This window comes from Anguilla rostrata, chromosome 7 (genome assembly GCF_018555375.3).
Source record: "Anguilla rostrata isolate EN2019 chromosome 7, ASM1855537v3, whole genome shotgun sequence".
NCBI lineage: Eukaryota > Metazoa > Chordata > Actinopteri > Anguilliformes > Anguillidae > Anguilla > Anguilla rostrata.
Window position 1 is genome coordinate 6335052 of NC_057939.1, and position 288358 is coordinate 6623409.

Genomic DNA, 288358 nt, shown 5'->3' on the forward strand with positions numbered 1-288358 from the left:
TGCTGCCACATGTCGCCTGGTCCCTGCCCCGGCTCGCACCAGCACCCGGTCACGCCTCCTGTCTGTTCTAGCCCCACGGTGGTGGAATGACCTTCCTGTGCAAGTCAGAACAGCAGAGACCCTGGCCGTCTTCAAACGTAGACTGAAGACTCACCTCTTCAAGCTACATCTCACCTCATCACCCCCCACTACCCTCTAACATTTTTTTAGAAAAAAAAAAAAAAAAAAAAAAAAAAAAAAAAAAATAGGGTGTACAATTCACACTTATACCTAAGCAAAGTTATACCTATTGTAGCTCTCTTGCAGGAATGTTGTAAAGCGCTTGTCTCGGAGTTTTGTAATGCACTTGTTGTAAGTCGCTCTGGATAAGAGCGTCTGCTAAGAACCTATAATGTAATGTAATGTAATTAAAGTTCCTCAGGTACCCGGGAGAACAGTATAAATCTGGATGGAAATCGTGTAGCTCGTGTGGAAAGGTCAGGAATGAGATGAGACTTTTTGGATGTAAAGGTGGATCCCTCTCAAAGGGGAAGTCGAGCAACGTTTTGGGGGTGACGTGGGGCAAGACTGGGAGACCTCCGGAGTCATTCCCAATTAAAACAGAGGTGGCCCACTGTCCCACAGTGCCATAGAAGGTGATTTAACCAGGAGGTCCCTAAATCTGGTCCTGGAGTATCCCAGTGCACGCTGACAATGGCAATTCCTGAAGTATGAGGAGCTCTTAATTGCATTTATTTTTGAAACATTTAAAGTCCAACTATGGAAATTTTGTCCTCTGAAAACCCCACGATTTCAGAAACTTGTTCAGCTTGTTACAATGATTGATTGAATACTGTAAATTCATTTAGGACTTTGGCCAGATCCGTTGTTAGACAACTGATGCTTTCATTTTGATTTTCACATGATTTTGCAATATACTCCTTTTGAAAGAGGGTAGATCTTTAACTGACATACTGATGGACTTACAGAATGAAACCAGAGGGCATAAAGAAGTCCTAAACGCTTAAACTATGGACACATACCAGCTCATTGAAACTTCACCATTTGTAGAAAATGAGAAGGTCCAAGACAAACAAAACAACATCATGTTATTCTTTTTCAGCAAAAAAAAAAAAAAAAAAAAATGATGGAACTTTCACATTTTTCAAAAACTTTAATTAAGTGGGAACAAAGAATCAGTACACATGGATGGGTGCACTGCAGGAGCGGGTCTGGGAATTAGAGAATACATCATCATCATGCCTCATGGACACCATACTTTTTATCCCCTTGGAAGCCACTGTCACTAATTAGTTGGATTTTGTTGCTTTCCAACTTTTTCTTCCACCCCCCCCTCCTTTTTTGGTTCCTTTTCTAACTTTTTTTTTTTTTTTTGCAAGACCAATTGAACATTTCTTGTAACATTTTGCATTCACTAAAACATATTGAAAGTACTGTATTGCTGTGCTGTATTGGCTCAGCGAGCCAGATAAGTGCCATAGTATCAGGGGAGACAAAAATGCTGAATTATACATTTTTTAACACTTGGCTGATCGAGTTTATTGCCTGTCATTTGTGTATTCCTTACATTCAGTACAACTGTTTGTCTTTTTTTTCTCTGAACAATTAGGCATTTTGTAGCATGCACGCTGCGAAGTCATCCAGCGGTACACTCAGAATGCGTTGCAATGAGGGAGAATATCTCTCCACGTAACAGAGGCAGCTCAAACCTTCAGGGACACTTTTCAGGCACTGAAAATGGCTAAAATGTTAAAAAAAAAATAAAAAAAACAACGCATTGCAATAAAATATCTCATCAGGGTCCACGGAGACCAAACTCGGGGGGTGGCGTGTATTTTGGCCCCCCCTGCCACCCGTAGAAATGGCCCCAGAGACTGTGAAAGCTGGTGTATTGATTGAGCCACGCTCCACGTGCATGTGACTGGCTTCACACCCGGCCTGGTGGGGCTTCTCTGTGCCTTTTCCCCAGCACAGTGTGGGTTGTCCGTGGCTACTGCACATTTCGGCCCTGCTGGAAAACAGTCCAATATTTGCTACTTGCTCTTTTTTTCCCCGCACTATATTTCTTGAGGAGGCCTTTCTGTTGCTATTCACCCAGGACCTCTGCTGTTTTTTTCAGGAGGGGCAGGGCAGGGCGAGGGCCAGGCTGAGGGGAGCTATTAGAGGTCCCACTTGCCCCAGAACAATCCGAAAAAGAATCCAGGCAGTCTCTCGGTTATCATGACAACTGCAATATTTTGTAGCAGGAAAAAGTAAAATGTGTAGAGCAGGGAGAAGAACCTTCTTCCTGCCTCAAGTCACGGATATATTTTCAAAAGGAATCATTGGTAGGAGGAAACAGTACCTTAATGTCTCAACATACACAGCATGTAAGTGAACAGACGGGTTGACTTTGTTCTCCTAGCACTTCAGGCACATTTGCAGGTGTGGTATTGAAAGGTATCACAAGTGTGCTTTGTTTCCGGTCTTGCGATCTCTCATTAAAACTGAGTGTATCATTTAAATTGACGTTTTCTCCCACACATTCAACTGTGGTTGGAGTTTTTCTGTTAATGAGATTAACCTGTCGGCAATGTGCTGCATGAAAATTCATTCACTCACCAAATTCTGTCACTTTCACTAATAACAAAAGCCTCAAACACAGAAAATAGCCATACAGCCATGCGGGCCAAAATAGCTCCAAATTATATGTTATAACCCAGCGAGGAAAAGTCCCAATCTAGACATCTAGAGAGGTGGAAATCTAGGTTGAGAAATGTTTTGACATAAAGGAACTACGTTAGCTCAAGTTAGCTCCAATTTGGCTCAGGTTTTACCTGGATATAGCCTATGTCCTAGTCGGATAAAAAAAAAAAACTTAATCTAGGCGTTCAGGTGAAAACCTGGCTACATTTATCTGAAAAGTGAAAGAATAATGTTTTATAGTCAAAAAGAGACTAAAGTAAAATAATGACTGGATACTTCAGAGCTGGTGTGTGAAATTCTCTCTGAACAGGGCTGGTGTGGGTGCAGGTTTTCATCTTACTTCAACACTATGACACGACTCTACTTATCAAAGTCTTGATTGAAGACTATGATTAGATATTTAGTTGAATCAGGCATCGTAGCATCGTAGCACCCTTGCTTTAGAGAATTTTCCAAATGAGAAAACTGAACCTCATTAGTTATTTTTTCTTTTTACCTGTTTTGCGTCTCTAATGCAGAGCACTTCGCTTTCTGTTTCATTTTAAGTATATTAAGGTCAGCGGTGGTTCAAATCCACCTGGTAAAAAGTGTTCAGCGATTCCAGCGAGCTGAACGCTGGAGCACTCTCGCTGACAATTACCCGGACCCATTCTTCTCTCCAGAAGGACTCTTTAAGACCCGGCAAGACGATAAGAAGGGCGAGGTTATTCGTCTCGGGTGCATTTATGACCGACACCACTCATGATCGCGCTCCTCTCGCTCCACCGATCTCTCCGGAACCTTCAGCGTCCTCACATTCCGACTGTTTCATCACAACGATCGGGTTCACAGGTCAGACAGAGAGGGGAAGTAAAGAGAGGGAGAACTCTTCCATCCCATAAAGACATTTTTTTGTCTTTCTCTTCCACTTGGCGAACGACAGATTTTGTTGTGCTCCGCGGTGGGGTGAGAGGTGAGGCTTTTTAATAAAGAGTCTGCGGGCGATCGAGCAGCAGTCAGAGTAAACGTGGCGTCCCTGTTATCTTGAGCCAGTTCTGCACTTCATAATTCACCAGCGTGTCACTTTGGAACAATGGAAACACTGAATACCTGATTTTTAAAAAAAGTAAAAAGAAAAAAAAGGTCACACTGAATAATCCTGTAATTGTCAGGAATTGAAGAGATTTCTTTTATTACGGTGAGATATTTTAAAAGGCTGGCATTAAATGATCGATCTTCTCCGCACTCTACCATTATTAGTTTGAAACCTGAATCGCTTTTAACCAAAAAAAATTCCAATCAACAGTATGTGACAAATTTTTCAATGAATTGTTATGGCATGAACAATAAGGCTCCATCCAAGCTGAACAGCTATTAAAGTGTGGCTGTGGAAAGTGAAAGGAATAATTTAAGAAATCATGTTTTGGTGTCTTACATTTACCTCTAGCACCACGTATAGATTCAATAATCATTTGTCCTCACAGATTCATTTTGAATTTGTCCTCGCAAATGAATGCAATGTTAGCTCTTTCCAAATTTGTTGACTAACCAAACCATGCTAGGGAAGAAAATCGTAACAACAGCATTATTTGTAAGTCGGAGATAATGGCAAAAGTTGAGTCAAGGCCATCGTTTATACTGAGAATAAAAAAAAATATGCGTGCGTTAGAAATACAGAGAATCTAACGCGGTACAAATAGCTCACTTGAACCGCCCTGTGAATCGTGACGAATGGCCCGAATCACACGGAGGTGCAGAGACCGCCGGCCCGCGCGTGACCCGGAGCGATCCTAAAATAGGGTGCATCTTTAATCCCCGGAGTCGGGCACGCATAACCCTTTCCTGCTCTGGCCCTGCGCGTGCCTGTCCCTGACTGGGCAGTGGCATTTGCTGCCTCAGCACGCAGTCTCTGTACTCTGAGCCCAGATGGCATTTACTCTGTATCTCTCTCTCTCTCGCTCGCACAGCCATTTTTACTTTTTAAATATTATTATTATTATTGTTGTTGTTGTTGTTGTGATTATTATGATTATTATTATTATTAATAAACCTTGTGCCCAACCTCAGGACCGACACTCGCCTGTTCTCTGCAAGCGAGAAAATAAAACGGATCAACGAGATCTGCGATCGCTCGCAAGCACTGAAACCGACTTGCAGCGGGACGGTGCCCGTGGAAGTAAGTCATAACAGTCTATCAATCCGGGCAGATGTCTTTTCTTCCTCTAACGGCATCAGAATTGCAGGTTGTGAGTCTGAGAACAGCCAGGCTGACTCGCTGTGGCCTCAGGGGTCTCCCTTCCGAGGAACTTCTCGGTTGGGATGGGGGGAGACTAATTTTAAAGTGGAACGCCTTGCGGGAAAACGCAAGTCCCGTTGGCAGCCAAAGGAACGCATTTGTATGTATGTGTGTTGCGGCATACGCTGGAGTTCCATTGTGAATTCTATGAGTCGCCTGTACATGTTACCCCAGAGAGAGTCCTTAACCTATTTTTATGAAGTAGGTCCGTTCCCAAGGCCTGGCTTTGGCCTTACACATTGTTCCTGCTACAAGGCATGAACAGAACCATTTATATTGGGACTACGATAAAAAAAAATGAATCGCTTGATCTATGTAAGAGCAGTAGTACTTCAGATTTAACATGAGATCAGAAACCCTACTTCTTGTCATGTCTGTCAAAATGATAAATGAGGGCCCCCACCTGCAATATTTATCACACCCATAGCACACACACACACGCACACACACATCCATAGCACACACACGCGCCCACACACACCCACAGCACGCACACGCACACACTCATGCAAGCGCACACACACACACACACACACACACACACACACAGCATGCACACACGCACACACTCATGCAAGCACACACACACACAAACTCGATGTATGTCCATTCAACGTACATGAAACATCACTGTGTTGTCTGTGGGATATCTCCCATGTGTGAAAATTTTTAAGAAGTTGCATCCTGACGTCACCTTTGTACATCCATATACCCCACTCCTAATTTTTATTTAGGGTGACAAACACACACATGCACGCATGCACGCACGCACACACACACACACACACGCACACACACACACACAGATACTCTGGAAAGTGAAGATCACACATGCAGTGTGAACTATTATTTAACTTTTTTTCTCATTGCCTTTACATTTTATCACTCATTTGGACATTGAATCCTTTCCTCTGGGGCCATACATATTTGAATTTAATGTCATAGTTGGTCTCCAAAGATGATTGGCAAAACCTGTAGGGAAATACAGCATACTTCTCAATGCCCAACAAGCATAGATGTATCAGCACAGCAGTGTGTTGAGATTACCAAACTCACAGGTCGTATTTCTATAGCTAATCCAGGGGTGTCTTCGGTGCCCTCTGATCTCATGAATTTTATATACAGGCTTATTCTTTCTGAATAGCTTTTTCACACTGAATAATGAATGTTCAGAAACACAGGAACGGAATTGGAGAAAGACTGTCTACTGAAGTTTGAGAATGGAAAAGAAGACGCTTTTTAAATAGAAGACCAATGCGTAAAGTTTGACAAAAACCAGGCAATCTGAAGGTCACTCGAATTTCATTTGTCACGCTACACAGCCTTAATAATTCTGGAGCCATAGGCCAGGATTCCATTAATATTTTTCCATAACTTTGACTCACAAGTAAACATACCGTATGTGCAAAAACTTTTTTCTTCAAAAAAAAAAAAGAAAGCACTTTGGCATTTTCAGGGATTCCATAAATTAAATAGCAATGTTTGTGTTTGTGAAGAAAACAAAAAAATGTCTGCATTTATTATTATTATTTTTTTAGACACAGTGAGGGGTAGAATTTGGGTCATAGCATTAACATTTTAGGCTGGAATTACACCAAAAGCAGGGCGGGTGGTAGCGGAGAGCCGCTTTTATCCAAGATGTGGTCCGGCACGGAAATCAAGCATAGTTTCACTGTCAATTTATCTGCTCCTGGCAGGCTGAGCTCTCAGCAATGCACCGTGTAAATGCACCGTTGATGGTCACATTTGCATCGCATCACTGCAGAAACATACACTCTACACTCTACATGATGAGCAACCTCATATCTTCACCTTTGTTGATGTTCATTAATAGGTTACACGTGCAACGGTGTAAATGTTAAAAGCAAGAGAGTCATCACAGAGGTGGCAAATGTCTGATCCGTCCTATTTTGAAATATCCCTTTCCAAATGAGCATTAGTTGTGTTACTAAATGATCACCAAAAGAAATGAAAACACATGTTTCGTAAATCATTTGACAGCCATAGATAGAGAAGGGATCACAGTGCAGATGGCGTCACGGCAAGGAATCAAGCCCCAGGTCACACTTGGGTTTCACATAGGGGTCAAAGGTCGGTTGCCAGTACAGGTCTCCCTGCCACTTCCCCACTGCTTCTTTTTGTCCTCGCCATTCTTTGCATCAAACACTCTTTACTTTTCCGCACTGTACTTTTTACAAACTAGTCACACGACATGCACTCTAGTTTGATTTAGATTATCTTTTGAGTTATTTGTCAGTGGGAACCATACTCATTTCCATGGACGCGTTTTTGCCTCAGTGAAAATGATAAAACTTGTTAAGGTGTAATTGCGTGTGCTCCTGCAGGCTTCATACCTCATCTGATTATTATTGTCTGTGACCCTGTGGCTCATATTTTTGAGATTCCATTGCACTCAGTTTAGTCCTGAACACGTTAACACAGGTACTCAAGGACAGAGAACAACGAGAAGAATTATTTTAAATGTTGCACTTCGTTTCATATCAAAAGCCAAGCTTCATCTAACCGTTTTAAATTGACCGACTCCTTAATGTCTCATTTCAACCGCGGGCAAACATAGTAGAGGAAAAATTACTAATCGTAGTGTTCAGTTTCAAGGTGTCTGCATTCATGTGTACATGCCACTCAGGGCTGAGTGAAGTCTCAGTGGAGAGAGGATGAAACCCCCCCCCCCACCCCCCCCCCGGCACACACAAACGAATGAGGTCTTTTGTAAAGTACTGAGGCGATGTGCACTACATTATACGAAGATTGTGAAGGTGAGAGAAACAGTTCTACAGTCACAAATTTCCCTCGGAAAGAAAAGATAAGCATTACAAAAAGGAGAAATAAAACGGGAACAATGGTCTTTGGCCTACAGAGACAAGCACATAAAAGCCACAGTAAATTAATGAGCCTATGCCAAACAAACCGGAATGAGAAGCTCGAGCGAAAACGAAAGTCACTCAAAAGTCAAACGTGAATTAATATGCGGGTAAACATCCCGTAGTGGCAGGGCAACGTGCCCCCAGGCTACCCTTCTGGTTCTCCGAGACGTTTTGTGCGGGCAGCGAGGCACACAGGGGCACAGGCGCGATGCGTCTCGCATCGTCACAATTGTGGGCGGGGCTACAGATCTGCAACATCAGGGTTCGGACCGTTTCCCACGTGTGCCACAACACCCCCTCCTGTCACAGCGAGTGAAAGGTTTTAGTCACTCTCATCCCAAAAAAAGCTGACTTTCATGTGGAATTTTTAGTCTTTTTTTCCCCTCTCTCTTTTTCTCCCAGTCCTCCTTCCTCCATTTCTACATTATCGCCTGGTTCAGGTACGCTGCCTCGTGTTTTCTCAGTTCCTGAACTCCACAGGGTCCTTAGAGCGCCTGCACAGCTCCCTGCACCTTCTGTACACACCGCACTGCCACCACACTTCAAACAGAATTACTCGCAGGTGGATTTAGCACCTGTAGGGACCACGTGTGCTCTGTAAGAGTTGATTTAACACTGAACATTTTACTGTGTAACGTTCAAACCAGTCAGCTATAGCTAAGTTGTGTCTGTCATGTGACCCAGGTCAATCATTCATGGGCTGACACAAAAACACACACACACACACACACACACACACACACACACACACACACACACACACACCAACACACGCACACACACACACACATACATACACACACGTGCACAAATGCAAACACAGAAACACACACACACAGACACACGCACACACATGCACGCACACACACTCACACACACACCTAAACACACACACACACACACACACTCTCCTTAGCCGGTAGCCTAGAGGCACTGCATAGCAATGCTCAGCACAGCTCTTCAGGTAACAAGATCCGTGACCTGATCTAACCCATACATCTGAATTTACTGTGCCTGCTGGGGGGAAGGGGTGGGGTGGGGGGGGTCTCACACTGATGTGCTTTGTGTATCACTGAAAAAAACCCTGAAAAACAAAGCACAGGCTCCCTCCATCTCGTAGTCCAGCATCCCTCTGTTTTCTCCAGCCCTCCACTGCGTTTCAGCGTTGTGCCGAACACCAGTCCCCAGGAAGCCGTAAGGAAACGGACGGAGGCTCCAGCGGTCGGCCGATAACATTATAACAGAGCGGGACGACAAGCGTCCTGACGGCTTGATGGCTGGAGAGCGCGGATAAAAGATGGGGGGGGGGGGGGGGGGGAACAGCGTTTTTAGCCTTTGGGCTTTTTCCTTTGAGGAATAAGTCTGTGGCGAAATGAAAAAAGGACAGCGGACCCTGAATTGCACATGCACCTGTGGGGCTCTGAAAACAGCCTGCCTTTCGCCTGGGGGGGGGACACAAACAGAGCACCAGCAGGTGAATACCACGATACATAATTCATCTATATAACCTGCTTCATCATTACTATTCTTATTTTTCTTCTTCTACTTCTTCTTCATCATCATCATCCTCCTCTTCTTATTATTATTAGCATCATTATTATTCATATTTTTCTTCATCATCATCATCATCATCCGCTTCTTTTTCTTATTGTTATTATTGCTTTTGTTCAACAGGGAAATTATCTGGGGTAAACTCCATGGCAGATGAGAAATTATCTGTAAACTGGTACTGAGCTGCTATATACGCTACAGTATCAGGTCAACATAAAACATGCAAGCACAAAATGCATCACACTTGAGTGACCCTTTACCAAAGAACTGGAGTGCAGTCAGACTTTACTGTTGCAGGACAATGTAGGCGTGGGGAAGTAGCTTTTAGAGAGGGATGATATGCTTCTGCCAAGTATCAATTATGTAAAGCGAAGTCTAGGTAGCCCAGGTTGTGTTGCTAAATGGCCAGTGTATAAAATGCAAGCAGTACTTGTTTGTGACACTAAAGTACATCAGCTAAGCAAATCGTTTGTGGATTCATGAAGGTCACTATAACAACAATGATGGCTAGTTTATTAGATGGAGAAAAAGGCTGCTTTCATCCTGTAGCAAAGATATTGTAAGAAAGGTTTCACACTCCAGAGCCTAATCGTGCAGGTTTAAATATTGAATGTTTAATTTAAATGGTATCTTATTTAAGAAGAGCTCGAAACCCCGTTGAGAGTTCTGCAATTATCCATTTTTAAAAACATGTCACTTCAATTTTATCTTCATCTCGAGAGTGCGAGGGCTTTCACATGTGATATTTGCAGAGCTTAAATTAATTTCTGATATTTAACATTCTGTCTCCATCTGCTGAAAAGATAACAAATCATTTAAAAGGGCCTTCACCCTAAATGGAGCTCCTGATAATGGACACGTCTTTGACAGCAAATAAATCCTTTAGTATGTACTGTAAGACTACATAGTAAATATACTGTATATTGGAACAAATGGATTCAGTCCTTCAGACTTTCTTGTTCTGATTGATTTGCATCTTAGGTATCATTGAGAACGCTCAGACGACTCACGCTCTAACTTCAACTAATAATTATGCAATCTGACTGATCTGGGTTTGTGATGTCTTAATATTTTTGTTCAAACATTATGAATCATGACAGAATCCTGCCAGAATCAAATGTGAATTTTTCTTATGTGTTACTGATACTTATTTATACTTAAAATTATTTGGTTGTACTTGGACAAAACAATGTAGGTAATGATCATGTAAATTTAGTTGAATTATATTTAAAAGTACAATGGTTTAACAACTGCTTGAATATTGCACTTCAGGTTGAAAGTAATAAGGACATAATGTTCAGAATAGGTGTATGAACACAGAACACAGGTTTGGACCATCTCCATGACTATCTAGTATCTCTGGTAATAGTACACTGCTATTCATAATTTAACATATAAAATGATCAAAACGTTGTCCAACAAAACAAGCTTATGCATTCCACTTTCATTGAAATCTATTACAGAGATTAGAACAGAAAGTAGAACATTGTAGCATTAAATTACCTAATATATAAATTTAAATAAAATATTGTAATTCCAATAAGCACATTTCTGTTGGGGTTCTTGTTTGTTACAGATGTTTGTTTGTGTACGTGTCTCCAAGGGAAAAAAAAAAATATATATATATCAAGAAAGGTCTGCTTTCACAAAAATACATCAGAACACCATGTTCGTGGTTTAATCACAAGAGGTTTTGAAAACAACTGCAGAATCTGTCCGTGACAGCTTTGTTATATACCCTACATTATTTAAGAGCTTTCTGTCGGATTCATCCTCACCCTTGCGCCGCTTCTATAATGCAATTCAGGTCCTCTGACTATAAACTGATCAACAAGAAAGTTTACTTTTCTCTCTTCATCACAGCGTAAATGGGTCCTCTGGTGTCCATAAGAGCCTTTTTAGAACAGATACAGAGAGGGTGATCAGCACACTAGAGATTACAGTGCAGCAACTCATCATCGTTTTAGTCTGTGCACAAATTTATGTGTGTGTGTGTGTGTGTGTGCGCGTATGTATGTGCATTCTTTTATGTGTGTGCGTGTGTGTGTGTGTACGTGCGTGCGTGCATGTGTGTGTGTCTGTGTGTGTTTGTGTGTGCGCATGTGTGTGAGTCTGTGTATTTGTGTGCGCGTGTGTATGTGCATTCGTTTGTGTGTGCGTGCGTGCATGCGTGCATGTGAGTCTGTGTGTGTTTGTGCATGCGCGTGTGTGTGCGTATGTGCATGTGTGTGCATGTGTGCATGTGTGTGCGTGTGTGTGTGTGCGTGTGTGCATGTGTGTGCGTGTGTGCGTGCACGCACGTGTTCTAAATATATTCCTGCATACACAGTGGCTGAGCAGTCTAGATATTTTTTGGTAGCCCACTGCACTGCCGGGGGACAGCACTGTCTGAAGCCTGATCAAGACGTACATTCCCATTGGGAGGGGCTCATCGAACAGCCAGCCACAGAGCAGACAGGTCAGCCCAGGATGTTAGGTCTGGTAATTGCTCGCATGTGGTGGGGAGCAAGCTCTAAGTCAGCCTTGCAGACCAGCACCAACTTTTAAAATCTGATACGGGCAGAAATTGGTAGTCAGTGGAGAGGCTACCAAGAAGACATATAAACGTGAAGACAATGATATACATTTGAAAGGAAATATCCAGCCAGAGGAGGGGGAGAAAAAAATTTCTGTAATTGGCTGGGTCTCAGAGATTTTAAATGAAGCAGACTAAAATCCACATGGCTAAATGGGTTTAGAGATGGTTAAATATTCAAATCTCATTTAGCACGGCACTGACGTACCATTTAATATAACTCATTATTTTAATTAAAATGTTAATCTAAAAATGAACCATGTCATAAATCTTTGAGCTACATTGGCTTACATTTCATGTAAAATATTAGATTTAATGGTTGTTGTGAAGATGTTGATAAATCTATGCATTTCAGCATAGATGCAGCAACACCATCTGTCTCCATCTCATATGAGATTATTCATGATTAGCCACTAACAGACTATGGATTTTGGAATAACTCAGATTGCTTCTGTAATATAGCAGAACCTCAGGGATCCAAACATCAGAATCACAAATAAACCGTGCCTTCTCAACCTTCGAAAGCAAAGGTTCTCATTTGTGTTTTCATTGAAGCAAAGTGAGTTTTAAAGGAAGCAAGCCATCTTTTGGCGACATAGCTCAGGAGGTAAGAGCGGTTGTCCGGCAGTCGGAGGGTTGTATACAAGCTCCGTTGGAGTCACAAACCCCCCAAATGTCCTGTACCTATACTAGTGTAAAGTCAGCAAGATGTCAGAAACTCCTCCAAACATCAGAAATATCCTTCACCACACAAAAACAATCTGGGACAACTGGAAATGTACACTACAAATAAAATAATGCCAAAAAAAGGCCATAATATTTTGATATTGCACATAGCCGATCCAGATTTACTGAGAGAAAGCAATTTTTCCATTTGTGAAATCAAAGGCTGTGTTTACAAAAGTGCCCCTTTTTTAGCCCCAGTCATAAATTGAGATACAAAGAAAAACAAATATCAATGGTTTGTATCATAATCTTTTGTTGGACACAAGGTTGTACTGTGAACAAGGTGCGTCTGTTTTAAGCTATAAACACATACACACGCACAGAAACATACACACACACACACCCACAAATATATGTACAGCTATCCCTTCATGCCATACATCATTACTGAAACTCCAACCATAAAACATCCCCGGAGAAAGCAGGAATCACATCAAAGAGAGGCTAAAAATCGTCATGACAATTTGAGAGTGATATACTGACTGAGGCTGACAGCTCGTTGATGTAGTGACTGGAGCAGACAAAACATTAATGCACTGACTGAGGCTGCCCAGAGACTCTTCCTCTTATTTACACTGACAAAAAAATCTGTCAAATACACAATACAGGCTGATGTTATAAGACAGTTGTATACTGCCCAGGGCTGACAAGACAGTGATATGCAAACTAGACATGGGTTAAATAAATAATAACATTTATGCTAATATTCAGGGTGTTTTCTAATTTCACCGGCATTTACTGTAAACGGTTAAAGTATTTATAATTATTTGACCCAGGTATGATGGCAACACCTTTGCCAGTTTTCTGCCGTGAAAAATGTCAATAGTTAATATTCAAATATGAATATCTGATTGCGAACCAGGTGATGATATTAATGATGATTTTTTATTGGGTCAAATAAACAAACACAAGAAAACAGGCTACATTCTTATGGGCTACTTCGCTGAACATGAACTTTAAAAGCAAAAGAGAAATGTGCGTCTATAATCACAAAGGCTTAAAAGCTGTGCTCAAGCAATGCACTGCTTGGGCCTGAATCCAAATTTTTCTCCTCATTGGTTCACTCTATTCGTACAAAAGCACAGAAAACTTCAGCAGGGGCACTACAGGAGTGCAGAGTGTAGCTGGAAATGTTCTCTTTTAACTCAAGGGTAGATAACAGTAAATCAAATAATCATCCACCTCCTAATCATCAGTGACACGCCTAGGACTGGTAAACAACTCTGGGAGGAATCTAATTGCTTCCAGTCAGCTTGCGCCCCTACCAAATTTTCAGCGAGACTCAGCGGCAGGCTTGTGGGGAGACGGAGAAAGACAATGTTTTTCGTACCGAACACTTTCTGTTTTTCTGTCTACTGACAAAATGGCCGCACCAGCGAGCTCCATGCACAGCGAGTGTGTTCCCACGTGTGACTGCTCGGGGTGATATGATGGGGAACTCAGAACAGTGAGCCAGCAAATGATGAGACGATGAAAATCCATTGAGTTCTCACCTTAATACTCTAATCTCATCAAAGCCCTCTTTGCTATTATTGATGGAATCGTATGAAAAAAAAACAATATTGCTGCTATGCCAATGGGATATAGGATTACTTCCTACCCATCAAGGCCCAGGGATATTGATTCTCTCTATCTCTCAATCCCCTCCTATCTCGCTCTCCCTTCCTCTCTCCTTCTTTCTCTTTTTCTCCCTACCTCTCTCTATCTCTCTCAATCATTCTCTCTCTCTCTCCCTCCCTGTTCTCTCACTGCCTCCCTCTCTCCCCCTCTCTCTCTCCCTCCCTATCTCCCTCTCTCTCACTCCCTCCCTCCCTCCTTCCCTCCCCTCTCTCCCCTCTCTTCTCTCCTCCCTATCTCCCTCTCTCTCACTCCCTCCCTTTCTCTCTCTCTCTCTCTCCCTCTCTCATTGTCATCTCAAGCTGGCAAATGTCTTTGTTCCCACGCTGACCTTGTCTACCTCCTCTCACTCGGTCCAAGTCTTTAATCCTCACACTTTATCATCTCCATTCATGACAGTAAGGCTCGGTCCCCCTGGGCCTCTGCATTTACTCTTCAAATTCTTCCCAGGTTTGTAGAAAGAAACTGATTCTTTAATTTGCTCTTTCAAAAATCTGTAGCCACAGATTTCAAAGCAACAGTGATGATTTTAAAATGAAATGAGACGAGAAAAAATACATTAATCGGCAAATTTATCAATGTTGTCATCATTATCTGAAACTTAAGATTCATAATGGCATATTATATAACGGTCATATTCACTTTTTTTATTTTTATTTTTTGTTGCTGTTTCAACTGTCATATACAAACATGGAGCTGTTTCACACCTGAACAAAAAACTACCCTGTTTAACAAAGGCCCAAAAACCACAGTCAAAGTGTATCTATCGATCGCGCTCATTCCTGTTGTTTAAAAAGTGAGACAGAATTATGCGGGACCAAACACTTAGTCAGAGAGAGAGAGAGAGAGAAAGAGGGGGGGAAGAGAGAAAGAGAGAGATGGAGAGAGGGGAGAGAGAGAGAGGAGGAGGAGAGAGAGGATGAGGAGAGAGAGAGCAGGAGGAGGAGAGAGGAAGGAGGAGGAGGAGAGAGAGGAGAGAGAGAGAAGGAGGAGGAGAGAGAGAAAGAGAGGGAGAGAGCTGACGCTGGCTCCTGCTGTACTGCAGTAATCGCATTCCACTTATTCATTCCCCACAGTTTCCGAGCCAGCTCTGAGGCAGGATGATTGGAATGCAAATGGCAGCACCTTTTTAAAAACCGAGAATCAATTTTTTGAGCGGGTTACCTTTAATGAATGCTCCGGGATTGTAGCAGTGGGTGAAGCGGAGGATAATAAGGGGCCTCTCTCCCCGCACGCGCACGTTTTGTGAGTCGCTATTATGAATCTGCCGCACGGTCTGCTGATGTTTTTAAAAATAAATAAAAAAATCCTTTTCAACCGGATTGCTTTTCTTTCATCGCGTTGGAGTTCATGACACATCAGTTTCATAGAGTGTAAAACACGGTCTTGTTATTGTCGCACCCGTCACCCGAGCACTGGAAACAAACAACAGCTGATTTGGTTAACAAATTGTGTTATCAATGAATACTAAGCATTTTATAGCAGAGTTTTTTTTTAAAAGACAAAAAAAACACACAAAAAAAACAGCTACACTGGGTAAAATGGATGATGGTCCTCACAGGTTATAAGATTTAAAACTCTCTGGTTGTCTCATTACCTGAAGTTTACTGAGCACCGTGTGCTGTGTGTAAGACAGGTGGTGAAGAACTTTATTTTTAGAGATGGAAACATTCAAGCACTTAAAATTTATGCTTCAGTGATGTTGCATACACACTCACTGATCTGGAAATGTTTTTCGCCAGGTCTACAGCACTTGCACTTATGTCCTCTTGCATTGTAAGTCGCTCTGAATAAGCGCCTGCTGAATGAATATAATGCCTGTGACTAAGCTTTGACATATTAAATAACACACACACACACACACATACATACAAACACTCACATGAACACACATACACATACAAACACTCACACACACACAAACACTCACACAAATACCTACATACTCACACACATACAAACACTCACATGAATGAACACACACACACAAACACAAAAATACAAACACACACACAAAAAATGACACACACACAAACATACACACACAACACCCTCACACAAACACACACGCACACACACATACTCACACGAACACACACACAAATGCAAACACACATGCACACACGCACATGCACACACGCAAACACACACACAAACACAAACACACGCACACAGACTCGCAAACACACATGCACACACACACACACACACACACACACACACACACACACACACACACACACACACACACCTTCCATAGCCTCCACAATTCCCAGGCATACAACTTATTGTAACTTTATGCGAAGATCTGGGGTGCAGAGCTCATCTCTCAAAGACCAAAAGGCTTCTCTTCTGGAGGAACGGTCAAATGTCCCACTACACACAGTTCAGAACCAGTCAAAAGGAGTTAACGCAAACTGTAAACATTACATTTTTTCATAAATGTTAATGCACAATTACTTTTTATTTGCCCGATGAGTTCCCAGACCGGTTGGCATGTAAGACAAATTACACACTTTAGTAGAATACAGCATTTAGACAAGGCACCAAACAGAGGGAAAACTGCAGGCCAGCGTGGCAAGGGTTACTTATTAGTTGTTTGTAAAGGATGCAAACACTTGGGTGCACCAAACACACATGATGCTACGATGCAATCTCTGGAGCACTTCACTCCTACTCTGTAGCATATGGTTGTTGTTGTTGTTGTTGTTTTATAAAGAGATCTTATGGGCACCAAAGGACCACTTTACACAGCAATAAAGAGGGAAAGTAAACTCTTCCTTGTTGATTAGTTTGTAGTAAGAGCACCTGAATTGCTATTACAATTCTGAGGGACCTGGCTTGAGATGGGTCTGGTAGAAATTGTTGAAATAATTGTTGAAATTGAAGTACAATTTAGCACACTTACTGTACCTCGTGTGACTTCACTACCCAGTACAGGGTGTTGGGATTTATTTTTTTTGAAAGGCTGCTGATTTTTTTCCTCTAGATTTATTTCAGCATTTTCTCTGGGACAGGCGTTCTCAGATCTAAATAAACACAATTTGACGGAATTAGAAACGTACAAGCTTGGATTTAATCAACGTTTGTCCTTAACTGGCACTTCAAAATAAATGCCTAAATGCCAGTCTTACCTCTTTCATTGCAAACACTTTTATAATCACCGCACTTTCCAAACTACCTTTGTGAAGAAAAAGGAAAAAAAAAAGACATTTAAATTTAATCAAAATTAAGGACTAATGCTGAATCCAAACCACATACTCAATGGCTCTTTAAAAAGACAAAAGACTCTATTCTGAATATCAAAGTAATGATACTTTAACCTCTCCACTTATATCATATCAGAAAAGAAAATGTATCCTTTCATTTTTAAAATACTTTGTTCTATGTGAAATTGTGCAGCATCACACTACGAAATGTTTAGCTAATTTGACTCTGATGGTTTTGATGAGTCCAAAAGGGATTCAATGTGCTATATCAGCTAGTTCAGCACTGAATGTCTTTCTGTGCAGGGGCGCTGGAGGGAGCAGGGGCGTTGAAGGGAGATCAGGGGTGTTGGAAGGAGAGCAGGGGTGTTAGAGGGACAGTAGGGGTGTGGGAAGGAGTGCAGAGGAGTTGGAGGGAGGGCAGGGGTGTTGGAGGGAGCTGGGGTGTTTGAGAGAGAGCAGGGGTGTTGGAGAGAGATCAGGGGTGTTGGAGGGAAATCAGGGGTGTTGGAGGGAGCTGGGGTGTTTGAGAGAGAGCAGGGGTGTTGGAGAGAATCAGGGGTGCTGGAGAGGGAGCAGGAGTGTTGGAGGAAGATCAGGGGTGTTGGAGGAAGATCAGGGGAGTTGGAGGGAGGGCAGGGGTGTTGGAGGGAGGGCAGGGGTGTTGGAGGGAAATCGGGGTGTTGGAGGAAGATCAGGGGTGTTGGAGAGAGATCAGGGTGTGGAGGCAGGATGCAGGGTGATTATAGCGACGCAGTCCGGGTGTTGGGGGAGAGTTAAGTCAGGGTGTTGGGGGAGGCAGGGGTGTTGGAGAGGAGCAGGGTGTTGGAGAGAGATCAGGGGTGTTGGAGGGAGATCAGGGGTTTTGGAGGGAGGGCAGGGGTGTTGGAGGGAAATCAGGGGTGTTGGAGGAAGATCAGGGGTGTTGGAGGAAGATCAGGGGTGCTGGAGAGGGAGCAGGAGTGTTGGAGGGAGGGCAGGGGTGCTGGAGAGGGAGCAGCAGTGTTGGAGGGAGGGCAGGGGTATTGGGGGGAGGGCAGGGGTGCTGGCGGGCGAGCAGACTGGGTTTCTCTTTTCTCTTTGGCTTTAACCCACTCTCCCCTCAATCAACCAAAGCCAGTGCCTCCAGGACCACGGACAGCGCACTGCTGAGGGTGATTTTAAATCAGCCCAACTGCCATCCTGTGGTTCTGTGGCCTTTTTGTTGTTGTTTTAATGAGTCTTACATGTACAGTATACCAAATGAGCCCTTCACAGAGCCAAAAACAAAGAGCCCTGTGTTTGCGATACTTTTATTCTAATTACTATCATCCAAAGGGTTTTTGTAGGCTATAAAAAAAAAAACCCATTAAACATAATTGCAATGGAGTCACAACTAAATACATTTGTCTGTTTACAGCATATGTTAATATGTTTGAAACTTCACCGGTACAATTTGTTCCTTACAAGTATAACCGTAAAATTAGCGGAGAGGCTGATGCCGTTCGCGGCGTTAGGGTGCACACACACCACCCATGGAAGGTAACGTCTCGCTCAGGGGGAGCGCTTTCAAACGAAAGACGAAGCTTCGGCCAAAGATGCCGATCTCGGCGGTGACCTCTTTCCAGCGTCACACCTCGAGCTTCCACACTGATTATCAACAGAAACCCAGGTGCGCTGGAGTGTGTTAGCCGTTCAGCCCCTTCCCAGTGTGAGGTCCTGACTACCTCATAAGATGAAAGCTCGCTCACCGTGAAAACCTTTCCTTCTTCTTCTTCTTCACTTGAAATGAACCTCACGTTTGAGACAAGGACATACAGTGCATAGCGTTGTAAGGTTGCCTTTGCATCGTGTTGCTTGGTATGTACGGTTGCGTTGCTGTGACCTCTCTTTTCCCCACCCATACTATTTAATGATTTATTTATCAGGAATCCACAGTCTAGATAAAACTCCATTCATGGTTTTCTTTCTTTTTTTTAAGAATTGGAACGCAGAGGCAAGACCCGACTTTTTCACCCCCCGTTTTACGACCTGTGTGTTGTTCCTCTTACAGTTCTCATTAAATGATTTATGGATCGAGGCTCCACGAGCAGTCCACCTAAATGGAACAGAAGCACAGGACACGGAGCTCACTGCGGAGGTCGACCGCTGATTGATAGGAACGCAGGCACTAAATACACGTGGAAGGCAGGGCTGTTGGGCCCAAATTGAAAACGGAGAAGACGGTACAAAATGAAGGATTTGCGTGCTTTAGCGCAGCCCTCGTTAGCTCAGGAGCCCTGTTAGCACGTGGTGCGCTGGGTTTAGATCCTGCGCTAAGCTCTGGTCCTTAACGCTAAAGCCATACTCGCGGGTTTTTTTGTTATGTGTAAGCTGCAGCTGAAGAAGCAGACGGGGTGGGGGATGGAGGGAGGGTTCAGTTTTTTAGCATGGTTGTTATTCAGATTCAGAAGGGAAGATTTCATTTAGAGTAAGGATTAGCTTAGGCGTTACCACATCTCTCTCTCTCTCACACACACACAAATTCAAATTCGCTTTTATTGCCATAACATACTACAGCAGATACATATTGTCAAATTGCCTGGCATTTCTGTATGTTAGCTTGTGCACGCGTTCCGGCGTGTATGTTTTTATGTGTATGAGCTGCATCATGTAAATTTATTGCAAAAATGACATTGGACTCTAATTAAGAAAAGAATATACAAATAAATAAAATAAAAGATCAAGAAGAGAACATATAGAACCCGTCGCTCTTTCTCTGGACTGCTGGAGGATGCTTCTGTTTTGCATACATTCCCACGGTTTTACAGAGCTAAACTTTTTAGGAAGGACTACATGTACTTTGAGGTACTTTGAGCCTTTTAAAAGAGGATTTCAGCTTAGCTGCAGAAGGGCAGGGACCAAAACACCCTCGCCAACAGATTGAGAAGGGTACTGAGTACACTCATACACGGGAAGATCTATTTTCAATAAGCATTCCAAAATACGAGACGAACGTGCTACGCTATGCGAACCTGGGCTTGTTTTTCCTCGACAGGGAGAAGGCATTCGACAGGATGGATCACCGGTTGTTATTCAAGACAATGGAGGCCCCTGGGCCTCGGCAACACTCCCAGCTCCTGTGCGAAGCCGGCACATTATAGCGGTGCACAGAGCACGCTAAAAATAAATAACGCGCTGCCTGGGCCTCCGCTGGCGAGGAGATCGGCCTTCTCTATAGAACATCTGCTGCGGGCCTTGAGGGAGTGCCTGCTTGGGCCCGGAGCCCCCCTGGCTTCCTGGTGCAGCAGCAGGAGCAGCATCGCTGGCAGCACGATGCGTATGGTTTGACGATGGTCATATAAAATGGTGGAGACGTGCGGAAGGGGTTGATAAACAGGAGAAAAATGCGACGAGTTAGACGGACCGGTCTAGCGGAGAGAGGGGAGGCTCATCCAACCGCATCTGGAGATGCAGAACAAAACAGGTGGGGGGGGGGGACATGGCCCTGGGGGGGTCTTCAGTTGGATAGAACGAGGAATGAAGATGACCGGGGGGGTTGGGGTTGGGGGGGGTGGGGGTGCTGAGGGTAAAGCTAAGGGACGGCTCCAGAGGTGTTGCCTGCCCAAACAGTCCTATAGGGGGGCGAGTGCTGGAGATGAACAATCTCACAGCCGAGAGTGTTATATCTGTCAGCGTGTGGGGAGGAGGACCAGGGGCTGGTCCATCTCAGCAGCAGAGTGATGGCATTTAGCACACCGGCTACACAGAGTGCTGCTGTAATTTCTCATAACCCTGTTCCTTGGGCTTGTTTTGTTTGTGCTACATTGCGAGCAATAGAGAGCGGTCCACAGCAAAGCTGTTTCCCCTGACCTTCAGTCTATTGTACTGTGCTAAATGAATAGCAGGTGTAAGTTTGAGAGGTGGAACGGAGGATGATAGTTACCATTGTGAAGGGCCAGTGTGTATTGGTCCACATTTCTTTTTCCACATTTAGTATGAGTCATCACATAATTTGGCGACATCACACAGTTCGGTAACTTTGTTAAGGCTGGAGTCACCAAACACGGACACTTGTGAGATGTCTTTGAGCATGGTTGGATGCCAGAATTTGAGAGGTAGGGGTACACTCAGTGAGAATTGGAGGGGAGTGGGGGGGGGGGGGGGGTTGGTTGTGGGTATATTAGGGTTCAGATGGGCAATCGCTAAGAAGTGTCTCCTTCCAAAATACGTGGGTGACCTCCAGCGGTGGCTACTTCACGAGATTAATGGTGACCAGCTGCTAGGTATGGCGGCTAGGTTCTCTTTTAGCATCAAAGCGAGTGCTCTCTCTGCCACCAGGAGTAAGATATATTTCGCATGTTAAACGAGCGCCCAGAGGTACTGGCAATGTTAGAACTGCTAAACAGTAGGGTGGGAAATCTTGGCAAGGTTCCCTCCCTCCCCACGACACCGGTACAGGGTACAAGAGATATAAGTGCTCACTGATTCATTTTATGGCTGGCCGTTTAAAGAGCCTGAAAATCTAGGACAGTAATGGCGGGCAAAGGATGCTGCTGTAGTCCTGTGGGTAACAGTGCTGTCCATGCTGAGGTTGGAGCGTGAGTTATGCTGTATAAACTGAACGGCAGTCTGGACGAGCTTACAAGCAGGCCACAGATGAAGAGGCAGATGAAGACAGGAGTGTTGTGTCGACATGTCAACATTGTAATAATGTTAAATTTTTTTTTAAAAAGAGCAGTGTGATCTCACTGTTTGTGAACTTGTTATGCTTTGGCTTTGTTGGTGGTTCTTGCCTTTTTCTCAGCCTGTCTGGCCTCTCTCTCTCTCTCTCTCTCTCAGGTTTCAGTGTGAGAAAGTACGAAGTACAAGCCCTAAGGCCGGTATTAGGTCCTGACTAAAACAGACTGATCTGAAATTAGCGACTGAGAGGCATATTTATGAGACTGCAGAGAGCAGTGAAATGAACAGCACTTGTTTTAGGAGTTTAACTGCCGCAGGTTTCGTTCCAGGAGAATGTGGTTCTGGACCAGGCTGGAAAGCTTCAATTGCAAACTTAATTTCCTGAGGCAAATTAGAGTTGAGGAAAAGCATATTTTCAAATTACTCACACATACAAAGCACCATCTATACGTCATTCACACTTGCAAAATCTAGGCCTGCCACTAAAAGTACTGATATCAAAATTAGGCCAAGTTACAAGAAACAATATTGGCTCTTAGCTCACACAAATTTAATATATCCCAAAGCAATGCTGCTACCCAATGTTTCCTAAACTATTTTAAGTAACTTGGGCCTGTTTTTTTCCATTAAAAGGTACAGATAAATGCTTTGACGGGCTGAGAGTCTGTGGTCATTGCAGTTATTTTTATAGGAAACCCTGAAAAGTGCCAAACTCTCAGTGCTGTACAGGTATGGGGCATGCTGCCTCGCCAAGGAGTAACTGGCATACCTGCCATCCTAGTCACCACACACCCCAGGGGTTTTGTCACTGCAAATTCAAACCCATTCCAAAATATTTTGTCTGAGACGGCAAAAAGTTTAAACATGTTAAACATGCAGGACTGTAGTACTTACGTATCAATTCTTTTTGTAATGAATTGTATAATAATAATAATAATGATAATTAAATCAGAATTTTTAATTATCCAGCATCCCTGAGACACAATGAAGCGTTTGTGCCCAGTCTGCACTGACCAAGGTCACCTCCTCACTCAGTCCCCAGACGTATCTGGCATCTGTTCTCTTCATTCAACAAGTGAGTTCTCTCTTAATTGGAAGCGGAAAGTGTGTGTTGTCGCTTTAACATGTCCCCACGTGACCCTCGACAATCTTGTATTCTCCTCGAAAACGCAGTCTCAGTTTCAAGGGCAAGTGAACTTCATAAACAGCACAGAAAGTTCAGTGTAAGGTGTGTTTCGGAGACTTATTTTTAATTTAATTGAAAGGCTGGTTGTTTCAGAAAAATGGAAACAAAAACAGCAGTTGGGAAAACATGAGGTAGTGTAACATCGTTATGAGGGCGATTTTCAAAGCTGCTCCAACACGCGTATATGATCCATCCATAATCAATAAACTTCCTGGTCAGGGTCATGGGGGGGTGCTGAAGCCTATCCCAGCATGCAATAGGTGAGAGGCAGGAATATACAATAGACAGGTCGCCAATCTATCGCAGGGCACACACACCGTTCACTCACCATTCACACACACACACACACTCATGCCTATGGGCAATTTAGGGTCTTCAATTAGTCTACCTGCAAGTCTTTGGACTGTGGGAGGAAACAGGAGTACCCGGAGGAAACCCACATGGACACGGGGAGAACATGCAAACTCCACACAGAAAGGCCCAGGCCAGGATTCAAACCCACAACCTTCTTGCTGTGAGGCAACACTGCACTACCATGCCGCCCCAACACGCTTATACTGTAACAGTATTCAACATACAATAGCAAGATGTGCAATAGCCTATTTAACTTCGCACTAGTAGTTTTACGTGTGCATTGTTGTACTGTGTTTATCAAGCGATTATTATTATTTAAACTGTAAAATTACTTTACAGTTGTGTTGGTCTCCTCAGTAAATAATGCTTTGTGTTTGCTGCTTTGGTAAGTTCTTGTATGCATCTCAAATATTAAGATATACTTTAAATATATTTTAAATTCAGTTCTCTATGAGGCAAAAAAATAATATAATGTTACACTTTGACAGCAACATTTGCTAAAAGTTGAGGTCCAAATACTGAGATTTCTAAAGCCCAAATTTTTGTTCCCACTCAATACTGATGAGAGAGCTTTTAACAAAGATTTTTTCTGAAAAAGAGTTCACTGCTTTTCAAAGGTTCAGAGTTAATGCTAATGGAATAGAAAGGGACACACAAATGAGATCAGTCAGTTCCATCTATACTCGGCTAAGGAGCAAATATAAAAAATTACAGGCACAGTCTGAGCTCCAGAGATAAATATCCAGGCAAATTAAGTTTAATAAGCTTTGCGACTGACTGGCATCTCTGAAATATTGCTAAAGGCTGGAGCCAAGTCTGCTGGCAACTTCCAGAGCCATCAATATGTTTTCTCTCCTCACCAAATCCATGCAATCAAAACAAGTAAAAAGGGATAGACATTTTAAAGAGAGTACCTGCAGAAAGGATAACGTTGGTTGCCAACAGCTTGTCTCCACATTACAGGTAGACAGGTACGCCTTGTGGACACATCATTTTGAGGACGGCTGATTGGGCAGAATTCAACCGAGCAGGATTATTACAAACCTTCGGCGTCGACAACTTGAGGAGCATTTGTTACGTGAAGCATGACACATACTGTGTATACATACAGTACCATAGCATGCCTATTCCAAAGTGTGTCTGTCAGAAGTATGGATATATGACCACAACTGTGAACTCCGAAATCCATCATTATGACAGTAGAATGGGAGTAGAATCCTACCATGTTTTTCTTGAGTGACACCTTCCTTGAAGGAATGAACCTCTGATGTCAACAAGCGCTTATGTTACACCCATGAACATATCTGAGGGGACATTCGGGCCGTAACACGACAATCAATCTAGGTGTACACAGCGGGTGGCGTGATTGTAATTACGGTTTGCTTTTTGGAAACGGCCCCTTGTGACAGCAGCGTACGCGTACGTCAGTCTCTCTCAAATTTTGTTCTGTCTGGGACCCACGCAGCTACGAACCGCACGCGTTCTCGGGGCCCGGCGAAGCGGCGTAGGTAATGAGGGGGATAGTGCTGTTTGTGGCTGTCCCCTCTCGTCGCCTGTTTCCGTCCCGTTTCGCTCACTTTAAAGGCTGCGCCGTATGCTTCAGCAGCTGCGAGTCTTCTGACGGGGGACGGGGGGGGGGTGGCTGTCAACGCCCGGCTTTGATTCCGACGTGAAGCGATCTACAATTAGCTCGAGCACCCGAAAAATTCTGAAATTGTCTGCCTCTTATCAGTCTTCCTCAGCGAAGGCGAGTTTCTGTGCAGCTCGGAACATTCCGGAAAAAAAATAAACGGATAACGTGATAATAAAAACCCATAAATCATCTGTTGCTTAAACAATGTCATACTGAGATTGAAATTCAGTGTTACGAGTGTGTGTGTGTGTCTATGTGTGTGCTGTAAATAGAACGTAAACACAAGTATCTGAGTGCAAAGAAATTTGCTCAGTCGATATAGTGAATTCTCAGGACGGGCATTTCTAAACGTGTGAACGATCGATTCATCCTCTTCGCCTCAAATTGCCTGGCTTTTGTGACACTGCCTGTGAAGACATGCCATTCCGTATTGATGAAGGCATTTACATCGATGTGGGAGAAGTCGGGAGGAATTTGGTTAAAAGCTTCCATGCCCACACGCGGAATCTAAAGCGGTCCAAAGATTGTAAATCTGAGGAGCGGAAGCTAAAAGCATACACTTCTGGTTTGAGACATTCACTCCAAAAAAGAAAAGGCGTTTATCACACAAGACTACCAGAGCTTGAAGCATTCCGTTGCTCGGTAACTCAGAAGATAAAACCATCAGCAATAAAGCCAAATAGTCCCCTGCATGACATGAAAGAATCTTAACGTTCTGAAGTGAATTTAGACAATGGCCCATTGTATTGTTATGTGTATTGTTATGTGTAATAAAGCACTTATTGCTGTACCTATTTCTCACTTTAAAAAAATAGATTTTCTATATGCTTGCATCTTACAATACATTACAATTTACCACTTACAATGCTTTACAATAACATGCATTCATGTCCATTTATTAATGTCATATTCATCAAAAATGAATTTGTAGTGCTGAATAATGCTGTTATTAATGCTTTATTAACCACAAATATTTACTTTAACCTGAAATGCTCACATTGTCACTGAATCAAATACACAAAATACACAAAAAACAGACAGAGCCTTTGCCTTTTGTTTTTGCTTGGTCTCATTCCTTCTTGATTAGTTTTTATTTATTTGTTTATTTATTTATTTTGTTTTCAGCGAGTGTGAGCAAACTCACTCCAATACATGTTTCATTATAAGGGCTGCACTTAAATTCTCATCGCTTTTATACTGCCTCCACAAGCAGGGCTTTTTTAATGCTTATTTTCATCCTTTGTGCAACAACTTGAATGGGTGGGAGGATGGTCTATTGATTAACCGCACCACTCATAAGCAACACGTCCATTATTTTCCCTATTTTATGAGTGGATGGGTAAAAAAACTCTCGACTTTCCCTTGAATCTTATATGTAAACCTATTTAATTTATATACGCAGTCGGTGTTGTAACATGTAATTGATCTTGTTCATTACCGGTGCCTGTGCGCATCCGAAGTTTTGTTGTAAAATAAAAATGCTGGGAAAACAATGGTAGAATAAACACCGCAGTTTTTATGTGCTGCCTCGGCTTGTGACATGGACTACCAGTTAAAGAGATGAATATACAGGACAGCGCCACCATAGTCCACCCAATAAATATAAATGCAATAAACATCATGAGGATGAATGACTCTTGAGGTCATCGTCTTGATGTAACATGATGCCCCACTCTGTAGAGACTCGTTCAAAACATTCCCATATATTTGATGAGTCCATCTTGTCTATCGTTAGGTCTAACTGGCTTGCACAGAAATCTCATATCTTTTCTCATTAAATATGCCAACTGGCTCTCCAGTAAATGAAGCACTGCTTGCCGGTATCACCCCTCGGTGTAATTAATACCTTACTTAACGCCCGTCTCATCTTGAGGTGTTTGGATAAGGATGTGAACTCCAAGTGTGAATGGGAATGAGAGTGAATTAGCTTGTATCGCACGCTGCTTGAGATTATCTTTGTGTAAGCCTTCTCTAAGTCCTCTCGGTGGGTAGGAACTCTTTTTTTTAATCAACATCCATTTGCCTGTTTATCCTGATTTGACCATTTAAATTGAAAAAGCATCTTACATCTGGCCACTTGGGACCATTTTTTTTTGGGTAAACAATATATCGCTTCATGGCAATAAAGCTTCAAAAGCTTTCAACAAATCGATTCAGGAGAATTACTGCATGACTGTCTTTGGTGTGACTTCTGCTAAGTGGCATCTCAGACTAGAGGTGGAAAATCCAGATTCAGAAAGTAAAATTTGTCCCTAGCATTTTGTTCCAATCACCTGGATTTGCTAATTGCCATAATATTTTCAGCCAGTAAGCAGAACTAATTAGTTGGCTGAGTTCATGGGTGTGAAAGAATTGCATGGCAGGACTTTTACTTTCTGACCCCTGGACTTTCCACCTCTGTCTCAGACACATTCTGGATCCAATTAAAAATGGCCAACCGTTTTCTCTGATTTTGATTAAACTGACCCTGTGTTAAGAAAAAAACGAGTCTCCTGGATCAGTATCGGGGAAATATATATATATTTTTAATTTGTTTGAGCAATTTCACTCAGTTTGAGGGCTGCCTGGGGACTCATCCTGTTTAGATATGGTTCTAGTGCACAAAGGGGCCCCACGGTAGGGTTTCTAAATCGGACCGTGCCTGCACGGGCTCGGGACCAGATTTCGATTGCCTGCAGTACCATGACCACGTAACTCAGTCTGATCTCCAGCCCATTGAAAGTGCTTCAGGCAGATATTGAGAAGTCTTGAAGAAACCGCCAACAGAGCTGCAGTAGGCGTTGGTGTAGAGAACGGCACCTGATGTATAACTTGGTGATTATTTGCTGATCTGAGTTTACTTCTTCAGAGCAAACACAGGAAGAGTTGCATTTTACTTCATAATTCCTCTGCGACCTTCAGCTGGAATGAAAAATTCATTCCTTTCCGACCTTCGACTAAAATGAAAAAGAACGCCGTTTGTACCTTGGGACTGTATGGCTTTTGATTTGTAAAAAAAAAAAAAAAAATCCTTAGTTGATTCATGGCTTTGTGTAAAATTGATTCAGCGAGTACTGCAGAGAAATGCGAAGCATGTTTTGCCGATAGCGTTGACCGTCCAAGACCAAGGACTTGATCGGAAGTCGGCTGGTTGACTGGCCCGTTTTACGGAATGATTAAAATTTCTGTTTGCACCCCGGTGGACCAGCGGGTGGCAAAGCAGGCCGGAGCACCACCGTCGCTCCGACTCCTCGTCCTGACTTCGATGTTTTCCGGTCGAACCTGACCTCTCTTTCGCGTTTCAGTAAGCGTCTGTCCGTCAGCTCGGAAACGGGGGAAGGCGATGGTAAGCGTATGACATCAGCTCCAAGTCTCCTTCTGCCCCGCCTTCGACCGCCCTTCCCTGTCTTCCACGATTAACGGGATTACCCACAATGCACCTGGATTTACTATTCACCTCCCAAGTCGGGCACGAACATTTCAGAACTCGCTCTCCTCTATGAGAAATGCTGCGGTTCTTCTGAAGAAAGGAGGCACGTGCAGAGAGACAAGCTGGGCATGATTAGTTCACAGGTCACAGGTCACAGGTCACAAAGGTCATCTGTCAACAAGAGTGTTACTTTAGATTCTGTGTGCCATAAAATGTCTCAGATCTGGCAATAGTATGTGAATCTCTGCATGAGGAAGCCAGGCTACTTCTGTATCCCATCCAACTCTATGAAATATAATGGGGAGGAGATAACGGTTTTTCATTTGAAAAAAAAAAAAAAACACAAAATGCAAAATGTGTTGGTTTAAATTATCAGTGTAAAAGAATGCAAGGTTCTCTGCTGGGTATTATGAAAACCTCTTTTTCTTGAGTTGGTGATTAAACACGAACTGATTTTTTTTTAAAATATCAATCTGGAGCCTGGCAGTTGCAGTGCTGGATTGGAGATCAGAAGAATGTGTTCCTGTGCTCGAGAAACTCCAGGGTATTAGCACAAAATCATTTGGTTTTAATGACTGCTGTTCGGTGGGGGGAGGGGGGTGAGTAACTGTCAAAGTGATTGGAAATTTCTCATCTATTTTTGCTGACTCTACCTGTAATTGTCTTACAGACAAATGCATGTGAGCCATTGTTCCTTGCCATGGTCTATATGTCATCTTCCTCCTTGCTACACAGCCATTTTGATAGCCACGCCATATTGTTCAGCTTGTTTTGCAGATGTTAAACGATTTTTTAATGGTTTTTTCATTCACTCCCTTGACTCAAAATAGCCTGAGAATTATCCTCTCTTCCATGGTTCTGTCTTGTACATGATTCCATGTGGTTTTTATACTCATATTGGTAGCGTCCTCCAATGGTTCTCATAAAAACACAGAGGGGATGTGGAAAAAAAAATGTTCACAATATATAAAAATGCCAGACATCTCTAATCAAATGTATCCTTTGTACAGGAAATGACAAATTTCCTATATCCTTTAATCCATCAGATTTTCTGAGCGTTGTATTAAAAAGACACACAGAATAGAAAAAAGTACAGAATTAATTTGAAATGCCTAAACTGAACATATCACAAAATTAGTTCACTTTTCACTTCACAATCTTAATTTTTCATTTTCTGAACATCCCTTCAGAAAATAAAAAGACTTCCGTTTTTAATTAAGTGAAATCCATAAAAAATAAAGCTCTTGAGTTATTGCCCTCTCATTGCTCTGGCCGCTCTAAATAAACAGGCAATAAACATGTGGAGTTTAATGCTGCCGGGACTGATCCTCTTTAACGGGCGCTAGAATTTAAAGTGCTGGTCAAACAGTTGGCTTTAATTGAGTGATATAGTGTAGTGGTCTCTGCTTCTAAAATCATTTTCTTTTGTTTTTTATTAAAAAATAGTCAGACTTCGAAAAAAAGTTTGAGATTTATGAACCAGGTGTGTTATTCTTGTTATACTCCAGAACGAGAGAGTTTATAAAATTACGTACCTGAACTAGTCTTTGGCTGATAACACGGCAGCCTAACGATGTCGTGACTGACGACTGCTACTGACGGAGTGATAAAGTTCACCGCGCATTTTGGCTGACTGACTGAGTGAGTGATAAGTACACGCGCAGTCTGTGACTGACTACTGAGTTGATAAGTTACGCGCAAGTCTGTGACTGACTGACTGATGGTGATAATTACACGCTGCTTCTACTAGTGACTGACTGACTGAGTGAGTGATAAAGTTACACCGCGCATGTCTGTGACGTCGGCCGGTTCGGTCCAGCCATATACTAGGTTTTAACCTGGTCTTGTTGAACAATATTAGTCCTTTGCTCTCCTCATTTTGGAATTGCCAGTTGCTCTACACTCACAGCAGAAAGGGTTCCAAAAGGCTCCCCTGTGTCTCCATAGCGGAACCCTACCTAATTCAAGGGTTCTTTATTTCTTTGTTGGGCAAAATGGTTCAATGTGGGAACCTTCCCATTTTTCACCCCTACCATAGAGGGTTTCGTAAAGTACTAAAAAGGGTTCCCCAATGGAGACAAACAAAAGAACCCTGTTTTTCTGAGAGTGTACCTGAATCACTGCCCTCCCACCTGAACCAGTACTGGAGCCAGAGCATCGGAATATGTGTGTGTGTGTGTGTGTGTCTGACTTCCCTGCAGGAAAACTGAGGCAGGGGCATTACATTACATTTTTTTTGGCAGATGCTTTTATCCAAAGCGACGTACTATAAGCGCATACCGAAGGTCATTGGAACAGCTATAAAACACAGGCCCAATAAGGTACAATACTCATCATGCAACAGTCATTCATAGCCATGAATACATTAAGTCCAGTTCGCACAGTAAGAATAGGCTAGGATTTAAATTCAGTGTTACGAACTGCATTAGGAATCAATTAAGTCAAACTAGGAGGCATGACAACAAGCTACAACGTCAAGATAACGATACAAGTGCTATACACTGTAAGCGCTGGATGGAAGTATATGCAATATGAAAGCGCTTCAGGAACAAAGTAAAAGGCTACAAGTGATAAGAGTGAGACCTGAGATTGGCAAAAAAAAGCAATATTCAGCCCTGCTGGAGGAATGAGGTACTGCGGTGTATGACGTCGCACGAGCGTCGGCCCCATCGGTGAAGCGAAGGTAGCGTCTGGCCGCCGTTCCGTTAAACACCGCGACTCTGAGCCGTCGTCCCCGCCGCGTCCCCGCCCTCATCGCGGCCTGTGAGCCGGACACATTAAACATGGCATCGCCGTGGCGACACCCACCCGCCCGCCGGGGCCCTGTCCAAACACATATCGGCCCCCGAGAAGTCCGACGCGGCGCGGCAGCTGCTATCAGGGCCCTGTCGCCGGCCATTAGCGTCTGCGAGCGGCTCCCAACGCGCTGGCTCCGTCTCCACCGGCGTGGGGGTCTCAGATTAAAGGGATCGGTGCTATGCCTCTAAACACACAATCTCGGCTTGCTTAACAACCCCCTCTACACAAACAACACACACACGCGCCCCCACCCCCCAACCCCCCCTGGGGGGCCTGGTGATTCATCAGCGAGCATCGCCGGCTCCTCGTGGCAGGGGGGAGGGGCCTTCTGACGACAGCTGAGCTCAGCTGTGTAAAAAAAAAGGGTGTGGGGGGTAAGTGCTTGCAAAAAATAAGCAAAAAAAAGAAAGAAAAAAAAAAAAACCCCTGCTTGTAAAAATTGATCTCGCGCCATGTAAATATTTAACACTTTCGCGCAGTCTCAGCACGATCGCCAGCGGCCCCCAGGAGTCCTCCGCAGACGTGCCGACCCTCTCCGGGGCTTTCCGGGGGTCTCCAAAGTGCCTTCGTTCCCTCATTATCATACCCTCATTGCGCCAGGTGTCAATACCGCGGATCCCTTTCCCGCACTGCTCTGCTTATTCATCATCTTCAGCACCAGGAATGTTAAGGCCCCCGGAGTTCTATCCGTTGTATGCAGGCGCCAATGGCACCTCCAGTTCACACATCTGTGACTTCAAGGCGAAATTCACAAGTTTGATTAAATATTGTTGACGACAGCTCCTTGTCCTCCGAACGCAACTGTAGCTGGGTTTCAAATATTCATGTATTTCCATTTGCTATTATTGATTATTAATGTAGAACTTAAAAAAAATCCAAGGTTAAAGCTCAGATTTTGTCTGATTTTTTAGAACTTGTCTAGTCATTATAATTGCTTGCAGGTGTATTTTTCCACGCTCCTACTGGTATTTTTTAGGGTGATATATTTTGCTGACAGTTATACATGAGACAGCTTCCCCACCGCATTGACTAATGGACCTAGGTCCATGTGTTTAACTACTCGAATCCCAACCGTGCTGGTTTGTTCCTGTAAATGTGACCAATAGGGTTGGGCTTTGGGTCTAACCGGGAAGCAGACCCACACGTATCCTGTCCCTCAAAAACAAAAACAAAAAAAATAAATACGGCATGTTTTAAGCGTTTGGATGATATGGTGCAAGGAGAAGCATACGGGTCCATCTGTCCAACACAGCGCAAAACCGCTGTCATAATGGGATCAGACCGTTGTGCATTTCGTGTACCAAAACACTGCGGCTTGGCGCTTACACAAATCGCGCCACATTTTCCAGTACATTTCCCCACTGCTAACAACGATCCATTTTCCACAAGACTGAGTTCACCTCATATGCATCAACTTGGTGGGGGGGGGGTCCAACACGCAGGTTTGCATCGCATCACTCTGCACTGATTTCCGCAGCCCACTTTCAAGCGGAGCCATTGAGGGTAAAAAAAAAAAAGAGAAAAAAAAAGGTCTCGTTCGAAGATTTAACGGTGTCCCGCTTGGAACGTAAACCCACATTCAAATGTCACGGCCCTTAACACTATAAAACGCAGCCGTGGGCCCGTCTTCGGTTTTTACAGCAGTCTGCTCCCTGCTCCGCTGCCCAAATGTATTTAAATAAGTCATATGTTATCGCGGCAGTGAAATCTCCCATTAGTTTCCACTGAGGGCAGCTTATGTAAAAAAAAAACACATACGGCGCGTGCAAATGCGTAATCATCGCAGGGGGATCAGATCAGAACGCGGGAGGGAACCTGAACGGGCACATCGGCGAAGCTTTAAAACGCTAAAATATCAGGAAAAAGACCATGGGTGCAAAAAATATGCCTAAATTTATTATGAGATATTATGGTTCATCGGAGGCTTTGGTGGATTCATAAAATGAGAGAAGCATCACTTTGATGTGCTCGACTTGGCCCCTCACACTCGCTGATATTACAGTTTTTGACACTGAAAATGGTGGCTTTGGATCGAGGCATCGACAGCCAAGTGGGAGTTCATAGGGTGTAGCTGACTGCGCTGCAAAATTTCTGGGGTCATATCCAATTGTAGTTAATCATTAATTAAGCGATAAAGAACCGTTAAGTTTGAAACCGAATGGCCTGAACTTGACAGTAACGTAAAATAACGAGTGAACCGGGTTCTTTATTGAAATGTCACAGACAACATTCAGCAATGGGAAGATTAGCTCTATCTTTTGAAGGCATTTAGAAAAAAACGGAAAATTAATTTCTGTTCAGAAATTTCAATCGCTCCATCCCCTCTGCCCGATGAGACTAACCGAGGCGATTGTATTCATAAAGGCCGATTTCTTTTTTTTTATTCTTTTTTTAAAAATATACATTTATCTCTGTATGTAATTAGTTTGACTTTCTCTAAAAGTTAAGCCTTGAAGCAGAAATGGAAGGTTCGTCACAGAGAGCGTGTGTTCCTGCGCTTTGATGCTTAAACACAGGAGTCCTGGCTCTGTTAGCCGGCGAACCCCACAGGTGAGCGGGACCAGGCCCAGTTTCCTGGGGCCCAACCGCAGGGCTCCCACCTGCCCGCTCTGGTGGAAGTCCCGTCACCCGCGGCGATGGTCGCCGTGGCAACACAGTTCCTCCCCGCTGCAGAGGCAAGGCCTGGTGAAGTGATTAGGCCTGGCCCCCCCGTGGCGATCTTTTAATTGAGCTCCGTGCCATCCAGCCTGGTTAAAGCGGCTATCGGGGCAATGACCAGCGCACTGCCCTGAAAGATGAGACAGTGCCCTGCTGTCGCCAGGTCCTAATGCATCATCGGGTCTTAGCCAATCACGGTTTATTTGTCAGCATTGGGGGCGATTTACAGACTCGCAAAACACATTTCTCTCTCTCTCTCCCTCCCCCCCTCTCTTTTTCTCGCTCTCTCTCAAGCAGCGGTGGGCGACTGGCTGTCTTACAGAGAAGGATCCGGCTCCTGCTGTCCCCCCCCCCCGCCCCGCCCCGCCCCCACGCCCACCCGCTCCCGCTCGCAGGCTTTCCTCCGAGGGGGAAGAAGAAAGAGACAGCCCGATTCCTGAAAACAAAAACATAAAAGAACCCGGGCCTCCATCGAGAAAAACAATCAGGGGAGAACACCGTCAGACTTGTAAAAGTCTGCTGGCCTCTGCAATTTCTCTCTTACAGTCGGAGCGCTTTATAGTATGGTAATGACCTGTGAAACGTACGGGGCAGAGACACGGCCTGATGAAGGGAACTGCGGCAAATACTGAGCCCTCTCACGCGGGGGCGGGAGACCTGCCAGCCGAGTTTCAGAAGTCTTCCCCTCACCTGGGCCTGGTCTGTCGTGCGGTTAACATTTGTACATAAATCTGACTTGCAAATAAAACGTAAGTATCAGTGCATCTCTCACAAAGACAGCCCATTGTGTTTTTGAGATCAACAAAAAGGAGCTCACCAGACTATGTCTGTAAAGAAAACAATTCCAATGGTTCGTTTTTTTGTGTGGTGTTATTGTTGATTGAATTCAGGTTCATAGTGTTGCGACACACTTTCCCGTGAGTGATATGTCTGGTTGTGACAGGCTCCGTGAAACTTAATATTGACTGCTAACGCTCAGTCTCCTGTTCCTGCTCCATAGATAGAGTCTCGGCCTGCCTCCTCCCTCATTTCCTGCCTTCAGGCACTTCTTGTCTATTTCAAAAATGGAGGGAGGAGACCATGGGCACGAGGACGAGGAAACAGGAAACACGGAGACACACTGGGTGGAAACGGGACACCTCACGCCTCCATCCTCGTTGCCGGGGATCTATCCCTGTAGGTTCTCTTTCCGACCCCAACAAAGCACGCTTCATTCAACAGCTGGAGATCTTCTTGAGCTGCTAATTAGTACAGTCGGGTGTGCCAAATTAGGGCTGGAATAAAAACCAACAGGATGGTGGATCTCCAGGAACGCGGTTGGTTACCACTGCCTTGTATACTGCTGTCACCCAACAGAAGCACGATTCTCTGGCTTTATTTGTTTTTTCTTGGAACATCAAGTATTTAAAAAAAAAAAAAAAAACACTTCAGGATACAGCCGAAGTCCCATCTTTGGTTTCCTCTCAGAGTTCAATGAAATTCTCGTTAGAAATGTTCAGTATAGAATCAGGTATTAGATTCCCTCAGGAAAGCAGTCATGAGCTGCTAAGTGGCTCATGCTGTTAAGGCACTGTTCTTGGTTGTGGCTGTGGATGGGCCCCATGGCCTGGTTTTGATTCTGGACCATGCGAGTGCTGATTGGCCAGCAGGGTGGCCAATCAGCACGCAATTAGTCCTAGGGTGACAGGGTTTCAATCAGCCAGGGTCATCATGTCTCATCCTGCACCTGTAACACCTGCTGGTTGATTGGCCACCTGCAAGGAACTCCTTTTTTTCCCGGACATGAAGCATCTTGGGTGGCACGGCAGTGCAGTGGATAGCACTGTTGTCTTACAGCAACCAAGTCTAAGGTGGAGTTTGCATGTTCTCCCTGTGTCCTCCGAGTACTCCGGGTTCCTCCCTGACTGTCCAAAGACATGCAGCTTAGGCTAACTGGAGACTCTAAATTGCCCGTAGGTGTAAGTGTGTGATTGAATGGTGTGTGCGCCCTGCGACTTGTCGACCTGTCTAGTGTGTACTGGCGCCTCTCACCTAATGCATGCTGGGATGGGATCCAGCCCCCCCCCCCTCCCCCCGCGCAACCCTGACCAGTAATAAGCGAGTTAGATAATGACTCATGTCTGTGTGTCCTGAGCCTGACAATAAGAAGCAGGACATCAAATGCTTCACAGCACATACTGGTGTGCGCCCTCCTGAATCGATACTGGAGATTGCCACAATCAGCTCTGATACACACACACGCATGCACACACACACATGAACTCACCTACCTACCCACCCACATCCACACCCACACACACACACACACACACACACGCACACGCACACGCACACACACACACACACGCACTTCCACCCACCCACCCATACTTGCTCATTCCAAATTGTGGGGGAAGGCATAAAAAAAAGACCCATAAAGAAAATAAACTGATATTTTTTTCATCTTCAGTACCCACTGTTCCGCCTGCGGCAATATCACACATGACTGACAGCACGCTGTCTTAACTCTATGTTTCATTAGTCAATCCACACTAATACACTGCATATAGAACATGTAATTATTACAAGCATATGTGCTGCGTATTCTCCTCACAGTGTTCATGTGCGACACTCCTCGATAATAATCACACTTTTGCGGTGGGCGCACACCTCTTTATTAAAAGAATTATTTTCTCTCAGTGGCTCAGTGATTCCTTGTATTGACAGTGCCCAGACTCCATTACGCTCTGTGTGTGAACATGAGCATTTCTTTTTTTTTTTTGAACACAGTAAGCTGTGTATTACCTTTTGAGTACAGACATTATTGAGCTTCGGGATGTCATAAAAAAAAAAAATAGGATGTTATCTTCGAAAAAAATGAATAAATAAACACTGTCTGCACTCTCATCTCCATGCCTCCCGGATAGCGTGAACTACCCGCTGAAAGCGAAAGCACGAAGGAGACAAGAGAAAGTACTTTGTCACTCGAGCGTCATTAAATGAAATTAAAATATACATGGGTGTTTGGCCGTTTATATGTTGCAAGAACAGCATTGGAATTCTACCCTACGGTATGTTATCGAGAAAAAAAAAAAAGTAATAAAAATGCATTAATTCTGAGCCCTTGTCATATGTTATGCTATGCGCTGAAGAAGACTGATGACTCTGAAAAAGTAATTACCCACCATGCCCTGTTTCTTTTCTTTCTTTCTTTTTTTCACTGAAGTATGTTTCATTTTCCAGCAGAGGAGGGCCAGAATGGATCATTTGAGCCCAAACCGGAGCAGGCACCCTGAAAAATGAGGTGTGTTGGGAGGGCGCTGGACACGATTTGGGAAACTGATTAGTGCAGAACGAGAGAGAGAGAGAGAGAGAGAGAGAGATGAACGGGACGGCACCTGCCTTTGTGAAACATCTGAGGACAGACCAAAGAGCAAAAAGATTGCCGGTCAATCGCGTGCAGTAAAAAGAAAACACACCGTTAAAGAAGCGGTAAAATAAATAGGTGAGCGTGATTTATGAGGTGGTCTCCGTGGAGACCATAAGAAAGGAGGATTTGTGCGCGCCGAGATTAACTGATGATTAGGACATCGTTACGGCACCGAGCTGTCGATGTACACCAGGTTGTTCATTAACCAGTTGGGCACCTGTGATAACAGGCTGCCTCTGGGGGGGAATCAGGAATAATTTGAGAATTAAGGCCCCCCCTCTACGGAGTTTAAAAAAACAGCCCAAGTGAGAGGCGGAAGAAATTGAATCATGTTATTTTTCCCAGTCATTATGGTAAGATAACACCGGCAGCCTTACGCCTTATTAAAGTGATATGAATTAAAACTCATCATGAATATCAGCATGGCGGGTGGGGGGGGGGGGGGTGTTGTTGAGCACGACGGTAACCAGAAACTCCCCAGACATAAAATTTGTGATAAAACTCAACGTTCTTGTACAACTCTGGAATGACATTTGTACATTTTGTTTTACATGCCAGATGGGAACAAGGAGTATGAACATAAAAATGAAAGTGTGTTGACAGATTGGGAAAATGTTAACTGGCCCCAATGTATTAAGGCTCATTCGCAAACTCAATATTTGCACAATTATCGACATTGCATTAAAAAATCTACAATTCTTATCTATAAATGACTAGTGATGTCATCACTGAACACACTGTACATGAGGGGGCTTGCTGGACCTCTATTTGATGACTATTTTTGTCATAAAACTAGTTTAAAAATAAAAAAAGTCAAACTTAACAAGCATTTTTGTTTTTCTATTTTTCTATTTCTATTTTTCTATAACCCTAACCCTAACCCTAACCCTAACCCAAATTTAAAATTTGCCAATGGGGCACTTTTCAAACAACAGGTGATATTTTCTTTTTGAGAGAGGAAAAAAGTTTTTAAGACTCTTTACAAGACTAAAACACTTGTTGAGATGGACTTTTTATGAATTTAAACTAAAAAAAGACTATAAAGACTAAACCGGGTGAAACCATTAACCTATTTATTTATTTATTTATTTATTTGGAGAGGAGCCAAAATGGCAGCTGGTTGATCAATCTGACGTGTCAGTGACAGTTGAGCCAATTTAGCAGAAGAGACACAGTTGGCAGCAGTGACCTATACCGGGTGCAGCCTTTCTGCCGCGATGCATCCCAGAAATAGAACCACGTCCCAGTCGGGCCACATGAATGGTGCTCGCATCTTTAACCAATCAGCTCTCGGTTTTTTTCAGAGCGAGTACTGATTAACGTTCATTTATGTTTTTGAATATACTCATGTGATGGATTGTTACTCCTAAATTTCTGAGTCCTTTAGCTTATGTTTCCCCTCTCTGGTTCTAAGGTCACACACATTATACATTGAGTAGGAACTCAAAGATGGATTGTTACCCCTTACATGCCATTTTGATGGTGCACTTTTGGGCTAAAGCAGAAATAATGCTATCATACATAAGACATAACATCTGTTACAACAGGTGTGACAGTGTCTTACAGCTTGAGACTCATAACATATCAACGTCAAAACGCCTGCCGTGATGCATGCTATGATGCACATTGACATCATGGCTTATGTTACATCCTGAGTTATGCTAACTATGATAAAAGTACCGAGCGTCACCTGCCACGTGGAGAGAAGAATACAGTCGCATCTGAGCGACCTCAAAACAACAATAAATCGACAGGAGAGCGAGTCAATTTGGGGGGGGGGGGGAGGGGAAATCACAAAGTGGTCTTCATGCTACTTTCATCACCTACATTGAGAAAATACAGACCTACTGAAAGTACAACTTGTGCCGAGATCAAACGGGATGGTGTGCAGACATCAAACGGGACGTCAGGACTCCTGAGCACCTTTCCTCTCAGGTCTCTCAGGCTCAAAGTGCCTCTCAACGATGCGGCAAAATACTCCACTGTTTCACGGTCAGACACAGCCGTGGCTTCAGTAGTTTCAATTTGTAAGTAGTCTGACTAACATTGTGTACGCAAGAACGCAGTCAAGCACTTGGACTTATCCTTTGACAGCCTGCTGAAAGATTGTGTGTGGCAGCCAGATAGATTATGTGATGACATAATTGTGAGATGATCATAATCGGCTTGTGTGAGTCTTGCCTAGTGGGCATTTTGTTCACATTTTGCCAGACTGGAGCAAACAGAATTGCATGTGGGTTTCTAAAGAGAGGGGAGAGCAGACAGTTAAGGAAAGTGTAAGAAAGAAAGAGCACAAAAGCAGAATTAAAATGGATTCTTCATGGCCATAGGGAAAAAGTGGCATCAGTCAGCAGTTTTAAGCTAATTTGATAACAACAGATATTGATAAATAGGTATTGATTTGAAGGTTCATTAAGAAGGCTAAAGCTGAATGTATGATGTTAATTCCAAATGCATAGGCAGGTGCCTCGGCTAATGAATTTATCTTGCTTTGTACCGCACTGCTGAAACCGTTCCTTAATCACTCCTTAATTATTTGATCTGTTCAATGGGGGAACAAGCTGTAGATATGGAACCATTTCGCAATTAAGTCTCCATCTCGCGCTCTCGGTTTCAAGACCACTTGAAATAAATGTGGCCTGGAGCTTGGTCTCAGTACTCTGTCTTACCCACAGATTCAATAATACTGATTTAGGTAGTTGAAGGTCATATGCAATTAACTGAAACCAGACTTTTTTTCTTATTCAACCAAACACAAATTAAAGCTCTTTTGAAAAATCCAAGAAACAGCAAAATGAGGCCTGAAAATTGTGGTGTCCTTGGCTGGAAGCGGAAAGTTTTTAAAAAAAAATTTTATAGGAGGAGGTGAACTTACTATTTGGATACAGAGAATCTGATTGGCTGTCTCCAGTTTCACAATTATCACTGTTTTAATGCAGTTAATAAAATGTATCAAAGCATGAAACATAATTTAGTGACTAGGGGAATGGCAGGTACCTACAGGCTATCAATCATTGTCAGCAAGAAGTACAGTACGCCTCTACGAACCACTCAGTCACTGCCCATCTTTCACCATGGTCTGAAGACTCACCTCTTCAGACTATATCTGGACTAACTAACTATCACCACTCTGCAGGGCACTCCCAATATGGGATCATTTTATTGCTTAAATCCCTCTACTTTGTTCCTATACGACCTCCAGTACGCACTTATTGTACGTCGCTTCGGATAAAAGCGTCTGCCAAATAAATGCAATGTAATGTAATGCCTCTCCTCTGATTGGCCCATGCTCTCATGCTGCATCATGTTGCGTTTTGAGTGTGAAATAGTCACTGGTGCTGTATACCAGTGTAAGTGCACTGGTGGAGTGCCCACACTTGGGCTGCAGTGCTCCTAACGTGAGTGCAGATGACGTGAGCGAATGAGACGTTAAACTGGAAAACTACAGTCGAAGTGAAGAGGAGAGGGGCACTGCAATACCTTTCACATTTAATAAAGGGTGTACATTTTCATTACGGTTCATGCAATAACGATTATATACGGTACATCCTATAACACAGGGGAGCAGGTGGAATTGTCATAGTCGTGTTTTAATTTTTTTTGAATCGCCATAATGAACGCAAACGGAAAGCGGAGGCGGTTCTGGGTACGATTCGTCCTGGTTACGCTGAGACAGCCCTGGTAGCAATACCCTCGTGAAAACGGTTTAAGGATGTTGTCAGCGCGTATCGGCTCGACGGTGACATTTATGAATTCTCATCTTCAATTTCAATTTCATTTCACTTTCCTATTTATCTGCGGCGTGAGTTCTATATCCTGGGTAATAAAAGCGCACTGAATTGCGAGCCGTCACGCTTATCTCCGTGTCCCCCCTGTGTTTCGGTAACTGGCGACAATTCAAAATTCAAAAGTGTGTGTCGCGCCTCTGAGAACACAAAGTGGGTTGATTTGTTCCCGGGGTTGAGTCTGTGACCTCGGAAACCAGCCACCTCATTGGTTAGCCAGTACAGAGCGTCTACTTCCTGAAGATGACAGCAGTCAAAACAATACACAACAGACCAAAGGCTTCTTCATTCTGACGGATGTTTCTCATTCCAATTTCTGGCGCCAGAAGTATTCTTTAATGCCTTGAGGCACTAAACAGACCAATAAAACCGCTTTTTTTTTCTAACAGAATACAAGTCGCTTGCCTTGTTTCTATTTAGCGTTAAAGCACGGACAGCCGCAAGTCAATGAGTGGACATTACTAGAATGTTGATATATGATTTAACAGCGTTTTGGTGTTTTTTTCACACGCTAATAATATTGTGTATTTCCAAATCAACAACCTCATTTGTATGAGCCGAGGTACAGGCCTTTTGTTTACAATAGCTTGCTGGAGGTAGCCTAAAGGAACCTGTTCATGCAACTGCATGAACAATGGAGTCCAAATACAAATTTTTGTGTCTCTAAGCCATGGCAGTAAACACATTAGACTTCATTTATAAGGAACACAATTGACTTTGCCCTGGTGTTTTGTTTATATAATAAAGTGAAACCAATAAAAGAAAATTAATTCATTAACTCCACATTTTCTTTTAACTAGTGGAAAGTCATATTTTCCCATGGTTTTATATGTTTCTGTGCTATGGTGAACACTGAAATGAATTTAGCAACCTTGAAAATGTGCAACTCAAACAGACCTTTTGGCATAAGTGGTCTGACCAATGCATCATAACCATGAACGCTAATAATTTAATGAGACCGAATATTCATTGGCACTGACCTTTTACAGCTGCCGTGGCATGTAATCAATCAACATTTGTTTTTATCTTTTACTATTAAATGCAACTTTTAACCGTTTTTTTCCCCCGCAAACTCAATTTGAGTTTGTTTTAATGATCGCTGAACTCACCAAACTGTATGTCCATGGGAAAAAAATATTTTCAACGTAAGTTAAAGGCAAATGTTGGCTGAATCCCAACCCTTATCTCAATACGGGAAGCCAAAGCCATCTTCAAAGAGATAAGGGATTCATCCAGTGGCTTTGATCGAGTTGCATATGCCCTTAACCCATCCAACACTGTCAATAAAAATATACAGTAAATGTAGCCCGCAAACAAAATGGTGAAAGCATTGACTGGGAGAGATGCCGCTTGAGAAAAAACTGCCATAAAACTGTATATGTCCTGTTATTTTATTGGATGGCCCGTATTTCCATTATTCTACATGGCTTTGATCATGTTTTGAAAAAACAGTGAAATGGCGTACATTGCCAATCAGTCTAGGTTTCAATGGTACAGAGTGCATCAGAAAGAAAAGCACTTAACACAACTGCAGCCTGGATTGGCTCGCCAATTAATGTGGTCAAGGATGCACAGGGTTAAAAGTAATCCTACCGCAAACAATGGATTCTGTGGATTATTTGAATATAACATTTAATCAACGGGTTTAAAAGATGATTAAGCTACCAATTAATTCTGTTTCTGTGTTAGCAAGCTAATAATCTGCCATTTTGATTTCAAGGACCAGTGAGAACATTCGCTATGAAGTCTGGAAAAAAAATTTTTTAAATCACACTTGCAAAACAATGGCTTTCTTCCTCCTCTTTTTTTTAATATGACTAAACGTTTGTGAACTTTGCACTGAAATAGTCAGAAATCAATGACACTTTCATGAAAACATTCAAAGGCAGGGTTTTTATTTCAAATGATGAGATTGCCACAGCGAGGTGTTTAATTGGACTGGTTGCAGGCGAGCCTGCCAGGCCCAGGCCTCTTTGTCCCCGCTCAGGTGGACTCACACTGTGGACCCCCCGTTGCTGTTTTCATCACGGAATTAAAGACAGCTAAAGGTCAATTATTACGCGGCGGATTGAGATCTGAGCTTGTCACACTCCACAGATTAATAAGAGTAAGACCTCCCATCATGCACTCCTTTCATAAGAAACCCCAGCCCGCAGCCCACCTGATCTATTATGGACCCGTGGTAACTGCTCTCTGTTAAGACACACTCAAACATACTGGGGTCAACATTGCACAGGTCTCAAAATCACAGGTGTCAATATTATTGGCACCCCTAAAGATTCTTTATAATAAAATCTAACAAAAGAAATTAGCAATAAAACTCTGGTAAATCAAGCATTATTCAGTGTTATTCAGCAAACCTTTCTCTTGACAGTAAACATCACAGCTAAATACAAATATAATCTTACTCAACCTAATATACAGTATTTGGGAAGAAATATTTATCTACGCTTACCCCTACCTAATGGAACCCTCCAAATACCCCGGCCAATGCGATCGGCAGCTGCCCGTCGCCCTATGGAGGCACAATCCAGCATTTGAACAATTCCAGCTGGATTCGAACCGAGACTGTGCACAGTAAAACGACCAGTGTTAATTCAATTTTAACAGATAACATTTGGTCCCACGCTGGCCAGAGTCATTATCTGGTACAGTTTTGAATTAACACTGTTAAGTGTTGAATAAACACTGGACATTTCACTGTGTCGGGCTCATCCATACACCGCAGCACAGGGGCATGACCGAATGAGCCACCCAGCAGAGTTACCCAGCATCCCTCTTACCTATGGTTTCCAATGCATTTTCTCCCTTGCAGTCTCGTATGGCAGCAGGTTGCAGTGCTCATGGAAACAGCACATTCTTTTTCTCTGCACTCCCAGTGCTCCGGGCTACAATGATGTGGGGAGCTATCTTTCAGCTAACAGGCTTGCAACTTGTCATTTTGGCGCCGAATCCTTTTTTCTCCCCCCCTCTTCTTTTCCTTCTTTCTTTCCACAAACCAAAACGAGCAGGCTGTACGGGAAGAAAGGGAAAAGCAACGGATAAATATAGCACTAAGGACTGAGATGGTTCCGTGGCGAAGACAAGATTGAACACGCACAAAAGAGCCCCCTTCAAAGACCAGCACCATAACCTGAAGGCAACAACCGAAGAGCAAAAGGAAGCTTAATATAAAACAACGATTTCTAAAACGAGAACTGAACAGGGCACTCAACAGTGGCTTCGAATGCACTGCTGGCCTTTTTACTACCATCAGCTAAAATTAGGGTAGCCTATCGCCATTCATAGCCTCTCCAGTCAGTCCCTGACCCAAACCACCATTTCAGGGTTCCAGAAAATGCACTGCTGTCGGTAGGGAAAGCCGACAGTTCATTGGTCTTTCTGTTTGGTTTACAGTTTATTTCAAATACTCTATGAAATCTTCGGTTTATTTGAATGTGTACATAGAAATATCGTTTTAAAAATAAATACGTTTTTGCTCGGCTGCGGTGTGAAAAGAAGCAGCAGATTGACCCCGTGTGGTTCGCAGGAGAACCGCGAGTCGTCTCCACACTCCCCAGCTGACAGCAGGGGGCGTGTATGAGCACGCAGGTGGGACATTTCCAGATTCAGGTAAAATCAGAGATGGCACGTTAAAAAAATAAAAATTTTAAAAAATTGAAAAAAATATTTTGAATATATTTTCTACTTGTGATGTCATCACACTGAATTTTTATTTTATTTTTAGTTTTCTTTTTTTTTGTGGCGGTTAGTGATCAGGGCCGAAGGCTTGCTTGCATTTTGAATTCCATGCCTTTCCTTAAACCCCATTCTGACGAGATTAGTTTTACCAAAAGATGTTCTGTAATTGGAATTATTACCTTTTACTACCTATGACTTTAATCCTCTGAGAATCTGTTATGTCGGTAATTTTCACCTGGCTGTAAAGTAAATTTGCCGGATTAAATTTCCTACTGTATTTTGGGGGAGAGGAAGTAGATAACTGAGGTCGTCTGCTAATACTAGTTTTGTGTGATTAGACATCTCAGTAATTGCCACAAAATGTGCCGTTTTTTAATTTATTTTTTATTTTTTGGCTACTGGACATTTTGATATCTGACACCCGGTAACTGGGGTGGGGTTACTGGATATTTTTATCTCGTCAAAATGGTCCGCTGAAATTATTCACATAATAATAACTCCTTTTAGCAACATTACCACGGCTACAACAGCTACATCTGCAAACAGAATTAAACTAGATTTAGATTAGATTTAGAATTAGATTTCAGATACATTTTAGCCCACATAAGACTCAAATTAACATTCTTAAATGTATAGCAGAATTAAGTAACTTTGTCCTCAAACAGAGAATTGAGTGGATGGTGTTTCGTTGTGACAGTTCTTGCCTGAACAGTGATTATTTAAGATTTCTAGATTTAACAGCGCAATTATAATTGTCAATTAAATCAAAGAAGAAAGTTTAACTCCGAAGTCTATCAAAAGCTATATGTGAATGAACCAGAACACCAGGCTCCATCTTTCTAAGAGAAAAGTGGGACCAAAGCAAGAGACATGGAAGGAGAGGGGTAGGCCCTCAAATTAAAACTCAAAAGGACTGAAAACCACCTCCCATCTGGGATTTTACAAAAAAAACAAAAAAAAAACAACAAATTGGCTATTGGCAGGAGCTGATGGTTGCGTTATCTCTCGAGAGCTGGGCGTGGCGCCAGAAACTAACGATGGTAAATAGTTGAGTGACTCATACATTCTCTTCTGTATTCGTCTGCATAAATCACGCATCTTAAATAGTACAGATGATGGCATTAACAAGTAGGTGCTGAAAATGTCTGGAAGTCTCAGTTATATATAACTACCTCAAAATGGTTTTTGTCCTGAGTGCAGCTCGGCAAGTCCCCGATGAAAGACGTTAAAGCAAAAACCCTCCAGATCTAACCTACATCCGGTAATAAAAGAAAAAAAATAATTTCTTCCTCCCAGACATTGAGAAAGTTTTCACATCTACCTGAGTATCTCACGCATGGAAGAAAAGTCTAACTTAATCATTCTGGACTGAAGTTTCGATTTTTCTAGCTGCTGTATTATTGCATGCATTTCTGTATAACTCTTTCATGTTTTTTTTTTTTCATGTTATTGCATAACACATGTCACATTGCATAATAAAAAAATATATAAATCTATGCCGCATTCCAGCAGACAAAGCAGAAATACACTACAGACCGGCAATCTGCAGGAATAAAATTGTGTACAATACTGTAAGTCCTAGCGTCCGCTAGCATGAATAAGCGTGTGGTCGAATGGCCATGGACCATTATATTGGAAAGTAAGATATGTTGTATCTGGAGGGCAAGCATTAGAGGGATTCTATAGTTAGAGTCCCCATACATGAGCCCCCAGGCCACTCGTAAGGTTTGAGTTCAATCAAACTGTACCAATTTGTTTGATCTAAGATGAAGGGCTCCAATTAATGTGGATAGCATTGAGCTATATATAGCGTGGACTTTGACGGACAAAGAAAATGAGTTACATCTGATTGGTATTTTTCAGTATGTCAAGCGGAGCGGTGAATGCTTAAATATAAAACATCAGTGTTGCCTGATGAAAAATCTAAAGATTCAATTTAGTTTTTGTCTTTTTTTTTTCTCACAGAAATTGCATACATATAATGGCCTCATACATTTTGAAAGCCCTGCAAACACTGATAAGGATAAATGTAATGACAAAAATATGTAAATCACTCCAAGTCCCATTTTCTCATAGCCGCCAGGCAAACATTATCTTGAATAATGATATATTATTCCAATGATAAAAATAATGATTAATTACAGTGATAATGTTGTTTGTACAGTCACAGCTAACTCATAGTCATAGTGCTGAATACGCAGTAAATCCCTATCTTCTGTGATGAAGCTGATGCATCCACACTATTCCTTCATCCTTTTTTTCACAGAAAAGTAACAAGGCTGGCTATATCCCCTTCCATTTTACTAATCTGCTCAGTCTGGTTCATCTTTAATGATGAAGTCTAAGATGTAGGCCTCAAACATTGCAGGTTCGCTAAATATTTATTATTGAATTTGGCTCACAATTAAATTCAAGGGATTAGAGTGTTTTATTTTTCTTCAGTAACACTGTGTGGCATGTTTGGCGACTAAACACATTAAATAAAAGTTAAAAAATAAATGAATAAAAACTTTGTATTGAAACAAATGCATTTATTTTGAGTCAAAGATGCATACAGGCTTCAGCAGTGGGATTAACCACCAACAGTTGTCCACCATTAGAATATTTGTCCACAGGACTATTGAACTTGCACCCCATAGATAATTTTGGGTGGGTATGGGGGGGCAGACAGAAGATAGTGTTATGTAGTGTAATGAATCATCAGCACATTCAGAAAAGGGCTCAGCATTTTCATCTCCGAGCCTTCATCAGCGAAATGATGTTAACTGCTGATGGCAGCCTTATATCACTCACTCTCAAGCATCTCCACAAGCACACAGACTAATCACAAAGACACTGTCGGCGCTTCAGTCAAGTATTTTACGCCATGCAACAATTAAAAAAAAAAAATTAGTAACAGATTGTGCTTTTATTTCAGCCCTTTGGATTAGGAACAGAGGTTCATATATCAAAGGAATTCTTTTTTTAAAATTTAAACTGGTTTTTAACATTTTACTGATCCAGATGCCCTGGCTGCCTGAAACATGTGCCCTCCTGTTACTCTTCAATCGGTTTTTTTTTTGCATTTTCATATCTACCGTATGTAGTTTGTATATTTTATTAAATCTTAACAAGATGATAATTTTTTTTTCTTATGCCATACCCAATTAAAAAATCTGTTGGATGACTGGAAATTGTTAACAGAGATCTCTGTGCCGTATAGTGAAAACAAATCTAGAGTGGTGTTGTTGCACATCATTTAAATGTGGTGTGTTTCATCTGCTTACATGCTGGCCTTGCCTCTAATCTCAGAGGAACTGTTCTGAGATACGATGGATGATTCCATTCTCATCGACCATACAGTAAAAGGTCTAGTGTTAATTCAACTCCAACCGAATATTTATGGACTTACTCATTACATTACAGGCATTTAGCAGACACTCTTATCCAGAGCAACTTACACAACTTTTTACATTGCATTTAAATTACATCCATTTATACAGCTGGATATATACTGAAGCAATTCAGGTTAAGTACCTTGCTCAAGGGTACAATGGCAGTGCCATAACTGAGAATCGAGCCTGTGACCTTTACATTACAAGACCATTACACAACCTTACTCATTAGACTACACTGCCGCCTTGCACGAGACCATACTGTATGTACTCTGGAAGAGTTGACTTGACACTGGACATTTTCCTCTGCACCTGTGACAGTCCACCAACTGATCACCAGTCAAGTTCCACCTAATTCACAACATCATCTCAATAATACTGATCAGCGTTAATGTGTTTTAACAGTGATTTCTAAACATTCTTACGACATTACGGAAATGCGGTGAGAAGGGTATAAGGTGGCCGAGTTTTGAAAATGTTCAGCTACTGAAAATGAACGCTCACAACTGACTTTCTGCGGGTGTAAAAAATGCACAGCACACAACGTTCCTCACTGAAGTGCTACGATGGTAATGTTCAGCTTTTGAGGCAATTTTCTGAGAGAAACCATCAGTGATGGATAATTTCCCGTCGTCGGTGTGAGTCTGCATACTGAGTTTGAACTTTCTCCCTCGTAGAGTACTTTGCCTGATATCACCCCAGTGCGATTAGCCTAGGGTAAGATACCTCTCACGTGCCAAATAATGCACACAGATATATGGACACCATAATCTGTGCACATACAACTGTAACGCAAATATTTTGCTTTCAAAAGAAGTCTGTTCCTCAGATTTACAGTTTCGGCAGGATCTTAGAGATACGTAACTCAGTAGTGTATGGTCTGTTTTAGTGTAAATTAAAGCTGTGTTCGAATGGAGAGCTTTACTCCGTGAACTGGGTAACCTTGACATTTTGCCATTTTCCAGCAGACGGTCTGCGAACATTAAAAACATTAAAGATGGAAACAGAGTCGCTGGGTCTGAAGTTTGATATCGTCTGAAAGATCGCCCGTCGCCCCGTGGCACTGAGACAGTTCTCAGATTTTTCATTCTGCCTTTGACAGCATAATAAAAACACATCAACAAAATGTCTGGCCACTGAAAGATCATCTGATTTCTATGGCACGGATATCTGTTTATTTATTTAATTCATCCACATTTAAAAAAAAAAAAAACTGAATTCCAGAGCAAGTGCCCTTTCTGACTCTGCGGAGGCCTGGTCTGTTCAGGGACGACCGGTTCACAGCTCACATAAAGCTCAAATACTCTCTGAGTGTTTTTCAGAGTAATATTGGTCAGATTTCTAGTGGACAAGGTCACTTCTCAGCAACTTTCAAAGCAAAGGGAAGAAAAAAGAAACTCTAAAGGATCAGCCTTTATAGCAGCATTTATATAACTGTTTATTGCACAAAGACTATTTTTAAATATCCCTCTTAATTCAAACTATAAAATTAGTCATTGGACCCCTCAGTTTCATAATTCAAATCCCCCGTTTTCATAATTTGGACCATCAAAAAATAAGCCAGTGGCATTTTTTTCATCTCCATTGCAGTGCAAATACATTGACATCCATCCATCCATTATCCGTACCCACTTATCCTGGTCAGGGTCGAGGAGGGGGATGGGGGGGGGGGGTGCTGGAGCCTATCCCAGCATGCATTACATTACAGGCATTTAGCAGACGCTCTTATCCGCTCTTAGCGACTTACACAACTTTTTACACAGCATTTTTACATTGTATCCATTTATACAGCTGGATATATACTGAAGCAATTTCGGTTAAGTACCTTGGCTCAAGGGTACAACGGCAGTGTCCTACCCGGGAATCGAACCTGCGACCTTTCGGTTACAAGCCCAGTTCCTTACCCACTGTGCTACACTACAAGCATGCATTGGGGCGAGAGGCAGTGTGAAATTGGTTGGCGACTCGTAAGGGCAGCAGGGCTGAACCTGAATGAAGCTGCTCATTCCCTCATCGGTCGAAGGCCTCGCCGCAGCAGCGACGGTTGTTTCTGGCGGGTGTGGGGGAAGAAGGTGTTGCAGGCTATTTTTCCCAACACTGGCGCCATACTGCGACTGGATGACACTGCTCCTGGATGACATCACTTGCGTGTTTATCTTCGCCCCGAGGTGCGACTTTGACGCTGGTGTGACTCTCAAACGCTTCGCCGTCGCGTTCGGCAGCTGTTTTCGAGAATTAAATTTCTCACCGTGGCGGCAGCTGCCTTCTGCCTCCGGTCGCGGTTCTTCGAGGGTGGCTTCCCCGTCCGGCGTGTTCGCCCCCACGACCGTTTCCTCTTTCACCGAGTGACACGCGCTTTTTAAAATGTTTTAAAGTTTTCATGCGTGCGCTGGCAGCTGCTGCGCCGACTGACGATCTGGAAGATTTTAACGAGCCGGAGCGCTGGGAAATTTTGGCTCGGGGGCTCGGCTAACTGGTCGCCTGCCATCGCTGGTCGTCTCGAAGTGCGTCGGCACAAAGACGCCGGAATCTGTGCCGCTCCGGGGCAGTTTGAGTGCGTCGCCTGCCCAAAAAGTCCACTTCTTTTCACTATCCTGTCATGAGCACAGGCTTTTAAACGCGATTAGACAGATGGCTAAACTCCTCTTAACATGTAAAACACAACAGATAGGAATGACCTTCTCGCTCGTTCATCGAGAAGTGGAATGGTTAGCTATCTTGCTCAAGGGTACAGCGGCAGTGTCCTACCGGAGATTTTAACCTGTGACCTTGAGTATACAGGGTTAACAACTCCTTACTTGCTTTTTCTTATTCACGCTGGGAACACAATGTAACTTGCTTTTTTTACTGTGGTTTTTCCATATCACGGGATAGTGAACAAAACATGAAATTTAGATTGTTTTGATCACTTAATGTACAATTTAGCGCTCATGAGCTCGACTAGCCTGAGCCAAAACGAGGGTTTTCCTGAGGAATAATGTCAGAGAACTTTCTGTGGGTCAAAAAACTTGAACATGAATTCTAAAATTAGAAATTCAATTACTCATACATTTTAGGGGTGAAATTAGCAGTCTGAGGGTACAAGATGATAATGTGCATTTTTGGCATGTCCTCTTGCAGGCTTTGCAAAAGCCACCTAATGCCATTTAATCCCTGTATTCATATGCATATACCTTGTATATACTTAAAATGAATGTGTAATGCCACAGCGATGAACATTGTATATGCAGGTAGTTACCTATTCAAAATCCCATCAATATATTTTCCCTCTGGAGTCGCTGATGTTTGCTGCTTTGGGAAGCTTATTTATATTTGAGCTCTTACACTTTAATAAATAAATAGCCGTATTTCTTTCCTGGGACTACAAATGGCTCAAAACATTTCACGAGCACTGACACTTCCCTTCTAAAGAAAACGCTAAAAATGCCTTTTGGAATCCGTCACTCGGTGAGTAGAACAGTGTTTTGCTCCCGTCTGCAGCACACCAATACAAACTCAAAGGTTTTAATCATAGCAGCGCATGTGAATTACTCCCCGTCTGTGATGGGTCTAAAAAAAGAACATTGCACATTTCCACTTAACACTTTAAAGAGACTAAATGCGGCTGGTGTTGCTGGAGGCCTGTCTTTCAAACAGAAACAAGAAAGATGAGCCTGAGCCTCAGTTCAGTATTGGAAGTGTTACCCGTGACGTTAACTTGGGGCTCGGTCTTTGGAAGACTCATTATAAATGGGAAATTGAGCGTGCTAAAAAGGAAAAAAAAAAACAGAAACAGACAAGACAAAATAATAGTCTGAAAAAAATATTACTTCAATGTCAAAATGACAGCAACGGCATATGAATGAGGACTTCTTTTTTTCAAACGCTGTCGATTTGGCATTTTCATCAGGTAAAAGTAGAAAGGCGTTTCTTGGAGCGCTGTGGAACTTAGCTTTTAATGGCAATTCTGTTCAGAGATCCTAGATGTTAGCGATATAAACAAAACGGTCTGTGTGATTATTTCAGCAGTGGTCCCCAGTCAACATGCTCACACAAGCACTCGCAGCACAGACTGATTGTGCTAATAAGGGGGGGATCAGGTAGCAGGGCTGTCGCATGCATGCGGGAGCTGGAGATGAACACATGGGGGGGGGGGGGGGGTTTTAATGCAGCACAGTTTCACGTCCAAAAGGGAGACGACAAACAACAAAGACCAGGAGACGCAAAGAGTCTATTAATCATATCGCATTGACAGCGATTCCCCTAATTATGTGGGTGGGAAATGAAAGTAAGAATGTAAGTTAGATACAGAAGAACAGAGATACATGAGGGAGATGGAGAGAGAGAGAGAGAGAGAGAGGGACAGAGAGAGAGGGAGGGAGGGGGACAGACGACTTAAAGACTCGACCATAACCGTCCGTCAACTTTATCAGCCGGGTATCAGTACCTGCGACCGTGCGTAGACTGGGCCCAGGATGGGGGTGGGGGGCTGGGGGCTGGGGGCTGGGGGGCTCCATTAGGGGAATACCGGGCGAGGATTTATAGCTTGACCTTTGAGGAGGCGCGACGCGATTCCCGACGCGTTTACGGCCGTTGGAGATCGTCGTGACGACCGCCTGGCTGCCTCCGCGCGGCGCGTCAGGGAGCGCGGAGAAAATGGAGACGTTTGGCCGCCGAGCCCTCGCTGCTCAGCGACTCGACGGAAAATTGACGGTTATCCTTTTCAGGGGTAATTTCGCGAGCCTTGTTAGAATGATCGTCGGCCTTTCCGTATTCTCGCGAAATGTACACGGATTAATTAGCTATCATCCGCCTATTATCATTTAATGTGTGTGTGTGTGTGTGTGTGTCCCTGAATCAAAGCTACCCCAGAGCATAATTAACTGCCATCTGCAATTAAGTAAGTACAGAGTACTGGATTCTTTTTCTTCTTCTTCTATCAAAAAATAATAATAATCCAAACCGCAGCCTGTTTAGAATACCCCAGGCGCACTGATTATCTCTTAAATATTGTTATTTAAAATGTACATCGCATTAATATCTGGGTTATTGCAAATCATGTGCCCAATACATGTGCATAATTCCATGACAAATGCATACACAGAACACACACACACACACACACACACACACACACACAAAGAGAGCCACGGTGGCATCTACATAATTGAATCTCAGTGATTATTTTTTTTAATGCGTAAAATTAAAAAAAAAAATTGTGCTATAATATCCGTAACACTTCTAAATGAGATCGCTCATGAGGGATGTGTCTTATGCTGTTAATTACATCACACAAATTTAGGAAGGAAAACATTGTTAAACTGTTAGACTCCTGCCAAAGACCCAATCAGGACAAACCATTTTCCTTTTGGCATTGTGTTCACAACGGCCCCTGGGGCTTATAATTACACCATTCATCACGGCAATCATGCCCATGGACAAACAGAACTTTATTAGGAATTTATTACGGTCCCTTAAAGCCACAGGCTAAACCAACTCAAGTCAAGTCTTTCAATCAAAATCAATTTCATTCAGATTGCATGAAATGGCCTCAAAAATGCTATCAAGCATTTTATGTGTAAATAAATTATCTGTGGGCATTTAATTTCTTGGACTCAGTGCTTGGAGCAGACAGCAGTCATATTTGATTTATAAAATACTTTTTTTATTCTCCATTTTTTTAGACACACACTTTTTTTGAAGCCATTTCTGGACTCAATAAACGTTTGTCTTTTGTCAGCAAGTGGAGTAAACAGGGTGTTGAAAATATCCGTAAATATTAACTCTTGACAGGCGAACCCTTGGCCCTAACATACATAAGTCACACAGTCAAAGGAATTTATCATCGTGCAGCCCTTGCACATTTACCCATAGTATTACCCTTCTTTCTGCCATTATGAAGGAGGTGATGTGGGGGTTCTGTAAATCTCTTTAGTCCCACGGGGCCTGGAATCCAGGCAACGAGAAATACACAGATGACCAGTCTGGGGAGCGGACACCACCTTATTATGGGCTGTCGGAACACTGTCTGGAACACTCAAATTACCTAAAATGTTCCAATATCAAAGACCGAATCTGAATCCAATATCAAATGCAGAATCCGAGGCTAAAGTACATCGGAAGCTTACCTTTAAAATAAAGATATTTTATATTCATTATGTTTATATTTTCAGGATGTAATGGGAAAGGGGAGAATATTAGTAGACTGCTCTTTTCTTTCCCCAAGTTTCTCATCAAGCATTGTGAGGACAGGAAACATTTTTTTTTTTAATGTCCCATTTTGAAGAGCACAAAATGAACTGAGGCTCCGGCAGACAGCCATTTCTATTGGAATGGAATTTAATACAACTTGTATGATGAAAACGATAATAAACTCCGGAGTTTCCACACCGCCTCGATTCCTCCTCAAGCTTTTCAGTCCAACCACTGCCAAAAAGCCAGGCGGCAGGAAAAGAAAAAAAACCTTCAGAAGCAGAGAGAACGGCACTCGCATGCTAATCCCGCACATTATTTAGACATTACCCAACTGACAGTCACTGGTCCCTAATGTGTCCCACAATGCATTATCTGAAACAAATGATGCCACAAAGCACCCTAAAAGCCAACACCATTTCACACAACTGTCAGGGACCTCCGGCTCAGATTTGGAAATATTAGTTAATTATTGAGGGCGTGGGGAGAATGGATTCGGTAATAACACGAGCCGGGTGGAATTTAATTTCTTTCGCAGCCGAAATGGCATTTCTCCGTTCAGACGTTATTGGCCTATAGATCAGCCTTTTGCATCGCATGTTAAAAACGATCAGATCAACATCTATCATCAGACCACTGCAGCAGCTAAACAGTGTCTCACGGATTGTGCGATAATTTATAATAATGATGAAGAAAAGGCACCCTGTTTTTCACCCAGTCATCTAGATACGATTTTTCACAATATTATTCAATGTAACCGTATGGTCATATTATGCTATGTAAGTTATGGATATGTATAGGTTGGTCTGTTTATACATTTGTACTTTTTTATGCATCTTTGTGGTCCTTTGACCTTTCAATTCAACAAGGCAGACGCATCTCCTCCATGTTGATCTTTTGTTTTGCTATTGTTGGCTTTCCAAATGAGAGCGCATAACTGGCATGAGCCCATCTATGTCCTACTGGCCTACTGGCACCACCCTCCCTCATTGCCCTCAATGTGGACAGGAACCAAGAGTACTGTACACTCCGTTGTGTGAAAGTGTGCTACTCCCGAAACAGTAATGGTAAAGTACTATGGATACGGCTGAATGGCAATGAAAAACATTATCATCAGGCATCAGGGCCTGAACAGGCAGAGATAATGAGCTACTGACGGTTCGTTTAACTGCTGTACAATGATAGGGTGTATTCCTGCCTCCCACCAATGCATGCGGTGATAGCGAGCTAGCGGGTATAGATAATGGATGTATGGATGGATGTACCAACACCCTGGACAACAGAAGCAGGTGTATAAACAAAGACATAAATTATGTCACAGGCTAGGCATATGCTATTTAACATTAAGTGCACCGTGTACTTTATAGCTTGTGGATATTTTTTCTTATTTAAAAAAATATTATCCACTAGGTAATCCCAGTTAACATACGCACAACCTTATAATGGCTAATGACACAGGGTGCATTCAGAAGCGCATTCTGTCTAGGAAGAAAGGCACAGGCAACTTTCCATTAGGCTCGTAGCCAGAAATGTATTTTGGGAGGGATTTCTGCCTGCTTATTGGCCTTCCTGTGTGTGTAAATATTGAATTGGCTCATGGATCATCATCAATCCGCTAATGAAAAAGACTGGGCCTTATTTTATGGTAAAATTGCTTTTCGCTCCGTTTAATTACAAAAATACTAAAAGCGCTGGTGGCTGCTGGTTTGCTTGATGATATAAAACACGGATGCCAGAACAATTGTCTGGGGGCCAATCTTGACCCAATAAGTCCTTTGCTTTGGCTCGTTATAGGTAATGTAAAAAAATAAATAAAAAAACATCTTAAAATCTTAATGGGGAAATAGTAAGCTCTACCCGTTTCAAAACGCTGTCATACATAAAGTCAGTCCCTTCACTAGCCCCTCCAGAAGTGTAAGTTACATGCTATGATGATGAATCACTTTGTCAAAAAGTATTTTTTTTTCTTTTTTTCCCCAACTGACCATTCAAGCTGCTGTACTGACACGCATGGTAGAGAGTGACACTGAAATAAATATCAAAGCAGCCACTGCGGCAGAGGAAACAGATCACCCACAACGGGTACCCGCAAAGTTTACCACGGAAGTGACCGCCTGATCATGTGGTATTTTTCGGGAGTTTCGAACCCGAACCCGATCCCCCTCTCCCCTCCTCCTGCCACCCACCGCCACCCCTAATCACCCCCCTTGGAAGTTCACATACATTGTCTGTTTGCCAGACAGGCGGCGCTCTCTGAGTCTTTAAGGTAAACCGCAAAAAACGGAAAAGCATCCGAATTCACAACAGCTCGGCGTTCTTTTTAAATCACTGTCAACTGCGTGAGATCACTTGCGGGGGACCTGGAGAACACGAAGCCACTTGTGCTGTAATGGGCTCCAGCTAAAACCGCCTGTGGGCTTGTTCTGAGATCTAAAACAGCGCCGAGCTGAAAATAAGCAGTTTGACTGCACACTTTAAAAAAAAAAAATTTTTTAGACCTGTTTCTTCTGGGAGGGAAGAAAGGTGTTCGGTTCGGGGCTCTAGTTCAGGAAAGTTTTTTTTTTTTTTTTTTGTGATTGGAGGAAATTTCAAAATGAAACAGCGACTTTAAAAGAAATTGAAAAGAAAAGGGTCTAAATCAAGGTTTATTTTCTTTCTTTTTATCTGTATGAGTGATCTGCTCTTTCTGATGATGGTTTGAAAGAGTCAAATCAGAGGCTGGGAAATTATACATAAAGGAGAGCGGAGACTAAAGAATAACTGTTTTAGTGAAGTAGTGCCTTTCTGTGAAGTGATCTGCATGCGCAATATGTACGTCCTGTTTTCTTTCTGAACATACAAACCTTCCTATGAGAATAAATCATATCTGGCTAAATAAAAATAGATGGTTTCAATGTTACACAAGAAATGCTTCAGTAGAGAACTGCACACAGGGTGTTCCCTACAGGATGTACAAATGGCAGGATAAAAAAAATATACATCAACCCCAATGAAAAGACAAAATCAGTATTGCATGATGCTGCAGTGATCTGCCTGTGTGCATAATATGCAATGCAAGTGCTTCAAATGGTTTGTTATATAGAGCAAAAATCCATTTTGAGAATGGGAGATAACATCCAACATGACGAGGTGAAACAAGGGCTCCCCGTTTGGTCAATTTACACAATGGCCGGTGTGTGTGTTGTGTGTGTGTGGGGGGGGGGGGGGGGGGGGGAAGGGGGGCGGAGAGAAAGAAAGGCCACGTGGTTTTAGTACCACCGAGAAACCAATAAAAAATCTGGTTCCAGGTCATACCAAAAAACAGCACGGATGAATTATTTTCAATTTTCTGCTAATATTGCTTCTCCGCTTGTCACAACCTGCTGCTCCTATCACAGGAGAGGGAGAAGGAGAAGTCCCGGAGAAAGATGTCAGGGCCAGAAAAGCAAAAATAAGAGGAAAGCGAATTATAAATCTTGTTCCAGGCTGTCTAGACGGGTTTATATATCACTTGGCCTTTCCTTTTTGTAGTTTGAATAAGTCATGAAACCGCATTTCTATCAGCGTGCGCTGGAGGCAAACAACCATGACAGAAATAATTGAAATAATCTTATGCGCTCGGATTGTATTGGATTTTAAAATACCCAAATGATTGAGTCGGTTACCAAATGAAAAGATACGAAAATTGCTATTATTTCTCACTTCGTTTCTGAAAATAGTATTTCATTTCTTTCGCGTGTTATACACATCTGGGTATTACGGATTAGTTTTGTTTTTTTCTTCTTTTGTGCGCATTTTAGTGCATCATTGGGTAACCCTGTTGGGTAGCTTAAGACTGGGTGGTGCTAATGAATTTTGCCCTAGTTTCTGATATGCAGAAAAACAAGAATAATTGCTGGTTGCAAATGAAACCAAAGTAGAGGGCCAGTGGAAGGGAGATTTATGAAATACATTTTTTTGTTCTAATGAGATCCTGATTGCTGCTGGTTAGATTTTTAGACCAATCTAAATGAAGGCCTAATGGTTGCAAAATGAGTACAACAATTATAATATAGTGTAGTATGGGAAGGGAGAGGAGGGTATTGTGTGTATTTACTCTATATGCTATTTGTTACTATTTGTCAACCTGAATGAAAACTCAATAAATATCTTTATAAAAAGGAATAAATAAATATAAAAACTTGCTTTGCAATATGTGGCAGAAACAGTACAAGTAATATGCAGGCTCGTTTTTGTGTCGGTTGGTGTACTGCAAGGATCCAACTGAACCAAACTGCAGATCTTTCTGAATTTCAAAAATCAATCAAAAGGTCACAAGAGAATGTTGTGAACATTAGAGATTATAGGATCCAGCCATGTGACCTACCCAGATGCACCTTATCTCTACCCTATATTTGATGAGCTTTCCATTTTATAGCCATTTAAGTGTGGGAAGATGAAAAGATGGTTGGACCTCTACTGTACATATGAATTCACACTACATTCAGAACCCGATCAGTAACTGTTGCTTTCAATTTGCCAGTACAAAACATATGGGATTTTGTCTGTTTCGCTCATTAGGGCATAGATGTCTCAAAGCTTTTTCATTTGCATTTGGATTGTTTACGATTCTGTTTGCCTCAAACAGCCAGCCTACGCACGGAGCGGAATCAATTTCCGGGAATGAAATGATTGCGAAATATTGTTTGCCTAGAGAGAGAGATCTGAGCTCCTTGTGTTCATCCAAGGCTCCCCCCCCCCCCTTATTTATTTGCAATCTGAATTGAAGGACTAATGGGAGCAGGGGCAGCAGCTGTTGCAGGAGCACTCTGGAGGAAAGGGGGGGGGCTGAAATGGGGCTCCCGGTGCGTAAGTGTTTGGGGTCTGTAATGGCGAGGGGGTCATAAAGGCAAAGCTGAGTGGAGAAAAGTCAGTAAGGAGTTAAAAAAAATTCATAAAATTAAAAACTCTGCATGATGAGGGGAAGGGGCCGGGGGGTGGGGGAGGGGTTGGGGGTTGACCAGCCATTCATTGTTTTTTTTTTATGGAAGAAGTCCCAAAATCAGGACTGGAATGTTCACCACCCCGATCTGACATAGCGAGAGAAAATTAAGCTGGCAATGAAAAGGCTGTCAGTTGTGCTTGAGGAAGAGACTCTTCTGGCTCGGGAAACGGTTTCCTTCCTGCCAGAACGCTTGTACACGGCTGTACACAGTAAAATTTCCAGTGCTGATTTAACACTAGCAGTGTTCATTCAGTTCTTAACAAATAACCTTTGGCCCCCACTCTTGTGTGCTGTAGTTGGATACACACTCACTAGCAAATGGCATCATCTAACAAAGGGGACTTTCATCAAATATATCAGAAAGGTGACACACTGTTAAGCTAGACAGACAGTTGTGTAGTTGAGCTTATCTGTGACATACAGAACTTGGATCTCGCAGCAACAGTCGCTAGTCTTGAATAGGTGATGCCAATCGGTTTGGTTGAGCCTCACATTTGTTCTCTGTGAAACTGTGAAAATGTTAAAGTGAGAATCAGAATGAATTGATTTTTTTAAATTTGTTGTGCATAATTGCACAAATGCCGGTAGTTGTTAATAGTTCAGATTAGATGACGTTAGAATGCTCATGAGCTAATTATCATCCTCATTATAGTATGTTGCAGAAAGAGGACATACACCATAATTTCAGATGGTTGATCCCATCTTATGGCTGTTTTGCATCATAAGTAGATTCAAGCCCCACCATAGCTTAAGTGTTGCAAACCGTTCGTTTTGTGCAAGGCACATCCCTCGAGGGCAAGATCTGCCTAATCAACACCCGTGGCAAAAAGCCGAGAAAAGTCCCACTTCGGGGGATTAGGTCAACGATCTCAGCTGGACTGAACTGCCGACTCTCTCTGCCGATCCATTTTTCTCCTTCCAGTCTCCTTTCTTAACGATCACGTTCGGGATGTCACCGGAAATTCACAGCGACAGAACGCTGGACCGTTTTCAGCACATGCAGCATCGGGGGCATGTTAGCCTTTTTTTTTTTTTTTTTTTGCTCCCCTGCTGTTGCAGTAATTAAGGACAAACCTGGTGACAGGTCAAAATCCCCCCCCTCCCGTCTCTCGCCTATAACCGAAATCATTTTCTGTGACGGCGGGGCGCGCCCGTGGCGTCCGCGCCTGCGGGGCCGAGCGCATCCCGGAAGGGTCCCGTTAGAAAAGTGATGGATCTGTTCCTAAATGCGGAGCGCAATCTCATTCTGTCTGTCTCAAATTCCCATTAAGTGGTAAACGCCAATTTGATCGCATTTCATAATCACCTATGAGATTCTGCAGTGATCCTATGGAATTACGTTAGAGTTTTAGACTAATCAAGCCAAACCCAACATGCGGTTAAGCAAGTGTGGCGCAAATAGTTATTTTAATTTTAATTATACGATTAAGTAATAAAGTAATTAAGCATTTTAGCAATAATTAACTGTTCATCATTCGTACAAGGCAAGCATGATACCTTCGGCATATCTGAGCTGAGTGTGTAATTTAAAAAACCTCTCTGATCATTACGTTTAGTGGAATTATATTAAGAAAAACTGCATTAACGCTAGTTGATCCAGTAAAACAGGAGACTGAACACAGGTTGGACTAATTACTTGTGCAGACCCCGTACACCTGGGATTTCAGGTCCTGATGCTGAAAGCCATTTTTTTTTTACGTAGGGTGGATATTTCAAAGAATTTTCGAAGGGGGGGGGGGCAGAATCAATTGCATTCTCTTTCCTATTTCTGTGTAGTCACTGACCCCTACAGAGGACAATGGAGGTGTTGCTAATGGTCTGCTATTCATTAGGGCAATTACCAAAACACTCATCAGAAAACCGCCTTTACCAGGGAATTTACTTTCAACCCAATCTTTCCCACAAACCTCAGAACTCAGCGCTCTACGGTGGCTTTCAAGGACTTTCGCTAGTCTGTGAATCCCTTGCCTGCCTGACAAGTAAGTGTTTGGTTTTCTCTACATCGAATCCTGCCCAACCCGCTCCCTCTGGCCCTCTGTCGGGGGCTGGCTCTGGCTCTATGTATATCTGCTGGTCATTAGCCCAGTGTTGTCACCCCCCGTGGTGGGCAATTACTGCATCCTGCACCATCGCGGTGCGTCCAATCCCACTGCATTGTGGGTACTCCCGTGGGAGTTCTCCTTTGTTCAAACGGAAATGCGTCTACACCTGGAATGTCAAAATATTGTCATGAAAAATAAAATGAATGAAATGAAATTTGAAATATAAAAAATAATGAAATGAATGGGAAAAATGTGGTTTCTAATAATGCAGAACATACAGAAATATTTTGTGCGATTGTATGTGTTCTACCAGCAATTTTATGATTTGCATTAAATACTATAAATGCTCCCCAGGACATTGTTTTGTATTATGACCTTTCTGAAAATATCCACATATCAAGGGCTATAGGCTGTAACCCAAATATAATAAATTCCCAAATGGTTCCTTTGCACTCAGATTGCCTTAGCAAAGAGAAATCAATGCAAATAACACATTACAACCATCACAACCTGATCTTTGTCTGCGGGAAAACAAGCTTTCGTCTGCAGTTGAGTGGGAGACGGTGTAATATTCTCCCTCTAGCTGTCAATCTTGGAGCGGGCTAAGCATAGGAATGTAAAAAATCAGACATATTGTTGTGAAACAGCCCAGTACAAAAATCTAATTATATTCCAGTGCCTGGGAGAGTAGAACAAGACTTCCAGACACAAAGCCAGGGGACTTCCTGTCATCAGATATAATTTCACTCCTACTACTTTTGCAACGGAGGACCGAACAGGCATTTGCTGAAGATGAGAGATGTCTTCTTGCACTTGCACTTATTCATCAAAGTTAGAAGACAAACGTTGATTGAATCCACGTCTATCTGAATGAATGTCTCACACACATCACTAAGCTATCCACCGCAAAGTATCGGTAATGGTAGGCCATTGTACATTCCGCTGAAGACCTCCTCATTGGTTCAATGTGCCTTGAAATACCAGGGATCACCCTGAAGCCTGGAAAATATTAAAGAGGGTAACCACTGAGGAGGCTGATAGATGCTCCTGTCAGCGCATACGTATTGTCGCTGTGAGGAAAATATGCATGAGACAAAGGCTCGGGGTCACTGTGGAAATGGAGAGACAGGCTGCACACAATAAAGGGACTCATTAAAGCAAAGATAACTAGCCTACAGTGAGCGTCCCTCAGGCTTTGAATGGGACCGTGGGTCTACGGAGACAAAATCTCAATTTCTCTCCCCTTTGCGAAACTCCATCACCTTTACACAAGGCAATGCCCCTTAAAGTGACAGTTGGCTTATCCATTGTTCCTTACGCAGATATTGTTATCCAAGGCTGGGGAGCATGCTCAGTTTTAAATTCTTTAGCACTGCACCATATACGGTGCTAGATTAGAAATGAATAATGAAATCATAAAAGAGCATATAATTTTGATGATCCACAGGGTCACAACAGTGTGCCTTCCAGTAACTGAAATCAGTTTCATAAACTACTATACTCTACTGGCTCTCTCTTTCTCCCTTCCAAATACTCCTTCAAGAGGGCCAAGACCTTGCCTCTACCCTGTGTATATATATATATATATATATATATATATATATATATATAATTGATTCATTGAGTGGGCTCCAGAAATGTTAGTGCTCATCCACTTTGTACTCCCGAAGGCCAATGACATCACTGTTAATGATGTCATAATGTTAATACGCGTCTCCGCACGGGTTTCGCGGAGCTCAGCATGAGGGGGAACCAATGAAATTCCACGCTGGGAACTTCCACATCGGTAAACACGACCCGCCGCAATTTCATGCAGTATGCAACCGGAGCGACTGGGTGGACGGGTACTCTGTGAGGCGCGGAATTTATCCGCTCGGCTAACAATTTAGGATTCCCAGAGAAGTATTGAACATTACTGAAAAAGGGTGGGGGGGGGGAGGGGGAGGGAAAAATAAATCACCATTTGATTCAGCGAACACGTCTCGTAAAGCACTTCCACGGCACTCACGAGAGAACAAAAATCAGTCCCTTAACAATCATTTTCATTCCCCAGCCTTGCATTGTTTCAATGGGAACGTCGGGACTTGCGCACATGAGCAGGCAACGCATACCAATCGTCGTGGAAGGTTCCGGCAAGTGAACCCAGGCCTACTGTATGCTGTTAATAATGGAATGGAGCTGTTAATAATGGAGGGTGGTTTACAAAAGTGTGCCCCTTATCAATACCCCCTGAGGATAACAGACTGCGTTTATGGTGCTGACAGGTCAGCAGGGTTTGATAAAGAGACAGTTGTCCTTTGTCACTCAGATACTTCCGCTGTTTGGTGTATCTGAGACGATTCTTACAATAATAGTAATAATAATCATTCATATGAATACAAGTTTCAGATGTTTCAAAGGAAATCGCATCATGTTCATTAATTCCACGGTGTAATGAAAGCACCGTGATTAGGCTGAGTACAAAAATGAAATAAGATCATGCAGGTCAGAGACATTAAATATAAAATGTTTAACTGCTCTATAAACAAAGATGCTCTCTAAGCGTGGATGTTATTTCCTTCAAGCCTAATTATTGAACATTGAAGAGAATTACAGCACCTCTTCCTTAAGGAAACACGTATGACTTGTCCTACTGCACCGTATTACTCTGAACCATGCATGCAGTTACTGACAAATGGCATTCATAAAGAAAAAGAACAACATTTTCGCAGGTGTAAATAAATGGTCAACCTATGAAATTTTGCCTCTTCTCTGCGCAAGTACAGGGAATGCCGATCGACAAAGGAAGATGGGTCCGATAATGCTAACGTGTTTATTTTTCAGTCAGAAATTCTGAGAAACAAGCATTAAAGCATTAATGATAAGAATGCCTCCTGGGCGCCTCCCTCTGGAGGTGTTCCAGGCACGGCCACCGGGGAGGAGACCCAGGGGCAGACTTAGAACACGCTGGAGGGACTACATCTCCCAGCAGGCCTGGGATCGCCTTGGGACCTACACCCAGATGAGTTCGGCGGAAGTCACTGAGGAGAGGGATGTCTGTGCTGCTGTGCTTGCCCTGTTACCACCGCGACCCTGATCAGTATCAAGCGGTTAGAAAATGGATGGATGGATGGACATTGATGTCAGAAATAATTCAACAGCTCTGATAATAATTTGTGATCTGACAATGGACATGCTTGTGCATTGCTAGCCCTAGTTTTTTCATTTCAGTCAAGAAAGGTTACCTTTATCAGGGAAGTCATGCAGGGCAGCAAATCAATTCAGTTTGCTCAAATCCAAAATATTCTTAATATTTTATTGGCACACATCTTCCAAAATGACTAAATGACAGGCATTAGAGATGTTAGCGTAAGTGGGATCGGAATTTAAACAGAATGCCCCCTGACATTCTTAAAATGATTGTGTGTGGATCACTGAGCCATGAGCAGGACAGCCCTGTTACTTTTTAACCGAAGAAAGAACATGCAATAAAAAATAAATTATGCCGACTTCTCGCGTTTAAGCACGTGCTCAACATTAAAGAGCTCCATGCTCCATTTGCAAACTCCTCAGCCACCATAAATAAAAAGCAGACGACAGTGCAAACATCATGGATATTACGAGTCTCAGCGTGATGCCACTATTAACCCGATTAATAAATCAGCACTTTAGCGAAAAGGAAAAAATTAATTGTGATTTTATGTGACCACGTAAATGACAATCTATTATTTAACGCTGAGCTGATATTGACTTCCACGTAAGAGGATGTGCTCAAACATGAAGCATTTCTAGTACATGCCAAGATGATTGGAAGAGAACTTCCATCTTTAACAGAGCCTAGCAACCCAGTGTGGTTCTTGTATGAGCTGCCTCCACCGATAATGACTATAATATAGTTTTTCTCGGCGTTGTAGCTCATTGTAGAATAAGCTGTTGTAATGTTTTGACATCAAGTTAAATTATTATAGGAAGTTAAAGGAACAATTATTATAAATAGCCAACAAGGTGAAGTGCGAGAAAAATCCAATTGATACAGATTGTGTAAAAAGACATTTTTTAAACGAGCCACATCTGTGAATTAAATTCTCAGAGACAATGGAATATTTCAGCATGGTAATGACATTTCAAAATGGATGATCGATATCTCGCACGTTCTTTAGCAGCAAGTGAGAGGATGTGGTCACTGAATTATGAGTTTTGCAAAAAATTGAATTTTTTGAAATGTCAAGATTCTGATAAATTGGTGTTACAAACCTTATGGAATGAAATAGCTTTGGAGACATCATTTATATATATTTTAGGTTCACGTAAAATAATAAAATGCATTCAATTAATCATACACCTCATCTCATTCTTGTGAAATTAATCTTAATTTACTTGTAAATCCCAATTCTCTATTCTCTCTCCGTGCACATGCTGTGTGTAGCTGTGGCAAACAACACTATACCGGAGGTTCAGAAGAGAAGCAAACAACACAAATGTAATGTCCTGAAAAATGAGAGCAAATGAATTCACAAAAGCAGCACCTGATGGGAGAGATTATTTGCTTTTTATGCAAACTGAAACATAATGTGTCTAAAAATCTTCCCTCCTCAATGACTAATGACTAAGTTTCAAAAAGTAAAAAAAAAAAATTGTTTTTTAAAATGTAAAACGACCGAGAATAATACTTCCAAACATTTTCAAAATGTTTATTTCCTAAACTCAGGTGACTTCTTATATGTGCTTCATAGGGGAGCGCGAATCCAGAATATGCATTAGTGTTTAATTAAATCTGTATTCATCGGAGGACTGTCTGGAACAGATCATGGTGGAAGAATACAATGGGGTCTACGCAGAGAACAGTTAGAGAAAATAACGCAACGCTTTCACAGCTCCTACGTGAAGGCCACGTAGATCATTGTTGTGGTTGTGCGCAATACCTTTGCGTCTTTGTGAGAAAAGGCTTTCTGAGGTTTTGTCAATAACTTTACTCTTTGTTTTCACATAAAACCATGCGGCGTGTTCAGGCGAGCTCGTAAAAAAAAAGGCTAGCGCAGTAGCATTAATGCAGCCCGGTTTTTTCTGTTTTATGAACTGGATGGGAATCTATACTGTGCACAGTTCTGATATGAATGACTGGGGCCAAACATTTGTCTGCCTGTCAGGGTAGTCAGGCGGTTTTCCTCAAGGTCAGCATTAGTTCCCCCCCCCCACCCCCTGACTATGGTCATCATCATTGAGAAATAACCTTCTTCTCTGATTGGCACAAGCTCTCCTGTAGTACTACGTGGCCTGTAGCATGTGAGATAGTCACATGCAAGTGCATCACAAATAGGACCTTGTGCATGTGTAAGTGGTGTACTGGTTCCCAAGTACCAGTTCCAGACTGGGCCAAAAACAAAAGTGAAAAAATGCATGTTTCCCATGGAATTGACTAAGAAATTGGCTAGCAATTGTAGCGTATCTTAAGAATCCAAATTTGTTGTATTCCTTTTTTGTTCAAAATTGCACAGACTTCCCTTAGGCTCTCCAACGAATGCATTCTACTCTTGGACGTGGAAAACAGAAATTCATCACATTGCATTTAATTAGCGCAGTCTCCGAATGACATACCTGTGTAGGCGGGTACTACATTGATTTCCTCAGCAGCCAAAAGAGAGAGAGAAAAAAAAAAAGAGGCAAACGTGGTAGTTGCACACACCTCTGCCCTTTCTCCTCTTTACCTCAATCACGGCCAGGTTTCAGGACACTTCCGTGCCTGAGCCAAGGTACGATACGATGATTCAGGTGCTCCATCTCCCGCTACGGAGCTCTCAGGACACAGGTGCACTCATTTTCGGGTCTGACACCTCTTACCTCACGAGAACCCCATGGGTGAGTGATGCGGTTGAGATTTAATGGATGTTTAGCGATTATATATATATATTTTTTTTTTTTTTTTTTGGGAGGGGGGGGTGATAAATCAGCAGGTGTAACGTTATAACAGAACCGCACAGCGAGAGAGAGAGAGAGAGAGAGAGAGAGAGAGAGAGAGAGAGGCAGAGTGTGGCTTTTTTCCGCTTGATTAATTAAGCCTTAGAGTCCCTAAGCGAACTTAGCAGGCCGTGATTACCTGGCGCTCCTGTCTTTGTTTATTGAAAGAGACAGCCTAACAAGTATGGAGGCCAGCTCCTGCGGTACGCGCATCACTCATTCTCTGATGCCACGTGCCGAAGGGTTCCCCATCGAGCAGCCAATGAGGGAAAGGGAGGGACACCTCAGCTGTTTTACACAGTGAGATTGGTGCCTCTGCCCTGAATGGCCCCTTCTGTGTGTATGCAGTCCAGAGCCTTTATGCTAAAAAAAAAAAAAAAAATATGAAAGCACATTTGGGTGTACAACATGCAAACACACACACATGCTAGCACACTCACACACACATGCAAACACACACACTTGCATGCTAACACACATCCACACGTGCAAACACTCGCAACACACATGCAAATACATGCACACACGCGCAAACACACACGCACACACACATACATGCATGCATACACACACACATGCAAACACATATTCACACACACCCACACACACACACATGCAAACACACATGCACACACACACACACATGCAAACACACATGCACACACACCCACACATGCAAACACACATGCACACACACACACAAACACATGCACACAGACTTACAAACACACATGCACACAGACACACACACACACACACACAGAATGGAGTTGCCTGGAGTCTGTCAGTGTTGCACTGAAAGGCTGGTTATCACTAGCTGCAGCGCTCTTGAAAACCTAGAGCTTACAGAATTGAGAAAAGGGCATCTCCTTTCTTCTCAGCTGTCCCATCTGCTGTGGCCTTTAAGAAAAGGAGGAGGGAAAGGACAGGGGAAAATACTGCCCTGCTGAAATAACAAGTAGAAAAGGATGTTCTTTCCATTGACAGGACCATAACCTCAAATATAAGTGCTTTTCATAAGGTGATTCAAGGTTCAAACCGTCTTCATTACAGTGAAGTTAAGGGCAGGTACCATCCCTGTGATGAATGGCCCAGATGCATTAAAAACGGACGACACGTCTGAAGCAAGGCCCTCACAGGAAAGTGGGTGAAAATTGCAGAAAGATAGCAACGTTCGGCACAAGGTCATCCCTCCCACTTATCACGGTTCCTTGTCACACGGAACGAGAATCAGACCTCGCGACCAATCAGACCCTTGCGACTGATCAAACTCCGACGCCGACCAATCAGATCTTCTTTCGGATGTTGAGTGACGCGGATAATGCGTCATTTTACAGGCACGTCATTTTGAGAAGTGTCTGGCTGGGTAGTATCCTAGCATCAGGAATATATTATGAGTTATAGGCAGAAAAACGCAGCTCAAATTGCAGGGAGCATGCACACAGCGATCACATGATCAAATCGAGATTTTATTACCTCTTCTGGTTTGACATCCCTACATGTATCGAAAAAGACTTAGGAGTTTCACCCTTTATTATTATTATTATAAGTACTATTATTATTACTATTACTAGGAGTTTCACCCTTCTTTATTATTATTCTTATCATTCTTATTATTATTATTACTACTACTATTGAGATTGAGTTACATCCTTCTTTATTATTCTTATCATTCTTCTTATTATTATTATTACTACTACTATTGAGATTGAGTTACACCCTTCTTTATTATTATTCTTATTATTCTTCTTATTATTATTACTACTACTATTGAGATTGAGTTACACCCTTCTTTATTATTATTATTATTATGATTTAAATTATTAATTCATGGATCTGCCGGCTGGTGAAATCCACATAGGGCGTAAACAGGCTGCAGAAGGGGAGGTGCTCACAGAGGCTGCATCACTCGGGGTGATTCTGTGACGGTGGGACACCGCGCCCCTGACAGACGCCCGTGCGCGGGCTGTGATGTATGAAAATGAAAGCAATCGCCCCGGAGACCACCTGCAGACTGCGCCGTGACCCCCCTCAACACCCCACCCACACCCCACCCCCCCCGGCGTTCATCTCCTCTTTGGGCTGTCCTCGCCCGTCCTCACAATTTTTGATTCCGCAGGAAAAGAACGGGGGTGAAAAATGGCCCCCATTACACTGTCACATTCGTGACACGAACACCGCAGCCATAACAAACAACTGGCTGTGATTTCAATGCTCACGCCTCCCCACCGCACCTCAGAGACGTCGAAATAACGTTCCGTCGGTCTCTGCAAAACAAGCCTCTATTTTTCCCTTTTCTCTCTCTCTCTCTCTCTCTTAGAAACCATACAGGTCAATAAGAAGTGACATGTTCCCTGTTCTGGACCCACTTATGTTGTCCCTAAATTGAAACAAAGCAGTTTTCGCTCCTTCCAGTGGAATGAACTGAAACACTCCAGAGAGCCTTGCTGGCCTGTAAAGAATGAACAACAAGATCCGGAATCTTTGTTTTTATACCTTAACTGAAAAGAAATGTTAGAAGTAGGTAATCTTATTAAGACCGAACCCAATAATTAAGTCAGAAAAGAAGAATCGTTCGTTACAAGACGCAGAGAATTTCAATGGAATCTAATTTAACCTGCTTATCTTTACAGTTTCTAATAAACACTCTGAGTTGACATGCTGCATTATCAAGTGAATGACGTCATTTTAAGGCACTAGATGGTGTATGCGTGAAGACGTGTGATATGACTATCAGTCCTAACAGAATCACACATACTCGTGCTTACCAGTGCATAAATATGAATTCTCACTGCATTTATTAGAAAGTTAATTGGCAAAGACTCACTGTATGACTCCCCTACCCATCCAAAAAATAAAGAGAAAGAGAGAGAGAGAGAGAGAGAAAGAACAGATTGGTGTACCCAGTTCTCAGTTTGAAAGAAATGTGGAGCTGGAGACAACCATCGCAAGCAACTTGTCCACAGAAGCAAAACAAAATAAGCGGAAAAAGCTGGGAAAAAAAATTTGCAGGAACTGGTCTTGTCGTGAGCGCAAGACAGCCAGGACGCTCGCCCAGCAGCCTGCTTGTAATCAATGCCTGAACCCTGTGACTGCGAAACTTTTCGGTTGTGCAATTCGCAGACATTCTTTTCTTCCTCCTCGCAGCGACAGGGAAACAGAACGCCTGCATGTCGAATAGACGCGCAGCGCACAGGCGCTCCGTACCGACCGAACTCGGAAACGCCGGGACCCGTGAAAAATCTCTGTCGTGTCAAACTGATAAACACGCTCACAAGAAAGGAAACATGTTATGTCCCCTGTTACAGTATGTACAGAAATCCATCTACCTATATTTCCAATCCCTCTAGACGTCTAGATTTAATCATAGAGGGGCAAACCACTGGAAGGTGGTAGCCTCAGGAGGAATCCAGCTGTTCTGTTTTCCACGATTTTGGGGAAAAAAGCAGAGAAGTTTCTCGACTTGAAGACCAAATGGTTCCTTCATTTATTACACGCAGCCATACGTAACCAATGGTGTCTTAGTGCGTCTGCTGTACGCGGTGGTGAATACTAAAGTGTATTAAAAGTTACATAAACCCCTCGAGAAGTACAAAAAAGAAATCCTCATGTAGAACAGCACTTACAGGAGCAATGTACTGTAAGGCACAATAACCTAAGACACAAATGTTTGAAAATACCACCTTTCCCTGGTACGGCTAATTCGGTTTATTGTCAAGCTCACAGGGGCTTCTCGAACGCATTACATTTGCAATCGAAGGTAAAAGTGAGCCGTTTTCTTTCGGATGTAAAGACCAGACGCTGCAGTTTCTCCTCAGGAGAACGGTACAGAACTTCAGTAGCGCGCGTACAATTGGTTTGTTTTCTAGGAATTTGTGCAATTAGGAAAGCAATTAATGAGAGCACTAGAGCTTTGTCCGGGTACTATTTCTACTTCACGTGGTACCAACAGGCCATTATGGCAGCAGATTTGAAGTGTTCCATAACCTCAACATCATAAACAGCGGCAGCACAACTAGTGTCATCCATAAATATAAAATGATTCTTCATGGTCTCAGAACTACTGGGTTGGTTGTTTTACAGTGAGGTGTTAAGTTGTTAGAGTGAGGGTCAGACATTTTTGGATGTTATGCTTTTTGCCGACAATATAAAAGGTGGAGGGGTTCAGCTCAGTTTGAATTTAGACAGTGTAGCATTTATACACGCAAGCAGTACATCTATAAGCAGACCAGCAGGAAAGTGTGTTAAATTGAGTGGGGAGGGTGGAATGGAGACATCCTGGTTTATTTAATTATGCAATTAAATTCATTATGGCTCCATGAGAGTGAGCCTGGCATTGCAGACATTTGTTTGGGGTTTTGTCATCTTTCATAAATCATACTATAACAGTAGATCGAGGTAGCACGGATCGTCACATCAGTACTACTTTTTAAAGAATTTTTCACTTTAAAAAATGCGCCCCACACTCACACACACACACACACACACACACACACACACACACACACCACAATGACGTGTAGAAAATGTCAAAAAACAGCTTCTCCAGATGCAACAAGATGCAGAGACAGGGTGCATGCAACCATATACAGGCACATTATGGCACACAAATGAATTACTGCTATAGGACATAATTATAGCAATGCGTACCTTTTGGCTTCACATGATAAGCTTACCCTGCCCATCACTGTGGATGTTAAAAAGTGCCATTTCATCACAGTCAACTCTCATTATGGAAGCTGATAATTACACTGAAATGATGTTCATCAACTAACAATTTAGATTAACATTTAAATAAAATATTTCTCTTTACACAATTAACACCCAAGACCTGCCATAGGAATCACAGAAAATCATATTTAAAAATAGCTTGAACCCTGACCCCTGCATCAGCTGCAGTGCCGTCATGTGATCCAGCAGTTCTGGGCAACAGAATTAGCTTTACTTCGCCTCAACCCGTACAAGCCGAATTCCTTTTTTATTTGGTCTGTAAAGTGTAAAATAGTGCAGCCACATCCAATATAGCACAGTCTGCCCTCACATATTATGTTTCCAAGATCCCGAAAAGTGTAATACAGCATATTAACACCGGCCACCGTAAATGTGCGGAGTCTTCTGTCATTCGGACACTTCTTGCGGGGAGGAACAATCATAGATTGGGCGAACACCACAAAAGGCCAGCGAAGTAATCACTGCCAGTGAATGGAGGTTCCAACATGCCCCACAAACTTCAATCAAAATCCAATAAATTGCACTTTCATTCCTGGATTCTTATTATAGTCTGAAATTTGACGTTTTTCTGAGAGAGAGAGAAAAAAAGGAATTCTTTTTTTCTTCTTTTTTTTTTACAGCCCAGTTACAGGAATAGCAGAAATATACCCGGTGATTTTTTTTTATTTTTCTCAAACAAATCAAAGCCACATCCTTTCCAGACATTTTTAAAGGAGAGAAAGACCACTGTTCCCAGGTTCAGTGGAGCTGAACGGATATTCGGAAGAGAGGAGGGGGAGGAGAAAAAATGTTCACGTCACCTTCACTCCCCAACTGCCACTCGCCCTCACCTTTCCTGTCTGCGAAAGGGCTTTTCCTTGGGATGAAATGACACAGTCATCATCACCTTCAGGCTGGAGAGGGGCCGCGTTTTCGCACGGTAAGCTCTCATTTTATCCCAGTAGCCAATAGAGTTAACAATAAGCAAGGTCTAAATGTTGCAATTTCTCACTCTCTTTAGCGTTTTTAGGTAGTCAGACGATGAAAAGGGGTCTGGCCACCAAAGTCATTGATGCTGTATAGGACAATGGATTCCTGCCAGAATGCTGTTTAGCTTTTTAGAACCCTAATAATCGCACACGGTAGCGGCATATGTGGAAACGTGGCCCCTGCGAATACTGGTAAGCCGCAAGTTATTTACCTAACTGCCACCGCAAATATTCTGATTGGTTGCAGATGTGGCCTGTTGCCCCGCACTTGTTTCACGTGTGAATAATGCATGAGTCGTATCTACGCAGGCCTCAGTCTACTTATTATCATTGTTGTTGTGGGCCCCCTGGGACCAATTAGCAGGAGATCTCGTCGGGGGGTCAGGACTGAGGCTGTGGGCCTGGTCCGGTCAAGCCGGTTCAGAGATGGTGCTCCCAAGGCCTGGCACAGGCATTCTCGATTCACGGTTGTCACCAGGAACGCACCGTTCACAGGTATCCCAGAGTTCTTAGCAACTGCCTGTCCATGTGGTGTCACCAGTGCCCCCATAGCAGGGGTTTAGCTAGGAATTCTGGGCCCCCTGAAAGAATATTGCTCTGGACCTTCCAAGCCCCCCTCATTTTTTTAAATAAAAAAAAACTTTACCTGTGGCCCACCCCCAATCGCTCACCCCCCCAAAGCTGTAGGCCCCTAGAATCGTTACCACCATTCATGCAACGTCCCCAACACACCCGCCCCCCCCCCAAATCAATCCACAATGATCCCTATTTCTCGCTGCGGGGGAATGATTATACATGCCAAGATTTATGTAGATACTGAGGTTCAGAGGCGCATTCTCAAAACGCTGGAGCTGAAGGAGGAAGTGATGTTCTCAAATGCAGCCTGCTCCTTACAGAGTGTGCATGCTCTGTGTCAAACAGCCTTCCCATGGCTGCAGGGGAAAGAGAGGGCTTCTTAATGAATGCTTTGCGTGTGTTGCATGCGATACTGCAGAGGAATGGATATGCTTGTATTTTTTTTTGCCGGGAGCCAGAACCATCCTCGCCCACAACAGTTCTGAGAGACAGGGGTGCAGTACGGTGATGAATGGCGTCTGTGATCCTGTGTAATGGGCCCTTATCTGTCCTGGGTTTTGGGCTACAGGGGTGCATGGCAGTAGTGTAGAAACATCAAAGCTCGATACCACTCCAGGGAGTGTTTCCTCTATTAAAATTTTTTTTTTTTTTTCTTTGTTGGTCTCTTTTGGTATTTGTCGAAAAGCAACGGTTAGGTGATATTTATGATGAACTGCGTACATATGGAACATAACAGAAGCAGAAGAAATTATGACTGGAAGCAGCTGGCATCCAACGTTGTTAATGAGCAGAAATCGTCGCTTTCTTTATGCACAGCCATTGATGTAATTAGGATACGCGCCACTTCCCCGGTTATCTGAAGGGTTCGGGACACTCGCGTTTTTTGTCGCGGCGCTTGTAAACGCAACGAAAAGAAAGTGCGTTCATCAGAACCTACGATCGGCTCATCTCCTTAACGCACGTCAGGGCGAGCGAGATTGATTGTGTAACGTGATATAAAATGCAAATCGTGTTGTTAGCATTTATTTCAATTCAATTTTGCTGCTGTAAACACCGGTTCAGTGAGCAAGAGCCAAGGGAATAGTCGGCGTTGTCAGAGTTTATGAAACTGTCTAACAACTCACAGCTGAGCTTTATTCTCACTGGAGCAATTAACACAAATGAATTAACATAAATTCTTGATGGAACCATAAGATGCTATTAGCACATATGATATTCACGTCACAAATAAGCATGAGAAGACCGTGATTTCAACATAAGTGCATCAAAAACACTGAATATTGCATTAGCAATGTTTCTAATCCCTATGCAAATTCAAAGAGAGTAATGCATGATTTCGAAGCTCGGGGCCGCAGTCAATCAAAAACCTTCTCTGGCACATTAAAATGAAAATCACGCACTCATTCATGGGCAAAATGCCTGCCTCTTCCCCAAGTGAGAGGAGGCATTTCACTATGCTCCGGGATTGCCATTTTGTCGAGAGACTTGGGGTATTCATTTAATTTTGTCAAAACCCCAAAATGTGCACGGGGGAAAATTGCACTAAATCCAAATTCAGAAATGCGTACATATGGGGGGCACTGCGGGCCTCGTTCCGCTAAGGCCCGGAGGTTATTCTGCCCTGCCGCAGACTTTGCCATCAAATTCCGCCAATACCAACACCAGCTGTGGCTGGCAGCTCTGTGGGGCTTGTAATTGGTTTAATTGAATTGTCCTCGTTCGATTTGGTAGGAGGAACTCCTCCGATCGACCGGGCACCTGCAGTCGCATCCTTGGCATACCGACCGCCGAGGCAGCAGGTGCTCGGGGTTGAATCTTTAATTCGGGAGAATTCAATGCGCCTGCTTTTGACTCTCCCGAATTCGCAGAGAATGCTACAGTGATGAGACAGGCCTGCAGATACAACCGGACATTCTCAGCCCTTTCAAAAGCAGGTTTTTCGGAATGTTCGAAAATTCTCTGAGTCAGTGTTCTAGAACTCCGTCGCTTTGAGTAGTCACCAGTAGTGACACATCACATCAGCATTAGAATGTTCACATAAGAACATTCTAATCACATATTAAAGGATTAATTGGGACAAAAAAAGAAAAGAAAAAAAAGGATTCAAAATATGTCGAAAAGAAAAAAAAAAAAAGAAATGTGAAAATGTGCGATGCGACTCCGCTCCACATCACGCCACTGGTGCGGTGAGCAGATGTCTCTGCTTGGCATGGATTTGGCCACTCGCGCTCCCCTTATCCGTTTACACAGCTGAATATTAGCGCAGCTGCTCCGGGGATGCCACCACGCTCCGAAGAACACTAGCAGTGTTTCGCAAAGGGGTTCGAGCCAAGCTTCCCCGAGGGAGCCAAATCCACCACCCTCACCCCCCGACTAAAGCCCCTCCCTAAGGTATCAACAAACACCCTCTGTCCACCGACTAACCCTGACATTTTTTCATTTTCACAGTGGCGGAAGAATTGCTCAAAAACATGCACGTTTATATTATGTACAGGTACGACACTGAGTAGAAAAATCAGTTCTGGTTGAATATTGCACCACTGAAAGGATTACAGTAGACTGCTCTGTATTATGTTTCATTCCAGTGAAAGAAAACAATGCTAATCTCTTTGCTGGAGCCTATTCTGGGGTTTCCAATTTAAGAGCTATTTGAAAGCTCTGGCATCTCATATGTTTAACATTTGTTTAATATATGTTGCCATATTTGGGCTCAAAAGCTTTTTGCATTTGTTTTGAAAGAAGCCTTATTAACTATTCTCAACAAAGCTAAATCTGCTCTTATATGCATCCAGTAATTTTTATTTCACGTCAAGGTAATAAATTCTTAGAATATATTACAACATTTTTTTAAAGTCATTGATCAGGGCGGCCCAACCCTGCTCCTGGAGATCTACCGTCCTGCAGGTTTGCACCTCGTTCGACAGCTAGAGATCTTCTTGAGCTGCTAATTTGTCGAATCAGACATGCCAAATTAGGGCTGAAATTAAAAACCTACAGGACAGCTGATCTCCAGGAACGGGACTGGGCAGCCCTGCCTTAGATTCATCCTACTTTTGGTACGATGGCAGCTGTGTCCCGTAACTTTATACTACAGGTCAAATTAATGAATGGCAATGCTGAGGTTCAAAAGCAAGAAACACCATAGGCTCCCGCTTGACCTTGTTGTGAGCACCTTGACCAGCTGAGCCAATCAAATCCTGTTCAAACATTCTTTCTTTACAGTTCAGCTGTTGTTTTAAAGTTGTACAGTAGTTGGTTTTTTTCTTCTTCTTATAGCTGTGGATAAAATGGAATGCATTAGGAAAATAAGGTCCAACACTCGATTGATTATTTCTCATGCAAATGAAAAAGATTCATTTATGCTTATGTTTAATGGGGGGTTTTTATTGTTTGCTCAGACACGGTGTACAGAAGGGAAATCGACCGATTAAATGTAAGCTGAATACCCGTTCTAGTAAATTTCTTGACGTTTATGTGTGTACAGTGCTTAAGCACTGAACGCTAATGGTTTTCGAAAGCCTGCATAAAAAAAGCAGCGCTGGTTGGTTAGCCGCCGGCACATTCCACCTCCACCCTCCTGCCAACTCCTTCATCTCACTGATCCTCCATCAAACCACTCCATTCGATGCCCGTGCTGTCTCTCCAGACCCAGGTGAAGGTGCAGACGCGAAAATGTCTGGTAGCGTGGTCTCCAGTGCGATTGAAACTAGTCCCGATGTTTGTGCGAACAGTCAGTTCGGATGCTTTTTTTCTATTTGCCAGGGATGGCAAAAAAAGAAAAAGCATGCTATGTGCTTCTGTAGTAGACTGCATATCTGCACATTGAACAACAGAGCAGTCTGCTTTACTGCATAGCATTCCAGATTATTCATTTTTTAATTTTACGTGGTGGTGGCTGAGAATTTCAGCATTTTGACAGTGGACTCATTAAAAACGTTTAAACGCTTTACTGCCATAGTGTAGACCAAGCCTACTGTGTCTTTTTTTTCTCCATGCTCTGTTTATGTATGTGAAGACAAACTCATGTGAATGCCTGCCAGAATCCTTTTCACCCTAATTTCATTTTACAATGAAGAGCCCAATCTATTCTATCGGCATATATTGACCATTAGCCCAGAGCAATAAAATATTGGGTGTTTATTTTTGCTTGTGATGTAAGTCTATAGTACGCAGCATGGGGAAGAATAGGTTGACAGTAACCTAGAAAAAGTTCTTTGTAATTTGTGTAAAAATCCAAATGGCAAAAAAATGACCTACACTTGTATTTGTACAGACACATTCAATGTTCGATCTTTGCAGATTTAGGTACATCACAATGGTCTCAAGCCTATACTGTTAACAGTGTTGAATGTATTCAAAATACCACAAAGCAAGGTACATAGCAGAAGAGAAGCAGGACACTACAATCCAATACCCTTGGACCCCTGGCTGACCCCTGACCTCATTTTCAAAGTTTATGCCCTTCCAGACATGCACAAGATACAAAATTATGCACGTCAACTTTTTCTGAGCTCACGGAATACAGTCACTCACATCTTTGAGTGACAGCAATGAGGTCCACAAATTATAATTAAGGATGTGCAATTTAAAAAAAAAAATGAATTAATTAATTAAATAAATGATATTCCTATGACATGTTGAGCTGCAAGTATGCAAACCTCATTGGTATTCATCTAGGAGTGCCTATATAGGACACTAATGAGATACAGGCATTGTTATCTAAATGAACTTAATTAATTACAAAGTAAATTAGGCATTCTTTCACAAAGGGTGAGTTACTATGACGGCGGTTGTAATCAGAGAGGATTGCAGGGGCGCATAATAATTTCATATAGCCTCATCGGCTGTAAATACGTATAACATGTGATTTATGGTAATGGAAACGCTGACATTGTGCAGACAGCTTAAGAACAGTCCTCGGTAGAGGTTCCAGACTTAATACATGCAAGCCCAAAGAGATATCCTACGCTTATAAAAACATTAATGGGTCTTAATTAAGAACACTTGAATCGAAATTCAAAATAGGATCAGAAATGATTAGGGTAATCTGAATGTCAGTGTAATTTTCTGGCTTGGTACGCCTATCATCTAGTTTTCACGCTGCAGAGTGGGTGTATGGCAAAGGTGTGTCTCTGCTTTGGCTGGTCGGAGATAAATTTAGCTTCACAGTGACTGGCATTTTCAAACGTCTCTCCACTTCAGGACAAACATATACCTTTTAAGAGATATTTCTGTAACATTTTCTTAATATTATACAATGTTGTGCCAATGTGATATCAGCATTGTTACAATATGCAATGGGAAACTTTTTAATTTTTTTAAAATCTAACATTATTGGATGACAGACTAGTCTACTACGTGGGTCTGGAGGCTATCCCAGCATGCCACGCAGTGGGCGAGAGGCAGGAACACGCCCTGCACAGTTCACCAATCTATCACAGGGCCCAAACACCATTCACTCACACACTCATAACACCAAGGACAATTTCGATTCTCCAATTAGCCTACTGCATGTCTTTGGACTGTGGGAGGAAACCTGGCAGGAACACCCACGCAGACACAGGGAGAACGTATAAACTCCACACGGAAGGGCCCTCGGCAGGGATTTGGTACCCCCTTGCTGTGAGGCGACAGTGCGACTCACTGCACCACCGAGCCGCCCTGGCCCGCTTATAATCACGTATTTACTATTCTAACATTATTCTAGAATATATTAAATGACAAAGTAGTAGTACAGTGTTTTGGCATCGTCAGAAATAAGTATATGTTTATTTTATGTGGTTTCCAGCAACTTAATTTACATTTTGACTTTATGTGGGTTGTGTGACAAATTTGTTTACCCATTCATTCAGCATTTGTAGTTTTTATTGGTGTTTTGCCTGCAATAACAACAGTCATCGTGTAATTATGATTTTTGAATAGTGGCAGTGAGAGTAATTCACAGAACGAGACATGTTAGCATTAATAATCCAGAGGGGGGAAAAAACTGAAGAAAAACCAGTGCGTTTCATTTTTCTCTTAAATGTAGCCTATTGGCTGTGGAGCAGCATTGATGGCCCTGTATTCCCTGTATGATTGGTTGCTGGCAGAGGGACAGAATCTTCTTTATTTGCCTGTTCAAGATCAATGACTTATCTTTGTGAGCACTGAGCCCACAGAACTGGTGATGTGAGGCATTGTGGTTCCTGTGTGTAAACACTGGCGGAAGAGAGTGCAAAGGGGCAAAATTAAACGAAGGTACAGGACCTAGCACGATGCTGCGGGGCATAAATTGAATGTTTTATATGCCTGCTGCGAGGGCAGCACGGGATGGGAATTTGATTAGGAGTTTTTCAGTGTTACTGCAGTGACTCGGAGGGGGAGATCGGAAGGCAGTGCAGGAGGAGCCATTTTGTTTCTCACTGTGATCGTGACCGTGAGCAAGTGCTTACAGGAGCCATTTTGTTTCTCACTGTGATCGTTGACCCCGTGAAGCAAAGCTGGCTTACAGGGACACGTGTGGCAGTCTGCACGAGTAGGCCTCGATGGCTCTCTCTGGAGATCCCCTCCCGTCAGTTTCATCCAAACAAAAACTGATTGATCAACCGCCAGAGTGGAATGGCGAGTCTGAACCGGAATCCTCTGCCAGTTTCTCCTGATTAGAATTCCCATTGTTATTATGTGAGGCCTCCTGTTTAAAGAAATCTTCACTTTATACAGGCCTACACATCACACAGTTGTTTAGGTCGTTCTCTAAAATCTTAAGACCTGAGAATTGCTGAAGGCAGTTTTATGGAGGGTCAGGTTATTTGATGCGAGGGGGGGCTTAGTCTTTGATGTGGTGACCAACACCCCAAAAAAAGCCTGCATCTTACTGGTTCAGATCCTGCTTTTCCCAGAACTCCAGTCCAACTAGTTTTATATGGGGCCCTACGAGTGTTCTTTTGGTCACACAACAGCCTTCGGTCTCGTAAACATTAATATTTGTTCAGCAGATATTCAAGGTGACCTATACATTCTCAGGTTTTCAAAATATGTTTTCTTCCCGAGTTTTAATCCAATAACCTTCAGGTTCATAGTCCAGTGCTCTGACCCCGAGCCGATACATTATGCTGACCCAAAACAGATTTACAGCATGCTTTGAGTCGCACGCACTGAATGCATGTTCTTAAAATACTATCAAGACTGGCCTTCAAAGAAAAGTAAGGTCCTGAATATATTCTGAATTTTCCCATTAATGCTGGCCTTTCCTATATTTCCCACAGTTCGATGAGTCACAGACGAACGGTACATAAGAGTTCACAATTCGCGAGCGAAACTGAAAAATCAACGGCAGTTTGAGGAGCTACAGGAATTAGGAACTTTATAAACACTTCACCGTCCAGCTCATCCATGGAAGATCTCATCCATATTTCATCCAGATACATGCAATTATGTGATTGTATTAATGTAATGGAAAATGAATTACGGAAGCATCCATTGTGACAGAGTTTAATAATTTAGCAATATACGACCATAAAGTGAATTTTATACGGCGGTACTGCCGCAAAATAAAATTCAATAATGCAGATTTCCCGCTTTGAAATGGTTCCATAATACGTTAAGCACTGACTTTTGCTCGACCCCTCTTTCAATCTGCAGGTCGTTTGATGAAATGACGGTTGTCAGTTATGGTTTTCAAGGCCTTCTCGCGACAGAAGGAGTGCGTTTGTGAAGACCGCAATCCCCATACAGCCCATGCGCATTCCGAGCTGGAACCTTGCACAACGTGTTCAAATACAAATGATAAGGAAAAAAGGGCCATTCAGAAAGACTCAGAGAATGGAGGCAGTGAACGCATGCCCAGGTCTGCATGCCAGGTTTGGCCTTGTAGGAGCAGGTTCACACTTCCTTCATCTTATTGCAGCGCTACGATAAGGAGTCACCATTGGCCAGGGATCGTTACTAGCTCACAAAATGGATGCAGCAATGATGTTTTGTTTTTACCTGTACTCTTTTTACCTGGCGTGAGACGTGTCTGGCTTGCGTGCGAGCGTGAGACGGAGCCTGAAAGCGTGCATCGCACTGCTAAAAGTGCGAGACTGGGGAAACTCTGGGACTACTTAACGCGCCGCAGGTTATTCGCACGACGTCTCGCCAGTTTGCGTCCGCGCCCCCGTCGCTCTGCGGAATCCAGCGAAAGTAATCCCCGTAATTCTCTTTGCAAAACGATGCACTTACGCCGTGGGTTCCGAGACGGGATTTTACGGAGATTTGGCGAGGCTTTAACGGAACAAGGGTACGAATTTCCTCCCCGCAGTAAATTTAGTAAGGGCGTGAGGAGCATTCGTATATAATGGCGCCGTTACGTGTTCCGAAATGAAATTCAGAGGTGATTCATGATTCCGTGCCTTCATTATCTGCCTTATCAGACGCTTTCCCGGGATCGTCTAGTTCCTCAAATTCGTTCTGACGTGGGTAAAAGTGTGTTTAAATTTTCTGCCACTGGAACACTTAATGTGTTACGTAAGGAACTGAAACTTGACACTGTTTTAACTCTTGGTCAGTTTAAGGCTCTGATTTCAATCTTAGTTACAATGAAGCGCAATTGCTTTTAGAATTTTGTTTTAATCATTGTCCTTGTGAATTTTTATTACCTATGGTATTTATTTTCTATGTACTTATTGTTACTGCTATTGCTGTTATTTTATTATTCTTTTTAAATTAGCGATTTATTTTAAATAACATTTCACTTTTTCATTATTGTAATTGTTTTCATTGTATTTTGTAATCTCGGCACCATTGTAAATGAGTGCTCGTTCCCTCAGTGTCTCTTCAGAGAATTAAATGAAGGTCGATCGATTGATTGATGATAATGCGCAATGTTCCATTGACCTGCTACTTGAGAAACTTGGCTTGGACGCAGATGTTCACACGCAGCCGCACAGATCCTTCATAGGAACGTACTCGTACATACAGAGTGCCCAAACGCCTGCCCTCTGCGAAGACGTTCGGCTTGTTTCCGTAACAAAGTCGTTCAACTCCGCCTCTGGGCCACGAAACAATCCGTAAAGTGCGGGAGACGTACAGCATAGGACAAAAGGGAGACTCAGCGCGGCCTCCCTGCCACAATTAATTCGTTATCGTAGCACCCTCGGTTATATTTATACCTTCATTAACGGGGGGTATCCGTCAGTGCTTAATCACACATTTAGGCGCGGCGCCCCCTGTTGACCTTCGAAAGGGCGAGCGAGTAATCTCCCGAGCACCGCGGCGCTGGTGATTAATACGAAGGTCGCGGACCGAGGGTGGTTTGAGCGATGTGTTTATTATGGGCTTGGACTGACCGAAAGTCGGCGGTCATTTTAACAGAACGTACCCCTCCGGCGGACCTAAATTACACCTGGAGAAAGTCCAATGTAATCTGTTATTTCCGAGGAGGAAGGGAGAAAAAAAAAATTCACCTTCCTCCTCCACCCCCCCACCCCCCAAAGCCAGTTCCATCGGCAGTTTCGAAAAAAAGAAAGAACACTTCAAGGTGAAGTGTCCCCTGAGAGCACAAACTATAATTTTGGGATTGGGAGTGCGTGCGTGTGTGCGTACGGCCGTGGAGAAAATAAAGGCGTACAGGGGAGATCGTCAGGTTAATGATTAGGGTAATAATTATGCCATTCTACACTATAGCGCAGCACGCGCTGTCTGAATACAGTCTCATGCCTGGCATGACTAATTTCTGTCATGCAATCTTTCATCATTAATATGTCGAGAGCAATGTACCTGTTTCTCATGGTGTAAAATGCTCCCTTGTGTCAGCAATTTCACAGAGCGGTGAGCTCGGCAGATCGTCAGGCCTTGCATTGAGAAAGCCTGCCAATCAATCCTGAGTGGGCAATTTTCCTGTGGCCGATCGCGAGACAATGAAATGTGTTATTATGGTTTAAGGCCATTACTTCGTGCGGAGTCCATGATACTAATTTCATGACCAAATTGCAGCGTTGCAGTGAATATCTGTCGCGATCGATCATTCATAAATCAAGGACAAGCCCTCAGACCGCAGTTCACTTTGCGTGTGTGATTTCCTTCAGAAAAGAGGCCAGAAACAGAGTCGGGTAAGATTGTTTTGTTTGTGTGAGTGTGGGGGGGGGGGGCAAAAACTATTCACATAATTTGCAACTGTGAATAGGGCTGCCTGTACATTTCTCCCATTAATTACTCGGACCGGACATTAAATTGTTTGGTTGGGACTACGAACCGGACACTTACAAATGATTTGAAAACTGGACAAGGTAAGGTAAGGTAAGGGAGTAAAGGGAGTAACGTAAGAGTGAAAGCATGTGCGATTGGTTGCTATCAGCTGTGATAAATAATATAATGTTCTGGGGAAAATATGTTACTGTTATGGGGTTTGCGCTCATTGTTTCAAAATTATTTTTACTGATACAAAAAGTTGAATTTTAGCAAGACAGATTCCTCCCCCCAGAACCCCCCCCCCCCCCATACTGGGGCACCCTGATGGTGTGAGCCCATTTCAACAGAGGCAGCCGAAATGTATCTAAGGCCTGTGTTTCAAAGGCACACTGTGCCTTGCATGTACTGTGCGAAAAACCACGCTACATGCATTATTAAAGATGTTTCCTCCTGCCCCACATGCGCGTCAGTAGCCAAGGGAGGCCCGACCGCTGAAAGAGAAAAGAGATGAGAACAGGGCAGAAGTTCCTGTTACGCTCCGGCTGGGGGGGGGCGGGGGGGGGGGGGCGGGGGGGGTACTACACTCACAGATAAAGTAATATGTGTGTGAGAGAGAGAGTCCTATGGGCCCATCTCCAACGCTGGATGTGTTCTTAAGATATATTCACTTGAACTATAAGAGTGCACCAAACCACAATTCAGTTTCTCTTTTTTTTAAACGAAGGTTCGTTTTATATTTCTTTTTTTTTAAATTAAAAAACAGCAATGCTTGATTCTTTACTAATATGTTTTATTAAATCACTTATAACATAAAAGACATTTACTGGCCTTACTTAAGATAGATTAAACTAACTTCCTCACTTATATTTGTATTAGTTTTTATTAATTGAATAGTAATTATAACTAAGGCAAGGGAAAGCCTCACTGCGGTCAAAAAGTAAAGGATGTTGTGTTGGTGTGGTCAATTACTAACCACATATTTGTGGATATGCTTTAACTGAGCTTGAAGTTCTTCTTCAACAAAGGCAGAAGGTTTAGGCATCTTACAGAAGTAAAGTTAGCATTGCCAACTCTCAGAGACAATAGCCTCTGAGCTTGTTTGTGGCTAGATGACATAATACATTAATTCACATATTACAGTGGTAATAGTTAGTCAGTTGCTATATAGCAATGACAGGGATCAACAATAAAGACTCAAACAAACTACCTGTCATTTGCAATGAACAACTAGCTGCTTAGCTAAAGGACATACAGACATTGTTTGCAAGCACTCCAGCCTTGAAACAGTGCTGCAGTTTGATGAATGTTATGTGCACAGACATGGACACAATGTCCTCCTGTTCAGTCATATTAAAGTGGTGATTCATATAACATGGCAATAACTGCATATGTTCTTATGGTGAACTGACTATGCTCTGTTCCACATGTTTGCAAGTTTGGTGTTTTTGCCAAATCACCAGAAATGGACAAAAAGGTGTTACTGAAGATGGAAGAAGAGATGGAGACTATAGCGCTATATCTAAAAAGTAATTATAACCTAGTTTAAAAAGGCAAGGTAACCCACAATAATTTTATCCTTAACATTCCCTTCCTTCCTCTGTTCATTGTGGTCATAGAAATGGCTCTTCTTAGTGACTCACAAGAAACACAAATTATTCATTATTCGTAATCAGTTCGACCCTTATCCCATGGAGAAAGTGTATTTTATCTTGCCAAAAGATATCAAGTGTGCTCTGTGAGTACCATACCCGTGTCATATCTCAATGTCTCCTTTTTTTTAACAGAGCTCTGACAGAAACATGCATTATCATTCTGTTCAATTAGTGTGAAAAAGGGTCTTTTTTAAAATACGGGAAATGCATAATGAATGGCGATGATTTATTTCTAGTATTTATCGGCCAAATGACCTCCACTGAAAAAGCTGCCAGCTGTACAAAATGGAGTGTAACAATCTCCGATCATGTAATACGTCTAATAGTTTAAATGACATTGCTAGCACGGGCGGTGTTCAAATTAAATTGAAAGCTAAGCTTGTCCCAGGAGATCATCCCAGGCTAGTTATCTAGATGGACCTCAACAGTCACCATCTCCTCCAGTGCCCATCAGGAATCTACATACCCTCCCAACACAGTGGTAAGGATCATTCAGAACAACTCTTGTCCCTTGGTTTGCAATGATCTTGGTCTCCTGATGATCAAAAAACCCATGAATTAGACAATTAGTCATGGATAGTAACATGAAGGTTGACAACTGAACTCTGTCAGACCATGTTGCTTTGTCCTACAAATAACGCCAGATGTTCTACATCCCTTCTGCACCAATCTCCCATGGATAATGATGAGAAAGGGTGGCACCTGTTTGGGGCACAGAGCCAATTCAATGTGGGGAAACGCAGAATTGTCAGGTGACAAGGCTGTAAACTTACAGGTACATCTGAAGGAAACCAGATTATGGAAAGTCAACAACAACAACCTCAACCCCCCCTAAACTAACTAAACTAAACTGCTAAACTAACACTGCAGGAAGTTACAACACTTTAAAAAAATAAAAAATAAACCTGTTACTCTGTTCGAAGCACGACATTTAAAGAATGTCTTTGACTAATTATTCACACAATGCACATGGAAGGAGCAAACACCACCTGGACTGTACAGATGTTGTGAATGCTTTTTAGTTCTGTTTTACATGGTCTCAACACAATCCTTCATCTGATGGCTCTGAGCAAGTCATTTCTTTATCTTTTTATGGGGCAGCTCACTGGAATAGATGGTTCCATGAAAGAGCGATCCACTCAAGAGTCTCAAGAGATGGTCTGGTGACACCTCTCAAACAAGCAGATGGACCCGTGACTCCTCCGTTGTGGACAGAGCTCGAGCGGGATTTAAAGATCCCCCCCTCAAATTCCTCCCTAAAGCTGGCGTTTATCCGTCGCATTTGCAGTTGTTTACCCGTGACTGTCTTAAAGCCCGGGGACTTGCTTGAACTACAGCGTAGCAGCTGTCTGAAAGTCCAGCATCAGATGGAGCCCGTTTGTACTGCTCTCAACACAGACGGCTATCGCGGTGGGAGGCCTTGCATGGTGGTTTAGGCAGGATCTGGACTTTCCCCATCAGTGCGGTCAAAACTCACGGGAACACGAACACGACTCTTGCTCCTGGCCTAGAGTCCTCGGTGTATTGCACTCGTGTGACGAGTCCCACCTAGAACGCTGTTTTGAGACAGAGTGCTTGTGAGTTCTGAGGCTTTCCGAGCGCACTTCTAATTTGGGAGACGGCAGGAGAATGCGCCACGGCACTGTGGGCAACAGGGACACAAATTCTGCCGCATAAATACAGAAAAAAAAAAAAAAAAACTTGCTTAAGGCAGTTAATTTAATTGCTTAGGTACAAGGTAACTTGTCTATACATGTTATGAAAGTCTGAAAAGACGGGAAAACCTTAAGAGACTTTTCTTATATTGCTCATACCGTCACCGCATGCCGAGCGGAACGCATCGACTCACGGAGGGAACTCGCCCGTACCAGAGAAGCGCTGCCGTCTCTACGGGGCGGAGTAGGCCCAGAACGCAGCCTCCTCACGGAGCTGCCCGAAAAAACAGGCAGACCACTCGGGGAGAGGAACCCACCTCTCCCATCTGTCTGAGGGATACAATGGACGAAGGGGGGGGAAGAAAAGATTAAAAGGAAATTATTTCGGATCCTTCCAGGGTCCTCTGTTACCGCCTGAGTCCCCTTCTCACCCCTCAGGCAGATGCTGTTGGGTTCCCAGGTGCAGGCTAAACAGATTTAAGTGGCCATTTATTCCCCTGTCAATCCAGCTCCTCAGTACGTCAATTGGAACAGAACTTCAACAGACGCGGGCTGACAAGTGTGCTGTTGCTTATGTTGCCGTCATCGTTGTGTATGGGTTTTGTGCGGCATTTTTGCAACAGTGCTGTGTGTGTAAGACAAAATAAAGCAAATCTTCTTGATAACAAAATTCATACACTGGGTACTTTCACTGGCTTTTGAATCTGCATAAAGCAGAATTTAGAAACACTTATCGAAAAAAATGCTTTTTTCCTTTAAAAATGATCTGTAATTTTATCTGAAAATGGAAAAAGGCTAAAACATACCAACAATAGTAAGAATAATAATTGGTAAAGGTCTCTGCACTGTTAAATCTCCTTTCAGGATAATCCTTTGGAATTAAACAGGTACCGAAGGACATCCAATGAAATGCTGTTACCCCATGATTCCAGGGATTTATTTCTGGAAAACAGATAGCTGGCCGGGTTTATAAAAAACTATTTTGTGAATAGGCTTATATTTATTATAATTCAATATAGAAATAGCTCTTATTAATTTATTTGGTGCGAAAAGGAGAAAATAATATTAAGCCCCACAAGACACGATGACCTCTCGTCTCGTCGGCTCCTGCTGCCACCATTTCAGATTACGCTGCGGTGTTATGAGTGAGCGAGGCCTGGAGTTCAAATACGCAGCATATTGAAATATGCAGCATTCATAACAACATGGTGCATAAACACAGAATCTCCGGCAGGCAAAGGGACAATGCACTTCTCATCTCGTGCTCCGAACAGACATCGCTGAACCTGAGGAAACTGGGTCGCGCGTCTATTATGCGCCCTCTTACTCACACGCGTCATTCTGCGGTCATGTGACTTAGCCATTTTCCCCCATCCTCGGTGAAGATCACCAGCCCGGAGGCCTTCGACGCAGTGCGGACTCTCCTCGGTCGTCCTCGGCAAACCCCCACCTCCGGAGAGTGAAATGCTTCCCTGCTCAAAACCCTCAACCTCACCTAGATGGCAGGACCCAGGGGTTGCCCTAAGGGGGGCGGGGGGGAATCTTCTCCGAATCTGTGCCCTCCTGACCGCTGTCGTCATCGGGCCTCACCACACTGTGGGTGGGAGGATGTTCGGAGAGTGGGGGGGGGGGGGGGGCGGAGAGGGCTGGGGACTGCACCCACTTTTCGCCCTCCTCTTCCCGCATGCTCATTGGTCCTCCCAATACTCACATACTGCACCAATTCCACACTCATCCATCACACTGTTACCGCGAAGTCATGGGAGTGGGAGCTGGCGATTTATCGCCCTATACTACGAGCGCGATCATGTGATCTCAACAGGAAATGACAGCGTTTGTGCTGTGACACGCTCACAAATTCAGCCTTACGTATTTCAGCGCAAAGCCGTACAGCAGGTAGGTGTGCGCTGCATAGAGTTTTCTCATTTATTCATTTAGTGGCATTAGGCAGTGAAGCTATCGAGAGCGACAGATCATCCAGGGAGGGGTGCTTTTATTTAAAATGTCAAAATAGCACTCATGATTATGAGCCACCTCCACTGGTGGGCTGAGGGGAAGTGGTGGTGGGCAGCGCGTGCACTGGAGCATAGCGCATTGCTTGTCTCGGAATATTGCTGAGCATTCCAAATCAGGATAAATAGAACACGGAAAAAAAAACTTACAGGAAGTATACTTCAGGGTGGAATGATTTTCACTGTCTTGTCGATAAAAATCATTGTCTGTCTCAAGTTAAGAAAATCCTGAACATCAAATTATGTAGATCCATTTTATATGAAGGGGCAAAGCCCTAGAGGCCGTGGTACTTATGGCAATACGCACGATGCGCCACGCCTCCCCCTAGCTTTATTTACAGCTACTGAATGTCAAATAAACAAAAATGAAGTCAGGTGACAAACAGCGCGGCGTTTGATTGGTTATAAATCTGCCTGAAGCACAAACGAGCCACAAGAGTAGAAATGGAAAGCAGTGCAGCAGGGAGGAAGTCTGTGGTTGTTTTTCATCGATTTTTATTTATTTATTTATTTTTAAACACAGCTTTCCTCTCAGTTATAAAGCACCAAAACTGCACATTTTGACTGCCTGGGGAGGCATAGCATATACCCCCCTCCCCCCTTAAAGAGGAATCTGAGTTTGGTAGCTATTTCTCACATAAATGTCAGGTGTAAACATATGGGGCAAGAGATGTTTCCACCACACTGGCCTTTTGCCGTACCAAAAAATAGCATTACAGGGGATCTTTAAGAGAAGTAAACCTGCAAGTGCTGATGGTGTACATACCATGAGATCATCGACAGACTGCTGACGGTATTTTTACGCACTCTAACAATTGAAGAATTATCAAATGACCGGTGGAAACAAAGGAGGATAATTATGTAAGGTTTGTATAATTACATCAAAGGAACTTGAATAAAAGTTTACGAGCCAACTGAAAGATGCTGACATTTTACTGCAAAATTACATATCCGTAAACATCTCTCCGTCACTGGTGTTCCTGAAAAGGACAGTCATATCGTTGTGTGTTGGAGCGAATGAGAGATTTTAGTAAAATGCCACGGACAAGGACACATTTATGTTTACATTTTCAGTAAATCTGATCATGTGGACAGATATACATGCTCTCTCTCCCTTGGGGACCTTTCTGTTGAGCAACTCATTTAAATAATGCAACTGTGACATTTTTTAAAGGGGAACTCAGGAAACCATAAAAGCTGTGCTGGATTGATTTGTGCATTCATTTTACATTCCTTTGGGACTCTGTTAGATTGATTTTTGACTAAAAAATATTGTCCTGAAAAAAGAAATAGCACTGAGGAAAGTAAAATATATTAAGTCAACTATATTTATATGCGGCCTATCATTAATATTTTAAAATGTTTTACTTTCAGTTCATTTTTTAAAATTAATTTTGTGCAAAATCTCAAAGAAAATTAAATAAATATAGCAATATACCATACACGGAAAGGGGTTTTTTTTTTTTTTGTTTTTTTTTTTAAGACCTCAATAAAACTTGAAAATTTGAAAACAGGAACTGAGGGGTTCTCTGTGATATTTCGTTCTATCATAAGTTTCATAGCTTAGAGAGATAAGAAAAAAAAACTAAAAGCAGCCTCCCTTCCAGTTTAATGTATAAATACAGTATACTTTACAGCTTTGCCTGGTTAGTATGGTATATGCGTGGATCTTCTCTTCCTTTATGGCTTAAAGATGCCGTTCACTTCAGCTTTTTTCATTCAGAGATGAAGCCTACTTCTAAATGGGAAAGTAAGGGGAGTCATTTGGAGCCATTTTATGACATACAAGAGCTTCTACGACACTTCTCCTCTTTTTATGATCCTTAATAGTCCTCTCTTATGGGCAGATAGCGAGATTGATGGTAGAGCCATACTGAATTTTGGAGCCCTTAAAGACTTTATGGCGGTTAAATGCTTTGGCAATTTTGAAAGTTTGTCATGACAGTAACACGTGCAAGTACAGCGAAAGCTCAGGGACAGGAACCCTTTAAGGCTGGGGGGGTCATTCGTAATCAGGAATTCAGTCACAGTTAGCACGTTGAGCACAAACAGAAAAATGTTGAATTTGAATGCAACATTCTCTGTTGAAGTTGTTTGGGCAGCATCGCTGTTTTCACGGCAGCCTTGATTCGAACACCATCACAATAACAAGTGCATCCTTGAAACGCGTGGGATGAGTTCAAATCAGAAGAACAGGTTCACATTTGTGCAGTCCGTGCGCAGAGAATTTTGTGCGTTGTAACCGGGCGACAGGAGGCAGCTTCGTATTTCTCCGCGCTCCGCCCGGCTTCCTGATTGCGAGAGGCCCGTTACCGTTACATTCGGCGAGACGCAGTCAAGCGCATCTCCGCACAACTGCCGTTATAATCAGGATAGATCTCCACGCGAGAGCCATCGCTGTCCGTATATACTCCCCGAGAGACGGACGACTGTACCCAGAATGCAGTGCGCAGCAACATGACGCTCTTTCGTACCGAACGAGAGCCGCCGGCTGTCTCCCCGGGGAAGTGGACGGAGTGTAGCACAGTGGGTAAGGAACTGGGCTTGTAACCGAAAGGTCGCAGGTTCGAATTCCCGGGTAAGGACACTGCAGTTGTACCCTTGAGCAAGGTACTTAACCTGCATTGCTTCAGTATACCGGTATATCCAGCTGTATAAATGGATACAATGTAAAATGCTATGTACAAAGTTGTGTAAGTCGCTCTGGATAAGAGCGTCTGCTAAATGCCTGTAATGTAATGTAATGTAAAAGTGGCAGAGGCACTGCAGTGAAGAGCCAGGCTGAAATGTGAACAGCAGCACTTTCAGGTGTGTTCCTTCTACACACGTGCGAGTTCCGAATAAATTAAGCCACCGGCGAAATTATTTTCTTGGCACACTTAGGTTACGCTGCGGATACAGGTGATCAAATTCGGATTTTCTCCATCGCAAATGACACGGTTGAGGTGTTTTTTGAATGGTGTGAACAGTATAAAAAAAATCATATGGAGTCACATTTCTTTCTGCTCTGAATTGTGTCACATCTTTACGAGGGAAATAAATCTGTAGCCACAAACCTTGCTTGTGTGGACGCTGAAATTGGAATTGTTCAGTCCACACATGCGTTCAGTACACTCACTGGTGTGCACCATTTGAGTGGGGTATGAGTTTAGTCAAAAAAAGGAATGCCTAACTGCCCTGTCTAATTAGAGGTACACTCCCCATGCAAGAGGGTAATGTTGCTAAAATGTTTTAATTCTTTTTTTTATTTTTTATTGATATTGAAGAGTCTGAACACGAAAATTGGAATTGACCAATCAGGTCTGCAGTCTGAATGTAGCCTTAGTTTATGATCCTTTCTCTTTGTGCACTTCTCACTGGAAAGTTTTAAAATGGTGAAATTTTGGAAGTTTTACTGTCTGTTGTCTGTCATTTGAAGTTTTTACCTTGAGACCGAGGATCACATTGGAAATAAGTGTTGCCAAAGCCTTTATGCGTCATCGCCTGAGCAGAACTTGCATCCAATGATGTTTGTATTCTTTTTACCAAAATAAAAATCAATCAATCAGTCAGTCAACCACAAACTGCAATAGTTGGTCAGAATAATCTACTCAGAAACTTGCATGTCACCTATTATAAAAACATACCGTACTGTGCTGCATATTAATTGACGGCCAGGTAGACTAGTACTTATTAAAGAACCCAGAGATCAAGCTCGTTACTGGAGTAACATCACCAGTCATTTGCATCGAATGTCCTTGGTCCTTTGTGTGGGGAAAGTTTCAATTAATTTTTCTGTTTCTAATGAAACACACACAGCATCTGCTCAACAAAGAATTCCGTTGTATTGGTTTAAATCTCATTAAATCTCTATTTCGTCTTTTCAAAAATGTCCCCATCTCTTTGATTTAATCACGTCATGAATGACCGTACTAGCAGCTCCTAGAATTTTCTGAGAAGCACCTATTTAATCATACTGCGTACATTTGTATGGTGGATTTATATAAAGAAATGTGCGATCATTTGTGGTGCAAATTCCAACTAGCATCTTCGAGCGAGAGGAGGATAAGTCGAAATGAGATAAAATGCCATAACCCATAAAATGCTTCATTAACCCATACATTGAGGGGGGGGGGGGGGCTGACCTTCCCAAAGCAGGAAGCAGAACTCGGGAGTCTCACACCCGACGTAAACCTTTATAACAGCAATCCCTGAAACAACACTGCAAGCAGCCTGAACGGGCACGTTTCAGCCCCCACCCCACCCCTCTAAATTTAAAATGCACCTTTAAATCTGAAGGAGGGCACGGAGTTTAATCAGCGAGGGAGTCGGCGTGAGCTCCAAGTCTGAGTCAGCTCACTCGCTGCTCGCTCCTAATCCTGCTCACGGCGCATCTGCCAATCGTCTGCACTGACTGGCCTGGCCAGGGGGATCCCGTTGGACCTGAATGATTTATCCAACGTCGGGGCCCCCGAAATGGATGCTCTTTGAACTCACCGTCAATTATGTCTTGTTCCAATCGCACGGAGTTGAAAGCGCAGGTTAATCTCCTTAATGAGCCGGGAAAGGTTAGAGCCCACGGTGAGGCTTCTGTCTGCAAATCGTCCCGCAAAGGGGGCGGGGCGGGGGGGGGGGGGGGGAATTGGCGGGTTTTCCTCGCGTCTGTCGCGGCGCGCAGCGCGTGGACGCGCGTCTAATGGCCGGAAAGTCGGTCTCCACCGCTCCGATGCAGCCGGCTGGACGAGTAGATGGGCCTTGGGATGGAAAGGATGGAAAGGTCAGGGAGGCGCAGTACTGAGACTAGCGGAGAGAGACACAAGTATGGGGGTTGGGAGGACAAGAGAGAGGCATTTTGTGTGTGTGTGTGTGTGTGTGTATGTATTTGAGCACTCCCTACAAGGTAGAATAGTCAGAAGAGTGGGGACAGATTTTGGTTCCCGCTTTGCATGACATTCTTGCACGGTTGGTGTGTATTCACACACGTGTTTGTGCACAGTAAACATGTCCGCTGTTATTTCAGCGAACACATGAGTCCCCCTCTGGACCACAGCAGGACCATAGGAACTCTGTAAGAGTTGATTTAACGCTGAACCTTTTACTGTGTGTGCGCGCGCGTGTGTGTGTGTGTTTGTGTGCACGCGATGGAGGGAGAAGGAAGGTGAGAGCACGAGAGAAAGAGGCGCCTCGGGCAGTGTGGAACTTGCACGGCGACGGTCCCTCGTCCGTCCGCCCGCCACGCCCGGGCGGCCCCCCCGGGGGGCGCCGTGCTGCTTGTGAACCCGCTCCTCATACGCAGTGTCACTCCGTGTCAGACGCTTCAAAGGGAGGATTATTTAATTTAACGTGCAGAGGCTCGCTCTCTCTCTCTCTCTCTCTCGCTCTCTCTCTCTCTCTGCCCTTGGAAATAACCTCTTTCTTCCCTTCAATATTTCATGGAGGAAAAAAAAGGGAAGATCAGTCGTGATTACGACTGAATTGAATGATAATGCGAGAGTCACGCTGGGAACTCAGCGACATTATTCCCGTTCCCTGAATGGGCTAGATTCACCCAGACCCGAAAAACACTTTCATATATTACTCTCAGGAAGGGGATAATGGCCATTCAGTGAGAAACCAAATCCATATAAATCTACGAGTGAATCTCCTGTAGGACAGTGAATGCCGTATAGTATGACAGTAAAATATATTTAATTTTATTGTACAGCTTGCACGCAAACTTGTTTTGCACACCTGCTGGAATAAATGGCACTTAAAATGGGAGAGGTACATTTTGTGCTAATCATAACTCATCAACACTTCAATAGCTGGGTTGAAAATGCTTACCTGTGCCCTGTTATTACTCATTAATTATGGTTTGTTCCATCCACAGACGGTCTGTGTTCCTTTAGTGACATGCACCTGTACACAAACAGGACCATTAAAACTTTTTTTTTTTTTTCAGATCCTAAAATTTCACGTGTCTGAAAAAAATTATTTATTTCACCAGTAAATTTTTCCCCTCCATTCACTTGTAAAACTGAATGCAGCCGGTCGATAAAGCACACAGCTGGAAAATAAATAAATAAGTGAAAGTAGTACTTTTCGGAGAGGGCTGTAGCTTCACCTGGCAGGCGGGACCTCTCGTAAGAGGTAAGAGACCTTTCGGGGCAAGCGTGCCACCGGGGAGCACACAAACCTTCGCTCCACTCCGTTGGGTCTCATAACGACTCCCTCCCAGAGCGCTTCTGACGCGTTTCTCCTTCATACATGCTTTTACTGTCCCACGCCCCGTCTCTTCAGCACCGCGCTCCTGCCCCCCCCCCCCCACCCCCAACACCCCCCACCCCCCGCTCCTCCCAACACCCGAACGGAAATTTCCAGAAATCTTTCCTTCTCTGTCCATTTTAACCCAGCCCCATGGCGTGAATGAGAGAATGGAAGGACGTGACATTCAAATGAAGCTGAACAAGACACGGAGTCGAAAGCTGTGATCCGGTAGCCAGGTTATCCAAAACGGTTACGAGGATAGACTTCCCCCTCGGAATGCTGCGGTGGGGGGGGGGGGGAGGGGTGACGACCTTCAAACGACCTTTCAATAAGGCACCGCGTGTGGGGAGGGGGAGACTCGGTTATCTCGTTAGCAGGCCGGGAGGGAGGCCCGGCTGGGCGTTTCGTTAAGGCGGGGCAGTCCCTGGAAACAGAGCACGCGGCTGCACTCCGAGCCCCCGTCTTTGACCGTCCCGGGGTCACTGTTCTAACCGACACACCCCACAGCCAAATAGGCTGCCGAGCGGGTGTCAGAACCAGCGATGGGGAAAGCCCACTTTTCAACATAATTACGCTGCTTTGTTGAAAGAGGCAAAGTTGTTTGTTGCCGGTAATGTGCGCCCTTCATTTTTAATCCCAAACAGGAAGTGCTTATTACCGAGACCTTTATTGCCTACATGATGACTGATTGACGCTGAAGTGAAAGAGAGGAGCGTTTGCATATCAAACTGAAGAGATTATTCTCTGTTCCGCAGAGAGCACATCGCTCTCAATATGTAAAACCGAATCCTTGTCCATGCAGGTATACAGCAGATGCGGCAATGTAGCTAGGACACTGCCGCTGTTAGCCTTGAGCAAGGTACTTAAGCTGCACTGCATTCAGTATACATCCAGCCGTATAAATGGATGCAATGTAAAAGCTATGTATGCGGTGTAAGTCGCTCTGGATAAGATTGTCTGCTAAATGCCTGCAAAGTAATGTAATGTAGTGACTTTACTGAAAGAGCAGCACAGAAGCCTGTGTATTTTGCTGTGGATACTGCATGTGCTCACCTTCATGTGACTTTGTTGGCAGGCAAAGACCGTGCATAACCCAGCGAAGGGCACCATCACCATCATCATCGTCATCCTGACCGCGCGAGTTCGTATTTGGTTACCGGTTTCGAGCATGCCGGGCCTCTCTCTACCTGCAGAAGCAGCCGTCGGGCCGCGGTGGGTTCAGCTAGCCTCCGGTTGGGCCGCGGGGCCACGTTTTGGCAGCCGGGTGGATTAGCAGTCGCCTCGTCTCCCCTCTTGACGCCCCGCTCCGCGGACCCGGGACTAATGCGTCCCATCGGGGGGGCCCCCGCCTGCGACATCTGCTCGGCCTTCCGATCGCGCCAGAGAGCTCATTAGCATCGGAGCATTATATATATATACGGAGCGCCATAGCGTTTGGAACAAAGACATTTTTTTCCTCAATTTGGTTCTGTACTCCACAACTTTAGATTAACGGCATATACATAGTTTGAATGCCAAAGTGCACATTCTCAGCTTTTATTTAAGGGTATTTTTCTTCCCACCGACTGCCTCACATCCAATTCTGGGAAGCGTCTAAGGACAGACCAGGCAGATCTTGCGGAACGCTCGTTGCGTTAATTGCAAGCCAAAGTTGTCAACGCACAGAGGATGGGACTCGAAACCACAGAACTCCAAGCCCTTTTATACTGATCTAGGCGGCAACACTGCAAACTGTGACATCACAAACATACTGCATGAGCTAGCTAGCCCCACTGTGGCTAGCCGGTCATGCTACTGTCAAGTTACACGATAACCCTTGGCTAGCTCCTCATATATATTACAAAATAATATTACAAATTTTAGGACCTGTATATTTTTTGTCATTTTTGTTTTTAACACACATCGACAGTACCCATATGGCTCTATGTACTGTCAGAGTTTCATAGCTCAAGAACAAGTAAAGTTCAAAAAGGTACAAAAACCCCAAATGATGAAATCATATTCCTTGATGGCAAACAGAATATTCTATTTTTATGCACAACACTCTGTGGTCCCTTATTTCTGAATGACAGTCAAAGTCAAAAAAGATTTTGTGCTGGAAAATGAGTTAAATTTCTGCATGTGGTGTCTGGAAATGATCAGCACATCTGAAAGGTAAAAGGAATGGAGGGTGAATGCTGATTCGCTGGTTCAGATGAGGTAAGGGACGTGTTATCTAGGGAGGGCTGTTTTTTTTTTTTTTTTACAGAACTTCAAAAGCTACATTTCCTTAGAAACCTAATGTGCGCCATTTTACACCATGCAGAAGGGAGGCTGGCGTGAAACAGTCACGCAGAGACTCGATGGAGGTCAGGTTGGTTTAAACGCACCACCACATCACCGCCACTATCATTTCAATTGCATGTGCGCAATTATAAGTTAACTAGTGACATCCTTCAATATTGTGCAGAGGATTGTGGGTAAACTGTGAATTGATAAAAGAGACTGCCACCAAAACAGAGTTTATTTTATTTATTTTTTTTTAAAAGCCTTGTAAAATACAAAAATGAAAAAAAAAAAAAAAGTGAAAGTGCGTAAGTGCGTGTATGTGAGCGCAACTGCAATTATCAGGCATCCAGCGGCACTGTTTAATAATGTAAGATATTGCTAAATTGTGTTGGTATCTATTATGAATTTTAAATGAATGTTATATTGATACATTTTACATGTTTGAGCATCATTGATTCACAGGCTTCCAGCTAAATGCGCTGGTTGAAAATATTGAAAGCAATACCTTTGGTCATGCCTTCGAGGTGTTCGGTAATACTTATTACCCGCATATCTTAGTAGATAATTGACAGAGAAAGAGATTGAAAGCAATTTGAATGCAGGGTAGAGAATAGACCCTCTGGAGGAGTAATGACAATGAGTTCACTGAGACTTAAATTAATCTCTACGCTCGTTACAATTCACGGCACTGCAGTCTAACTGCTCTACTCTTCCCCTTCTGTGCAGAGACGTATCCATTTTGATCTCCTTCTCCTTCTGTCTATCCTTGCGTTCCACACGTGCACGCACACGTACACGCACACATGCACGCACAAGCACACACGAACGCATGCGCACACACACGCACGTACACACACACATACGCACAAGCACACACTCAATTGAAACATACACAGTCTCTCTCTCACACACGCTCTCTCTCCCTCTCTCTCTACCCCATCTCTCTCTCTCACTTCCCCCCCCGCCCCCCCTCTCTCTCCTCCTCTCACAATAGAATCACACTGTGACCCCCCTCACCTTCACTGCTTCTATTGCCCGGACCCGATCAGGCCTGTAAGAGATCTACGGCGCCTGTCACGCACAACCAAATATCTGTCCCCAGATCTGCCTCGGAAGACAAAGCCTGCCAAAGCAACAGCAGCAACAGCAGCAGCAGCAGCAGCAGCAGACACATTCAACCGACTATTCAAGGGCAGCGACTCCACACCAGATCATTAATTAATACCACTCTGTGGCCACAGATGACATTGCATGGGAAAAAGGACAGTATGAAAGCTTTCTAATTACGGAAACCGCGCGGGTTATTATTTTTAATATGCCCCTTCAGGCAGGATAAAGCACTCCTGGATAAAAAAAAGGGTTCCAGATGAATTATGAGAGAAGGGTAATGATGATAACGTGTAGCGAATTTCCACCAAACTCACTCGAGCTCGCCCCTAATGACAACGGCGTCGTAATTACTCTGTTTGCCCATCAGCGTGGGCACCGTACGTGGCCCATGCCAGGCACCACTCGCTTAAGCAACAAGGCAAACAACCCGTGACCGGATAATCGTGTCTTATCCCGCTGCCTCTACCCCCAGGGGGGCATGGAGGAGGAAGCTGATGCAGACACGGTGGTCCCCGCAAGGGAAGCTGTTCGAACCCGAGTCCTTCCCCAAGGCTCACCTGAGAACAATAGGTCCGCCAACGTCGATTGCGCTGCCCAATGTCAGCACTAGGACTTTCAAAGTCATTCTATTAAAATAATAATAATAATAATAATAATAGTAATAATAATAATGATAAAATGCAATGCATGAGTGAAGCACACAGCCTAAATCCTAATCTCAATCTTTCCCAAAATTCAGATTTAAATCTACATCCAGACTTCTGTGATACAAATGTTTTTGAAGTGCACATCCATTATTGAATACACCAGTATTGAATGGAAAAGTTTAACACAGGTCGAACAACAGGACTCATTTCTGGATTTAAAAAGAACACATCAGATATTTTGCCATTACGTGCACAGCAAATAACAAATAGTAGTGCTATCTTTAGAGTCCAAAGTTATCTATTGAGTGTTGAATTAACACTGAACATTTTACTGTGTACAAAGCGGCGAGGAAAGAAAATGTAACACCACCATCTGTAGCATGCTACCGATTTTCTTGCCGGCACTGCAGTAGCTAAACCCTACTCGGTAGTATGAACCCTCATTGACGGACCTCTGAAGGACAACATCCCGCAAGTCCTGGAAACCTACTGTGCCGTGTCGGGTCACCTGAGACAGGAATACAATGCAATCATTTTTCATATATATTATATTGTCTGATTTCATCTACACGGATCTATAAGGTGCGGGGTAGCAGACATGGTTAAACCGTTGTTTTTTTTTTTTTCTTTCTTTCTTTTTCTATTCGTTAATCTATTCACAGGGGGTAGTTGTAGAATGAGGGATGGGGGGGTGGGTTTTTGTCCGGTATGCAGATGGGGGGGGGGGGAAGCTGAATTCCCCTGGACGCCAGATAAAAGTCTCTATCCGGTCCTCTTCTCGCAGACCGATAATGAGCAAAGAAGAGCTGAAGATTAGCATGCTTTATTTAAATTCAGGGCAGGTTTTAGACATGTAAATTATGCCGGCGAAACACTCCACGCGCTCTCGAGAATTACAAACGGACAGACAGCATTCGAGTTAAGCAGAAGGTGCCTTCTTTTCTAAAAAAATTCTCTTCCCTTTCCTCGAGTACAGCATTTGTTATTTGAGCTGCCCATGGTCATTCATTGGGCTGTGGATTGTCTCTTTTGGGTTAGGGGCAGGGGGGATTGGATTGTCTCTTTTGGGTTAGGGGCAGCGGGGATTGGATTGTCTCTTTTGGGTTAGGGGCAGGGGGAATTGGATTGTCTCTTTTGGGTTAGAGGCAGGGGGGATTGGATAGTCTCTTTTGGGTTAGGGGCAGGGGGGATTGGATTGTCTCTTTTGGGTTAGGGGCAGCGGGGGAACCGGCCCTGGGCCTGGAGTGCCACAGAGTCTGCTGGAAGAATTTCGGATTTTGGATATTTGTGCATGGGAAGGTGTCTTGTAATCCAGGGAAGGATGGGGTAACTTGTTCGGAATGACACTTTAATTTTAAAAAATTAAATTCATTTCAATATGAAATATGTTTACGACAGACATTCAAATGAAAAACATAATTAAAAATGTGATGAATTTTATTTTGCAGGCAATATGCTTGTGCTTAAGAAGGAATTAACTGACAAATTTAGAAATTTACTGATGAGAGACATAATCAAGGCGTGATTAGGTACATCATTAACAATTATTCCACATTCGGCAGTTACTCAGTGCTATCATTGAAATCACAGCCCTTAAATGAGTTTAAGTGGGTAATTGCTCAAACTCTGTACGGTCCCTTCCTTCCATGTTGATAACAGCTATAGTTCCTTTTGGATTTTTACAGCAGTGCAACACTGGACACAACAAATCTCAAAACAGCATCAAAGAAAGGTTCCTTTTTTTCAAAATTGCTTTTTTGTCAGGAAAGAAAAAGGTGTACTGTATTATGTGATTCGAGCCCCTGGTTGGGTATGATGCGGCTGGTGATGATATAGTAAATAATTCACAGAAATGGTCAGTTTTTAAATTGGAACCAAGGTACAAGATAAATTGTGCTAGTTACAATTGTAATTACACCTGTGATCAGCAATGACTAGAAACCAAACGCAGCATAGCAGCCAAGTGGAATAATTTTGTGTGTATAATAGGTAAAACATATGTTGATATAAGTTATTGTGATGCTTCTGTACATCTTATTGCCATCGTATTTGGTACGCAACTTGTCAACTTCCTTTTGGTTCAAACACTTGAACATCCGTACTTGCAACTGCCTGGCAACAAGAAGCCAATATTGTAAATCACAGCAACTTCACAATGACGCAAGAACATCTGCCAACGATCCTGCACATCACGCTTCATGTTATAATGAGCTACACTTCAAGGTTAAATTCTGGCATTACTCTTAAACAAAAATTGCTTTACTAAGTGGGACGTCATTCGTTTTCTTCTGTTGGCTGCATCATGTTCAAATGTGACGCAGCACTAATTTATGGCGCAGTACCACTGAGCACCAATTTTGAGTAAGACTGAAACAAATGTATAGTGAGTCTTTTGTGCATACATTTCTACGTGCTGTAAATTTACTGGCATATGGCAGCCTGTTTTTTTTTTCACGTTGGATTTTATTCCCCGCTAATTTTGACAGATCGTCATATTTAGTTTCACGGCAACTGCCCTTTCGTTCTGCGAGTTGATTGTGAAGTATCTGACTGGTGGTGATACAAAATGTCCAAATCATATCACTTATGCAAATCGCCCCTTCTGGATGCCTCGAGTCTGCATAGACGCATATCAGCGAAGCGGTGCAGGAGGTGATGCACTTTTAAATAAGAATCTAATTTCTAAATATGCTAATTACGTCCGGAACACATTAGCCGATAATTAGCCATTTTGCACACAAAGACGCATAAATTCATGCTAATGGAACTGTAGCTGCGATTGCAGCTTTCCCTTGAAACAAGGATACCGTGAGCCAACTATAAAGGCACTTGAATGATTGGACTCAAGTCCAGAGATCAAAAATGTTGACGCCACCAAAGGGAAATAGAATGTCCAGGGTCACGACTTCCGTAAGGTGGCGAGATCGTATTGATAAACTGGAGGTTCTAGCATTAAATTTACGCTCTTGTAATTTTCGTTTTGCGGGACCCGCTGTCTCCCGTTTTATCACCGCCGTGTCTTTACGGTGCCTGGCGAAATCATTTCTCCGTTTATTTATTCCATCAGGCCTGCTTTATTTGGTCCATTTGTCTTGCCGTTGCCTGTGGTGTGTCTTGAAAACAGATCAGATTATTCTCCTCTCGCATACCCATTCCACCTGACACGAGAAATAAATAAATAAATCTGCATGCTGCATTAGCTTGATTTGGTTTAGAAGCATTTGGTGAAATACGTAATGGAGGAAAAAGTCATGAATATTTTAAATATCAAGATGTGGGGGGGGGGGGGATATGTTTGAATTCAGGCTGTTTAATATTAAGATCTGTATTCATGATTTCTGTAGCTTACAAAGCAGGCTAAATGGTTCATTATTCATTGTCTATCCGAATCACTAAAAGATTAATGTTTCATGAATGACAGGTGTACACGGATCTACTGTATATTCTGTAGCACTGCCCTGTTGTCTTTTAGAAAGATCACAGGAATTATATGTAGTTCACGGTTGAATTATTTTCCAGTAAGGGGTTGCTCTAGTCTCAAGTGCTACAGGGTTAACTTTACATAAATCAATGACTCCTTTCCCATTTGTGACTCTGCAGTCAACTTTCAAAAGCCGATGTAGAACAATAGCAAGCTCTACAGATACATGTTCAGTGTTAAATCAACACTAAGAGTCCATTTGGTTGCAGTTGTACTCATATGCACTCTGTTAGAGTTGAATTAACACTGGACATTTTACTGTGTAGTTTCTCATTTCAGTTTAACATTTAGCCGTTTGAATGGCAAACTGAATGAAAACATCAGCGTTGAAAGTCGGACAATACACAATCTTGAGTTTGGGATTGAAGGCAACAGGAGCAATAAGAAAGGTAAATGCCATGTGGAACAGAATGTCAACACATTACATTTCAGCTGTTTTGCAAGCAGCGGGCTCCATTCGACTCTAAGGGACACATTTATTAAAATATTCACAGTGGCTTAAAAATAGCCACTGTCTGATGATGTTTACGGTTGCTATTGCTACTGACCTCAAGAATTCAGGGCAAACACGTCAGGAGTATGAAGTCTAAGCATTGTTTGGTTTTTAAACAAACAAGAAAAATACATATGTTTTGTGTAATAAATTTAGTGTATGTACGTCCTTTCAGCTTTTGAGTAAACTGGGCAGTCGGCGTCATAGCAACACCGTTATGAGCTCATAGAACTGGGTGCTAACTTGGCGAAATGTGACAAGAGTCTCTTTCAAACGGCTGCCAGGGTTTTGCCAGCGACATGCAGACACCCTATACGAATCCTTGTGCCCTCTGCCTGTGCATCTGAATGAATGGACAGATGTGCCTATGTGCGCGGGCTCCACAGAGCCCTGGTTTTCTTAAGCATATTCTTTATCTGCCCAGCTGGGCCTGGCCTGGGTCCCCCAGTCCCGCTCATTCTTCAGCAGTCAGACGAGGGTTCAGGAGCTGGAAGGGGAGGGAGTGCAAACTGCGCTGGTTCTAGGTTATGGGGGATGAAAGGACAAAGAGAGAGAGAGGGAAAGAGAGAGAGTGTGTGTGTGTGTGAGAGAGAGAAAGAGGGGGGGGAGAGAGTGAGAGAGAGAGGGAGGTTGAGAGAGGTTGGCAGGGTGAGTTATTCACAGAGAAAAGCACTCTAATAGGCTGGGGGCAATGTGTCATCTCTCCTGGATTAGAATCTGGGTTGTATAAATAGGAGGACTATTTTTATCCACACTAACTCCCCCCCCATCCCCACCCCTCCCCCTTCGCTCTGAATGGTATTAATTACCCGCTATCAATTTAGCCTAATAATACATTTATTAATGTTTTAATAAAGGTCAGCTGCCAGAGCAATTACATTTCCTTTCCGGGTGCTCGAAACAGTTGAAACGCTGCGGTGATGGTTGACCCCCTATGGACACGTTGTTATTGGATACACGCGATCAGACCTTGTTTTGCTGTATGAGAGAGATGCCTTCGCCATAGCTGTGCGGAAGACTCGTTCGGTCTGTCGGGGGAGAGGCGGGCCGGAGTCGGCCGGTTTAGCGCACAGACCCTCACCCAGATGGTCCGAAGGAGGAAGCAGGGCCCCGTTAATCACCGGCTGCATGCCAAGTCACGCATCAAGAGAAAATGAGCACCTAATTATAGGCCCGGCTCTTTCCAGAATAAAAGCTTTGCTGTTCAATAATAGCTAGTGTCGCGGCATAGCATAGGCCGGCTATTAATACGGTGACGACACGTACAACCTCACATTAAAGCGTCAATGCCTCCCTGTCTTTTTGTTTTTGGGCTTTTTTTAAATAGCTCTGACCAAGCACTAAAACAAGTGCTATGTCTCATTACAATACCCAGCTGGTGGGGATGTAGTCAGTGCTTGCTCATTGTTACAGTAGATAGCAATTAAAGTAGCATTTTTTTTAATGTTCGCTTTTGCAACCATAAACTGCTTGTTCGGTGATACGACCGTCCTCCGGGCCGTTTCGAATCAAACAAATGCTTGCATCCGCTTCCACCTAGCGGTGAAAGATAGGCACTGCAGTTAGCGCAGAGTGCTGTAGGGGAATGAATTGGGCATTGTTCCGTGTGACAGCACACTAAGTGGCGCATGCGGCATCTGTAATGATCTATACACCGACTGACTTTTCTTCTGGCATTTTTAGTCCTTTTTGGATATTCGGTTATGTTTTTTTTTCTTCATATTACTACCGCTTCAGATTTTCCGGTAGTGTCTTGAATTTGAGCTGATGTTGAAGGAATTTTTCGCCAGCTTTCCCATTATAACTGTGCTTGTGTGTTGACATTTTATGATAATTAGGGAAGGGATCCTTGAATGCTTTGATGGTTACAGAGATGCACTGTTTCCATATAAATTAGAAGCAGAGCTAAAAATGGCAGCAGTGCATCGCTTTTTGATGTCCTACACAAAGCGCATTGGCAGCTTAGCGCACATCTAAAGACACCATTGGTACCGTACACGCGCACTGATTTAAATAGTCGCATAGAGCTACGGCTGCATGTGATCTGTTGTAGATGGTTGCAGTTCTATGGGCCCGGAAGCCATATGGAAATGGCCCACAGGTGAACACTCCCATGCAGTACAGCACCGCACCCTTTTCACAACCCTGAATATCGCATCGAGTAAAGAGACTGAAATAATTCTAGATGAGCAAGATCAGGTAAAAGACAGCTTTAGTAATCCATATAAAATGTAAAATATCAGCCTATGTTGCTTCGAATCTTGCGTACACTACTGTGTCACAATCCGACAAAGACCACTGCCACTAAAGTCATAGCCAATATAAAATATATTCGCACCTAAATTCACTTTTTATTAAATAAATCAAGGGCACATACTAGTTTCTGTGAAACGCAGCTTCACTGTCAGTTTAATTTAGTATAATTTATTATCACAGCCCTTTTAAAATAATTTGCTCAGTGATTACTAAAGCGTTTTTGATGTTCATCGTGGAACTGTAATGTAAGTGTTTATGAAACAGTTTTAATAAAAGCAACATCCTACCTGGGAGTAGAGTTGATGTGTACACTGTTTTTGGGTCAAAATATCAGTTTCACAGTCTACATTGGAGGAAAAAAAACGGCATGTTCTGCAAATGTTTCCACATCATAACTTTAGAGACATTTGCACTCCTGTTATGAGTCTAATTATATTTCAGTGCCTGTGAATTAGCAGGTACTTTGAACCAAGCAATCACACGACTGCGTGTGGCTGAAAATAGACAAACAACATCACGCCTCCTGCGAGGAATACGTTCTCACACATCCAGGTCTGTCTCCTGAGTGTGCCGCACACGTCCGCGAGGTTGAGCAGAAATCACTTTCTCGGTAGGCTAGATGTGCTCTTCCTACCTTCCGTCCGTGTAATTACTTAAATTGCAACCGAAGACATCGCAAATAGCAATCGCATTTTAAATTGTCTTAGAGGTAAAACTTAAGACGGAAAATAGCCGCGATGATCGCGCGACGGGAGGGAGGGCCGGTACGGCACGCGCTCTGCTTACCGTGTGCGCATCTCGCCCGGCAGATTGAGCGAGCGGCACTAATGGGTTTGGGTCAGACTTCGCCAACCCTACTGCCCCCACCCCCACCACCCTCGCTGTGCGATTTTCCGGGCTCGCTGGGCTTGGTTCCAGTGATTTAACTCCACCGCTCACTTCTGACGGGAAGGGAGAATCACGAACGCTCTGTTGATGAACCTACGGCGGTTCACACTTATTAGGAAATATTTAACACTTGCGGGATTTTATTAATTTTTTTTTACTCCATGGTTTTCTCTAGCGGAAGATTTTTTAAATTGTGATCAGAAGGATCATATGTCCAACCAGGGGCAGCACCCACCGAAACATTCCGGGGGGGGCGGGGGGTGGGGGGTCAGCAGATGCTTTTGAGGGGCATCACCGTGGGCTGCTCCTGGGCTTCAGGTCCTGAGGCAGGAAAGAGACCAGAGACAACATGGTAACTCTGAACTTTAGCAAGGTGTGCGAATAATCATGTGGCCTGTAGTAAACACACACACACACACACACACACACACCTAATTTTTTATGTTCATCAAATCACATTGTAGTAAAAAAATAAAATATGGAGTGGACAAGAAAAAAGCTGACTTTATGAAATATGTCTGATATATTTTTTTTAAATCTTTTTCTGTCCATACAGCCAAAGCAGCATAAATAAATTATTGCTCTTTTTTTTTTCTTTCTTCTTCTTCTTCTGGCCATCATGGCCATCAAAACACACCTGAAAAAAAGCCATATGTGTCCACAAAATCCAATATAGCTGCCAAATTTAATAATCATAAAAAAATAAATCTACTGTAAGGTATATGGGCCTGAAACTTTGCATACATATTGTCTTGGGCATCCAAGCACACATATTTTCAATTTACATGGTCCAAGTCCATCACGCTGAATTGAGTTCCATTTTTGTGAAATTTGTATCTAGCTTAAATTAAATCTTCTCCGAACTGTTACTCTGAATCACAAACACAGCATCTTGAGACATAACAAAACTGGCAATTTTATACATCATACGTAAGTATTTCTGATTTTCTAGTGATTTTTTTATAATTAAACCCTGCTAATGTGCCTGTCTTATGTAAATGAGCCTGTCTTCACTTTTTTGCATGAGTCAGACTTGGAGTGCCTGACAGAATCCATTACATTATATTGACACCTCGAGAAAAAGAAGATGCATAATTTAACAGCCACAATTCTGTTCCCCAGGGCTACAATGAAAAATCATCTTGTCATGAATCACTTTACATACAAAAATCAAATTGGGCAAAAAAAATATCCGAGGGTTATTCTTTCTCAGATTTCACAATGACAAGTTTCTAATAATATTAATACACCCAGAGTTTTATTTGAATTGTACAGAAATTCTCATATGGCTTTGATCATTTTTTTTGTGTTTTGCTTCATGGTAAATAGTCTTCTGTGTAGGTCACACTGTGCTAATTTACCCTTTGCTAAATGTGTATACCGTATTTAACACTGTGGTTAACATCTTCCATTCAATTTTTTAATACAATTTTTTGTATAGCGCTTTTTACAGAGAACTGTCACAAAGACACTTTACAGAGTAGCATACAATTCAGTACGACTGGTGTCCAAATGGTTTGTGAGTACCGGACAGTTGTGTGGCAGTTGGTGTGTTCTGTTTGCTCTGGGAGTTGGGAGCTGGATGTTTTAAAATGACTGAGAGAAAAATTGGAAAAGGGAAATTGCAGACATCAGTGGGATTAACCTCCAGAAGATTTTGCACAGCGCAGGACGTATATGCATAAATCAAGAGACAGGTCAGATAAGCCCAGTAAGTCCTTGCTTTGTTGACTGCATCAGACCCATAAAGATCAGGGGGGAGAGCAGAAACAGTTTACACTCTGAACAAAAATCTTAGCTGCTCATAAATTCTGGAATCAACACCAACCTACGTCCCCAAAATGCAGTACAATAATGAAAAGGGGATTCGTTAAATCCTATTACACATTTGTGAAAAATGCGGCCGCAGACAGTTACAATTTACATTCAAATTACATTTATTTAATATCCATTAATCCTGATTGCCTTTTTGCTCATTTCAATTAACAATCATGGCAGCATACTTCCTCTTCCTCGCTTGTAATATTTTATCTCACCCTTGAGTCAGATCAATTTCACGATCAATGTCAAGCAGTTGGCTCTGGGAGCAGGATAATAAGCTTGCAGCGGGCCGGGCATTAAATTGCAAATGAAATCTTCAAAACATGCTTCGGTACGAAGGCTGGCTGGACCTGGTTCAAAGTGGCTCCTGTGAGCGGTTATATCTGACATCCACACAGCAGGAAACTTTCATGTGCAGAGAATATAAAAGGCCTCTTCACTTTGCTCAGGCGAGACCGGACAGCCTGCTACAAAAGAAATAGGCTAAAGTTTGCGTTCTGCAGCTGACAACAATTGTGTCCGTTTCCTGTCTCTGCCCTCTGCACGAGAGCCACGGCTGCCCTTAGTTTCAATGCGTTTGAATCTGTGCAGTGTGTCACCCAATCCGTTCCACAAGCTTCAATTCCACGTTGTTCATGAAATAATACTTCATATCACCGAGCTGATTTTTCATATCACCATGTATCAGTGCATCCTTTTGTACAGCTTCTTCTGGGCCCTCTTACAGCCAGCACTCAAACTGCAGCCCCTGGGAAGGGTCCACACAACTGCAGCCACACAGGCAGATGACTCACTGCTTGTGCAGTTCTACAAACACTGATTTTACATTTGCAGTCCTTCCTCCACCCTCTCTCTCTCTCACTCACAGCGTACAGCCAAAAGTGGCCTCTCGAATTTCCTGCGCCTGCCTCTGCCTCCGCCTCCCATCTTGCTTCGATAAGATCCGTAAATCCGAGATTTATCCGCGAGCGCTGCGCTGAGGCAGAGACTATAACGTCTCCCCTGAGATTGGTTTGCAATCTCCATCTTCATCTTCATCAACGCTGTTAAGGAGCTACTGCTTTTCACTCAGTCCAGTGATCACTGTTGGTGTGTGCGTGTGTGCGTAACCTGTCAATGTACACGTACGCATGTGTTGGCAGGAATTTTATAAATGCGCATCTTTGCATGTGTGCACACAAATACACATTTCCTGATTTCTATTCCAATCCATATACAACACATTTATATAGTATCTTGGTATTGCTTTTGGTTTCAGATTGCGTGATAAAGGGAGGAAAAACACAAACTTTATACCGGCCGAGAATCATTAACCAATGTAGTACGAGTGGCAGTAAACATCATACTGAAACACGTGTTGTGTTTTAAGTGAATCTACCCAGCATGCTTAGTGTGAGCTCTCACCGCTCTGTAAACCATACAAGGCGTAATTTGGCGGGATGGCATACCTGCCATCCCAACGATTGTACCATTACAATCGGGAAAGAAACAGTGAAACAGAACTGCATAACTTTAAACCCCAACTCCTGTAACAAACACGCCGCGTTTTCGAAGAATTCTTCAAATCCACAGACTTTCGCACTGACGCAAATCACTTGCACTGAACAACCTATTAATTGCAACCAGCTGGTAAGAGTGCAATAGGCCCTCTTCAGCACTATTCAAAAGGCAAATTTGAAAATGTTAAAACTCGCGATTCTATCTTTATAAACCATTTTACGATGCCAGTTTATTTTCACGACAACGGTTCCTTATTTTGTGATGTGATTTTGCAAACAAGCTTTTGAGGTCCTCACCTTCTGTGCGCTTTGGGAATCTGCAGTGGAGTCAAACCAGGGTGAAGTCGGTATCTCTATCACAGCAAGGGTCCAGGTGAACGGAATCCACAGCAATCTCAAGTCCCAAAAACATGAAAACTCGATAGAATGTCAATTGTTCAGTTAGCATTTTACCGAGGCATTATCATTGGTGTCCGTTTCGCCATTACGACATACACGCCGGAAGTAGTATTATTTCCGGTTTGTATAGACCGGAAATAAAAAATGAGCCCACCTACTCATTCGCTGTTTAGTACTGGCCAAGCTTAGTATAGCCAATAGGCCCCACCGTACCGGAAATGGCTCACCTGGACAGTATAAGTTTTGCCCAGTATTCAGCCAGCCAATGGCGAGCTACTATAGTGATGTCTGAAAAACATTTTAGCCAATGAAATTACGTTTATAATGGTGTATAGTTTGTTAGGCTTTCATGAAAGGACAACATCATTTTTTTATGCCCCAACTAGAGACATTATTGAGGCATTTGTAGCTAAAAAGTTGTTGTTCTAAAACAACATTGGGGGCCTTGGAAGAACTCACTTGTCAGAGAGAATATTTCCAAGGACAGTGAAAAGAGCTTTGACTTCATCGTAGAGGGCATGTTCAATGTAGGAATTGATCCCTATATCGGTGAGCATTTAAATACATTCTCAAAATATATTTATCATTCAGTACGCTTATAAATAAGGAGTAGGCTTAATGTTTAATAATACATGTGGGATGTGTAATTGTAGGACGCATTTAACATGTTGATGTGGGTAAAGTATTTGACAAAAACTGCAATCAATGGACCTCAATCAATGAATTAGTAAACTAGATTGATAATGTAGTTATTTTCTACAATCTTCCTGACCTGCTGCTGACAGTGGTAGCTAGTGGATAGCAACAGTGGGTGGCTGCAGGGGGGGGGGGGGGGGGGGGGGGGGAGAGGGAGGGGGAGGGTGACAGGTAGGGCGAAAGCAAGCAAATTTCAGCACAGATCATCCACAAGCATATAGCATACAATATATAGTATTTTAACCTCTAAATTCTAGAGTAAAAACCAGAGTACCCGGGGGGATACGCGGACACGCGGAGAGCAAACTCCACACAGAAAGGCCCAGGCCGAGATTCCAGGAGAAATGCTAATGATGCCATTATACTTTCCAGTAATGCAAAATGTGACTGAAAGTTCAAGCTACTGCACCTGGTGTGTAATAACAGGCTACATACAACTGCAATAATATTTTACATAAATAATTTGTACACAATGTGACAAAGATTTTTCTGCAAATAAAACTCAGTTCAATTTTTTTTTTCATGGCAAGTTAGCAGTTAAAAGTTTATTATGTCTGCACATTCTTACCAAACAGCATGTTAATATATCAAACAAGTACATTTTTTCATTTTAATACATACAAAAACACTATAAAATGTCACTCAATACTGCTTTTAAATTTCAAAGTCTGTTTTAACATTCACATAAGAAACCACTGCTGTCTTTTTACAAAAGTCTCCTGACCAATCAGGTTACTTAACCCTGGGTTACAGTATCACACAGGAAATCTCAATGTTCAGCATTTTGATCATGGAGATTGTTTTACTGAGCTTTCTGATTTTCTTTTTCCATTAAAAATAAAGAAAAAGTCCTGTCCTGAAAAGGTAATTAAAAAACTAAATAAATAAATTCCAATTATTTTTGTCCGTTCTTGACTCTTGACAGCTTTTGGAAGTGGTGTTGATCACTAGTTTTCCCCATGTTTGTGTGTGTGGGTGTGCGTGAGTGAGAGAGCATGTGTGTGTGTGTGTGTGTCTGTGTGTGGGAGCATGCCTGTATGTGTGTGTGTGTGTGTAATCTGACAGTTAAAAAAGGCACTTTGCAAATTTTCATTCTAAAGGCAACAAGGTGAAAAAAGCCACAGCTGATTCAGTTAGTTCCTTCACACGTACACCGAAAACAGGCGAGACTTTACCTGCATAAAAAAAGGATCCTCCTTCCTTCCTCATCGTACAGTTGTCTATAATCAAAAAAATATATTTTTTTAAATTCCAGCACAAAAGAAAAAACCATGTTGGGAGGGGGCTGACCTTACAAAAAGGACTGTGAGGTGCAATTAAAGTGATTGGCACGGAACTCTGCTGTTCTTTCTCGCTACGAGCATGCTCTAAGGCTAACACGCAGATTTGGCACTGGATACTGGAAGAGAATATTTTGTCTTTTTTCTTTTTTCCAAGAGAGATCAAAAAAATAAATGTCTGCAATTCTTAGTGCGCCCCAGGTGTTAGGTCCATTAGGGTGTGCAGTCTGTGGTAAAGGAGGGGGAGAGACGGGGGGGTGGCGGGGGTGATTTTAGGGTACGGTGACGTGGTAAGGGCTGCCCGGCACGTTGTCGTCCCCCCACTTGACGATGAGGATGTAGTCGCCCTTCTCCTTCACCGTGTACGTGACGTTGTACATCCTGTTGCCCATGTGCTTGACGTACACCTCCTCACACGGGGTCTTGGGCCCGTGGACCCCCACCATCAGCATGTTTGTCCCTGGAGGAGGAGACACACACCGTTTCTGAGCTGTACCTGCAGAGCCGGGGTAACTGTGGTCACCTCTTTCTCTTTAGGATGGTTATATGAGCAGAGACATCTCCCTCCCTCTGCGTTCAGCATGCTTTGTTCACTAAGTTTTAAACATCACTGTACTTCTGACTTTCATGACCCAAAAGGTACATCGTCACACAGAAACGCATCTTTGGTTGGTGCTATGTAGGCGTTGCAGGAATGTGTGTGCGTGTGTGCGTGTGTCTGTTGCCTCACCTGCTTTACTGCAGTCTACTGTGAAGGTGTTCTTCTGTCCCACAAAGGCTTTGGAGAGGCCGGTGCCCCGGGACACCACCTTACTGGCGTCTGAGGAGAACTTGGGCAGGGAGGCGAAGGCCCCGCCCCTGGTGGACGACGTCTTGGTGACGGTTTCCACGAGAACGGACGAGGTTTCGTGCAGGCTGTGCCCCCCGGACAGCCGCGCTCCTAACGGACGAGACAAAGGAGGGTAACGCAACCGCCAGAGCCCCTGCTCTTTCACACACAGGTGACACAGCACCCCCACACCCGCCGCATGAGCACTACTAACAGGCTGGCTGTTAAATTTTGGGGTGCCTCCCCCCCCCCGTGCAAGTTGGGGGGCAGGGCTGTTCATCACCATCACTCGTACAGGTGTGTGAGCAGTGCATTGAGTAACTCCTCTGGTTAGGCACCATGGTTCTGTTTTTCACCTACACAGAGAAAACTGTGCCAAGCTTTCCACTGAACCCCAATCTTCAAATCTGGTCAGAGAAGACCATGTGCAGTTCTGCCATGTGCCGTATGCAGTTCTGCATTGATTTTTTCAGCACTTATTTTACACTGAAAACAATGAATACTTCAAATGTGTGGAGGCTGTGGATGATATGTTTTACACTCAATCAATCAATCAATAAATCAATCAATAATTAATTATACTGTATAGCACATTTTGTGTGCACAAGCCTGCAATGCGTTGTGCAACAAATTAAAACAAAAGCAATTGAAAAGTAGTGAAATAAAGAGGTGGGCTTTGTGGATTGAGTGGGGTGGTAAGGGGAGACTCGCTCACCTGTGACTTTGGCTTTGAAGGGGCTGCCCACGATGTGCTGGGGCCCCCCGTACTTAATGGTGATGAGATAGCTGCCAGGGGCCATGGGCGTGTACGTCACCTTGTACCCCTCGGGACACTCGATGCAGTCCATCTTCACCTTGGACGGCCCGTCGATGGTGACGGACAGCGCCCCTGGACCCGCGTTGCAGGTGTTCACGATGAACTCCGAAGCCACGCCTGTTCGGGGGGGCAGAAAAGGAAGATGAATTTTCGCTCCGCCCCGTTCTCTGCGGGCCTGACCGCGCAGGAGGTCAGCTCGTACAGCAGAGGGCGCTAGAGCGCAGCGGGCCGGGTTCTACCTGTGGTGCCTCCCTCCAGGCCGGGCCCGAACGCGGTCACCATCCCCGGGTCCCCCGCCTGCCCCGGCTCCCCCACGCGGATCTTGAAGGGGCTGCCGGGGATGTGGGAGCCGTTGAACTTGACGTCGATGGAGTGAACGCCGTTCTCCCGCGGGATGAAGCGGATCGCGTGTTTGTCTGCGGACAGGAAGGGGCGGAGTTACGGGGTCAGTCAGACAGGAAGTGAGGGAGTCGCTCACACACAGCACACCTATACGACCTGCCTGCAATATCACTGTGAGTCCTGCCGCAATTATTAGTCTCGGCTGCAGTGTGGTGTAATGGGTAAGGGACTGGTCTTGTAACTTAAAGGTCGCAGGCTCAATTCCCAGGTTGGACACTGCCGTTGTACCCTTGAGCAAGGTACTTAACATGAATTGCTTCAGTATATATCCAGCTGTATAACTGGATACAATGTAAATGCAATGTCGAAAGTTGTGTAAGTCGCTCTGGATAAGAGCGTCTGCTAAATGACTGTAATGTAATGTAATGTAATGTATTAGTGTAAATCCGTTTTCCGGATGAGGAAAATGATTTAGTTGGAAATATGTCAGCTGCCGCCATTGCGATAAATTGCTGTTCTCTCATTGGCTAGCAGCATTAGCGTACCGCTGTCCAGCTCGGTGACGTAGCACTCCTCCACGGCGCCGGAGGGCGTGTGCACCTTGGCGTCGATCACGCCCCGAGCGCCGTTCAGCTGCACGGCGAAGGACGCTTCCTGGTGCACCTTCAGAACCTTTTCCTAAAAAACAAAAAAGGTTTGGGGGAAGGAGAGAGAGAGAGAGAGAGAGAATCAGGAGGAGAGGGAGAGAGAGAGAGAGAGAGAGAATCAGGAGGAGAGGGAGAGAGGATGTCACAGTACAGTCATTACAGTGAGAGGTGAAAAGGGGCTTTCATCATGTTCCGTTCAATTCAATTTATTTTGTATAGCGCTTTTTTTTTTTTACAGGGAACTGTCACAAATGCTCCAGGGAAACAAGAAATGTTTCTCTGTAAACAGAGAAAAAAATCTTTCATGTGACAGAGAAGAATGGATGGGGAAACGGATCAAACTATATTGACAGCAAGGGAAGTGTAAAAACACAAACTGTGAAAAGCGGATAATTAGTATTGGCATCGGTGCCTCTTTCAAGCATCGCCCCATGATTATCGATACGTATCAACAAATTTCAAATGAAAATACTGGCCATAGATCAGCTTATAAACTTGTTGAATAGCCTATAATAATGATCAAAGTAATAGTCACAATCGTTAGAAGAATGGCAACAAAATGGGTCAGAGAGAGAGCGCAAGACAGAGAGACAGAGCGAGAGAGAGAAATAGAGAGTGAGAAAGAGTGTGAGAGAGAGATAGTGAAGGCCAGAAAAAGAAAGGCAGGTCTGTCTTTTTGCTCAGCTCATATTTCTACTCAGTTCAGAGATGATGCCACCCGCCAGACTCGCGAGGTTCATATTTATGTGTGTACGTGTGAGTGTATATGAATGTGTGTGCGTGTGTAAGTGTGTGTGTGTGTCTACGTGTGTTTGAGAGTGTGAGAGAGGGGGTGTGATAAATTCCACTTGGCTGCAGTCAGACACACACAGACCAGCTCCCCGCAGCTCCAGAGGGCTGTGTCATGGAAGGCAGACACACACACACACACACACACACTCTCTCTCTCTCTCTCACACACACACACACACACACACACACACGATATCCGCACGGGGCCTCCTGACCCCTGCAGTCAGCAGATCCTTAAAGGGCCTTTACTCAGGAGCCATAGCATTTAAGCACTCACATGATACCTTCTAAAACAGGCCCAGGCCTCTCATTCAGCTGTACAATATTGTGCTTATGCACTACCTGTTCACAGACAATACCTGTAGCTTTAGTCACCGGGAATAGGTTAGAGTTAGGGTACGTGTGGGGTGTGGAGTTTTGGGTGTGGATGAGGTGCAGGGGTAAGGGTTAAGGTGCATGTGCGGTGTGGGGGTTTCGGGTGTGTGTGGGGTGCGGGGTTAGGGTTAGGGTGCATGTGGGGTGTGAGGGTTAGGCTGTGTGTGGAGTGCGGGGTTTGGGGTTAGAGTGTGTGTGTGTGTGTGTGTGGGGTGCAGGTGCGGGGGTGCGCACAGGTGAGTTACGTGCGCTATTAGACGCACCTGGAGGCTGGTGACGGTGAGCCGTCGCGCGTCGTCCGAAAGTGTGGCGATGGGGACGATGAAGGGGCTGTCGGGGATGTGCTCGTCGTTGAACTTGATTGACACCTCGTAATCACCTGGAGACACAGAGAAAGGTGGACCTGTCAGTGTTCTCTGAGGGAAGAGTAACGGGCGTGGTCACGGGCGTGGTCCTGCAGATGGCGAACAGGCGGACGAGCCCTCACCAGGCTCCTGAACAACGTAGGTGACCCCGCAGGATCCGTCCTTCCTGTCCTCGAAGGAGATCTCCGCCTTGCTGGGCCCCTCCACGGCGATAGACAGACCCCCTGCTCCCGCCTCGCGAGTCCAGATACTGAACTCCGCTGTGTGAGAGAGGCGCAGTCACATCTCACACCGCCCCCTGGAGGCTCACCTCGGTACAGCAACAGCAGCAACTGATAGAAAGTCCAGAAATCGCGTCCCGAGGAATCGCGATCGACACGTACCTGGAACGCCGGCGACTCCCCGGTCCAGCCCGGTGCCCCCGGCCCGGACCTTGTGGGCCCCGCCCTCTCCCAGGGGCCCCACGGTGAACTGGAAGGGGCTCCCGGGCACGTGCTGGCCCCTGTACTTGACGCTGACGGTGTGGGGCCCCATCTCCTGGGGCACGAAGCGGACGCTGTAGGTGCTGTCCTCCCCCTCGATGATCTCGGCGTCCTCCGTCTTGCCCCCCGGGCTGGTCACCTGGGCCGTCATCTCCTGTGTGCCCGTCTCACCTGGGGGGCACACGTGCTACAGGCTTTAGCACGTTAGCAAGAGAGGCCCGCTCCAGCAAAGGCAACATCTCCATCAGCTCAACCTTAATGGTTAGCGTGTGGAAAAAACTTTGAGCAGTAGACCATGACGGGGATCTCAGATCACTTGTCAAACTCTACTGCACCTCCTAATGATCTGTCTAATGTGAAACATACTTTTCTGTACGCAACAGCTACAAAGTCACAATGAATATATCCTCGGGAGTGATCAAAACAGTCGCTCGTACATTGTACGTGCGCAGAATAGGTGCTCGCTAAATTGTTGTTTTGGTAAAGTGTTATCACATGATAACCCCTGATTAGCAACATACTCATTAATCATCATCAAGTGAGAGCAGTTGATTTTTTTTTTAATGCAGTCAAGATGCTGGAAAAATTGAGTGAATCAACTGTTTCCACCTGCCTTGCAGACCACTTATTTCTCAAGTAGGAAAAGGTAAACGGTGAAAAATGCAGGTTCAGAAATTAATTCAGTCCTCCCCTGTATTTTGTTCCAATCATCTGGATTTGATTCAGCCAGGAGGCAGACCTAAGTACTGAAATCAACTAGCTGAGTTTATGGGTGGAAGGAATGCATGGCAGGACTTTTACTTTCTGACCCCTGGACTTTCCACTTTGGGAAAACGTCTCCATCTTTTTCAAAACATAAACATGCTCTTTTCCATTTCACAGGGAATAAAGTTTTGCACAAATTCACACCGATGGAGATAGCCACCAACAAAACTGACACTCCCGAAGAAGAAGCAGCTGAATTGTCTGCATGCCAGCACCCTGGGACACTTTGAGCTGTGACTGTGACTGTGACACACACCGTGTGTGGTCAGTGGTCCGTTGACACTGGGGTTAAGCAGGAGAGCAAGGGGCTCTGTACTGCATCGCAGGTCAGGTGATCTTGCACAGGTCACATGACGCATGCCAATGCGGTCACCTTGCATGCCTGTAAGGTGAGCGCACGAGCGTCCGCTAACTGTCACATGCTTTCTGATGTCCTCCACGGTACAGTTACCCCGGACCGTCGGACCTGAATAACACGCAGCATTTGGTTTTGGAGTCATGCAAATCCACGGTCTCTTCCTGCAAGATGTTTTCCAGAACGGTCCTGCTTTAAAGGTTGTCCAATGACAAATCCTGCTCCTGACACTGGGGGCTTGTGGGACTTTCTCCAGAGCTTGCTGGCACTGACGTGGGTGCTGTCCAAGAGCCATGGGACCACACGCATGCACAAACCATGCAGAACACACGCTTAGAGCCGCGTTAAATACAAAACACTGAAAGGTAAGCAGCACGGCAACCATCTCGCCTTCTCCACCCAGAGGCGATCGTGAGTTAGCCAAAAAAGGGGTCGTGCTCCACACACTAGGGGCCACAAGGGGGGGCCCCATCACGCACCCTCTTGTCTGGGCGGGACTGAGGTGCTGAAGGTGCCCATGCTCTCCCGGCCCAGGAAGTCTCCGAAGACGTTTCGGAAGGGGCCCCCGCCACCGCTGCCGCCGCCGCCGCCCCCGCCAACCTGCGTGCTCTCCTCCACGCGCACCTCCCGCTTGGTCTCGCCGCCGCGCGTCTTGCTGATCTCCGTGCGCTCCGTGCGCGTGTACGTGTGGCTGCTGCGCGTGAAGGTGCGCGTCAGACGCTCCTGGGCCGACACCATCTGGAACCAGTTCCCTGAGGGAGGCGGAGGAGGAGGAGGAGGAACGGGAGGAACGGGAGGAGGAACAGAGGAGGTCACGCGAAAGGGAGCTTCAGGGAGGTGAAACGGAAAAGAAAAGAACTTTGGCCTAAAAAGCGCGGAAGGGGTGATGGGAGAGTACGGTCACATGAAACCAAAAGTTGGCAGGGCATGCTAATTTCATCCAATCATTGTGTTCTACCGTGAAGAGCAAAAATCTTTTCCAGAAGGTTCCAAAAAGTCAATGATTGACAGCTCATTGTAGCTCCACCCATTACTGGGGGTCATGAAACCTCACTTTCCCATCACTGAAGCCCACTATGGAATAAAAAGATAAATAAAAGATAAAACTTCCTGTTCAGTACTATTGTGACAGTGATTAAACATGCTCTTTTTTTTCCTTCCTGACTGAGAAATGCAGGATATTTCTGAAAAAGCAACCTGGATATTCCACAACTTGTTTATTTCCCAGAGAACTTTAGCCCCGTACAGAATGTATGGGCCTCACAGAAGATGCTTCATCTGGCAGCAGGCTATTCCTGCACCGTGAGTCAGGGGTGAAACCGGAGTCTTATTGTACTAATCCCCGCAGGGGTCCGGGACCTGTGTTTTTAGCCCCCCGTGGTGTGTCACACCAAATGAGCTGTGACCAAACAACCCTGGGGCCTGCTATTGATCTGGGGCTCCAGTGGGGGGGGTGTTTCCTGCTTGGTTCCTGGATCACAAGATCAAAACATGGCTGCCTTGCTGCCCTAAGTCTGTCCAAAAACCCCAAACTGTTCTCCGCTAATGAGCGCTTCGGCCTGTTTCTGCGCTAGCTGCTTTTTAGCATCAGAAGTCAACAATACCAAGGTGTCCAAATATCTTCTAGGTGGACACGAGTGTCCGAGACCAATAATAGCAAGGTGTTCAAACAGCTGGGTGAGATGGAGAGAGCAGGAGGAATGAGCAGCGGGAAACAGCAACAGGAAGGAGGAGGAAAAGGGAGCACAGGGAGGGTTTTGTTGCGCCCCCTTGTGTTTTGACATGTCATAGCCATCGCTGCTCTGCATGTCGTTGTGTTGGAATGACCCACCGAACATTCCAACCACAGCCGATTGACGGGTGTACGACAGCATAGCGTGACCACATTCAGGGTTTTAACCGCTGGTCTGGTTGTGACCGCACCTTGTTGGGATCCTCACCTGGGATTTTGAGGTTGAGGTCGCAGGTGCTCCCCACGGTGGCGATGGAGGGCGCCTGCCTCTTCCTGGTGATGCTCTCCTTCATCCTTCCTTCTCCGGTCACCTTCACCGTGAACGGACTTCCTGGGGATTCGAAAATCACCCATCAAGTATAACACATCATTAACCGTCCATCTGTTCCACTGGGGAAGCCTGGAAGGCCACATCCACTCTGTACATTCAGTAAGGGTGTGCAACACCAGCGATATCAGACATGCTAATTCCTCCTTCCATATGGTAACTGTTTTTCAGTGAAGTGAAAATTAACAGCTTTAATAAATGCAAATAAGAATACAATAAAACAAACGAAAATCCAGTGAGTGCAATATTACGAGGCTATAATCATGCTTTCCAATAAAGTCTGTTCTGAACACAAGAACACAAAATTGAAAGTCCTGCATAAAGAATGGGGCTTATTTACATTCATAATTTCCAAAAAGCAATTTTCTTGCATTCTCTTTTTATTTCCTGAGACCAACATAAAACCACCTCTGGCATTTCAGACGCCATACCACAAACACTCATTAAATATTTATTCAGAATTTGCAAGGGGTGCAATGCCCCTCTGTACCAGCGTGTGGCACTGTACTCACCTGCAACATGCTGGTCGGCAAACTTGATGTTGATGATGTAGGTGCCGGGTTCAGTGGGGCAGTACGTGACCTTGCACGTCCCATCCTCCATGTCCTCACAGTTTATGTCCACTTTGCTCGGACCCTCGATCGACAGGCCTAGACCTCCGTAGCCTGGAGAGTCAGAACAATTGGGAGTGAGCAACGCAGGAGGTCTGCGTGTGATAATTTGGGCTCTCCCTGCACACGCCTGACTCTGCCTAGTGACCTTGAGGTCTCACCATAAACCCGCACGGTCGTTTCAGGTCCCTGGAGTCTGATTGTGAAACGCATGTCGTTGCTCGATGAGCGTGACATCTCTCTGACAACACATTGTGTTACCTAATGACTGTGACATCTCTCTGAAAGCACATTGTGTTTCCTAATGATTGTGACATCTCCCTGTAGGCACACGCTGTTGTCTTAATAACCCTGAAATCTCTTTCAGACCTCAGATGTGTGATGCAGGTAAAGTGACCATGGTAAAAGAAAGACGGCGTGTCTGTCTTTTTCCAGGCTTATTAGCTTCTCTAAATGAACGTGTATTTTCAGCGAAGCCACACACTTCATTGGAATGAAATTGGGCCTGACGTCAATTTTAACAAAGTTTTCCCCTCTCGGAACAACGTGTTTTCATAATTTAGCAGCAGTTAATTCCCTGTAAAGCGAAATCGCCCGTTGAGCTCTCGAATGCCTGTGGTTACATGGACACCACACCGGCGATGACCTCACGGCAAACCTCAACGTGGCTCCGCCCACCTCACCTGCGCTCCTGGTGTCCACGATGAACTCGGCCACCTCGAAGGTGTGCGCCTCCACCAGGCCCTTCCCGTACACCTTGACCCGGCTGGCGTCCCCGATCTCCGACTGGCCCACCATGATCTTGAAGGGGCTGTTGGTCACGTGCTTCCCCTGCTTTTTAACGCTCACCACGTGCTCGCCCACCTCCTTGGGGGTGAAGGAGATCCCTGTGGAGGAGGAGGGCAAGGGGGCAGAGGAGGGGAAAAGGAACAGGTGTTAAAGACCACAAAAACTTGCATTTTTTAGCCAAAGATTGGCAAAATGTGACTAAAAATATGAGCAATTCTATCATTACTCATGTTTATTTATGGGCACGTTTTTGTGTACCTATTGCATGATGAATTAAATTAAGCTTAACAAGACAAAAAAATGGATATACACTGTATATATAGCCCAATTAAATATATAACATATATTTTCTTGCTTTCTACCCCAGGTGGTTTTCTAAAAAATATCTACAAAATATTGTGTGCCCTGAAACTGGAACCTTGTTCCAGAACAAGCGCTCTTGACTGGTCAGGAGTTGATGGCCCATTGGTCTGGAACCCTCACTGTCACAGAGGCTAACAGGCCTGATGAGTGGCTCACCGATGTGCCGATTGGGCAGTCTCTTAAGCAGACACAAGAGGCTAACAGGCCTGACAAGTGGCTCACCGATGTGCCGATTGGGCAGTCTCTTAAGCAGACACAAGAGGCTAACAGGCATGACGAGTGGCTCACCGATGTGCCGGTTGGGCAGTCTCTTAAGCAGACACAAGAGGCTAACAGGCCTGACGAGTGGCTCACCGATGTGCCGATTGGGCAGTCTCTTAAGCAGACACAAGAGGCTAACAGGCCTGACGAGTGGCTCACCGATGTGCCGGTTGGGCAGTCTCTTAAGCAGACACGGCTCCTCGTTGCCTGACGGGGCTCTTATGCTGGCTGCCAGCGAGCTCAGGTCCGTCTCTGTGATCTTCAGAGAGACGTCTGTCGCCGTGCCGACGTTGAGCTGCGAGGTCCTCATGGAGTCATCACCTGAAGGGAAAGGACAGAGAAAGAGTGGAAGAGAGACAGGTGACGAGAAAAATCCCACTGTTGCCATAAGCTTTTTGTTCTTGGTGATTCCAGATATGGGAGAAGCACTCCAGACATTGATATTCCATCACTCATGATCCGATCCTGCTCATATTTTTAATGAGCAGCAGAGAATGATATCATACTTCAGTCATTAACAATCTAATAAACCTTATCGATGAATCTGGTCAACTAATCCAAGGAAAGTCCATGGAAAGTTTTAAAAAAGATTGTGAAGAACTGATGGCAGGCTGCAAAGAAAATGGCAAAGTAGCTGATTCCAGGCATACATTCTCTAAGCTGAGATGCTAGCTCTGCACATTAGACTGCCTGCAGAGCTCTGGTCTGTGAGCTTAGTGACTGGGGAATCAGAGCGGCTCTGTGAACCTGGCGAGTGAAGAGCAGAACTGCGACGCTGTACCTGTGATCTTGGCGGTGAAAGGGCTGCCTGGGATGTGCTTATCGTCGAACTTGACGATGATGTTGTAGTCGCCAGGTGCGGTGGGCAGGTACGAGACGGTGCAGGTGCCGTCTTTGTTGTCCTTGCAGGTGATCTCCGCCTTGGATGGACCTTCCACAGCCAGAGACAGACCACCTGGGAGAGGGGGAAGAGTCCAACACATCTACTTACAGAAACGCTCATGTTATTAGAGACACCACACAACGCACAACACACAATATTGTGTTGTGGCTAAATCTGGTTGAGGAAGGTCAAGGTCAAGTAACGTAGTAAGCGTATATAATATCATCCCCGTACATGTAGATTTACAGTGTATCTGACCCAGTGATGGGCTGCGGTGTGCAGTCAGGTGAAGTGAACGGTACCTTCTCCTGCCTCCTTGGTGACGATGGTGAAGGTAGCGGGCTTGTTAACCATGCCATGGCTCAGCCCGGCCCCGTACGCCGTCACGTGACGACTGTTGATGGCGTCGACGTAGAACTGCAGCGGGCTCCCTGCGCGAACCAGAGTCCCAATTAATATTCTCGTGGAACTTGTGCTACGGTAGACGACATTATTATAGCAACAGTTACATCTCTTTGTTCAAGACTACAGGAGCAAAGTCGTAGCAGGAATGCACACGGCTGCCTGCCTATGCTGTCAGTTGTGTTGCACAGAACCTCCTTCTGCTTACATTCTTTTTTATAAACACCGTGTTCATGGTGCACAAGAGGCCTCAATCGTAAACACTCTTCTCAAACTCAAATAAATAGAAGTACACACTGTACGGCCAAAAGCGTATTGTTGACAAGTGGTTGAAACAGAATGAAAAGGCTCATTCGCAGCGTATTCTAGATGGACCCTTGGTATATGTTTGGAAAAGTAAACTTTCGTCACAGTGGCACCTGGTATGAGGTTGGGTTAGTATTCTGGGTTAGAACTGCTTATAGCTGGTATGAGGTTGGGTTAGTATTGGTTGTACATGGTATGTGGTTGAGTCAGTATTATGGGTCAGTACCTGGTATACAGCTGTAGGAGTATGAGCATGCTTGGTTGCAGTGCACTGTGGTATCATACCTGGAATGTGGTTGCCTTCATACTTGATGTCCATCTCGTGCAAGCCCTTCTCTGTGGGGGCGTATTTTACGGTTACTGTCCCGTCCTTGTTGTCCGTGATGTGAGGACGGGCCGTCTTTCCCGAAGGCATGCGAACCTCGCCTGCCGAACGCACGAGCGTGCGGTTAACATCACTGGCGACAGAGGCACTTCAACAAACCCTCTCCACACAGTGTATGTGCGTGGGTACAACACTGTGATCTAATGACATTGCCTTGGCATTACAAGTAATGGAACTTACTAATAAAATTTTACAGATGGGTTTCAGAAAGTCATGATGGGTTTTTTTTTATCCTGTCCTGAATTGTGGTCATGTTGAGAGCTAAGGGTTATAGGGGGTGGACTGTTTGACAGAGCGTTCTGTATAACAGTTAGAAAATAGGCTCATGGGGGGAATCTCTCCTCAGCTCCACACCCCTCCTCCTCCAGGCCCCCGGGGGGGCCTCCCTGACCACCGCCTCACCTGTGATCTCGCCCTGCTGCACCGTGAAGGGTATGACCAGGCTGAAGGGGCGGAGCATGGGCTCCATGGTGTCCACGGGAACGACCGGCTCCTCCGTGGCCTGTGGTGGGGGCGGGGGGGGGGGGGCGGAATGGGGTGGAAGGAAACGCACAGTTAGCATCTGGCTATGGAGCCATCCATCAGAAGCAGGGTGAGGGGGTGAACGTAAGACAGGGCCTAAGCAGAGGCACTGGGCCCTGAAGGAGGAGGACAGGCGAAAGTCCAGGAGGAGTAGGCCGGATTTGCAAGAAGCAGCAGAACTTCTAGAAGGATACCACAACCCACAAGACACTGATCCATGCACAGAAAAAATGGAAATATGAACAGTACAGTGATCAGAATAAACAGCAAAAAACAAAAGAGAGCAATGTGCCAATGACACAGCCATGGCTGTCAGACATCTGATTAGTAACAACTAGAGCCATTAACTTCCTCCAGATGACAATACTGGCCATTCTGAAAAACTCTGTCACACCAGCGCTTACAAATTAAATAAGGATTAAATAACTGTAATATGGTAATAATTGTAATAAAATCACAAACGTACAATTATCAGTATAATACTGAATGAATGAATGGATGTCCAGAAAATATTTAGTATTAGTGTTAGGTTTCCGTTACACATCACATCCAGCCTTCATCATTATGCTAACATTATGCTAACATTCTGCAATTGAGTACTGTTGCATAAGTTATAAAAAAACTGGATTTTCTGTTTTTTTTTCCCAAAGGTTAGTTAAGGTGAGTTGTACAACATTTCACAGAACAGTAAAACGGAAGCACTGAAAGATGAAACGGTGAGTGACAGATCGAATGAGCGAGCGAGGGAGGAGAATTGATGATTTGTGAAATGGAAAAATCCGGCAAGGAGGGAAGGAGTAGGATGAAACAAGCAGGTACACTCTCTTTGATCTCTCTGTACCCTCACCCTGAGCACAGACCACAGAAACAATACTGCACTGACACTCATATTTAGCTGAGGCTGACAGTGTTTATTGAATTCGTGCTGGGCTGTGTGACTGGCTTGTTTATGTGAGAACATTTTTTGGATCGGCTAATGATTTTCCATCAGGTTGCTTTTTTGCCACTGCTGTGATTTTTCATGAAAGCAGAAAGTTTAAAGATTCAAATAAGGGCAAATTGTAACTTTGACTTAAAAATTTAAATTCAATTCTTCACTGGTTAGCAAGAAACAAAGAAGAAAAAATACAAAAAATGTAGCTACTTTTCCAATTACATATTCAAAAAAGTAACTACATTTGACTGTGAGTTAAAACTTAGTTTTAATGGTTAAAGGGTGATTGAAATTAGGCCAGAGTTTAGTCAGAGAGCGCGGAAGGAGAGGGCAGTACTGAGGGTTCAGCAGGGAGACAGAAGAGGCTTGGCATGAAATGGACTCTCTCCAGAGGCGGGCATGGTTGGTAAGGCAGCGGAAAAAAGAAAATGAAGGTTTATTGTCAGTGTAGCTGCGGTATAAATAGAGGGGGGGTGGGTGGGGTGGGGGGTGGTTTATACCCAGTGAGGGGGGAAGCCCTGGTACGGAGCGTAGGGCTGATGTAACTGCAGCTTGTCACATGGTTCCTCGACTATAGGAATGGTGTCACATGCCTAGCAGGGAGGTAAGTCACATGTTCAAGTTCAAGACGACATACGGAATCCACACAACACCATGCAGCGACCAACACAAGCTGCACATTGTTAACATCTGATCCCCCCTGTTTTTCCCCTAAATAACCGTATCATTTATCAACATTCACATTCAATCAGAAAAAAATCTCAGCTTTATTCTGCCTTCAAAATCCATCCCAATGGACTGCAGGACTACCCAGGATGCAATGGGACAGGAAGGAGCTCACCACAACGTGGAAGGGGCTGTTTGGGATGTGCTCTCCGCCGAAGCGGATGGTGATGACGTATTTTCCCGGCTTGGGGGCCGTGTAGTAGATGTCGAAGGTTCCGTCGGAATTCTCCACCACGTCCACGTCCAGCTCCCCCCCGTCGGGGGTCGACACCTTGCAGGTCACCTTGCCCTTCCCAGCAGCCTTCGCGTCCACGGTTATGACCGTCTCTTCGCCGATCTGAATGGTGGGGCCAAGACCCGCACCTGTGAACGATAATTAATGTTACACCAGGTAAAGCCAGATAGCAAAGAGATCTACTGGTTTACATCACCATTAATGATCAGCGACTACATATATCAGTGTACATTTCAGATTGTTTTCAAATGTCGCAAAATTTGGAGCTACTTACCCAATCCGTGACCTCCGATAGACACTGCAAATACAAAGAATGAACAGGATTTGTTAGCCTCACCTTTCAGTTTTAAAACCAAGGCCAAGCCTACCATATATACATTCAAATGAAAGACTGGTTCAAGGTTGGGTTCAGGTGCACGATAAAAAAGGGTAAACTCCTAAAAAGAAAAGAAACTAAAAGGTCCCGAGAATTTACTGAATTGACAACGCAACGTTTCGGCTGCATAGACCTTCACCAGGCACCCAAAGCCCACCGTATGAGAACGTAAACCACCCTGGCAGGAAGCGGAACCCGGCGCACCTGTGACCAGGCACTTGCTGGCGTCCCCGGTGGGCAGGGCATGGATTCGGTAGGGGGAGTAGGGGATCTCGTCGCCCCCGTACTTGATGGTGATGGTGTAGCGTCCCGTCATGTCCGGCACGTAGGACACGGTGTAGGTCCCGTCTCGGTTGTCCCGGATGTTGGCCTTCTTCGGCTTCCCCTCCGGATCCTGAGAGCGAAGAGACCTTCAGGAGTCGTTACGCGCTCGCTGTGTGCGTGTGTGTGTGTGTGTGCGTGTGTGTGTGTGTTTGTGTGTGTGTGTGTGTGTGCGTGTGCGTGTTTGTGTGTTGGTGTGTGTGATGTTGTGTGTCTGGCTTGCCTGTGTGCGTGTGTGTGTGTGTGTGTGTGTGCGTCGTGTGTGTGCGCGTGTGTGTGTGTGTGCGTGTGTGTGTGTGCGTGTGTGCGTGTGTGTGTGTGTGTGTGTGTGTGTGCGCACGTGTGTATGCCCATGTGTGTTTATAGCTTCTTGCAGTATTAAGCATTTCAATGATTTAAATAAGCATTTAAATCATTAAACCACAGGTCATTCTGGCTTCATACATTTGTACACAATTAATGCCAGTCAGTGTCATACAGCTAGTAGTTAAGAGACGTTTGCCTAATATAGTTAAGAGCTTTTTCCCTTGAAAAAGTGCAAGATTTGTCCGTGTTCAGTATGGCTAGCTCAGAGACCGGCACTTTCTCTGGATTAGTTGTTTATTTCAAACCACATGGATCCATTAGTCAAGCCTGATGAAAGTCAGTCCACGTAGACTCAGTGAGGAACATTTAAGGGTCTCTCTCTCTCTCTCTCTCAAAAAAAAGGGGGGGACGTCGCTCCAGGCCGCACACCTTCTCTCGTCATTCCGCCTGGCGCTTTCAGGCGGCTTTTTTCGCGCCCGAATCGTCGCCATGGTTCCCGCCCTGGCAGGGGCGGGACGGAAGAAAAGCTGGGGACGCGCGGAGTGGAAAGAGCTCCGCGGCGTGTGTGCATTCTTGGGCAGCAGCTGCGGGGGTGAGCGAGTCAGATCTGGCCCAGTCTAAAAAGCCCAGTCTGAGAGATGACCTCACCCGCCGCCGCCGCCATCTTGCAGACCTCTGCTTGCACGCGGGCTTTTCACTCCTCTCCTGCTCGTCAATTGCACGGAGCAGAGCGGACGCCCAGGAAAATCTGCATTTCACCTTACCGATGCCCTGCCCTGCACCCAGGGCCGTCACTAGAAGGGTAAAAGGTGGTGACGATTCTAGGGGTCCACAGCTTTGGGGGCAGGGGAGGGGGGGGAGGGGGGCTCACAGCCAAAAAAAATCTATTTGTTTGATTAAAAAAGAGGGGGGCGAGCCCAGAACAATATTCTTTGCTCTGGGCAAATTCGGGTAAATTCAATTCGCCCAGAATTCCGAGCTACTGCACCAGTCAGTACACTACTGCCTCAGGCGGCAGCCATTTCACATGCTGCCTACTCTACAGGGACGCCTGCACACACAGAGTGGGGGTGAGGGGTCAAGGGGTCAAAGGGCAAAGGTAGACAGAAGACAGGGTGAAGGATGATGAAAAAAAAGAGGGTAGAGGAAGAGCGGCCTTACGCAGCCTTTCTTAAGAAGGGGGGATGGGAGGGTCCCCTTTACAATGTGTCTCTCCCACACCCTCCTTCCCCAGTCCTCCACAAAAATCGAGTCCTGCTGCGTGCGACCCTCTGGATCCTGCAGTGACAGCGAGACAGGTCACGTCACCCCACCTGCCTGGGCCTGGACCCCCCCCGCTTCCAAAGGGAAACCCAACCAGGGGCCTCACAGGAAGTGATGCGTACAGGAAATCAGTCTTGCTGACAGGAAGTCAGGAATTATGAAGGGTGATGGGGAATTCTACGGTTATATATGGTTTTCACACACAGATGTAAAAAAAAATCCAATAATATTGTGAAAACCCATCTAATAATTGCAATAAACATAAGCATTGGAAGAATTACTAAAATTATTTTTTTCCACAGATTTGGGATTTTCAACTCTTAAGGCCAGTTTAATCTGTTCCACTGTAACAGACATCGTATCACCTCCGACACTGACGCCACTCATTCAGACAAAGACAGAGGAGACATGTGTCATTATATTTCCCGTATCAACACAGCCAACTTCCTGTCAGGAGAGGAAGTGCTCGGGGGTCACTCACCAGGATCTGCACTGTCAGAAGCCCCTCCCCGGCGTCGCGGGCGTCGATGGTGAACTCCACGGGCAGGCTGGCGGGCACCCCGGAGGCGTTGAGACCAGGCCCGCTGGCACGCACCTTGCTGGCATCGTGAGCGGGCAGCGCCTTCACCTTAAACGGACTGGGGGGGGGGTGAGGCAAAGAGGGAGCGAGAGAAAGACGGAGAGAAGCGGGGAGGGTAACATGCGAAGAACGGTTTAACAATTAGCAACAACAAAAAAAACAGTGGCAGCTTTCTTCAGCTTAAACAGGAACAGCTTGCCCTCTGTTGTGCTGCAGTAGCTGAAGCCTGGACATAATCACTGCTTATTTGTTATACATAGACACACTTGTAACCCCATAGCTGAGCGTGTATTACAGGCACTAATGGCATAGCATTATTAGCATCTCCCTGACACGCATATGTGAACAACAGGCCCGGTTCATTGTCAAAATTAATGAAAAACGAAATCTTTATACCCATAATGCACGTGTCCTGTCAGAGAATACACCTGTAGCGGTCGGCTGCGCGGGGTCTCACCTGCGCGGGACCTCCTGGTCGGCGTACTTGACGGACACGGTGTACGGGCCGTCCTTGGCGGGGGTGTAGTTCACGGTGTGCGTGCCGTCGCCGTTGTCGTTGATGCTGAGAGGCTCGGCCGCTCCTGCAGGGAGGGAGAGAGAGAGGGAGGGAGAGAGAGAGAGAGAGAGAGGAGGAGAGGAGAGAGAGAGGAGAGGAGAGGGACACCGAGAGAGAGAGAGAGAGAGAGAGAGGGAGAGGGAGAGGGACACAGAGAGAGAGAGAGAGAGAGAGAGAGAGAGAGAGAGAGAAGACCGTAACTCCTACTCCACTCTCGCTCATAACAACTGCGCATTCAAAATTCCAAAACTTTATTGTTCGTGAAACAAATCTGCTGGATTCTATTTCATCTAAGACTCATGACAGCAGCACCAGTGCAGAAAGGCAGAGGCTGACATAGCTCATTGGCCTTGAGGCAGGACACATGAAAACACAGTTCTCACCATAATATAACTATCATATTTTAACGGATGAGTCATTGTTTGGTCCCTGCCTATGTGTGTGTGCCTGTGTGTGCAAGCATGCATTTGTGAGCGTGTGTGTGTGTGCCTGTGTGTGAAAGCATGCATTTGTGAGCGAGCGTGTGTGTGTGTGTGCCTGTGTGATCTCAGCTTACCCGTGGGTCCCAGCAGCTGCACCTCCAGAGGGGCCAGGCCCGCCTTGCTGCAGTCCACGGTGAAGGTCTGCGGGACGTGGGCTCGCACCCCGCTCCCCAGCCCCGGGCCCGAGCACTTCACCTTGCTCGGGTCCACCAGCTCCCGCACCGGCACGCGAAACGGACTGCCTGCAGGACGGGACAAGAGCGCACAATTAGCGCTTGGCTGTCTGGTTTTGAGTGAGAAGTCCACTGCTGTACGGAGTCCGATGTTAGACGCCCAAGGTGTGACGGTACCTGGGATGGCCAGTCCTCCGAAGGTGATGTTGACGTCGTAGTCCCCGGGGGTGAAGGGGATGTACTCCACGCTGCAGCTGCCGTCCTTGTTGTCTTTGCAGGACATCTTGGCCTCCGATGGACCCTCAATGGCCAGACCCAGACCTCCGGTGCCAGCACCCCTAAGCATAGCAAGACAAAATGGAGCGTAGCCCGTCAGAGCTTGCTATAGGGCAGAGGGTGTACAATCTTATCCGAAATGGGCCGATGTGGGTGCAGGCTTTTTGTTACAGCCCAGCACTAACACACCTGATTCTACTTTAAGAAGGTCTTGATTGAAGGCCATGATCAGTTAATTAGTTGAATCAGGTGTTGTAGTGCCGGGCTAACACAAAAACCTGCACCCACACCGGCCCTTTTCTGGTGAGATTGGACGCCCCCTGCTATACGAACGACTGAAAATAGCAAGTCACACATGGCAACCACTCATCAAAGCCTTCTAATGGAACTAAATGACTTGGGACTAAAATATACGTGCAATAAATAGCGGAAAGGCATCGTGTGTCATGGGTGCCTATGATATATTTCAGAAGCCCAAACTAGATAACATGAATAAAGTGTGAATATGGCCACAAGGAAATACTGTCAGACATTGTTCATTTCTCAGTGAAACCTTGACTTTTGACATCTCTACACGTGTGTAAGTGAGCGTTACCCGGTTGTGTACCTGGTCTCCACGGTGAAGCGGTTGGGCTTGTTGACCAGGCCCTCCTCGAGGCCGGGCCCGTACGCGCGCACACGGGTGGGGTCACAGCCCTCCGTGACCATGACCCTGAAGGGACTCTTGGGAACAGCGACGTCATCGTACAGGACCTCGATCAGGTGTATGCCTGGGGGGTTTGGGGGGGGGGGGGGGCAGAGGAAGCACAACACCCACAGGGTGACTCATCCATGCATTCAAGTGTATGAGTTCTCTATCATACCTCAACCATTTTTAACCTCTCGGACCAGGAGCCCAGTTCAGAGTCTGGGTCACAAACATATCCAATGGAGGAACACCGGCTGTCATACAAAAACTCCTACAGGCTCGTACAACCCAGAAAAATGTGATGTTCAACATTCCTGTGATTTTCGACATTCACACTTCAGCTCAATGGCTTAACTAGTAACTGCAAGCGCCGGAAGAATCCCCCTCACCTTGGTAGACCCCCAGATTCGGGAGGATTCCTCTATATATATATATATCAGCAGGGTGGACCTTTAGGGATTTCTGCACCCCACATTCCTGTCTGGGTGCCCCACGGGCTTCTGTCTGTCACGCAGCCCTGTCAGGGCCGGGGCATCTGCCCGGATGCCCCGGCTATTTATACTCCTGTCTGTGGTCCCAAAGCCCCGCAGTCACTTACCTGGTGCCCTATATTTTTACACCTCTCTCTCTCTCTCTCTCTCCTCTAAGTCCTGTATTTCATACCTCTCCCTCTCTCTCTCTCTCTCGCTCTATGTCTCTCTCTCCTCTAAGTCCTGTATTTCATACCTCTCTCTCTCTCTCTCTCGCTCTATGTCTCTCTCTCTCTCTCCTCTAAGTCCTGCACTTCATACCTCTCTCTCTCTCTCTCTCTCTCTCTCTCTCTCCTCTAAGTCCTGCATTTCATACCTCTCTCTCTCTCTCTCTCTCTCTCTTTCTCTCTCTCTCTCTCTCCTCTAAGTCCTGCACTCATTTCCCTGGGCATCTGATCTGGCACTGTGCCTCCCTATATGGAAAAATGGGATCTAGCGAATAGCAGTCTCCATCTGTTACAATAATGAAACCTGAAACGCTCCTGGGATATCTCCCTCCCACTAAGAGCAGAAACAGAAGCTTTGTAGAAACCACAAATTCTTTCGAGACGTGCTGCTGTATAAAAACTTTACAATCCAGCATCATGTACAAATATCGTGTTGGTCTGTTTTTTTTTTTTGGGGGGGGGGGGATGTACGCACTTTCTTTTACGCATTATGCTTGAAGTGCCCACAGCTTTATGACAATAAATTGCCCCAGTTCACAGAAACCAGTGCTGGCTACAGTCCAGACCCACTCGTAAATAACACTGCCTCAAGACCTCTGTGAAACGTAACGACTGAACCCTCACCGTCCTCGTATGTAGTGTACTCCACTTGGTAAGTCCCGTCGCCCTTTTCGGTGATGTAGGCGTCCGTGTTGCTGCCCGAGGGGTTGACGATCCGGGCCTTCACGTGGCCGCCGCCGGTCTTGTTCTGGACGCGAGCGTCGACCACGAAGTGCGTGGCGACTTCGCGCAGGACGCCTGTCAAACGAAGACAGACGGGGGGGGTTTACTGCTCCTCCCAATGAATATGCATCCCTCACAGCACTGAAACAGTTCAACTATCAGATGAGGACAAATGGCTGAATTTGATTTACACGCACACACACACACACACACACACACACACACACGTGTGGTTCCTTCCCCACAAGGTCCTCTGGGTAAAGCATGAGTTATAAGAGCTCTGCCACTTCAAAGGGTGGCTACTAAAACACCTCCTTCCACTGGCAGCTGTCAAGCAAACGCATAAAGTTTTCTCACCTTTTTGAATGCTAACAAAAACAGACCGTGAGAAATTGAGTTCAGGTGAACGGAGAAGACTGTACACATGGGAACTATTGATTAAAGACAATTTATGGAGGATAAAATTACAAGATGTTCACCACAAAAAAAAAAAATATCCATGTACTGTTATTATTGGGCGTTTCATATTATTATTTTGGTCATGTTATCATTAAGTTAATAGCTACCCACTCACCTGTGGTTGGAACAGAAGCCCATTGATATGGATGCATGCAACTACCGCCATGAGCAAACAGCACTAACCAGGGCAGGCTGAGGCCCCGTTTCTGTGGTTAAATAAGGTTTATTTTACCCCCCAAGGGAAAGGGGGGGTCTATAGAGGTAACTCAATCATTTCTGTCCTGAGAGAGCTCTCTTAATTAGTTTTCACCGGAAGGTAGCCTGAGTCAATAAACCAAGATAATCCAGCACCATTTATCTTAGCCGGGGGTGGTTTATTAGGTAATTAAGCCAGAGGAAGTGAATACGGTGAAAAGCCGGGCCTAAAGGCCAGCAGTGTTTGGTTCTCCTGTTTTTTTTTCACGTTACATCGCATCACGTTCGCGTTCGACACACTCCCGAGCGGCTTGCAAAGTAAAGTCATCCGCTGGCATTCCTTAATGAAATTTGTTAAGGCAAATTTAATTAAGAAATGAAGGAAAAGAAAGGGAAATATCTTTGATGCAGCCCAGTCTGGGAATATTTCCGCACCAGATTCACGATGTTTGGTGCTCTCTGGGAGTACCGTTTGGACTCTTTTCCGGTCAGTTCTGTAAAAGGCGTACCTCTGGGCTCAACCCCGGGTCCGTAGACCTTGATCCCGCTGGTGTCGATGGCGGGGTCCACCTGCAGGCGGGCGGGGAACTTGGGCACGGCGTGCCCCCCGTACTTGATGGTGATGGTGTAGGTGCCGTGGAAGGGCGGGATGTAGGTGATGGAGTAGGTGCCGTCGGCGTTGTTCTGGATGTGCACCTCGGCCTTGGCCCCCGTGTCCGAGATGATCTCGATGGTGAGCTCGGCCTCGCCGGCCTTGGAGCAGTCCACGGTGAAGGAGCCGGCCTCGTCCACCTTGCCGCGCTCCAGGCCCGGGCCGCTCGCCGTGACCTTGCTGGGGTCGAAGACCGGCTGGATGACGGCCTTGAAGGGCGAGCCGGGGATGTGCGCCTCGGCGAACAGGATGTTGATGGCGTACTCGCCGGGCTCCGTCGGCAGGTAGGACACGGAGCACGAGCCGTCGCCGTTGTCCTGGCACTCGATCTTGGCCTCGCAGGGACCCTCGACCGTCAGGCCCAGCCCCCCCGTGCCCGCCCCCTTGGTGTCGATGGCGAAGGGCGCCGGTTTACCCACAAATCCTCCCTTCAGGCCTGGGCCGTACGCGCGCACCTGGGAGACAGAGACAGCAAACCATTACAGTACAAGAAGTCACTGTTTATAAGGGACATGTGCAATCCCAGACTGTGGAAATACATCCACGTCCTCAGATATCCATATATTTGTTATCCTTGCGATGGGAGTGTAACTGTTGTCCAGTTCATGAAGCAAGGTTTTTTTTTTTTGGAAACAACAAACACAGGGAATACTGTGAACTTTGAAAGTCAGAGTGCAGTTTAAATTTGATACAAACAATAATCAGGATCTGGTCTGTGTGTGTATGTGTGTGTGTGTGTGTGTGTGGGGGGGGGGGGCAGGTCGATTGCTCAATCCATCCGTTTCACAGTAATAACCTCATGCACCGCGTGGCCTTACTCAGCGTTGCCTCTGCCAAGCATTAACGAGAAAGGCTTGGGGAACCAGCCCCAGAGCGAAATTCTGCAGCCAGTTTTCAACACGCCAGTTAATACGTTATTATTTATAAAGCTGTTCAGCCTCAGTAGGACTGCCGCCACTCAACGGTACCGAACAGCTGAGAAGAAGCAAGGAACACTGGCAGGCCCAGAATATGCACTGGACGTGATTAAGAAAATAATACTTCTGTTAATGGCTGCAGTATGTTTTTCTATGAACTTTACCGATGTCCCATCTTGAATTTGGCTAAAGCTGCAAAACCATCTCTGCCAGTTATTAAGCAGAAACACACAGCACAGATTGTCAGTTGTAAATGCCTGTACTCCTGTACTTTACAATAGAAATCACAACCTGTAATGTAAATGTAACTGCCATCGCAGTTACATTTACATTACAGGTCTTACACAGAATTTATATTTCCACAGTCGGATATATACTGAAGCAATGCAGGTTAAGTACCTTGCTCAAGGGCACAATGCCAGTGTCCTACCCGGGAATCGAACCTGCAACCTACAGGTTACAAGACCCGAATGTGGGCCCAGCCTCCTTACCTTTGAGGGGTCGGGAGGCATGACCCCCTCCACGGTGAAGGGGCTCCCAGGAATGGGGTTCCCGTCGTAGCCAATGTCCACCTTGTAGGGCCCCTCCTCGGGCGGGATGTACTTCACCGTGTGAAAGTCATTGGCCGCGCTCGACTCCAGCTTGCACGGGATTGGCCGGCGCGAGGGCGAGGTGATCTTCACGTCCACGTGACCCTGTCCTCCGGCGCCCCGCGTGTTGATTGAGAACTCCTGATCCTTTCCCACATCGACCTCTGTGACCATCACAGACAGGCACTCATTGTACTATTCCTCTTATGCAACTGAGTGCCAGCATTTTCCGTTTGGCTATACACTTATATGCAACAGTACTATTTTTTTTGCCAAAACCAGGAAATCAAATAATGGTGTTGAATTACAGAATTTTCAACGATAAAATTCAACAGTAAAAGGTTTTTCCTGCAGCAATCCGTCATACACACAGGCTTGCTGCTCATGATGTGATTACTGTTTTTGGGTTCAGCGGTTCAATGGCAGTTAGCGTCTCGCTAATTCTCCAGGTTCTTTCATCTGCAAGCTAGTGTTTATGCAGCGGGTCACTTACTGTTGTTCAGCCCTTGAACTTTGACCTTGTTGAGATCCATGGCGGGGGCTACGGTGATATTGAAGGGGCTCTTGGGAATGGGATCGCCCCCATGTGAGACCGAGATTGTCATGTTTCCCTAAGAGCGAGAACGAAAGCAAGAGACAGGGAGTGAGGAAGAGAGGGAGAGAGAGACACAGAGAGAGAATTTTGAATTTTACCCATCCTTTATTTACCCACACAACATACCAAATACATCACATAAATTACACTACATAAACAATAAACCAAAAAATCTAAGTTCAAACATAATATGAAAAAAGAAAAAAAGACAAGCCTACCACAGAAGAATCACAAAAAAGACAGAGAGAGAGAGAAAGGGTGAAGGAGAAAGGGAAGCCCATATTATACACGTACAACCTTAAGGATATACGCACTAGAGAGTGCAAGAGTGCTCCTCTCAGTGAAGGTGATCTTTACCTGCTGCGCAGGTGACAGGCCTACCTGCTGCACCGCCGTGTATCGGACGGTGTACGAGTAGTCGTGGTTGTCGATGATCTCGAAGTCTCGGACGGCCTCGCCCTTCAGCGCGGCGGCGAACTGCACGTCCGGCTTGGCCTTGCCCGCTCCCTTGGTGTAGATGGTGAAGTGGGTGGGCTTGCCAACCTCCACACCTTTTCCAAAAAACAAAAAAAAAAACGAGGTTCAGGTTCGGATCAATTCGCTCTCGACGCAGCTCATAACCTAACAGCATTAGCGCTGTTGACGCAGCCAACAAGGTTGGTTTTCTTCTGCGTTATGACCGGACCCCACCCCTCTCATCGGACCCGTATCTCTGACGCAACGCGCGGCGAACGGTGAACAGGAAGTCGCCCGTGACGCGGCGGTGCGTCGAAACCCGGCGACGTGAAACCCCTCACCCGTCTTGTTGAGCCCGGGACCCTCCGCCCGCACCTTGGCCGCGTCGTGGGAGGGGTCCACCTTGATCCTGAAGGGGCTGATGGGTATTTCCTGCGTCGACGAGAGAGACATGGAAAAATTACGCTTTTATACTAAAAACGAAATCGTAAATTAAATAAATGATGTCGCCTCTGACTCCTCTCTGACCTGTTATTTTTATTGACAGCTGTTTTTCTCTCGCCTGTGTCCAGGCAAGGGTGAGACAGACAAAAAATTTTATGCTTTCATGCATTTACAGGCCAGTCTGTTGTAATCTTTGTCCTGCGTTATAGAGATAACTTGTAATATATGCAAAACAAATGAAATCTGTCAGTGCGCAATGTACCGTAAGAATATTATTTTACTCTGTCATCGATCTTGACGGTGTCTTCGTGTTAATGTTTCACTTCCTCCGCACTTACCCATAATAGCATAATTTTGTTGTTTTGCACCGATGAACACCACGTAATTATTCCATAATTGTGTAATTAGACACTTGTCTGCACGGATTGCCAAATGATTGTTGATTGCAGTGTAGTATAATGAAGGAAAGGAAAATATCTTGTAGTATAAGGACCTGGTCTTGTGACCTAAAGGTCACAGGTTTGATTCCCGGGTAGGATACTGCCGTTGTAGCCTTCAGCAAGGCACTAGACTTGCATTGTTTCAACATACATCCAGAAGTATAAATGTATGTAATGTAAATGCTGTGTAAAAAGTTGTGTAAGTCGTTCTGGATAAGAGCGTCTGCTAAATGCCTGTGATGTAATAATGTAATGTAATGTAACTTAAAGTGCCTATAGGTATACATGATCAAGATTTTCTTTGGGGTCCTACTTATGACACCATAGCTTTAGAACGAACGAGGTTCGAGGTTCCCGACCTGGTCAGCGAACAGGACCATGATGGTGTAGCGCCCGGGCCCGGGGGGCGTGTACTTCACGGTGAAGGTGTCGTTGTCGTTCTTGATGATGTCGAAGTCGATGTCGGCCTCGGCCGGGCCCACCACGCCGGGGGCGCATTTGATCCCGATGCTGACATCACCTGTCGACCAGCGCACCAAAAGTGGGAGGAGTTAGTTTCCAATGCTGACATCACGTGCAGCATCACACCAAAGGGGGAGGAGTTAGTTAGTTACTGAGGAAACGGGGCGCACCCTGACCCTCATACTGGATCAAGTGTCAGACCCGATCAAGTGGATGACCAAAAACAACCTTTACGTGTGTGTGTGTGTGTGTGTGTATGTGTGTGTTTCTACCAAGCAAGGAAAGAAATGAAAGGTCATCGTTGGTTGTTAACACTCGTTGTACTGCCACTGTGAGTTCTAAGCTCTTGGAGTCCCTGCGTGTGTCATAATGTGCCCCAGGCTCACCCTGCCCCGCCTCGCTGCAGTCCACGGTGAAGTAGGTGGGCTCGTTGGCCTTCAGCCCGCTCTTCTCCACCCCAGGGCCGTACACCCTGACGTTCTCCGGGTGGCTGCCCTCCCCAATGCTCACCTGCGCACACAGAGGACAAAACGCTGGACACACTCTCAACAACGCACTTTACAAGCACAGACCACCACTCACCCATGTTTTCCACACTGCACACGTTTGTACAAACGTATCATTAAGCAGAAATAGCTTTATATTAATTGAATTAATTTCTAAATTATCCAGGAGCCAGACTGGAGGTTGTTTCTGTACATACAGTGGGAGGTAGTGGGAAAAACAGAGTCCCTGTCGGGAGAACTCAACAGCAGAAGACAAGAACGGAATTTCAAATTGACATTCAGAGCAATTCTGAGACCCCAGGGGAACAAGAAACAATTGGTACTACTGGTACTGAAGAAGGTCCTCTAATGGAAACCCACCATTAAACCTGGAACACAGAGGAACAAAAATAACAGCAGAAAGTCTGTGACTGGTCTCTTACCCTGAAGGGGCTGTTGGGAATGTTGACTTCACCCCAGGTGATGATGATGGTGTGTTTGATGGGCTTGGTGGGGATGTAGACGCAGATGAAGGTGCCGTCGCCCTTGTCCGTGATCTGGATGTCGATGGGGAAGCCCTCGGCATCCTGCGGTGGAAAACGGAAGAGCAGGTCATTCTCCGTTCTTGTACAGAAGACACAGATGGGCAGCTGGAGAGACTCTGAAGGTCATCCTCCATTCCCCTAAAGAAGACTCAGATGGGCAGCCGGAGAGACGCTGAAGGTGTCCTTTCAGTCACCGTACCTGGGCGTAAATCCTCAGCTGGCCTCTCCCAGCTCCGCGAGCATCGATGGTGAACTCGGCCCGTTTGTTCACAATACAGCCGGTGGGCTGCAGACCTGGACCGTAGGCCTTGACCTGCAGCGGGGAGACATACACATCACGTCACACTACATTACATCACGGAAGTGAGAGTCTCGGGTGTGTGCGAGCATGACGTAGACATCGTGGATGGGAGTGCGCAAAGAGGGGGTTGGGTGTGACTCACCCTCTCGGGGAAGACGTCGTTGGCCGCTGGGAGGATGTGGGCCATGTAGGGGCTGTCCTTGATGTCCTCGTCGTCGCAGATGACGTGCACGGCGTAGTCGCCCGGCTCCGTGGGCCAGTAGCGCACGTCGCAGGAGCCGTCGCCCTTGTCGTCGCACTCGATCTTGGCCTGGGACGGGCCCTCGATGGAGAAGCCTGCGGACCGGACCGACGGGCGGACCGCCGAGTCAGCTCAGACCGCTCCCCAAAATCAGACCCAAACTCCCCACCATAACAAAAAACATAGCAGACTGAGTCCAGCTCTATGTCATAAGTGGGGCGGCAGTGTATTAAAATGGGTAAGGAGCTGGTCTTGTAACCTGAAGGTCACCGGTTCGATTCCCAAGTAGGTACACTGCCATTGTACCCTTGAGCCAGGTGCTTAACCTGCATTGCTTCAGTATACAGTATATCCAGCTGTATAAACTGATGCAGTGTAAATGCTATGTAAAAAGTTGTGTAAGTCGCTCTGGATGAGAGCGTCTGCTAAATGCCCGTAATTCTAATTTTAATCATAAACATGCGTCACGTGAGGCAGACCCCAGCGGGGAGATTACGAAGTCCTCACACGTTCACTCCAATTACACCTGACACGAAAACTGAAAATGAGCCCAACTAGCACCTCGTAAAACTATGTTCCAAAAGCACTATAACCCTGTAGATCAGCTGGACATGTTTGAGGGAAATTAAGTGGAGAAAGAACATAGCTGAAGACTGAAAACAGGCCTTGTGTATACACTGTCGAATGTATTATCACAAGAGAGCAATTAAATCGTCCTTTTTTTTATACAGGGAGGTATTAGCACCTGTTTCCTCTGGACCGACATACACACTCTGCAGGCTGGTTGCTAAGAGAGATGTCTGAAGAAGCTGGATAGCAGGCTCGCGCACTGACATGCTGTAAGAATCTGCTAACAATTACAGCACGGGGGCGGGGTTGGGCCGGGACCTCTCAAGGAGGATGAGAACACCGGCCATGGCCACGCCCGCTCCCACCTGGGCCTCCAGTACAGAGGCGCTGTCTTTTTTCCTTTGTGTGTGTAGGCGGCTGTATTCTGACTACTGGCTTTTCACTGCTGTTGCACAGCGGCCATGAAACAGTAGAGGGCCTGTGACCCTCTGTTCTCTCACAAGGCCGAACGGAAACATTGTGCTGCCAACAGACAGACACGCCCGCAACATCTGATCGTGTCCCGACGTCTTTAATATCTGAATAAGCCGGAGTGGGACTAGACGCATGGCTGCCGCTGGCTTCTCTCACTTACCCAGAGTCCCCACCTCTGTGCCGATGGCCTCCACAACGAAGTCGGCCGACTTTCCCACCATCCCCGTCTCCAAGCCCGGACCCCAGGCCCGGACCTTCTGAAGCCCCGCCTCCTCGCTCACCTCCACCTCAAAGGGGCTGTGGACACACACATACACACGTGCACACACACACACAGAGAAACACACACACACACACACACGCAAGCGCACACACACACACAGTCTTAAAACCTTCGGAACTAATCCCCATGTACATTACTCATATGAGACATTCTGAGCGAGGTATATAGAATCCATATGTGTGTTTGACTAGATTTGGTGGAGGAAAATTTTGGATTTATTGCTTAAGACTCAAATGATTAACAATTTAAAATAGTCATGCCATGGCCCATCGTGTAATGCAATCTACGAAGCATACAGTACGAACCTCAGCTGTCGTCTGCTAAGATTTCAACTAATAACCATGGTTACCATTTGATTGCATATCACACAGGTCAATAAAAGGTTAATTTGAAGGGTGGAATGTTAAAATGGTAGTGTCCACTCTGGATTTATCCCAGTGGAACACTGAAGAGAAAGTGCCTGATTGCGGTTGTGACTATTGTTCGATTCCCGTTAGAAGTGGCACGGCCCGTTCCTTTTGACCCCTGCGGGACGGACGACAGTCCTCCTCACCTGCGTGGAATGGTGTGTCCTGCCCAGGTGATGACGATGGTGTACTTCCCGGGTACGACGGGGTAGTAATCGCACTCGTGTACGCCGTCGCCGACGTCACGCACCGTCACAGGCTCCTCCCCTCCTCCTGAGAGCGCGAGAACGCGGTTAGCGCCAAACGGACGTGCTACCGTGCTACTCAACAACAGAAGACAAGAGCGGAATTTCAAATTGATATCAAACAGCAGAGCCATTCTGAGACCCCAGGGGAACAAAAAACAATTGGTACTACTGGTACTGAAGAAGGTCCTCTAATGGAAACCCACCATTAAACCTGGAACACAGAGGAACAAAAATAACAGCAGGAAGACCGTGCTCACTTGGGCCCTTCACCGTGACCTTGAGCTCCCCGGTCCCGGCTCCTCGGGTGAAGACCTTGAAGTCGGCCACCTCCTTCACCCGGATGCCCTTGGGCTGCAGGCCGCGCCCCGTAGCCCTGCAGGCATTGGGGTTGCTGGCTAAACAGGGATGGAGGGGAGGAGAGAGAGCGAGAGAGAGAGAGAGAGAGAGAGAGAGCACGAGAGAGAGAGAGAGAGAGGTCGTTAAATTCCGGCCTCTAGCTCCAGTTCAGAGGCACACTCCAGAGCTCCAGAGCTCGGTGTTAGTCAGATGGACGTGGAAAAAAAAAAAAAACACGTGCGCTCTCTGCCAGACGAAAAGCAGCTGGAGAAAAAAGAATTCCTTGTTAAACCAAAACAAAAAAAAAAAAAAAAAACAACAATCCTCCAAAAAAAGCAGGACAGGAGAGAGCAAACAGGCACAAAATGCATAGCAATGCTTCTGTACCGCACCGTACAGTGTAATACACACACGAAAAGCACGAACAGTACCGAAAGCTGGATGGGCTTGCACACACGGTCACTCGAAGCCATGACAAAATAGCAAATAGTTTATCAATACGCAATTCAGCCTTTTAAGTCGTTCATCACGTCGATCAGCACTGCGGATCGTAGATTTATCACCAACTTATTTTCAACAATTGCCAGGGATGCTGCAAATCACGGTCGCCGACGGAGTTTACAGCCAGCCAACGTGCAGTAAATAAACTCACACAAATACGAGCCCCAGCGATACACCCAGAATCTTTTTCGGGGATGAAATAAAAAAAAAAAAGATTGGACAGCGGCAATTTACCGCTGGCTTTTTGTGGCTGCTGGCTTTTTAATGACACCGAAGGGAGGGGGTGGGGGGGGGGGGAAGCAGGCAATGTTTTCCATCTGGAGGGCCGGGAGACTGACGGTAATTAACATCGGGACACTTATGACTTTGGCACCGCGGTAAAGCACTGCGGAATGGCCGCTACAAAAACCAGCACAAATCAACCGCGTTTGCTTTCTTCTCGAATAATCAGAATTACGCTTCATTTTTAAAAAATCCTGATTTTTATCTTACCGCCAAAGTAAATTACCACATGACTAGCACGTGGAAACAGACCATAATAGTAGCAGGATGAACGCACGGATGCAATAACTTTTGCTGGTAAGTTGGTCGCGAGTAGGTTATGACAACAAACTAGACTACTGGTTACAAAAAGCTGCAATCAGGCTTAAAACAGATTTAAAAAAATAAATGAACAGGATATTCTCAGTGTTAATCAGAGAGAGAATTCGAGGGGGTGCACTGTCCACTCAGCAATAGCTTTGGGGCCAAGAGGATGAGGAACAGACAAGCGATGAAGGTCGTAAGTTCTCTCTTTAAAGCTCTCATATCTGGACAGCCACACTGACGATCGGGTCTCGCCGAATGACAAACATACCAACCAGTCTTTCCATAACTTCTGCTTCGTAGACACGTATTCCAAAGTTATTTCACACATATTAAATCACGCTGGACAAACTTTAAGACATGTTTGTTGTTTTGGTATATTTTGTACAAACTCCTCCATAATAATTTGTCTTGAAAATGTGGCTGTTGTACAGTCTGTATTAACCATTAGTTTCAAGTATAAAAGAGTAGTCAAGTAGACACATATCGGAGCAACTTTTCAACATGCTGCCTGTCAACTGTGTGACATAAACAGACAATGGTCTTTCAAAATGATTAAGCTGTGAAGAGTTAGTCCTCCATTTGACAATGTTGGGAAGAAACAGAAACTCAGCCACTCGGTTGCAGAGGGAATGCAGAATGCGGAGTGCGTTCGTGCGCTTCGAGCGGTTGTTAAGGTGACCGTCTCCGTGGACGACGGGACTCTTCGGTGATTCCGCTTGGCAGTTAAGATGGAGCGACGCCGGCCCGCCAGTCGTTCTCCGTCCGCGGAAAAACAAGCTGCCTGGAGCTGGGCAACAGAAGGGCAAGATGCCAGCGCATGCCAACATGCCAGCGGGCTGCCAGTGAGGGGAGGGGGCGCTGGGGCACCCTCGGCTGTGGGGGGCATAGCGTGTGCGTGGGGGGTCGCCAGGCTTGCGCAGGCAGGCACGAGCCGCACCCCGAGGCCTGTACTAACTTGGTCGTCTGGGTTTAGGCGGCGTTGGGGGCGGGATTTTCTTGGTCTTTTCGGTGGGCGGAGTGCGAATAGACTGGGGGATTATCTGAACCGGAGTACCGGCCGGCAGGGCGCTAGGCGGGGCTAGAACGACAGACAGGCAGAGGGAAACAGGAAACAGCGTTTTTACACAGGCAAAGGACGGGCGGGGCGCCCGCGTTAGCTCACCCCCCCCCCCCCCCCCCCCCCCCACCAAGTAGGAATCGAAAATCAACCTGGTACAAGAGGCGACCCAAGAATCCATGTGAAAGTGCTGCTCCCCTAACCATGAGCTCTAAAAAACTGTTCACTCCCATCCCTGTAGCACTACACCACACCCATAGCCTGTAAAAAGAAAGCTAGCGCAGTTTCTAAGTGTTCTATTGTCACAATCACTTTGGTTTATACATAAGAAATGATTTAGGCCTGCTATTACTAACGGAAAATGTGTTTTACTGCCAGCTGTTGCAGTTTTATCAATATTAATGTGAACTTTTATTACTTTACTTAGAATTCGGTGTCATGGGAAATCATCAGAGAGCAACTGAATACAGTACATGAAATGTAATAAATATGGTACCATTATTGTCATTGGCTTTACATGTTAAGAAGTAAACATGTCAACACAACATATAAGCTTCTAATTTGAGGCAGATTTGACCATTTTTTCATCGAGGAGCCAAATCTGCTTTCATGAATTGCCCTTCATACTGTACCGTCACATTGCTCCATCATAATAGGTTCAGCAGAGTCTTTCAGACAAAAGAGCATGTTTCTGCACAAAAATGTAAATATTAATGCAATCATTATTTCCTTCAACACCAGCTTGCACCTCCTATATTTTGGTTGGATACCAAAGCTCCATGTGAAATGCATTCATTAGTTTGAAGAAACAAGGGGGGGGGTGGGGGATGGGGGTCAGAAAAATGACTGAAATTAAGGAGGGAAGGACAGCCGCAGCTGGATTGCGCTCCTCTGTGTTAAAGGGCAGGGAGGGGGCGGAGGCGGGGGGGGGGGGGAGGTTGGGTTCGGCGCTCACCCTCAGAGATGTTGACGGTGTAGGGGCTCCGGGGGATCTGCTGGCCGGCGAACGTGATGTAGACGGTGTGGGGCCCCTCCAGCATGGGCCGGTAGGTGCAGCGAAAAATGCTGTCCCCCTTGTTTTCCAGAAGGATCTCCACCGTGTCCCGCCGGCCCTGGGAGTCGACGATGACCACGCCCACGTCTCCCGCCCCGGCGCCTTGGGGGGGGGGGATAAAAACAAAGAGCCTTTCCCACCTGTACCCAGAGGGGCGGAGAGATTCTCGAAAAAAAAAGGGTGCCTATGGCCTGAGGTCTCACCTGCGGTGTAGATGTCGAAGTACGTGGGCTTGGTGGCCACGTTGCCCACGGGCTCCAGGCCCGGCCCGCGGGCCGACACCTTGTTGGGGTCTCCCATCGCCTTGGAGACGTTGACCATGAAGGGGCTCCTGTCTATATCCTGCCCTGCAAAGAGCACAGTCACCTACGGGGACAAAGGAAGAGGCGTTACTCCCATACAGTCCCTGAAACACCGAGACTATGCCTCACCTCAAGCACTATATTTAGCTAAGCTAACCAGAAAAGCACAACATGACCCGTATAGAATCCACTTCTCTTCTTGTCCATGTACTGGAATGTTTTTGGCTTGCGAGAGACCCTGAGTGTGACGTCATTACCTTGTGAAGGCCTTCCACCTTGGGCATGTAGGTCACAGTGTAGGTTCGCTTCTTGTCATTGTTGGCAACGACTCTGGCCTGGAAAAAAATGACAATAAAAAGCAAACGATGAAACACAGCAAAGTGAAAATTTCCGTTCCGGCAGGTAGACGGACAGACATATCGTGTTCGTGAGTCGCGCGTCTTCCTGCGAGTTTAGGCCCACCTCCTCCGTGTGTCCCTCCGGGTCCTCCGCGTACACAATGACCTCACCAAGCCCAGCCTCCACCGTTTCCACGGTGAACTCGGCCAGCTTCAGGACAATGTTTCCACGGGGTTCGATACCTGTGCGGGATGAGTACGACGCCTCAGTCATTCAAAAGCAGATCATATCCAAATCACTTTTGCTGTGCAGGCCTCATTTTCTAGAAAACAATGCACACTGACGAATGGCCAAAGTGAAAATTGTGAACATGATTTCAATAAGACAACAGTATTGTGTATCACATAGGATTCCTCAGTGATACCCAGCAGTACTTCTAGGGTTACCAGATTTAGAATTTGTCAAAACCAAACTACATGTACAGCTGGGACCGATTGCAGACTGGGAGGGAAGGGAATCAATCCAAACTGACTACAAACTAACTGTAAATTTTCTCAATTAATGAATCAGACCGGACATTCTATTGTTTGGTCAAGACCACAAATCGGACCCATACAAATATTCCAGGCAAAAACCACCCATCTGGCAACCTTCCAGGACACATCCACCAGTCTTTACCAAATATAGACAGCATCTGTGTCACATGACACAGACCTTCCGTAATGGAGGTCAGTCCCCGCGGCTCTCTCACCTGGCCCGTAGGCCCTGGCCCGTTTAGGGTGCAGTGTTTTGGCCCGCAGTGGCGCTCCGGGTTTGAGCTTGGCCTTGGGGAACTGGGACAGGTAGGTCATGACCGAGTGCTCGTCCACATTGGGATCCACGATCTCTTCGGGCGCGATAACCTGCGGAGCGGAATGGGAGCGGATCACACGTTTGACAGAGAGGTCAAAGGTCAAAGGTTACATGTCACCCACGAATACACAGAAACCAGCAAGGTCAAATGTACTGTAAATCATCAAGGTTCACTTCCAATCTTCACTGGTGTGAAGTGTGAATGCAGACACATTACATTATATTACATGCGTGGAATGAATACGTGACAGAAATATAACTCTTTTTGCTTTTGTTATACAGAACTCATCCTCATAGGACAGTCATGCAGAAACAACTCACTAAAATATCACACATCTGGACAGTTCAAGGGAATAGCATTTAATAGGAAAATCTGACTCCAGTGAAATCTAATCAAAACAAAAGCCATTCAAATGGCCCAGAAACTATCCAGCGCCACGAGCAATTTATCACAGCCTTCGCGCTGTTCTGCCGTGTTGAGATCTACAGTATGTTTTCTGTTGTTCAAGAGGGAGACGCAAGACTAGAAAAAAAGATTCACGAGGAAATCTTTTTTTTTTTTTTTTTTGGCAGGCTAAATGAGATTAGCCTGAGGAGGACAAGGTCGAGAATTCCCCTCCGGTTACGTTGCGTTAGGACAGGGAAAAACAAAGGAGAGTGAGGGAGACAGATGGAGAGAGGGAGAGAGGGAGGGAGGGAGGGAGGGAGAGAGGAAGGGACCTGGCCTGAGAAAGGAAAGCAGGGCTGTTTCTCCAGATGGCAGACAGATGAGAGCGCTCTAACTGGGTGGATATATCCCCTCCTCTCTACCACAAACAACAGGTGCACCCGTGTGTTTTCTGTCATTAAACTGTAAGCACTTTACAACCGAGCTCCACATGAGCACTGGAGATCGACGTGGCCTTCATTATGTGCCTGGGTTTTTTTTCTTTTTGTCTTTTTTTTAACAAGGAACCAGGCCAGGAGCAGAGGAGCCTTTAAAATGTACGGCTTCTCCTCCAACGACTGCGACTGACCCTCAAAAGACAAAAAACTTTAGCAACTAGAACCAATTTTATGGTCACAAACCTCACTCCCATATGTATTCTCACTTAAAAAGGTCGGTTTACAATGACATCATGGATTCTGTGGCAGGATTCCCAACCGTTATATGGAGTTTTTGGCAGGTTTGCGTTCGCATTATCGCGAAAAGCCGCCCGGCATCCATCTGAATTTCGCATGAAAGCTGCATTCCGAAACTGTCTGCCCCCCAACCCCCCCCCACCCCACCCCGTTACTCTGCAAAACTGAGCCGTGTGTGACGCCACGGAGTCACACTGCCCCCCCCACAACCCCCCCCCCACCCCCGCTATATTTATCGGTGGCCAGTGGAGCTGAGCTGCGCTCCCCGAAATAGCCCCGCCGGAATTTATCGGCTCCTCGGGGTGAGCCGCTACGCTCCTGCTCCGCTTTTCCCAGGGACCGGGAAAGTTAAGCTAGCGTAGCGCGGAACGGCGGTGCCCGAGAGCTGGGCAGGACGAGCCGGGCGCCGTCGCAGGGGCGGAGTTCGCTCCCCTGAGAGGGGCGGCGGCGGCGTTCGTCACTTTCGCTCCGCGTGTCCCCGCCCCGGCGACGGCGACTGCTCGGTTACAAGCGCTAGGCGTTTACGTCACTTCCTGTCGTATCAATTTCCATCTGGAGAGCGGTTCGCAGGTGAATATAAAGATGTCACATTTCCCTGGCTGCGGTAACAGTACACCTTCCAGATGCAGTTGAAAGGGGAAGCAAAGAACATGCATCTGCATTCAATTACCGTTTCCCCATATGTCTCCAAAAAAGAGTGTAGCAAGAGGACTGTACGTAAAACACGAGGCATCTGACCAGTTTTTGAAGTCCTTTGCTACACAGTGTTGTGTGAATAACTCAAGCATATCAAAACTTGCAATCAGAGAGCTCTCAGGTGTTGACAGTAAAAGGTTTAGCATGCTTATTCGTTTACTCTGCTGTGTAATGAAACTACATGACGAGTCTAAAGAGAGACAACATTTCCCATGATGCACCTGGCCACTCTGCTGCTTAGTCTTCCCTACATGATACTCTCTTCATTAATGTCGCTGTTTCAAACTAGGAACAGATAGCATGGGTTCCAACAGTCAAATAGCTGAAATACATACTACTGTGATCCCAACCGTTTACAGAGATCAGTGCAAGTAGTTGCCTGTGCAATAAGTGTATCGCAGCTTACATCAGGTCTGACCTGATGTAGATCCAACAGCCAGCTGTTTTTTGTTACTCTGCAATTAATTAATCCCATAGAGCAGTTGATAACACAGTTAACTAACTTCACCTGGTTACTTGGGTCTGAAGTGGGTGCTGATTTTAACCAGCAAACTCTGTGGCTCTGTATCCACGTTAATTTCAAAGCGTTCCTGGCAGACGAGGGGGGGAGTCAGGTGAGAGCGGAGATTAGGTGAGGGCGGAGATCAGGTGACCTTACCTGTGGCACGCCCAGCCAATCGTCAGCCTGCTGCATGGCCTCCCTGGCGTTCTCCACGGGCTGGTTGGGGTCCCAGGTCTCCCAGTCGGGGCACAGACCTGCAGGACAGGGGGGCGGGCAGGACGTGAGCGGGCCGCATTTCGGTCCCCGCGCCAGCCCGCAGCCGGAGCAGCCGCCGGTCCCTCGAACCGCCGCAGCCCCGGACCGCGCGGCCAGCGCGAACCGCAACGTACCCAGAACCCCCTGCTCCCGCAACGTGTCCGCAAGGGCGAGCAAGCCCGCGTTTCGAGCGGTTTTGTTCCTCCGACAACGTGGACACAGCGTTTCGCACTTCGGCGGATGCATATTGTGGCCAAAGGGAACGCGCCGGTGAAAGCGGTAATGCCTTAATTGGATTAGACGCGAATAACACTCTGTACTGGCAGGGCGCAGGCACTGGAAGTGCCTAACCCTCGTAAGGACCTCATTATCCTACCCGCACTGATAATGTCGGGAGTAATGTTATGCCAATATTGACACAGTAACAGATGCTGTTATATGAAGAAAGAGCTCATTGCCAAACTAAAGATATTTTCACTGACACTTTACAAGGTACCTGCATACCCCATCAGGGACTATGTGTTCCATCTCAAATTGCTTAAAATGTAACATAATCTTCCATTGAGGGAAAGTCTTGTACTATATAGTCATAATGCATAGTATTAAAAAGACTTACTGTTAATAGCAACACCTATAAAAATAATAGCTGACATTGATACGTTAATTATTTTTCAAGCATTACTCAATACAAATCCCTTCGGTTGGTGGGAACTCACTAAAACTGAGCTCATACCGGATATGGATCTATTGACACATTGAACCCCGTTTCTGCCTGAAGTCAGACTAACACTCTCTGTGCTTCCTCCAGCACGTTGAGTTTATATACACGTTTCCTCTGAAACACCGTACCAGTATGTCGATCTGTTGTTCTCGCTAAAACACAGGGAACCTGTCCCTTAGACACATTTCAGGCTGCACCCCGTACAGGACCGTATAGACCTACAGATATTCCAGCCAGTCTAACGTAATCTATCATAACCCCAAATGCCCTGCCGGCAATGATAAACCCCACCCCCGCCCCCGCTTCCCCTTCCTCTCGCGCACCCCACAGGGTACTGTTACTTCAGAGCGCGATTCAAAGCAGGGGCGCAGAAGCGTTGGATCGGTATTGTGTGTCTGCGTTGGGGTTATTTTAAAAAGGGGGGAGACTATCGGCATGGGGGGGGGGGTGGGAGGGAGGGGGGGAGGGGGGGGGAGAGAACTGCACTGGGAAACGCAGAGGCTCTCGTTTCATTGTGCAAGAACAGAAACTTGGACTCCAGCTATTTTAATGTGGAGGGGGTGGGTGGGGGGGGGGGCTCCTAAGGGAGGGCGGGGCTGCTGAACGAAAGCGTGTGGTGCGCGGCGTGTGAGAGTTTTATAGGAGCACTGCGCAGCGCGTTTCCCTGAGGCCCGACTCTGAGCACGACCCCCCCATAAAAACGCGCAGGAACGAGGACGGGCTTCACGCCGCGCAGCCACACTCGCTGTGCATTCATCATCGCTATTATTATAGCGGTCATGAAAGACGGACGCATCGTTACGTAATGCACAGCCCTGTATGGACATGGCCGTCCGCCTGGCTCTTCGGAGCTGTTCGGCGTCAGGCTCTCCAGTCTTGTAAACGCAGTTTTAAAACTCCCTGCTCTCCACTGGATACACACAGAAGGGGATTTGATACAGAAACAGGCTGGGCTGGGCTGGGAGAAAACTAAGCCATTGGGAAATCATTGGCTGCAGAGCCGTCACCTGTTTCTACACCGCTTCACAACATCCTGTGGGAGGGGCCCGCTCAGAAATACAAACATTTTGTGCACGTGCGTACACGCATATGCACACCCTCCATGGTGCTCTTACTGACTTAACCTCCTTAATGACTGAACACCCTCTATGGTGCTCTTACTGACTTAACCTCCTTAATGACTGAACACCCTCCATGGTGCTCTTACTGACTTAACCTCCTTAATGACTGAACACCCTCCATGTGTTGACTAACCCGTCTGACACCCTCCAGTTCTATGACTTAACCTCCTTAATGACTGAACACCCTCCATGGTGCTCTTACTGACTTAACCTCCTTAATGAGTGAACACCCTCCATGGTGCTCTTACTGACTTAACCTCCTTGATGACTGAACACCCTCCATGGTGCTCTTACTGACTTAACCTCCTTAATGAGTGAACACCCTCCATGGTGCTCTTACTGACTTAACCTCCTGGATGACTGAACACCCTCCATGGTGCTCTTACTGACTTAACCTCCTTAATGACTGAACACCCTCCATGGTGTTCTTACTGACTTAACCTCCTGGATGACTGAACGCCCTCCATGGTGTTTTTACCGATTCACAGACAGCTCAGTGCTCTCTGCCTCCTCCAGAGCTCTGTCCTAAAGGTCTTCCCCCCACGTCTGATTAAAATGAACCCGGTCCAAATTTGGGCGGCACAGGGAGAGGCTAAATAAGAAAAGCAGGGCCCCGTCCGGGGAGTTCTGATGCCGGCCGGCCCCCCCTGAGGGATTCACTTGATCCAGGGCAGCTGTTTGGGGACGCCCCTGGCCCCCCTGCCCCCCCCCCCAGTGGATCTCCTGACAGCATCGATGGTGTAATCTCTTTGCGGGCCCCGATGTTAAAATGTCAGCGCCCGCTGGCCTTCCTGTCCGCTCTGATGTTGTCATAAAGAGGAAGAGGGGGCTGTTAAAACCATGATGTGATGCGGGTCCCGTTTTTCTCTTCCTGTTTTGGCAGACCGCCCCCCCCTCATGAAAGCATATAATAAAGAGCCTTTAATTGATTTCAGTTGACATATCTACTCATTTCCAGGAGCGCTTCCTTACTTAATTTTGTTGTTCGGTCACAGACCAGCAAACAGTGAGGCACGCCCACCCATCCCCGCCCACTTCCCCCAACAGAACATGGAATCCTTCCTCTGTTCCATTCATGGCTGAGGAACATATTAAATTCCCCCCCGTAGGAGAGACTCCCTAAAACCCCTTCATCCCTTAAATATTGGTCTGCATGAGCAAATTTCTACTGCCTCAGGGGGGTTTGTAATGGAATTTTGGAGGATGCATCACCTCTACTCGTCACATTTCTCTCACTTTTTATGACTTAATTAGCATGGGGTTGTGGCGTTTGCAGAGCATTACATCACATCGCTTAGCATTCCCCTTTCTCGTGTCATGCCTAATGGCTTGTAATGCCTTGTTTTACGTGCTTTGGCTTTTGTGCGTGTCTCATTCAGTCCACTGTTGGACAGAGAGCAGTCTGACTCAGAACGACGCATTCGAACTGAGCGACGCTCACACCCGTGTGGTGAGCAGCTCCTGGTATAAAAATGATCAGCCTGATGCGCTGATCATTTCTCACTGAGACAGGAGATCTTACAAGCTTATCAGGCAACTGACTCGCTCCCAGGAGGTGTTGTCACCACCTCCAACATCCCCACCGACCAATAAGATGACACAGCAGCAGAGCAGGGGGGGGGGCGTAGCCGACTGACTCTGGATCAGTTTGCCCGTTTCTCACAGAGCAGCCAGGGATTGCGATCGGCTGACCTGGGATCAGTTGGCTTACCGGGGGCGCAGTTGTCCACCAGGGCCCCCAGGGCCTTGCCGTCCCTCCAGTCCCGGTGGAAGTTGTTGATTGGCAGCTGCGGCACCTTGTTCTGGATCCAGCCCAGCAGCCGCTGCTTGGGCGTCAGCTTCTTGGCGTCCTCGTCGTCCTCGTCCTCCCACATCGGCATGGAGATGGAGTAGTGCAGGATCAGCGTCCAGATCAGGCCCAGGATCAGCTTCAGGTTCCCGTCCACGATGGCCTTGCTGTCTGCGCACAGAGAGAGAGAGAGAGAGACACGTTTACAGCACTGTAATTATACTGAAGACTTAAAATCAGTTGTCCTTGTAAAGTTAATAAAGTTTGATAATGGAAGACAAACTATGTGAAAGCTGGCAGGTGTCACTCAGTCAGAATGCAAACAAATTTCCATAACATGAAGCAGCTTCACACTGTACAGTCATACACGTACAAGTGCTTACAGAGCATAACAGTCACAATATTCTACTGTGTGAAAGAATCTTCTAAGTAAGTACTAAAAGTACTAAAAGAAATGAAATACCTCACTTTCAGATACAGCAGTGATGTTTTAACTATGATCTGAACCTCTGATCACATGTTGCAAACTCTGATCAAAGTGAGGCCCACGCTCCCTTCTCTCCCACAATGATCCGAACCTGCCGAGTCATATCTCTGGAGAACAGGAGAGGACAAGAATCCTCTTTAATGCAATAAGAGGCCCAAACCAGCCTAATGAAGTAACCCCTCCGCTTCCGGCTCCCGGGCCTGAATGGCAACAACAGCTTCTGTGTTCACGGTGACACAGTTCCTCCCTGCTGCACTGCACAGATCCCATATGGAGAGAGAGGCACTGGGCTGGACTTGTGGAAGGGACTACCCAGACAGCAAGTGACTCCGGACCGGATCAGCGCTGTCTGTGCTGACTTCAGGACCGATTCAGCCCAGATCCGGCCCAGAGTCACTTGCTATCTGACTAGGTTCTCATTCATTGCAATGGCGCACAGCTAAACTACTGCTCCAAAACTGCTTACGCCCTATGCAATATCCTGTATGTACTGTAGAGATAAAACAATAGCAGTGGTTGATGGTACAGCACGTTGGGAGAGATAGATGAGATTTCACACTGGCACCATAAATGAGGTCAACGTAGTAGGGGTAAAAAAAACATTATGATATACAAGACATATAGGAATTTAAACCAGGGCACTAGGGAAACCCTGCTGTGTCGTATTTGCAAAAGAACGTCAGGCTCTACTTATTTTACACCAGCCAGGGGAATAAAGTCGCCATTTCACCTTTCTCCTTAACCCTGCATGAGATTCCACACAAACTGTGTGGAAGAGGTAAGGTCGCCAGATTTAGGATTTGTCAGAACTCGGACGACATGCATAGCGGGAAGCGTAGCCTAATCACGGACGAGGTCGGCCATTGTCAGACCGGGGGGTAGGAATTGTTGATACACTTAGTCATTAACTATCGTGAAATGTCTTACTTCAATTACTGCGACTAGACATTACATTGCCCAGTCAGAACCACAAGCCTGTACAAATTATTTGAAACCCCGACAATTTGGCTGAAAACCAGATACCTGGAAACCCTAGGAAGAGGTGTGTGGGGGAGTGCTGAGTGGGAACTGCGTCCATAGTCTGGTAAAGTATGTACGCAGACCAGAGTAATGACGATTCGGCTAGGCTCTCCATTTCTGCAGGAAGCAGTGAACTCAGCTCCACTCAGTCCTACAGTACATACTCAATGCATCAGTTGAAGAAAATGTGGTGGGATTGTAAAAAAAAAAAAAAAAAAAGGCTATTTTGTATTTTTTAAATCATATAAAGTAATCTTTTGAGCAGGAATCTCTTTGAATTATGTAGTACTAAATTACTACATTTAAATCCAGGTAAGCATATGTGTCTCTCATCCAGTCCCTCCCTGCCACAGTTTTTATTCCTGTGGTCAGCACCTCCTGGAAAGTCCTTCATTTTTGAGTACTCTCCACCACCCAGAGAGCAAATAGCCAGGACCAAAACACAGACCGAGCTAAATGTCTCTAACACAAATCATTCTCAGCATGATTTAATGTGTTTAATGTTTACAACTATTCCCCATCTATCAGGAAATAGTGTCTTCTGCATCTGTGTTTCCACAATGTACCTCCCCTCCCTCTCTCTCACTCCCTCCCTCTCCTTTTCCCGGCCCCTCTCTCTCTCTCTCTCTCTCTCTCTCCATTTAGTTGAAGGTAACACAGTATTATGGTCCAAAAAAGTGTTGTTCTCAAAGGTCCCCAATCGCACATTTTTCTGCAGGATGAGAGGAGGTGTGAACCTTTTCCAGAGACAAAGTGCCGATTCTGCCCACAGTCTTTGTTTCAGCCGGTCTTGGAGAGCCTGTGGCCTTTGGGGCTCAAGGTGTTTCCTCCCAAAGGAGAGAAGTTTGCTGTTTGTTTGGTTGCCTGGGGAAACATGAACTTGTGGACCAGTATCGCTGACTAACACTGACCGTAACATTTTTCTGTGTAAATCTGGGGAAACCGATCCCTCTCCAAACAAGCTTGTGGCTGTAGTCCAGGAGGCTCTTTTTTCCATGTTTTAACACAGCATTAAATGAGATATACGGCCTGGCATTTAAACAGCATTCTCACAAGGTCTGCCCTGACCTGATTCTCTAATCAACGGAGACCTTACAAGACTCCTGTGTTAAGCTTTTCAATGGTACTCCAGCTGAAGAGTGCTTCAGTAGGGCTGGTCCAACACACGTATCCATGCGCACACAGACACACAGACACACAGACACACACACACAGACACACAGACACACACACACACTCACACACACGTGTGTGTATATACATACAAACAAACAGACCAGTGGAGTGCTGAAAAAATGGCACTGCTGCCTTCATCATTAACTGAAATTGCCATCCATCATAAAGCTGAGACTGTATGGTTCTTAACCAGTATTCAAATCCTCAATCCACATTAAGTGCTGTGAATTGAGACTGGACTCAACACACTTGTGTTCAATAAGCCCTGGTTTATTACTACAGCTGCTGATTCACATTCATGCCCAAATCTTGAGCAATTTTAAGCACAGTCAGGCCTTCATTCCTTGATTCACCTGTAAAATTCCTTGAGTCACCTGTAAGGTCCAACCAAGGTTGAGAAAACCTGGCAACTAATCAGCCTCTGACATTCTGCATGTTCTGCACTTATTACGGAACTATATCACAGAAATTCTCAAAGAATATTTTATAATACGTCATAAATGTATCGAGCCATGGCAGCAGCAAGTGCTAGTGGTTTAGCTAGTCCATTTTTCCTCTCTCAGTACAAATGCACATAGTGTCCAAGAAAAACCCAACTCCAAGCCAGAATCCTGTTATCTGGTTCCACCTGCCCCTGGGGAAGGATTATAACGGCGCGCACGGGGTCCGAATCTGCCGCTTCCTGCCCTGGAGTCCTGCGTGCCCTTATCTCTCTCTCTCTGAGGGTTTTTCCCAAAAAAAAAATAATAATAATTTCCACCCAGCGCCAGGGCTTCGGAGCACGTCCACGCGGAGTCTGCGTTGTTTTCAGGGAAGAGGAGAGACAGGAAAGCGGGATTCCATTACTGCTTCTCTCCGAAAGCACAAGCGTCTCCAGCAGAAGAAAGAAAGGAAGAAAGAAAGAAAGAAAGGAAGAAAAAAAAAAACCGAAACGGTAGATTGGATGCAAGCCACTCACCGACAGCTCATGTTTTCCACAGGATTTCTCTAACACAATGGACAGCACCGCGCAATCAGAGAAACTGCCTGTGCAGTGGGAATGTGTGTTACTGAACGACACGAGGGCGAGTTACACAGTAGTAGCCCATAAGGTACTGTTAGCAAAAGCAGACAGTATGCATAGTTTCAGTAACAAGCACGTCTGAGTCAAAATTATCAATGGACACCCACTGCATTAGCAATGACAGTCGTAACACGTGTGCACAGTAAGTAGTAATTAAATGACTTAATAATGAGTGCAGCAGGTTTCACATTCAATGCCTCTTGGCATTTTTACAGACACGTGTGCACACAAATACACATACACACGTGTGCGCACTTACACACAAACACACACCCCCATGCTCGAGCACAAACACACACATACACACACACACATACACAGGCAGGCACACACACTCACACACACACACACACACACAAACACACACACACTCACACATACACACACACAATCCCAGACAAACACACAGACACACAGAAATGAGTGTGTACTTCAAATGAACTGTAACACCACAACCTTTTCCTTAAGCACCACTACCATTGTGCGTTTCAAAAATTAGCATACATAAAACTGCAGTCCAGAGTATTTGCACATTAAACAGGAATCCTGGAATATTTGCAAATGAAAGGCCAACATTTTAACAGTCGCAGCGGTAGGGGTCAAAAACGGCGTTAACGTCATGGAACACGACGTCCCGGGGCAGAAACACCCAGTTCGGGGGGCGAAAGAAGCAATTCATCCCGTTGCCTGGCGACCGAATCAGAACTGTACACAAAGGGAGCCGCGGCCTGGGCTGGGCCGGGCCGGGCCATGGACAAGGCCGACACACACACAGTCACGGGCCGAGCTCTGTGTACAGCTCCGTGAACTCCAGGAGCCTTCTCCCAGCCCCCCCCACCCCTGCTGGACTTGCTCTTACTCAATATGTTTTTGGGGGATTATAGCCTGGCTGAGGTCCAGTTCAGCTGAGAGGAATGCATTTTAAAATAATGTATTGTAGCTTTTACGCTTATGACACTGATAATGTGCCTCGTGCTCTCTGCGGTACGGCACGTGCTTCGCATGACATCACTGCATGATTTCTAATCTACAAGACCCTGAAGAGCGTGCATTATCACGACAGTCGCCACATCCTGAGGGAGTCCCTGAAAACAGTGCGTCTGTACACGAGGGTTACATGTTCCTTCCTGTAATGCATGTTTCACTGAAAAGTATATGAAAGTAAATAAACACCCACAAAATGTGTCTCTGGCTCTAATTAAGCAATAGTGATTGATATTAAACCAAATATCTGAAAATCTGAAAATGTCTGTTCCCCATAATTCAGTTCACCAACATAGCGGTTTCTGGATGGACATATTACCTCAGACTGCAGTTCCTACCAAACACAAAGGCATGCTTGGAAAATAAAAAATAAAACAATGCTCATAACGGACTTTTACGCGTGTGATTTGACCCTTCTTCCACCAGCCAAAGCAGCCCCGAGCGTTAACTCCCTGAGGGGCAGTTCAGACCGCGGCAGGTGACATATCCTCGACCCAGCTGCCAAATAAGGACAAATATGTCTGCCGCTGGTTCCCATATCTCCGGAGACACCAACAAATGCTGGTGCCACAGTTGGGCAGCGTGACCTGTGATGACCAGACTCAAGGAATCTGAAGCCCCCCCCCCCCCCCAGACCAGCTGACAGTCCCCCAGCCCCCACCATCCATGCGCACACACACACACACACACACACACACCGTCCCGCGGGCGTGTACAATGGGGGGGCATGGAGACGGCCACAGCAGCTGGAAAAATGTTAGGCCTTGAAACCCTGAAACCGAAGCCTCACAGGAGAACGGGTGGCACAGTGACACAGGGAGTCCTAACCGTGTTAACCGCACTGCAGGAAGAAGAAGAAAAAAATAGGCTCTGGTTATTTTCAGCCTGAAATAAATCATGAACACACACCGCCGACAAATCACCTGTGGCTTATAAGGTTCAAAATGCCGTCCAGCCACAGAGGACACAGTGAGTCAGCGCAGTTGTAGTCCGTTCAGACCGCCCGGCACGCACACAGCGTAACCCTGAGCCAAAATGGCTGACGTTCAAACACTTCTGATCCCGTTTCTATCTCAGAACACCAGAGACTAACGGACCAGGAGTAGACCTACACAGTTACAGTGACACAGTATTCCACAAAGTAGTGTTAAATAAACAAAAGCAGGCTTTCTTTGAAGTACCGCATTAAATCCTGAATTCAAGATCTGTGGAAGATTATTCTCCACTGACAATGTAATTTGGTGTTTATGACACAAATAATTTCTTTAATTTTAAAATTGATGACATGGAAATAGTCCCCCAATGCGTAAAACAGCCTTGTATCTACCCTCGAATTGAAAAAAGAAATGAAATACTTTGAGAAATAGTATATCTTTGGGGAAAGGGAGTTTAAGAAACAAAAGTAGTAAAATACGAATCTTATCCAGAATCTAGCAAGAAATAATTTTTTGACAAGACACAGATCGTATATCTGCAGCAAATACATCAAATCAATAGACTGTAACTACACATACTTTTTTAATATAAAGTACGCCATTTATTTATGAACTGTTGTAATAATCCCGTCAGGAGGCTAAAAGGCCTGAGAAATGAGCCTCTTTTAGCCAGCCAGCAGCTTCAAGAAATATGTCTGCAGGGGCTTGGGGGGTGGGGGAGAATACTTAGAAAGAACCACAAAGAAACAATAGGAAAGACATCTTTCTATGTACACGCTGCCAGGAAAATCTTTGGTTTCTTTCTGCAGCTACAGAGGTGAAAGAGGGACAGGAGTTTCCTCGGTCCAAAAAGGGAAGAGGGTCAGAAGCGAAGCGCGGTGAGAGGGAAGTCTGTCCTCCGCTGTTATCCACCTCGGTTTTTATGCGGCCGGGGCGTTTTTTTTTTGTGTGTCCGAGGACAGCAGAGAGAGCCGGGGCCTCGTCTCCGGGGGTTACGGGCTCAGCTGCCGCCCCAGTTGCTTACAGGCGTCTCCGAGACGCGAGGCGGAGCGAGCGAGCGAGCGGGTGAGCGAGTGACCGCCGGACCTGACAGACGCAGACGACCGCGACAGCTTCTGTGATGCCCCCCCCCCCCTCCCCTTAACCCCGACTCTCACCTCCTCCCTCATTCAGATCCCCAGCACACAGAGGGCATTGTACAGATATACCCCCCCCCCCCACCCTCCCGCCCCCCCCCCCCAGCTGGCTGAGCCTGACGGAGAGGCCCACCGCGCTCGGTACCAGGAGCGGAGAAGGAGGCTAGCGCCCGTCGCTCCCTACATACAGTAATAGGCGGAACAGAAACGCTTTAGCACACTGATTAGAAAAAAAAAAAAAGGCACATACAGAAAAAAGAGAGACTCAGCAAACTAACACAGTGAACATTTTGTGATGTGAAAAGTTGGTGTCTAGGTGTTCGGGTGAAAACCCGACTACATAAGGTTGAAAAGTGAAAAGTTTTCTAGCTGACTAGAATCTAGTAAAGCTATCTTGGGATAGAACCTGAGTTACAGTATATCGGGGTTAACCTAGTCCGTTTATGTCAAAACGTCCCTCAGCCTAGACTGTACTTTGTAAACCCTGACTGTGGGGGCTGAGTATTGGGTTACTTTCATTCTCCAACAGAAGCTGGTTTGCATCCCTGGAGAAGTTCACAAGAATTAGCTAAATTTATCTAAATAAATCACAAAAATATCACAGCACTCTATCTGGGGTCCAAATGCGTGCTTTGCTCTTTCAGGACCTGGCAGAGAGCCAGAGACATGCGTCATGGCCGCTGCGTTGCACTCTGACCGTGTCCAGCCCCAGACACACCAGAGTCTCCCTCCCTCTATCTGCACAGACTCAACACATAAAGTAACGCCACAGGCTCGAACGCAGGCCAGCCCGGTGAAACGAGCCAGGCTCAGCGTCCACTGTCATAACGCAGATACTTCCTGTTCCTCTCCCTCCGCTCAGCTCACAGGCTGGGGATGCTCAGGAGGTGGGAATCAAAGTGAATCACCGAGAGGCTGCTCAACGGTGACAGCCAGCAGGCAGATTCTCGGAAAGTCTGAATATGAGAACTACATTTCCCCCACCACCACCACCACCCCCCCCCCCCCAAAAAAAAAACACACTGACACACGCAAGCACACATGCACACTCACACACACGTGTACCCCTTCTGTGCGTAGACAGGACTTGGGACAGACAAAGAAAACAGGGCAGAACAGTGTATCGTTGTGTCTGGATTTAAAATGGAGCCCAGAGTGTCATAATTCACAAAAAAAAAAACTGCAGGAACTGCAGTGAGTTTTACTAGTTAGGCCTACATGCTCAGTCAACAAGAAGTATTAATGGTAGCTTAACATACTGGTGACCCAGCTCGGAGTCTCCACATGATCAAAGTCAGACCCGTCAGCTGTGTCTGTCAGGCAACCCTGACACACTGGACAGTGGATCCTGGACTCCATATTATAAGGAGCGATTCTCCCACATTCCATTCTTTAATGGGTTTAATTGAAGGGAATGGGAGCCAAGCCATTCAGAAAAAAAAAAAAAGTATTTTTACAATCGCCATGCTTCTGAGCGAATTCAAATAAGCCATTTTTGCAATGTCAAATCCAATTGGCCAGTGTTTCAGCCCCCCCAAAAAAACGATGACTCGACAGATGGCCAGGCAGACAAACACGCATTGACGAAACGTGAAGGCAAGTGTGCTCGCTGTCTTCTAGAGAGTTCTAGCGAGAAGCACGACACAGAGCACTAGCAAGACAGGGAAGGTGGGGGGTTTTAAGTGGGACGTACACACACTGCACAATCTGGAGGGATGTATTAGATCACTTTTTGCATCCCTGTACTAATTTGCCACCCTGACTAGAAAGTCGCAACAAATCACAAGGGTCATGTTGCTGGAGCATACCATTTTCGGCCATTTTGTCTTCGTACGCATGTGTAAATATACAGTGCTCTCTCCAACGCCAGCCGAACATCTGCCCAGCACGGCAGTCTGAGAGCGAGGAGACCGAGGGCACATTCGCTCCACACTCGGCTTAAATCTGTCATCGGCGCCGGGCTAAACCGTGAGCAAGGCCTGGGAAAATTCCTCAAAGTGTTATCCGTCATTTTACCGCTAATTAGGAAAAACACTCAAAGGCCTTCGGCTTCCCCCATCTGAGAAACGAGAGCTCCCGGGGGGGGGGGGCAGGGGAGGGGGGGGTGGAGGGGAGGGGGGGGGGGCAGTGTGTTATCGGCGGGATGTGAGGTAATGTGCCAGCGACAAAGGAACGAGAGAGTGCGTGTGTGATGGGGGGTGGCGGGGGGGCGGTGGGGGACGCGGGGAGCTGGTGGTCCAAACCTGCCAGCTAGAGGTCTGGAGAGGGTCAAGCTGTCGGTGACATCATCGCTGGGCTGCTGACAGCCAGCTGCACCAAACCCCGTTTCCCATACTGCACTGCAAACACAACCCTCCACTGAGACCAAGTCGACCCTAAACTGCTGCAGCCCTGCCATCTGCGCCACCCAGAATATAAAAGTCAAATCCGCTGCAGCCTCGTACCCATACTGCCAATGCTATACCAACTTAAAACTAGGCTCTTACTATGCATAGCATGGCACTACTTCAGCAGGGTGAAGTAAAAATTGCACATATTCTGCAGCCTGCTTGTTTATATATCAGCAATTTTACTAGTGTGACAAGAGGCATGTAAACAATGCTAACGTACTCATACGGTTACATATCATACGGTCATACACTTTTCCCACATATGGGATTTGATACCGCACCTCTATGTTGGATTTCACAGGCAGCCTAGGGGCTCATCTGTGGCCGAAAAAAGGCCCTTGATCAGTGAGCAGCGGGGCACTTGGCCTGGATCTCTTCCCCTGACCTTCACTGCACAGCGGTCCCGGGGCTGCTGGGAAGAGAGAGGTTTCGCCCTGTACCGACCCCGCTGTGCCATGCACAGCCTGCTGAGAGGGTACACGCTAGGACTGAAACAGACTGGCACAAAGCTTTCCCTCACCGCCAGTCTCAGTCTCAGGAGGAGAGGAAGAGGAGGGCCCTCAGCGCTCAAGGTAAAGAGAGGAAGAGGAGGGCCCTTGGTGCTCCAGGTAAAGAGAGGAAGAAGAGGAAGCCTGCTGCCATGGCAACACCAACCAAGACCTTCCGCTCTATCGCTGCACCTTGGAAATGACACTGTGGACGCAGCGCGACAACGTCACGCAAACGTCCTGGACGTCATAATAACTTTGTACACGGTAAAATGTTCAGTGATAAATCAACTCTAACAGAGTACATATGGTCCCTATTGGGCTCATATGTACTGTACTCTGTTATACTGTAGTTAAATTAACACTGGCCATTTTACTGTGTATGCTGTATGGGACGCCCCTGAAATGGCTGAGGGAGGGCTCATTGGGGGAGGGGGACTGCACCACAGCAGGCCGAGCCCGTGGGAGGAGCCAGTGTCACTCGCTGAGACATGCCCACCCTGTCCCTCCCCTCCTCTGGTGTTTGCAACCAGCAACTAGGTCGCGAACTTGGTCGCCGACCCTCGCCCGCCACGGTCACCGAGAAGCTGTGACGTTCCCACCGCGAGCAGAACGGTCTCTCCGCCACAGGCCTGCGCGTGTCCAGTGTAGCGGGATGACCCTACGCCGCATGAGAAGGCGAGGTTACGCGGCGGGACACAAACCCGAAAACGGAAACGCTCCCTGCCACCTGCACCACGCATCATTGTCTGAGACCACCGTGTCTGTGTCGCAAAAACTGACATCATTTTGTGCACGGAGGAGGTGTTCTTGGCCAGACGTCTGGCATACATTTCCACCTACGAGATCAGTTTCAGAGAATTTCACCGCTTTATCGACGTAAAATAAAATTGGCCGTCTCACGCTGATGACATCACGATTCGTCCTTCTGTGAGCCAGCCACGAGCTGTCAGTCACAGCTTTTAAAGGAGCCGGACATGAACTGGGTGTCTGAGGTGTTTCTCAGGTCTGCGGTGTGTGGGAATATAAGAAGCCCCAGAGGCAGAGAAAGAAGGGAAGGGAAGGGAAGGGAAGGGAAGGGAAGGGAAGAGAAGGGAAGGGAAGGGAGGGGAGGGAAGGGAAGGGAAGGGAAGGGAGGAAGGAAGGGAGGGGAAGGGAAGGGAAGGGAAGGGAAGGGAAGGAATGAGGAATGGAAGGAAGGAAGGGAAGGAAGGGAAGGGAAGGGAAGGGAAGGGAAGGGAAGGAAGGAAGGAAGGGAAGGAAAGGAAGGAAGGAAGGGAAGGAAGGAAAGGGAAGGGAAGGGAAGGGAAGGGAAGGAGAAGGAAGGGAAGGGAAGGGAAGGGAAGGGAAGGGAAGGGGAGGGAAGGAAGGGAAGGGAAGGAAGGGAGAGGAAGGGAAGGAGGGAAGGGAAGGGAAGCGAAGGGAAGGAAGCGAAGGGAAGGGAAGGGAAGGGAAGGGAAGGGAAGGGAAGGGAAGGGAAGAAGGAAGGAAGGAAGGGAAGGGAAGGGAAGGGAAGGGAAGGGAGGGGAAGGGAAGGGAAGGGAAGGGAAGGGAAGGGAGGGAAGGGAAGGGAGGACTATAAACCAACACATGAGGAGAGACGCGCGGCGGGAGCGCTGCTATATAAACTTTTCCTGCGGAGGAGACGGCTGACCTCGGAAGAACCCGAAACTTCCACATTACATCATCGTTTTTTTCTGCCAGGGCCACATGTGCTTCTCCTGACACACACACACACACACACACACACACACACAGCGCACGTCTCCTACCGGTTTTTGCCGGCCCCCGCGCGTATTCTATCGCCGGGTTCAAATTTAATCCACCGGTGGCAAGCGGCCCGCGCACGCTCTTTGTGAAGTCGACCGTTGAGTGATAATAACTCCACTGAGGTATCCCAGCATGCTCTGCCCCAGGATACGCTGCGCCTCTGCTGAATTCACGAGCGCCTAGCCTCCGTAAATATTACAGAAAAATCTATAAAACTGTCAGACCCAAATATCAATGGAAGTGGGGGGGGGGGAAGCATGGTGGTGCTATTTAACAAAACTGGCATCATGCAGTCGTGTTTTCAGCAGGTCGAATGCAGGCTATACCATGTGAAGCACACCACTGCTGCTTACCCTCTGAGGCACCCCCCCCCCCCTCCACTAACTACGTCCCTGGGGGAAACCCTGCTTTGTAATTTGACAATTTCACAAACCAGTGCTGATGGCTGAATCATTCATATTCACCTGCCATATTCAGCAGTGATAATGAAAGCATGTCTATACATTAATGTCAACCTACAATAACGCCTTCCCCCCAAGTGTTAGAGAAGGACAACAAATGACGAATTCCCATTAATGACTCGCCATAAAATCAAATGACAATCTCATTTAGGAAACAAATGATAAAATAGTGTAAGAAAGTTGTACTTAATATTCTGGAGAAAGTACACCTTTCTTACACTATCTTATAATTTTTTCTGTAAAGTTTTGCTAAAGACCAACTCCGTCCACATGAGGGAACGAAGGGGAAGCACACTTTGAACTGAAGGAGCGGCTCCATCATGACCCAGCGCCCAGGGAGGTCTGCTCTTTCTCTCCTCCACGAGGAGCGATAAAGGTTCTCCTGACCTCGCGTGACCCCCGTCAGCGCCACGGGCAACGACATCTCACACAGACCGACGCTTGTATAAGAGCGCCGGGGTCTCATCCTCGTCAAAATATCTCTACTTCAAATAAAATAAACTGCGACAGGAAGGCGAGATCGGACTCGGAGCCCGAAGGTGATGTCGTCGAAAAGTGAAATGGACTCAGAAGCACAATGATTGACAGCAGCCTTGACAGGAAAAGGCCCCAAAATAAGAAAAGATAATAAAATACTAACAGGATGGAGCCGGGGTCTGGGGGGGGGGGGTTTCTGCTCTAAACGCAGTTTGGTTCCCTCGCTCGTGTCCCTCATTCTTGGTGATTTTGGGGGGGGTGCTGGCCTTTGCTCGAAACATTCCTCTGAGCTGACTGCTCCTGACACATGGTAGCAATTAGAAATGCCGTCATAACGGTCCAGCGAGTGAGTGAGTGAGAGAGACGGAGAAGGAGAGGGGGAGAGAGGAAGAGAGAGAGGTAGAGAGAGAGAGAGAGAGAGAGGGAGGGAGGGAGAAATACTTCCCCCTCAGAGCCCAGTAAAGACATGAGGCAGCTGAAACTGGTCAGACGGCACTTTTTTTTCCCGCATGAGAGAAACGGTCCGAGCCCCGGCATGCCGGGACAAATCGGTCTTCCTGAAGTACCTCCGTGATTCAGAAAACAGGCACACCTTTAAAGGAGAACAGGAAGTGTGACCAATGCCTATTTTTACTGTACTTTTATGCTAAGACGAGAAACCTGGACGCAGATAAGCATCCTTTTTTTTTTTGAGCTGACGATGAGAAGCTGACATTTTAACACAAAAGCTCAATAAAATCAAGATCCCTTGTGTTTGTCTGGAGGACTACAAAGGAATTTTGGATGGTCAGTGGTGGGATTAGGTGGGTTGTAAAAAAGATCCATTTTTTACACAGCTGCTAAGGAGGACTGACATGATGTCTAGACTGAAGAGTCAAAGCAGCGAGTGGCTGTGCCTTTCCTGTCCAGTTTCAACTTCTCAGTGTCTTTACTGGGCTCTGAGGGGGAAGTCTCTCTCTCTCTCTCTCTCTCTCTCTTTCTCTCTCTGTCTGTCTCTCTCTCCATCTCTCTCACTCTTTCTCTCAGTCCCCTTCTCTCTCTCTTTCTCTCTGTCCCTCTCTGTCTCTCTCTCGCTCTCTCTCTCTCTCCCTCTCTTTAAAAATTATTCAGAGCATAAGGGAGCTGTGCGAGACATCAGTGATGGCCACGCCTTCACACTGACGGACAGCGCGTGGCGAGGGAGGGGCGTGCTGCAGTCACAAAAAAAACACAGCAGCCAGTCAGAGCTTTCCTCCAGCCGTCCCTCTCCCGCTCTGTTTCCCTCGTTATGTCTGAGAGAGCGAGGGAGAGAGAGAGAGAGGGAGCGAGACGCACACAAGGAAAAAGAGAGTGAGAGATGGAGAGAGAGAGAGTGATGGAGAGAGACAGAGAGAGAGAGAGAGACACACACACACAGAAAGAGAGAGAGTGATGAGAGAGAGACAGAGAGAGAGAGAGACACACAGAAAGAGAGTGAGAGCTGGAGAGAGAGTGAGAGAGACAGAGAGAGCAAGAGACACACACACAGAAAGAGAGTGAGAGATGGAGAAAGAGTGAGAGTGAGAGTGAGAGTGAGAGACAGAGAGAGAGCGAGCCGCTCGGCTCAGACGTTGTCATCTCCCCGCAATTTTTACACGCTATTATTCCGCCCTCCCTGGCCAAGAATCACATTAGCGTGAGTAAGAGCACGCAGCGGGGTCCCAGAGGGAGAGAGAGACCCCCCATTCATCTTCACGTGAGGCTACGCAAGAGGCCTGGTTCGCAGGGGAAACCCCACGCTCTGACTCCACGTTCCACTATCAGTGTCTTCCTGGAGGGAGTAGCTTTTAGACCACCTTTAGCTTTAAACTGTCGTCCGTTCTTTAAAGTGGCCCGTAACTTATTGGGGAGTCCCTGCTGAAGTCCCCCAAAACCCACTGACCCCTCTGTTCGCTTTCCCCCCGCACTTCCCCCCCAGCACCCCTCTCTCTTGATTCCCCGCCTTACTGCCACTTCGGGTCCCTGGGCTATTTTGAGTAAATGTTGCTGGATAGAGCCCAGGGTCCAGCTGTCTTTTCATCAATCACTCGCTCAGGGGCGCAGAAGAACCGTGCACCGGACAGCTGTCAGTCCGTCAGCTGGTTGTCCTGGGATACGGACTGACTGGCCCCTCCCACCACACTCTGACCTCACGCAGACAGACACAGACACACCAGCAGACCCCCTGCCCCACACTCTGTACCTCCAGTACTCTAAACCAGGGACTTCCTGACAAACAAACTGAAGGCAGTGTGAGAATCATGAGTTCAATTACTTGAGTGTATGTTTGTGTGTGTGTGTGTGTGTGTGTGTGTTTGTGTGCATACGTGTGTGTGTGCGTGTTTGTGAGCGTGTGTGTTTGTGCTTGTGTGCATGTGTGTGTGCGTGTGTGTTTGTGTGCGTGTGTGTGTGTGGTTGTGTGCATGTGTGCATGTGTTTGTGTGCGTGTGTGTGTGTGGTTGTGTGCATGTGTATGTGCGTGTGTGTGTGTGTTTGTGTGTGTGTGAGATAGAGAGACAGAGAGAGAGAGACAGAGAGAGACAGAGAGAGAGAGGGAGTGACTGGCACATTTTGAAAACATGGGTGTGGAGGGCCATATTTCCTGGAGCAGACCCAACCCCAGAGCAACATGGCCACATTTAAACTCCCAAGACTCGTTTCCTGGCGAGAGTGTCTGGGGTGAGGACGAGGGGGTGGCTTTCCGGGCCTCCTGACACCCGACACTCAGCCCCACATTGAGCAATCCATGACAGTTGCCCTTCTGGAAAGATCCGTTGTATCGCCAAAGTCAGTCAGCGCATCGGCTGATTCACTCTTGACCCAATTTTCCCAAAATGCATTATGGTTGGGTACACACTGACGGGACATCAGGTGACAATCATTTAAAACCTGCTGTGGAGGCTAACAGTCCTCCTGGAGGTGAAGGCCCTCCATCCCCTCATCCGTTATTAATAACAATAATAATAAGAAGAAGAAGAAGAAGAACAGACATGAACAGGAGGAGTCGATCACTAACATACCCCTTTACCCATCTTTAATTTCATCCCTCGCCACAGTATCCATGTTTCCACTAAGTTTAGCATAAAGATAATGTTTACGCTAAAAAAAAATCCCCTAAATCAAGTTTCGTTCAGAAGAGTTGTTTGAAATATTTTCGCCGACATTTTTACACCACACTGCGATTTCCTGTCGTGTTGACAGCAGCAGACCTAACTCAACACCGTGGCTAATTTGTTCAGCGTACAGGCGAGCGACGAGCTAAGATGGACTGAAGCCCCCGGTTGCCTTGATTCCCAGCATGCTTCATGTTTCCTTAGTCCTCACGTTGAAGTTAAAAAGAGGAGCTTCCCGCCCCCACCCCTCTCTGTTAACCCCGTTCTCCTTTCCTCTCCTCCTCCATCTTTCTAATTAGCAGGGCCCTGCGGAATTTCAAGTCGTTCCGGTCCTTCGTGGCTTTGGGTGACCGGTACGAGAGGCGCCTCGCTCAGACATTTTCACCGTGACCTCGGCGTCTGCGAAACCTGTCCCCTTTTCCGGACCCCGCCGCCCTGTGAAAACTCCACCGTCCAGTGGACTCGACGTGCCATCCCGAGTCGCGCGCTAACGGTTAGCCGCTGCTTCGGCTCAGCTTTGTCCGAACAGGGCCTCGAATCCTCGTTCTTCCTCATCGGCTGCACACGGTCGTGGCGCTTCTGATTGGCTGAGCACCTGGTGCACTCCGCATCAGGATCCCGGCAGGATTTATAAGCGCCAGGCCCGAGTAATTGCAGCTGGAGTGAATCAGCGAAAGATGCCGCTCATGTTTTACATTGGACTGACTACACAAGCAAACACTTAAGCACGCCGTAAACTGCAAATGGAACTCATGATTCTCTCAGAACAAAAAGCAGCCCGCAGTCGATGCGTTGGGACAGAGAACACCCCCCAGAAGCGGGGGGTAGTCTGACCGTGCTCGCGTGCTGTAAAAGAGGTGGCTGCAGTTGTGAATGCGCCATTACCATTTCAGTTCAATTTCCAAGGTTTTGCTTTTAATTTACATAGCATGAAACCGACACGTGCAGACACGAAAGCTCGGCTAACTTGGTGAAGTGTACGTTCTTATGCAGGTGGCATGCAAGTACGCGGCTACACAGCTCACACAGTGATCCAGCAACGTGGCAATCAGGGCCATCCCGTTCGGCGCAATGTCTCGGGAACATTCGGAGAGCGTTTTTGGCAGGGAGCCGGACAGTGAGACTCCCACAGTAAAGTAAGCTGTGAGTGACTTCGTGAGCACCACCAGGGTTCCCTGAACTTACTAAATTGTAGCTTCTCGTGAGAGTCAAAATGGCCACACTGTGATAAATGAGAGATATATATATATATACATATACTTCAAGTCTTCTCCAAAAAAAATTGGCAGAGTTCTGTACACCTTTCCACAATGATCTGAACCAAAGGAAACATTAGCAGTGCACTGGGACGAGTGCAGCGGCTCGTCAAGGCTGAAAGTGATCCACAATGCACTGCAACTGCTGACAAGTGTGGTTCTGCGGGTTTTCCCAGAGTTTAAAAAGGCAAGTGCGGTTTTACCACAGGCTCTGTCCATCATCAACTACTGTTATAACAGGGCCGTTTAACACATTCATGAGTTGGGCATGCATATTTTTCATCTAGGAGTGTAGTAAAAATAAATGGCGCTTGTACCTATTTGTTCTTCTTCTTCTTCTTTTCAGAAAAAAGAAGCTCTCACCTTAAGAATAGCAGGAAAACATATGTCCATACCTTTCAACCCAAAATATTTTCCCAAAAAAATGTTTTTGTTTTTTTTTAACATATGTTAGGCTATATAAAACATGATGAAATGCAGAAAATCTAGAATTGAAATAAACGTAACTGTTTTTTTATCATCAGTCAAAATGTGAGCATGAAATTGACAAGAGAGAATAGAGTTCACGTGATGACAGCAGTGGTGTTATCCCTGTGGAGATGAAGGGGGCCAGCTTCACTATACTGTGGAGGAAACCCTGCAGTGCATCTGATATCCTTAAGAGTTTCAAAGCTTTGAAATGAGGACACCTCTGTAAATAGGCTGGCAGGTATGAATATCTTTGGAGACACGATTAATTTTAGGATTAATTTATCACGAAAAAGGTGACATCACAAATAATTTTAGCAACGAGGAATTATATGATGTCGACGACGACGATGATGATGATGATGATGACTCGCGCTCATGCTACGCCTTCAATTAAAGAATGTGAAAGTTCTTCACGCGAAGAGCACAACTCCTCTCATCACCAGCTTGACTGTACAGAGCACTAACCCCGAAGTTCCGGTTCGCTTGCCTTAACGATAGAATAATACACAGCTTCCTGTCCCTTTACCGCTCAATAATGTACCATTTAGGCCTATTACACACTCTCTGCATCTCAAATACTGCGTGTGGATGTACTTGACTTCTGAATAGTTGCCCTTCCTCTCAGACTGTCAAGCATTCACAAGGCAGCAACACTGTATGCATAAAAATGGAATTATAATGGCCTACTGGTTATGTACAAGTACGTATTTACTTCAGCTACTTGCTCTGTATAGCTGTTTACAATCTACTCTTGTGTATATTCCTTTGTGACATACCTGCATGTGACATATTGTACATGCAGGATTAAATGTGTAGCTGCTGTAGTCTAAATAAACTTGTTGATGCAATTTTCGAAAGAACCGCAAAATGTACTTTCACAACTTGGAGGAATTAATTGATATTAATAATAATTATTCAATGTCAAACTAAAAAAAAACCAGCGTGCCAAGGAACGTGCGCATTTCGCACTCCCATTCGATATCCCAATCAGGACAGTAACCGCAGCCTTTGTTCCGCCCGTCAGACCCTCGGAATTCAATAGTAATAGGCTACCCTCGCCACATTAGCCTACTGCATATAATTTGTCATGTTATGTAATCCGACTTATTGGTAGCGACGAACATAATATGCGTCAACATACAGTTTCGTGAACAGAAAGACGGTTTTTGCAGGATGTTCTGGTAGCACGGAGTGAGTCAACGGGATAATGAATTTCCACACGTCCCCATACATCGGAAACAAAGCAACAAACTAAAATATCGCGTCAAAAATAACACTTGAATATTTAAATGCACAAGTAACAGTTTTGTAATACTTTTTGTATATAGTTTTCATTCATTATAAAGTTAATTCGTGAAACAACGCTCGCAGACAGTCCTCTTGACTCAAAGACGCCCTCTAACCAGTTCTTAGGAAGCGCCCCTGCTTCAACATTAGAGTAAAATGTCAGCTTCTTTTAACGCTAAAAATGCAGAGACTCGTCCCAGAATTAGGCGAGGGAAATCACTTACCTATCGACACCAGTTTAATGTGTTCTCTCTCCAGGAATTCCAGCGCGACCGATACATTTTCCAGTTTCATCTGTCTGAAGTTGGGTCTCGCGTGATACTTTCTGTACATTTTCTTTTGGCTCAAAACCTCCAGCAAACCGATTAGTTTGAGCCCGTCGCTGAGGTCTTTCTGTAGGTCGTTGATTCTCTTGTTCATGCATTTCAGGTGTTCGTTACACCACCTGGTGAAGGTGTTCTGTTGGATCTTCTTCCAAGGAGCATCTTCCGCTAGATCCTTTTCTGTGGCCGGCATCTCCTCGTCCTGTTCTTCCCCGTTATCGGAGCCCTGGTAGTACTGAGGCGGCTGCTGCTGGTCGTAGTACGTATTATTGCTCATCATGTTCTTAGTTTCCGTGCCCCTTTTTATACCGCAATCAATGAGTCCTGTGTGTGAAATTTACCACACGCGGGGGAGCGCAAAAAAAGTTTCTCGCAGGTCAGTGCCAGGCACACGCTTGCAGTGAAAAAATTCAAAACTTGGAAGTAGCCTCTTGGGGGGGGAAATAGTGACTGATAGTAGGTCTTTCGGGTGTACTTGTTACGATCTGGCTTGTCAAACTAGCACTTCTGCCGGTGATGAATTGAAAAATCCGTTTCTCGTTTCCAGCGCAGTCCGTCAAAATTTAATTGGCGATATCGTGTGAAATGTGGAGGCCGCTTCTTAATGGACAGATTGGCTCAGTAGAAGATTATACGTTTTGGAGACTGAAGACTCTCCTGCCGGGTGAGCATGGGAGGTAAACTGTAAGACAGCCGCAGAGTGGACGATGAGAGACTTGTTCAGCATATGTGACTAAAGACAGAGCAGGAGTTTAAAAAGAACGAAGACCCCCCCAGTCCACGTCAGATCCCTGGATTCCCTGGAATGTCCTGCTATGACCATATACAACTTAGGATAGATACTTGTCTAATGCTACGGCGATAATGATACGACGCAGGATTGGGCACTAAGGATAACGGAGACGGCGATTGGCTGGGCCCCCAACAGTTGGGACAGCTTACCTTATTTTTAGGCGCACCAAATTCGGCTTGGGGGGCTGGAGTTGCAAACGTGTGAAGTGACTGAGGCTCCAGCGTGGTTAACAATTGATCCCGGAAAAGAAAGTGACGCACCAAATAAATCAAGATCTGGGATACTGTGCTGTGGGCAATTTGAATTATTGCACGTGTAGTATGTGACAGGGAGTACGTTAAACGCTGTAAAAGTGACTAACAACAACAACAATAATAAAAATAATTTATTACCGTTTCATTATTGTTGTTATTATTATTATGATTATTATTATTATATACCCCCCAACCCCAAAAAAAGTGAGATCATGCATTGTCTTTTTAATTGGAAGCTTAGCTTATTATACTATGATGTGATAATACACGAGACAAGCAGATAGGAGTTTTTTTTTGTGAGATGTGGCTTTTCATAAACCTGAGGTGGTAAACAACACATGTACCAAGTATGTTTACTTCATTGCTCTACGATTTATTGAAATACCTCAGTAGAACAGTATGCAACATGACTCATCCTATTTACTCATGTTGGATCCTTTGTGTTTATTTTAAAATCCTATTTGAAAGAATCCACAAATGTACATTCCTCAGTAATGAGATATTTCTATTCAACATATTCCCATGAAATGCATGAAAACCTTTGAATTAGGGTGTATTATAATTAGTACAGTGCTGAGGACTCTGGATATATTTGTTTTGGTGTACTTAGTTAATTTGTGTCTTTTGAAAACACCCTTAGTAATTGTGTGCTTGTAGGGAACTGTTTGGAAAGAATAACCTTCAGACATGACAAAATATACTATATTTTCATACTAAATAAGAGATTACGTATGTTGATGCAGCAACAACAAGAAAAAGCAACTACAGTGCAAACCTACATAAAAATGATGTGTTAAAATATGAAAGAAGGTCAGAGCAACATACTTTAATGTGAAATTGAGTCCATAGCTGGACTCCAGGTAAAATGCAGGCCTCATTATATTAAGCAAAGTTTCCTGAAATCCTTAATAAACAACTTTTTTTGTAAATTAACATGGACAATAATTTACTGTAGGTCAGCAAAAACATTTCAGTATCTTTGGCAGTTTTATTATCATCTTAAGTATGATGACAACATAATGTCATGCCCATAGTGTACTTTTCAAACCAAAAATTCCAATGGAGGGAGGGAATAATGCGAGAGGGAGAATTTCAGTGGTACATGTGGTATCTTAAAATATCGTTTTTCTTTCAATAAAAAGCTTATTTTTGTTTTTTGAGAAGGACCGAGATGGGGAATTTTCTGGTTGTCCAGCTCTGTGTGTTCCCAGTGAAGATCACTGGGCCCACTGTTCGCTCAGACCCTCCATTCCTCCCGTGTGGCAGTTGGTCGTTAGGCGGGTGAGCTCACCCAGGCATGGTGGCACCTCTGACCGAGGGGACACTCTCATGTCAGACGCACAACACTGACCCCAGAATAGGGCCTGAGGCTCACCTCACCTTCTAACTCTAGACCCCCCCTAGCCACTGAGTCAGAGCCGCAAGCAATTTTTAGGAGTGTAAAATATACCCCTCACTCTCCATTCAGTACGTCACTGCTCCTTTTAACATTGCGAGGACCATTCATAATCTTTTATAGTAATCACTGGACCCTGGGTGAAGGCCTGAGGGTAACTGATGATATTTTTAAGCTCCAAAGCAAAGTTGCCTATTTTTCATTAGTCATATTTACAATGGGAATGTGGACTTCATTACTGACTAATCAGGACAAACCTTGATTTTTGAAAGATTTTCAATGGTTCTCCAAATTGTTTATATTCTTTGACACTCTTATACTGTATGTGTAGGTCTCAGCAAGCTAGGATTGCCCTGCTAGGAAAGTATTTATCATCTTTATTCACAAAGTTGCAGTCATGTGAAGTGTATAACATCTCAGAGAGACAGTCGTTTGCCTACATATTCCTTACAAATGGAGTCGAATCCAATGACTCTCCTCATCGAATATCACCATTATATAAACCCCATCATTTTTCAAGGAAAGGAATATTTCCATCTGGTTTGTCGAGGAAAATAGTGTCTTCTCACATTCGTGACCAACATTCTAAAGCCTTGCAAATAAATAAGAGTAAGGATAAAGTACTTTATTTTTCCAAATACTTTACAAAATATACAGTATTTGTTTTTCTTTTTACTAAAATACTCACAATTGTCTTTGAAACAACAAAGCCTAACAATAAAGTAAAGTGAAGCTAAGTTACAGTTTTAGAAACTATACACACAATTTAATGATCACTTGACAGTACAATCTCTTTGCTATGTTACAGAGACGGACAGACACTCATACATACTCATACAGAGACAAACAGTTTCTCCATATATTTGAGCTTTCAGGGTACATACAGAACAGTCAGGCCGGCAAAAGCACTTCTTATGGAAACCATTCGGAGAAGCTTAGTACTGGAGTCCATTTCGTTTCATGTTAACAGACACAGAACAGAAGAAGTGCACATACAGTCAGTGAGCTTTACTGGAGTTTGTTGATCTGAGCTACATCTGAAGTGTGTAATGGGATTAACATTATCTGGTGTTGTTTTGTGCAGAGTACTGAAGAGGGGAAAGCTGGGGGCCAAGATATTTTAGATAAACCAAATTCTTTCTGTAATCAAACCTCTAAGGGTCTACTATTCACTGACTACAAACCTGGAAGAATTTCAGCTTGTTTTAGGGGACATACAGAAGTCCTGCCTACAAAACATGAATTATTTGGAGATTATTTGTAGCTTTGTAACAGAGGATGATTCATTATTTTATTAAATTCTCAAATGTCAAAAAAATATAAATCTGCCCAAAACCAACTTGAGGATCTTAATAGAATACCTCCAATTTAAGCTATATAGAAACGAATACACATGGAAAAAGATGCAAATGTACAGTATTGCTGTTTCAATGTTGTAATTCTGGAAGTATAGGAATCTCCATGCAGTAGCATTAATGCAATCACAGTAAACATGTCATGATTATAGGAACTATAGTAATTACACAACTATAGCAACTATGTACTAGCTATGCTTTTGCATGCAAGATCTACCATCTACTAACATGCAAAAATAGCTGCTTTTGAAAGGTTTCTATGCTAAGATCACTGTAGATGCATTCAAATTAAAATCTCACATCATTAGTAAACTATTAATTTTAAACTGGTTATCATGACATATTTATTTCATAAGCAGTATCAATAAACCTCTGTGTTTAATATAAAGCATTTTAACTGCAATTACACATAAATGATTTATCAAGTTCACTATTTAATTAAAAACACATACAATACAATGCAAATTAAATATCATTTATAATTATCATGAACCTTCCCATAAATAAAATCACAACAAACTCACTTTATCATTTTAACCATAATACAAGCTTCTGTCACAGTTGACTAGGTTGGAAAAAAAATATTATAACGGAAGACATCACTATCTATGTACATTCAAAATATTATTTACATGTTTGACATTCACTAAAGGGATTTACATTCCAGTGGAAGTACATATCTAGCATTACTGTATTCTATACATGTACTTGTGTACAATACACGATCAATTTATGCACATAGACTAAGTAGCACTCTATAGCACCTGCGTTTAAACTCAAGATTAGTCTGTTTTTCATTATGTTGCGCAGGCTGGGCTGTAAAATCTTTAAAAGTCTATTCTCTGGCTTGGGTTCCATCAAAATTCGTACTTAGCTTTGATTTAGGAGTACACGCAAGTGTTCGTTTAATTTTTGCTAACTGTAGAACTCGCCCAATGGTGTTTCTGAAAGAGATATAAGGGCAAGTACGTGTGTAAGGCAAAATTAAGGACAATTTTTGATTAAATTCAGGCCTCTGTGACACATTGGTCAGATGACATCAGAGGTGATGGGAGGCGGGTGTCTGGCATTTTCTGTACGCCGGTCTAGAAGAGTTTACATTCCACAGTAAACCAACCTCACATGATTTTGAACACCTGAAGAAAACAATCAGGCATTTCATAATCAGTGCTTTAAAACACAAAACCAGTCATATACTGTACATCTGCAATTCACATCCTTTTTTGGGGAGTGTGGGAAAATCTATGATAGATAATTGGATCCAAATATTTGTCATAGCAATTACAAGAAGATTCCAGCCCAAGGGTTTTACAAGGGCATGTTTGGTCCTTCATTATTATCTCTAGCTGCTTCACTGCTTCTTGATTAATGGTCTTCACCCAGCAAATATAAAATTCTCATAGCTCTACAGTGTCTTTACAGCACCATTATCTCATCGCCATGACGCCACTTCAATATCGTATCAATGTCATTGAGTCAGCTGGGTGGTTCTTCCAATCTGTCTAAAGCTTGTCTCTGCCTCAAGACCTTTTCGGGAAGAGGCTGGGAGAAGGAGATATTTCTAGAGTAGAGAAAGTTTTGTTTTTACACAGCTCTATAATTTCTTACTAATTGTAATGTCAACTGCCACATTTTAAAAGCCAACTGTATGGATTTTGGTAAAAGTTATCATGACTCAATGCTGTCTTTGTCAAACCGAAGCAAGAGTGTGATGCAAGCAGCAATTTAAATTAGCTTCAAATTATGTCATCGCAATTAGATGGTCATACGCTACTCACAAAATAATAAAAGCATAATTATTGTAAGAATATTCTGACTGAGAGGGTACAATTATTAACAACTATCCAAAAACATTTGGTCAGGAAATAAAAATGAGAACTAAAAAGAATTTTCATGCATTATACAATAAATGAACAATACCTCTCTATATATACACAGAATAATTCCCGTTTATCAAAAGGCATAACAATATTTTTTGTTCATCAAATTACCATTTTCCCGGATGCCTTTTTAAATAAGATACATGTATTCACAAAAACATCTTTTTAATCCAATTAAGAAAAAATTCTGAATCAAACCCCCTCCTCTTCTACATCCATATTCTTGGGCTTAAGGGAAAAGTGTTTGGCCTAAAAAATTTAAAAATAATTTTTTTTTTTTTCACAAAATATTGCATACCGGCAGTAAAGGCTGACAAATCATCAAAAAAGAGTGCCCTACATATGCTTGCACACCCTTGATAAAGATGAACTAAAAAGACTGTATAAAATAAATAATGCATTGATCTATATTGCACGCTCAAAAAAAGGGAAAAATATATCGTAAACTGACAATACAATTTTCTCAATAGTTTTGAGGTAGGCTTGGGATTGTTGTCTCGCTGAAAGATCGCAGGGAGATGCCAGGTTTCTGCCCAAAATATCTAGGTACTCACTGGAGTTGACATTGGCCTTAACAAGGGGACCCCTGGGACCAGTAATAATGAAACAACATCAAAGATCGTTTTACATAACATCAAAGGTTCGTCACAGTATTTCACCGTACGCATAATGCTCTTTTCAGCAGAAGCATCTGCCTTCCAATGCGAATCCTGCCACTCGTCCGAATGGCCATAAAGCTAAAGCTTGGTCTCATCTGACGATGAAGTCCGGTTCTAGTTAAGCTTAGCATTGGCTCGGGGCGTGAAGAATTTTAGAGGGAAAAGCAGCAAAAATACAGGCCTTGCAGAAGCAGAACTTCTTTCACATTTGCACAGAAAGACGTGTGTTCATCGAAATCACGCGGACCTCCTTTAAAAAAAATGGATGTGCTTTTAGATGATTGCATTGAGCGTATATTCTCCCCTTACACACACGGAAACCATTGCTGCGAATAATCTCATTAGTGAGATGAATTAAAAACCGATCAAATATCAGTTTAGTTCATTGTCACTTTTGACAATAATAAAACGTCCGGCCTTGCACGACTAGCGAATGTAAAAATCCGCCTTTCCGAGACCGTGTGCTATAAAACTGTCTCTGCTAACGGATGAAAAATAGAAATGCTCAATTACTCTAATAGCGGCCATTACACTTAATGAAAACGCATCTATCCAAATGATGAAAGGCCACCGGGGAGAGGGAACATGTCTTTTTCAGATAGATGCCTGACAGCGCAATTTGTCTCTCCCACCTCGAGCTCGATCAACAGGTAAACAGGTCGGGGAGCAATTATCACTGTCCAAAACTGCACCAATTTCGACCAAACAACGACCTAATGAGAACCTCTGATTTCAGGACGGCCTATCACGGTGGACTATTTGTGTCCTCGTCATCAGCCCGATCAGGGAGGACCGTGCGTATAAAGTGTGCGTATTATGGGATGTAACGCAGTGTCTTGCGAACACACCGCTCGTGCCGAGCGTGCATTGAGAACGAGTCAAGAGAGAGAAAGCCCTGGAGATACACCGCATCCACTCAGGACAGAGACGCCGCCGCAGCACACTCTGACGCATCCTGCACCACGAGGCTAATGTGTTCACAACCCCGATCCCAAAACGCATCAGATCAAACTTCCAGAGCAATATTCATGCATCAGCATTTTAGTTTTACTGAAACTGTACAGAGCATGCACTAAAACAAATACGAGTAAAAACGTATTTCACGTTGTCATTCTTTCTAAAAAATCAACGTAAGAAAAAGAAGGCATCCATGAGAGCAAAAAAAAAAAAGTAAGAAAAATTACATCACAGAGATAAGAGATTGAAGAAATGATTTTTTTAAAGCACTGGGTTCCCCCCATTCTCTCTTCAGAGGTGTTTCATCAGTGACAGGTTTAAAATCCCCCCCAACCTTCCCCCAATAGAGTGACCTTATCTGTTTTGGACTTAGCCTTTTCTCTATGGTAAAAAAAAAAAAAAACAATTAAAATAAAAACTCAGCGCAAAACGATTTTCGCAAATAATTTTTCCTTTTACATTTCAGGGAACGCACGAGGCACATCGTCTTCAGTTAGCAATACACATGACAGCAAGTAAATCAATAAGGAAAGGAACATATAAATGTAGCCGAGCTGTGCATCGTGAAAATACAAAGAAAGAGGAAAAAAGTCAACAAAAAGTGTCTTCCGCTAAATCCTCAGGGGGTCCCTCCCCCCACCCTATTGGTGAAGAGCTGGTTTCTGAGCCATCCTATTGGTTGAAAGTTGAAGCACTGGAATGTAAGCCACCCTATTGGTGGAGAACCGAAGCACTGGTGTGTGAGCACAGGTAAAAGAGTCAGAGAGGGAACATGAGCAGTCAGTGGGGGGAAGAGGATGCAGCTCGGGTTTGACTGGTACCACACATGCATATCCAGTAGCCTGCAGGCATCCAGTGTCCAATGGGAGTGAGGCGAGAGGGGCCGTGTCATCACCGTGGGGGTGCACGCGGCTGGCTCCTCAGGACAAAGCTCTGGACAAACTGGGGACAATCAGCAACACAGCTGCTGCCACGGCAACCGCCAGCACTGGAGTCCAGTCTCCCTCACTCCCCTGGCGACAGCATAAGCAAGGAGGTCAAAGGTCACAAACACCCTACAAAACACACAGGCACGAATAGACATGCGACTATGCACCCAGCCTTACACAAGCACTCACACACATAAATAAAAACCAGACACACACACACGCACGCACACACACGCACACACACACACACACACACACAGCTTTGTTCCATTCTTTAGCACCCTGGGGATAAGTCCTTTAAAAATATTTTGCGCTTTACGCTGTATGTTTATGGGCATAGCAGTGAAGCAATTCCAGGAAATGCCCAGTAAAAAACAACTCCACACATTCAACTCAATGACAGCCTCGCACGACTACACATACGTCTTCTTTAATCCTCTGTCATCACATATACATATCATTCCAAAGTCACCCATTTTTACCTTCATTCCAAAGACGGCTTCGCGTTCTAAAACTTCGTCTCTGCATTAACACTACCCAGAGACGAGGGCCCACTGCTGAAGTTCATAAATATTTAGCAATAATTTATGGGGAAGTGGGAGTTTGTCCCAGCATCGAGCTTGCCGGTAGCTGGCCCACACTCACAGCGAGGCACCGATGCCGAGCGTTGAAAACAGCGTTGAATTATTCATTTTGGCTCAAAACAGCGCTCTCTACAATCTGGAGCGGGGCCATAAAAATGATTGCACGTTGCCATGTTCTTTCGCGACTGAAATGTGTCAGGCATACGTGTGACGGTTTAATAAATAACCGCAAATACTCCAGTAACGTAACCCGCCCTCATTTACAATCTGTCGGGAGTAACACCTCGGTGAGAGCGGATTTAATATCTGTATGTTTGCCATTAACGGGCCACGCTAACCAGCTCCGTCCCTATAAGGATATCCATGCAATACAACCGAGTGGATCGTTAAAAGTCACACTCAGTGTGCTGATGGGTGTAGGGCCGACCCGTTTGGGGAGCCCTGTCTTCACTGCTAAGGCATTTCCTCATTTTCCATCATGCGCGAATCCCCCAAAGTGGGCTGTGTTTGCGCATTAAGAACAACATTAAATTAGTAATCTACTTCAGGCGTGAACAGTGTAAGAGTGCGAATGCTGAAACGCAACCTCATTCAGAGGAAAATGGCTGTCACTGGCCGCAATCAGGTGAAGGGGTAACAGTAAAGCACTATACTGCATCACATTAAATTTATGTGTCGCTGATTTATATATCACTGTACGTAAGATTTATATATTGCAGATGTGCCACCTATATCAAGGTAAGCAACCACGTCCTGGTGTCAGTCATTTATATAAATCAAGTGTGAGCACAACCTTGGGAAATGATCTTAAGATCGCATGTAAGTTTAAATCCAAGACCGTGTTCATAAATGAGGCCCTAGAAAAATGAATCCACCTTTGGTTTGGGTCAATAAAAAAAACTCCAGCAATGTGGGTGTCTTGTATGTCTGAAACATTTGAAAGCGTGTGTCAGGAGTGCTTCTTTTCCAGATGTCATAACTGTCATTAATTTCAAGGGGCCCCAGGACAAAGTAGTTTCAATTTCAAGGAGGAGGAGCAGGCGTTGATTGTGATTTCCCCTTCAGTGCAAAACTTCATCTTCATCCTTCCGCTTTGCCTCAGCATTTCCCACATTAGATTTCTATAAGTCATTTCTCTGCAAGGTTTAGCTAATGGTCTGTTTCACCCCATTTGGTGCTAGTCTCATAGAGGCAGAACACTTAAGACAAGTTTACTGCAGCGAAAACCAGCACTGGAATGAATGATATATAACAGGCACAAGGCTCTTACACATGGCACAAAGCACTCAAAGCTAAGTGTGAGAGAACTACCAGCGTAAAACCATGCCACAGATTCTACAAAGGGGCAAATTCACAGAATGCGGACTTCCTGTGTGTCCTTACCAAATTGTGAATTAAACTTGTGCAGTCATATCCGTTCATGGATTGAAACAGAACAGACGCTGGTGTGTTGACTGTCCTATATGCAAATGTACTCACAGCTGTACACAAATGTAATAATGTGCAACGACACTGCAGGTATGTCTGTAACTCATGTCTGCAGTCCATGTAATAAAATATGCTGTCTCCTACCCCAGCCGAATCTAAATCAAATTCTAGCTCCTACGGTTTGTGCAATGATATGAGCTCTGCAGTACATCATTATTTACATCAGTCAACGGGCTCAGTTTCAATGTGCTGTAATTACTTAGTAATTACTTTGTAGTTGCGCAGTTACAAATGCCTGTGATTTCAGCTTTGCCTCAGGCACTCAGAAAGGCTGTCGCAAAGGGGCGGGATGTTTATCTGAGTCCCTGGTCTTCCGGGAGGATAAATAAAGGCATACTCGTACCTTCTCCTCTCTAGGACGAGAGCTCCGACCACCAACACCAAATCAGGGCCACTATTACAATCATTCCTATGAAGGGGATGGAGAGAACAGGGGGCTCAGACGGGGGGGTGGAGCTCTGAGGAGAAACAAGGGATTGTGGGGGATGGAGGAAGAAGGAGGAGGAGGAGGAAGGAAGAGGAAGGAGGAAGGAGGAGGAGGAGGAGGTGAGAAAATAAAAAAAATAAAAAGGCAAGAGAGTAAAAGACAAAAAAAGAAACAATTACATATGGAATGGTAGATATATATAGATAGAGTAATAGATAAATAAAACATGATCAGGTAGGCATAGGCAAATAAATGTATGCAAACAATAGATAAATGAATGATTAGATAGATAGATAGATAGATAGATAGATAGATAGATAGATAGATAGATAGATAATCATAAAAATACCAGATTGTTTGAGTTTTCACAGAGAGTGAATGACAAGGTCAGTGTTGGGTATAAATATGTACATGCATAAACACAAAAGCGTATATCCAAGAATACATGAAGGGATGCAACAAAATAATGAAACGAGAGACAATGTAGGGAGGGGAAACAGAAAAGAGACTGTGATTAGGACAGCTCCAAAGATTGATAATGACAAGATGGGAACCCGTGCTGTTTAAACTTTACTTCCTACTTCGGCCCTCTGCTTGCTGGAGTTCCATCATGAAATGTGCTACTTGTGTCAGCACGGTAGCACAGTTCTTGCGGTTCCTTCACAAAGCATCTACCATGAGAAAGTTCAAGGTTTTTCAGTTCATAGAGAGGACTGAAGCAACAGCCAAGGTTTCCATCTTGCCATTATAAAATCTCTGTCCGCACCAACCAGGGTTCCCCTCCCAGCTGAAGCTTCTATTTGCTGGTAAAGTGTGATGTCAGGTTCCCTAGCAACAGCACTTTTGGATCCAATCCAAAATTCAAATTGGACACAAAAGCTCAGATTAAGTTTTCATGTACAATTATCTCAGGTACCCGTTTCAGTACATTGCTGAAACCACAATAACAAGGCCTGAACTACAGAAAAGCTCATTAGCTGCCTCATTAGCTACTTTTATGCCTAACATTTAAATTTCACTTCACTCTTAGTTCACATATTAAATTCACTGACATATCATTTTCAAGACAAAAATACAGCAAATTTGAAGAAAAAGCATGTTTGTGTTATAAGTGGTACATAATCAATAAATTCATAAACATTCAAATAATTGCTGCTTTTCAGAAGTAAATTTTTATTCCTCTTTTCATGATTTAAAGTGTATTGACAACTTTGTAGCTAAATATTGAACAGTCATTTCAATGTTCTGCACCTCAGAACACTGAAGTTTGTTAAGTATGTTTGGTTATTTGCTTGGATCCCAAGTTGTAACTGTCATGCCTGTTGCTAGGATACTGACAAATGCACTTACTAGCACGTTAGCTATTAGCACATTATCATCTCAGCCAGGAGAAAACCTGGGAGAAGTGGTCTGTAGAGTGGTGTGGGGGGGAGGGGCTAATCACAGGTTAATCTACAGCTACGAGGGGCAGATGAGTGATGTCATACAGGTGTGACCAGGCGTGTCACATTCACAGCCACATTCTACGAGATTGTGCCTGGCCCTTATTCAATGTTCTCTTGATATTATATAATTCCACCGCTAGAATCCTCCGTTGGTTAATTCAACTCTAACAGAGTGGGACCAAATGTTATGTTCGATTTGAAGTAACACTGTTAGAGTTTAATTAACACTGGCTTTTTTGACTGTGTATGCTCAGTTAACCTATTATTCATTCCATAGGAATTTTTAAATGTTATTGTTCCATTATTGGAATCCATAAGATTAGAAACCATTCTCTGCAGCTAAATCCCTGTAGTGTCACACAATATAGACACTGAGAATTAAATTAACGTCAACTGCTCAGAGGGTAGATAATGTTTCTGCTATGAAGTACTCAGAACTGCTCTTGATTTAGTGCTTAGAAACCATTCCAGATCTTTCTTGTTGCTAATGTTGCAACTATTGGAAGCACCTAATGCGGATAAAGTACCATGCAAAATTCAAGAATGTCAAAATTTATTTAGTGTTTATTATATATTTATTCTAAAGTTAATATCTATTTTAGTACCTCTGGGGAAACTGACAATAAAACAAAGAATGCAAAATCAGCTGCACCTTCACAAAGCTTTATGGCTTATTCAGTCTTATTTTGTCTTAGGCAGATCTTCCAGATGAAGGAGAGGGGCATATTTAAATTCCAGCGCTATGCTTTTATGCTGCAGTCGTTTATGAGAGGGACGCTTTGTTGTGAACAGATAAGACGGTGACAGGACAGCGATCTGGGGGGCTATGTGGACAGAGACAGCTGGGCATGACGCGGACGTGCCGCTCGAGACAAACGCGAAGGGCTGAGGGAGAGGCCGAGCCCCAGAGAGAGGGCGCAGGCAACGTACGTTAGTGAGAGGGCGTTAGCAACAGGACGTTAGCGAGAGGGCGTTAGCAACAGGGCGTTAGCGACAAGACGTTAGCGCTGCTGCTGTGGTCACAGATTCAGCAGAGATGGTGTGACATCACAAGATGCAACAGTGAAATCATGACTGTCATCATTATTGAGATTCATTAAAAAGCAGCACACATTGCACAAGATACAAAGGGGAAAAAAACTGTAAAATAAAACTTTGTTAAACCTTTCAATTTCTTTCAACAACAATCACACCCATGCTATGGCAACTGTGGCCAGTATTACACATACATTGGCAAGTGCCCAGAACTTTAAAAGAGGTCAGAAGATGAACTCCCAACCACTCCTTTGCTGCAACCAATAGAAACCCATTTTACTTTTACTAGCATAGGTTGAGAGAAGTGGACGCTTTAAATCCCGTCAGTGAACCAAAGAAGTGGCATCAGACGCTAACAGTGGAATGCTCAGCGGTTATTATGAGAGTCTGTCGGATCTGTGACCTCTGACCCCCGTGACGCCTCACCTGCGCCTTCCTCCCCATCAGTCTGCCCAGCTCCTCGCGGTAGCGCTGCAGCTCGCTCTCTAGCTCCGCCCTCTCCCGCTGACTGCAGTCATACAGGCCCTGCAGCTCCTGAAGCTCCGCCTTCAACCCGTCACACTGAGAGAGGGAGAGAGAGAGACAGAGAGAGAGAGACAGAGAGACAGAGTAAGAGAGAGAGAGTGACAGTGTGAGAGAGACAGAAATGAAGAGAGAGAAAAAAGTTGAAGGCGAGGGAGAGGAAAAAGCAGAGCGAGAGGTAAAGAGAGGGGAAACCAAGAGAGTAGTCAGAAAAATAAGAAAAAAGAGAATGAAGATGGTTCTGTTCATGACAATATACAATGTCACATTGTCCAAGTTCAATTTTATTCAATCAAGAATGACACAAGGTTTATGATTATAATATTTATGCAGACAGCCTCTTTGTAAACTGAATAGCTTGGTTGCTATCAACAACTAGTCACAGTGGCCTTAAAACAGAATCAGTCTTTATCTCAAAACCATTCACTTAATAATGTTTCATCCAAATTTTGTATCTTACTCAGTTATCCTGTATACATAGACAAACACACAGGGCCAACCACGTAAGTTCCATGACACCAATTACTGGTAGGAGCAATTTTCAGCTGTAAGTGAAGGCGATTCCCAAACTGTGGGTCAGGGCCCACTGGTGGGTTATGGGTAGGCTTGAGGAGGACCCACTGGTGGGTTATGGGTAGGCATGAGGAGGACCCACTGGTGGGTTATGGGTAGGCTTGAGGAGGGTTCACAAGATTCACCTGGAAGATGTTTGTCTTAATGCACTTTCGTCAACATTCACATTCATCACCACACTCTGCAGCTGCTACATGCACTCCACCAAATACAGTCTACATGCACATGTGCTGACATAGATTGAAAACATACTTATTCCAAAATTTGAACATAAGTTCATCCACATTTTATGAAGGGGAATCAATTAACTCAGTAAGAGGGGTTGAGAATCTCTGGTCTACTTCAGCCCTTTCCAATTTAATCAGATGCGAAGCTATACGCATACTCATAACTCATGAGTCTTTCATAATCCATCCATCCATCCAACCATCATCTATACCCTTATAGCTCATAGCTTATCCTGGGCAGGGTTGAGGGGGGTGCTGGAGACTATCCCAGCATGCATTGGCCGAGAGGCAGGGCTAGGCTACCCACCGCACCACCGTGCCTTCCCAAGTCTTTCAATATATATTTTTTAAAAATTGTCCGCCAGGTAAAAAGGCACTTACCTCCCTCTGCACCTGTGCGGCCCTCTCCTCGGCCAGCTTCAGCTGGTCCCGGAGGGAGAAGATCTCGGCGAAGCCCCCGTTCCAGCTCGTGGGCGTCACGGGCTTCCCGTCGAAGGAGATGTTCTTCTGGATGGACGCGTCCACCAGCCGGCAGTTGGCTTTGGGCTGGGTCATGCTCATGTAGCTGCCGGTCAGCTCCTCGTCGGACCCGCCCCCCACGTCCCTCTTCCCGGTCGCCCGCGTCGCCCCCGCCTCCGACTCGTCCTCCTCCTTCAGGGCCAGGTACACGTCGTTGGAGCTGTTCCACAGCGGGGAAGCGGACATCTTACATCAGTGCACAGCGTATTGGTAGTAGTAGTAGTACTAGTACTAGTACTAGTACTAGTACTAGTACTACAACTACTACTACTACTACTACCACTACAACAACAACAACAACAGAGTAAGCCAGCCAACAACGTATTAAGAAAGTTAGGTGTAGATAAAGGTGATAGATAGAAGTCTATTCTATCGATACACGGGAAGACTGTGAATGATAAAGTGATGTGTGAATGCGAAAAATAAACGGCTGTAATTTAGGGAAACGTGCGACCGGGACACGACCAATAAACAGACAGCGCGGCGCGGCCCCTGACCCTTTCCTGTGCAGCTGCAGCAGCTGCAGCCTCTCCGACAGCTGCCTGTTATCGTCCTTCAGGGCCTGGCACTCGTCCTTCAGAGTGCGACACTCCTCCTTCAGCTGGCCCACGTCACCTGTGGCGAGGGGGCGGGCGCAGGGACGAACCAAAATCACAGGAACAGAGAAACACAGAGAACAGATGAGCGCGAGGAGAGAGATGAACCAACCGACAGCGATCATTACCAAAACTATCATTACAGTAAATTACAGGCATTTAGCAGATGCTCTGATCCAGGGCGACTTACACTTACCACCTTCTGGTCCAAGACATGGAAGTTGTTAGTGCTGAGGCAGATCCTGCTTAAAATTCTATATAAAATCAGGCGCCTGTGTATTCTCTAGTTCTGTGCTTAGTCTGGACACCATTTTGAGAAGAGCAGTATAGTCACAGATTTACTAGCAGTACACATCGTGTGCTGTGGCAGTGCTGGCTGTGTGGTTTCAAAGAAAGGTTATGTAGAACAATAGCTTAATGAATATGCATGCAGATCAACACGTGCCTCGTATAGAGGTCAGAGCTGTGAATGGGCAGTGTGTGTCTGTTTCTCATGGGCAGGTTTTCACTCATCAATATCATTGAAAGAACAGACTGTAAACACAGCGAGTTGTACCGTATATTTAAATTGGATGATTCATATGCTAATGAACCTTTGGATGCCCCTTCATATTTTGACTAATGCAGTGAAGATTACTCTATAATTACCTAAGGCCTACAGAGCTCTTTGTATTTAGTTTTTTTTTTTACACACATATTAATTTATTGTATGTCTGCTTTGCAGGTGGTAAGAAGAGTCACCTCACTGGGCATCAATAAAGTCATGATTCTATTCAATTGTAACCATAGTTACAGGGCTCAACATCAGCAGAAACACCCCGGGATTTCAGGGTGGTTTGCAACTGCACGCATTGATGAGCACTAAATGAGCAAGTGTTGACACTGGGTAGTCGATGTTCAGCGAGAGTGAGCGAGACGGAGAGAGAGAGGGGGGGTAGAGACAGAGACAGAGAGAGTGACGGAGGAGAGAGGGGGTAGAGACAGAGATAGAGAAAGAGAGAGAGACAGAGAGAGAGAGAGGGGGTAGAGACAGAGACAGACAGAGTGAGGGAGGAGAGAGGGGGTAGAGACAGAGATAGAGAAAGTGAGAGAGACAGAGAGAGAGAAAGAAGGCACATTGTGGATACATGGAGGCAGAAGGCTGCATTTCTTGAGACATGGGGGACACGAGAGAGAAAGCAACAGGTATAAACATTAAACACATTAAATCATGCCGAGAATGATTTGTGTCACAGACGTTTAGCTCAGTCGATGTTTTTGGCCCTGGCTGTTGGTGTCTTTCTGTGAAGTGCAGACCTCAGGAAGAGAAACTGTGCCCAGGAGATAGAGGGAGAGTGAAAGTGACTCCTTCCAGAGAAAGCAGGCAAGGGACCATCAGACGACAAACAAAGGAAGGAAACAACGCCGCACAGACCAGCGAATGGAGAACAGAAAAAAGGCCTTTGTCAGTCCCGAGACTGGGTGATGCTGATCATATGCTCCTCTGCTTTGTTTGGAGAGAAGGAGCGTGTGTCCACGCTCGGTTCGCTCCCCTGTTGAAGCGAGCGTGTAATGCGATTACCTGCTTCCTCCTTCCCGGCTGCTACGAGCTCAGCGGCAGGGTCCTCGTGCTTCCCCCTGAGCCCGCACATGACTCTCATCAAAGGCCTTAACTGAAGTGTTAGGAACTCAAGACGCCAGATGAATGTCAAATATGGGTTTTGCTTTGTGACACGTACATCTCTCTCTCTCTCTCTGTCTCTCTCTCTCTCTCTATTCTCTCTCTCTCTCTCGCTCCCTCTGTCTCCCTCTTTTTGCGACTTGAGACAGTTAAGCAGTCTGGCTGGAAAAGTCCAATCTGGCAACCTTGCTGGCTTAGCATAATATCCTCAACTCTTGGCCTTTTTTGGCGAGTTTTCTACCGCTAACAACCACATTTTGACAGCTGGAATCATTATTTCAGCTGCAATAATTAGGTATAATAATAAAATCAAGTTCACTATGAATTCGATTACGTAATGCTTGTAAAATTAAGCACTGGAATACGTGATTGCTTACTGCGGTTTTTCCACTGTGGGTTTATTCTTATTGCCGCTGTAGAGTAAACTCCCGAGGACTGAGGGAGAATTTTATTGATGTTAATTCAAGAACCATAATGGAAGGACGGATTTGGTGGAGAGTGATTTCAAGTTGGGTAATGCAGTGTGATTCGCCAAGAATGATATACAGTACAGTTACTGCAGCGTGATTGGTGGAGAATTTAATACAGGAAAGGAGTAGCTATAGTGTGATTTACAGAGAGTGATATAGTGGGGAAGTGGGCTGTGATTGGTCGACAGCAAGAAAGAGCTTCACAGCGAAATATACGGTTGTGCTGATGGAGAGTAAAGTGCAGTAGTGTAGTGGAAAGCGGTTGGTTGTGAGGGATATATAGACAGGACAGAAGTTAATGTTCTTAAGGGCTGAGAGCCTGTGGTCACTGTGGTTGTTTCTGTAGGAAAACCCTGAAAAGTGGCAAACTCCCAGTGCAGTAGAGGTATGGGGCATGTCGGCCCCAGCCGAGGCGTGACTTGGCGGGATGGCGTTAGCGGCCGCCCCGTTGGCGCTGCAGGGGATTGTGGGGGACACTCACCCTCGCGCCGCTCCTCCTGCCGCCGCTGGCTCTTCATGGCGAGCTCGGCGCGCAGCGTGGTGATCTCCAGCTCGTACTCCTGCGTGGCGGCGTGCAGGCGCTGCAGCTCGGCCCGCAGGCGGCACAGCTCCTCCTGCAGGCTGGCGATGTCGTTCTCCCGCTCCGCCGCCGCCTCCTCCGCCGCCTGCTGCAGCTCCAGCACCTCCTCCTGCGCCGCCCGCAGCTCCTCCTGCGCCTCTGCCAGCTCGCTCTCCTTCTCCTCCTCCAGGCTGTCCATCTCCTCCTGCACTGAGCGCAGCTGGGCTGGGGGCGGGGTTAAGAGGCGGCTGTCATTCATTTTTTTTCACAGAGTAACCCAACTGACATTACGGAACCAACTGACATTATGGAACCAACTGACATTTCGGAATCTGAGTCACTAAGTTACACTTAGTTTTAAGGAGTCAAGGAATGATTTTTATAGTTTTTTCCCATGTTGTCCCAGTTTCTTTCCCTCTGGAAGATTTGTGACAACCTGATAAATTCTGATGTTGATATATAATCTAATGATAAAAAACCCTATTAGTTTCAAGCCACACATTTCAAACCACACTCAATATCCCTTATCCTGAGTACAAATAGATAGAGATACCTACGGGCACACTGAATAGTATATATGAGGCTAGGACTCCTAGTCTGCCAGGTCTTGCAACTGAACAGTTGTGAGGATAAAAAATAAGACAGTTAGGCAGGTTCACTATAAGGGAAGGCAAAAATATAGTAGCCTCTGTAATGGCCGACTGTTTTTTAAGTTAAGTTAAGGCCCGTGTTTGTTGCTGGCAGCAGATAACACAGAAAAGGCTACAGCACAGGTCAGAGATCACTGCGTCCATTTTTCCAGGTTGTTTAATTTGCTTCATAACTCTCGCTAATCAACGTAATTGCATGGGAAAGGGAGCCAGGGGGGCATGCACCAGTAAAGGCCTGCCAAGAACAGAGTGCCAAAAACCTGCCAGGGATTAGAGTTTGGGTGAGGGAGCAGGACACGGGTGCAGGGCCCAGGGCTGTACGGGGTGAGGTAGCAGCTTTAACCCCGTCAGTAATGCCCTACAGACACACACAGCAGGCGCGTGGAAGCCTGGAGTGCCTGCCCTCACACACATCCACTGCTCCTCACAGGGTTTGTGCAGCAGTGTGAGAAACGCATACCGCGTGAGTGTATGGGTGTGTGTGTGTGTGTGTGTGTGTGTGTGAAAGTATGTGTGTGTGTGTGTGCTTACATGCAAAGGACTTTAGAAGACATTTTGTGGTTTCTTTCTGTTAAACAGGTCTTCTTAGAAGTAAGAAGTGAGGAGGAAAGAATCATGGAGGTCTAACAAATGCATATGACAGAAAATCAAAGGCCTTGGCATGAAAGGACTCAGGGATGCTTCTTTTGTTGTGGTGGAAGAAGGGAAACATGGGAGAATCCTGCATGCCATTTAGATCAGAGCACATCAACAAGCCAAACGGATTTCCCCTCCAAGATCTTTCTAGATTGATGGAACTCTATTTCCCTCAACATTTTAACATGGCCCAGCCAATTACGTTCCTGCTTTCTTATGTCATGCTGATCCCAGCTGCAGTCCTGGTGCTACACGGCCCAGCTTGTCAGGACACTTGGGTGCTGTATTGAGCATAGATGACCTGTGGCCCTTGTATGACCATATCAACCAGTGCTTGATTTATTGCTCTGGCGATCGCTCAAAGAGCCTGTAGTGTCAGGCTGGATGGATTGCGACTGTCAGAGTGTATTCCTGCCTCCCACCCAGTGCATGCTGGGATAGGCGCCCGCGGCAGTGGCTCTGATATTTAAGCTGTATCCTTTCAGTTGCATCCTGAGCTATGAACGCCTGGGATCCGTTCTGATGAGTGTGTGTGTGTGTGTGTGTGTGTGTGTGTGTGGTGAGCAGCACGGTTACCTTGCAGCCTCTGGATCTGCCGCATGAGATGTGTGTGTGTGTGTGTGTGTGTGTGTGCGTGTGTGTGTGTGTGCTGGTTACCTTGCAGCCGCTGGATCTGCCGTGTGAAAGCCTCAGCCTGGTGGGCGCTAGACAAACGCTCGTCCTCTAGAAGGCCTGCAGGCAGAGGGGGAATGAAGGGTGGCAGCGGTAAGAGCGGGGATCGCACCGCTTCACTCACAGGGATGGGGATGCACCTGCATTTACAGCAGGGTCTTACAGTATGTTAAGCTACAGCAGTACTGTGAGGGAACACTAAAACAGATTCCTCGCAAGTTCTGTTGCTATGGCAGTTAGGTTTCTTTACTTGATTTGGTCACTTTACGACATTTTCTTAAATACTATTTTTTTAAAATGAGGAATTCCCATTGCATTTGTAGGCCCATCCATTTGCTTCAACGCGCTCTGTCAGTGTAGTAGAGCGCAGATTAGAATGGCTGCCTTCCCTGGCTGGGATTTCCTTTCACTCTGCAGTCCACCAGCTGAGCCACACGCAGGACTACATTTCCCATAAGGCCTGCACAGAGAGAGACTGCAGCAGGGGAAAACCCTTCAGACCGATGCATTCCTGCTTCAGTTCCATAACGTCCCGCAGTTATCCAAACCACAGAGGACCTGGTACAGTCAGGATTAGATTCCAGACCACAGGGCATATCTCCAAATTAAGGACTTGGGCTCTACTTTCCCAGACTTTTTTTAAATTAATTTTTTAAATCCAAGACAAAGTCAACTTGCAGCATGTGGGGTTGTTTTTTTGTTGTTGTTTTTTTTATCCTGATCTGGATCCCTTCTTGGTAATCCCTCCTGACACAAAGGCATCTCAAACCGCACGTCCTCAAATGCTATCCTGCTGTAAGGCTGCCAAATGGTACAGTCCTACGTTTGAGTTTACATAAGGTCATCAGAGTGGTGTTCAGAGCAGCTGACTTTGACCATAAAGTAATATATTCAAATTCATTTGCAAAAACGCAATTGGAAATAGTTACAGAATGTGCAAAAAATGAAACCTTTTTGTGATCTATTTCCCCTGTCATACAGGTTCCCAGACCAACAAAAGGTTATTATTGAGCATAACATAGACATATAATAAAGGGAAAGTGCAAACTGAACACAAGTTTCAGAAGGCATAGTGCGTGCCTGCCTGTCTTGCTCTACTGGGAAATGGAGTGTCTTGATGAGCCAGTGCTATGACAGGGTGAATGACTAAGACCTCAGCAGCAATGGCCGTGGAAGTAGCAGGGCAGCCCTAAGTGGAAACAGCTGTTTGCGGAGGAACCCTGACAGCTGAGCATGCTCAGTAAGAGTCACCCAGGGGGCGATGTTACAGCACGGTTTGGAAACACAAAAAGTTCCTTAAGAATGCAGCTGTCGGAGGTCACAGCTTAAATCGCATTACAGTACACCCAGTGGGTTCACAAGAAGCCACTGAGCGCGCTCAATACAGAGGCTTCCCGAGGCATCCATTCACAGCAAAGTGATCAACTAAACAGCAAAGTCGTGCCTTCAGCTCATTGTTAATATATTTATTATGTATTCAGTTTGGTAAATGACTTCAAAATGGGCACATATGAAGGAATTTAGTGCACATATGAAGAAATGAACATAGAATTCCCGATACTGAGCAAAAGACAGCTCATGGGCTCCCTCATCTAAACATGAGCTCCCAATATGTACCATGGACATTGTAGTCATGTATTAAAATCCTGGACCCATATCCATCAAAAGGTTAGTAACAATGTATGAACATGGGAAACCTGGTTCTACTGTAGAACAACTCTCCTATTATGGGATGTTTAATGAATATGAGCCTGGATCAGTAGAAGTAGGGCTCACCCTGCATCTCTAGGAAGCTCTCCTCGTGTTTTTGGGACACCTCCCTGGCCTCCTCCAGCTCGAGGAGCAGCTGCAGGACCTGGGCCCTGAGCTCCTCAAGCTCCTGCTCCTCCGACGTCAGCTCCTCGTTCCGCTCCTCCCCGTCCTCCGGCTTCTCCTCCTTCACGCCCTTCTCCTCCTCCCCATGATCCTTGTCCACATCGGTGCCCTCCGCCTCTTTCTCCTTCCTCCGCTTGTTCTCCTCCAGCACCTCCCTCTCCTTGACAGTTAGCTCATCTCCCATGACTGTTTTGTCAAATTTCAGGTCGCAAGTGTCGTCTGAGATGGGGGAGAGAGAGAGAGAGAAAGAGAGAGAGAGAGAGAGAGAGCGGGGAACACAGAAACTCAGTTTCAGCCATTTTCTTCTCTGTGTGGAACAAACTGTACCCTTCATTACTTTTCTGAACAACTGGATCAATGAATTCCTCGTATCACAGTACTGCCCACAGGGAAGACAACCCTGATCCTGGAGTGCCTGGGAAGTTCCTGGTTTTTGCTCCATCTAAACTTAAAACTACCCAACTGGATTAATTATGAGGCTTAAAGAACTCCGGTGACCATGTGTCGCAGATGCGCAGCGTTTTACCAGGCTCAGAATATTCCAGCTTCAGGCTCTTAATAATCCATCAGACTCTTGGGATCAAGCTCGGATGGAACATATGTGTTAAAGTGCGCCCCCCTGTGGCAGTATAAGGAAAGCTATAAATAACAGTGACAGGAACCAGCATCTAGCTCTCTCTCTCTCTCTACCTTTCTACCTCTCTTCCCTTTATAATGAACACGACATTTGCTCTACAATCATACATTCGTACTTTCAAATTATATTTTTTCTCTTTCATTACCAAATGTGGCTTTTCTTAGTCATTTTGTCAGTCAGTGAAAAAGAGGCTCTCCTCCAAACCTTGCCCCCCCCCCCCCAAGTTAAAATTCCTCTGGGCTGTGAACATGGCATTGGACTCAGGAGAGGGTACAGAAAGTACACTCCCCATATATTTACAGAATCAGAGGAGCTTTTTTCATTCATATAAACAGATTAGTGTTTTCAAGGAGCCAATTTACATCGTATTTATCACAATAAAGCTAATTGTCTGTCAGCAATTCTTCAAAGGAGAATTAGCACACTCTGTACTGTCTGATAGAGTATTATAAAGTGTAGCTCCTGTTTGCTGGGGTGGGGGGGGGGGTGATGGGAGTGGTCTACACCACCCATTATAATCAATCTCAACAGTTTCCAAGTCTCCTGTCTTAATTGCCTGCCAGATGTACAGTAGCTCGACTAAAGAGTGTTGCCTTAGCGTTCAAAAGCAGTTCTTGTTATGAAAATGAAATGAACTGACATTATCTAATTAAAATCCAGTGCACACAGTTTGTCCTGTAATATATACTAATATATAAAGAGAGAAAGAAAGAGAGGGGGGAATGGGGAATAGAGTGAGAGGGGGGGATAGAGAGAGAGAGAGCTATTTTGATAAGAATGGAAGTTAAATTTGGAACGTGAGTCTAACCGCATTGGATTTGGGGGTTCATGAGTAAACACAAGAGCCCTGCCTCTGAGTAAGTCCGTCTGGACTCGCAGATCACGCCCCTTCGTCAGGCCAGACGACACAGGCCTCTGATCCTCTTAGAGCTCGCGCCCGTTAGCGATTACAGGAGTCCCCGTGTGCCCCTGCGCGTGGAGCCCAAGTGTCAGAGATGAGCTCCCCGCAGGGAGGGAGATGAGGTCACTACAGCCCTCTTAGCCTCATCAGAATACGTCTGCACACGAGTGAGCTCACTGACATGAGACTAATGAGCGCGAACATTCTCACACACACACACTCACACACACACACTCACACACTCGTGTTCGCCTACACACACACACGCTCATACACACACACACATAAACACACACCTATACACACACACGCACACTCGCGTGCGCCTACACACACACTCATACACACACGCGCACACACACATATATACACACACACTCACACACTCGTGTGCGCCGACACACACACTCATACACACACACACTCATACACACACACTCGTACACACACACACACACATGCACACACACACATACACACTCGCGTGCACCTACACACTCATACACACATAAAAAACATACACACAAACACACACACAAACGCATGCATGCACGCACACACGCGCACCTCTTTGTGTGGGTTTCCCTGTGGATTAGCACCAAAAGACATTTCACTCTGAGGAAAGAGAGAGTGTCACTAATCAGCCCCAGCTGACGATTAAAGTCTTTCACATGTTGATCAAATAGTCATGAGCTACCGAATCCCACAATCCTTCACTCCTTCCCAAACTTCTTCCCTTCATTGGAAGCAGCAGAGTGAGGCATGCCAGCACTTAAAAAACAAGCAGTCAATATATCTGAATTCACTCAGCAGGCTACCTGGCGGCAGTTTCCATTTAAAAAGACCTCAGCTGCACACAGCTCTGACAGATCTGAGATACGTCAATAATGGGTCCGTGCGGTGCATTACCGGAATGCCCCACTTGGCAGCCTAATGCGTTTCCAGGACAATGGATGTGGACGCTGCAGCCGTTAGATAACACATCCACATCTGCCCCTGTCACAAGCCCTCCACAACAGCAGCAACAGTTGCCCCTAGAATTCCGTTCATATAAATTATGATAAAAATCTATGTGGGTCCTTTTTTTTGTTGATACATTTCAAACAGACACATATTTCAGGAGAAAAAATATTTCCAGACCACTGCAAAGGTTCCACGTACTGTTTTACTTAAAACACGAGTGACGTGCATGAGCATCTTCACCTGTTATAACATCTCCTGATTTAATTTTAGATATGAAACAAAATTAATAGAAAATTATCTCCTTCACTTTGCCACTCTCGCTCTCTCTCTCACACACACACACACACACACTCCCTAGAGTAGCTTACACTAGATTTACTGTAAGACTAATCCACCCGAGCCCACAAGGGCTACAGCATGGGCAGGCTTTCGTTCAATCTAGCCATTTAGCCTCCTTATACGACCAGTAATTACCTTGCTCAAACCAATTTATCTTCCCTCTGCGTTTCAGTGGTCCGCAACCTTGACAAACAGCCTTGATTTAACCACAAGCCCAGTCAGGTGTAAAGGGAATTCAGACAGACAGGGCCATAGATAATGAGGGGTGGCACTCGCGGCAGAGATCCAAAACAAACTTAGCGGACATTTTATCTCCTAATTTTAGTCAGGAACAGAAGCCTTGTTATCGGGTTGTCTGTAGGAGAGGTGTGACTCGCACACGATAAATAACACAAGAGAAAGAGCAAGAGCGAGAGCGAGGGAGACAGAGAGAAAGAGAGAGATCTTAGGGTATAAAACAAGGCGTTTTATTGATTCCCACACACGTGGGGGAGGATGAGAGAATTAAGGAGAAAAATGAAGACAGAGAGAGAGATATAAAGAGAACACGAGAGGAGGAGTGAAAAGTGCAACACTCCTGGGGGCAGAAACCGGCTGTTCTATGCGACGTTCTAGCAGGCGTGGGGTGGGGGCGGGGGTGGGGGGTGTGGGGGGGGGGGCGGGGGGTGGGAGAGAGGTTTTGTGTGGGGGGGGGGCGTGGGGTGGGAGAGAGGTGTGTGTGGGGGGGGCGCGGGGTGGGAGAGAGGTGTGTGTGGGGGAGGGGGGGCGCGGGGGTGGGAGAGGTGTGTGTGTGGGGGGGGCGGGCGTGGGGGTGGGAGAGGCGGTGGCAGGTGTCTGTAGTACTCTGAGTGTCTTTATCCCTGTCACAGAGAAAAATGGGAGGGCTTACACACTAGTGACTCAGTGTGTGATTCTGTTACCACTGCGGGGGGAAAGAGACCAGCATGCTTTTCTCAGATTAGCTTCAGGCAAATTGTGAATGTGATTTACTGAGCTCAGAGGCACCGGGGCAGCGTGAAATGCAAACAGCTGAGACGATATAGTTGAGCGAGAATAGATTGGCTGCAATCTGAGCTTGCTCTGAGATTCAGGTTTTAGGCTACATGTTGCTATATCATCAAAGTAGATCTGTTCTTAATCAAACTGGTAACTATTCCTCAAACTATGATGAAGAGCCGTTATTGGTTTTCCTCAATCGCAGCGGTTCCCAAACTCAGGTCTGGGACCCCCCCCCGACCCCCCCCCCCCCTTCCCCCTGTGTATGCCGTTTTTCATTCGATTCACAATTGCGATCCCAGAATTCTAACAAGCTGTAAATTTTCCTTAATTAGGTGTTTTTTCACGTTTAGAGGTATTATTGACCACATTAAGCCGCATTATGCCAGAAATAGCTATGCGTGCCACGAACAACAAAAATTCCCACGTTCATATCGTGCTAATTGTATTATGTTAAAAATCACCCCACTGCTCTACTGCACAGGCAACACTGAGTGTAACACACAGGCTGTCACTTTGGCAGCAGGTGCAGAAGTTAACACGCAGACTCAACGCAGGCAGGGAAACCGTCACTTAAACCTGGCAGCAATTCCATAAACTCGCTGTCTTTATTCATTTTCCCCTTGCATCAGCAACGCGCCTCAAATCTCAAAGAGTCAACCCAGAGGCCACAGGTTTGGCATTGGCTTTCCTGGAAGGAAACCAGTTATGGTGCAGCTATGACAACTACGACAACATAATCGCTGCCAGTCCCATTAAATTATCACCTCGTGTCTCTCTCTCTCTTTCCATCTCTCTCCATCTCTCTCTCTCTCTCTCACACATACACTTCCACAGCTTTTTCACAACACGCAAGCTCACGCAAGCACATGCTGTACACATACTGCACACAACAACACACCACACACACAAACAAACAACCTGATTTGCTCTTCAGTGATGAGCATCTAGTAGAAATGTCCTCCAGGTTGAATATTACAAGGAAATGTCCTTTCTTTTTTATTTGAATGTCTGAGTTAAGTCAGGCCAGTAAGAGAAGCGAGTTAATTTTTCAGCAGATACATTACTATGAGAAACGTCTCACTCCTTTCTACAGGATGACCGGGCCTAAATGAAAAACAAATATGTTCTCCCATAAACTCCCTCAGACAGAAAAACCTGTTATTGGGGTTTTTTTTTTAATCTTGCAGAAAAACAGCACACACTGAACACAGATAGTATGGGAACGTGTGGAGAATCTTGACGGCCATAGCTGGCATTCTGTGCATACCATCGACTTTGTGTCGTCCTCCCCCCCCCCCACCCCACCCACCGCCATGCCCCGGCCCCCTCCTCCATCAGATATACAGACCATAGCCTGAACACAACCACGGCTTTGTACTAAACTTGTTATGCCAGTCACACTGAGTCACTATACAGCATTTTCCAAAGTCGACATAGTGACAGCATGTCACACACACACACACACACATGCACATACATATGCACATACATACACAGACACACACGCACGCATGCACACACACATACGCACGCACGCACGCACACACACACACTCAATTGCTACATTCATTTGCAGGACTGCACAGGGGCAACCTGTAATTATGTTAGTGAATACAAATCCATTGTAGACAGATTGTGCCTGCAGTTATTTCAGAGCTGTCATTAGCTCAAATTGACTAAATGAAGTGAAATCTGACATATTTTTAGTGGCTAAAGAATGTAGAGCAACCAAAGACTATTGTCCCAAATAATATCAAATATGCCCTGCAGTCAGAGGGCTCATTTCACACCGTTTTAACCAATAATATTTGGATGAAATGCAATGCGCACATTTGAACCAGGACGCTCATCTCCTCTTTACTGCGCATAACTTACTTAAGTGCTATTTTAAAGTGGTACATTGAAGTCACACAGATAACCCCCCTCCCCCCCGCCCCTGTCAGAAAGAGGGGGCGCGGGCGGGGGTGGGGAGGGGGATTCAGGTCGGACCAAGGACCTTCATTCTGGCACTGCATGGGCAGAGGGGAAATATGATAAAGGAAAACAGTCAGGGAGATAGAGGAAAACAGTCAGGGAGATAGAGGGAGGAAGCAACCTGTTTGATCTCTGACCCCGGGATTCCGACACAGGCTCCCCCAGCGGAAAGTTCCAGAGTCACGGCCCCCCCGCTGACCCTCCTGAACTCTCTACTTCCTGTCCCCAGCACCCCTGCCCTGTCCCACAGCCAGAGGGTGACACAGACATCCTGTTTTAGCACCTCTCTCATTTCCCCAACGCTCGAAACACCACATCTTACCACACACAAACACAAACACGCACACACACACACACACACACACACACTAACATGCATACACACACATACACACCCACACACACTAACATGCATACACACATACACACCCACACACACACAGACACACACACACAAACACAAACACGCACACACACACACACACACACAAACACAAACACGCACACACACACACACACACACACACACTAACATGCATACACACACATACACACCCACACACACTAACATGCATACACACACATACACACCCACACACACACAGACACACACACACAAACACAAACACACACACACACACATACACACTCACACAAACACAAACACCTACACACACACACACACACACTAACATGCATACACACACATACACACCCACACACACACATACACACTCACACAAACACAAACACGCGCACACACACACACACACACACAAACACGCATACACACACACACACACACACACTAACATGCATACACACACATACACACCCACACACACACATACACACTCACACAAACACACATACACGCACACTCACGCAGAAGCTTTTCGTAGCACCACCATCTCAACCAGGAGGGAGAAACTATGTGTAAAAAACTCCAATGTAATACCATCCAAACCAGGACACAGAAGTGTGCCAAAGCCAGCAAAGAAATATTTTGGAGACAGAGAGAGGAAGAAATACGTGCCTAACTAATGCAGAAATACATACAAAGGAATTACTTTCCTTACCTGCGTATTAATACAATTACATAATTGTATAACTAAATAACATTGAGGCTGATGTTATCTCACAGTCTGTAATAAGTATGTATAGGAGCGCTCAAAATTTTCACCAGACCACAGAAAACTTGAGGCTGGGAGCTAAGATGAAAAGAGATCAGTTAAAACTTCATCAATCACAGGGGTGAGAACACAACCTTGCTACAGTGTGAGATTCGGAGCGCTCTGTGCTTTGGGTTCACCCATAGCCTAGCAACTCCCAAATCCACCAGCAGTTCACAGACCCAAAGAGAGCGTCTAAAAACAAGGAAGCTAACCTCGGCGTGCTGCAGAGACGTCGTAGCATAGCAACACTGCAACAACGCGGCCAACACGTTACGAAAAGTGTTGCCAGAACCAGCTGTGATACGGGGGGAAAGTCGACCGACTGTAATCCCAGATGCAGCGCTGTGGTTCTGTAGCATCTGCCTCTCCCCTGTGAGAGACAAACTGCTTAAACTGCCAGCAGAGAGCGCGTCAGATGTGACATTCCAAAACAGCGGGACGCTTTACAAACGGACGTCGGAAGGGTTCGCGCTAATGAATAATAATGTAACGTAGTAACAAAATTAAAAGCCACAGGTGGCAAGCGCTGCCAGTGACAGGAGTCATCGGGGAAATTGGTCCCCCGACTGCACACGCCTCGGTCTTCCGAGCCAAGTCCGGGCAATCCCGCTCCCGGTGACAGCTTGCGCTGCGGCTGAGCCCAATCCTCCGACCCTGAGTCAGCCGCGTCCAGACTCATTACTCTGGTGTTCCTCTACAAACACGAGCCCGGTCCCGGGCGCCAAGATCAAGATCCAGATCGCGGTTGGATGTGGTTGCGGCACGTCTCTGCGTAAACCGAGAGGATGCGCCACTCATGCTTACAATACTGCAGCCACTAACCAGCTTCGTATGCTAACAGAACTGCAGCCCCTAACCAAATTCGCATTCTTACAGAACTGCAGATGCTAACCAGCTTTGTATGCTAACAGAACTGCAACCTCTATCCAGCTGCGTATGCTAGCAGAACTGCAGCCGCTAAAGCCGGGCACCCACCGCACGCGTCGCGTATGCGTCGCGTAAACAGCAGGGCGAAGCCGCACGGCGCGACGCGTAGGGTGTCTCCACTGGTTCCGTTTGTGTCGCGCAAAGGCTTGCGTAAAAGCTATATATTCCTAGTAGCTCTCGCAGTCTGCAGTGGGCTTACATCGTGTATTTCACGTTTGTTCACGACTGTTGATTATGGGTTAAGTGAATACTTTGGTGAGAGACCTTTTTCAGTTTGTTAATTTGGTAATATTTCGTTAACTCGTAAATACGTGAGAAAGTAAACGCTTTCAAGAATTACCATAAACTTAAATCGCAACGTAGCCTGCATAACAATCAATCTCAAACTGTATTAATTTATTTGCTTGGTTAACAAGCGTGCCAATTTCATGAAGAATATGTAATGATCATAATAATAATAAATAATCCGTAATCAACCATTGGGAATTCCCGTGTTGTCTTGCCATTCACGTCAAAACATTTATAGGATCAGATTTAGTAAAATCAGCTAATCATGAAAAAGTCAGTAACAGTTTTAATCTTGAAGGGATATGAACACCACAACGCCATGAACACCGGAAGCTTTGAAGTACAAGTGCAATAAAGGCTTGCTTACAACTTCATTTATAAAATAGGCGCATTTTCATCGGCAAGACCACTAAATAATCTGATTTTTTTAAAGCTCTGTGGATTATCTGATTTTTATTAACAAGCCCTTTTTGAAAGCACGGCGAACGAAGACATCGAAGAAGTCAAATAGGCTGAGCAATGGTTGGTTAAAAACTATCTTCCAATACTCGAGCTAACAAACCGCTGCTCGGTGCATTCCCTTCTACGTCACTCAATAGCCTACGTCTTTCTGTGGTGTATTTTCAAATTTACCCCACCCCCTCCGAAAAATAAGACAGCGAAACTAAGTTTGCCTTTCCCCCAGGTTCCAGTTATTTATTTATTTTTACAAAACGAAAAGGCTTGTATTTTTTTTAGCTGCTTAAAAATATCTGGGAGGTAACTAGGGACACACCCCCAGTAATATAAGAATGAAATATAAATCAGAGCATGTATACCTAGCATTTTAGAGCATATTTCTGTGTATAAACAGGCCAACGTGACGCGCGACAAGCCGAAAAAATAGAACAGAAGCGAAAAACTACGCTTCAGTTCGCTTGTGTCGCGCGAGCTTCGCAGCCGGTACGCGACGCGTTCGCATCTGGTGGAGACGACGTCGCCCGCTGCCGTTGTAATAACAGTACTTCAACTACGCTTCAGTTACGCGCGTAATACGCGCGTAGTGCGCTCGCGGCCGATACGCGTGCGGTGGGTGCCCGGCTTAACAAGCTTCGTATGCGAGCAGAACTGCAGCCCCTAAACAGCTTCTGGGGATAGACAGAGGCACGCAGAGTGTGGTCCTAAAGTGTTCAACAACAAAAAAGACTTGAATTGTGTGGCCCAGGGATAACTGTGGCTGCGTGAGAGAGTGTGTGTGTGTGTGTGTGTGAGAGAAGGGAAGATAACGATGAAGGGTAGAAGGAAAATAATTCATCTGTAAGTATTGTTGAATGCTTGCTATTTCCACACGTATTAAAATAAATATACTGCACATTAGTGTTATTAATCTATGTTATTCTAATTTCACATGCTCACATGTAATTTCACATTTCAGCTTCACATGTTGCATGTATGTTAAATTAATTTTCAGACAGAGAGAAAGTGAGATGAGCAGACAGGTTAATTGAGAGAGAGAGCAGTGCTGTTTTGTGCCTCTGTCCCCCAGGTGAGTCCGCCGGGGGGCGGTTCTCACACAGCCCTGCGGAGTTCCAGCAGTAATTATTACTCCCCCACCCCCCTGGACGCTCGCCGCTCAGTTCTAAAAAAAAAAAAAAGAATAAAAAACTCCTCTGGGGAGTAAGCGGAGGAAGGACGGCGTCCTCTCTGAACGAAGTTTGAGAATCTGGTTTTCTCCTTCTTTTTCTCTCTCTCCGCCGCTCGGTGGCTTCCATGATGTATTATTCCAGCACAGCAGCAAACGAGCCTCCGTCTGAGACACAAGCGGGAGAACCTTTGCTTTCTGCTGTTATAACATATATATATTTTTTAATAAACCGACAAATCTACTGGAAGAAGCATCAAAGTAAAAGAGCCACTAGCAAGGCACATGCCTCAAGACCAGCCAGTGAAGGACAAACTGTTTTTTTTGTTTTGTTTAAATGATCGTTAAATAGAAACTTTGAGGTGTTGTCTGAAAATGGTTTTTAGACATGAGTGGAAGACAGCCAGCGAGTCTGCCTTCATGACTGACTGGGGAAGATCGTTCCACCATCGGAGCAGGAAGACAGAGAAGAGCCGGGAGCCGCTAGGAGCACTCACTGGACCCCCGAAAAGGACGGGACAGGACAGCCAGCTAAGGAGAGGATGCTGAACAGAAAGGTCCCGCCATCTCCTTCTCAAACATACGTGATCGATAGTGGCTAATAGTAAAACAAATTATAATGCAAACTGATCTCAACATCTGCATACAGGGCACACACACACACACACACGTAATGTATTTACTCAGCGACTTAACAACATGATCTGACCCCCATGATACACAAACTTCACCTTCTGTACCTGTCCAGTGCCCTTCTGTGCCCGTTTAAACTTAAGAGGTCTTCAACAGGGACCTGACCTGAATACAAGCCGTATCACTCCGCATTTCTTGGTCTTTCTCTCTGCTTTGATCCTGCCAATCTGATTTTAAATCTCATCCCTCGTCTCCCAAAAGTAGAAATAATCCAGCCTTCTGTGCAACATATATAAATAGAAATGGATACACACACACACACACACACACACACACACATACACAGACACATATACAGACACACACACGCACACACACAAAGATACATGCACATAACAATACATATACAAACATGTATGTGCATACAAACACATGCACATCCACAAACACGCACATACATACTTCACTCACACGCATATACATATCCAACACACATGCACACCCACACACAAAAATGCATGCAAATGACAATAAATACTAACTATACATACAAACACATGCATATACACATCCACACACACACAGACACACACACACAGACATAAACAAACACAACACACATGCACATACATTCTCAACGTACGTACACCGATACACAAACACAAACGCGGGCAGCAAATACACAAAAGCACACACAAATATACACAATCACACACAAGCACGCACACAAGTACACACAAGCGCAAACAAATACACACAACCACACACAAGTACACACAAGCACACAAAAGCACACACAACCACACACAACCACACAAGCACACACAACCGCACACAAGTACACACAAGCACAAGCACACACAAGCACACACGACTGCACACAAGCACACACAAGCACACAAAAGCACACACAAGCACACAAAAGCACACAAAAGCACACACAAGCACACACAAGCACACACAAGCACACAAAAGCACACACACAAGCACACACAACCGCACACAAGCACACACACAAGCACACACAAGCATCAAACCCCACAGCACATCAGCAAACGGACAGAGCAGAGCAGCCCCGGAGCAGGGCTCAGACGGTACCTCTGTGCTGGTGTCCGTAGTGTCGCGGAAACTGATCCTTTCTGCCCGATCTATCACAGCTTCATCAGCGCGGCTCGTACGCACTCACACACACACACAAGCGCGCGCGCGTCTCTTCGCTTCGACGGCAGCGCGGCGAGTGATCGACGAGCGCTAGCGTAGCCAGTAAGGAGGGGGGCGAAGGGCTGGACGCTGTCACGGTGCGGTGAGAACTGGGGAAGTTTTCACAGCGTCTAATATTCCTCTTTACGCGGCTGACAGATGTGCTCAGCTCTCCCCATTTACTCATTTACTTCGCTCGTCTGGCTGACTGATACCGATTTCGCTCTGTGAATCTCAGCAGCTCTCGTTCAGCCGACTGCGTCCACCCCGCTGGCTCTCGGTTAACTCTGTCCGTGCCACTGATGCCCAATCCGCTCTCCTCAGCCCACTGAAACTCATTTACTCTGTCCCCTTCACACTCAACGAGCCCTGTCCACTCTGCTGATGACCATTCAACACTGTTACTCCACACAAACGAATCTGACTGTCACAGTAATACTCATTTAACTCTGTGCAGCACACTGATACTCATTTAAATCTGTCCAACACACTGATACTCATTTAACTCTGTCCAACACACTGATACTCATTTAACTCTGTCCAACACACTGATACTCATTTAACTCTGTCCAGCACACTGATACTCATTTAACTCTGTCCAGCACACTGATACTCATTCAACTCTGTCCAACACACTGATACTCATTTAACTCTGTCCACACACTGATACACACTCTGTCAAACATGAACTCATTTAACCCTCTCCAGCACACTGATACTCATTTAACCCTCTCCAGCACACTGATACTCATTTAAATCTGTCCAACACACTGATACTCATTTAAATCTGTCCAACACACTGATACTCATTTAAATCTGTCCAGCACACCGATATACTCATTTAACTCTGTCCAACACACTGATACTCATTTAACTCTGTCCAACACACTGATACACATTTAACTCTGTCCAACACACTGATACTCATTTAACTCTGTCCAACACACTGATACTCATTTAACTCTGTCCAGCACACTGATACTCATTTAACCCTCTCCAGCACACTGATACACACATTTGGCATGTGTAGGGAAATGAAGAGAGCATTCTTATTTTTATTGAATATGCTTCAATTTATAAAATCGGACTACAGCCGAGCTTGTAGAAACAAGGAGACTTGACAGAAACTTCCAGTCTATATTATATAATGTGCTGAAAAAAAAATCCAAACAGCCAGCGTCTAATCAATTGTGCACATTTTCTGTTTGTAACAAAAAAGGAAAAATCAATATAAAGTTGAAAAAGGCAATGTTGTTTACTGGTGGCCTATAAATGAAAGTATAAGTGTAAAATGCAGACGCTCTCAAACTCTGCGAGTATCCCTGTTAAAATGAGCAGCGCTGCTGATTGGGGTAGGGCCTTGTTTCCACGTCGCCGGTCCAGACTCTCCCAGAGTGCACGGGGAACGCGAGGGAGGACGGCGAGACGGACAATCTGTTCCCCAAAAATAAACAGAGGCCTGGTGCGTGCTGTGAAGCGCCCTCTCCCGCCCCCCCCCCCCCCCCCGCCCCGAGCCAGAAGCTTCCGGAACCTTCCGGAGCCCAAAACGCAACACGTTTAGCCTCTCAGACGAAAACACCCTGGCCGTGCGGTTTCCGTGTTAATGGGGGGGGGGGGGTATGGGGGGGCATTTTTAAGGGCGTGCGTCCCCGCCTGGAGGGCGTGGAGCCGGCACAGGCTCAGAGTGACAGCTGCCATGACGCACAGCTCTCCTGCTCTAACCCAAACAGCCGGAGGACATCAAATGCCTTTAAGACCAGGAGCCACATTCACACGTATTTCTGGAGCCACTATCCAGGCGTCTGTGCTTTCAGATTGCCGCGGACATCTGTCGCTCCCAAAGCTGTGGTAATATTGCTTTATCACACTACTGCGCAGTAAAATAAACTCCAAAAAGAATACTTTAAACTCTTTTGGAGTTTAAATAGAGCACATATGGTCACTGCTGGACTCAAATAGACTGTTAGAATTCATGTTGATAAATGTTTGATTTTGAGTTTGGATATCTTTGTGAACAAACAAAGAATTGGGTTTTTTCATTTTCTAAAAAAAAAATATTCTAAAATTGTCTGCCAGCACTGGATTTGGCCTGCAGTGCCAGCGGAGCTGATTTTTAACTGAGCTGAGCGGAGAGAGGGAGCCGTGCCACAGAACAGGAAGTAGGTCACCGCTGTCATTCAGTGCAGCTGTGACCAAGGGGACCCAGCTGGGACACATGTTGAGGCGACTGTGAAATTGCCCCTTATCCCTTACGAGGTGAATTCGACCTCGTCTCCATCAGATCACAGACAGGAGGGCGGTAAATAAAGTCCGTTGAAATAATGAGAGAGGCTGGAGGTCGTGCTCATTTAGTAAAATCTGCAGCATCTGTTAGGCCCGTCATGTGACTGCGGGTCTGAAACGGGGTCTTTAAAACATCGTGCTTCCTCTCTCCTCTGTGGCCCATACGCTGAGCGTGTGGAACACGCCCGCGTGTGGGGGTGGGGATTATATGCGTCGGCTCTCTGTAGCAGCGTAGGAGGGCATGAATTATTCACTTTTCATCTCTCTCGCTTTCTCCCTCGCTCCATCCCTCCCTCCCTCCCTCCCTCTCTCCCTCTCTCCCTCTCCAAAAGCGCGTATAGAGAGTCGTACTGTGGAGGCTACAGTACGAGCCCGTGAGTGCCTCTTGTTCCTCTTTCTTCTTTCCGTTTGTATCAAAGCAGGGACGAGGGGGGGGGGGTGAAGAGTGGAGTGACGCATAGTGCGTACGCATCTGACACAGGTTGCCCTGTTGCCATGGAGACAACCCCTCCGCCACCGCCATTATCACCGCCGCCGCCGCCACTCTCCACTTCTCCGGCCCGTTAGCCTCAAAACAGCCCCCCCCCCCCCCCGCACACGCTCTGTGTCCCCGGCGTCGGGCAGCTGTGCACAGGGCAGACCTGCAGTGGGGGTCGTCCGATGTTACCATGGCAACACGCCGGCATCACCAGGGCATCAGCGGCGGTGGCGGCAGTGGCTATCCCCAGCTCACTGCAGCACCCTCCTGAAGGGTAAGGGACTCTGTGCTTACATAACAGCCAATCACAGAGCGCCAAAGTTAGCCCAAAGCCCAAAAACAAAATGGAGTAAAGTATCTCAAGAGATATCGAGTCTGAGTCAACTTAATGATTGTTTTGTCGTAAATGGAAAGCAATATGTTTGCTGTCCACAGGGAAATACAAAGGAAAAGGGGCCAGCAATGATTTATTTTGTTATTCCGGTGCATTATTCCATTTTAATTCTGATAATTAAATTCAAAACACTCATCTGGCATATATAGAGGCGTCTTAAACCACTGTGCCTGTTTCGGATACCAACGCACTGCGATAAGTTTCCAAAGAGTGAACACACACGCATCACAGCACAGCAGAAACTTCACCTCATTGCTGCAACCGGTCCTACTGTGCATGTAGCTTTTGCGCACGTGCCCAGTGTGGTGTGGAATGAAGAGGAAGACAGGGTACATCACATGTGTTGAGGAGCTGGTGGTGGTGGTGTTGGGGGGGGGGGGGCAGTCACACAACACCTACGAACGCCGCGCAGATGCAATACCTGCAGTGCAGCGGGGAGGTGTCTGGGGGCGGTGTGTGAGTTCGAGCCATGACGAGTCACACAGGTGGGAGTGAGGAAAAGAGGGAGCAAGAAAGAGAGAGGGAGAGAGAGGAACGAGAGGGAGGGAGTGGGGGCGGAGGCCATCGTGGGATGCTGGTGAAAGCACGTGGGGTGCGAGGGGGGGATTGCAACAAGAAAAAAAGAAAGAAAGGAAGGAAGGAAGAACACCTAGGAGTTCCTGGGTGATTTCAGTATGTGGGTGTGGGGAGGAGGAGGGGGCATATCGTTTTTTTTTTTTTTTGGGGGGGGGTTGCATTAAAAGCAGGATGGTGCTCTGGGGGCAGGGTGAGCGGAGGCGTAGCACGGGGTATGGAACAGCATGGCGCGGCTGCAGGTACGAGTGGGCGCTGCGCGGTGGGTGGGCGGGGGGGCGGAGGGGGGGGGGTGAAGCGTGTGCCGCAGGGGAACCGCGCACAGAACTCACTTAATTGGGGAGAGAATAATGGCGCACAGCCCTCCGTGACAAAATCTGCAGAGCAGGGGGGGGCAGCTCATGGGGCCGGGCGGGGGGTTCAGCAGCTGGGAGCGGGACAGCGATATTATAGGCAATGAGGCCTGCCATCAGATGTAATTTGGAGGTGCGAGGAGGCGCAGGGAGGTGTACCCTATGTCCTGCAGGAAGAACTGACTGAGTTGGTCTGACTGAGCTCTATAGGAGAAGGGCAGCCTTTCCCCCTTTGTTTGGCATTAAACTGAGCCATATCCCTCCTTCCAGGAGGAGAGTTTGACCTTATTTGCTCACAAAACTAAGTATAAATTGTTTGGATAGAAAGGTAGCCAAGTGAAAGATGGGGAAACTAGAAATGCTAGGGAGGTAGCTAGAGACCCAGCATTACTAGTTACCCCATATTTTCTATGGACTGCCAATGGAGAGACTTCTCCTGTACAACAGAGATAGGATCCATCTCACATTCACTGTCTGAATATTAAGGGATGGCATGATGCCCCACCAGTCAAATAGTCTTGTTGTAATTTGTTTGCTTTCTTTGCTAAAAGACTAAAGCAGTTGTAAAAACAAACAGATCTAGCCATCAGCTCCCAAAAAGACAAGAAAAAATACTTAATGTCATTTTGCCCAGGTCAGTGAATCTGTGTAAACCTGCATATAGTCACAGTTAGACAATTACAGCAAGCTCCCCATCAATCTATCACATCTCAGACCTTTCTAAGTGCACACGCACAGCTGTACTCATTCAGCCTTTCAGCCAATCAGCTTGCAGGTGGGGTGCAGAGGGGACTACACTCTCCTGTTATTCATTTGGTAACAAAATCCTTCTTTTCTCAGACACGACTTATTCTTGCTCCCTGCAGAATATTCCCACCAATTAAAAACAGGTAATGGGTTCTGGAACCCTCTCCCTTAAGTACCAATATTACTGTATTCATTAGCATATGCCCACATGATCCCATGACAACTATATTAAATTTGACCAACAGGTTCCACGTGACCGCTTAACACAAGCATAAAAAGGTTTCTTTTGTGAGTGCCTCCAATTTAAAAATACATGCATCTCCAAACATCTTTAAACATGAATCTTTCCCCTCAGATGTTAAGCCAAGTACAGGATATTTGTGTTTTTGTTTTAGGGGTCAGAGGAGAAGCTGCAACAAATAAACAAATAACTTTGCCTACGAACCAAAAGGGCGCTCTCCAGTTCTGCATCTATTTCCATGTTTTCCTACGACAGCTTTGCATCGACCTTTTCCAAGGATACCAGACACATCCAAACAACCCCACTGCTCATTTGAATGAGTGCCAACCCATCGTCACGACAACACCATAGAGACACGTGCAGACCCAGCACTCCTTAGAGCGCTCGGTTCCCTGGTGCCCACGGCAACGCAGCGCTTTCCCCCCCCCCCGGCTACCAAAATAAAAAAGCTTAACAGGCTAATGCAATTAGCCCTTCAGAGCGCTAACAAATAGCTGGGTGACGACGGCTCGCTTTCTCTCTCTCGTCGAATTTGAGAATGAAAGCCCTACTCAGTGTTCTCCAGACCTCACAGATTTATGTTCCCTCCCTCCCTCCCCCTTCCTGCCCCCCCCCCCCCCCGGAATACCAGCCCCCTCAGCAGTGCACTGACCTGCAGTGTCTGCCACCTCCTCGATGACCGGCGGCAGACGCAGTCCGTCCATCGCTCCTGCCGCAGAACAGAGGAAGCGGGGCTGGGGGGAAGGGGGGGGTGTGGAAGGGGGCGGGCTAGGGGGGCGGGGTCCACACACTTGACTGAGCTGCGGGGGGAGGGGCGGTGGCCTTGGAGATGAGCGAGATAAGGGGGGGGGGGTTCAGGTGCAGGGGTCACAATGGATAGACGCTTCCTGGGTGGGGTGGGGGGGCTGAGCACTAAGATCCAGACGAGCTCAGCTGCAGCGTAGCTTCATCCTGTTTGTGAAGAAGGAAAGGAGACAAATGAGACAGACACCACAGGTAGACGCATGCTACATCTCCCCCTCTCTCTCTCTCACTCTCTCTCTCTCTCTCTCTCTCTAGTTCTCTCTTTCGCCAATCCATTGCTACACAGTTCTCTACTCTGTCTCGCCATTCTCGTTCCTCACCATATTGTCATGGCGTTGCTGGCTCTTAGCGTTCTTGATGTGCGTGTCCTCTATCTCCAGACACCGTTTCCCCTCTTTCCTGCTCTCTCTCTCTCTCTCGCTCTCACTGGCAATGCAGATCAGCTAACAACACTATCAGCAGCTCTCAATTACCTTCTCCGTTTCACAGACACACTCGCACAAACACGTACACGCAGGCGCAGACACACACACACACACACACACACACACACACACACACACACACAGCCGGCAGGGAGGGCATTTACCTTTAATGAGATCCAGATCTTGCAGCAAGAGGAGCTGACAGCCAGTTCTCCAGCTTGCTGTTCATTTCCCCTCTGTCGTCTCTCTCTCTCTCTCTCTCTCTCTCTCTCTCTCCCTCGTTAAAAGGGGCTCTGGTGCTTAAAGCTGTTCAATGTCAGATGAATCTTCCCCCTCTCTCCCTCTCTCTCTCTCTCTCTCTCTCTCTCTATCTCCCGCTGTCGCTCTCACTCTCCCTGTCCGTCGCTACATTTTTTCCAGGCAGCCTTGATGCTCGGGCATTTGAATGCTGGCCCCGGTCCCCGAATTCGCAGCTGGTTCATCTGCACGTCAGCCGCGCGGTGCAAGCGGGCAGCACGAGAGAGAGAGAGAGAGAGAGAGAGAGGGGAAAATGTGTCATGAATTAATAATGAGGGGGGCAAGATTTAACCCTTGACTGCCCTCGCCCGTGTGCCACTGAGGCATCACAATGAGGGAGCAGAGAGGGGGATTCACAGACTGCGAGGAGGAAGTACAAACGACAACAAAAATAGTGGCATCTGAATGTGAAGTTTCACGTTCCATTTTAAATTCTGAATAATAGCAAGTTAAGTGAGCATCGTCAGCTGGACAGCCATGACCTAGTTGTCTAGGACAAGGCAAGGCACTTACAAATTAAGCTTAGTACTGGCTTGACAGAAATGTATATGATAAATGATACCAGCCCAACAAATCTGCGATGTTTATATCAAAAGCTGGAGGAGTTATGAAATAACTGTGGGAAGAGTTAAGAATAATAAAATCAGTGCGTATAGTAGGCGGCTGCACCCTCACGCAAGCCATCTAATTTGATGTTTGCTCGCGCTGCCGTGACACGGCAGTAAGATTACACAGCCACCCATCAAGCGTGAGCAAGTTGGGTCAAGCCACACGGTGACTCTCAATAACAACATGCTATTCACAGGAAGAGAGGGCAAGAACACCGCGGTTCGAAAGCGCGACGGTGGGCGTTTCGATGACAAGATCAGTTCTGTTCAGAGGCACACTGACACCGATCGTGTTGGACGGGGCACACGGCCGTGACAAGCATAAAACGGGGAAACTGCCGAAGAGGAACGGGAGTGTGTCGGAGAGAGGCTGTCGCAACAGCGCTCACGTAGATAGAAGGTGAGATGGATAAAAGCGTGAACAGGTTTTCAATCACACAAATCCTTGCTCTTTAAATCAGACCCACACGCACACAATGCCCGACAAGATTTATTGATGGTTTGGGGAACAGGCCGTTCTCCTTTAATTTGCCCGCTAATCGTCAGTTGCCAGTGTGCTAATGACCGCAGGGCCGTTCCACCCTGTCATCTGGAACACAGCGCTCTCTGTGGTGTTCAGCGCCGAGCGGTTGTTCCCTCTGCTCGGACGCGCTTTGCGCGGTCACGATCGGTCGGTGGCGATCGGGACCTCGTTGCGACTCGCGTTCCGCAGTTCCGCAGCGCGACGAGTATGAACGAAGCGGACCGACACACACGGGACGCTGACATCACCGGGGAGGGTCTGCTCGTTCTGGAACCTTCCGCCGAAGTAATGAGGTCATCGTTGGTGAACCTCCTCTGGCGACCTTCCCCCGGGGCCTTAACGAGGTCGGGAGTCGCGGCGCGTCTGGGGGTGTCACCTCGCGCGGGTTTTTTTCCGAGAGCACGCGGGGAAAGCACCAGCGTTCTAAAAGAAGACCACGGCCCAGAATATCGCGGCAGTTGATTCCTGTTAATTCTTTACTTAGAACTGGGGAGTTTCTGATACACGATCCAAAAATATCCGGGCTAACCTACTGTTAAAACATTCAGAGCCATGAAACAGCACACACGGTGTCAATCAAAAGTATTTTATGACCAAATAACCAGCAAATGACCAGCAAAACTTTTTAAAAATATTTATTTACCAACCCCGTATTACGGTTTAGTCGCACAAAATGTTGAAGCAATTTCATTGGTTGTTGAGTTCTGAGACATTCAAGAGCACACAGCGCTAGAACTAAATGTACAGTATGTAGAAAATGAAAAAGAGCCCAAAAAAACGCCTTGTTTTTTTTTTTTTTTTTTGCATGACTCTGACAATATGCAGTTACGTGACTCATGGCCCACTCACCTGAGAACAGAAGGGCTCCTGCATTAGCGGAAGGCCAGCGTTTCGCCCACGCCTCTCATCTCAGTGTCCCACTGTGGGCTGAGAGGTCAAATCCCCATCACTGACACCTTTTAACATACGTGTTCCTAGCGTGTTTATCTGCCTCTCCAAAACAGATCAAGAGCTTTAGCTCAAATGGGCATTTCATCAAAACTGGGGACGAGTCCTATCAACGAGGATAAGCAAATAGTCCAACAGCACGTACAGCGCCGTGTCCTTTATATACTGATTTACCAAGCTGTATTTTTGCTTGTCCTCGTACATTTTCCACCTTCAACATGTTCGGTGAAGAAGACAGCATAAAGTCATCGGCTTAAATAACAATCTGGGTTTAAGATAATGCTATAGGCCCCTGAAATAAACAGTGACTCACAATTCAACCTTCGATTTCTAAAATGGAACAACTATTTAACTTCAAGCATCACATGGTCTTTGGAGTGTTGCTAGGCAACTGAAGGCACCCAGAGTGCATCTGAATTAGGCCAGTATCAGAGCCAGTCTAACTATCAAAGCAGCTGTAAACTACAAATAGAAAACATGGCTGTGAACATCCTCGTGCTGCTGGAGAAGAAAGAAAAAGATCCATCCCAAGTTGTTCAGCTTTACAAAGACCAGATACCTACTAGGTCAACTCTGTATAGTGACACTATGAACGCAGAACTGCAGAAATAAACTCACGATTAATGTAGAATGGTTGTACAGAGGGAAGGAATATTATCACACAGATTCTGTGCATGCGCACATTTCTTGTGACGGCCTAGCATTGGACATGATCATCAGGTGGATAAAATGGCTAGTTAAAATGGATGTATAAATCAGTATCGTTTGGGGAGGGAAATATTGCATCCAGATAAATTAATAAAAAAGCTCAAGAGATAAGATGCTAAAGAGGAAACAAATACAAGTTAACATCTGGGTGACAAGAAAGGAGATCTTCTCGTCGATAGTCCACACAGACACAGGAAATGACATCAGAGTTGGGGGTTGACAGAACAATCAGCAAACACAGAGAAGAATAGAAGGTACTGAAATGGGCAACTTGCCAGATTTGATGTTGATGTAAATTACAACATTATACAGAGGAAGCAGTAGTCTGCTTTAAATGGGAATCAATTTTTTTACAGCTTTATCACGTGTGATCTCCATTGCTTAATAGAAACTGAGCCAAATCTTTTGGAATAATTTATAAGTAGTGCAGAGGCAGTCAAGGAAATAGTCTGATGAAAATGTAAATGTGACGAAGTCCAACCAAATGTGACAATAAGTCAATTATGTCAGATTATGTGAGATTATTCTATACGACAGTACCCCCATTCTGCATAACGCTTATTCATAAAGTAGGTTTGACATTTGTTCAGAAAGGTACTTTGCCAGAATAACATTAACATAACATTACTGGCTTTCAGCATACACTCTTAGCCAGAGTGGCTCACACAACTTTCAGACTCTATTTAAACAAAGCACCCATTTATACAACTGGATATAAACTGAAGCAATTCAGGTGAAGTAACTTGCTCAAAGTCCTACTAGGGAATCAAACTTTTAGGTTACAAACCCAATTTCACACCCATATGGCAACACTGTACATGGTGTCATTTCTTACACGACTAACACACTGGCAAGCAAGCTAGTTGTAGAGTGAGCACTCTCGATCGTTGTTTTGCTTAATGGCCATGTACTGCTTGAACATCGTTGTAAATGTTAATATATTCATACTGCTTGATCTGAATGCATTTCCAGTGGGTTTCCAGGCAGACTTCAGTTTGACCACAGATTTTGACCAATGAATTGCACCATTGAGATATGCCGTACATCTTCCTGTATACAGTATCCACTCACCAGTTCCATGGATTCCTATGGAAGCTGCTCATTGGCAAATTAAGCCAGTTCACAGAGGCTGCCGTGTTTGACTACAGGCCTTCTGGAACCAGACATATACAAACGCACTGCGTACCATACATGTAGGACGGAGTGTAGCACAGTGGGTAAGGAACTGGGCTTGTAACCGAAAGGTCGCAGGTTCGATTCCCGTGTAAGGACACTGCCGTTGCACCCTTGAGCAAGGTACTTAACCTGCATTGCTTCAGCATATATCCAGCTGTATAAATGGATACAATGTAAAATGCTATGTAAAAAGTTGTGTAAGTCGCTCTGGATAAGAGCGTCTGCTAAATGCCTGTAATGTAATGTACCTAAACGTGAAGGGCATGCAGTGCACGTGTGCATCGGGTTCCAGAGGCTCCAGTGGGAAAAGTCAATACCTGGTCCCCTGAGTTTCACCATAGAATATGTATCTAGTTTCTAACTCTACCGTCTATGGTAAACGATATCCATCTGCAGGCAGAAGAAATGGCACAAGAGGGTAGCAAACACCAGCGGGAATGCATCGCCACAGGCACCCGCAGGCACTCCCAGTGGACTGAAGAGCTGTCCTCAGTTACTTTACATAAACCTGTCCTAACCGCCTATTTCCAACAGAATCCTGCAGAGGAGAAATCATTTTACAGTAGTGGGCACTGCAGTCCCGGTTACATAAGGGTTTTTCTATGAGAGCTCAGTCAATGGGAGCAGGGGGAAACTCTACAACATCGTGCCAAATTATATAAGATCTATTGCGCAACTAAACACATGGGTGTGGGTCCTGTTCCAAAATCGTTTCAATCAATATCCTACAGGACTGAAGTGCACTTCACGAGGTTATGTACCGTTGGAAGAATCTGCCAAACTGTCTATTCCATGTATTCAAAGGGAGAGCCAGAGAGGGAAGCATTAGCAGGAAGTGGGAAGAGGTCCTCTGTTTCTACATCTGTCTTTCCAACACAGATGGAGACTGAATCCCAAACACTCTCATGGTAAATGCATGCTCACATACAGATGCATAGACACAAACACGTGCACACACACACACACACACACACACACACACACACACTCTCACACACACGTGCCTGTCGTGAGGAAGGGACACTCCTAATATGACAAAGCAGGTTCTTCGCATGAATACAACTTAATCAAAGGTGACTTACAGCGTTCATTTCTCATAGTTCCGAAATTACAGAATAGTTTCCTGCACCCAACCCCTAGAGCCAAACAGACCTTTCAGTTCCCCTCATACAGTACGTTCACAATGCAGAAGATTTACACTCGTTTAAAAAAAGGCCATGAGCACACGGGGACTGATGCTGCGTTCAGCCGTTCAAGCATCTAGATGTTGGTCTCAGTTAAAAGGAAGCATGTGGTCTGAAAACAGAGAAGCTCTAGTCCCACTGCAGGCGAGGTCACTGCTTCATAACGTGCCTAAAAAAATGTGCGTCGTGAAATCGAATCCTAATTTAGCGAGACTTACGTTTGGAAAAGGGAAGTGGGGAAGAAGAGCTAATTCCCCATCTCACTGCTATATTCAGTGCGTCTCTGGAATGGGGGGCTTCGCCACGCTTGCCACAGAGGACCTGCCAGCCTTGCGACCCCGAATCAGAGAGGATTCTTACAAACCTGGCAACCCCGCTTTGAAATGAACGAGAGAGGGAGTGAAAGAGTGGGTGAATTGAAACCAGAGGGAAGGAGAGAGAGAGAGAGAGAGAAAGAGAGTAGGCGGAGGATAGGGAGAGTCAACAGCTCCGGTGACACCAGGTGGGAGTGGAGAGAGACGAGCAAGCGGAGAGGGGAGGGGGGGCCGCGCTCTCGTCCCACGCCCACGCCCTCCCACGACTGCGGCTCCCCTCTCTCTCCTCCGGCAGGGCGATCAAGGAGGAAAGCAGGAGACGGGGGGGGGCGGGGGGGCGGGGGGGGCTGCGGGAGGGAGAGAGTGGGTGGGAGGGCGATGGGGAGGAAGAGAAACATTGGAGGGACACAACACCACACTCTAAGCCAGTGGTTCCCCAACCCTGTGCCTCATTCAACAGCTACAGATCTCGTCCAGCTGCTAATTAGACAAGTCAGGTGTGCCAAATGTGGGTTGAAATGAAAACCTGCAGGATGGAACGACCCCTAAGCTATCCAACAAGATCACTTTTGGAGGTTATGGGATGTGTGTTTTCATAACATAGATGCAAAAATGTCAGCCATGGCCTGAATTTAATGAACTATTATTCTTAAATGTTGGCAGGAGTTAATGCAGTTAAATGCAAAAGTATTGGGACAGTGAGACTTTATTTGCCTTTTTTTTGCCTCTGTACTCCTGCACATTGGATTTGAAATTACAAAATGATTATGAGGTTAAAGTGCAGACTGTCAGCGTTTTAATTAAGTTCAGGGTTTTTTAATCCGTACCGGGAGATCCGTGTGGGAATTACAGATGGCTCTGTGATGCCACAACCTCTTGGCATCTGGACGGCAAAGCATCGCTCTCCTTAGCCAAAAAGTGAGTGATTGTGTTCTGTCTTCACAAAATGGGGCAAGTCAATCATGCATGAGTGAGATCACCGTTCCGTGTAACCCCGCTCGACCTGAAGTCTCGAGGCAGCTGACACAAGTGACGGGGTTCAGTTCCAGTCCACCGAAATTATGGAAGGACTTATCTCACCGTGTGCGAATCTCTTTAGCCATTCTTAGGGTTAAAAAAGTTGAATCCCCAGTGTGGACTGTTTCAAGGCCACAATTCAGCCCTGCTTCTGTCTTCTACCATCTAGATTTTATATTTTCTTTCAACTCGTTTGATCTGTTCTTCTTTCACAAACCCACCCCCCCCCCTAGTGTTGGATTGCATCACTGGGGGATCCGTCACCCACTTCAACAACCACTTACTCTGGATCCACACAACGCAACGCAACGCAACGCAAGGCAACGCAACACAACGGCCCCTAATCAGCGCTGAGGCCCTGTTCTACTCCTTATTCCGAGCACATATTCGACAACGCTAGGAATTCTGTTCCGATTATTTCATTTTCAATAAAACGGGCTTCCCTTAAATTATATATTTTATTTCTCATTAGTGGGTCAGGGAGAAAGTTTAACATTGCTTTTCTTACCAATATGTTTTTTCTATCAAGTCCTATCAAGTGAAAATAGCCTATAACCCACTTTACTAAAGTAATGTTAACTGCATTACAACGGCCTTAAGAAATAGCTGAGCATGTGACGACCTGGAATGTCAACTAGGGGGTCCTCTTAAGAGCTAAGTAAGAGCTGCAAGATGCAACCATTTGTTTTTTCAAAAACATATATAATAAAATTTATTTTCACAAATTTACCACACGAAACTCTAAGGGGGGTGGAGTAGTTTCTTTATGTGAAATTTTGTTAACAGTTAATCGAGCACAATTACATCTACTGTCTTAACACGAGTGTGTAGGGACAGTACATGTGCCTGTGTTGCATATTGTGTGCATGTTTCAATATGCTTCCTGGAAGAGTCATTCCCCTGCAGGGTTTAGTTTGTACCACAATCCTTCACAGTACAGACACTCTGCCCACACACATACAAACATAAATATACATAAACGGAGAGGGCGAACTGCCGGTGAGATACAGTGCTCGTCCACAGCTGCAGACTAAATCAGCCTTCTAAACAGCTCCTCAGATTCAAGACAAAGCCACCTGGATAAAGAGATCAAAACTCCCCACAAAACGGGGCATTTTATTAGCATGGAGATGAAAAGGGCTTACCCAGACCCCTGAGTAACTGCTCCATCCGAACTGGGGATCGATCGATCGATCAGTATATCAGGGATCAGAGATCTCAGAGCTGAAAAATGCACTTGGGGTTTTAGCGTGACCCTTCATCCATTTCGGACAGCAGGCCTAAAAGCAGATGACACACGGACACGCACATACGGACACACACACACGCACACAGGAATGCATGAAAAAATCTCCATACCGCTTGTTTTAGTTTCTAGCCTAATCTATCAACTCCTCAATAGGCCTTGCTGTGCCCCGAATTCAGTGGCTATGGAACAGCATAATCCTGCTAGCCATGGCCAGAGATGTAATAACAAAGAGTAACTAGAAAGAATACACATAGCAGAGTGCAGAATTCCGCTCAAAACACAAAATGTGCACAACGAATGTCTTGGCAATCCGGTCATTACTTTTTGAGATATGTTTGGCCTGATGGTGGCGCTAGAGGAAAGGTCATAAGCAGGCCAAAATCAACAGGTTTCTTCCTCTTGGGGACATGAATGCACACAGCAAATACAATGGCGATATGGCCATAACATTCAGAGATCTGTCGATCATAAATTGTAAGTTTGGCCTAATGGTGGCACTAGAGGATAGGTCACTAGGGTCACCAAAATCAATAGGTTTTTTCACCTGGGATGAATATGCACAGAAAATTTTATGGCAACCCGGCCATTACTTTGCCAGATACAGTATGTCTGTCAAGGACAGACAGACAAACATACGGACAGACAGACGTCATTACATAAGCTCATTGGCAGAGGTAATAACAGAGAGAAATCAATGTCACTTTAGTGCCAGAAACCTCGATAACAAGGTCAAATCAGTGTCACCTTTCTGCCAGAGGCCTCGAAACACAGATAATTAATGTTGCTCTACTGGCAGAATGTGAAATGTATGTAAATAAGGTATTAACTTGACCAGACATTTTTAATCATATCGATATCTATACCAAAATTGTCACTGACAGAATAATGGAGGACAAGATGGAACGCAAAAAAACACACACATACAACACGCAGATATTTTAGACCAGTCACCAGCATTGTGATTTCACCTGAAAAACGAATTCTGTTCACAAAAAAACACGAAGAAGAAAGGGGCATTCACCTTCCTTATACTAAAAAGACTGGTGCAAGCCTTTTCCTGTAGTATTCCTATTCCCCTTCCCAGTCGTGACCTTCAGGCTCCTCCCACAGCTGCAGGTTCCAGTCCGTACACGAGGCAGCACACCAGCCTGTATGAGAAAGCACGGCTTCGGTCTGGAGGACTACAGCCAGTTCAGCCGAGACCGTCGGTTAGAGGAATCCGTATCGCGTGAAGAGGCAAGAGATACCCTGCCAACCGATACCCTGCCGACCGAGAGCCTAAATGCCCAAAAGGTGGCAATGAGCCACAGTTGGCACTGGCGCTGGTCAGGACTCAATAGCAGCCCATGGTGAGCATCTCCAAAGATAGGCTCATTAGCTAGACAGACACACCCATCCGCAGCACTGTTTTCCCTTGAGTTTACAAGGGCAAATATATGCACAGGCCAGAGAATGCTAGATTAATAACTCCATCTTGACATTTAAACTCCCAAAATTAATCAGTTAGAAAAAAAAAAGGAAAAAAAAAAAAAGTGATCTAAAATCTATAGATTAATCATACGAAAAAAAGGTCTGGAGTCCACAGGTACCCCGTGTACATTTCGATTCAGGGCCCATGAGGACTAAGTCAGAACAAATGAATGTCTGGAAACTCGTTATCCCTGGGGGTCAATCATCTCCAGTAAGGGGGGGGGGGGGGCAGATCCTACTGATTCCAGCAAGACTACAGACTGCCGGGGCTCTGATGGGCCGTTCTTGGGTGGGGGGGGGGGGGATTACCTCTTATATTCAGCAATATACACATTCTTTTGGGCAATGAAGGGGAGGGGGAATGTGGGCCGCAAAAAATTGTAAAGGCGTTATCGTGTAGGTGAAAGGGGCGGATTGATTTTTTTTTAACGAGCCGTGGAGTGCATCCATTCTCTTTTCATCCTCGCCGAGCAGGAGGAGACTCACCGACCTGTTACAAACACACAGAGCTGTAAAATCGACCGCAGATCTACCGGGGAAAGGGGGGGGGGGGCAGAACAGCGCACCCGAGCTTGTAAACATGCCACGGCCGACCCACAACAAAGAGAGGCCCGTAAGGGGGGGGGGGTACGAGCATTACAACCCGACACCGCCGGTGAGTTCTGAACTCTTCAGAGGTGTCCTTCGGCCAATTCCCTCTGTAAACCCTGAGCCACTGTATTCTTTCACCACAGAGAGAACAGAGAGAGCGCACACTGGGCGGAACATTTCAAGTTTAAATTAAACAAATTATCCAGTGAGCTCCGCTGGACTGAAAGGAGAGAAACCCAAACCACAGCACAAAGCAAGTGAAAGCTGAACTCTTCAGAGAAACTTTAGGGCAGCCCATACACCAATGAGCACGAAGGGGTCCAGAACTCATCACTCTCAGCATGTATTGACCAGAGGGCCCGTAATCTGGAATATGGACTGAAGTAAAAAGAGCAGTTTGGGGTTTTACTCGGTGCAGTTATCCAGCTAACTCAGTAATCCTGTTTCATGATACAGGCCTGTGAGCTCTTGTGATGCCTTTCCCTCAGCCAGGATAAGACCGTAGGACTGGAAGGAGCACACTGCTCACTGCAGACAACTGACTCCTCACCCTACAGACAGACACCTCCAGCACCTCCACATTGCATCCATATCATGAAGACAGCAGTCGTATAACATACCCTCACAAAGCATCCATTGACCCCTGCACCTCATCGACCAAATGAACGCAACAGGAACAGACACAAACTAGACCCCGAACACCGCAATACTGCATGTTACGAGATACGAATACTACACATAACCTGCAGTTTATCACACACCAGCATGCTGAACACTCAAACCATAAAGTCTCTGCTTCTTTCATGGTGCCAAATTTTCAGCCAGAGCCTTTTACCGTTTAACGTATGGCACATCTCCCTCTAGTGGCCGACTGTGGTCATATCCTCGATTGTGCATGGCCAGGCTTTTCTTAGAAAAAAATATTCAATACTTTGCAATGTATCTGAGAAGGCCTACCTGACAGAAAAACAGTGCTCTCAGAAATAGCATAAAGACCAAAATTTCCCATATTACAATTTCAATGAATTTTGCCTCTCCTGGGCAGCGCAGTTAAGGTGAATCCTTTTTTCCTTCTGAGCTAGCATGGGATTGAAACGGAGCACTGGGCAAGAAGTGCACACTAATGCCTCTCCCCTTTCTCCATGCGAATCCAGGGCGGTGAATGCAGGCAGAACACCTTCAGACAGAGGCCTCAAGCTCCACTGCTAAAAAAGTCTGCCGTGTCTGCACACGGTTTGCAGGTTCCTTGGAGTCAGCAGCCAATTTAAGCCAATTTATCAATGACTTTAAATTAAGCAGGTACTGTAAGGCAGGGGAAACGCGGTGAAAACAAGCAGGAGTGGCAGCGCTGCTTCGCTCCCCCACTTCGAGATCCCAACCTTAACGGGCTCCCCTTTGAGGTTACCTTAGAAAACGGTAAGTGTGTTCAACCAGAGTATACAGAAGTCAAGTATACAGACAAGAGGGACATGTCACCAAAACTAGTTTATTTGAAGGGCTTGGAGACGTACAGGAGCTCCACCCCTGCAATATACACTGGTGGGTCTTAATCACATCCTTTAAAAATATCCCCATTATTTTTACTCATGAAATAAAATTTACATATGATTGTAATTATATGAATAGTTTTTTCCCCCCGTTATTTAATATTGGGGTTGGGGGGGGGGGGGGGCAGTAAAAGTCCTACACTACACATATACATGTATATTATACGTTTTCCAGCACCACCAACTGCCAGCACAAGTCCAAACACAGGAGATATGAGACACATCAGTTTTCAGACACCGATTTTAAATAATTAAGAACAGTGGCACCCAATCATGTGCCATGGAGAGGCAAGAGTATGCAGATTTTCCATTCCAACCAATCACTAATCACAATCACAGCTGCTGATATCACCAATTAACAGACCTTCAGCCAGAGATCAGCCGGTGAAGCGATTGGTTGGACTGAAAAGCTGCATACTCTCAACCTTCCACATGATTGGGCTACCACCGATTAGCAGAAAACGGGAAATAAACGCTCCCTGCTCTCCTCACAACACAGAGCTGGGGCTTACAGCTGATACACAGCAGCTGGGAAGAGACTGGAGATCAGCGGAGGAGACGCAGTGGAGGAGACGCAGCAGAGGAGACGCAGCAGAGGAGACGCAGCAGAGGAGACGCAGCGGAGGAGTGAGGTCACCGCTGTATAATGGAACCCCTGAGGGACTGGTCGCTGGCTGACCGAGGATCAGCGATCAGCACAAGCGGTGATGAGATCAGCGTCATGACATCACAACTCGCTCGTGACGCGTTTCCCCATTAGTTTAGACCTGGAGTTACTGCAGGGTTTTTAGACTATGAGGGGGGAGGGGGTAGGAGGGGGAGGCGCGGGGGGGGGGGGATCAGCGATGCTGGATCAGCGGTCGCCGGAGATGGACGGGGAGGGGGAGGGGGTAGGAGGGGGAGGCGCGCGGGGGGGGTGGGGCGGATGCTGGATCAGCGGTCGCCGGAGATGGACGGGGCGGTGTAGGTCTTGAAGCGCTCGTGGGCTTTTTGTTTGGTGAGCAGGGTCAGCTCCATGGTGTCGATGGCCTCCTCGAGCGCGTCCCGCTTGTGGATCTCCACCGTGTAGTCGTTGGCCTTCGGGACAAAGGGCAGAGAGGACGTCAGAGCGCGTCTTCGAGCGAAGAGCAGAGGCGTTCGCCGCCGTCATCATCATCATCATCATCGGTCTCTGAGAAACTCACCAGCTGCAGCGAGGCCAGCATGTATCGGCACACCTCGTGGCTCTCCTTCCCCCGGACGATGGAGGCGAAGCTCCGCCTCTCCATGACGTCACCGAACGCGTCCATGATCTTGTTCCCGTAGTCGTGGATGTCGAAGGCCAGCCTTTCCTCCTGAGGGCAACGGCGTGGAGGAGATGTGAAAATTCACTTTCATTCACTGCTACTAGTGGGACCAGGCGACAACAACGTAGAGCTGTGGGCTCAATGTCCAGACAAATTATAACCAAGGCAATGAAAATGCCCCCCCCCCGAATTTTTCTGCTTGGTGCAGAACAGTTGGGCTGGAGTCCCGGGATGGGAGACATACTCACCCCAGAAACTGGGATAAGGCCTAACCACCATGTCTAAACACCATTTCCTTTATGAATATGTACGAGCAGGCCACCCACTCTTGGATAGATTAACTTTTTAACACATTAAGTGTTGAAGTAGCCTTCCTGTGTGCAAGACCAAACATTAACATTAAACTGGCGGGTAAAATCACCCCACTGCTCGCGGATGAAGGTGTGTTTTTAAACGCGTCGCCGTGGCGGCGCTGGCGGTTACGGCACCTGCGCGGTGAGCTGGGGGCCCATCTTCTCCTCCCAGTCCTTCATGCGCCGCGACAGCACCGTCTCCTGCGCGTACTTCTGCGAGTTCACCAGGAACAGCTCCTGAAAGGAAGAGAACCGCCGCGGCCGGCGGCCGTCAGCAGGAGGCGCTCCAGCGAGACTGTCTCACCGCGCCGCGGCGCTACGCTACGCTACGGAATCTCGGTGACGGCACTGGGGCGGCACGTACCACGCTCTTCTTCACCAGGTCCTCGTAGGACATCCTCTCGGTCTGCGATGCTGAAAGAACGCACGTACGCAACACCGTTAAAATCAAGAAAAAAAAACTCCTCAACGTCAAGAAAACACCAAGCCAAATCAATTTATATAAATAATTACGTATCACTTGGCTTACACCCGGAATAACAGTCGAGATCCTGCCCACATATGTAGCGCGAGACACGCCCACTCATGAATAATTAAAGGGAAGCGTGTGGTTGTACTGTAGAATAAGGTCCTAGCCACGCCGGCTAGGGCTGATCACCTGTGATGACCAGGTCCTGGTCGTCCGGGAGCTGCGCCGGGGCCTCGTCCGCCACGTTCTCCTGGTCCGAGAACTCGTCCCCTCCGCCGTCGGGGTCCTGGAAGTCGTCGGGCTCCTCGCCCTCCCTCTCCACTTCGGGACCCCCCAGGTCCCAGTTCCTCCGCTCCGGGACGTCGCTGGACAGGACGCCCTGAGAGTGCCGCGTGCACACACCAAGATTCCGTGAGAAACGGAAGCGCTTTGCGCTTCCACGGCAGGCCGCAGTGCTTTTATCGCCACGGCGATACAATGTGGCGAACGTTACGAGCACTCCAGGCACTAGCAGAAGGACTCCCAAATGACGTAGCATCTAGTTTCTTTTATATCCATTTAAGAGCAGTGTACAGATCTACACGCAGGCATTTTGCCCCCTTATGGCGAGTATGCTGTTGCTGTACAGTACTCACGGGTCTGGTCACTCGCATCGAACTTACCACTAGTGTTTCTTTGCACCTTGCCTGAACTAATGACTGTTGTAGCGCTCTGAAGGCGCCAATCCGTAGTATGCCCCCCCACCCTAGCTCGCCGCTGGATCTTCTTCTGACACTTCTGCTTCTCTCTGACGTTGTTCCAGTACAGAGCCTCCAGATCTGAGGGCACACGCCCATCGAAGGGGGCGCCCGGGAAGTGGGGAGGGAGCAGAGCACGTCAGTAAAAACCACGTCCAGAGCAAGGGACGAACGGCAAGCCGCGCTCAGCATTGGGACAGGGAATGCGTCTCAAATAAATCATCACAAATGATTTAATTATTTTAATTTACTATAGGTAATTACAGCATGAAACAAGCCAGGGCCTGGGTAATAAGAATTCACCATCCAAAGGAAGCCCTTAGTTACCTGCGAAAGTGGGTCCCTTCCTGGCCTTCCGGCTGGGCCTCTCAGACACTGCAGACAGAAGGACTCCAGTCAGGCTATTTCTGCTCGAGTTCATGGCGCTTTTTAAAGAAACCGACACAAAGACGCCTCCCAGAGGAAACGATTAATAATTCAACGCACACAAATCGCCTCAAGGAAGGTAAAGGAGGTTGACTGTTGAGTAACAAGAGTGACTAAATAAAGACGGGACCGAACACCGAACTGTCCGAACCCGAACCTTAATTCAGCTGCATCGCTCTCAAAAGCAGGCGCTGGAACAGCACAGACCTCTGGGGACACACAGCACAGTCTGTGTACTCACAGCACAGTCCTCTCCGGGTCCCTCAGTACTCACAGATCCCGGTGAACCAGTCCATGAAGTCCTGAAGTTTAACGGTGCCTCTCCTCTTCCTCTTGTTGCCCGTCACTTCCTGTACGCTCGGAGGGATGGTGAAGTGCTTCCCTGTCGGAACCACACAGAACGCGCTCCGTATCACACAGGCTGCACCCTTACAAGCACTGGCCGTCAGCTCAAAGGGCCCAATGCAGAGCTCGGTTTGGCCTGTTACTCTTAGACAGGGCCGTATTAATTCATAGGGATGGTAGCCAGACAACCCATCTGAAGTTATCAAGAACGAACAAGTCTGACGACTTATCGCGCCTGTGCCGGTCCTCTAAGAATAAGACTTAATGGTAATAAATGAGGTGAAACGTGCTGTGCCTCTCACCGGTCTTGAGCGGCTTGTCCTCCGAAGTGGAGAAGGGATTGTGGCACCTCCAGGGGTCCGGGATGTCCTATTCGGCCAATCGGTGACACGCGAGCCAAAGGCCGCGGTGGAAGAGAAGATCACAAGTTGTGGAGGGAGACGAACATGGCGGCATCGACCGACGCAGAAAACAACCAGAGCAAACCCCTCAGCACCGCTACGCTGCAGCAGGTTATTATATACCCAGTGAGGGGCTGAAACTACGGTGCTGTCCTTATGGGATTAGTGACGGTACCTTCTTCTCCTCAGATTCAGGCTGCACAGCGGGCCTCTCCCTCAGCATCCGCCTCTCACTGGGAGCCTGAACGGAGAAGGAGAGGCTCATTACACGCAGACACACACCTGCGCACGCATGCACGCACACACGCTCATGCACGGATGCACACACACACATGCACGGAAGCACGCATGCAACACACACAGACTCCCTCACACACGTACACACACACAGACACAGACACACACACGCCCGCATGCACACACACACACACCTAATTCAGGCAGGGTGATATACCGCAACGATAATTACCACCTTCCATAACAACCATCGCCACCCTGTGGTGTTTTGCCTTTATTTTCGTATTTTCCCACCTTAATTATACCTGGTGCGATAGTAAACATGCAAACCTCAGGGGCAGAGTGAAATACTACCGGGAAAAACATCACCAGTTATCTATCGGGTGCTGTCAAGACAGCCAATCAGCAGCAAGGCCTTGCAGCTCCTATGCGATTGACAAAAAACAAATGGCATGATCACATGGTGATGATGTACGACCTTGGCTGTTGCCAATTGATTGGCTGTCTTATCAACACCCAATAGATAACAGTGGTGATGTTTTTCCCCAGAAGCATTTGACTCAGTTGGGATGTTCACAAGCGCATCAGGTGTAATTAAAGAATCACACCACAAGGTGGCGATGAACATTATTATATTTGATCATTCTCATTGTGGTAAAGTCCAGCCCAACCTCTGATATTGAAAAGACATGCCTCACAAGCCTCACAGGCCACCGTAGCCTCGCCTCTCTTCTGCAGCGGGAAGGGGGAAACGGGGCGTACCTGGTGCCTGCAGACGTGCTCGTCAGTCAAGGGGTCCACGTCCATGCCCTCGTCCCCCTCCAGTGGCGGGAAGGCCTCAAAAGCGTCCCCATCGCCAGCGTCCCCCGCCATCGCACTCCGCCCTTCTGGACACAGAGCACAAGCGGACCGCTCAACAGGAAACCTCCAGCACCGTACGGTCAGGTCTACCAAAATCACACTCCGCAAAGGACCGTGTTTCACTGCCGGTGGCACCGAAGGCCATTCCATACTCTCATCAGCAGTCAAAGATCTGGTCCACGGACAGGGGAGGGCAAAGCAGCCGCACTAACCCAGATTGTCATAACTCGACATAAGGCTCTACAGGGCTCCCGTTCCAGAAAATGTGTGTGCTAACTGGATAAACAATTTGGGAGCATGTGTACCAATGTGGATGCATTAATGTGCTCCTAAATTTTTTAACTTAGGAGGAGCGCGTGTGTTCCTTGAAAAGAAATGTTAGCGTAGAGCCCTGCTGCGTTTAATTCACTCTGTCGCGCAGCAAACGAAGGAATAAATGAACAAATTAATTCCTTACCGGGAGCTTCGGACAGGTTGAGCAGTGGCAGCGGGGCATTCTGGGGATTGGAGTCTTCATGATTGACACTGGGGCCTTCGACCAACGCTGAAGACAGAGACAGAGACAGTAACAGACGTGTGTTCCCGGTCACTGCAGAGAGGCTGGGCTCAGCACGCGGAATGCAGGAGAGCTGCAGACGCCGGGGGGAGCTCATCTTTACCAGAGATATTCTGCATGTACGTGCGGACGTCCATCACAAACTGCGACGGAGTAGAAGTCAGCTCCAGGCGGATGATGCCGTTGGCGTGGGGGGTGAAGTTATTCATCCGGAAATCCCTGCAGCTTGCCAGGACCTCTCCTTTATGGCTGCGCGCACACACACACACACACACACACACAAATCCTTATCATTCAACAAAAGTTTCCCAACAAGCTAAAACCAAAAACAATCATTTTACTACACGTGAAATCCCTAGGATATACCACTGATGTTCCCATAAGTCTGTGCATGCTTCCGATTGTGGATTTTGAACATCAGTCATAGAATCAGTTATTGCCATCTCAGCACAGAAGTGCTGTTCAGAAGAAGTTTGGCTCCACCTGAGAACATACTTGGTCTAGAAAGCAGGTCCCTCACCAGTGGGTGACCTCAATTTAGAAAGAGATTTCCATTTCAAAAGGAGTGTTTTTTTCCCTCCTTTTATTCACTCTTTTACCTGTGTAGGGGGTTCTTCTTCTTCTCCTCCTCTTCCACAGGAATCAGAGGCTCTGGAGTGAGGGGTACAATCTCCAAACCCTGAGGAGAACAAACAGGACCGGGGAGAGCCCCACAGATTACACACAACACAGCAGACACTTGGGGTCACATTGTCATTTACTGCCATCGCGCTGCACTGCAGTCAGTGATAACACCAAGTCCCAGAGCAAAATCAGGCATCATACAATGCAAGTAATTTCCAGCTTAAAACACTTGATTGTTTCACTGAAGTTTTAGGGATGTTAACATTTCCAAAAAAAAAAAAACAATATATACAACAATATTTTACATAAATGCGTAACATAAATGCACCCGTTCTGCGGGACATATTTTTGCAAACAATGCAGAACGCAGCAGTCAACACTGAAGTTGCCAGCACACACTCTGGAAGGCGACTGAGGGGAGAGGCGGAGCCTCACCTTGGCGTCATCGTGTCTCAGCTCTACGTTTGAGGCGTTCCCAGTGAAGTCGTCCAGCGTGAGAAACTACGGGCAGAAGAGAGAGAGAAAGGGTGTCTTAAGTATGACCGTTAAACGGCAGGAAGAGCATCGCTCGCCCAACCCCACCCAACGCGTGCGGCGACTCAAAGGGAGGAGGGGTTTTCTGGCTGCGACTCCCCAGCCTGTGTGGGACAGCCTGACAGGTCACGTAGCAGAGGCAGAAACTCTGGGGCTTGATACGGTGTTAGATACCGTCTAGTCTGTAGGTAATCAGTTTTACCCGCTTTCGTCATTGTGTTATGTTATATCCTTACCCCCACTTCATCTTTTTTGCCGCGAAAGGTGGCATCCTTGTCCCGGCCGTCTTCTTCAATTGACGTTGGCTGTTTGTCGCGCCTGTTAAAACAGTTTCACAGACGCCGTTTCACGAACGCAAGCATGCAGTTGCGGCATTTCAGTCGTCCTCGGTATTCTCCCTATTGCAGCTTCAATACAAAACCACTTTTACTCGCGACTGATCTTCTCAGAAAATACAACAACAACGCTGCCACGGCAATTAATAGATTCTCCATGTCGTGAAAATCCACAGTATTCTTTGAAAGATGCGTCATCAGTTGACTTTACCAGATATGAAGGTGGGGGGAAGATTACCCATTAATACCTTTCCAGGAAGAATTTTTACTTAATTCTTCTTTTAAATGAGTTGATTCAAGATAACAAAAACATACTAAACATGGAAAAACAATCAGAACATGGAAAGAAACAAACTGTTTAAGTGTCATCTTACTTTTTGTTGGAAATGAAGTCCAGAGCTTGGTAGACCAATGAATACAGGTACTCCACCTGCCCCAAACAATAAAGTAAATAAAGAAATTGATCATAAAATCATAAGACTACTACATTAACGAGGGTTTCTTTCAGTCAGGAATGTTGTTGGAACATGTGTTGGCATAAAAAACACACATGCAGTGTGGCTAATTAACTAAGCCAGGTCAATATGTGGAATATTCGAGCCATTATAAACTACAAGCGCAGTGTGCCAATTGAACAGAACTTTGCGGAAAAAAAATTTGGACAGTGCCTCTATAAATTTCTCTATCTAGCAAATTATTTCAATGTTGGAGCAACAAAGCACGCACATTTATTCAGATGCGCATTCACCACATGGAGTAAGTTACAGGTCTGTGAGCTCACATATGGCTAAATTTAATAAGCAGAAACACCACATCTTTACTACAAAAAACCTGCTTGGTGGCGATATCAAATTACTTAATCGACTCTCACCTTCTTGCTGTAGATACATGCTGAGCCTTGGATGAGCAGTGCAGCCTCTGCAAAATTCATTGTGGTTTTTCCTCCATCAAATGATATACAGATCTGGTCCAGCTGCAACACAAAAGGTAACAAAAGACAATGCAAAAAAATTCGGCTACTTTACTAGATGTAATGTCTGCATAGCTCATTGTAGGTTGTAAATAAGGGGGGGAAACACTATCTCCTCTAATCCAGGTACCTCGTCCAGGTACTCCCCAAGCTCCGAGGCTACGTCAACCTCCCAGTTTTTGGTAAGGTCCCGAATTGGTTGCAGCAGGTGAGTGAAACGAGTTTCGGCGGCATCCATGGCGATTCTTTCAAAACTGCTGTGGAAGCAAATATTAGCTAAGTTAAATGGCTGGGTGTTCCCGTATATGTTAGTACCCTATAGCAATAAATCAAATAAATTAACTAGCTAGCTAACAAGTTATATGTTTTTGTTTTGGGTTAGTTTGCCAACTAAGAAATTGCTTTCTGTCTAGCAGAGTTAGACTAAACCGACTTTAAAAGTATTGTTTGAAAGGTAGTTCGCTAACCAGTTTTAATAAACTGACAAATTACCTTAGAAAGGTGGTTAGTCTAGCTAGCTAACTACGGATACCTGGCGCTAGCATCCTTGGCTAAAACTAAGGTTGTTGTTTTTATTATGGCGCTAGCTGAACCGGTTAGCTCGATATTACTGAGTAAGCACCAAAGTAGCCAGTAATAATTTCCGTATAGTTACACAGTGCAAAAAGCAGTTATATACTAACATTTACTAAATTGGCTCGATGTGAAAACATTAAACTCGCCAGAGTATATCGTTGAATGCTAGAAGAAGAGGCTTGTTAAATTAGCTAGCGGCTAGCTAATTCTGTAATCCTTCTAAATGAGCGCTGGCTACCTTGATGACAGAATTGGTTGTGATAAAATTAAAGCATCTTACCTTCACAGGAACTCTGAGTTTAAATGCATTTGGTGATTGTAAATCTGATATTTTAGCTTTTGATCAAGTAAACTTCATGAAGCACATCATTCAAAAGAACCGCGTACATGCCATTTTTTTGTTTTTCCCGCGTGCGTAACGTACGGGTTGACGTAAATGTGACGTTTAACGCAACGCTGACTGCGAGGATAGCCAAAGAAGAACAGAGAAACAAAACAGTTTTAATCGAAGTCAGTGTAGAATGGTATCCGAAGGTTGTAACCAGATTGTATTCTTCTACTAAACCTAACGCGCATGCATTGTCATTCAGTTAAATAATCATTTTGTTTATGCTATTTTTGTTACACACAGAGATGAAGTATCTCCTCTCCCCAGATATATAAAGCAAAAGCAGTATTACAAAAAATATACCTTGCAAAAATGAACGTGACTTCTATTAAGATTAAAGTGTTTTTAGTCTGTGTGGCAGTGTAGCATTGAATTACCACCAGGTCTAAGAGTATTGAGAGGTAATGTGCCTGATTCCCAGCTGACGTATTGCTACTGTATGCTTGTCAAATGCACTAAACCAGAATTGCTTCAATAAATCATAATTAGCACAGTACAGCCATTGGATTATAATTAAACCAACACGAATATAATCATTTGTAATTACATTGGTGATATGGCTTTAAAAACGTGGCAACCCTGCAAGGAAACAAAAATTAAAAAAGCAGAATCATCAGGGGGGAAAAGCCTTCTTAGGTGTCTCAATTCTGTGTTAATAAGGTCGCTGGGGATCGCGTCTAGTGTGTCTCGAAATGTCCAATTTCGCCTGATAATGTTAACGTTGCTTCCGATTAATTGTTTTTTGTTCCAATGTGACACTGTCTATATATTAATGTAACTCCATTCATTTTTCTGTTTATTACCGTTACGTATCAATTGTGAAAACTTTTGTCAGCTTGCCATCTGCGAGTTTATAAGATGCTGAATAGTGTACAGCTTGTTCCGAGGCTAGATGGTCGTATGATATATTGGCATAGGATAGCGCCATACAAGTGGAACAGGCAGCCTACATCCCAAAGATCTCCCAACACGACTTCGCATAATGTACACCCTACACGGGGGATAGGGCCAGCGAGGCGCAGATAACTGTCGGGTCGATTCATAAAATGTTTTTCTTCCACCGGACACGGCAGGTGTGAATGCACGTTGCATCCATGTTTTCATCGCTGGCTGAGGTTTTGAAACAGTGGCACATATTCCACTACCGTGATGTCCGTGCACTTGTTCGAAATGCAACTCGGAATCAGTTGACTGCAAATATCAGTGTAAGGGTAGGGCGTGACCCGGAAATTTCATTAAGATCCTGACAGAGTGATATTATGATCGTTGTTTCCTTTATTTTAGCGGTTACCTGCCGTACATTAGTTTCTCGAGGAAATACAATTTGCCGTGCCCGAAGCCCCGAGTTCACCTGTGTTGCCTTTTAATTTTAAGGACGTATATTTTCACAGAATACATATTGGGGGGAAATGTTGTAGTGTTCATTAAAATAATAACAGAAATTGTTTATTTTGTTTACTTTCGATTAACTAATAATCACGTTCACAAATGTGTAGCCAAATACTTTGGGAAATACTTACGATACCGCTCGATAGTAGCAAACCGTTTGACCGCACGATACAACAAGCATTAAGGAATATGTGAAACCACCTTAAGAAACATTATTTTGTTTGTCACGTGGTATGATTCATGGAAAGTTCCTGGAAATCGGCCTTTCGTATGTATCAACTGTTTGTTCTGGACGGAGCCAAGTCGTTTCAAAACGCATATACACGAGCGAGCCAATTGGAACAGACTGTACCTGCATCGTGTAAAAAGACTCTGGCATTGTCGCTGCTTTCTAAAGATACATACAGCCTGCAGTTAACATTTTATTGTAACATTTAGGACGGTACATATCATCGTGGATATTTGGCTTCCTGTATATTTGGCTCAGTGAAATCCTGGAAATCGATCTCTAAATATATGGGGGTTAGCTTAAAGGAGCAGGACTTTGTAAGCTAATTAGCTTGCTAGCTATCCTAGACATGTCGTTTTACAAGTTTATAGGTGGCATGTAACTTGTATAGCTGTATCAACACACGCGTTCTACCCTATATTGTTATAATAGTTAATTTGGCTACTTCTATAACTAACGAGCGCTTGGCTACACCGTCCAAGAAGGTGGCAATGCGGTTGTCATGTTCGTGTTCTATACTAAGCTTTAACTACGGGCAATGGCTGTTTGATTCGATTGCGTTCATTTCCGATCCCAGCATGGTTCGAAGTCAGCGCCTATAATCTGACGTTAATATGAATTATTTCAGTTATTTTAAATAGATTTTTTAATATTACACTAAGTTCTCTCAGGTAAGTAACCTTAACCTGTTGCCACTCATTTATAAGCTTGTGTTCACCGTGAAGTTCTTTTTTTTATTTTTTATAAATGTTTGTCAACTTGTTATCCGTTTATAAATGGCTGACAATGTGTAGCCCAGAGGTGCCCAATCTTATCCGAAAAGGTAACTTATGGTATGGGTGCAGGTTTTTGTTTTAGCCCAACACTAAGACCACGGGTGTTAAATAATTGAATCGAGTGTTTCGATAGTACTGGGCTAAAGCAAGAACCTGCACCCACACCGGCCCCCTTCGAATAAGATTGGACAGCTCTAGTGTAGCCCAATAAAAGGTTTGGATTTCGCAGATGTCAGCTAGCTAAATAGAGCTACCCTTTTCGTTATTGAATTGAATTACACGATTTTAATTGATCTTATCTGTATTTTATAGCGCAACTGGTGAACTTTCAGTTGGCTATCAATGGCTAGTTGAGTAAAATCAACAAGATGATCATAGTCTGATAATAGTAGCCTACTTTCCTGCGCTGCAAAAGTTTCAGCTTCGTTCAATGCGCCGTTTCGACTGTTTTCACGTAGACTATACCGACCTGCGTTGTGTATATAGCTAACAACTCGTTCGTAATTCTTGTTCTGTGATGCTATAGTGTCAAGGTTTAATGGCTACAGTAGTCTGTTGGTGACAGCTACTGCCGTAACCGAATAAATGCATTCGAACGTTAGTTTACGGATAGCTTTACAGGTTCATGAAGTCAACGCTGAACATTAAAATTAAGCATTGCTTTGTTTCAGGTGGAAAAGCGCTCACGCGTTCTTCGGTAAAATTGTGGTGAACATACAAATTCTTTAATTGCTACTGGAGTTGTGCTGTTTTTGCGCACGCCTCGACAAAAACCGCACCCCTCTTTGAATGTATACCTGCCTGCTCCTGGGACTTCTCAAATGACCTGCCATTCCTCCGACTCCGCTGAAACGATCGAGAACGAGAGGGGATCAGAGACCGAATCTGGAGTGGTAGATTCCGATCATAACAGAATCGCTGCCGCGGTGAGGGATCTGAAAAAGACAGGTACGGCTCAAAAGAAGGCCTCTTTTAGGGGGATGTGATTGACCAGTGTGTGCCCTCGAGGTCACCACCGCCCGAGAAAACGGATGTTTGTGAAGTTACGTCGCTTCGCTTGATATCCTGCGTCAGTCGCATGTTTCATATCCTGGGCTATATAAAATAGAGGAATTATGCACTCTTGTCCGGTTCTTTGGACTGCAGTTCATCATATCTACATTGTAAGCATTCCCTGTCCATTTCAAATTTACTTAAGCTACTGTCAATGTAAGACGGCAACATACTTTCTTAGACTCACTTTGAGCAGGGTAATTGTATTTAGGCTACCCATGGGCATTTACATGGCATGCAGATCATATTGGTAAAGATTGTTTTTTGGAAAATAACTGAATGGAAATGTGACGCTAGAGCAGGGTACCTGGGCAATTTTTGAGCATCCCTTTGCTGGTCCATTTTTTGAACCAGTATTGCAATCGTACCAGATTCACTTCCAAATTGTCCAAGATTACTGGGGAGGTTGAAATTAAAATGAAATGAAATGCGTGTGGTGAGAACACCCCAAAAACCAGCAGACCAGCCGTCCAGGACAGGAGTTTGACACCTGTGACTTAAAGGCTGCCCAACGCTTTTCCTGGAGATCTACCATCCTATAGGTGTTCATTTCATTTGTCCTAATTTGGCACACCTGATTCTGCTAATTAGCAAGTTAAGATCTCTATCTGTTGCATGATGTGTACTTTGCTATGGTTGGATTGAAACCCTACATGACAGTGGATCTGCAGGAACAGGGTTTGGCAGCCCTACTCCATCCTCTGATTGAGAAATAGATTTTTAGGAGAATTGTGATGGGTTTTTTCTTTTTCTTTTTTTTTTCCTCTTCCATTTATTTTTATTTTTGTGGTTTGTTCTAGAAAGTTACCTGTAACTGTGTTTTTCTTCTAAGCGAAGTATGAACCAACTCTGAAGAGTACAGGTGAGCCATGGATGGAGCTGTAGAGCTAAGACCTTCAAGTGCACTGTGCTTGCTGACAATGGCAGAGATGAGAATGAAAGGGCACACTTTTTAGGCTAAGATGCTAGTAGAGATTCTCGCGGTGCCAGCTCACTCAACTGAGGTCCGTTTGCGTGTCTCTGATTGGGCAGGTTGGTACTGGGGCCGCCTGACGGCCAATGAAGCCAAGCGGATCCTCCAGAACACGCCCGAGGGCACGTTCCTGTTGCGGGACAGCTCCCAACGGGACTACCTCTTCACCATCTCGGCCGTCACCTCCGCGGGCCCCACCAACCTGCGCATCGAGTACCGAGACGGCCAGTTCAAGCTGGACTCGGTGCTGCTGATGAACCCGCAGCTGAAGCGTTTCGACAGCGTGGTGCACCTGGTGGAACACTACGTCCTCCTGTCCCGGACCTTGGGCAGGGGCGCCGCCGCCGCCGCCAAGCCCTCCCCGTCCCCGTCCCCGGCCCCGCCCCCCTCCTCGTCCCCGGCCCCGCCCAACGGCGCCGTGCGGCTGCTCATGACCACGCCCGTCTACGCGGCCGTGCCCTCCCTGCAGCACCTCTGCCGCGTGTCCATCAACAGGGCCAGCGCGCGGGTGCGAGACCTGCCCCTGCCCGGCAGGCTCCGGGACTACCTGACGGATTACGCGTACCACGTGTGACGGGTGCGTGAAGGTCGCGAGGCGCGGTCCTCCCCCCCCCCAGACCCAAGGGACCGTAGTTGCATGACAGACTGCCTCCCCCGTTGGGTATGCCTGTGTGTGCACTGTGTTCCACACAAGATGAGTGGGGGGGAAAAAGCCCTGTCATTTTTCCTGTTTTATTTCCATTTTAAATGGTAATTCTATTCGGGTCAATGTTTTTCCAGGCAGGTTTGAAAGTGGATTTATGAAATTAACCATGAGCAATATTCAGAGCCCCTCTTCCCCCTGGCTGATCTTGCTTGACAGACTTTATTGAAAGAATCCAGTAGTAGAAAAGGTGTGGCGTAGCAGTAAACTCCTGTCCAGCACTGTTCTGATAAAAGGTCATGACTTTTGCACCCCCCCCCCGCCCCACACACACACACTCTTTGTCCCCTGCTACTGTCAAGCACAACAGATCTGGCATTTATTGTGAATTATTTTAGCTTTTGGTAAATATTGGGCCTTATGGTGTTAGCACTGATTCACAGAGCATAGGGAGTAACTTGGCTGGTTGATTATCTTGCCCATTTTTTAAAACCGTTATATCCAATGCAATACTCTGAATGCTATACACATGTATAGACATGAAATTCTACACACTGCAGCTCTGTTTTAGATGAGCTACATTTGAGTTCTTGCTCTGATCCTCTCTAAATGACCAAATTCTATGCTGTGCATAAAATATCCACCGGGTGGCACCATAGCCTTAATTTACGGGTCATTGCATAATATTTGGCTTTCTAAAAAGACATGAATTAATGGTTAAGTTTAAAAAATATATATCTCTGTGGATGTTGTATGTATTTATTCAAAGATCTTTGGGTCTTTTTTTAAAAAAGAATGTTTTTTTTTTATAAGCCAAATTATAATTATTACTCCCACTTCTCTGAAAGTAATTCCATCCATGTTGTAGCATTGAGGATTTTTTAAATGTTTGCTGTCTCTAGACTGTTTTGCTTCACATGGCTAACTGTCATGCCAGGGCAGGTGCAAATGACTGCAGCACAGTTATGCCAGTTATCCTGAAGATGGATGCAGCCTGTGATCCCACCAACTGCCAAAAAAAAAAAATAATAATAATGGGTGAGAAATGTCAAATGTTATAACTGGTATCATATTTCTCTCTGGGGGGTTTTTTTTTTGTTGTTTTTTTTTCCCCCTGGTGATTGGTGTTTAATTGTTAGTTTCATCTCTTGACAGATATGGATCCTTGATATGAAAATCACTTGACTGGATCCCTTTTTTAATTGACAGAAACTTTATTCGGTGCAGCAGGCAAACGAATAAGTTACATTATTATAGCATAAAGGCAGAATACACTGCAAACAATATTACCTGTGTTTTTCTCAATGTATCTGGCAGTAAAATATTAACTGGTATAATATATATTCAGTCTATGAAATTAGCTGACATATACCCCATACCTATACATCATTGAATTTGGCATTTTAAAAATTTGTCACAAAATCCTTATGCAAATTAAGTTCTTTACTCCCAACTTCAAACACAGAATTCCCACAACCCTACAGCAATGTTCCTTAAGTTCTTCTGGGCAATTGGTTCCTTATCGTCTTCTGTTTAACTTCTGCTTCTCCTTAATTTTCCTACTTACTGCATAATCTATAATGATCCAGCCCATCACACCATTTAAATAATTACATGAAAATATAAAACCAAAAATTTTCCTAAAAGATACAAATAAAAACTTTTCGCTGCCATATTTGTTCTATGTGGTATAGATGACCAAAAGTGCCTTAATTAAAAATAATATGTGACTATGATATGTGAAAATGAATATATGCAAGAAAGCTCTAAATTAATATACACAAAAATTGATAGATAAAATCTGACATAAATGGGCATTTCTGCATTTATTTGCCTATTTCCCCATATTCCTTTATCATTAATATATGCATACATTTCCGTATTTATTTCTTGATTAATTCATTTCTGCACAGTGTCGTCATTACCACAGAGATGAGAGCCATCCATCACAAAGCAAAGGTCTGGGTCACAGGCAGTGGCAAGGCCAATGCGTGGTTTAATACAGGGTGTGGCATTTCCATGGCAACTGACCTGGTCGAATTTCTTTTCTGATGTCACAATCCAGTGGCTCTGTCTGTGTTCGTTCTGTTGTTCACACGGCAATGGTAAATCCACGCAGCACCTGACACCAGCGCATATGATAGTTAGCACAGCAGATTCAAACTAAAAATAACAAATAGACCCACAAATACAAGCACACACACACACACGCAATTTTTCCAACACTTTGCGAAGGCAGAATAACAGCAACTGTAATAAGATAAATTGTATGTGTCGTTGACATGGCTAGTTAAAAAGATATAACGATTGCATATGTTAAATGTAAGACCCAACCTCATAGGCTCATACAGTAAGTCTGTCATTTGACTTTTAACACTGCGGTCCTTCTGTTTTCCAGGCAAAAGTGGGAAAATCAAATCCTCTGTGAAAATGGTTCATCCATCTTTTGTTTTCTAGAGAGTGCATCACTGCCGCATATTCACAATACTCACCAGCAAAAATCAAAATGATGCTACAGATGATCAATGCAATCAAGAACGACCTCTTATGTGGCCCTTTTACTTCAAATGGATGATTTCCCAAATATATCTGAAACAGACATAACAGATACAAATGTACCTTAAAGTGTTCTAAACATTTCATTGCTAAATCAATGGCAATTTACTGTGAGTGAAAGATTTAAAAGAAAAATATTAAAATATGTGACAAGGGTCAAAGTTTCTGTAAAAACAATTCCTGCAAAAAAAAACAAAAAACTATGACTTACCTTCACCGACTCAATCTTGGCATCACGCTTGTTGTGAATTTCACAGTCAATGGAATCCACCCCTGAAGAATTGCCTGGTATAATTTTAACCAGCTTACATTTGTGTTCTACATCACCCTCCAGCGCATATATATTCAGGTCCTCCCTGGATATTTTCAGTTTGTCCACTTTTTTCTGGAACATAGAAAAAGGGTAAGAGAACCTTACTGATTAAAAGGAGAACATCATTAAGAGGCAGTAAAACATATTTGAGTTAAGCTATATCCAATACACAAACCTGCTTCACTTCAAAGTAAATTTGTATTAAAATGAATGGTAGGATTCTTTTTAATAAGCCTGCCTTACATAGGCCTCCATTCAATCAGTATTTGTCCTTCACTTGACTCACAAGTGATCAGTGAACATTACAGTTTTTCTCCACAAACTCAGTCTGTTTTAGTGATTGCTGAATTCACCTAACTTGTGTAAATGATTAATTGTCAAAGTAAAGGACAAAACCTGACTGGATCCTGACGTTAAACTGAACATGTTTAAACCGAATAAATGGTGTTTTACCTCAATAGTGATGCGCAAATCATCTCCGGATGGTGATGTAGTGAAGCTGATGAACTCTGGATCTGGGTGGTAGGTGAGGGTCGCACATGCAATCGTTTCATTTGCAACCTTCAGTCTGACGGTGACATCTCTTCTCGTTCCAGTTCCAACAGAAGGAGTGTAATACTGGAGATTCTGAAAAGATACAAATTTCAAGCACCAGCAAACAGTGCTCAGAATGATAGGTCATCGTGGCAAAGATGCGGCAGGTGCTTTGGCTCTGTTTTACTGTTGTATGGTTGTGGTGGGACGTCAGATGGATACATTAAGGCCAATCCTGGGAGACACTAAAGAGTGAGATGGCAGTGTTTACGTGATTTAAAACCCGTTTTAATAAAATTTTCATTTCAAAAATGTACTTCGAAGGAATGTGGAGAGCTAGGGAAAAGCTGTGAAAATGCAGACAGAAACCAAATCTCAGCTCACACTGGACTAGACTGGCATGTTATCATCACTGAAAATGACTAACCATGAGAGCCAAAACTCGTGTGCATTCATAATGTAGAAATGTATTTCACTGAATGAGGATATGATCTTTTTTTATCATTTCTGACTAATGTTATTATGAGAAGTACTGTGAAGACTGACGATGAGGCTGGATGGGGAACTGGATATGTAAATCTTGTCAAAGGGGTGTGTAAAAGAATGACGATATAAGTGGAAGACTGTGTGAGAAGCAGGCTGTAATGGGGTGACGATGATGAGAGGTCCTCACCGAAGAGCTGAAATTAAAACCAAGCGTCCGTGGGGGGTCCAAATGCTCTATCCCGTCCACAAACTGCAGGTTTGTGCCCAGGACACTGACTGCTCTCCCCCCACTATCGAATGCAAAAAGAAAAATGAAAGAAAAACAACCAATCACAAGAGGGGAACCCAGAAAAGCTTATTCTTCCTGTCCCATGAGTTTCTCTCTTTTCTGGCTGCAGATGTAACAGATTCCCTCGAGCGACTCAGTAGTGAACATGGAAGGCAGGAGTAGGCGTGAAAGCAAAGGTAATTTTCATGGTTTGGATTCAATTGGTTTTTCATTTTCAACTTCACCACATTGGTAAGCAGCATTAAAGCAACACTTAAGGCCCTGTTTCTCAGCAGAGTTTCATTTCACAGGCTGGCTCTCTGTATGGAAAAACATAATAGAAGGCGTACCTTGTTGACAAATCCTATTCCAGGTGTGTGAATAAAATAAAAAAATTAATGCCCACAGTGGTTAATTCAACCTCTGAACTGGGGGGGGGGGTCTCACCTGGCCCAGCTCGAGTCCGGCGACAGCCCAGTGCAGGACGGTAGGGATCTGTAGGTGATCTCGGCCGACCCATAACACCTCCCGTCCGGGAGTTCTACGCAAACAGTCATTCGGCCCTTGTTCCCACCCGGAACGTGCAGCGTCAGCCTGTCACTGGAGCGGCTGTGGAATGGAACCCTGTGCGTAGAACACACATGGGTTAGGCCCGCCCACTTTTTACTCACACCAATAGAAAGAGAGTATAAAGAACTGGTCAGATTAGAGGTCACTGCCAAAGAAAGAGAGCCAGGCGATCATATTCTCCAAAGGGACTGGAGCATCACATCATGCGTCTTCCACGCGTCAGGTAAAGTAATGAAAACCATCTCAAGCTGATTACCATGACAACTAACATGTAAGCTTTCCAGTGAATATACAGGTTCTGATTCTTCAGGACACTACAGAAAATACAAGAAAAGACTTGTGTCACTCACTCCATCTGATTGCAGCCCATGTCTCCACGGATACGTATCTTTGTCACATGATCAAGGTTTTTTCCTGTGATGGTTGCATTGTTTTTTCCATAGAAGGATATTTCACTTGGTGTTATTGAGTACATTTCTGGTTCCTAGAAAGGATAGAGAAAGACACCTATGATTAAGCATAAAATTACATCTCTCATCCTCATAAAACCATGTGATCTCCTTGCCTCGTCTATAAGACGGTTTCAACGGTAACAACATAAACAAACGTTACTGCGCATGTGCGTTGTTCTGGCCCTAACTTGACTTCCGGCAGACTTCCGCAAACAATCAATAACAACAGAGTCCCTCCAGACTATTTCTGATAACAAGCAAAGTAAATAACAAGTAAATTACGTTAGCTAGCTAGTTAAAACTATGTCTAGTCCGTATTATTTGGGGTTACCAGTCGAAGAAAAGAACCGTTACTTGGCCAAACTGAAATGCGATAATGTTACATTACCAGAAAATCAAGTGACAGATAACTGTTCACAGTATTGCACCTTGCTGAGCATCATACATTCCTTACATAATCCATAACTGTTCTGGGTTACATGCACATTCATTCCTGTATAAAAAGTGCACTCTTTCTATGATGTTGCTTAAAAACGATGATTAGAAGCACAAACTGGGGCTAGTGGGCAGCATGTGTAGCCAATGCAATTACTGTAGGTTATTTATTTAACCTAGATGTTTTATGGGAAAACATCGTGGCTCTTATAGTTTGGGTCATCTTGCTAGGTTACCACAACAAAAATGATCAGGCAATGTAACGCTGTCAAGTCATTGGAAACAGGTATCATATTCGTTAGTAAAAAACGTAGCTAAAGCGTATGAACTACTAGCATTGAGCTAACGTTACTGTGCATAATTTATAAAATGGTAGCTACGTTTAGCTAGCTAGCTAGTTGGCTAGCTAACTAGAATGAATTAATTAAGCTACAATCAATTTAGTTAGCTAATTCATAACTATTTCAGGCGTGTTACTGGTCAGCTTAGTTATCGCTTATTATGAGTTTGTTACCTGAAACAAAGTGCTAGAGTGAGAGCACCTATTCGACCACCTTCGTTCGACAGACAGGAAAGCGTAAACTGATTCGCAACTATATATGAAATAGGCGAAATATCGGTAACAACCTGTACCTAGTTATGTAGGAAAAATATCCTTGTTATCCTCCTGTGGTTATTTTTTCAGTACTTTCACGTTTTTTTGTGTGCCAGCAAATAAGTCAGACGTGGTCCAGCGCTAGCATTTGGTTGCTAAGGGGACGTGTATCGACCACCCCATATAAATGAATGGAAATTTGCTAGTATCCTGTCTTGCATATTGGAGGTTAATATGAGAAAGGGTGGTCTCTCATCAGCACGTCTAGGAATCCGTACATATTCTCTGTTGTAACCTAAGTCGCAGGACGCAAAATAGCCGTTAGGAAAGCAGTTTGAAATTATGAAGCAAAGTCTGCGCCATTGACTTTAATGGGTCGCGATGACATAATTCATTGTCTTAAGTTGATATAGTAAACAAGGCTGTATTAGTATTACTAAATGTGTATGTATGAAGTTGATTTTTTAAAATACAGTTTATTATGTGTATTTTTACAGGACTTACATTTTAATAGGTAACGATGTCCAGTTATTTCTCAAAAATACGAAGTAACAACGGGCAAGCACCAGCTATGATAATCGCAGGGATTCATCAATTCGTTTCACAATTTCCTAGTGAGGTTACAAAGTTAAATTATGTATTTTTACTAATTTTCGAAATATAGTTTGTTCCTGAGGTCAGGTTGCACCCCACAGCACAACAACCTGAGCCCAACATCAGTCTGTTCATCAGTTTAACTTTCACTCCATTTGTAATCGGTGCCATATTAGCCAGTAAACACAAACCCAATAATAAACAAACACAGACCGGAAGTTAACTTAGGGCCAAGCGCACAACCTTGGCAACGCGCGTGCCACTGATGAAACCGTCTATAGGAAATGTGCAAAGCACATTCTAAACAGAAACTAAGCTTTATTTAAAAGAACCTTTCAAGATCGATTTGAAAAGAAAGTCTGGAATGAAGTAATTATGTTGCAGTTGTCTTTCTAGTGTTGACATTCCCAGAAATATAAATTGTAATGGTTAGGCATAATGGCTAAAATCTAATTAAACTGTGAGTAAATACAACTATTAAAAGGCAACATCCGCACAATGCACTTGATCATATCCTGATTACACACCCCCATGTCCAAAATGTATGCAAAACAAATGCTCCATTCATAATTGCAATCCACACCCTTGCTATATATAGTGAAAGTATTAGGCCACCTGTGGTTTTTAAAAAACCTTAGCAAGAGAATAGTTCAGTTAATATATGTGCATTTATTGAATAAGAAAACAAAGTATAAACATTTGTTTTCAAGTTCCACCTAAAATAACAAAAAGATGAGTTTTACTTATTTTTATCTTACACATGAATTTCCTCAAAATAGCCTCCTTTGGCTTCAATTACAATTTAACAAATTACAGGAAGTCTATCCAATCATTTTACAAATGGGGGATAGGAGGGAGGTGGGGGATAGTTAAATTGACTGAAATCTTGTCTACATTAAGGTAGCCTAATACCATTGGCATGTAGTGTAAGTAAAATTGACACTAAAGCTGCAAGAAATATGGCAAAGAAGTCGTTAGGCTTAGATACGCTTTGGCTTGTATAGTCTGTTTCAAATTAATGATGGTCACATAATACACCATGATTACCACTTACGATCAGGAAGAAAACTGTTTCAAATGCATCTTCACAGACGAAAATGGCTCAGAGAAACAACAACAGAACAAATGGCACGGAAATTTTTTTTAGAGAACTAAAGTTCTTCTTTAAGCGCAGTGTTCTACATGGGTATCCTTCCAAATGCTTTGTGGCTTTAACAGGAAGGGCCAATTCTCTGTTTCACTTCCTGTGGAGTCCGTGTTTAGTACATCAAAACTCAGCTCAAAACAGGGTGAAAATACACAATGCAGTTCAACTTACAGAGATATTCAGTCCAGAAGGATAGTTCTGACATGTACCCTGCAGGAAGAAATATCACATTTAAAAATATATAACAAAGCAAAGATAATATGTGCTAGGTGATGCAGTGGCTCACTCTAGGGGTGAGAGCATTTTCATAATCTGAAAATCAACATGCATGATGTTGCCTAATAACAGAAAAATATACAATATATAGACACAAGACAATGTTGAAACAGCTTGAGTTAATGATGAGGGGTAGTAGTAGCAAGGAGAATCGCTCATGTGCACAAACACCTACTCCGACCAGCGGCAATTCATGCATGTGTTGCAAAGCCTCAGTTTGACAATAGTATGTCAGTGTTTTACCTATGTTGAGATTGGAATGAGACTTACCTGTGTGTAACTCTCATGTGAGGACCAAGGCATCCAGGAGCAAGTGTGTTGAGTGAAAGACCACAAGCAGCCAGCTGCCACACACTCTGAGCACCTGTGGACAATGTAAATGTGTGCTCATTTTTTTTGTAATACTGAATTAGTATCATAAAGCCCCAGAAAGTGAATTATCCTTTTAACTATTATAACTTAGATCCACTAACAGGGCAGATGTGGGACCTCCTTGGATGAGAGAGCAGTTCCTCAAATTCCAGGATTCAGAGACTATCTGGTTGTCAATAGTGATCTTCACTGTTACACCCAGGCCTGCAAAAGTAAACACTTTTAAAAAAAATTTAGTGCACCATATTGAGACAGTAGGGAAAAGGCTGTCCAGTGTAAAATGTTATGATATGTTTGCCATCATTGTGATGTAAACTATTTGTATCCAGCAGAATTGTGCAATATGAGACTTTGAATTGCACCCAGGTTCTCCAGACATGTGGCAGGTAGGTGAAGGAGGGGTAAGAGGGGAGATGGAAGATGAAGAAGGGGTAGAGGGGGAGATGGGAGATGAAGGAGGGGTAAGAGGGGAGATGGGAGGTGAAGGAGGGGTAAGAGGGGAGATGGGAGGTGAAGGAGGGGGTAGAGGGGGAGATGAACGGCCACTGACCTCCTGCAGGAAACTTGTCCCTGAGGAAGACACAGGAGCAACTGGGGAATGCCGCGGTATCACCAGACCCAGCACACAGACTCTCCCCACGCTCAGTGGTGAAGGCGCAAGAGAAGGCGGGACTTCCTGTAGCTACCACCTTCAGGTGAGCTGTCACATTGAATATGACCTTCTGAGAGGAGAGAAGTGCAGTATTAGTTTGACAAAAGTGGAGCACAGTTCGGTGTAAAACCTCTCTGAGTGATGTCCTCTACCTCGCGAGATGGCGTTTCCTCCGCGCGGAAGGAAATCATTTGTTCCTGCAGCGAACCCTCAGGAATGGAGATCCACGCTGACGTGAGGCACTCGTCAGGAAATGTGCACCTGGGGTGATGGGGACAGCAAAGTAATGAGCACAGGTGAAGGCAGGGGGGTCGTGCAGCACAGCAAGCTGATGAACGCTGATGGACGTTGACTGGAAATGTGTGAAAGGCACAGCAACACATTACTGAGCCTTCAACAATGTTTCTGATAACAGTGCTACTGCTACCACTAGTCATTTCACATGAAACCATGGTCCAAAGATGGTCCTTCTTTTAACTGAACCAGTCCACATTTCTTTTTACACTGGAGACTGCCTCCCTGAGCTGTGCCCCTCACACCTGAGGACTGCACACCTGTTAGGTCCCTCACACAGAAAGTGCAAATGTGCAGTAGTGACCTGCCCTTCAGTAATTCAAAGGAGGAGCACCGCGCTGATGCGCTTAAGCTAAAGCTAGCGCCGTGCCCTGCCGCAAAAACGACGAGACACCTGCCAAATGAATACATGAAAATGAAATTAGGAGGAGCGATAAGACTGACCTGCTCTGAGAAGAACACCACCCACAGAAGGGATCATGGGAAAACCAGCAGTCCCTCATGCTGCCGTACCTCCAGCACTGAGCCACGGCCACCCGCTTCATCTGCGTTACACAGTTAGTCAGCTGTGCCCATTACTACAAGCACAACTTTAAACCACACGACAAAAGGGATCAAAACGTGATCATAAGGCACCTGATTTCCCAATGCCATGTAGATGTGCTTCTTATCTACGGGGTCCAAAATCATTTTGGAATGCACAGGACGGTCCTCATCAGATTTGTACAGGACGATAGGACAGGTTGGTTTCATGGCCTTGTCCATTGAAATCTGAAACAAAAGAGGCTTCACATAGTGTTTCATCTTTGTGTCTAAGCTGGGTCTGTGGAGTTTCATAGGTAAATGTACCTTGATGTCGTTACAAGTGCATACAAATTAGGGATAAAATGAAAACACAGGATGGTTGATCTCCAGGAACAATGTTGGGATGTTCCAAAAATATTTTGAGATGATTTTCAGCAATGATAAATCATGCACCAGATTCTTATATTAACAGCTACATGATTTACACTGCAGGAAACAGTTAAATTCATTCGGATAGGACTCTGCATTGGTAAACATCTAATGTAGAAAAGATGCCCGCGTAAACATGGGGAATTACTGTTGGCCACACCGACCTTGATTAGCTGCCCATCTGCTGTCCCGATAAAGAACACCAGCCAGGAACTGGCAGTCACGGTGGCCACTGACGTCATCGACCGGTACTTGTAAACGGCCAGTGGTGCGACGGTGTCTGACTCTTTCTAGAGAAAACGTTATATTGGCATACACATAGAAGAAGAGTCAGCAATAAGGCTACATGAGTGTGAGACATGGGACTGCCCTTCAATAGGCTCTTAAAGATGTGAATCAATTAATATTTATATATTATTAAACATCATAATTAATTAAATTCATGCTTTGTGAATGCGATTCTGATGGAATTCAGACTCTGAAGTAATATTTATGTATGACCGTGTCGATATGCGGATATCCTTACAGGAAAGCTGTAGTAGGCATATTGTGAATTCTGTGGTGTTCTTTTGTAGGATCACTACATAGTACAAGGACTAGTAGCAATATTAATACACTGCTGTGTGTCGTTTTTGTTGTACTTCATTAAAATATATGCATAATAAAGGAACATAACATTTTTTGTCAGGGCTCATGCGCTTATATTTTTAGACCTAGTGGGTTTAGCCTACCATATTAGGCCTCCATACATTACAGTGCCGTGATATGATCGTTTTCAGGAATTCACAGCTTCTACTAACCTTATTTGTACTAAAGCACGATTCCATGCAAAAATCCGGATCCTCCCCTCCAGGAGAGTCTCCTGGAGTGATATTGAAAATGGCTAGTGCTGTACTCTCCGGGTCGAGCGAGTTACTGACTTTGAAGATACCTGCCCAAAGAAGAGGGGAACCTCCAACCACTGCAGATGAGGCGAGTCGTGTGTAGTATTTGTTCCCGCAGCACTGGAGGGTTGTACCTATGAAGGATTTCAGTGTATCTCTCTTTTTATTTCCTCTCTTAATAGTCAGTAGTCGAACTCGTGATTGAGAACTTCTTATGTTGAAATTAATGAATATATAAAAGTGTTTCTCCCATTGGAAGCCATCCACAAAGTCCAAATCCACCCAATGATCTGCTCTTTCTGTGATGTGCGGTTTATCATCGTCAGTCGCTGATAATATCCCTCCTTTCTGGAAATTGTAGGTGTTTCTAAGAGTTATGAAAACATTTTCGCCATCGCAATTCTCTGGGACTTTTGGCACCGCTCCGGACAGAAGGTATGTGTTATTTGTGCTCTCTCCGATGTCGACCAGGAAACCAAGGGACGATTCATTGGGAAAGACTGATGCTACAGCTAGTTGTTCTGTATATATGGTTTTTGAAATATTTTTCAAATCCAGGAAATCACAGTACCCACAGTTATTGGTTCCACAGGTGATCAACGTGTTGTTCTTTTCAAATGGCACCAACATCTTCACCCTGTTAGGTTGCGCTGTGTCCTTTCTTATTTCAACGGTGAGGTGTCTGTCCATCTGGTATAGTTTGTCATCCGTGGCGACGTAAACCGTACCGTTTACAACAGCAAAGTTACTGACAGTTCCATCTAACGGTTGGCTTTCGACAGACTGACTGTGACCGATTAGGAAAATGAAAAAGACCAACGTCTGCATTCTGTCGTTCCACTTTAAGAAATACAGAAAAGACATTCGGTGCATTCACAGAGGCAGGAGTCCCTTCGCAGAGTCTTAGCTGGTGCAATGGAGACTGAACGAAACGAACTGAAGTCCTTTTCCTGAGCTCACACATACCGTTAGTTCAGACTTCCCCATTACCGACAACCCTGTCTTTTATCTGCACGTTTTGTTAGTACCTTTCAGGAACTTCTGCGCTGTTGGACTGTTGCTGTTCATCTACACATTTTAGAAGAAATGTATTTGCTTTCCTTCTAAAATGCAGTTAAATGCGAAAGTATTGGAACCTCTGCTCTGATTTCAAATCAATGACAACGAGACAAATAAGCCTACACAATGTCTGAATTTATTTCATGAGTTTTTAATATATTTATATATACACAGACATTCATCTATAGACGCCAACCAACAATATCCCTATCCCAATTAATTGATTTTTTTTTTTTCCAGAAGTTGCAGAAATACTTCGAAAATTCCACTTTCCTGATTCTCTTTTTTTTTCTTTTTTCTTTTTGTACCTGTCACGTATTGACGAGGGAATGGACCCAAATGCAGAGTGAAAAAAACCCAAGAACTCCAAAAGGGAAATTCACAGACTTTAATTACAAAAACTCAAGAACAAACGCAGATAACCAAAAAATACCTCGCAGGGCAAATCCCAAAAACAGAAAATCAAAAAATCACAAGAAGCCAAACAGGCAGGGCAGGAACAGGAGGACAAAAACAGGCACGGGGAAACACGGGCAAACTCTCAAGCAAAACAGAAGCAAGAACACAGGCAGACAATCGGCGAGAAACACTCGCGGAAACACAAGCGAAAACACAAGGAACCAGCACCCGAGTCAGGCAAGAAGAGAACTTAAATAGACAAGACCCTAACGAGACACATGAGGGCACAATGCACAATCACACCACGGCGGGAAGGGATAACTAGACACAACTGAAAAACAATAATAGAATAATTGGAACCAATAATACAATTAACCAGGGAAAAGGAACAGAACTACCGCCATCTGGCGGCCCAAAAAGGAAGACAGAAAACAGGAACAGAAACTTGACAGTACCTCAAATTTCCACAAGCTCCAGTTTTTGGATATCCTCGTATTGTAAGAAAGGGCAAAGAAGTATTGCATTCTTTACAAGCAATGAACTATAGATTGATTCTTTCTTAGAGACCAACAGAACTAAACACACAACAGTCAAAGTAGAGTATGTGCCTTAAACTCTGCTGTGGTCCAATGCGCAAGAGCAAATTTTGGGGTTGGGAGCGTGTAGTGTTCACTCTTCTACACAACAGAAATCTGGATGTTAATGCAGTAGTACTGCACTTCCTTGAATAGAGAAATCACCACCACTGTATACTTCTCTGCAAAATAAGAATGATTGCCTTATTTCTGATTTATTTGTTGTTGCTTTCATTTTTCTAAAGAAAATGCCTTGACAATAAAATGAAACCTCTCAATTGTTGTGCCATAAAATTGGTGGTTCAGTTGATCCATCTAATTTTCCACACTAAAAGATGAAAATAAATGTTTTATTTTTTGTTTATTTGTTTGTTTAAACAATTTATATTGTATTATTATTATTATTATTATAAACTCAGAGTGAGTCTGTTGCTCAATCTTACTCACACCCATATACCTGCAAATACAGAGTATAATTAAAAATATTATTCAATTTCCATGATGAACTATTTCTCTATCACAACTTTAGGTTTTACATGGTCCAGTAACACATACCCAATTTATAAAAGATTACAAATAGTCAGTTTATACTATGGGAAAGACAAATGCAGGAAATGGTTTAATTACAAATATTTTTCCCAGTGTTGCATCAGTGTTGCAAGTAAAATAGTTCATTTTTAAACATATTCAAAAATATTCATTATCTTCAATATCTATGGGGTTTTAAAGAATTTATCTAAAAATCTCAAATACCACATTTTTTGGATAAAATAAATATTTAAGTTGTTTTTCATGTACGTTTCATACATTTAATAAATATGTCAGTGTCTCACATTTGGTTTAATATTTCAAACATTTATGGAAGTATTTCACATATTTATTCATATATTTTGCATTGAAAAAATATTATATGCCTTTAGATGAGTGGTAACCAACCCTGTTCCAGGAGATCTACCGTCCTGTAGGGTTTCACTCCAACCCCGACAAAGCATGCCTCATTCAACTGCTAATTTATGAGGGGGAAAATTAAATTCAGTACTGATTTTTAATTAAAAAATCGCACTAGAACTTGGCCATTTTCAGTTCATGTCCTTAAGAGGCTAAGCGAACAGAAGGAAAATAAGCAGCTGAGTGGTATTTCAGGATCAAGGAAGAGCAAGCTGGGCATATATGGATTAATGCGTGTATGATGCTGTCCAGAAGAGACCATGGTGGTGGATAGTCAGTCTATTTTCTCTGTGGTATGTATGTAGGTGGCTGAGAGCTGTTAGGTCTGTACATTTGTCCAGTTACAGGGATGTTCTGCTTCTTCTTCTGTACCCTGAACATAGTGAACTGTACTGAACTTCAAAAATAAAAAAAAATTTAAAAAACTATTAAAAACCACTGTGTTTGGGTTTAAAATGTTCCCGCCATTGAACAGTGGCGACATTTTCTCACATTTTTTTTCTAGATTAGAAAAGAAAATCTCTGAGGACATACGGAATGAGAAAAGTAGCATTATGACTTTTTTGTTTTGTTATTTGTTTAGCCAGAAGATGGCAGTAGGCTATATGACAAAACGGCAAGATAATTCCTAGGCAGGGGCAGGGTTCATATAGAATGTCATGATATTAAACAGACGTTTTAAAGTGTGGTGTCTAACGATTTTTATATTAGGTAGGCTAACTCAAGGTTTCAAATTTTTTATTCGTAACGTCGCATGTGCATCCTAATTTTTGGCCATACAGTAGCAGCTTTAAAAACAGGCACCTTCTGTAATGCTCGGATGCATTATTATTTTATGCCTATAACATTCCGCGATGGCATGCAAATTAGTAGTAGCCAATTGCAGGTAGTAGGCTAATACGATACCCTTGCTTGATTACCGACAGCTAAAGCTACAGTAGGGCAGTAGCCTGCTGGGTACACGGTTGGCCAGAAAGTCATATGCTGGACCTATGTATTACGTTCATCGCTCAATTATGCGAAAAGTTGATTAGATCATGAATTCGTAAGTTATAGCCTAGTTCTAGGTGGTAGGCTACAGCCTATAACATGCAGTGAGGGGGTATGTTTTATAGCCATACAATTTATAGCCTAGTTCTCTGTGGTGAGCTACAGGCTATACCATGTAGAGAGAGGGCAGGTTTTGCCAGAATAATAGGGAAGTTTGAGCTAACGGCACGTGTGAGCGCAGCAAACGGACTGAAGAAGTTTTCAATCGGTCACCACTGCACCAGCTAAGACTCCGCGAAGGGACTTCTGCCTTCGTGAATGCATTGAATGTCTTTTTCTGTATTACTTAAAGTGGAAAGAAAAAATGCAGACGTTGATCTTTATCGTTTTCATAATCGGTCACAGTCAGTCTGATGAAAGCCAACCGTTAGATGGAAATGTCAATAACTTTGCTGTTGTAAACGGTACGGTTTACGTCGCCACGGATGACAAACTCTACCAGATGGACAGACACCTTACCGTTGAAATAAGAAAGGACACGGCGCAACCTAACAGGGTGCAGATGTTGGTGCCATTTGAAAAGAACAACACGTTGATCACCTGTGGAACCCATGACTGTGGGTACTGTGATGTGCTAGATTTGAAAAATATTTCAAAAACTGTTCATACAGAGACATTGACTGTAGCTTCAGCCTATCCCAATGAATCATCCCTCGGTTTCCTGGTCGACATCGGGGAGAGCACAAGTAACACATACCTTCTGTCCGGAGCGGTGCCAAAATTGCCTAAGAAATGCGGGCGCGATATTTTTTTCATAACTCTTAGAAACACCTACCATATCCAGGACGGAGAGATATTTTCAGCGACTGAAGATAGTAGTTCTACGCCGCGCATCAAAAATAGATCAGAGCAGTGGGTGGATTTGGACTTTGTGGATGGCTTTCCGTGGAAGAACCACTTTTATATATTCATTAATTTCAACATAAGGAGTCCTCAATCACGAGTTCGACTTCTGACTATGAAGAAAGGAAATAAAAAGAGAGATACACTGAGCTCCTTCAGAGGTACAACCCTCCAGTGCTGCGGGAGCAAATACTACTCACGGCTCGCCTCATCTGCTGTGGTTGAAGGTTCCCCACTTCTTTGGGCAGGTATCTTCAAAGTCGGTAACTCGCTCGACCCGGAGAGTACAGCACTAGCCATTTTCAATATCACTCCAAGAGACTCTCCTGGAGGAGAGGATCCGGATTTTTGCATGGAATCTAGTACAAATAAGGTTAGTAGAAGCTATAAATTCCTGAAAACGATCATATCACGGCACTGTATGGAGACCTAATATGATAGGCTAAACCCACTAGGTCTAAATATATAAGCGCATAAGCCCTGACAAAAATGTTATGTTCCTTTATTATGCATATATTTTAATGAACTACAACAAAAACGAACACCACAGCAGTGATATTAATAATTGCTAGGCTATGTGGTGGGGTCCCTGTGGTAGCTATGTAGTGAGTAGCCTACATAAAAACTACCACAGAATTCACAATATGCCACTACTACAGCATTTCACGTGTAAGGGATGATCCCCGACAATATCCAGAACAGCGGTCATTATACATAAATATTTGACTTCAGGGAGTCTGAATTCTCAATCAGAGTCGAGCATTCAACAAAGCCATGTAATGTTAATTAATTATGATGTTTCTAAACTAAATATATGAAATCATTAATGATTCACATCTTTAAGAGCCTATTAATGGGCAGTCCTATGTCTCACACTCATGTAGCCTTATTGCTGACTCCTCTTCTATGTGTATGCCAATAAAAAGTTATTTCAGAATGAATCATTAACCATCGCACCATTGGCCGTTTACAAGTACCGGTCGATGACGTCAGTGGCCACCGTGACTGCCAGTTCCTGGCTGGTGTTCTTTATCGGGACAGCAGATGGGCAGCTAATCAAGGTCGGTGTGGCCAACAGTAATTCCCAATGTTTACGCGGGCATCTTTTCTACATTAGATGTTTACAAATGCAGAGTCCTATCCGAATGAATTTAACTGTTTCCCGCAGTGTAAATCATGTAGCTGTTAATATAAGCATCTTTGGTGCATGCATTATCATTGCTGAAAATCATCTCAAAATATGTTTGGAACATCCAAACCTTGTTCCTGGAGATCTACCATCCTGTGTTTTCATTTTATCCCTAATTTGTATGCGCTTGTAACAACATCAAGGTACGTGTACCTATGAAACTCCACAGACCCAGCTTAGACACAAAGATGAAACACTGTGTGAAGCCTCTTTTGTTTCAGATTTCAATGGACAAGGCCATGAAACCAACCTGTCCTATCGTCCTGTACAAATCTGACGGCGACCGTCCTGTGCATTCCAAAATGATTTTGGACCCCATAGACAAGAAGCACATCTACTTGGCATTGGGAAATCAGGTGCCTTATGATCACGTTTTGATCCCTTTTGTCGTGTGGTTTAAAGTTGTGCTTGTAGTAATGGGCACAGCTGACTAACTGTGTAACGCAGATGAAGCGGGTGGCCGTGGCTCAGTGCTGGAGGTACGACAGCATGAGGGACTGCTGGTTTTCCCATGATCCCTTCTGTGGCTGGTGTTCTTCTCAGAGCAGGTCAGTCTTATCGCTCCTCCTAATTTCATTTTCATGTATTCATTTGGCAGGTGTCTCGTCGTTTTTACGGCAGGGCACGACGCTAGCTTTAGCTTAAACGCATCAGCGCGGTGCTCCTCCTTTGAATTACTGAAGGGCAGGTCACGACTGCACATTTGCACTTTCTGTGTGAGGGACCTAACAGGTGTGCAGTCCTCAGGTGTGAGGGGCACAGCTCAGGGAGGCAGTCTCCAGTGTAAAAAGAAATGTGGACTGGTTCAGTTAAAAGAAGGACCATCTTTGGACCATGGTTTCATGTGAAATGACTAGTGGTAGCAGTAGCACTGTTATCAGAAACATTGTTGAAGGCTCAGTAATGTGTTGCTGTGCCTTTCACACATTACCAGTCACAATCCCCCTGCCTTCACCTGTGCTCATTACTTTGCTGTCCCCATCACCCCAGGTGCACATTTCATGACGAGTGCCTCACGTCAACGTGGATCTCCATTCCTGAGGGTTCGCTGCAGGAACGAATGATTTCCTTCCGCGCGGAGGAAACGCCATCTCGCGAGGTAGAGGACATTGCTCGGAGAGGTTTTACACCGAACTGTGCTCCACTTCGGTCAAACTAATACTGCACTTCCCTCCTCTCAGAAGGTCATATTGAATGTGACAGCTCACCTGAAGGTGGTAGCTAAAGGAAGTCCTGCCTTCTCTTGCGCCTTCACCACTGAGCGTGGGGAGAGTCTGTGTGCCGGGTCTGGTGATACCGCGGCATTCCCCAGCTGCTCCTGTGTCTTCCTCAGGGACAAGTTTCCTGCAGGTCAGTGGCCCTTTTTCACCACCTACCTCTCTACCCCTCATTCACCTCCCATCTCCCCTTTTCCCTATTGCCTCAGTTTGTGTGGTGCATTGAATTCATTTACTTTTGCAGGCCTGGGTGTAACAGTGAAGATCACTATTGACAACCAGATAGTCTCTGAATCCTGGAATTTGAAGAACTGCTCTCTCATCCAAGGAGGTCCCACGTCTGCCCTGTTAGTGGATCTAAGTTATAATAGTTAAAAAGATAATTCACTTTCTGGGGCTCTATGATACTATTTCAGTATTACAGAAAAATGAACATGTATGTATTCACATTGTCCACAGGTGCTCGGAGTGTGTGGCAGCTGGCTGCCTGTGGTCTTTCACACAACACACTTGCTCCTGGATGCCTTGGTCCTCACACGAGAGTTACACACAGGTAAGTGTCATTCCAGTCTCATCATAGGTAAGACACCCACATCGAACTGAGGCTTCGCAACACATGCATGAATCGCCGTTGGTAGGAGTAGGTGTTTGTGCGCATGAGTGATTCTCCTTGCTGCTCCTACCTCTCATCATTAGCTGTTTCACCATTGTGTTGTGTCTATATTTTGTATATTTTTCTGTCAATAGTCAACATCATGCACACATGTTGATTTTCACAGATTATAAAAATGATCTCACCCCTAGAGTGAGCCACTGTACTCAGTAATCCTGATATTCAGCATATGCATCATTACTGGATAACTATGTACCAGATTTAATTTACATCCCCAAGCACAGAATAGTATCTTTGCTTTGTTATATATCTATTGTTAAATGTTTCTTCCTGCAGGGCACATGTCAGAACTACTCTTCTGGACTGAATATCTCTGTAAGTCAAACTGTCTTTTCACCCTATTTGAACCGTATTTTTTTGAGGTGTACTTTTGAGCTGGATTTTTATGTGCTGAAGAATCTAGAGGAAGTGAAAATGAGAACTGGTCCTTCCTCTTAACTAGTATAGCAGTGACCAGAATTTACCAGAGGAAAAGTCTGTTTAAAAATTTAAATGTGTCGTTTATTATACTTGAACTTGAAAAATATAGTACTAGATATTTTATGTTTTTAAATAGTATATGTTTTATATTTTGTTGTAAACTTTGTATGAATATTTATAAACTTTTCCAAGTATGTAGGAATATACAGGGCAAGGACATACATGTTCAAGCTGATCGTAAAATTTAGAACAGTAAGATACATTAGACTGCTCAATTATGCAGATATGAACTAATACATAGAGGAAGGTGTATTTATTTTCCCTTGTTTAACACAAATTCTCATTATTTCTTCATTTTTGTTTAATGTTTATGTTACATTTAATACATATTACGCTTATTCTGCCAAAAACAAATGCAAAATATGGCATTAATCATCAAAATCTGTTAATAAATGTAGTATTTTCTTATTTTGTACCAGTATCTATATATATTATATCATATATATATATATATATACACATATACACACACACATACACACAGCATGTGGCTTTCAGTTGTGAATGGAGCATTTGTTTTACATACATTTTGGCCAGGGGGCAATCAGGATATGATCAAGTGCCTTGTGTGGATGTTGCCTTTTAATAATTCTGTTTATTCATGGTTTAATAAGATTTTAGCCATTAATCCTAACCATTAAAATGTATCTTTTTGGAAATGTCATCACCAGCAAGACAACTGTATCATAATCTCTTCATCCCAGACTTGCCTTTCAGTTAGGCCACGAAAGGTTCTTTTAATAATGCTTAGTTTGCCTTTAAAATGTGCTTTGCACATTTCCCATGCTCAGGGCAAACAGATCACATGGTTTTATGGGGATGAGAGATGTAATTTTATGCTTAATCATAGGTGTCTGTCTCTGTCGTTTCTAGAAACCAGAAATTTACTCAATAACACCAAGTGAAATATCCTTCTATGGAAAAAACAATGCAACCATCACAGGGAAAAACCTTGATCATGTGACTAAACTACATATCCGTGGAGACATGGGCTGCAATCAGATGGAGTGAGTGACACAGGTCTTTCCTTGTATTTTCTGTAGTGTCCTGAAGAATCAGAACCTGTATATTCACTGGAAAGGTTACATGTTAGTTGTCATGGTAATCAGCTTGAGATGGTTTTCATTCATTTACCTGACGTGTGGAAGACACATGATGTGATGCTCCAGTCTTTTTGGAGAATATGATCGGCTCTCTCTCTTTGATAGTGACCTCCAATCTGACCAGTTCTTCATGCTCTGTTTCTATTGGTGTGAGTAAAAAGTGGGCGGGCCTAACCCGCATGTGTTCTACGCGCAGGGTTCCATTCCACAGCCGCTCCAGTGACAGGCTGACGCTGCATGTTCCGGGTGGGAACAAGGGCCGAATGACTGTTTGTGTAGAACTCCCGGACGGGAGGTGTTATGGGTCGGCCGAAATCACCTACAGATCCCCACCGTCCTGCACCGGGCTGTCGCCGGACTCCAGCTGGGCCAGGTGAGACCCCCCCCTCCCACCGCCCCCAGTTCAGAGGTCGAATTTAAAATAAAAAAATTTAGATATATTTTTTATGGGCATTTCAGCTTCATTGGATAGTGCAGTGTAGTGAGACAGGAAGAATGGTGAGCGAGCGAGAGAAAAAGAGAGAGAGAGAGAGAGGGAGGGAGGTCACACGGTCAGATTCAAACCGCTGCCGCATCCACTAGGCACCCCGAGGGGGGGAGGGGAGGAATTAACCACTGAGAGTTCCTGTTTTCATTTTATTCTTCAGCCTTTCTGTTTCTTTAAATTGCCAAATGACTCAGGCAGTGGTTTGACCTCTCACTGTTAGAAGTCTCCTCAGCCTATTGGTCAGGAACTCCCAAGGACCAGAGGTAGTTCAGCAGGCTTGGCGTGTGCCAGGTCCACATTTGCTCGTCCTTTCATCCGACTCATTTTGCTGCGTTCCCTTTTAGCGTGGCACACAGCGTAAGAGCTGTCCGTGCATCCGTTTCCTCTCCACCCTCTTTAAAGCTTCCTTCTCTGTTGGAGGTATTGCAGACCTGTCTAGCTTTGTATCTGTGGCAACTGCCTTTTTGTGCTATAATTGAGTCACATGAAAGACAGTATGGGCTTTATCATTACCTTTCATTTATTGTCATAAATAAAATTGGTTGTGTTTTCCTGGGGTCTTCATAGAAGCACTGATGCACTTATAATACTTTGGTATTGAGGAAATCTGAAGGCCAGGGTAAGAGGTCGTAGATTTGGTTTAGCACCAGGTAGCTCAGTATTTCTAGCCACTTGCTCACTCTTCAGCACATGATGGCTCAAAGGAATGTACGTTAATCCCATCCATGACAACCACCTATGTTCCTACACTGCATTGGTGAAACTATTTTTTGGGAAGCCAAAAAAATGCTGCAAGACTCCACCTGCAGTGGCCATAGAGACCTGGACCTACCATTAAAACCCATGAAAACCACGAAGACACATGAGAACCATGAGAACAAAGCCATGAAGAAAGGTGAAAACCAAACCATGAAAATTACCTTTGCTTTCACGCCTACTCCTGCCTTCCATGTTCACTACTGAGTCGCTCGAGGGAATCCGTTACATCTGCAGCCAGAAAAGAGAAAAACTCATGGGAAAGGAAAAATAAGCTTTCTGGGTTCCCCTCTTGTGATTGGTTGTTTTTCTTTTTTTTCTTTTTGCATTCGATAGTGGCGGGAGAGCAGTCAGTGTCCTGGGCACAAACCTGCAGTTTGTGGACGAGATAGAGCATTTGGACCCCCCACAGACGCTTGGTGTTAATTTCAGCTCTTCGGTGAGGGCCTCTCATCATCCTCACCCCATTACAGCCTGCTTCTCACAGTCTTCCACTTATCGCTTTCGTCGTTCTTTTACACACCCCTTTGACAAGATTTACATATCCAGCCTCATTGTCAGCCTTCACAGTACTTCTCAGATAACATTAGTTATTAGCATTGCTCAGAAATGATAAAAAAAAGATCATATCCTCATTCAGTGAAATACATTTCTACATTATGAATGCACACGAGTTTTGGCTCTCATGGTTAGTCATTTTCAGTGATGATAACATGCCAGTCTAGTCCAGTGTGAGCTGAGATTTGGTTTCTGTCTGCATTTTCACAGCTTTTCCCTAGCTCCCCACATTCCCTCAAAGCACATTTTTGAAATGAAAATTTTATTTAAATCACGTAAACACTGCCATCTCACTCTTTAGTGTCTCCCAGGATTGGCCTTAATGTATCCATCTGACGTCCCACCACAACCATACAACAGTCAAAACAGAGACCCAAAGCACCTGCCGCATCTTTGCCACGGTGACCTATCATTCTGAGCACTGTTTGCTGGTGCTTGAAATTTGTATCTTTTCAGAATCTCCAGTATTACACTCCTTCTGTTGGAACTGGAACGAGAAGAGATGTCACCGTCAGACTGAAGGTTGCAAATGAAACGATTGCATGTGCGACCCTCACCTACCACCCAGATCCAGAGTTCATCCGCTTCACTACATCACCATCCGGAGATGATTTGCGCATCACTGTTGAGGTAAAACACCATTTATTCAGATGTTCAGTTGTTCAGTTTAAGGTCGGGATTCAGTCAGGTTTTGTCTTCACAAACTTCACAAACAAGTTTGGCGAATTCACGAATCACAAAAACTTGCCCAACTGAGTTTGTGGAGAAAAACTGTAATGTTCACTGATCACTTGTGAGTCAAGTGAAGGACAAATACTGATTGAATGGAGGCCTATGTAAGGCAGGCTTATTAAAAAGAATCCTACCATTCATTTTAATACAAATTTACTTTGCAAAATGTGAAATGCACATAAAAATTATGCCAGCAGATGTGTGTATCTGATACATCCATCCATCCATTATCTATACCCGCATGTCCTGGGCAGGGTCGTGGGAGTATCTGATACAGCTCAACTGAAATATATTTTTTTATCCCAGAAGTCTTACTGTCTCTTAATGATGTTCCTCTTTTTAACTTTAAGGTTCTCTCTCTCTCTCTTTGTCTGTGTTCCAGAAAAAAGTGGACAAACTGAACATATCCAGGGAGGAGCTGAATATATACGCGCTGGAGGGTGATGTAGAACACAAATGTCAGCTGGATAAAATTGAACCAAGTCACTCTTCAGGGGTGGATTCCATTGACTGTGAAATACACAACAAGGCTAATGCCAAGATAGAGTCAGTGAAGGTGAGTCATATTTTTCATAGTCATAATTTTGAAGCTTGTCACATATTTTATTATTTTCTTTTAAATCTTTTTCTTTTCCCCAGCACTTATTGTATCTTGTATCATTATCTTGATGTTGTAGCTTGTTTGACTAGTTTGACTTAGCTTAGGTTAGGTCAGAGTAATGTTTACTGTGTGAACTGGACTTAATGTGTTCATGGCTATGAATAACCGTTACAAAATGAGTATTGTACTTTATCGGACCTGTGTTTTGTAGTTGTTCCAATGACCTTCAGTCTTACTGTACATCGTTTTGGATAAAAGTGCCAAATAAATGTAATTTAATGCAATTTAAATATTTGACTCACAGTAAATTGCAACTGAGTTAGCAATGGAAAGAACATGTTAAAGGTACACTTGTATCTGTTATGTCTGTTTCAGATATATTTGGGAAATCATCCATTTGAAGTAAAAGAGCCACAAAAGACGTTGTACTTGATTGTATTGGTCATCTGTATCATCGTTTTGATTTTTGCTGGTGAGTATTGTGAATATGCGCCAGTGATGCACTCTCTAGAAAACAAAAGATGGATGAACCATTTTCACAGAGGATTTGATTTTCCCACTTTTGCCTGGAAAACAGAAGGACCGCAGTGTTAAAAGTCAAATGACAGACTTACTGTATGAGCCTATGAGGTTGGGTCTTGCATTTAACATATACAATTGTTATTATTGTGTGTTATGTGTTATTGTCATCTCTGTTACTAGCCACGCCAAGGCCACATTTAACGTATCATCTCATTACAGTTTTTGGTAGCCTTCACAAAGTGTTTGAAGAATTGTGTGTGTGTGTGTGTGTGTGTGTGTGTGCGCGTGTGTGTTTGTGTGTCTATTACATTGTTATTTTTAGTTTGAATCTGTTGTGCAAAACAAAATGCTCCTTCGTGAAAAATGTTACTGTTTGGGGAAAATAAAGTGCTGCTAACTCATATTTGCCGGTGTCAGGTGTTGGATGCACCGCGTGGATTTACCGCTTGAAACAGAGGAAACTGTCGGAACGAATGACCGAACGTCTGGAGCTGCTGCAGTGCGACATCAGAACAGAGATTCGGCAAGGTCAGTTGCCATGGAAACGCCGCGACCTGTAACGAACCGCGCGTTGCCCAGTCTCACCGCTGCCTGTGACCCAGGCCTCTGCATTGCGATTCCCGTAGTGGAGAACAAGATCTATATTCTACATGAAGAAGGATCATTTCAACTCTTTTTGAGGATCGGCTCGGTGAAATCACCTTCTTTGGCAAACGTTCTGCTGCACAAACACCGGCGTGTGTTTATTACACTTGTCAAACTAAACCGAAATGTAGAAGAACAGACTGTGAACACCACATCGTTATTAATTAATCTCTTCTTGCTCAAATTTTTTCCCACAAGCAGTAAAAAGATGCCTATCTGCCTAGAATTGTTTGTCATTGTTGTTTCCAGTACTGAAGTCTAAGTTCAGAACTTACAGAGCTGACAGGCAGTTTGTGTTCCAGCTTAACGTTTTGTCATGAATAACAATGTTATAATAACATAATTTATGCTCTTCCTCAATGTTCTGTAGGCTTTGTAGATATGCAGACACAAAAAATGGATTTGAAAGAAAATGTTGGAGTGATCCCTTTCTTAGACTACAAGCATTTCGCTTCTAGAATCTTCTTCCCTGATGTAAGTAAGAGAATTATTTCAGGTGGAGTGCACCATACTCAGGAAACTGATACAGTAGTGATGTGCCATTGATGAAAATGTTTTTATGGTTTTTTTTTTTCAGCAGGTAACTATGAGTGGTTTCCTTAAAGACCTGGACCAGGTGAGCTCAGTTCCAAACATGCTCTTCTGGCCTCACCATGCAGCACACAGATCCATTTCTGATGAATGGCTGCTATCCTTTTCTGCTTATTTCTCACATATTATTATTATTATTATTATTATTTGGCAGATTTTTAAAGGCGTTCAGTTGACCAATTTACCCGGATTTTAGGACTTTTTTTAAGTTAAATAAATGCTGAGCCTGTTCATTTCAGGCTACTGGTATTAGGCTTGTGTTTGTACCTGTATCAGGCCGCTGGTGTTAAGCTTGTGTTTGTACCTGTATCAGGTGCTGTGTTTGTACCTGTATGGCTGCTGGTGTTTGTACCTGTTAGGCTGCTGGTGTTTGTACATCGCTGGTATCAGGCTGCTGGTGTTTGTACCTGTATCAGGTTGCTGGTGTTTGTACCTGTATCAGGTTGCTGGTGTTTGTACCTGTATCAGGCTGCTGGTGTTTGTACCTGTATCAGGCTGCTGGTGTTTGTACCTGTATCAGGCTGCTGGTGTTTGTACCTGTATCAGGCTGCTGGTGTTTGTACCTGTATCAGGCTGCTGGTGTTTGTACCTGTATCAGGCTGCTGGTGTTTGTAACCTGTATCAGGCTGCTGGTACCTAAGCTGCTGGTTTGTACCTGTATCAGGCTCGGTGTCACGATGATCAGAGCTGTGGTTTTTACCTGCTATCAGGCCGGCTAAGCTATGCGTCTCTTGTACCCGTCTTTTGTCACGCCTAGGAACAGAAAACTTAGCTTTACTGCTAATGAAGTCTCCCAATCAGGGTCACTCACAGTATATGAGGATGCTGATTAACGGATGTGTAAATTAGATTAGATAATACCGAATAGTCTGTTTCACTGACATCTGCGTTACAGAATTGCTTTCTCTCAATATAAATACCACACAACAATGCAGATGATACAAATAATAAAATTATTGATGTGAAGATGATGGACAAATTGCATAGGGTATGTACACCATATGCCACCCACCCCCATTAAGGGGGTGGAGCAATTGGGGGGGGGGGGGCGCTTTCAGTAGCTTCAACTTTTCAGATGTGGGGTAGTAGCTGGCTTTTTGTCAGCCATGGTGTAAGGGGGTAGAGTAACTGGTGCTGTAGCCTGTCAGGTGTGGTCTAGGGGGTAGAGTAACTGTGGTGTAGCCTGGCTGGTGTGGTGCAGGGAGGTAAAGTTACTGTGGTGTAGCCTCCAACGTGAAGGTGCTAATGGTGGAGTGAAACCACATCTGTTTGGCCCAGGTGCCACGTGGCCTCCTTGCTGACCCTGGCCCTGCACAGTGACCTCCCCTACCTGACCGAGGTGATGGAGGTCCTCCTCCGGGCCCTCATGGACCAGTACAGCAACACCCAACCCAAACTCATGCTGCGGAGCACCAAGTCCATCGTGGAGAAGCTCCTGACCAACTGGATGTCCATCTGCCTTTACGGCTTCCTGCGGGTCAGTCTCTCTCTCTCTCTCTCTCTCTCTCTCTCTCTGCACTTCATTTGCATTTAGAACTAGGCGGCCACGACTTTGAAATGACACTGCAGCTGTGAGGTTGTGAGTGTGCTATTTGAATCTATATGTGAAACCTCAAAATCAGTGAACTTCTCTTATCAGCAAGGGTTTGTTACATGCAGTCTTCTACACCAGTTCCCTCTGTTACGTGCCAGGTTTTTTCTCCCGGTCTCATTATCCCGTCAAGTCTGCTACAGGTCACTCCGCAATTTGTGAGGCGGAGGAAGAGTGCGTTGTTTTCCCCCCAATCCTCTTCTACGGACCTGCCTGGCGACCAATGAGGAACTAACCCACACCTATATATAGCTAATATTGTCAGTTACCCTGGAGTGACTTGGATTTGAATTTTAGTTCACTTCTGTATTGACTCTGTGCTATTTTTGACTTCTGTGTATCGACCGTATTTCCTGAATAGACTTCGGGTTTGGGTTCACGTCTCTGGTTTGGTTGCTGGTTTTGTGTTGGGTTAGGAGTGTGATTTTTTTCTAAGAACTGTCACTGTTAGTTCCACTTGTGTATATATATAGTTAAGGGCGTGTACCACCCTTGTATGTTTTTGTTCAGTTTAGAATAGTCAGTATATAGTTAGGTTCGGAAAATCTTCGGGTTTCAGTTAGTTAGGTTCTTTCATTTCTAGAATTGTTAGTAGCTTATATTTTTGTTTTGGTTATTTTCTTTTGTTTGGTACCTCCCAGTGTTTCCCCTCCTGTTTGTTCGTTGTATATTAAAATAATTGTGTAAATAAAATTAATCATTAATGATCATTCATTTTGTTACTCCCCTGTACCCCTATACCATCTTGGGGACGTAACCCCCCTCTCTCTCTCTCTCTCTTGATCAGGAGCATTTGTTATAAGTTTTTTGTTTCTTCCCAGGAGTCTGTGGGGCAGCCCCTGTTCCTGCTGGTGTCGGCGCTGAACCAGCAGATCTCCCGGGGTCCCGTGGACTCGGTGACGGAGAAGGCGCTATACACGCTGAACGAGGACTGGCTGCTGTGGCAGGCGCAGGACTTCAGCGCCCTGGTACGAGGGCCACGCCCGCTTCTTCATTCCGTTTGTCTTCTTTCTTTCTGCTTCCTGGCGCGTAGACCACAGACCACGGAGTTCTCCCTGTAGCGTTCTGACATTGACAATGTAGTTTACACCCATTTCTTGGGTGGGTCATGTACCCTTCTTGCTCAACTAGCACTAGTTTTCCTCGGCAGTAAGTTGACGGGCTCTTTCTGTGCCGCACGTGTGACGTCAAGTAGACCAATCCCTGATCAATTTCGCCGCCAGAAGGGGAGAAGGCAAGAGATGCTAACTGCCGCTGCCTCTACTGGTTAGCATTCTGGAACCAGAATCTGCCAGAGACTGTTAGCTGTTAGCTGTGTTAGCTGTCCCGTGAGTCAGGGCCGGGACAGGGCGGCGCTAATGCTGGGCCTTAATAGAGAGGCAGGGCCTCCGGTGAAGAGGCCGCAAAGAACAAAACAAAAAGCAGCAGGCTGTTGGCATTCTTTTGAAACCCAAAATTATCTAACCTCACGCAGACAATGTGCACATGCACTCGTACATACACGCATAGACACAACAGACGCGCAACGCGCACACACACACACACACACACACACTTATAACTTCCAACCACCTCGTGCTAAGGCGGGCTGCAGGGAGCCTGTGGTGTTTGTTTGACAATGCTCTTGTCTGGGTGGAGGCAGGGCACCGTGAGCATTGCTGAGTTTTGTTGAGGTGAGAGAACTGCCAGCTTAGTCTAGCTTCCCAGAGCCTGCGCTTACATAATCTAGCCACTTCCTCTTTTTGCCGTGAAACGCAACAAATAAATGTAAGCATCGCTTTTTACACTGTCTGAAATGGTACACTGTTTCACTTCTGTGTCCATTTATCCAAGCGTGACTGTAGCCATTTGGCAAAGTGGCACTTTTGATAATATGGCGGAATTATTTGCATGTTTATTTTTGTTATGATACTGCTTGAAGATGCAGTTACTGCTCAAAGTTTTAGTTTGCCGTTTTTTTTTTTTAAACCAATTCTATTTTCCCTGGTGGAGAGTAGAAAGAGAGTTAGCAGCTGCTAACTGCTGTTAGGAGTCTGCCTGTCTTTTTAAGGATTGTTCTAGCTTTCTTTAAAAAGAAAAAAACACTGTTGTTGACAGGAAGTGGATGTATCTTTTCATTTCGTGGCACCCTGCCTATTACATATAGTATATAATTAGGCTGGGCTCTTTTGAATAATTGTCAGAAATAAGAGAATCATTATGAAACTTTTTTTAAATGAATTTTAAAAAGAGACACAGTCAGTTTTGAACACCTTTACATCATCATTGAAATAAGACACAATAATGTATACTGGCACAGGTGAACACCATATTAAAATGCCTCTTTCCTCCTGGATTAACTGTCTTTGTGTCAGAACTGTAGACCTCAGGGTTTTTCCTTTGAGCACGCTTAATTAATCTGAGGAATGAAAGCATTTCACTGCAATAAACTCACCATCACTGTCCTTTCACTTCCTTACGTTGAGCACAGACAACTAACCCTGTAGCCTTGTGTGGTGCTGTGTTTAACTTTTGTTACAAAATGACTCACCAGCTCAATGGCATATGCTGTCCCCTTATGTGGCTACTGCCCAATGCGGATATGGATTTTATTCTTATATTGTGATCTGGTTTTAAGTAAACACAAGTTTATTTGGCAGATTAAAGCAAATGCCTCCTGTAAGACATCGACTGCTTAAGTCTTTGTCTTGAAAAGTAAAAAAAAAGGTTCTGGAGAAGTTCTTCTTTTCTGCATGCAGTCACGCTGCAAAATTGTCTTTGTCGCTGGAAATCGTGAACATCTTATGTTTCGTTTTTAGCAGTCCTCGGCTGAACGAGGGCGACACCAAGTATGCACAAGTTCTCAAAAAAGGGAACTGATCATATCCTGTGCACAGTAATGCCAGTACATTTTGCCTATTCTGGTAATGCAGTTGTTTTTACCACTGTACGAGATGAATATGTTAAATACCAGGGAGAAAATATGACTGAATTCAGACGAGGGCCTGGACCCCAGACATCTCTGTGCAAATATACGCTACATGGCCAAACGTATGTGGGCACCTGACATACGGACAGACAAGATCTCATCCAAAATGATGGGTGTTAATATGGAATTGGTCCACCCTTTGCTGTTATAACAACCTTCTGGGATGGCTTTACAGTAGATGTCGGAGCATTGCTGCAGGGATTTGCTTCCACTCAGCCAGAAGAGCATTAGTGAGGCCGGGTGCTGGTTGGGCGATTAGGCCTGGCTCGCAGTTTGCTTTATAATTGAGCCCAATGGTTTTGGATGGGGTTGAGGTCAGGACTCTGTGCATGCCAGTCAAGCTCTTCCACACATTGATCCCAACAAAACCATTTTTATATGGACCTCACTGTGTGTATGGGGCCCTTGCCATGCTGAATCAGGAAAGGACCTTCCTCAAACTGTTGCCAGTTGGAAGCACAGAATCGTCCAGAATGTCACTGCATTAAGATTTGCCTTCACTGGAACTAAGGGGCCCAAAACCTTACAAACCGCCTCAGACCAAGGGGTGTCCAGATACTTTTGGACATATAGTCTATCTGCTATATATATAAAAAGCCTGTCGCAGAACCTTCAAGTTTGCTGCTTGCGGTTTGTTGCTGTGATGTCACTGTGTCATTTCGTGGCCATTGCCCTTGTGACCCTACAGAAGTTGAATGTGTCCTTCGACGTGGTGTCGGTGGGGGAGGGCAGCTCCCCCCTGGAGGTCAGCGTGCTGGATTGCGACACGGTGGAGCAGGCGAAGGAGAAAATTCTAGGGGCCTTCAAGAGCAAGTTTGGCTTCCCCTACAGTGGGCAGCTCCCAGACATTGACATTGGTGAGCATGCCCTTTCTGAAACTTCGCCTGCTGGATTTAATTAGTGGGTGGGTCCAGGTAATAGTGAGTGGGCCAGATTATTTAAGATTGAGGTAGTGTCACATTCACTTAAACAGGACAAACAATACACTGGTTGCGTTGAAGTAATAACATCATATTTCATAAACAGTGTGCAGTCATTAGGCCGACTTCACAAAGTTAGAGTAATATTCACGTCACAGTTACAATTGCTTTTCCACATTAGCAATACTACACTGGATCAGTATTTTGGGCCAGTGATATAATTGGGTTGCCTAGGCCCACAGTGCTACAACGTGCCACCGCCACTGGTCTTAACATTTTCTGAGCTTCACACAAGCAAAAGGGTCTGATTTGTTCAATAATGCAGGAACTGTGTGCTTACACAGTCAGGCGGTTGTCTGGCGCGCTGTCCACAACTTATTACTTCCCCTGTTAAAAGACAATATTCCCGCTCTCGTGTTGCTACTTCGGTTCAGAAATGTGGTGAAAGCAAAAGACCGGACATCTATTGGTTCCCTAAACTCTTCTCTTCGTTCTCATTTCAGCATATGAGAAAGGAGGCCAGTCTGTCCTGCTACAGGAAGTGGATCAGAGTTCAGAGGTCATGGGTTCCGTGACCATGCTCAACACCCTCAGGCACTACCAGGTGAAGGAGATCGTGCAAGCCAACCCAACCCAACCCGGCCAAATAAGGCCTTCTGTGTTCTCTTCTCTTCTCGACGACAGTGGTTTTATGACCTAATTTCACACATGTTCAAGTGCAGCAACAAAAGCGGAAGGAGTGTTCTGTCTGTTACGCTGTTAACAATGTCAAAATCCTTTTTTGCACTTTCGTTAAAAAATGTTACTGTAGCTACTTGCTGAACTTAGCCTTCAGAAACATTGCAGAAGCTTCACGTGCTGTACAGTGCTTTCTGCTGGTTCAAAATCCATTCAAGGCGCACCCCCCCCCCCCCCCACACACACACACACACCACCACAGTGTGATTTCTAGCCTAGATATTGGATCCTTTCAAAGGCCTGACTTTTAACCGAAATGTTCATGTCCCAAGACCAAGTAAGGGCAGGACTAGATAAGGATTGGACCAGGATTAGATTAAAACTTTAAACCACATTATACTTATACTTATATTAAACCTCAATCCAAAGCATCACTGTACTTTTTACTCTCCTTTTCCAATGGCCTTTTCCAAAGAACTCTATGTCCAAGAAGCAGAGATACAGATGGATGCATTGAGGGATGGCTTGGTTGATTGTTTGACTGATTGACTGGTTGATTGCCTGGCCGATTACTTGGAAGATCTATGTTTCCATACTGCTGGTCTGTTTTGCAGATTCCCGATGGAGCCTCTGTCAAAGTCATCACAAAACAAGCCCACGCCCCTTTGAGCACACAAGTCAGTTTGAAGGGTGAGTCGTGGCCTCTTCACAGACATCACAAACACAAGGTTTCTTTTTTCCATAGGGTGAGGGGGGGGGGGGGTTGGGGTTGCAGCGTGTTTGTAATGTAATGTAATGTAATGTGTTTCTCCTTGCACTCCGATGCATCGTAAGAGGCGTCAAGGGTCTCGTTCAAAAAAACGGCCTCTTGGTGCGTGCCTCTACGGGCGAAGCTTCTCACATTCAGTGAGCGCGTTCTTCTTCCGCTGCCTCCTCGAGGGAAGCACACGCTCTCCGTTTCTCTTCCCCCAGGAGCTACGCTCATTAAATGTTTTCCCTCAGGAGTGCCGTGCGTTAAATGTCTGTGTCCACACGCCGGATAAAACTCGTTTGGAACATTTGCAGCGGTCCGGCAGTTGCAGACGGTGTCATTTCACCACCCTGTGAGTCTCGGAGGGAAAAGTAATCCTAAACCATGTGCGGTGTTTTGTGTGTTGCAGATGATAGGAACTACTCCATTAAGTACTTCCACTTGGTAAGCTGCACCATGACTCTCTCTAGTTTTTTTTTCATAATATAATTAATCAACAAGAAATGAAAATGGCTTTGGAAACGGTTCTTCAGTAGGTGGGGCGGCAGCTGATCTTTGTTCCTTGATGCGTTCTGTCACAGATCGATCCTGATATTGATTGTGCCCAGGGAGGGAATCCAGAGAGGAAGAAGCTGAAGCTCAAAGAGATCTATCTGACAAAACTGCTCTCCACCAAGGTACAGACGCTTAGACCTACTGTCCACAAAAGTACAGACACCTAAAACTGCTGTAACTTGTGGAGACTAAAACCTACAAATTTGTGTGTGCGTGTGTGTGAATGAAAGGGAAAGGGAAATACAAAGCAAGAGAAAGACAAAAAAATATATATCAAATAAAATCTTTTTTCTTGCAGTCCTCTCATTTTTATTTTGATAAAGTGAGAGCACTTGTAAGGCAGTTGGTGAACGTGTGATGGAGTTATGAAGTCGCTTTCAAAGCTCCCACTGAGAATCTCCATGGTTACCTCAATTAATTCATTCATTGTATTTGTGTAGCGCTTTTCTGAACTTCCGAACGCTCAAAGTGCTTCACGGCGATGAGGGAGAACTCGCCTCACCCACCACCAATGTGTAGCACCCACCCGGGTGCGCCAGAAAGCTCACCGCACATTAGCGAAGGTGGAGAGGGAGAGAACATTTTTGTAGCCAATTAAATCAGGGGGTGATTTTGGTGGCAAGTTTGCGAGAGCAAGATCTGGGATTTGGCCAGGACACCGGGGAACCCCCTACTCTTTGCAATGAGTGTCACGGGATCTTTAGTGACCACAGTTGAGGCAGGAAATCGGTTTAACGAAAGACGCCTCATACCTCACTCCTCAGGTGGCCGTGCACTCCTATGTGGAGAAGCTGTTCAGGTCGATTTGGGGCACCGCCAACAGCAGAGTCCCGCCCGCAGTCAAGTACTTCTTCGACTTCCTGGACGCTCAGGGAGAGAGCAAGAAAATCAGCGACCCGGATGTGCTCCACATCTGGAAAACCAACAGGTGCCTGACGTCGCTTTTCTCAGTCCCCACTGCGAGCCATACTCACTCACAACATCAGTTTCAGGCTCTAATGTGCATAGCAATAATAATAATAATAATAATAATAATAATAATAATAATAATATTACGTTTATATGACTGCATTACAGGTATTTAGCGGGCACTCTTATCCTGAGCAACCTGTGCATAGCTTCTGCATATTTACATAATATCCATATTATTCAGGTGGAGATATATTGAAGCAATTTGGGTTAAGTACCCAAGGGTATGTTGTGAACATAAAAGTACAGATAAGTGAAGTTTGCTCTCCTATCTCTCATCCTCCCCGGGGTCCTCCACCTTCCCAGCCTGCCCCTGCGCTTCTGGGTGAACATTCTGAAGAACCCCCAGTTTGTGTTCGACATGGAGAAGACGCCGCTTCTGGACAGCTGTCTGTCCGTCATTGCCCAGGCCTTCATGGACTCCTTCTCATTGGCCGAGCAGCAGCTGGACAAGGTAACCCGTACCTGAGCCTTACGTGAAGCCCCTGTCACAAAAATCATTCCGCTAGGACACATGTATTTATCATGGGGTGAAACTGGGCCGGTCCTACTGTAAGATTACTTAATAAATGGGCCTGTCCAGTCACAGGATCCAATTAGAAATTTAGACATTTCTCTGAAGAAACCGGAGGCAGTGGGATATTACCAGTTCACAGAACATTAAAAAGCCTAATCAGATCAGTCAGTTTCAGTAAATCCTCCCTGAGGTGAAATAAATGACATCCAGTCCAATTGGTGGCTGATACAGAAACTGAGAGGTGAAGATCCTGCTTAAAAAATTTATTTAAAAGGGGATTTCTGTTACAAGCCTTACAACATACTCTTTAAATTTCCAATAAGCTATACTAACCGAAGATTTCAACGCGTCACTTCCAGCATTCTCCCACCAACAAACTCCTCTATGCCAAAGACATCCCCCAGTACAAGCTGGAGGTGAAGGCCTACTACAAGCAAGTGGGAGATCTGCCTGGGTTTTCCAGCGAAGATTTCAAGGCTTTCCTGCAGGAAGAATCAGAGGTAAAGTTGACAGACTGACCGATTCTCGCCTGCTTATTGAAGAACTGTCGTAATCTATGTGTGTGGTTGGGAGCAGACCTGGGTCAAATGCGCATTTGTTTTGGATTCAAATACTTTTCTATGCTTTACTGATCTTGTCTGGTGTATTGGAACCAATTAAATACACCAGAAAAAGTGTAAACCCTGGTCATGTTGGCAGGTTCAGTTACACCAGGCAAGATCAATAGAGCACAGAAAAGAATTTGAATCCAAAACAAATACGTATTTGACCCAGGTCTGGTTGGCAGCGTTAACATGAATTTGACATCAAGATAACGGGACAGTAAGAGATACTGTAGGTGGTGAGAGCTTTTTTCCTGCTAACCGTTTGCTTTGCTTTTTTCAGAAACACGAAAATGAATTCAACGAAACGGCCGCACTGCAAGAAATCTACAAGTACTTGCAGCAGAACTTCAACGCGGTAGGCTTTCGTTTTGTGATTTAGAAGGACCGACCTCATGCTCACCCAGACCATTCCTGTCCCATTTGTAGAATAAACATCATCGCGCGTTTCACGCGATGGTAACTGCCCACGCCGTCGGGGTGAAAACGGTTGCATCGTCCGTTGCGTTATTCTCCAGGAGTCAGAGCACGCGCCTGTCGCAGAAGCAGCGGTCTGACTCCCGAGTTCACTCTTCTCTGGCGAGAACAAGTCGTCAGAGGGCTTCTATTTGGAAGGAAGAAAAATTCTGCGTTCGGTACTTTCCACTTTCCACTCTCGTGGAAATGTCGCAAGCGTTTTTTTTTCCTGCTTTGAGGGCTGAGGGCTGTTGCAAACGCTGTGTGCACATTTCCCGAACATGATTTCATTGTCTCTGTTCAGTTTTTGAATAGTTCAATAGATATCACAATATTCAATTAGTAACATAGTATAACAGTCATGAATAATTACTTGTGTAGTACTGGTGCAAATACAGCTACCATGCATCACCTAGGTGGGTGCTACACATTGGTGGTAGCACTGTGACACACTTTGTGTGTGAGAAAAGTGCTATATAAATGCAGGCCATTATTAATTCATTAATTCAGCCTGGCAGTTACACATCACAGCCTCACTCTTGCGGAACATGGCAATTTGTGGCAGCTGCCTTGCATGATAATAATAGAATCAAACACCTAATAATGGGAAGAATCAGAAAGTAGACTGTTGCTATTTGAATTGTCAGAATTCCATGGGTACATATCAGCCAATCAGAAGCCTGAAACTATGTGTGTTGTCAGACGAGCATACCAAGGCCAGACAAAACGTATCAATGTGATAATGCATTTGGAGCTCTGTGTGAGCATACCCTGTCACTGGAGACCTTGAGCCTCACTAGGGCAAGGCTGAGAGCTTTGTCTGGCTCAGTCCTTTTTTAGATAGAAAGGCATTTGTTACTGTTTTACACAGACTGAAGGAAAATGTCAGACTTTTCGATGACAGGAAGATGGTTCATCCACTGCAGAAAGACACAGTAATCTTTGGTGACTCGTGTCATCTATTACATCCGCAGGTAGAGGAGAAGCTGGTACAGAATGGGGCTTCCAGTGAGCTGAAGGAGAAGCTGCAGCAGGTCAAGGATTTGTTCACCAATGACAAGAGCTGTTCCTTGGACTGACCTCCCTCCTGCCGCACACGCCCAAGAGACATGTTTATTGGCCGGAAGGGCTGTTCCTGGGATCGACCTCCCTCCTGCCGCATAGACCCAACAGACATGTTTATTGGCTGGAAGAGCTGTTTCTTGGATCAAAGTTCTTCCCTCACCGTCACACAGCTCAATCAAGTGATGGACCCAGGCTACCGGGCTCTTCTATGGCCACTATGGAAGCCAGGCCGGCTGCCTCCAGTCAGCAGCCCTGAGGAAACTCAGACTGAAAACTTTTAAACACACGGCTGATCTCACATTTCAGGGCAGAGGGCAGACAGTTGCTGTTGTTATTCCTCAGGTTGAAGGTCTTCGTGCCTTATGCACTTTGGGGTCCCACGCTAATGGGTATTCCTCACCTGCATGAATTATTGAAAGAATGTTCCGCAGGCTTCTTTGAACAGACTAGCAAAATCACAATGCACTAACCATGGCCATGTGTTTGGCCGTCCTGTTTTACCTCATACATCTTCACTTTGGCATTTGCTTCTGTAAAACAGTCACAACTGATCAGTTAAAACAGGTTAACAGCCCCAATTAAAGGGTAGTTTTGTGATTTAGGATAAACTGTGATCTACTGTAACGCAACCATAATCAAAAAATACTCTCTCATCGCTACTTCTAGGGAACGTCTGTGAGGAACATATGTTGTCTTATAAAAGGTCAAGTTAATTAGCTCATGCCTTATAGTCAGTGACCCCCTGCAGAAAGCAATGGCTCTTAAGTCTGGTGGTTTCTGCACAAAGCCAGTAAGCAGTCAGGCTGCGTCAGGCTTTCCCATTCAGAGCTTATCTTCATTTCTGTGGTGTAAAACAGGCTGAGGTGCTTCAGATACACAGTCACTCCATCAGCTGCAATGTCGAATGCATCTTGTTTCAGTGATTTTGCAGTTAAATATGCCAAGTGCTACGCTCCACCGGGCCAATCAGTGTAGCCTGACGTGTTTCAGTGCTTGGGTACTTACATGAAACTTACATGACTGTGAAAGAGTACATTAATGCTACAGCATAGCAGTTATGCATGTTTTTTTTAAATGAATTTTGCTGGAGAAAGTTATTCACAGGTTACTGTTTATATCTAACTGAACACATGCTACTGCTCTGGAAGGTTTATTTGGTGATATACTTAATGTACATGCAAATGAACTTACTTCATATTTTAATAATACTTTATTAAATACTGTGTGTCTCTTGCTGATATTTTAACAACAAACAGGAAGATTTAAAAAATGAGAAACAGGTCAGTAAGCAGGATCTTATTTTAAACTGGTTTCTTGGGTGCAATGACACTTTCAAAATGTACCGCCAACTGCCTGCTAGAACTGCCGTTCCGCTTTTTACAGCACAAGCAAAAGAGCGTGTTCTTTGAAAAGCTCAGTGTTGAGTCGGCTCAAATCCTTTCTCTTGTGAAATGAGTTTCAAAACGCCTCTGCAAAACCGTACGGGGTAGAATCACGATGAGCCGAACGATGAGAAGCGGCTTTTCTATTTGAGTGTGCTATTTTCTGGTGTGTGCTGACCCCAAGCCCGTTAGGGCATTTGAAGCCTGGAAGAAGCAATCTTGTGAGGAAATGCGTATTAGAGCAAAGGCAGTGGCAACTCGCGCTTTGCGCGGACTTATTCGTGGTGTATCGGTTTGCACTGTGAGGACCTTCGCCAAGCACGGGGAGTTCCCGAATCAGTCCATGTTCGGTGCGTACAGGAAGTATCGAGTTTGGAGGAAGTTATCTTTGAGTGTGAGTGACACAACTAAATTCAAACAATGGACAAATCAAAGTTAAATATATCCAGGGGTGTGAATTTTTTCTCCTACAATTTGAAGCACAGATTAGCATGTTGTCTCCTTGGAAGCCACAAAAAGACCATGCTAAATTAAAAGTGAACTGTTGCAAGCAAAGGATAAGTATTTAAAAAGGCTATTAGTGGAGTTTTGCTGGTTGCAAAAAACCTAAGGCCCAGACCTAGTAGCAAAGCCACAAATGTACACACACACATTCTACATTATGAGCCTGGAAATGACTGATTAATAATTGATGGAGCAGTCCCAGATGCCTGTTAGCCATGGTCCCTGAAATATGGTCAGACCCTAACCGTCTGTATGTTGCTGCTTGAACTTCGCTTTGCCTGAGTTTTTCTATTAACTGTTCAGTGCCCTAACCGACTTTAGGGTGCAAGTGTGCCAAATAATAAAATGGAGTGACTGAACTCAACTCTTCTTAAACCAGAAGGCCTTGGCTGCTGACACTTTGATTTTACTTTGATTAAAACCATCATTCAACAAACCAACAGCAAGTGAGGAAATTCTGAATAGTGGTTACGATGAAATATAAATATATTTTACCTTAAAAGTAAGGATTACTTTCTGTCTCAAACTATTGATATAGCTCAGGAGGTAAGACCGATTGTCTGGCAGTCGGAGGGTTGCCGGTTCAAACCCCGTCCTGGGCATGTCGAAGTGTCCTTGAGCAAGACACCTAACCCCTAACCTCTAACTGCTCTGGCGAATGAGAGGCATCAATTGTAAAGCGCTTTGGATAAAAGCGCTATATAAATGCAGTCCATTTACCATTTACCATATTTTGGTTGATCATTTTTCACCTTTAAAGCGATACTTCAAATCTTATGTGAACTGCAGTGACCAAGCTGAATCAAATGACACCATATAACCTCAAAATGCAGAACAAATAAATACACTCACTGTGAAAGATAAAAAATAGAATTTTAATGCACGAATAGTGTACAAAAGACTATAAATCATTAGGTGACACAAAAGAGGTCTCATTGTGCCACAGCCCTGGATTGTCTGTTGTTGTTTTTTTGGTCCCCAACGGTTTGGTGACATTAAGGGTGATAACACGGGCGTGTCGCAAACGAGCTTTTTGCCTGACAGGAAGGAGGTTAGAGATGCGAAACTGTGGTTACGAAAGTTCCGCACTGCTATTAGCACCGGTTAAGTGTTACTTGGGGGTCAAGAAGAGCTTTAGCGGGGGGGTGGGGGGGGCGGCCAAACTTACGTGAAAAGGGCAGCTGTGGCTGCAGGAGTTTGCATTAGCCCGGCAGTAGCCTAGTACACCTGATTCCGCTCATCAAGGCCTCGATTGAAGACCACGATTGGTTAATTAGTTTAATCAGGTGTTGTGGTGCTGGGTGAAAATAAAAACCTGCCCTGCACCCACACCGGCCCTTTTCGGGTAAGACTGGACAACCCCTGCATCACCGTTAGACACCACACGGCTATGGTGAAAACTCACCTCAGCTCCTAAGGGATAACACATACACACACAATCACAACACACGTTCAGAAAGAGAGAGGGATGGATGGAGGAGAGAGGGTAGGGGAGGGCCTTGCATACTTTTAGATAAGGCTGTTTGGTGTAGGAGTGAAGCTGGAAGAACAGTGTGAAATAGTGTTTTACGCTGTACAATGTAAACTTCAAATCTTGCGTGCAAATGGGAGTACCTGTCACACACTTATTAAAAAAAAAAAAAAACCTTTCTTAGAAAATTATTTTTTCTTAAAAAAACTACCATCACAACAACACGTTCTGACCCCTCCTCAGGGGGAGGGGGAGGGGGAGGGGGAGGGGGAAGGGGGGGGGGGCGTTCGAGGTCAGAGCTGGGATGGGACGTCCCGCTCCTGGTCCCTGTCCAGGGGGGGGCCCAGCTCCTCCAGCTGCTGCTGCTGGCTGGACTCCAGCTCCTCCAGGCGTCGCCGCAGCACGGCCAGCTCCTGGTGCTCTGCGTCCTGCGGGGGGAGAGGGCGGGGAACCTCAGCGCCCAGTGCGGGGGAACGTCTATAACCAGTTCCCACCCCAATTCAGTACACCCCCGCTACCGTGCGCAGCCGCGTTCGGGCACGGACCCCACTGTGGATTCGGGAGTGCTGATGTCCACGACTGTCCCACAAACACACGTGGCGAAAAGTCTTCTTTTCGTGCTGCGGACTATGTCTAAGCTTGCATAGAGTGGAGTCGGAGGAAGACTGTTCGTATACGACCTTCATGCAGCCAACGGGCATGCGATCGACCAGCGGGGACCGCTAGAGAGCGATCAAACGTGGGTCCCTAACCAGTTGAACCCACCCATAACCTGGGTGACGCGATCGCCAATTGCACGTCACGCTTTGAAATTACCAGCCACAGGTGGCGCTGGAGCGGTCTGGGGATTGAATCCAAAAGCGTGGGGCACGTCCTTACGCCACAGCGCGGTGCCTTTAACTGGCAGTATAGTAAACAAAACTGCACAATCAAATCACTTCAAACTCAAAAAAATAAAAATAAAATTTAACTGTAAAACAACTCGCAGTTGAAAGTGAAACTCATCACTTACCCTCTTGTGCAGGCTAATGTTCCTGCACAGTCCTCGCCTTATTTAAACCGGACAGAAAAAGAAACAAAAAACATTTCCTCAATTTACAGCCATATTTAAAGACGCTTGACGGCAAACGGCAACCTAAAAGCGGGACAGGAACCACCTGGGCGGCCCGCACCCCTCCCCGGCCAGCACCGCCCCCCCCCCCCCCCCCCCCCCCCACCCCGGCCGTACTCACATGGAGGCCCCCAAAAGGTGCGTCAGCCCCGGGGGCGGGGCCGAAGGCCAGCTGGGACCCCAGGAGGAGGCGGCGGAACTCTCCGTGCCTCCTCTGCAGCTCCTTCAGGCGCCGGTGGAGGTGGGCCCGCTCCTCCGCGTGCACGGGCTTCCTGGGGGGGGAAGGGGGAGGGGCTTACTGAAAAGGGGGAGGGGTTTTACGGAAAAGGCGCCACTGCGTTTGACGTCAGCTCTCCCGTATTCCTAATCGCACAGCGGGCAGCGAGGCTGACGCACTGAACGCCGAGACTGTGGCACAGTCCACAGCGCTGCTGACTGACAAACCCACATACAGAGGCCCTGCGTGGCTGCGGGTTCTACTCCCGGTTATGCCACTTCCTGTACTACATGCAAGTCTCAGTTTTGCCCCAGTTAGAATGAACTAGAACAATAAACAATACACAATGAGGGCAGACATCAAAAAAGGACAGCAGGCTATGAAAAGCAGGCCCATGCAAAACTGCTACAGTTGCTGATTTAGATCGTATGCTTGTTCTGAATTGCTGGCTTTTGGCAGACGCTCTGGTAAAGAGAGAATTACGGTGCAAAACGCAAGTGCAAAGAGTTCAGCGCTTGTTTGGCGCATCAAAAGCACCGGTGTTCAACTCGGCTCTTTTACTGGCAATGTCCAGAAATAAACCAGGCCTTCACACCTAACACCTAACACACACACACACACACACACACGCGTACGCGCACACACATGCACACACACACGGGGCATGCACACACAAACAGACACGCACACACACACACACGCACGCACGCACGCACGCACGCAAGGACGCATGGATGCATGCACACGCATGCACGGACATGCACATGGACACACGGCTGCACACACACACACACACACACTTGGGCCAGGCTGCCTGGGAGTTATTCCTGCGCAGGGTGGCATGCCAATAAAAAAGTGCAAAACTGCGAAAGCACAGGAAGTCTCACTCTGATCGGAAACAATGACAACAAGCCGTATGTACGCATGCACAAGACAGAAGTTGCGACACAGGGACAGATGTTACAGGCCAGTACTTCGCTGCCTGAGTCTCCAGCTCCAGCTCTGCGATCTTGGCCTCCAGCAGCTGAATCTTATCCTGGAGCTTCCTCTCTCGGTGCTCGTTCATGGTCTTCCTCTGAAACGGGACCGAACAGCACCGAGGCTCAGGGCTTTTTGCGCACGCAGGACCGAAACAGAGTTCCTATTTTCTTTCTCTGAAGAAGCCAATGAGGCAGTGAGCTGTGAGACCGTGGTGGTACATGGCAGTGTGTGGCAGTGCTTGGCAGTACGCGTCAGTGTGTGGCAGTACATGGCGGTGCTTGGCAGTACGTGGCAGTGCGTGGCAGTACGTGGCAGTGCATGGCAGTACATGGCGGTATGTGGCAGTACATGGCGGTATGTGGCAGTACATGGCGGTGCGTGGCAGTGTGTGGCAGTATGTGGCAGTGCTTGGCAGTACATGGCGGGCGTGGCAGTACGTGGCAGTGTGTGGCAGTGCGTGGCAGTACATGGCGGTGCGTGGCAGTGCTTGGCAGTACATGGCGGGCGTGGCAGTACGTGGCAGTGTGTGGCAGTGTGTGGCAGTGCTTGGCAGTACATGGCGGGCGTGGCAGTACGTGGCAGTGTGTGGCAGTGCGTGGCAGTACATGGCGGTGCTTGGCGGTACGTGGCAGTATGTGGCGGTGTGTGGCAGTGCTTGGCAGTGTGTGGCAGTTCTCGGCAGTACATGGCGGTGTGTGGCAGTGCTTGGCAGTACATGGCGGTGTGTGGCAGTGTGTCGCAGTGCTTGGCAGTACATGGCGGTATGTGGCAGTGTGTGGCAGTGCTTGGCAGTTCTCGGCAGTACATGGTGGTGTGTGGCAGTGCGGTGCGTGGCGGTATGAGCAGTGGCGGCGCAGGCGTTTCGGGCTCCGCTACCTTCTTCTGCGCCAGCGCAGCTCTTTGCAGCCGCTCCTTGGCCTGGCTGTACTTCTCCTGCAGCTCAGTGTCCCTCTCCTGCAGCTTGTGCTTCTCCTCCAGCCACTCCACACGCCGTTCCTCCAGCGCCCTGAGGGGGGAGCCAGAGTGGACGCAGGGCAGGGGAGACAGAGCGACAGACAGGCAGACAAACATGGACATACAGACAGACCAACACAGACAGACAGCAAATGAAGTGTCACAGATGGACACAACACAGCGACCCTCAAGGGAGCAAGGACACACAAACAAAAAAGTTTTTTTGTGCAGTGTGGAAGGAAGTTTAACAGAGTGGTGCGCTGAACTGAACTGAACTGAACTGAAAAGTATAACCCTCCTAATCAAATTCTGTCCAGGCACACGAGGGTCTTCAAGCCTGCAGAAAATGCCATTTCTAAAAGACTCCTCATAAATGACACGTCTTCCCCCTCGGTAAGACCTCGTTTCAGAAACGACCACGATGACGCACTCCTCTAAAAGACGAGAGGCGCTGGAGACGCTCGTGCGGCTGAAGACGCTTCGGTTTCGCTTCTCTGTCGCGCGAGCCTCACGCCGCGGGCGGAGCCGCTGGGACCCGCGAGAAACAGACACGCGAAGGTCAGTCGCCCTCCACATCCCGGCGGGACCCCCCGAGCGCAAATTCGACAAAGTCAGGCTGACGGCACGAACCCCGCGGAAGACCGGGTCTGACTTCTCAGAAGTTCGAATGAGAGCCAAGGCGTGCAGAACTGCCGCCGCGCCCAAGCGACACGCGCGCAAAGCCGCAAATCAAGGGCTCGCTAGGGCAATGACGTGTGCGCTCAGTGTGGTTACGAGCGCACCGTCTGTACAGGAACACGTTACGGCGGTGTGTGAGGACGGTTGCTCCGGCACGCGTACAGGAACACAGGGGTGCAGGGGTGCGAGAGAATGCGGCGTGTGTGCGTGTGAGAGACAACGTGCGGCGCGTGAGCTGGCGGGGTGGGCGTGGCGCTGGGCCTACACGCTTCACAAGAAGACGCACGGGGCTGTCTTCACAAGCGTTTCAGTCCCGTAATGAGACAAAGGCTTACTTTCTCTTTCAGGATGAAAATATGAACTTGAGTTATCCAACTGGTAAATCTTGAAATGAGTCAAACTGCCTCACCGCAATATTTTCGTCTTCACTAGAAAAAGTATTATAAATAAGATTTCAAGTCTAAAGATAAGCCTAAGACACTTGTTGAGATAACTTTTTTTTTTTCCCCCAGAGTTGCAGGCAGTGGGGCCTTGTGGGCCTGGCTGCGTGTGTGGGGCCTACCTCTGCTTCGTGCTGGGCCTGGCTGTGCGTGTGTAGGGCCTACCTCTCTGCTTTGTGCAGGGCCTGGCTGTGCGTGTGTGGGGCCTACCTCTCTGCTTTGTGCTGGGCCTGGCTGTGCGTGTGTGGGGCCTACCTCTCTGCTTCGTGCTGGGCCTTCCTGGCCTGGCTGCACGTGTCGGGCCTACCTCTCTGCTTCGTGCAGGGCCTGGCTGTGTGTGTGTGGGGCCTACCTCTCTGCTTTGTGCAGGGCCTTGGGGGCCTGGCTGTGCGTTTGGGGCCTACCTCTCTGCTTCGTGCTGGGCCTGGCTGTGCGTGTGTGGGGCCTACCTCTCTGCTTCGTGCAGGGCCTTGGGGGCCTGGCTGCGCGTTTGGGGCCTACCTCTCTGCTTCGTGCTGGGCCTTCTCGGCCTGGCTGCGTGTGTGGGGCCTACCTCTCTGCTTCGTGCTGGGCCTGGCTGTGCGTGTGTGGGGCCTGGCTGTGCGTTTGGAACCTACCTCTCTGCTTCGTGCTGGTCCTGGCTGTGCGTGTGTGGGGCCTACCTCTCTGCTTCGTGCTGGGCCTGGCTGTGCGTGTGTGGGGCCTGGCTGTGCGTTTGGGGCCTACCTCTCTGCTTCGTGCTGGTCCTGGCTGTGCGTGTGTGGGGCCTACCTCTCTGCTTCATGCTGGGCCTTCTCGGCCTGGCTGCGTGTGTGGGGCCGACCTCTCTGCTTTGTGCTGGGCCTGGCTGTGCGTGTGTGGGGCCTACCTCTCTGCTTTGTGCTGGGCCTGGCTGTGCGTTTGGGGCCTACCTCTCTGCTTCGTGCTGGGCCTTCTCGGCCTGGCTGCGAGCGGTCCTCAGCTCCTCCTTCAGTCGGTCCAGCATCTCGCGCAGCCTGTGATTGGCCTCCAGCAGCTCCGCCTCCGAGCGGCCCAGCGTGCCCAGCTGCACGCTCATCTCCTGGTTTCTCTGAGGGGTTACCGTGGCAGCAGTCAGACAGACGCGCGCAGAGAGAGGCTACCCGCGCTCTTTCTGAAAGACGCAGACCGTTGTCCACTTCCAGGTTTACGTGCATGTATTTTTACACGCTTTACAGATTCCTCTTTTGAGAACAACTGTCTGGCAGGTGACTGACACCCAACAGTATGGATTCAATATGGTGAGCGAAAGCTGTCAGCCTGGATTCTACCTGTGTGTGAAAGACAGCTGCCAGTGTGTACTATGTGAGGTGTGTGAAAGACCACTGTCAGTGTGTACTATGTGCGGTGTGTGAAAGACCACTGTCAGTGTGTACTATGTGCGGTGTGTGAAAGACCACTGTCAGTGTGTTCTATGTGCGGTGTGTGAAAGACCACTGTCAGTGTGTTCTATGTGAGGTATGTGATTGACAGTCAAAATATTCTGCATTAGCCGGGTCTGTGAGCAGCAGCAGTGGGTATGCATCATGCACAGCGGTTAACCTAGTTACATGGAGCCGTAATGATATGAAATGAGCCAGTTTCAGTGGTTGACCTAGCGCCTGCTTACCAGTCTGAGTTCTTCATTCTCCTGTTTCTCTCGCGTCAGCTCATCCTGCTGCAGCCCCTGCTGCTGAACTTTGACCCTGCGGAGTGACATCACAGTTGCCGAGCAACACTCACTCGCCAGACAGCAAAAGCCCTTTCTCAGAACAGGCCTCGAACTGCGCATCAGACAGCACAAGGCATCCTACTCGCACATAACTGTTCACGACATCTCCGCCAATTTTTTTGTTTCAGAGGCCACAAATGAATCGTTTCCTGCAACTTGCTTCTAGACTGTATCCAGACTTAACTACACTGCATTTACACTGGGCACAGTCAGATGCAGCTCAGAGTCACATGGTAGCCGCATTGAAAGGCGAACGCTACTTGTTGCATAAAACGCGAAACCCTGACGACTCACTACCCGTTTTGCTCCGCCTCTCGGTCGTGCTTACGCATTCTGCTTTGGGGGCTGGCTACGACAGGTGACATTATGGGCCTATCGGTTGTCTTGTATTGGTTGGCGGCAGCTATTTGTGAAGCAGTGAGAAAGTGGACATCAGTTGCAAATTCATCACTCAACTGTGTCTGAGAGAGAGAGAGAGAGAGAAAAAGAGGAAGTGGCCAGAAAGCTCACCTCAGGCTCTGCGCCTCCCTGCGGGCGGTCTCCTCCCCCAGCTGTGCGGCTCGGAGGCGCTCCTCCCACTCCTCCTTCTGCGAGCTCCCCGCCGCCTCCTGCAGCGCCCTCTGCTGCTCCAGCTCGGAAATGCGGTTCTCCAGCTCCAGCCTGCACACGTACAGCAAAGTTTCACCAAAGATGGCCTCTTTAAGTTAAGAATATTCATGGTAATGATTACATTCATTTTACCAAAATGGAACAAGAGGCTATAGCATGAGACAGTTAAGAGAACACTTTGGGATCTACTCGTCAGTGATTACTTGTTTAATTTCCATGAGTGTTACTCAAGTAAAATACATCAAAAAAGCCGGATGACGAGTTTAAAAGGTAAGATTTCCAGCTAACTCCGGTTGGGAGCTAAAGCTCATAAGCTAATACTGCTGTACATCCACAGTGTGACCGAACGCAGGTGTAGATCATTTCAGCGGGGAGGTCAGGGGAGAGGGGCAGAGAAGGGAGAGACGGAGAGCCCTCACTTCTCCTCCTGCACGGCAGCCATCTTGTGGAACTCCTCCTCTCGCGCCGCCTGCACCCGGCGAACCGCCTCCCGCTCCTTCTCCACCAGGAGCTCCCTGTTGCGCTCCAGCGTCTCCTTCAGCACCTCCACGTCCAGCTGCAGCCCTGGCGCAGGCGGGAGAGGAGGAGCGGGATGGAGGGACGACGCAGGAGAGGGGAAGGGAAAAAGAAGTGAGAGAAATAAAAGGTGAAGGGGGCGGGTTTACAACCAGAACCCCTGAAAGACACGGGCCCACAAGCAGACAGAGCTGCACGTACCGATCGGTCCAGGCTGCAGTGGGGTTTAAGGTGTGACATCACAAATATGCGATCAAGATGTTCTTAACTGGGCATTCTAATGCTGATGTCACAATCACTACTGGCTACTGACAGTTAAGAGTTCAAGAACGCCGACTTTCCAAACCTTCTCTTCAAAAAGGGTTGAGCCCCGGGTTGTGTTACCTTCCAGCTGACTCTGCAGGGCGTCCCGCTCCCTCTCCACCTCCGCCCTGGCCCTCACGCTTTCCAGCTTCACGTTGGCCACCTCCAGCTTGTGGGAGTGCTTCAGCTGCTCCACCTGAGGAGAACGCGCGCTACGTCACAGAGAGACGGGAGACGCTGCAGAGCTCGGGCTCTGCGCCAGTGGCATTTTAAAATCTGTGCCAGTGGCATTTTAAAATCTGTACCAGTGGCATTTTAAAATCTGTACCAGTGGGATTTTAAAATCTGTGCCAGTGGCATTTTAAAATCTGTACCAGTGGGATTTTAAAATCTGTACCAGTGGCATTTTAAAATCTGTACCAGTGGGATTTTAAAATCTGTGCCAGTGGCATTTTAAATCTGTACCAGTGGATTTAATCTGTGCCAGTGGCATTTATAATCCTGACCAGTGGGATTTTACAATCTGTACCAGTGGCATTAAAATCTGTACCAGTGGCATTTTAAAATCTGTGCCAGTGGCATTTTAAAATCTGTGCCAGTGGCATTTTAAAATCTGTACCAGTGGCATTTTAAAATCTGTACCAGTGGCATTTTAAAATCTGTACCAGTGGCATTTTAAAATCTGTACCAGTGGCATTTTAAAATCTGTGCCAGTGGCATTTTAAAATCTGTACCAGTGGCATTTTCCAGCCCTGTAAGGAACCCACTGAATAGACCAGTGGATGCGCAGAGCAGAATAAACGCTGCCCGCTGTCTACCTGCTGAAGTCATGATCTGAATTAGCACATTTTCACACTCATTTATTTTAAGCGCTGGAACAGAAATATAACGCGGTGCGGTCGCCTCCCGCTCTCAGGGACAGGACGGAACAGAGCGCGCCGGACCTCCTCCGCGGCGGCCCCGGGGTCAGGGGTCAAAGGGCGTGGTCGGGCGGAGGCGCTCACCTGACTGGTCAGCAGGTTGACCTGCCGCTCGGCCTTGTGCAGTCGGCCGGTCAGCGTGGTGTTCTGCTCCAGGCTGAGCCGCAGCTCGCTCTCCAGCCTCTCCGCCTGCAGCCGCAGCGACTGCTTCTCTGCCTGGGGGGGGGGGGAGGACACGGAGTCATCACGGGCAAGCACACAACCCCCCCCACCCTCAACCGCCTGAACGTCTTCTGCAGTTTAAGTTTCAGCACAGCAGAATATATGGTACTTAAATTTAAGACCAGAGACTCCGGTCCGCTACAGGGGACAGAAATGAATTGGCAAGTCCCAGGATGGTACGCGTCACAGGGCAAAAAAAAAAGCATCCAGGCGTGCCGAGCCCGTACCTCCAGGGCCTTGACCGCAGCCTGGGACTCGGCCAGCTGGCGGACCTGGATCCGCTGCACGTTCTCGGCCTGGGCGCCGGAGTTGTCCCTCTCCGCGCGGAGCTGGGCCACCTCGGCCTCCAGGCCCTTGAGCCGCAGGAGCAGCTGGGCCTTGTCCCGCAGCAGCACCTCCACGCGCCGGCCGTCACGCGCCGGGTCCGAGCTCAGCAGCTGCCCGCTCAGCTCCTCCTTCTCCTTCTCCAGCCGGAGGACCTGCCGCGGGGCGCGGGAGAGCGTTCAGCGAGCGCTGGCTCCATACCGCCAACCGCCGTCTTTTACAGCCGGATGAGAACTGCCGCCGTTGTGTTCGACAGGCTAACCTACAGGGTCCAAGTTAAGCTACGCGTTCGCTCCCTCCCTGCACTTGGACCTGTACTTCCCTCCAGGGTTTTCAACACTTGTCCCTGGTTACGGTTTTACACTTTGTTTGTACGTCGCTCTGGATAAGAGCGTCTGCCAAATGCCTGTAATGTAATGCAATGGGGCGTAGAGGCCATCTTTGGTAGTTTTTTTTTTTTCTTCTTTAGTCATACCTGATGCAGTCATAAACATCCAAGCAGGTGATATGCCTCCGGGGAAAAAAATAAAATAAAATAAATCACTGATATGGATTGGGTGCTGGAAAAGACAGCCAAACAACAGCCAGCACTTTCAGCTTCCATGTGATTGAAAGAGCAGACCACATGGTCACAAAGAAGCTGTACGCCCTTGCTGCTGATTGGCTCCCTTAATAACACCCAACAGACATCAGTGATGCTGTTATCCCCAGAAGCATTCCACATAGCCTCTGACAAAGGAAAAAAGAAATGACAAAAGGTCGCCTCTTCACTTCACGTATGGCAGTTATTCTTATCAGGCTTAAAAAACACTGATTCTCCCGACCCCAATTAATTTACACACTAAAACAGATATGAAGTAACCTGTGGGGACGACACTTCTAAGTTAACTACAAAGAAACACGTTCGGTTTTAGGTTGAGGAATGACGTGGTTTTAAGCCGGACAGAAAAAGGATGTGTTCAACGCGTGGCTCGCGTTATCTAAACACTTCCTGTTCAACGACAACACGGCGTAATGAAGCGCGAGGTCTCAACTGCAGCACGGCCCGAGCTCAGAAAGAAAAAAGAGAAGAGACAAAAGCAGGGCTCCTCCAAAACGAGCGGAGAACACCTCCGGGGGACAGCGTGCGGGTGTTTAGGGACAGCCGGGGTCTGTGGCGGGCTATCCAGAAACCATCCTCCTCGTCCGCCTGGCAAGACACCCGACACCGTGAGCCCTCTAGCCAAAAACCCAGGTCACCTGACCATGAAGGGCATGATGTCACCTTTCCTCTGAAGCAAACTCACACACACACACACACACAGACCTCTGAGCCCCGTTATAG

General features: G+C 45.4%; 7 protein-coding genes and 1 long non-coding RNA gene across 21 annotated transcripts in view; 2 read left to right on the forward strand and 6 right to left on the reverse strand.

The window, feature by feature from the left end:
• Positions 1-43272: 43272 nt before the first annotated feature.
• On the reverse strand, positions 43273-110582 carry LOC135258862 (uncharacterized). 3 transcript variants are annotated; one of them, XR_010331112.1, is made up of 5 exons: positions 110285-110582; positions 106903-106988; positions 106566-106760; positions 93776-94032; positions 43273-44406 (listed from the first exon to the last, which is right to left on the reverse strand). It is a non-coding gene; the product is annotated as an uncharacterized LOC135258862 (long non-coding RNA). The 3 variants fall into 3 exon arrangements; XR_010331114.1 differs by lacking the exon at positions 106566-106760 and having other exon boundaries at positions 110285-110579; XR_010331113.1 differs by lacking the exons at positions 93776-94032; positions 106566-106760 and having other exon boundaries at positions 110285-110566.
• Positions 110583-111590: 1008 nt separating this feature from the next.
• flncb (filamin C, gamma b (actin binding protein 280)) lies at positions 111591-172758 on the reverse strand. Of its 3 annotated transcripts, XM_064342514.1 has the most exons (48): positions 171784-172755; positions 152971-153219; positions 149319-149416; positions 146742-146892; positions 146114-146232; positions 145909-145986; positions 145553-145715; positions 145251-145451; positions 142071-142208; positions 141712-141838; positions 141036-141172; positions 139733-139926; positions 139489-139602; positions 139188-139331; positions 138646-138769; positions 138157-138317; positions 137255-137345; positions 136839-137008; positions 136356-136473; positions 135764-136026; positions 134213-134810; positions 132951-133124; positions 131549-131711; positions 130843-131003; positions 130567-130734; positions 129912-130035; positions 129356-129512; positions 127189-127378; positions 126883-126906; positions 126489-126736; positions 126148-126240; positions 124594-124693; positions 124092-124232; positions 123401-123529; positions 122997-123170; positions 122375-122536; positions 121486-121689; positions 120704-120856; positions 120072-120194; positions 118611-118883; positions 116913-117182; positions 116652-116789; positions 116428-116543; positions 114896-115028; positions 114248-114424; positions 113907-114125; positions 113093-113302; positions 111592-112822 (listed from the first exon to the last, which is right to left on the reverse strand). In XM_064342514.1, exons 1-48 carry the CDS (start codon positions 172160-172162, stop codon positions 112635-112637), a joined length of 8229 nt encoding a protein of 2742 aa, XP_064198584.1. In that variant the 5' UTR covers positions 172163-172755; the 3' UTR covers positions 111592-112634. The 3 variants fall into 3 exon arrangements, with proteins under 3 accessions (XP_064198586.1, XP_064198584.1, XP_064198585.1); XM_064342515.1 differs by lacking the exon at positions 126148-126240 and having other exon boundaries at positions 171784-172754; XM_064342516.1 differs by lacking the exons at positions 118611-118883; positions 126148-126240; positions 126883-126906 and having other exon boundaries at positions 111591-112822; positions 171784-172758.
• Positions 172759-174929: 2171 nt separating this feature from the next.
• Positions 174930-211530, reverse strand: ccdc136b (coiled-coil domain containing 136b). 5 transcript variants are annotated; one of them, XM_064342517.1, is made up of 9 exons: positions 211422-211530; positions 193945-194262; positions 192154-192228; positions 190133-190435; positions 187423-187540; positions 186788-187085; positions 185511-185645; positions 182521-182635; positions 174930-180189 (listed from the first exon to the last, which is right to left on the reverse strand). In XM_064342517.1, the coding sequence occupies exons 1-8, from the start codon at positions 211471-211473 to the stop codon at positions 182531-182533; spliced, it is 1404 nt and encodes a 467-aa protein (XP_064198587.1). In that variant the 5' UTR covers positions 211474-211530; the 3' UTR covers positions 174930-180189; positions 182521-182530. The 5 variants fall into 5 exon arrangements, 4 of the variants coding, with proteins under 4 accessions (XP_064198587.1, XP_064198590.1, XP_064198591.1 ...); XM_064342520.1 differs by lacking the exon at positions 211422-211530 and adding an exon at positions 205599-206265; XM_064342521.1 differs by lacking the exon at positions 211422-211530 and adding an exon at positions 201244-201984.
• Positions 211531-223549: 12019 nt separating this feature from the next.
• ncaph2 (non-SMC condensin II complex, subunit H2) lies at positions 223550-236059 on the reverse strand. Of its 3 annotated transcripts, none has more exons than XM_064342527.1 (20): positions 235920-236059; positions 231895-232021; positions 231666-231767; positions 231169-231224; positions 230696-230777; positions 230361-230426; positions 229901-229980; positions 229405-229550; positions 229203-229289; positions 228647-228771; positions 227823-227888; positions 227549-227615; positions 227176-227283; positions 226803-226850; positions 226487-226556; positions 225928-226118; positions 225634-225683; positions 225405-225506; positions 224815-224964; positions 223550-224707 (listed from the first exon to the last, which is right to left on the reverse strand). In XM_064342527.1, exons 2-20 carry the CDS (start codon positions 232000-232002, stop codon positions 224564-224566), a joined length of 1848 nt encoding a protein of 615 aa, XP_064198597.1. In that variant the 5' UTR covers positions 232003-232021; positions 235920-236059; the 3' UTR covers positions 223550-224563. The 3 variants fall into 3 exon arrangements, with proteins under 3 accessions (XP_064198597.1, XP_064198595.1, XP_064198596.1); XM_064342525.1 differs by lacking the exon at positions 235920-236059 and adding an exon at positions 232621-232779; XM_064342526.1 differs by lacking the exon at positions 235920-236059 and adding an exon at positions 232621-232776 and having other exon boundaries at positions 231895-232018.
• Positions 235936-238844, forward strand: LOC135258869 (suppressor of cytokine signaling 2-like). Its single transcript, XM_064342529.1, has 2 exons — positions 235936-236070; positions 237208-238844. Exons 1-2 carry the CDS (start codon positions 235944-235946, stop codon positions 237720-237722), a joined length of 642 nt encoding a protein of 213 aa, XP_064198599.1. The 5' UTR covers positions 235936-235943; the 3' UTR covers positions 237723-238844.
• On the reverse strand, positions 238535-252602 carry LOC135258867 (plexin-C1-like). Of its 3 annotated transcripts, XM_064342522.1 has the most exons (17): positions 249077-252602; positions 248454-248569; positions 247972-248106; positions 247780-247880; positions 247194-247302; positions 246940-247111; positions 246491-246593; positions 246288-246381; positions 245913-245951; positions 242869-243002; positions 242396-242572; positions 241868-241970; positions 241114-241287; positions 240559-240732; positions 240284-240380; positions 239823-239913; positions 238535-238800 (listed from the first exon to the last, which is right to left on the reverse strand). In XM_064342522.1, the coding sequence occupies exons 1-16, from the start codon at positions 250044-250046 to the stop codon at positions 239846-239848; spliced, it is 2766 nt and encodes a 921-aa protein (XP_064198592.1). In that variant the 5' UTR covers positions 250047-252602; the 3' UTR covers positions 238535-238800; positions 239823-239845. The 3 variants fall into 3 exon arrangements, with proteins under 3 accessions (XP_064198592.1, XP_064198594.1, XP_064198593.1); XM_064342524.1 differs by lacking the exon at positions 238535-238800 and having other exon boundaries at positions 239045-239913; positions 246940-247108; XM_064342523.1 differs by lacking the exon at positions 238535-238800 and having other exon boundaries at positions 239048-239913; positions 248454-248579; positions 249090-252602.
• An 81-nt stretch (positions 252603-252683) lies between these two features.
• plxnc1 (plexin C1) lies at positions 252684-276940 on the forward strand. Its single transcript, XM_064342032.1, has 30 exons — positions 252684-254420; positions 254974-255108; positions 255458-255592; positions 255684-255784; positions 256227-256335; positions 256418-256587; positions 256696-256800; positions 256913-257006; positions 257403-257441; positions 258480-258613; positions 258906-259082; positions 260289-260391; positions 260967-261140; positions 261625-261798; positions 262219-262315; positions 262783-262893; positions 263381-263484; positions 263588-263791; positions 264851-265078; positions 266014-266160; positions 268849-269017; positions 269584-269684; positions 270373-270448; positions 270919-270953; positions 271091-271186; positions 271829-271992; positions 272340-272487; positions 272910-273050; positions 273436-273510; positions 274583-276940. Exons 1-30 carry the CDS (start codon positions 253509-253511, stop codon positions 274685-274687), a joined length of 4563 nt encoding a protein of 1520 aa, XP_064198102.1. The 5' UTR covers positions 252684-253508; the 3' UTR covers positions 274688-276940.
• A 473-nt stretch (positions 276941-277413) lies between these two features.
• cep83 (centrosomal protein 83) overlaps positions 277414-288358 on the reverse strand; it is a 16589-nt gene continuing 5644 nt past the window's right edge. For both annotated transcript variants that reach the window (XM_064342530.1, XM_064342531.1), the window contains exons 6-16: positions 286938-287189; positions 286573-286704; positions 285650-285764; positions 285169-285313; positions 284651-284800; positions 284039-284114; positions 283323-283480; positions 281216-281345; positions 280333-280433; positions 279263-279413; positions 277414-278458 (exon numbers count right to left, since the gene is read on the reverse strand). In XM_064342530.1, coding sequence (XP_064198600.1) covers positions 278324-278458; positions 279263-279413; positions 280333-280433; positions 281216-281345; positions 283323-283480; positions 284039-284114; positions 284651-284800; positions 285169-285313; positions 285650-285764; positions 286573-286704; positions 286938-287189 — 1545 coding nt within the window. In that variant the 3' untranslated portion in view covers positions 277414-278323. The remainder of the gene's footprint in view (positions 278459-279262; positions 279414-280332; positions 280434-281215; positions 281346-283322; positions 283481-284038; positions 284115-284650; positions 284801-285168; positions 285314-285649; positions 285765-286572; positions 286705-286937; positions 287190-288358) is intronic.

What these genes read in the sequence shown, in the direction of transcription:
- flncb (XM_064342514.1), bottom strand. Translation starts at nt 172,162, where the DNA reads ATGATGAGCAATAATACGTACTACGACCAGCAGCAGCCGCCTCAGTAC. An exon ending in ACGACGTCTTCCCCGAGAGG is followed by an intron (nt 139,603 to 139,732) that starts GTGAGTCACACC and finishes TCCCCGCTGCAG; the next exon opens with GTCAAGGCCTACGGTCCAGG. An exon ending in TCCCGGGCTCAACAAGACGG is followed by an intron (nt 137,009 to 137,254) that starts GTGAGGGGTTTC and finishes TTTTTGGAAAAG; the next exon opens with GTGTGGAGGTTGGCAAGCCC.
- ccdc136b (XM_064342517.1), bottom strand. Translation starts at nt 211,473, where the DNA reads ATGGACGGACTGCGTCTGCCGCCGGTCATCGAGGAGGTGGCAGACACT. An exon ending in GAGCTTCCTAGAGATGCAGG is followed by an intron (nt 192,229 to 193,944) that starts GTGAGCCCTACT and finishes CTCTGCCTGCAG; the next exon opens with GCCTTCTAGAGGACGAGCGT. An exon ending in GCAGGAGGAGCGGCGCGAGG is followed by an intron (nt 187,541 to 190,132) that starts GTGAGTGTCCCC and finishes CCCTCGCCACAG; the next exon opens with GTGACGTGGGCCAGCTGAAG.
- ncaph2 (XM_064342527.1), bottom strand. Translation starts at nt 232,002, where the DNA reads ATGGATGCCGCCGAAACTCGTTTCACTCACCTGCTGCAACCAATTCGG. An exon ending in CCAGGACCTGGTCATCACAG is followed by an intron (nt 225,684 to 225,927) that starts GTGATCAGCCCT and finishes GCGTTCTTTCAG; the next exon opens with CATCGCAGACCGAGAGGATG. An exon ending in GCCCCCAGCTCACCGCGCAG is followed by an intron (nt 224,965 to 225,404) that starts GTGCCGTAACCG and finishes CGTTGCCCTCAG; the next exon opens with GAGGAAAGGCTGGCCTTCGA.
- LOC135258869 (XM_064342529.1), top strand. Translation starts at nt 235,944, where the DNA reads ATGACCTGCCATTCCTCCGACTCCGCTGAAACGATCGAGAACGAGAGG. An exon ending in GAGGGATCTGAAAAAGACAG is followed by an intron (nt 236,071 to 237,207) that starts GTACGGCTCAAA and finishes CTGATTGGGCAG; the next exon opens with GTTGGTACTGGGGCCGCCTG.
- LOC135258867 (XM_064342522.1), bottom strand. Translation starts at nt 250,046, where the DNA reads ATGCACCGAATGTCTTTTCTGTATTTCTTAAAGTGGAACGACAGAATG. An exon ending in GGACAAGTTTCCTGCAGGAG is followed by an intron (nt 246,594 to 246,939) that starts GTCAGTGGCCGT and finishes TTACTTTTGCAG; the next exon opens with GCCTGGGTGTAACAGTGAAG. An exon ending in CACATGAGAGTTACACACAG is followed by an intron (nt 245,952 to 246,287) that starts GTAAGTCTCATT and finishes TTCTTCCTGCAG; the next exon opens with GGTACATGTCAGAACTATCC.
- plxnc1 (XM_064342032.1), top strand. Translation starts at nt 253,509, where the DNA reads ATGCAGACGTTGATCTTTATCGTTTTCATAATCGGTCACAGTCAGTCT. An exon ending in AGGGACAAGTTTCCTGCAGG is followed by an intron (nt 256,588 to 256,695) that starts TCAGTGGCCCTT and finishes ATTTACTTTTGC; the next exon opens with AGGCCTGGGTGTAACAGTGA. An exon ending in AGTTGACCAATTTACCCGGA is followed by an intron (nt 263,792 to 264,850) that starts TTTTAGGACTTT and finishes AGGTGCTAATGG; the next exon opens with TGGAGTGAAACCACATCTGT.